General features: G+C 46.6%; 5 protein-coding genes and 1 pseudogene across 9 annotated transcripts; 3 read left to right on the forward strand and 3 right to left on the reverse strand.

Moving 5' to 3' along the window:
• Positions 1-15547: 15547 nt before the first annotated feature.
• On the reverse strand, positions 15548-30171 carry mad2 (mitotic arrest deficient 2). Of its 2 annotated transcripts, XM_089581517.1 has the most exons (6): positions 29952-30158; positions 28174-28264; positions 26411-26557; positions 23260-23380; positions 20914-21017; positions 15548-15800 (listed from the first exon to the last, which is right to left on the reverse strand). In XM_089581517.1, exons 2-6 carry the CDS (start codon positions 28202-28204, stop codon positions 15628-15630), a joined length of 576 nt encoding a protein of 191 aa, XP_089437643.1. In that variant the 5' UTR covers positions 28205-28264; positions 29952-30158; the 3' UTR covers positions 15548-15627. The 2 variants fall into 2 exon arrangements, with proteins under 2 accessions (XP_089437643.1, XP_089437642.1); XM_089581516.1 differs by lacking the exon at positions 28174-28264 and having other exon boundaries at positions 29952-30171.
• Positions 30172-30644: 473 nt separating this feature from the next.
• On the forward strand, positions 30645-46510 carry LOC149352354 (uncharacterized). 2 transcript variants are annotated; one of them, XM_089581518.1, is made up of 2 exons: positions 30645-31830; positions 44681-46510. In XM_089581518.1, the coding sequence occupies exon 1, from the start codon at positions 30888-30890 to the stop codon at positions 31794-31796; it is 909 nt and encodes a 302-aa protein (XP_089437644.1). In that variant the 5' UTR covers positions 30645-30887; the 3' UTR covers positions 31797-31830; positions 44681-46510. The 2 variants fall into 2 exon arrangements, with proteins under 2 accessions (XP_089437644.1, XP_089437645.1); XM_089581519.1 differs by having other exon boundaries at positions 30645-31822.
• Positions 32060-38298, forward strand: LOC149352355 (uncharacterized; annotated as a pseudogene).
• A 6553-nt stretch (positions 46511-53063) lies between the features above and the next one.
• Positions 53064-95702, reverse strand: PH4alphaEFB (prolyl 4-hydroxylase subunit alpha-1). 3 transcript variants are annotated; one of them, XM_089581521.1, is made up of 14 exons: positions 95496-95702; positions 90013-90219; positions 88697-88848; positions 84587-84757; positions 83198-83358; positions 82379-82430; positions 81163-81362; positions 76300-76473; positions 75675-75899; positions 73031-73096; positions 70927-70992; positions 63437-63505; positions 62135-62231; positions 53064-61135 (listed from the first exon to the last, which is right to left on the reverse strand). In XM_089581521.1, exons 2-14 carry the CDS (start codon positions 90207-90209, stop codon positions 61065-61067), a joined length of 1701 nt encoding a protein of 566 aa, XP_089437647.1. In that variant the 5' UTR covers positions 90210-90219; positions 95496-95702; the 3' UTR covers positions 53064-61064. The 3 variants fall into 3 exon arrangements, with proteins under 3 accessions (XP_089437647.1, XP_089437646.1, XP_089437648.1); XM_089581520.1 differs by having other exon boundaries at positions 70927-70995; XM_089581522.1 differs by lacking the exon at positions 70927-70992.
• Positions 95703-101422: 5720 nt separating this feature from the next.
• On the reverse strand, positions 101423-134496 carry LOC149352357 (endothelin-converting enzyme 2-like). Its single transcript, XM_089575688.1, has 3 exons — positions 134324-134496; positions 115958-116374; positions 101423-104430 (listed from the first exon to the last, which is right to left on the reverse strand). The coding sequence occupies exons 1-3, from the start codon at positions 134494-134496 to the stop codon at positions 101655-101657; spliced, it is 3366 nt and encodes a 1121-aa protein (XP_089431814.1). The 3' UTR covers positions 101423-101654.
• Positions 134497-135546: 1050 nt separating this feature from the next.
• On the forward strand, positions 135547-224288 carry CDase (neutral ceramidase). The gene is made up of 18 exons (XM_089581523.1): positions 135547-136000; positions 173970-174113; positions 192235-192414; positions 193575-193702; positions 201086-201163; positions 203026-203143; positions 205115-205237; positions 205888-205974; positions 209407-209511; positions 210185-210266; positions 213265-213377; positions 214635-214729; positions 216497-216536; positions 217468-217560; positions 219146-219385; positions 219756-219809; positions 221434-221522; positions 221949-224288. Exons 1-18 carry the CDS (start codon positions 135875-135877, stop codon positions 222127-222129), a joined length of 2076 nt encoding a protein of 691 aa, XP_089437649.1. The 5' UTR covers positions 135547-135874; the 3' UTR covers positions 222130-224288.
• Positions 224289-239031: the final 14743 nt, after the last annotated feature.

Here is a 239031-nt window from a genome sequence, read left to right on the forward strand (position 1 = left end):
GTGAAATAAGCATGAGCTTCAGAAAGCTTCGACGCGAGCTTCAGCTCCCTTTCTTTGTTGAACTCTAGGACAGCACGTACGCGCTCTAGTTTCACATCCTGTGAAGGCAGGTTGTGCTCGCTGACGGTTGCATCACTTCATGTGAACGCCATAGAATTTAGAAGCTGACCCTTTATATTCTTGAGTGCATGGGCAGCGTCTGCATTGAAAACTAACTCCATTTCACTGAATGACGGATGTGTATAGCGCACGTAGTCTTGGAGTTCCGATGGCTGGAAAACCCGAGATCGCGCCACATCGCTCAGTTTGATGCGCCAATATCCGGCGTTACTACTCGGACTCTGAGCGAAATATCTGCACACAGGCGGACAAATTCGAGAACCCAGACCTTGAGAGTTGTGCCGTCGACGTGGCTCCCAGTAAAATGGTGTGCGATCACGTATTTACATCGGCTGTTGAGACCTCCTACTATGAACACCAGTGCATGACTAGCGGGATTATCTCGCTTAGATGGAAGCGTCACACTTCCGAACACAGTGTCTTCAGCACGGTCAAGCTGAAACCATTGTGCTATCTCCATTTCGTCAAGGAACAAAACAAAGTCTCTTTCAATGTCTTCCATGCATTGCGCTTTGATCCTGAGGAGTTCAACAACATCATTCAAAATTCCCGGCGAGAATTTCAACCCCTGGAGGCGGCGATTCAAAGTTCTATCTGTCGGCAGTGGATACCCAAGCTGTATCAAAGCTCTGTAGCCCGACTTTCCGCAAGCAAACTTCAGTTGCAACCCCTGATTAATTGTCTGCGGCGACCACGTAGAACCTTGACTGCTGCTTCTCGAAAGCACCTGCACTTGGTCTCCACTGAGAAATGTTATTCGCTGACTGAATAGTGACGCTAGCCTTCTTGTGAACTTCTTGAGGCTGCATGTAGCTTTGTCTTGCATCATCTTGTTGCTTTTTTTTTAGCTCGGCACAAGAGCTGGAGGAAGGATGTAGATTGCATACTTGTTCTTGTTGTGTTTGCGACTCATTGCAGACTGCCTCCTGATTGGAGTTCATGCTGTCTTGCGCACTGCCAGAGTGGACTGGCAAATAATCTAGATGCGATGCTGAAGACGCCTCAAAAGCTGCAGAAACTTCCGGTTCTCTTTGTGGCACCACTGTGATGGGTGCAGATGGTAGAACACGTGTGCTTTTTTCCTTCGGCGCCTTTCGGTGGTGAACCAAAGCTGCACAATAAACAGCAAATGAATATTTAGAGCTCAGTGGACTCAGTCAAAAGTACCGAAAGATTACACTATAATTTCCCAGTTGCGTGAACGGCAAGGCAGTTTTCAGTAAAGAAATGTAAGGTAGAGAAGTACGCGTGCTTGCAGTCCTCAATTGCACCAGTATACTAACAGATAAGCAACAGTGATATGCACTGCAAAAGTAATCAGTACTGGAAAATATGGTACAACTTACATCGGAACGGAAAGATGGTTGGCACAGCGTTTCCTTTCAGCAGCTTTCGTCCGTCCGCGCGGTTGTTTTCGAAGCAGCTGTCCTCAAAATGGGCCTGCACACCAAATAAATAGTAATTTTAACAGTCGAGTAATCCCAGCACAAGGAACTAAACCCGCCCCCCTGACATTACATTTAATATACACAAGGCCACGTGATACTTGAGGGGTTTTCAAGCGTTTCACTTTTCTGCTGTTCCATTTTGTCAGCTTTTAGAGGCAAAAATATTTAGAAATTGGTATAAGGAAGTAAGTCACTGAGACAAACGAACACAGTAGGCGGACGGCATATCCAAAAAAAGAACACAGTAAGAGCAAAATAAATTCTTAGGGACGATTGATTCGGAAGCGTACGCCTTTCTCTTTTTAAGAATCAACGATTACCACATTCAAGTCTTTTACAACAGCAATTTTTCTGGCTCATTCGATTGATCGTTTGTTCTGTTCAGACCTTTTAAGTCATACTTGTTGCTAAGTCACTGTAAGTCATCTGTATTTTGATTATTTTCGGTAGACGTTAATGTTGCTGCGTTATTTTAAGTCAATCTAATTTTTCTGCGTCATTCCAAGTAAATATTTATTTTGTTCAGTAATTTTAAGCCACCTTAATTTGTATTGAGTAATTCTTAAGCAATAGTAATTGTAATAGTCATTATTCGCAGTCTTATTTTTTTCTGATTTTTTTCTTTATTTATTCTAAGAAACAGTACACAAACAGTTACTTCTTACTTTTAATTATAGTTATATCTATTCATGGTACCACAAGGTACACAGTAATTACGCACAATCGTTAGGGTAATTAGTCAGTGACATCATAATACACTCGTCAGTGACACTAATAATGTATTTATTAATTCGATGTCATTATATCGGTACTCAACAAATGAAATCTTCAACTTCAATAATTTGTCGTGCAGCCTTCGCACCTTTACTTATATTGTTCCGAACCTCGGATAAAAGCTACGGTGTACCGATCCCTGACGGGTTAGCTTTCATCACTAATCAGTAACATAGACATTTCCAGCTTTAGGCAAACAGATTACGACCGGCAGAGGGCTAGAGCATAAACATCCAGGCACCACTGCAACGCACGCACGTATCGCGTTCTGTTCAGATCAAGGTCCCTTATTCCTAGCAACTTAGTCTCTTTACACAAAATATGCGATTCATGACCACTACTGCACGTCCTGAAGTGTACGTTGGCTAAGCATTTTAAACACAATGCATGATGCAGCGTTATATGCTGGCATAAACGATCGTACCCAGTATCATGCGCGAAATAGAAATGAATGCCTACAAAAACTCTAATGCCGTTTTTAGCACGCACGTTGGGTGTTAATTTAAAGCAGTACACGTAACTATGGGGCAGGCAAGCAGCAAGGAAACTAAGCAAGGAATATAGTACTTAGACTCCATAGGCGTGAAGTGTTGGCCGGCTGCCACTTGTCACGTTTCACCTTTACAGTACACAGGAGCCTTCTTTTCGGATCTCTCGGAAATGAAAACATTCTCCAGCCATTTCGGGAGTGGTTTCTGCACGCAGGCACGCAACACTCTGGCATGTCTTCCCTGTCTTGCGCCCAAGAAAAATTGCAATCGACGGGAAATAGGCCGCCGCACGTGCAACTGACGCAGGCGAGACAAGGAGTGGGCACAAATATGGCGGCACTGACCTACAGTGTTCTAGGACGCCTTCTAGAACACTGCAACTGACCCCTTCAAGGATGTTCCCACCCTCCACGGAGCGGCGGAGGGGACGCGCGCATCGAGGTACCCTAAGCGTCAGTGCTTAGTGCTGCCACCTCTTTGCTACTACTACAGTTACATTCCAGCGGCGGCGCGCTCCTCCAGTATCCTCCAGAAGCAGGGACCTCGACCAGCTTGTGCTCAGTGATTAAGGCGCTCGTCTACCGAGCCGGAGTAACCGGCGTTGTGATCGCACTTCTGGCCACGTGGGCCTGAGCAAGCAGCAACCGAGAACGGTCGACAAGGCCGACAGCCTCGCGACGGCGGCAGACCAGTGTAGTGCTTGTGATACTGCGACAGATACTGCGTCATTTCCTTTCCTCAAAAAACCAATTTACCAATTTATTTGCCAGCTTGGTATGAAGCGTATGGAGAGAGCGTTGCGCGGCGACGCTTTCCCGCGTGACAGGAATACATGGAGCTTTTTGCAGCGGCAGGTCTGCGATTTTTGCCCGGCGGCGCGCACTCGACGCCCGGCGTCGAGAAAAACTCCTGCCGCCGCCGATCTGGACGCCTCAAATGTTTGACACGCGGTGTCCGCTGCGAAGAAAGAACTGAGCACTACGAGACACGGACGGCGAAGAGACAAACGCAGCACCTTCGCTGTCTGTGTCTCGTTCACTCAGTTCTTCGCATCTATAATGAACCAACTAGCCCGAAGAGTTCTACTGAAGTGCCTGTGTGCGACGTGTTAAGGTAACGGTTGCGCAGGTCTGCAAGCATCTCTGCGTACGAGGGAGTCCCCAACGAGACCCTAGACGCGGAAATCACGGACGCCGAAGTGTGGTTCGCACTCGGCTATAGCTCCGCACCACCCGAGCGGCGGGGCCGGATGGAGTAACAAATAAGACACTCAGAAACCTAGACCCGACGTCGGTGACGGCACTGACAGATTAGATGAATTCGTACTGGAGGGAAAGCGAAATCCCGCAGGTATGGAAACACTCCAGGGTCACATTCATCACGAAACCAGGGAAAAAAAACTCTTTATAGAAAATCTCCGCCCCATATCCTCAACGTCTTGCGTGGGAAAGCTCATGGAGCACGTTATCAACAGGCTACAAAGCTATGCGGAAGACCTCGACCTCATCCCACACACGATGGTAGGATTCAGAGCGAATCTATCCACGCAAGATGTCATGCTCCATATCTCTAGGGACGTCCTAGACCCCGCGTACAGGAAAGGCACGAAGGCCAGCTTAGGTTTAGACCTAAAAAAGGCCTACGACAACGTCTCACACGAAGCCATTCTCACGAACCACTAGCACATCGACCCAGGGGAGAGAACGTTCAATTATGTTCGCTTTCCTCTCGGAGAGAACGGCTCAGCTATCGCTCGGAGGTCTCACGCCGGATCCCATCCCCTAAGGAAGCAGAGGCCCGCCGTAAGGCTCGATCCTCTCGCCCTTCCTATTCAACCTCTCCCTAATCACGCTACCCCAGAAACTAGCCGCAATCGAGGGTCTACAACACAGCTTATTCGCGGACATCACCCTGTGGGTATCCACGGGCAGTGACAGCCAAATAGAGGAGACGTTGCAGGAGGCCGCGAACGTAACAGAGTCTCATGTTCGGGCGCGGGGCTCGAATGCTCGCGTCCCAAACCGGAATTGCTGGCGCTCAAAGACAGACCGAGAGGCAGCTCAAAGAGGCACCCCCGCCTCCACTACACATAACTGTAGGACACCCTATCAAGGAAATACCACAAGAATTCTCGGGGTGCTCATTCAGAGCAACCGTAGGAATAACGAAACAATAAGCAAACTGATCGCCACGGTCAATCATACCACCCGGCTCATACAACGAATAGCCAATAAGAGACGCGGCATGAGGGAGAACGACCTCTGCCGACTGATCCAGGCATTCGTCCTCAAAAGGTTCGTGTACACTACCGTACCAGCACATCAAGTGGAGATCAAGATAGAATGCCTCATCCGTCAAGCTTACAAGACAGCGCTCAGTCTTCCGCACAACACGCCTACCAACAGATTGCTAACCCTAAGCATACACAACACACTACCCAAACTGCGCGAGGCACACCTCACCTCCCAATACTCACGTCGCACGCGATTAAAGGCAGGTAGGGTCATCCTGCATTCTATCAAGATTAAAGCCGAGCCCCTAACCGAAGACCCGAAACAACTCCTCCCCGAAGTACACTGAATGCTCACTGTCAAACCGCTACCTAAGAACATGCACCCTGCGCACCACGAGGGAAGGCGCAAGGCGAGAGCCCGCGCCTTACACGCAAAATACAAGGACTACTCCACGGCCGCTTACGTGGACGCGGCGGAATATCTAACACCGCACAAAGCGTACGCGATAGGCGCAGTGACCGGGACCGGATAGCTCCTAACAGCTAGCCGCCACGATATACACCCCCTCCACCGAGACGGCGGAGGAAGCGGCAATTGCATTAGCCATAGCCAACACCTCAGCTGACATTACTTTCAGCGATTCAAAAACAGCCATACGCAAATTTGAGAAGGGCTGAGTCGCCCCCATCTCCCCAGAAGCAACCACCACACCCACGCAAGGGAGATCCAGCTGTTATGGGTTCCGGCCCGCTCGGGCAACCCGGGGAACGAGGCAACCCACGATTACGCCCGAGGTTTCGTCGGCCGTGCAGTGGGCTCCTCTGACCAGAGTTTCTCGAGGGATGGCCGGAACTCGTTTCACGACATACGTAACACACCACTTTCGCCTCGAGACACAAAGACCCAGGAGACCACCTGGCGTCGCTTGCAAACCCATTCCCACCCCAACCCGGCGGTACTTTCGCTCATGTATCCCGGGAAATATCCCCCCCCCCCCCCCCCCAATGTAACAAGTGCGGCAACAGAGCGACACTAGACCATATCATGTGGAACTGTCTGGAGGATCCACCTCCTCCGGACCAAATTCAGCTCCTAACCTCCGGAGCAGTGGGAGGCCGTGCTATTCAGCTCTGACCCAGAGACCCAACTCCGGGCAGTGGAGCGAGCCAACGAGGTCGCCGTAAGCCATGGGCTGACGGCCATCTAGCGCGACCAAGACCTCACCTTAAACCACTTTCTGCCAGTGAATAAATGTTTTCCAATCCAAATCTACTGAGGTGTCCAATGAGGCCGGAAGCGGCGGCTGACGCGGCCATATGAGCGCAGGAAGTCCGCTCTTCCGCTTTGACTGCTTGCGCCTGACGCCCCCCACATGTACTTTTATTTCAATATCCTGTATTTGTACATAGTATCACCACCCTACCCCTATCTTTTCTTCTATCGTTCCCCCTTTCTTTCCCTCTCCCTGTCCTTTTATTCCCGCTAGCCCAGCTCAGGTGCTTCAGGATTCGATGGCAGATGCTGCGGCTAGCGAAATCTTTCCTTCTTTTTTTATTAATAAATAGCCACTAACAACGTCTGCCGCCGACAACATGGCCGACGAGTAACTTTACTGCTAATATAGCGCCTAGAATATACCAATATATTCTAGGCACTAAATTGCTAGTTGCTTAAACGGTCACGATTCTTCTGCCCAACCCGCGATAAGGGCTTGTCTTCTCGTCAGGTTTGAGAATTAAATCGTTCCACGTTTCCTAGTTGCTTCTCTCGAAGGCCTCCTCGGCCAGTGGTATTTGCCGCTTGTTGATTACATTTGCTTTCACGTCAGGAATACGCGGCGGCGCGCCGCCGCTTAATCGCTCTATGCATCGTATTAGGATCGGGTGAGCGTGGTCGGGCCGGAGAAGGGACGAGGAAGGCGGGAGACGGGGTTACGACGAGAGAAGACAAGGAAGGAAAGAAGAACTTTATGCAGGAATATTTACATTATTTACAAAAAGGGTAACTGAGAGGGTCTCTCAGTGTAAGGGAGAACTTCTTCAGGAGTCAACAGGAGTGCTCTGGAGTCCTCAAAACAACACCTCGTTAAATAGCCTTCGTATTCCCCAGATCCCTGACTGGGCAATAAACTTCGAAGGATGACGTCCAATCAGACGGACCGTTGTGGATACTGTTGATACCACCCACGGCAAGGGCGGTGCTGGCTGTCCCGCTCCCTCGCAGCTCGGTCGATGGGAAAGGGTTTTGTGTTCTCTGGGAAATGAAACACTGCTGTCTTTCACTCAGCACACCACCACTCTGTTCGTTGACCCGAGGGTCGACTCGGCCACGGAACGCCGCCATCGTCGCCGCATCTTCGGCCTTCGGCGGTCTTTGACCTTCGCCGCTGCAACCATGGTCCCACGGTCCTGGAAGATCGCTGTCTTAATCCACTTAGGCAGGAGGGGAGGCATCACAGGCGCTACAGCACCCCTCTTTGACCTTCGCCGCTGCTTCTGCCGCTGCTGCCGTCTTTGCCAGCCCCCGCCGCATCTTCGGCCTTCGCCGGTCAGGGTCCGCTGCCTTAATCCACTTAGGCAGGAAGGGACCGCGAGCTGCCTTAATCCACACAGGCAAGAGGGGGGGGGGGCATCCCAAACCCAACAGCACCCCCGCCACCAGACAATGCGTCCGGAAGATGAGCCGCTCCCACGCAGCTCGGCTGACAGGGCGTGCAAGAAGGGGCTCTCGTTCCACTCTTCTCCAGGCCTCTCTTCATCGGCTGTCGATGTCCCGCTCTCGGAATTTCTCTGGAAGGCGAGCCAAACGGAACCACAAACGCCAAGCCGCACACAACAAAAGCAAGTGCCGTCTGTAGCCCACTCGCCCCGCCAGACCAAAACCAAAGAAAACTGATTACTCAAACTTCCCTCTAAAATCTTAAAGAAACAAAATTTTCCTGAACGAACACGAAGTGCGTAAGCCGATGCACGGTTCAGGTGTTGGGACCTCTTCAAAGTGTTGTCATAATGCATGACACTTCAAAAAAAACGGAGGGAAATTTAGAATTGGTCTAGAATCGGTCGGACAAATTGACACGATTCTCGATGTTGCGTTCTGCATCGCAGCAGACGCGACGAAATGTGCGAAACTTGCACAACAAACCTCGCAGAAGAAACATTCTGCGCAACTTCATACGGCTACACAAAATAGTACCTCTAAGAGCTCACACGAGCTACGCTACAATGTCCAAGAGCGGCTTCGCTCGCGCCTCTGCGTCAGCGGACACTAGCGTGTAACAAATACTGCAGATAACCCTACTGCAAAGCTAAATTCGGCTGAAAAGGTAGCCTCTCTGGGAGCTCATGCCATCTGCCTAAGCGACAATGGCCAAGAATGGCCTCGCTCGTGCTTCTATGTCAGCGGACACTAGCACACAACAAATACTGTGGGTAAACTTTACGTGCCAGACCCACAACACAAACCTAAAAAGGTTAAATCTCGAAGTAATCTCGTAGCGCCCACGCGAGGGACTCCACCAAGTTAACTCATGAATGACTTCGATAGACACCCTAACTTCGGTGTACATCCGCGCCTCAGCGGGCGCTCTCACAAATTCGCAGCGTAGCTAAACCTATATACAAGTGCCTGCTGCACGGCCATTCGCATCAAATCTCAACGAAGTGATGCCGTCAAATAACAAAACATAGATAATAGCGCGGGTGAGATTACAGCTCACAAAGGAAATCGTTCGCGCTACACTGGACTGCGCTATACAAAGGATACGTAAAACAAGAGTATTCAAGGTAACATTACAACAATGAAAGCTAACGAAAAGTACAAAATTCACTCAGGTACAAAAGCTCAAAAGTTGGTTTGCTTTCATTTTTCTTTTTACAGTTCATTAAATGGATACAACGAAAAGCAAACAGTAAATACAAAAGTGCTTAGTGAAATGCACCTGGAAAGAGTCTTGTGATTCATTCAAAGAATCCACTGCTTCCTGTTCTTCAGACGCGCCCTGCACGGTCGCGGTCGGACGGCCGGGCTACCAGTTAAGGTTTCCAAAAATTTGCGGGGCTGATTAGTTCCGCCTGTGCTAGAGCGGCGCTTCCCCCTCTCTTGGTTCTTTGCATGCTACGTCCCCCTCCGACTCGCGGGTCCTCTGTGGCGCTCTTTTGTGCGGCGACAGTGCATCCTTCTCCCTAGCTCGCAGCCCGCGTCACATGATGGAGCAGGTGGTTTACGCCGTGCATGTACACGCGTAGTCTGATGGGCTACATTGCAACGGAGCGCCGCGGTGGCAATTTCGACAAATTACGCGGGGTCCTCAAATGCAGAAGCCTGACCCGCGCTTTTTGCATTCTCGCAGAGGTGTTCGGATCAGCTGTCTTCACGCGTAGCCGTTTCCCGGAAACCTCGCCTGTTGACTTTCTTTGCCTGTCGAAAGTTCTCGCTTGGCCAACAGGTGCTAAGCTGCCGGCCCTTCGAGCCATCAATTCTCAAATTCCCATCGTGTTCGCGATTTTTCTCGCCGCGCAGCGAAGCCACTTGCGCCTCGCTCACAGTGCCAGGCAACGGCTCACCTGCACAACCGCTCGCTCCCGTGACGTCTGCTGAACACGATGGCTCGCTATCCTGCGGTCTATATTTCGGCGCTGCACCTTCACTTTTCTGGGTTGCAAGGGCGATCACTGCGGCATCGCGCATTTCGGCTAACGCTTCACTCTGGCTTGGAGCGCTAGAGTCGCTGTCAGGAGACTCACAGTCACGCTCTGTACCGCAGGTTATTGCCTCAATTTCCTGCCTGCTACTGTTCGCCGGCTGCACCAGCGCACAAGCCTCTCTAGTTAAGTCATTGAGCTGACTCAAAACCTTACTGCAGACTTTCTGGCACGGAGCCTGTGCCTTTGAATCGACAGATTCTGCCGCTGCCGAACTGGCAGTTCTTTCTGGGCTAGAAACTGCCCTGTCACTGAGGCCGATTCACACGACGGACCGTTCGCCCGCGGCCCGCGCACTACATGTGCATGCGTCAGCACATTGAGGGGCGCGCTGTCGGCCGCCATCCATCCATGCATCTATCGCGCCTCTCAAAGTGCTGACGTATGCACACGTACTGCGCGGGCCGCGGACGAACGGTCCGTCGTGTGAATCGGCAACCATCTTGTGCGTAGCGGACCAAACGGGGTTCGTTGGTTGGTCACTGACGCACTGATGGGAGCGCTGGCTGCTGCCATCCCTACGATCTGAGTCGGTCTCTACACGAACGCCGAACAAGCGAAATAGGGCGCTTTTCGCAATTTCATAATTGTCGACTTCCTCGTCGGACAGGCGCGCCAATACACAGCCGACGTCACCAGGGAGGATGGCCACCAACATCATCGACCATTCGCCCTTTTCCAACTTCTCCTCCCTACAGGTCCGTTCAAAGTTTTCGAGGAAAGCTCTGAAGCTCTCACCTCTTCGGAAACTCCTCAACCGATCTCGAGCTCTACGCCAGTGAACTTTACGCGTCAGCTCCTGCAGCTCTCGTCTGCGTTGCTCCTCTAGCTGGGCTGCTAGCTGCGCCCGTCGCTCACACCTTGCCTCCCATTCTCTTTCCTTCTCCTCATGGAGCCTTCTCCTTTCCTGCATCTCCTGATCCTCCAGAAGTTTCTGCCTTTCCCGCGGCTCGAGAAGCTTTCGCTTCTCTTTCTCCTCGCTGAGCCTTCGTTTTTCTATCTCAGCTTTTCGCTCCCGAATCGTCTCGTCTGCCTCCTCGACTGTCACCTCCTCCGCCCGTATCACATCCAAAATCGCCTCTCTCGTTTTAGCGGGGCCTACTGATATGCCCAGTTCTTCCAAAATTTCAAGGAGGTCCTCTACCTTGAACTTCTCCATCGCGGAACGCACTTCGTGCCGCTAATCCCCGCTAAAACACAACCCTCAGCTTGAGGCGAAGAAAACAAAAAACTGCCAAATTTTCATTCCCCAGAAATCCAAAATCCCACTACTAACATCTGCCTGTGCTAGTGCGGTCTGGCGAAACGAATGGCAAACATCGGGCACTCACCCTGCCGAGATACAGCTGACGCCGTCAGTCCCGTAGCTGCCGGGGTCCGTTGGAGCCGGTGACCTGACGCGTCCATTTCTCGGTCTTCGGAAGCGTAGCTGATGCAGTCAATCACGCAGCTGCCGGGGTCCGTTGGAGCCGGTGAGTTGACTTGGGCATCTCGAGCAATTCAATTCTTCGGACGTAGCTTCCATCTCACCGCTGGCAACCAGTTATTAGGATCGGGTGAGCATGGTCGGGCCGGAGAAGGGACGAGGAAGGCGGGAGACGGGGTTACGACGAGAGAAGACAAGGAAGGAAAGAAGAACTTTATGCAGGAATATTTACATTATTTACAAAAAGGGTAACTGAGAGGGTCTCTCAGTGTAAGGGAGAACTTCTTCAGGAGTCAACAGGAGTGCTCTGGAGTCCTCAAAACAACACCTCGTTAAATAGCCTTCGTATTCCCCAGATCCCTGACTGGGCAATAAACTTCGAAGGATGACATCCAATCAGACGGACCGTTGTGGATACTGTTGATACCACCCACGGCAAGGGCGGTGCTGGCTGTCCCGCTCCCTCGCAGCTCGGTCGATGGGAAAGGGTTTTGTGTTCTCTGGGAAATAAAACACTGCTGTCTTTCACTCAGCACACCACCATCTGTTCGCTGACCCGAGGGTCGACTCGGCCACGGAACGCCGCCATCGTCGCCGCATCTTCGGCCTTCGGCGGTCTTTGACCTTCGCCGCTGCAACCATGGTCCCACGGTCCTGGAAGTTCGCTGCCTTAATCCACTTAGGCATAAGGGGAGGCATCACAGGCGCTACAGCACCCCTCTTTGACCTTCGCCGCTGCTTCTGCCGCTGCTGCCGTCTTTGCCAGCTCCCGCCGCATCTTCGGCCTTCGCCGGTCAGGGTCCGCTGCCTTAATCCACTTAGGCAGGAAGGGACCGCGAGCTGCCTTAAAGGGACACTGAGGAGAGCACTATTAATATTTTTTTATAGTAAAATCCGATAGTTCGGCATGTCATGGCTTTGTTGCCACTTGGCCGGCAGCGAAAGATGCATTTATTTCTAAGAAATTTGGATTCGAAGTTGAAAAAGTTTTTCCCGCCGCTCTGATTCAAACTTGGGATTCGTCTATGACGACAGAGGACTAAGAGACGTGAAACATGACGTGAACATGACGTAACGCAGACTCCGTGATTTCTGACTGCCAGCAGTGCGGCCTAGCAGCAGCCGAAAAGAAAGCTACCGCCGGCCGCACGTTGAAGGCATCTATCGGCTATTGCGGCCGTCGCTACAGTCGCTTCGATTACGTTTGCACTGGCGTTTTGCCAGCGTTACGATGGATCTCGTTCTCGAAGTCGTCAACGAAGTTCTGGCAAATAGACACCTTTAGCAGACCGTGTACCTTGTTACCGCTAGCGGAATACCGGGAGCCCGCCTACCGCCGGAAAACAGGCGCTGATTTGTCCCGATGCTTCAGGAGCGCGCGTAGCAGCCGGGCATGTGGCGCCATCTGGCGACGTCAAGGAGATTTGCGCATGCATTGGCTGCGCTTCAGTGATGCATGGTTTCTCGGTTCCTGGTGTTGCTAGAACCATTCGTTCTAGCAACACTTTTGTTCTATGATCTCATCACGCTTGTACTTGCGAGTTTGGCCTGTGGCGGCGATACCTGTATTTTGGTTCTTGCTCTTTTCTACGTTACAAGAGCTTTGTTGTCAGCATGAGTGGCGTTTTTGTAATCAGAAGCTGGTATTCTGTCGATACAAGCCAACTTCAATTTCTCCTCAGTGTCCCTTTAATCCACACAGGCAAGAGGGGGGGGGGGGGCATCCGAAACCCAACAATCGTCAGCCAGGCGTCGCGCCGCCGCAACGTTTTCAGCCGCGCGAATTTTGTCGAAAAACAACGCCTGTATCTCGGCGCGAGTTGTGCCACAAGTTTTTCCTGATGCTCCTTCGTACCGTTAGTGCCGCAAAAACTGCGCAAGCTTTCCACTTCTTGCGGAGGCCACCATGAGCACTGAGTGTAAGGTCATCATTTCTTCTTGAGGAAACTAGAGCCCCCAGATAAGCTTAGAGGAAATGCAGTCGAAAGTTTCATTGCGCACAGGGGTGCGGCGTGATGCAGTCATGTGGATGGTACATAAAGAGCGGGCGCTTGCTTGCTCCTGACACACGCATGTGCGTTATTGAGGCAGTAGCGTATACTAGAGTGGGGCTTTCTTCAGAGTCTGCACCTTAATCCCCTGAATGCTGATGTGCCATCTGAATAGACGGGTGCTCGACCACAAGGGTACGCTATCACGTTTCACTCTTAGAGGTGCACTGAAGAGGAATATGAACTCGTCTTTTTACCGCAGGAACTCGATCTACACGTTCCGAGTGTTCTTAGAAAATTCGAATTATTGTCCTGCGCGGCCGATTTACATAATTTAAATCGGATTAAACGTTCCGGCTCCCGCCTTTTCTTGAACTCGCCGCAGACGGTAGGAGTCAAAACGTGGAGTGCCCTTCAGGCAGTCGCGGGCCAGGTTCGCTTTCGCTTTTTAGCTTTCCTTGAGTAAACAAATCCAGTCAGAGGCTACATGGCCGCAAATTAAGCTCACGGAAATAAAAATATGCGTGGACACTTTGCTTTCACAATCGCTACGTGTCAATCTGCCGATGGCAGAGCGGCAAGCTGCCACGGGACAGGCTGAAAGGTTGGTTGACTCCTACAGTCTGCGGAGAGTTCGAAAAAAGGCGGGAGCCGGGACACTTAATCTGATTTAAATTATGTAAATCGGCCGCAAAGGACAATAATTCGAAGTTTCTAAGAATGCTCGGAACGTGTATATCGAGTCCCCACGATAAAAAAACGAGTTCAGATTCCTCTTTAGTGCACCTTCAACACATTTTGCTCGACCACAAGGGTACGCTATCACGTTTCACTCTTAAAGGTGCGCTGAAGAGGAATCTGAACTAGTCTTTTTTACCACCGGAACTCGATGTACGCGTTCCAAGCATACTTAGAAACTTCAAATTATTTCCTGTGCAGCCAATTTCCCTAATTTAAATCGTGGCGGCTCCCGCCTTTTTTTTAACTCGCCGCATATGGTAGCAGGAGTCAACTAACGCGTGGAGTGCCTTTCAGGCAGTCGCGTGGTGGCTTCGCTTTGATTTTGTTTGTTTAGGTTTCTGTGAATAAATAGTTCCAGCCAGAGACTACATAGCTGCAAATTAGGCCAACGGAAATAAAAATACGCGTGGACTCTGCTTTCGCCGATCACTGTGTATTACTCCGCCGATGGCAGAGCGGCAAGCCGCCACGGGACTGGCTGAACGGTTGCTCGACTCCTCCTACCGTCTGCGGCGAGTTCAAAATGAGGCGGGAGCCGGGACGTTTAATCCAATTTAAATTATGGAAATCGGCCGCACAGCACAATAATTCGAAGTTTGTAAGAATGCTTGGAACGTGTAGGTCGAGTTCCCGCAGTGAGTTCAGATTCCTCTTCAGTGCACCTTTAACTTTTAAGGCAGAGCTTAACCGCGTCTCCCAAGTTTTTCATGGTAGCTGTCTGAGTTCTACAGATACAAATTGGAAGCTAGCGAAGTTAGTTTCTTTAGTACTACATTGCCTGAATACACAGATTATGCATACACTCAGTTTACTGTTCAAATATTTACAGTGTGGAGTTGTCACGTCTTCTGCCAATTATGACCTGGGCAAAAATTACCTGAACGAACAATTATTTTCTAGAATGTTTGATGTAGATAAATTTACATATTTGATGTAGGAATGGCTGTGATGTCAAATTTTCAATGGTTCTTTAGCCCTTCACTCCTTACAATGAAGCATACCACCAATTCTACCATAGTAACCATGATGTGGATAGCCAGACACCCTGCCATCCCCAGTAATAGCCATGCTCATGAGCTGGCTAAAAGGCTTTCGAACTGTACTTCTGGGGATGATACGGCCTGCCAAGCCCCATCCACGGGCATCTGAGGCTGCTGAGCTATGTTCTCCTGTCTTCTCTCCTGCTTACATGGTGCACGGTACCAATATCTGCTGCCACGCTTCAGTCGCTCGACGCCATGTAATTATACACTCGACACCAGGTATTTATATGGCACCAACTACAAACTGGACCCATATCCCCCACCCCCCCTTCCCTTTTATACCAACTTGCACTCTCTTCTAGTTGCCTCACTGCCCCCCTACAGGGTCAAATCCGCTGTGTTGGCTAAACCTGGCTGACAGACTGAGATGAGGCCATTGCCTATAGGGCCACAGACTAGATCTCTGCCTGCGAAGCACTTTCCTATTTTTTTTTTCTGAATAACTGAATTATTCAGTCAAACACTGCCAGGCCTGTAGTGCTATGACTGATGCAGAGGACTGATGAAGAGGACCATGACAATTCTTGCCAAAGCAGAAGTGATTCATGGTGCAAATTACTGACACAGGCAAAAGCAAAAGGCATGAGCAAAAGAGCGTAAATTTTGTCATCCAAAGAATGTCACAAAATGCATGCCAATTGAATAGAAAAAAAAAGCTACATCTTCAGGGTGTTCTTGTAGCAAACTGCAGTGTCTACAGTATGCACAGTAGTTGAGAAGCTCTTGAGACGAACTGTTTCACTGTCAGGAATGAGCAAGGGAGCTGAATCTTCCCATTTTTTGGGCAGCTTAGCATTCTTGTCAGTGTAGATCAGCAAGTCAAATGCACCTGAAATAAAAGTGACAAAATGAAAACATTCTTCCAAAATTGTAGTGCTGGTTCTCATTGAAATGCAACATCATGGGGAATGCATGCTAGTCAAAAAGCCCAATGAGTCATATGGACATCTAATGAAAACAATACAGTAAATGACACGAACTGTGTCACTGATAGCAATTTTCAGTTTAATAAAGGCCCCATATTTGCTAGGCATACAATGTGCAATCAGTTTTGGCTTTGGCAAATACACAGCAGTTGGCATTTGTGAAACCCCAACGGGTCCCAATAAATCTGTTGCATGTTGGGATGTGTATTTTGGCACTGCTATCACTAATGAAAGCTTTAGTGGACATTCCTTGCAACAACATGGTACACGCCCTTCAGCACTCATTGTTACATACATTTTCTAATAAAAAGCTATGCTGTGTACAGAGTTCGTAGTGTTAAAACAACCATCAGAGACTACATGAGAGGCAATGACACTGAAGCAACAGTCTTGTGCTACCTACACAACTGCCTTAATGAGCACAACCGAGCTTTTTCTAGAACAAATTTGCATTACTAGCCACCAAATATGAGTGCCATTATGCCATCCTACCACAAAACAATGCTTGGCATGGTTTACGAACATGTTAAAAAGGTGCTCAATAAAAACATGATTGTATCATTAACACTTGATTAACACCTCTGTTACTATTAGTTGACAATCATGTACAGCAATGTTTAGAGCACTGCTGTAAAAGATATCGAGTACATTTTCCTTCATTACAAGTTTTTCTCACTTTGTAAGGTTTTGAATTTTAGCTCAAGCCTGGAGTTGATAAGTTACTAAAGTTAAGGAAATGAACTCTGTTCCTTACTTTCCAACGACTTGTTTGCAAATGTTCTACTTTCAAATGTACTTCTGGTGTAATACTGGACATATACACCCAGTCCAATCTTTAACTGGCATGATTCATGTAACCCTAAATGCACATTATAAAAGGCTTCTCACTGCTAAACCACTGGCATATTCATGCTGTAATTTGAAGAGCGTGGTGGCATTTGGTGATCAATTTTTTTTTCATATTATGCTTGAGTGGAGTGCTTGCCTGACTGGATCAAAATTATTAGAATCTGCATCGTCTGCACTACCATGAGCCAAAACAAGTGGCACATGCAGCAATGGTTCTGGTGATGATGATGATAGTGAATTTTTATGGCACAAAGGCATCTGCGGCCAAAGAGCGCCATGGCACAAGGTATTTCATTTGCTCAAGGTGGGATCAAAGACCCATTTCCCAAGCATTTCACCCTGACTAAGCCGAGCACCAGGCCAGGGGAAGCTTGTACCCATTGTATCACCGGTGGATACCCAGCGGCACTGGGGATCAAACTCCGCACCCCACGCATGCGAGGCGGATGCTCAAACCACTAGGCCACCGCTGCGGTGCAATGGTTCTGGTTCATCTCGCTTCCTCCTCTGGGTAAACTACTCCTCCTCCCATGCTAGACAAGTCATTTACCCAGAGTAAGCAAGACTGCACCACCAGAACCACTGCTACGTATTCCCCTTCTTTTGGCTCTTCATAGCCGCAGACGATGAAGAGTACTAATAATTTTGATTTAATCAAGCAATTACTCCACTCAAGCATAATATTAAAAAAAAAAAGAAAACACCAAATGCCACCACACACGTCAAATTACAGCTTGAATATGCCAGCAGTTTAGCTGAGAGAAGCCTTTTACAAGGTGCAATTAGGGATGCAAAAATCGTGCCAGTTAAAAGATTTGGCCGGGTGTACAATCCCCAATTCATTGTAATGAAACCCACAACAGTCAATCCTGCTTTGCAGATTTAAGCTTCAAGTACAACTATTCGAAGTTACTGGTGCCACGAAAAAAAAACTGAATTATGCAGGTGTTCAAATTAAACAAGCATAGCAAAAAAATATAAAAGAATCATTGGCAAAAAAATTCCGTTGAGGGAAAGCGCTACCTTTATTGACAAACTATGCGATTATTTCAAGTGATCAAAGGTGTTAAACTAATGCTCTAACCCCGGCAAACCACATAAAGAAGTGGCACAGGCTGCTGTGGCGTGCAATCAACTTGTCACAAGCACTGAGCAAGAATGGTAGAGTTGCAGGACACACCCTGACACTGCTAGGCATGGGAGGTGCTTCAATGGCAAAGCTTCCACTAGATGCTGCCTTGACAAGGCAATGAGAGCGCTTGACACTGAAACCGGCATTCCCTCCTCCAGTGCAGTGAAGCACGTCTCCTCTGCAGGCACGTGTCTGTTGTGTTGCATTTAGTAGTATTGTATGTACACTGTTTCATACTCGTCAAATTCTCTTTGGCCTCTTCAGACTATTACAATACCAAGAACCTAATCTGACCTAAGCTTGCATACACTTAATATGGAACCATGAACAAGCATTAGCTGACACCACAATATTGCTTAAAACTGATCTGCCTGTGCAAGTTATTTCTGCGCAGCTATTACTTCATTCATGGACTTCGTCCAAAGCGTGTGTTCCTAGGATGTCTTATGTCACTGTAGTTGTTTAGAAGTTTTCTACAGTTCTATTGTAATATGAAAGCCATCTTAATTTTGTGTTTGTATGGAGTGAAAAACTAGATCAAACTGTTTACGGCCCCGTGACTTGGGGAATGTCTGTTTTTGACCGAGGGAGCTCCGCCAACTATCCGACATGGACGGCCAGGGCTGCCCTAGGTCATGTGCATCCCCCGCAGATGCCCCTGCGGAGCAGAAACCCATGCAATACAAACTCTACTGTCACGTTGCAACTATGGCAGCTTTCCCGCATGCTATGTAGCAAATGTCCCTTCCTGGTAGTGGTGCACTATGTGCCGGCAATTTTAACAGCCACGTGTGTGGAACGTGTGTGGAATTAGCATGTGTGGAATGGTGATACAGCCAAAATGAAACTCATACTCCATCAGTGCTTCGCCGCCACCATGTACTGGCGCCTCCCGGCATGTTGCACCCACGGCTGACGCCGAGCACACTTATGGGTGGAGTGAAACTTGTTGTGGCTGTTAGTGCAGTTTCATTGCCGCTGCGTGGGAGCGTGAATGACTGAAGGCGCGAAAACGAAACTATGCACGTGCAGCACTGTTGCGCATGTTGGCTCTGAGGTGTTTCTGTACTCTGAGTTTTCCCTGTCGCCTGCAGCTTAAAAATGCACTTTCTAGGTACCAATAGACAAGGATTGTGTAGGATAAAAGTGGCCATCCCGAAAATAGTGCAGAAACACGCACACATGCCCAAACTTTGCCCGCCTCGTGCGTTTGCCCACTCCGCTGCTGCCTCCCTGCCACCAAAATGAAACTAATGCCCCTTAAAATAAAATAATGCCCCTGGGCGCTGCAGGTACTTGTATAAATAAAATAAATAAACAGCTGCTCAAGCAGCCATTGCAGGTCGTTTAGGACTTTCTGTGCATGCATACGATCGAGAGAACCACAAAGCCTTGCAAATTCCGAAGAAGTGCATTTCCCTTGCTAGAAGAAAAAAACAAAAAAAAGGCAGCAGGCAATTTTTTTTTTTTTCATGCCTGCTTCCCGACTGGTATGTTTAATTTTCTATGGCCCCATGAAAAACGTTAACATTGGGGTTGCGCTGTATAAAGAGATGTTCGCTCCCTAAACTCTTCCCCAAGCTCCAAAATCATCTGACCACCCGAATCCCAAATAATATTTATAGCTACGCCAACGGCCATTTCCAAGCACATCTCTGAGCAGCTACCCATGCTTCAATACTGTGCTAGTATTTCATACAATGTTTACATTTACTTATTCCATCCACTCCTATTGGGCACATAATAAACAAATAAAATAAAACTGTGCCAAGATTATTATTAGCCACAAAGCCGTACTGCACCCACCATTACCATGTAAAAAAAAGAAAAGATCATACTGAGGTAAAAATAAAAAATTCCACACAGGCACTTAATTACGTGTGGTAATGCAAAAGCATCACTGTTCCTGGGTGTACTGACACCCACCCGCATGCCTATGACACCCCCCCAAACGCTGTACGATATGTGGCTGCATCACAATGTTGATACAAAAATTGGTTTTTGAGGAAAGGAAATGGCACAGTAACTGTCATCCCGGTGGACACCTCAACCATGCCTTAAGGGAAGGGGTTAAAAAGTCTGGGAAGGCATACAACTGAAGGTGCATACGTCGTCGGTTTGAATCCCTGTTACAAGCTAGCCTCCAACTTGACTAGCACATGTAAGCTACTCGTATATGCAACGAGAAATCATAGGACACTATCCGGAACGCTGTACGACAAATAGCTGTGTGGCAATTTTGGTACAAATGTTGTCGGGAAAACTGCCGCCACATGGAGATCAGCCAGTCGCGGTGTTTGGCTTGCTGCGTGTGTCATACGGCCGCTTGGCGACGTCACCCTATTTTTGCAACGAGAAATCGTATGACACTATCCGGAATGCTGTACGACAAACAGCTGTGTGGCAATTTTGGTACAAATGTTGTCGGGAAAACTGCCACCACATGGAGGTCAGCCAGTGGCGGTGTTTGGCTTGCTGCGTGTGTCATACGGCCGCTTGGCGACGTCACCCTATTTTTGCAACGAGAAATCGTATGACACTATCCGGAACGCTGTACGACAAACAGCTGTGTGGCAATGTTGGTACAAATGTTGTCGGGAAAACTGCCACCACATGGAGATCAGCCAGTCGCGGTGTTTGGCTTGCTGCGTGTGTCATACGGCTGCTTGGCGACGTCACCCTATTTTTGCAACGAGAAATCGTATGACACTATCCGGAACGCTGTACGACAAACAGCTGTGTGGCAATTTTGGTACAAATGTTGTCGGGAAAACTGCCACCACATGGAGGTCAGCCAGTGGCGGTGTTCGGCTTGCTGCGTGTGTCATACGGCCGCTTGGTGACGTCACCCTATTTTTCTTGCCATCGCTGCGATTTTCTGTACTATCTGTGGGTACACACACTAACACACACCGTCAGCTTTTTTCATAATGGGACCGGTACTAATGACTTTGCATTAATGACATTACAAAAACACAGACCTAAACACTTGGAGGACATACGTAAAAAGAAAAAAAAACATTAAATGTCCTTACATGATGTTTCCAGAATTGGCAGGTAAGTGACACTAGCCACAATTTGCCGAATGACGTTCTTGATTTCATTCTGGATCTCACTCAACTCCTTTTCCTTAGGCTTACTGCATGAAAAAAACAAACAATCATAATTATTACATGCTGATAGGTCGGGGGTTCGATTCCCCCGCCTCGACTTCGGGAGGTGATGGGTTCGACTCCCGCCACCGGCCGGGTACCCACCGGTTTTCTCAAAATGGGTACAAGCTATGGCCCGGCCTGGTGCTCAGCTTACTAGGGCTACATTGCTTGGGAAAGGAGCCTGCGCCTTCAAATCCCGTCACTGTGGGCAGAGAGTCGTGTAGACAAAGCGAAAAAAAAGGGCCACAAATTGGGCCTGAAGTTGGCTTGTATCGACAGAATACCAGCTCCTGATTACAAAAACACCACTCATACTGACAACAAAGCTCTTTTAACGTAGAAAAGAGCAAGAACCAAAATACAGGTATCGCCGCCACAGGCCAAACTCGCAAGTACAAGCGTGATGACGTCATAGGACAAAACAGTGTTGCTAGAACCAATGGTTCTAGTAACACCGGGACACGAGAAGCCCCGAATCACTGAGGCGCAGCCAACGCATGCGCAAATCTCCTTGAAGTCGTCAGATGGTGCCACGTACCCGGCAGCTACGCGCGCACCTGTAGCATCGGGACCAATCAGCGCCTGCTCACCGGCGGTAGGCGGGCTCCCAGTATTCCGCTAACGGTAACAAGGTACACGGTATGCTAAAGGTGTTTATTTGCGAGAACTTCGTTGACGACTTTGAGAACGGGATCCATCGTAACGCTGGCAAAACGCCGGTGCAAACGTTAAAGAAGCAACGGTAGCGACGGCCGCAATAGCCGATAGATGCCTTCAACGTGCGGCCGGCGGTAGCTTTCTTTTCGGCTGCTGCTAGGCTGCTCTGCTGGCCGTCAGAAATCACGGAGTCTGCGTTACGTCATGTGCACGTCATGTTTCACGTCACTTAGTCCTGTGTCGTCATAAGAGAGTCCCAAGTTTGAATCAGAGTGGCGGGAAAAATTTTTTCAACTTCGAATCCAAATTTCTTAGAAATAAATGCATCTTTCGCTGCCGGCCAAGTGGCAACAAAGCCATGAAATGCCGAACTATCGGATTTTGCTATAAAAAAATTATTAATAGAGCTCTCCTCAGTGTCCCTTTAAACCAGCCTTGCAACATGCCAGTCCACCTCGTAGAAACACGTACATATTTTCCACATAGTGAGTGCAGTCAAAAACTTACACGGCATTTCCCTTGTTGGCAGGCAGGATCACATTGCCCCCATTTCTTGGAAGCACTGTTAGTACTCTTTGCCAGCAAGACTAAGCATACCAGTCTTGAGTTTGGCTTCAAAAGCACTTCAATGACCCAAAATGAGCTTCACCCTGCTACTTAATAACAACCATCAGTACAACAAGCTCAACGGCATAATGAAAAGTAGCGCTAGGTCAGACAGGACAAAATGAAGAGGACACCACATGCGCTCTTCGTTTTGTCCTGTCTGATCGAGCACCACTTTTTGTCATGATGCACCAACTCGCCCAAACAGCTACCTTTATCAACAGCAATAGGCCACGCAGGCAGCATCTGGACCAGTGCTGAGGTTGCAATTAAGAAGGCTATGCTCTACTAAACCCAGCAGGTGCAAGGACAGGTGGCACGCTGCAGCCCCTCCCCCAGAAGCCACGATGGAAAAGAAAAGTGCACAGCCACTCACTACATCTGTGCATCAGCAAAACGCAAGAATATTACGTAACTGCAACATTCAAGTGACCCACACCCCTTCCAGCAAGCTGAAAGAGCCATTTGTACAAGTAAACGATCTCAGAGAAGATAAGTTACCCAGGAATTATCTGCAAAATTTCCTGTAGCAACTGTGATGCTGCTTATGTTGGTGAAACAAGAAATTTCAAAAATCTTTGAAGCAACACGAGTATGAAAGAAATAAAGTAACGAGAAAAACGCACCTTTCAACACACTATCTGAGCATCATGATAAAAAGGGGCCAGAGAAACTATGATTCCACTTGTGTAATTGCAAAAGATAAAACCTTTATTTTTTATGCCCCTATTTGTGGAGTTGCTGCACATGCAAATAATAACTCATGAGGTAAACCCAATGCAGGGTGAGCTGCCCAAGATATACATATGCTCCATGCATCACTTTTTCCCTTTGTAAGCAAATGGTTTTTGAAAATAGCATCACTGAACAAGGCCATATGGCCATCAGGACATCAGGGTGCTGTTGCCTTTAATTTCACTTCTTCCGCTTTGGCAATGCTTGTTTTCACATATCAACAATTACCTGTTCTCAGTGATGTCCTCCTCTGACTGAATTCGGAACTCCCATCTTTCTAAAGTTTCCTTGGTGCTAGTAGCAGAGATTACCAGCACCACCCGGTGAACAATTTTGGCCTCGAGCCACTCTGTAATGAGCCCAAAGCCAAGCAATCAAGACAAGAGTATAGGAACCTTTTTAATCACAATGTCATACACGTCCTTAACACCACTGCTTAGTTATAATGACGAATAGCAAGAAAAAAGAATAAGGCAAGAAAAGTCATTCTAATTTCCCTAAGCAGCCCACTTATTGCAGTTATTCAAGGTGTGTTCAATGGAAAACCAGAATGTATTTTTTTTTAAAAGACTTATTCAAGGCACTTTTATGAAAACATAAAATTACCATTAACCAACATAACTCCCTCCTAAATCAATGCACTTGCACTAGTGCTTGGCTAGTGTGCACATTATTATACAGTCAAGCTCACTTATAATGACTGCAGTTATAACGAACGCTCGGTTATTATGAACGAGGGCAGTGCGAGTCAAAATATCTCACAAGGCAATGGCACTGCATCTCAGACACAACAAACACTAGTGGGTGCACAACTCTGTTAACAGCAAATGAGGAGGTGCTATAAACTTGGCCCCGCAGTCAAAAACTATTGCTTCTTGCAGGAGCGAGTGTGTCTCCTGGCCTCTGTGTCACCCCCTCCCCACTTCCTGTAGAAATTAGGCAGTGGCCTAAAAAAAACCAAAACAATAAAAATAAGTAACAAATGTGGGATGTATCAAATACCGGCAAAGTTTTTTACCATATGCAGCCAGAAAGAAAAATATGTCTTGAAGGGAGACGCCTGGCACTGATGGAAAGTGCAGTAAGCTTCATGTTAGCAGCTTTCTGTCCCCGAGCATGAACAGCAGCGACCGGTGGTCGCCATTTGTCATTGAGAAGACTTGCAAGGTGCAATGCTTTGGAAGCTACGTTCTCGTACACTACACGTAAGACACAAAGGCCTGAACGATGCACTTTTTTTTTTTTATTTATTATTCTACAAATGTGCCGCTCGGTATAGGGCATGGGGATGATAAGCGATTTGTTCACAGAGTGGCTTGTTGAGTTCAACCATGACATGGCAAGAAAAAAAATAGGAAGGTCCTTTTCATGCTCTACAACCATGTGGCATGCTGCCTTCCCTCACTACAGTGACCACCCTCTTCTGCTAGCAAACATAACGACCAAGACCAACCATTTGACATGGGCATAATCCATGTGCTCAAGATGTCCTGTCAGCGGCGCATCACTAGTGCATACTGATAGCAATTGACTGACCAGGTACCGCGACATCCCAGTTTGAATTTCTCTGCTCCCCACTGCGGAAGTCCCATGGATGGAACTGGCTACGGAGTGCATCAAGAATTGCTTCCAAAAGGGAGAGTTTAGGAACTCAGAAACACCATCATACACATGTGGCCTGGGATGATTTTAGTGGTGATGACGCCAACATCGGAAAGCCATACACTGACGAACACAACAGTATGCGAAGTACGAAAACTCTCACACTACTAGGAATCTGATCAGGACCGACGAGGAGGGCGGCCTACCATCTGCTACCATGTTTGCTTCCATTGCGATTACTTATATCGCATACCTAAGTCAACTTGTTGGCAGCAGGAGTATTGGCGAGGAGCATCTGACTGCGCTAGAGGGCTCAGAAAGCGCCGTAATAGGGTCTGGTTTGAATAAACAGACATGCATAAAGGACTAACACTGTCAGAATTTGTATTTTTGGCTGTAATATGGGCAGTCCACTTACTATGAACCTTGGCTATAACGAACATAATCAACGCAACCATCAGGTTCATTTTCACATGGGTGCACAGCCGTCCGTCCACCATTGCATAGGTGAGGAATTTCTTCCCCTTAGCACATCTTTAAGTGGACCAAGATGTGGAAATTCAACAGTGTGAGGTGAGGAACTAAGCAGGGTGTGGGACACACACAAATCGCACTTCTTCAATAGTTGACACTGTTGCTGCAGCAGGAGGCACACTCCCAATGTCAAATACCCACACCCATCTGGTGAATAGGTGGCTTAAAACTGTCCTTGAGTGGGCTGGAACAGGCGTGAGAAGTTGCAATGCTTCGATGGGCATGCGGTGCTCTAATATCAGCTCCTTGTGATCTCAGAACAAAGTCAACATCACTTCTCCAGCAGACCTCTGCACACTCAATTTTGACTGTTTTGAGAATGGCACCGTTCCATTCTTTTTTGCTTTCGCTGGCTCTCAGAAGTGAACCCAGCTCTCAACCCCAGTGACAATACACTGGAGAAATGTTTCAGCATCTGCCTCAATACTGGCGCAGCAGCTCTTGGCAAGCATCAACATGGGGTTCACTTTAAATTTAGAAGTCAGTCGCTTTGGTATTCACCTTGCACAAATTTTTACATACATGAGCTCATCATGAATGATAGGATAGGCTAATTCAACGCTCAGGTTCAGTAGTGATGGCATGTCCTTACTGCGACATGCCAGTTGTAATGTTTCACATTCTCCTTAACTACCATGAGTGCCCGTCTTGTGTTTCAAACATCTTTGACACTAGAATTTATTGGTCTGCTTCAAGACTTGTGTACAGCTCACTCAGCTGTTAGTCTATTTACTTGTTACACAATGAATCTCGATAGGTTAATCATGTGGCACCCATGCTGCACGAAAACCTTACACAGCATTGTGCTGCTCTTGCTTGGTGTAACATTGCAAAGATGCCATCATTTGTCAAACTTTCTGGACATTAGATGCTACAGTGCTCTACCGATGCCTATCATAGGCATACAGTGCCATCATTCGATAGCACATTCACATACCTGACACACACATTGTTTGCACAAGCAATTTGCAATAAAGCTTTTCCGGCTTCCCACTGGACACCTCTTGTTTCACTGCACTCTTCTTGCCACTGCAAACAACCCCTGCCAATAAGGTGTAAACTAGCCAATGTGCATGTCCTGAGCTCATTGTAAAAGTTTACTCCAGTGTTCATAATCATTACTTTTGTCACAGGTTGCTATAGCTACAACAGCTGGCTGCTGTTCATAATCTGACTGGATACTCCCATTCAACACCATCTGCACAGGGATGAATAAAAAAGAGCACAAAAGTAGTGTACTAGCCTTTGAGCTGCATCAAAACATTATCCAGGTATCCCTGTAGAGCTTTATCAGTCGTAATGAGTATGGCCAAGCCATACTTCTGAACGGTTGTAAACATGTCCGGTGGGTACACACCCCGCTGGTAGAGGATACTGTTGATCCCATAATCTGCATGGAATGAGTGAACACGGAATAAGTGGCCTGTCATCCAACTCCATGCAGCAACCAATCTACAATAGTATACTTTGCCAAGCTTGATCCTTCACATGCATTTCACAAAGAGGACTTCCATCAGGCACCTAGTATATTCTTTGGCAATGTCTACTTACTGTTCACTAGCCTTTATATTTTCTTTTCTGTTCAAACTTGGCACTTCTAATCAACGCTACACTATCCACCAGCTCTATTTTTCACTTCCCTGGCTGCACTGAAGAGTCCCTACACGAACCTCAATGCTTGGAATGAACGTGCAGAGAATAGGCATGATTATAGAGCCAATATCGTAATGTGACACCAATGAAACTACACACAGCATGCACACTGTAGCAGTGTTGCTCTCCTTGGTCACTGCCAGTGATGTCCAAGAGGGTGTCACAATGTCAATTTATCGGAGCTTGTAGTGGTGGTGGACAATGAATGCACAGAAACTTTAGCAGTATGTGACGCCCCGCGATGCAAAAAAATGAGCAAGAGCAAAGAAAAAACACACTGTAACTATCAGTTCAATGTGGTTCAAAAGTGTTTTAAACAGGTATTTTTGTTCTAACATGATTTATTTAACAGCCACACTACAGTAAACATACTTTGTCTCATTTCTTGCAATACATGCAACAATGACTTTTTTGCAACCATTACCATCACAATCAGTCAGTTTAAGTGTACTGCAGGACAAATGCCTCTCCCAGTGATCCCCCTCCCCCCCCACCACCACCTCATTCTCTCACGGCTAGATTTCCCTTCCCTTGACATCCACTCTGTTACACTATAAGGCACAGGGTAAATGGACAGGGAACTAATGAAATGCAGTTTCAATACTCCATTGCCACAGCTGAGGATAATATGAGACATGTTAATGACCAACATTAATTTCCAGCCCACTTCATAAGTACTATAGGGCTTCAAGCATATAGCAACATTAACTTCATAAAATGTAGAAATGACAGCCATGCAAACATAACACCACACACACAGAAATCATGTGGAGCCACAAGCCTTGGAGTTCCTGCGAATGATGGCCAAGATGGCAGCTACTCCTGTAGACCACATATAGCTTATGCTAATGTCAATGCTTTTGCCATCCAAAACTTATCTGCATTCACTTCATTGGTAAGCATTCATAGCAACAGTTAGCACTAACTTTGGCAAAAAATTGAAGGTTCAAAGGTACAACCTTCGTTTTCGACACATACAAACCACACAATATGGTACTGAAGAGTGGAGGATTTAGAGATATACCGCACTCTCTTGTAGTTTCAGACATTTCTGCAAACAAAATACAACTGAACTGCAGCCCAGGCACTACTATTTACAAGTTTCACAACCTATAAGGGGTGCCAGTGATAATCCAACATGGCTGCCCAAGAGATGATCCAACGGCAGCGCTAACCTTGTGCTGTGCTGCCTGAGGCTGCATTAAAATGTTTGTGAGTGTGTGCTGCTTATGCGGAGGAGCTCTTAGTGCAGGACCCGTTTTGTGCTGAGACGCGAGGATGTGCATGATATCGTCAGTCAGCATACAGGCCATCTGTGCGCAAACACCACAGATGCGATAGAAACCATCCTACTCAAGTGTGGCTGGTCTGGTATGCAAAACATTCGGCTGGTGACAGTGTGGAGCGGCAGCTCTAATCACACAAAGAAAGGCGGCTGGGACACCTGTGCAGAGAGAAAATGTCCGGCTTTTATCCTATTCATGGTGGTTGCGAACAACAGCGTTCCAAAATATTCACAGTCAGTGGAAACGTTTTTCACCAGATTTCAGCACATACACCATCACATCTAGCTTGTCTAGGCAAGCAAAACACAAAAAACCGTCTAGACGCAAGAAGAATACAAAGTAGCAGTGATGGTCTGCAGTGTGCCTTTCAGTCCCGTAGGTTTCTTTGGAGCATTACAGGTAGGTGACGATTTTTACTGACGTAACTTGTGAACCAGTCCTGACGGTAATATTGTAGAGCACCGATCACTTTTGACAAGCGAGGTAGCACAGACTTTTAAGTGAAGCAATGTTACTACTTCCTTAGTGCCAAAAATGTTCCGGAAGTAGCTTCACTTCCCCGCAAAGTTCAATAGACTCCAATTTTAGTGCGCATTCAGCTAATACCGATTACAAGCGTTGCACACATTGAATCATGCAAGTAACATTTTTTTTTTTCATTTCTTAAAAGAGTACCTGTACAGTCAAGTGGTTGCTACTGCAAAATGTTGCCTTCAAGGGCAGTTCCCAATTTACGTCAGTCAAGATCACTGCTCACCAGTGGTACACTAAAAGAAATAATCGGGGCAGAAATGCACACTGAAAACTGCCACAGCCTTGGTCACAGGTTTTGTAATGCAAACTTTGACTATGCTGCAAATTTAAAGCCGCTGTAAGGTGGGGTTTATCGGGGGAGCTTCGTAACGGCAGCAGGGCCAACAGCAGTTCCGAGATCAGCTTGTCCAGCCAGGAGCGTGCAGCAAGCGATGGCCATGCGGCTCGAGCGTGTGCCGTCGTCTTCCTTACACCGCGCACAAAACGTGACCGATTGAAAGAACACAACCAGTAGAACAGCTACAGCGCTAGTGCTGTCACTTGTGCGTTTCTTCGTAGTCACCATTCCGTCGTGCTGCTTTAAATTTTCACGATGAATAACCAGCATGACCACACTGAAATTTCAATTAACTTGATTATCCACTCCTCCTTGAGCTTGGAATTAGAGGGTACACATGCAAGTTTATCTAGCCTTTGACCGACAGTTCAAGCACTGCAATATAGAGAAAATGCGATTGCTGTACGGTTTCTGCCCATATTGTGTGCGTTACAGGCGCGCTTGGATGCTAAGTTAACGACATAAAAAAGTCGCACCCAGTAGAAAAAGAAAAACTGCAAGTTCCAAAAATACAACCGGTAACTGAGTGGTCCCAACTGCGTTTCTGAAACTAGTAAATGCTCCATTTTGAAGCAGGGTAGGTACGGCGCTCGTATGTGACAACGTAACCGCGCTATGCTGGCCTTCGCAGCAGTGTCGCGATCACAGTGGTTATGCTATTACAGTGCTACCAGACTATTGGGCTCTCCCTGCCAGCGTCTTCGCTACGTGACAAAAAAAAATAAAAAGGAAGGCAAGTGAGGGGCATGATCAGCTTGCGCAGCAGCTTCACTTTTCCCTGCCAAATCCAGCTGCTATCAACGGGCAGACGCATGTCAGCGCGGCCACAGTAAACGGGACTGTCCAACACGTTCCTGACAGCAGCATGCAATGAAAAGGCAAAAACCGCACTGTACAACAAACTTACAGCACACGAACGTCTCCTACTCGCAGGCACAAGACAAATCGCGCAGAAAAAAAGCTCTAGGACTTACTGAAGAATTCGGAGACTATTTGGGCTGAGCCTTTCAGGGTAATTGCATTCTGAGTTACTGTTGCTGACCTCTGCATCATAATAAAAGGCGTATCACGGCCTAGCTCTTGATGTTTTCAAAAGCAGAGAAAAAAGCTTCGAGCTAGACCAGCTAGACTTCGAACGCAAACGTCTAACCGCCGCTAAGATGCCGTGGCCGGACCGCCGCTGCAGCCACCAATGGTAGGGGATTCTATTCAACCCACCAATGAGGCACCGATTTGGAATAAAGCTGGTAGTGCTGGCAATGCCGGTGCCATTAAACGCGTTAACGTCACAGAAAGAGATTTTTTTTTTCTTAAGGGCTATTTTGTGATGGCTTTAAAATAGTAGATAGTAGGTCAGATTTTATTAAGTTACATTACATGATTTACTGTAGTACATGCATACTTTGTTGTTTGGATAGTGTGATGTAGAATGGGTTCCACCGAACGGTTTCGCCGTACCTATTATAGAGATAACATACTGACTTTCATAAAAGCCTAACGACATTAAATAATCTCGCGTTGCAGCCGATTCATAACAAGATGAAAAATATGCCTGAAGACAGGGTGAGCCGTAAAAGCCTACAACAGATGTCACGGAGGCACGAACGGTTTCGACCAATCAGCGTGAACCTCTACGTTTCAGCGGGCAGTCCGTCCCTCTTTCGTAATTGAGGTTCAGATGTAGTGGCGGTTGTAACAGCGTCGAAAGTCGTAGTTGTGACGACGCTAACGCCTTTGTTTGGGGAAGTGTTTCCTGAGCCAAGTAGTGAAAGACGTGGGAGAAGAAGAACCTACTAACAGTCAATTCTGGCAAGAGTGGAAGAACACTTTCTCGGGACAGCGCCAACGTTTCTGACGCGAGCAAGTATACATGCTTTGAAAGCAGTGCTGACGACCTGTATTCCATAGAAATGCCTATCTCAGATGAAGCCTCCGTTCCTGTCGTGTCATACCGGCAGAAGTACCGCAACCTGAAACGCAAGCTGAAATTTCTCCTCTACGAAAATGAATGCTTCCAGGAAGAACTACGGAAGGCGCAACGAAAGCTGCTCAAAGTGACACGCGACAAAAGCTTTCTCCTAGACCAGATCCTTCAGTACGAATCGATTGACTCGTCGTCGAGTGACTCAGACGCTACTGTCTCAAGTGACAGTGACTCGGAGCTTCGCGTTGAACCGCCGCCGCCACCGTTCACTGCCTTAAAGAAGAAAAAGTCAGCTGTAACTCCCGTCGAAAATGCCAACGTGCACCATCTGCCCGTGGCCAGCGTATCGGCTGCAGCTGTGCCCAGTGCTGCTCCGTCTTGTTCCATATCCATAAAGACCGAGATTGCGCCGCTGCCGGGCAGCACGGTTTCCACTGCTCTGGGTGTTCTGCCTACTTTGACAGCCAAGTCAACCGTTCTGATGCCCTCCAGTGCATCGCTCAACCCTACGGTCGAAAAGAAAAAAAAAGTAGCCCGGACCTCCAAACCTCCGCCAGCGACTGTATCTGCGGCGCCGCAACCAGCGTCAAAGCCGCTGTTGGCCGCAGGCGTCACGAAGAGAATGGTAGAAGTGGTCGACGCGTTGTCTGTGAGCCGCCTAGACGGCCACATGACGTCGGAGGAGGTTGAGAGGCACTTGGAAGCAAGGCAGGCGCTTCGCGACCTACTCCCGGAGAAGGCTCCGCTTACGGTGCCTGCCGAGCTATTCAGCAATGAACCACCGGCAGACCTACTGGACAGTGGGCCGCCCTTGCTTGTGGTCGCCTCTTCTGTCATGGCCTCTGCTGACGCCGAGGGGGAGGAAGACGAGCTCATCACGGGAATGCCGGATTGATCCTTTCCATCACACCACCATACATCGTAAGCCGGTACTGACCGAATTAAGCTTCAGTCCTTTCTGTACGTGTTTTATTGCGTAAGCAATACTATGTCAGGTTTCAGCCTTTCGTACTAGGGACGGCGCGAGGCACGATTGACCTTTAGAACGACCGCAAATGGACCCCCATTTCAAGCCGTCGGGTAAGGGCAGCGCAAGGCACGGCGCGCAACAAATGGAGCGTCGTTGCCATGGCAACAAGAACTGCCGTCGCTGGGTCCATGGAGGCAAAAAAACTGAGGAGGGAGCGTCCGGCGACAACCTTGAAGCCTAGTCTTAACAAGTAAAGATAAAGTAAAAAAAACAAATAATCCCCCCCCCCCTCTCCCCGTTATCTCGCCACGTGATAGCGTGCGGTAAAATCTAGCCCCGCTGCACGCGTACACGCGGTCGCGCATGCGCGGATTAGCGCGGCATACTGACTTTAGATCAACTTCCTTGCTGTAGAATCAAAACAAAGGACTGACTGGGAGAGCGAAAAACTGAGGGAGAAAACGGCTTCATAAACACTTGGCTTGCGAACGCTGGCCGCGTAGCGTCACGCTCCCTCCTTAGTTTTTTTTTTTTTTTTCGTAGGCTTCATTTTTTTTTTCATAGGCTTCATAAACACTTGGCTTGCGAACGCTGGCTGCTTGGCGTCACGCTCCCTAATTAGTTTTTTTTTTTTTTATGCTGGGCTCCCACTTCAAGCTGTCGGGATAGGGCGGCGCGAGGCATGGCGCACTACAGCTGCAGCTGCGCCGCTGCCGAGTGGCGGCGCTGCCATCGCCGCGCTCTCGCCAGCTGTGGAGTGTGGAGAGGAGGCTAGAGAATGGGGGTATAAACAGTGTTGCCAATTTAGCGGTTTTCCGGCTAAATTTGGCGAGTTTTTACACTATTTAGCGGTATAAAGTCCTGTAATGCGGGAGGCGGATTTTTTAGCGGTTTTAAGCCTTGATGGCTGTTTTTTTGAGGTTTTGGCAAATCTGCCTTTTATTTCCGAATATTAAAGGTTTCTTAAAAATTCTACCCTCTTCTTCGAGAAAATGTCACCATGCCGCTGTGAGCGCATGACGTCACTGAGGTGGCTACAGTGGCGAACATTGGAACATGCATTGAATCAATTTCTGCGGCACTTTTGAGCGTAATCCTCGAATCTGCCAGGCGAAATGGGACCCGTGAAGTATGTACAGCTGAACAATTTCAAATGTAAACTGAGGAACAGGTTGTCAACAGAGATGACGAATCCCATCTTGGCTATTCGAGTCGAACTCTGGTGGCAGGGTAAATGCTGCTCAATCTACGAACTCCCACCAAATGTAGTTCAAAAGATCGGTGTACGCTGGCAGCAGCGCTAGAAGCCCACCTGGATCTGGCACCAGCGGTACAAGTGACAGTCGCTTACTGATGAAGCACACATCTTTCTGAGATTGTACTTCGAGTCAGTCAGGACTCGGCAGTGTCTAGTCAGTACTTTACATTTTTTAAACTTTTTTTAAAAAGTACTTTTTTGAACTTTAGCGTAAAGTACACTGTCTCTAGTGATTAGTCGGAAAAGAAAAACTGCTTTCTGTTCTTTTATATTATTAGTTATATTTGTTTGCATACTAAATAAAATGTACAAAAATGAACTTTTTGTCACGAAAAATACATTTGGCGGTTTTTAGCGGTTTTTGGGAGTTCCGGTCGCGGGTTTTCTATGTTTGAGTTGGCAACACTGGGTATAAAATGCGTTCGCTCGCTTGCCTGCTGACCTTTTCTTTTTTCTCTTCTGATCTTTTAACTCTCCTCTATCTGCACGTGGCAGCGGTGGTGGCTCGGCTCGAGCCAGTAGGCAGGCCCGTGCAATTTCCTTTTCATCCTTCTCTGGTTGATCCTTGGTACCGCACCTTGGTGCGCGGGCACCAAGGCTATCTTGGGGCTCGACCTAACTAAGGCCTTTGACAATGTTACCCATGAGGCAATATTGAGGAACCTATGGGACATAGGACCGGGGGGTAGAACCTTCCGGTACATCAGATTGTTTCTGGAGAGTAGGACTGCGGAGATTGTAGTCGGAGAAATGAAATCGAATCCCTTCCCATTGGGGGGCAGGGGGACACTGCAAAGATTGGTATTATCGCCGTTCCTGTTTAATCTCGCCTTGGTCAAGATACCACCCAGGCTGCAAGGGATATCGGGACTTAAACATACATTTTATGCGGATGGCATTACTCTATGGGTAACAAGAGGCAGTGACGCACAATTGGAAGAAACTCTACAGCGGGCGGTGGATATTGTGGAGGAGCTAGCAGGGGAAGCAGGACTCTCATGCTCTCAGCCCAAGTCCGAGCTTTTTGTGCTGAGGGATAAACCAAGAGGGATACATACGAGGCACTATGTGCCGCCACCACCTTTAGAGGTGAAAGTAGGGGGAGTACCGGTCGCTGAGGTCCAAACGATCAGGATCCTGGGTACGTATCTGCAGACTAACAGGAAGAATAGCGAGTCCTGCAAAGGCTTAAAAATACGATCAATGCTACCATGCGGCTAATCAGGAGAATCGCCAATCGTAAGAGAGGTGTTAAGGAAAAGGACTTGTGTAAGCTAGTGCAGGCATTTGTGCTCAGTAGAATAGTGTATGCGACGCCTTATTTGAAGTTGGACGCGACGGAAAAAGGAAAGGTGGAGGCTATGATTAGGCAGGCGTATAAAGCGGCCCTTGGGTTGCCCTCAGAATGCGTCTACCGAAAGGCTGCTGGGATTAGGGGTGCACAACACCCTAGAAGAACTACGGGAGGCGCACTTGGTGATGCAGCTCGGTAGGCTTTCAAAAACAAAAGCAGGAAGGGACATATTGGAAAGGATCGGCATTGGAGTTGACGTTCCAGCCGGTGACACGAAAATTCAGATGAGGCGGGAAATGCACAAGGGCTTGTACATAAAACCTTTGCCCAAGAACATGCATCCAATACATCACGAGGACCGCAGGAAGGCAAGAGCCAAAGCTTTACGTGCTAAGTACGGGAAGTACAACGGGGCAGTCTATGTAGATGTCGCCGATTATAAGGACAAGGACACATTTGTAATTGCGGTGGTGGATGGGCGGGGACGCTTGATCACCTCTGGATCAGTCAAAACCTGCTCCCCAGAAACTGCAGAGGAAGTTGCGATAGCACTAGCTATTACATGTAGTAATGCTGACCTGATCTTCAGCGATTCAAAAACAGCCATCCGAAATTTGGCGAGGGGCAGAATATCTGTCACTGCGGCGCGATTGCTGAATCGGGCCACGAGGCGAGGGACTACGGAGGTGGAAATTGTCTGGATACCTGCACACTCTGGGAACCCTGGGAACGAGACGGCTCACATGAATGCTCGAGGTTTCGTCAGCCGAGTAGGTGAGCCGGACGTCCCGGGAAGGTTCACGAGAAATGGGCTGGTATCCTTTCATGACATTACTAACCATTTCAGACTTGAGCGGAGGATTTACCCACCCCCGGACAAGCAATTGGTGAAGGCGCAGGAATGTGTCTGGCGACAATTGCAGACTAGATGTTTCTTCAACTCATACGTGTTGAGCAAAATCTACCCGGACATTCAGCCGGAGTGCAAATGGTGTCAGGAATTGGCAACCTATGACCACATATTATGGAGCTGCAGCATAGCACCGCCACCGGCGGACATTATGCGTGATCCTTCCCTCGAGCAGTGGGAGGCCGTGTCGGCCAGCTCAGACCCGGTTGTCCAGACCAGGACCGTGGAGTGGGCCACCCAGGTCGCCGTCAGCCATGGGTTGATGGCCATCTAACACGGAATCATCCACACATGCTCTCTGACGAAAATAAAGTTTTTCCATCCATCCATCATCCTTCTCTCAGCAACAACAACAACAGCCAACAGCTGAGTTAGGGGGGAGGTGGTGACGAGGAGGCACGGCTACGGCCGCTTATCCGTTTTTCTCAGCCAGCGTCCACTTCGGCGGACGCGGTTGTTGCGACGCGAGTCTTTTCTTTTCTTTCACTCTTTCCTCTTATCTTTTAACTCTCCTCTATCTGCACGTGACAGCGGTGGTGGCTTGGCTTGAGCCAGTTGGCAGGCCCGTGCAATTTCCTTTTCATCCTTCTCTCAGTCACAACAACAACTACAACGGCTGAGTTAGGCAGCGTTGGTGGTATCCATACCAGTCACAAGCCCATGCCCTTTCCTCTTTCCTATTCTCTACAGCCTCTAACAACAACAACAACAACCGGCTGAGTTGAGCATGGCTTATCTGTTTTTTCAGCCAGCGTCTGCTCCAGCGGACGCGGTTGTTGCGAGGCGCGTCTTTTCTCTCTTCTTTCTTCTTATCTTTCAACTCTCTTCTATCTGCACGTGGCAGCGGTGGTGGCTCGGCTTGAGCCAGTCGGCAGGCCCGTGCACTTTCCTTTTCATCGTTCTCTCAGTCGCAACCGCAACCACCCGGCTGAGTCGTTATGCCGCCTGATAAACAGAAAGAGAGGCTACATCGGCTTGACGAAGCCAGGAAATGACAACGGGCTTCGGAGACAAATGAACGCGAACAGCGCCTTGCTAAGCGGCGCGCTCAAGACGCTGCTAGATGGGCTTACGCAACCTACCAGGTTTAACCAAAGCTAAACCCCAGCTAATTTTTTTTTTTAATTTGTCGGTGGTTTCAGTCTGTTGCCTGGCTTGCTTGAGCTCCTTATGCAGCTTGTAAAAGTTATCTTGTGTCTAGAAGATTTGTACTGTATGGTGTGGAAGTTTTCAGGTAGCCTTGGCTAAACAGCTGTTCACACCAGGTGCAACACGGGTGTGTAAGAGACATTTTTTCTGGCCTGAAATAGCCAAAAGCACTCTGAATCTATTCCTCAGGCACCAGTCAAAAGCAGGCAGTCCTGGCAAAGAAAGTCTGTAGTTGATTCCAGCAGTTTTCACTGCAGTCCATGCAGTGTCAAGAATTTGTAAAAAGATGACTAAGGGATAAGCGCAGCATATCTCTGCTAAGTGTCAGTTACAGTGTTGAGTAGTACCTGTTTAATAAGAGGGCATTTTGGGAAAATTAGGCTAGATAGTAGTCATTCACTGTGTGTGTTGAAGCAGCATGACCAGGCTGAGTATGCGAAGGAAAAACGATTGGTTGGGCACAAAAGCTTGTTACAGAAATGTAACAGCAAAGAACATTACACAGCATTTAGATTTTTTTCTTATTCCCACTGGCGTGTGAGTGGCGTGCACTCCATGCCGGTTTATTTCATGGCTCAGTAATGCCACATGTACGGTAATTGAAATGAATGTGCTATGTGTGTAATAGCTCATGTGGCAGTGGTACAAAAAGTCGATTTTGTTTTTTTGCAGTCCAGTGTTTTTGCAATAGCTTCTCTGAGCCTCAACAGAGTTGAAAATTGTGCAAGACAAAGGGAGTCAAGTTAAGATGCTTTAAGAGGGAAAGATGAAATTGAGAGGAAAAATTTAACGGGGAAATCATAGGCACGGTGGCACAAGCTGCCGCCCAATACAAAGGGTTAAGCCATTACCATCCATGCAACCAGGCACTTAAAGGGTCAGTCTACTGAATTTTATCGGCCATACTCGGCAACTGATAGCTCTTTACCCAAATTACTGTTTAGCCAGGTGTGGGGACAAGAAGTGCGGCAGAACATTTTAAAATAGAATTTATTGATGTGGGAACACACCTGTATGAGATGGTAGACTCATCTGGTAACCATGAAAATGCAAACGTCATAGCAATTTATAAAGTGCAATTTTCGAGTGCTGAGATGATTAAAAGAAATCGGCACTGAAAGGACATTGGTTATATATGTCGCAGTTATGAGAAGCCATATTTTGTCAGTAATAAAATAGAGGAACGTGAGCACCATGGCCCTGAGAGGGTGCGGTAATCAGTCCAATCCAAGATGAAGCGGTGTCGCGGTGCATATCTTGTTTGACAGGCAATATGTCAAGCGTGCAGAATCTGAGTGAAGTTGAAAAGAGAATATTGTCAAGGATGAACGAACAAAACTTTGACCCATATGAGTCAACTCCACAGTGGAAGATATTCTTCCACCGAGGTCAAGTCCGGATAAACGCGGTCATGACAGCGGAAGTGATGACGAGAGTATCGACGATACCGACGATTTCCGCCGCTCGGCGACATACATGGCGGCGCCCTTCGAAGCCAAACCTCTCGCTTCGGACTGAATTCTTGTCATTGCTGCCTTTTTCAGTGCGTTCACTGGCCATAAATGGGGCACCGGTCTTTCGCTTCGTCTCACCTCGCCTATAAGAAAATGTATAAGTGATAAATTTGCTTTTTTTTTTAATTACAGTGACAATTCTGCCGCTTCTAGGCTTAAAGGTGCACTGAAGAGGAATCTGAACTCGTCTTTTTACCGCAGCAACTCGATCTACACTTTCTGAGCATTCTTAGAAACTTCGATTTATTGCCCTGTGGGGCTGATTTTCCTAATTAGATCAAATTAATGTCCGGCTCCCGCCTTTTTTTTTAATTCTCCCTCGTACCGTGGGCGGAGTCGACCAACGTGTGGAGTGCTTGCAGCCAGCTCCGAGGAGGCTTTGCTTTCGCTTTATTTTGTTTTTTAGGTTTCCGTGAATAAATAGTTTCATTCGCAGATAATATAGCTGCAAAATAAACGCGCAGAAATAAAAATACGCGCGGACTATTTGCTTCTACGGACTACTACGTATTACTCCGCCGATGGCAGAGCGGCAAGCCGCCGCGGGACTGGCTGAAAGGCACTCCACGCGTTGCTAAACTCCGCCCACCTTACGAGGGAGAATTAAAAAAAAAAGGCGGGAGCTGGACATTAATTCCATTTAATTAGGGAAATCGGCCACACAGGTCAATAAATCGAAGTTTCTAAGAATGCTCAGAACGTGTAGATTAAGTTCCCGCGGCAAAAAGACGAGTTCAGATTTCTCTTCACTGCACCTTTAAAACCTAACTTTTTTCCATATGGTAGCCTTGTTTTCTCATGGTAGAAGGCAAGGCTAGTGACACAAAACAATAAGTACAGAGAAGAGACTATGCAACCCCTTGGACACGACTAGCCGCCGGTCGGATCCGAACCCACGACCTCCAAATTACGCGTCCGGTGCTCTACCTCTGAGCTACGCCGCTTACGAACGTGGGTGGCGCTGATGAACACTCTCAAGGTTAGGTTATTTGTAAACGTAAATACCCCCGAAAGCAGAAGGTTTGACAGCCATCGCCGTAGCTCAGAGGTAGAGCACTGGACGCGTAATTCGGAGGTCGTGGGTTCGGATCCCACTGGCGGCATGTGGTTGTTTTTCTTCTGCTTTTCTAATCAATTAGCTTTAAGCAACAACATATTCAGTAATATTCTTACTTGATCAACGCCACAAAAAAATAAATTAATTAAAAAATCCCCTGTGCTCCTTGGTTTCTGTGGCTGTTGGCTTCTCTCATATTTATAACGAGCCCCTCATTCCCCTTCCCTTGTTTGCTTTATAAATATTCTGGTGATTTACAGAAAAAGCGAGCGGTATGCCTTTTACAGTTTACTAGAACAAAACTCACGTTTCTGTGACATTGGGGCATACTAACGATACGTAGTATACTCACTTATGCTTCTACAAAAAAAAAGTCTACCACCTGCTGCAACAAAATGAACGTTTGGGGTCGCCACCATGCATTTTTACGCGACTTTTAACGCAAAATTAAAATATAAATTCCTGCCTAAACCAGGAGCAGTTCCCTCGTTATTGACGTTATAGGGTGCCAACTACCAGAATATGCCATTATTTATACACTCATCTCCGTGAGTAGACTGACCCTTTAATGATTTTGCCACCATTCCTTCGTATTCCATTAATTTCATTGTGATGCTGTCCTGGCAACTATTTTAATGCGAGAGAGTTAAAGCGCTCGTGTTGTAGAAAATCCAGCCTCTGCGTCGTTGACCGTGAGCAAAATATCCACAAAAAATCCCCTGAGAAGCAACCTAGGAGGTAGGTGGGCCACCTAGGTTACGTGACCTTGTGGCATCATCACAACCTGCGCACCAGATTGTGAGGAAACTTCACACCGTGGCAGGTGGCAGTTAAATTAATTGTTGGTCGCGAGAGGTTGCTGGGAAGAGCAACCTGGATTGCACAAATCCCACCGGCGGCAGCACCTGCCATTGCAGGGCAGTGGCGTATCTCTTAACCACTGTACCTCTGTGCCAGGAGTGGTATGAGGACCACTTCTAACTGGGTGTTGGAGAGTGAAAATGTGGTGCATTTATTCCCTTCACTGGTTTTCACGTTCATGAACACTAACACAAGCCTGCTGTTCTTCCTGGCTGTACCTCGGAGTGTTCATGGTTGAAGAGAAGCCACATACATGGCTTCTGTGCTACAACAAACTGTATGTACTGTTTTTCTGCAATTGCAAATACTTTTAAGGTGCAGCCAGTGTGAACACCATGCTGTTGTGACTCTACCGCTCCCCCCCACTTCCCTTTGTGTGTTCCTGCGACAGTCGCCTTCACTTAAGCCATTCCCAGAGGCAGTGCGGGGTTGTGCTACAGTGGTGCTTCTCCGAGTACGCGCTCCCATGCGACACCTGCAAAGAACAGTGGCGCCCGACAGGACGGACGGAGACTTTGAGTCTAGACGACTCCTTTCTTCCACTGCAGCGTCACTGCCACCCCGTTTTCCCAACTTAAGGGGTAGTGACCCTGCGACCGTGTATGTACCACCGCCAGGGAGACAGACACGCCCAGAGACGAGTGGCTGTCAATCTTCCGCGCTTCTCCCTTTGTCGACGGCGCGGGTGGTGCCGCTGCCAGTATTCGCCTTCGGGCGTTTCCTTGAACAAAAGCATGGGACCCCTGGCCGGCTTCCTGAAGGGGCATCAGCTGACGGCTGCGTTTGGTTAATTGCGCGTCCAATTGTGGGTGAGGAGGTGACCTGAGGAAAGGACCCCTTCGGGAGTGACTCAGCCGAGGAAGACTCTGGAGAGGGGAGCGCGGTTAATGAGTGCCCGATTTCGACAAGATGGCAAAGCCAGCCAATCAGCGTCGTTGGCTCCACTCAAAGGCGGTGCTCAAGACGAAGTCCCTACGATTGGACGAAAAAGGCGGGAAGAAAACAGGAGAGGCTATTTAAAGCACTCGACACATTCATCGAGGAGCGATTCCCTGAGACTCTTCTCAGCTTTTACTTTGTTTGTCTCTGTTTGTGAATAATGTTGTGAATATGTGACATCAGTTTTTCCTTTGCTTCTCCTACTCCCTGTCTCCGGCCCACGTTCCTTCCTCCATCGGCACAGCGGCGGTGTTCCTGGACCCGATGCCTGGTGAAACGTGCTCACGGCAAAACATATCAATGCTTGCATCAGTGTTTGTATGTTTGGTACGGGGTGAAGGGGATAAAATATGCTGCACTACTGCTTTCTGCTGCCCTGTTAGGAGTGTTGAGTGCACACAAATTGTATGGTGCAAGGAGGCAACAAAACTGCATCTTAGAAGCAAGTAAGAAGGTGCAAGAATGTTTGAAGTGCTGTTAAATTTGGCCGTATTTTTTTTTTTTTCATCAGCTTTGACAATAGTGCATAAACCTTTCCAATAAGGGCTCCTTGGGCATTGCCATATTGCGCGTTAGGCTGTTGTGTGCACCCCGTGCTAGCGGGATGGAAGCTGCTGCAGAACTGATCTGCAGCAGTCCAGAGAGGGGGTGTTTCGATATTGTCCTCACCCAGTGGAAAGGTTTATATTTGCTTATCAACATTAAAGGGCCTAAAACGCCTTTTGTTAAAATAGCAAAATGTGTTGAAGGTGCACTAAAAAGGAATCTGAACTCGTCTTTATCGTGGGAACTCGATCTACACGTTCTGAGCTTTCTTAGAAACTTAGAATTATTGTCCTGTGCGGCCGATTTCCATAATTTAAATTGGATTAAGTGTCCTGGCTCCCACCTTTTTTCGAACTCGCCGCAGACGGTAGGAGGAGTCAACCAACCTTTCAGCCAGTCCCGTGGCAATTTGCTGCTCTGCCATCGGTGGAGTGACACGTAGCGATCGCGAAAGCAAAGAGTCCATGCATATTTTTATTTCTGTGGGCCTAATTTGTAGCTATGTAGCCTCTGACTGGATCTATTTATTCACGGAAACCTAAAAAACAAAATAAAAGTGAAAGTGAAGCCGCCACGCTACTGCCTGAAAGGCACTCCACGCGTCAATTGACTCCTACCGTCTGCGGCGAGTTCAAAAAAAGGCGGGAGCCGGGACGTTTGATCTGACTTAAATTATGGAAATCGGCCGCACAGAACAGTAATTCGAAGTTTCCAAGAATGCTGGAAACGCGTAGATCGAGTTTCCACGGTAAAAAGACTAGTTGAGATTCCTCTTTAGTGCACTTTTAAGAACGAAAATTATCGCTTGTGGAATAACTTCTGCATAATTTTTCAAGGCCAGTTTGTATCATTGGGGTTATTAATGGTTAAAAATTACTGCTGAGTGTCTCTGAGGCTTTCCAATTCATCTCATTATTTCTACAGCAATGGAAGGTACTCATCTGCGCTGAAACTGCAAGGTGCTCATAGTAGTGATCAACCCACTAGCTGCCTTTCTTTTCTCATCTGCATAAGCTGATTTCTGTTGGCCTAGGTGTGTAACTCACTGCATTTGCTTCATCTGCTTTTTCTGCCATTCTGTTCCCATCGGCGCCTTCCATTCATGACACTGAAGTAATTTGCCTTTTAGCCACCCTCTGCCTGCGCTGACAGGAAGGAGAAATGACGACGTAGAAGATGAGGGTGGAGATTTGAAACAGGCCCAAGACGTGAAGTAATATTCAGAGTAAAATTGTGGGTCTGCTATGCATAGAACACCTATATTTGGCTATTATTTACCATGTTCAAAAAGTGTTTCAAGGTGCTTTTAATATAATGCTGGCAGTGACCTGTTGCAAACTACTGTATGATCTGTACAAAAGTTTACTAGAAAAAAGCTACTGTGGCATTGCAAATCTCCCATGATGGCTCAGTGGTTACGGTGTTTGGCTGCTAACCACGGGGTTGTTTTACTGAATCCTGGCCACGGTCGCCGTATTTCGATGGAGGTGAAACTCAAAAGGTGCCTGTGTGGTGTGCGATGTCGCTGCATGTTAAAGAACTCCAGGCGGTCAAAATTAACCCAGAGTGCTCCAATACAGTAGCTCTTTTCTCTCTCTCCTCTAACCCTTCCTCCATCCCTTCCCTCATGGTGTGGTTCGGGTCTCCACTGTGAGGGAGACAGTTACTGGGCCTTTCCTTTCCACATAATTTATTATTGTGCTGTGTTGCCTTGTTACCTAGCCAGCTGGTGTTTGTTCCAGTGAATGTAGCATGGCTATCCCCTCATATTTCTGGCTCTTGAGTGATTTGGCCTGCCTGACCACGCACCTTCACACTCTAAACACGAACCTTCACACTGTAAACCTTTGTCCATGAGGGTATGTAAGAATGTATACAGTTGGTCGTAGAGTTTTTGTGATGTAGTGTAGGAGTTAGGGTACCTGACCCTTACCTAGAAAGGCTGGGTCTTATTCCCATTGCCAGAGCTTCTACAGCCTTGGTCAAAAGTCATCAGGCCAGATGGTTTCTTTTGAGCCTCTCGTGGAGCCCTTACAGGCCCCCTAAAGACAAGGGCTTTAAAGGGTGAGGGTTCATCTCACCCTGCAGTGATTTAGAGCTTTAGGGATGCCATGAACTACACGGCTGAAGAGCAGATCATGTGACCTAAAGACACTCAACTAAGAATGTACATTGCTGTGTTTTTATTCTTTGCATTGTGTTTTATGCCCACTTTTACAGCAGTAACTGTACATGAGACTTTCTCTAGAGTAAATTTCAAGATCGTCATCATGTGCTGTGTGCAAAACCTCCTGGACTAACCTGCAGGCCCATAAAGGTCTAGTGAGCGCTGTTGGGAATGTGTCTGCATTCATGACTAACGTGGGCTTGTGAGTGTGTTGCAACATCATGGGGGCTAAGGCACAGCTAATGCTACCACTTCTTGACTGTATGAAGTGGCAAAAGGTTTGGGAGATTTTTGGGAGGATATCATCTGCATTTCTCCTAGCCTTTGAATGCTATCGCATTAGAAGTACAGCATGAGTGGCATGAAGCATTATCTGTTCCTCACTTGTGCAGGGAGATGTCACTTTTAGGTGCTGTTTAGCAGTCTTATAGTGATAGCTGTATGGCCTACACTCTAGGGGTTTCACATTGGGTATCACTGCATAGCCATGGCACTTGCTGATGGTTGCACCATTAGCATTAGCGCGTGAGAAGAAAGGGGGAAAGGCTGAGTAGCCACTGTGACCTGGGTGTTCTGTATTCCGTTGTGACCTCTGAAGATTGTGGGCTGAGGCTGGCTGGGGCTGTGGAACATCACTGCACAGTGTGCAGTGGAGACCTCATCTCTAACAAGTAAAATTGGGCCTGGCCTTAGCATCCTTGTTGCTCTATTCCGTGAATGTTGTGGATGGCACCCTGGGCTAACCAGTGCATGCCTTGCACTCATGCTTCGCTGTTGCCATGTTGTGTAAGTTATGAATGGTGCCTTGGACAAAGCACACTGCGCCTTATTCTTTCATCTTGAGCTTGCCATTGTTGCGAGTCTTCATCAGTATTTTGAGCTCATGTCTTGTGGATGCTCTCATCGTAAGTCATTGACAGTGTTACAGGCAAACTGCTGTGGTTTAAACCTTAGTAACTGTGCTTCTCTGATGCTTTAAAAGCTGGTTTCTGTAGTTTTAAAGAAGCTTCCTAGGTGCTACTGCATGTCAAACCCGTTTGATGTGTGTCAAAGTGCTGCAAGTTTTGCTGAAATATAGTAAGATGTTTTGTGGAAATTTTTCTGTCTCTTTCAGATATTGTCAACATCAGGAGGATGAGGAGGAGGAAGTGGTGGCTAGCAGCCAACAAGCTCGGACATCAATCTTAACACTTTAGGCGAAAGCTTGTATTCAGCATACTTTAGGAAATTTTGTGGGTTGTTGCTGGCAAGCATTTAATGACAGCAGACTGTGTATATGAAGGTATTTAGGGGGAATGTGGAGCAAAAGTTTCAAAATTTGACTAAAAAGTACCTTTTTAGATTATTGTTGCAATTTATTACCCAACTGATCAAGAACTTATCCACAAAGTTTAATTCTGATCTGTAGAGTAAAAAACTGGGAATTGGTCAACAGCACATTTGTAGAGTAAAAAACTGGGAATTGGTCACGCGTACTGTTCTGTTCTTGAAAAACTGTGCGTGACCAAAATTCTATGAGTGCATTTGTGCCACTTCAGAGGAATTGATCAAGGGATGAATATCCTCGTTAGTTAAAGCACCAATTACCAGTTTTCTCAGTGCATACGAGGAGTGTGCAGAGAATACAAGGAAATATGCCCGAAAGCAGATTTTGAGCATACGAAGTTTAAAAGCTTTTTTGAATTAAACATGTTTTGAATAAAAAGTTACTTTTGTTGAAAAACTTTGAAGCCCTATTTTAAGCTTTAAAAAATGTAATTGTGCGTGCTTGAAACTCTAGTCTGGTATTCTCAGTTCAGGTTTTTTTTCACCACATAACCCATTATGGAAATCTATCATTCCAATACAAGGCAACAAACACATTAAGTAAGTGTACCTTCTGGAACAAAGCTTAGTGAGAAACTAAAGAAGCTTATTTTTGGAGCCTTTTTTGTTTTGAACCCGCTGGCAGACTTGGATGAGCCAGGCTAGTCTTAAACCGACTGTCATTTCTGACTTGTAACGGTTCCAGCTTGTGTGTTTTCTGGCACTGTGTGTCCAGTTTAAGGCAAGTAGGGCTCGTCTAAATCTTTTTTTTTTGTTTGTTTGGTGACGGATGACAGCACGGGCACTAGATGACACTCTTGACACCATTAAAATAAATATAGTTCATTGAGGGATTAAAAATATTTTCGAAGTGCAAGAGCACAAAAACAAAGTGGGCCCTTCATGGGGATGTTTCTTTTTTACTGACATAAGTTTGCACTACTTTTTACTGTTGACTGCCAGAGGCCTTTCTAGACTCGTTGTATAAAATTGAAATCTCTGGTATTTTCAGAATGCTACTTTTCCTATCAAAGTGCATTTACTGCCCCCTTCTAGTATATATACCTCTCTTTAAAACCACACAAAGGGAACAAACCTTTGCAAAAGTTCACAGCTAATATGCCGAATCCTGAAAATTGTATTCAAATTGGACAAGTGGCTCCAGTTTTCACGTTTTAGCCCCACATTCCCCTTAAGTGCGTTCCATCGAGACCTGCCTTTGTTAAGCTCATGCTGTCAGTACAGACTTTTTAGCAGAGAAAGGCACTTGTTTTAATTCTTAAGCCAGAATGTGTACTTGTCTATTATTTTTGTACTTTTGAGTTTTTAGAGGTACTATTGTTTGCGATGTGCTCACAGATCACTGCTGCAGGCCTGTGAAGACACTTGTTCATTTTTATTATGCCCCTTTACAGTTATAATATACACTTAGATTACAAAGATTTGAGCAGTTCTGAAAGACTCGCTGCCTTTTATAGTCAGTTCTGACTGCAAAAATACCCTTGAGGGTGCGGTGTACAGTATATAAAAAGCACCTGGTTTCTAGATATCACATTATATTTTTTCTTGTATTTGGCGACAATTTTGAGCGCTTATGTCTACAACCTGAAATAAAGTTACATTTGCTTTTTTATGCCCAGTTCATTGTCAGAAGTGTGTGGAAAGTGGCTTGAATGCAGATGGCTGGCACAAAGCCAGATTTTCATTTCCTAGTTTGGTTCTATTTGTGTCCAATGTTTGGCAACACCATAACCATTTCTTGAAAATTTATATGGCACAGCATGTAAATGGCCATAAGCTTTCAGGCTACAAAAGCCACACAGCCTTTTCACCAATCAAAACTTTTACACGATAGCATATACAGCTCGTTCTGTCAAAAAGCTGTCGACATAGTAGTAGACTGCACCACGTGTCTGAAATAATCAGGGGCTCTGTAAAAAAAAAATCATATGGTAATTTGTGGTTCTTCTAGTGATCGATGATTTATTGGTGTGTGATAGGCGATGACAAGTCAATGAAATAATTGAATTAAATAAATGAAAAAATTGTAAAAGGGGGGGTTCAAAGGTGTCAAAGTGCTGAGAATAAAAAGCCAGTGCTTGATGATTGTAATTAAGAAAATTTAGTGTGTAATTGATTAATTCTTTAATTGAAACAATTGAAAAAAATGCATTCATTTACACCACCACGTGCAACATGCTGTCGCATTTCACTCTTAAAGGCAAAGCTTAAGCATCCTTAAATTTTTGTTTGAGCTAGTTGGTTTGTGATCAACACACTTTTAATGTGGAAGTGATGGGCTAGAGAAGGAACAAAAAAAATTGTATGGAACAGCGTGCTGAAAAGCCTCTTGAATTTATTTGCCATTGTTGGGTCTTTTCAAGGTGAACTGCAAGAATAAAATTTTGCAGTAAAGGAGAAAGGTAGCAAGTGGGCTCCCGCCTCCAGGCCTAAATATACTGGAACAAATGAATACTGCAGTTCTGCAACTAGTGTGCTCAGGTTGAAGTGTGCCTCCATATTGGACACTGGGCGACTGGGCTGCATGAGGCAGCTGCTAACACCAGCTCGTAGAGCAGCAAAGAGTTGAGGTGCAAAGCTACCCCATGCTCTTCCCACAGCCCGAAAGCCAGCTGCTCCAAGGGTTGTGTGTGTTGTCTATACATAGAAAAGAGTGAAGCAGTTTGTACAGGCATGCTTTAACCATAGACCAAATAAAGAAACTCATCTACTTTTCACCGGCCGCGGTGGCTCAGTGGTTATGGCGCTCGGCTGCTGGCCCGAAAGGCGCGGGTTCGATCCCGGCCGCGGCGGTCGAATTTCGATGGAGGCGATATTCTAGAGGCCCGTGTACTGTGCGATGTCAGTGCACATTAAGAAACCCCAGGTGGTCGAAATTCCCGGAGCCCTTCACTACGGCGTCCCTCATAGCCTGAGTCGCTTTGGGACGTTAAACCCCATAAACCAAACCAAACCATCATCTACTTTTAGAATTTCTACGAGAGCTTACAAATTAAACATCAGAAGCAAGTGTAGAAATATTAAAGCATGCATTTGAGATGATGTTAAAAAATATTGTCCGCATTTGCCCCAACTGTGTCTTTGTACAGAAACTTTGGTGTCATATAATGTCTCTCTCTCTTGGAAACCGCATCTTGAATTCATTGCTAATAATGCAAACCATATGCTGAGGTACCTTCACTGAAATTTCTACCTTTCTTCTAGTTGAGTGAAATTACTTGTTTATAAAACACTCGCCTAAGTTGGAATATGCGGCATCTCTCTGGGACCCTGGCCTTGAATCACTAGCATCTGTCCTTGAATCTGTTTGAAACCAAGTGTCACGTTTTATACTTTCCAATTCTCACCGTAACTCCAGTGTTACTGCTGTTAAAGCACCTTATCATTGCTACTGCTTTCATGCTGCAGATTTCATAAGACTACAATCCTGTCCCAAAGAGCCAGCTACTAACTATCCCTACATATGTTTCAGGCTACACTGATCATTGCCACAAAGTAGCTGTTCCTTCATGCCGTACTAACATTGTTTTTATTCATTTGTGCTCAGCACTTTTGATAGTTGGAACCACCTGAATTCCCAGTTATGCAGCCGACATTCCTGACTTTAATACTTTTAAGACTGCCGTATGTAATTTTTCTTTAAAATTTTTGTCAATTTTCCTTGCATTTGTTTTCACTGTCATTATTTTTCGCCTCAAAACTTTTTTCTTAGCCTTGTTAATCCTCGCTGTTTTTCTTTCTTATTCTATCCTTTTTTTTTGCCGCCTTATGCTCGTCAATATTCTTGCTACTCTGGATTATCCAGTTTAGGTCCTCCCACTCCCCTCTGTAATGCCTTCGGGCCCTGAGGGTATTTAAATAAGTAAATAAACAACGAGACCATAACACAGTAAAACTCCGACGGGTTCCCGGATCATACGCTCAAAATTGCGGACATTAAAAATGTCCCACAGAGTTACACTATCTTTCTCCCAGTTAATACATCCCCAGATGACATGGTTTACTGGCCACTACATTTAAAATTTTGGCAAATTCTGATGGTAAGTGCAAACGGGGTTAATCATAAAAAAAAAAACAGTGCATTAACATACGAGCAGTCCGTTCCTGCGGGGACACGGCATAAAGTAGGGTGCCTCGATCCAGCGCTGGATCAAGGCACCCTAACACGAAGAGAAGTGCAGCGCCTGTCCACCATTAAGTGGGGACCCTGGCTTTTTTCTCTCGGTGCCTGGTCCTGTCTGGATACCACGGCTTCACATCGTGCCATCGAGCTCTGGTGGGCGCTCCTTGTGTTTCTCCAGGACCTGGAAGTGCTGCTGATTGATGATCAGCTCTGCAATGGCCACAAGACGCGTGGATCACACCTAGCTACCTCCAGCAAGTCTGTGAATAAAATGGAGGCAACCTTACTCCTTTCCTTTATAATACCGCTCCCCCCCCCCCACCTTCCACCATAGCACCCTCGGCACATTCTAACGTGGAATAAACATGGTTTCATTCATTCAACTATGAGGGGACCAAGTCTATGGATAGTGTGCATAGATGCAACGGGATGAAGCATCCGAAAATGACTGAGATTTCAGCTTGTTGCAAAGTTCCTTTCGTGCTTACGTCAGCACAGATGTGGATCGAATTCTATGAGCACTGGAAAAGGTGCTGTTCAGACCTTGTGCGCATAAATGCTAATCAATATTGAAGTGAAAAGCTTCAATAGGCTAGTCAACACCGCGCTTCGCGTGAGCCACACTACAGATTTGACACTTCTGCGCATGCGCGAAACCGAGTGACGTCACGCACGGTGCAGACACTCGCCATGGAAGGAGAAGAAGAAGCAACAGTCGGACAGCGCAGAAACAGGCAGAAGTGCCAGTGCGACCAAGGTCTTCACGACAGACTTTGTGAACAATCCGTTCGGCTACGTGTGTGACGGTTGTGAAAGACAATGGCATTTGTGGGATCTTAAGCCGTTAAGTGATGCCATGCGGCAGACATTGAGCTTAGCATCTGTTCAGTTGAGTGAAACCGTGGGTAGGGTGTGTGCCTCATGTAGGGCATTTTTAGTCAAAGAGAAAGACCCACTGTTCAGCGTTTGACCTTTTGCCGCAGCCGTGCACAGTGCGCATTTGAAAGGAGAGGTATAAAAGGCATGCTTGCCCATAGAACAGGCACAGACACTCGCCATGGAAGGAGAAGAAGAAGCAACAGTTGGACAGCGCAGAAACACTGATCCAGAAGTGGTAGCTTGGGAGTTGGCGAAAAAGCAGGGAGAGCTTTTCGCTTTGAGATATCCAGGCTTAACCTTAGCTGAGCCACAGCCAATTTTTTTTTTTATGCAGGAAATTTGTACCCGATTCATAAGCCCTGTTTTTCTAAGCAATTCGGATGGTACGTTTTCCCGTATGATACGTTTCTTTCCTTATTTCTGTTTAAAATTTACCAAAGAGGCTTTGCTGTACGAGTTGTAAGTGGTGCAGCAGATAATACAGAAGTAAACTGTGCTAGCTTTAAATTCCGTTTAAGTTAGCTAATTGCAAAAATTATCGAACAGTGATAGCGCATGTCATTGATTACATGGAGTGTTGTAAACTATGGAGCAAATCATGCAGGAGGGACTTTTTCTATTTTTGTTTTCCTTTTAAAGTATTATGATTGTGAGAATTATGTACTGGAGATGCCACACATTTTCGATCAGATGATGCTGAAGGTTTTGAGAACGATTTATTTTAAATTTTGTAGAGTTCAGTAAAGAAATATTGCGTGCTTCTATTTACCCTAGTCTGCATCAGTTTTAATTTTTTATGGCTGCAGCACGTTCCCTCAAAATTGCAGTCTAAACTTCAATTGCATACTATTTTCTAAGCCAACAAGTGCGACTATTAATCGTGCAATGCCAGCTTGCATGCCACTCGATGCATTACACAAAGTGGACTTGCCAAATACTTAAGTCATGTATACAGTGCTCTTTACATGCACAACTTTAAGGTGGGAGGCTTATGAGCAGCTGCCTTCATCGTCATCAGCCTGACTATGCCCACTGCAGGGCAAAGGCCTCTCCTGTGTATCTCCAATTAACCCTGTCCTTTGCCAGCTGCAGCCACCATATCCCCGCAAACTTCTCAATCTCATCTGCTCACCTAACTTTCTGGTGTGCCCCGCTACGCTTGCCTTCTCTTGGAATTCATTCCGTTACCCTTAAAGGAACAACAGTTATCTTGCCTTCGCATTACATGCCCTGCCCAAGCTCATTTCTTCCTCTTGATTTCGACTAGGATGTCATTAATCTGCATTTGTTCCCTCACCCACTCTGCCCGCTTGCGGCCTCCTAGCGTTACACCTATCATTTTTCTTTCGATAGCTCGCTGCGTTGTCGTTAACTTAAGCTGAACCCTTTTCGTTAACCTCCACGTTCCTACCCCGTAGGTGAGTACTGGTAAGATATGGCTGTTCTATACTTTTCTCTTGAGGGATATTGGTATACACCCTACTGCTATTCTTGCCACAAGTATAGTTCTTACATGTTTAGGAAATAGTCGCATTTATTAGCAAGTTTTAATTATGCCTGAAAAGCAGTTCTTAATGCCTGTTACACAGTCTAAACTGCACCGCTGTGAAAAAGGCCTCCTACAATGGCCAATGCTCAACAGCTGAAGATCCTTGACACAAAGAGAAGTTGCACTAAAACTTGGTATACCAAGTACCTGATTACTTCAGAATAGTCCTTAGTGAACTGCAACAGTTGTGACCCAACTAAAAGCTGCGAAATTGTTAGGTCTCGGCATCTATTGCCAAGTTCTGAGCATGCAAAAGTACCATAGTACAGTAGAATAGAGACATAAGCAATCGTTGCACAGGATTTCATGCAAAGAGGTTACATTATGTGATAGCCGTGCTTGAGAATAAATTTAAGAATGAAGTGTAATGGGCTGCACTAGTATAATGAGTAGGAGGCTTCTGGCCAGGGCAAACTTTTAAGCAAGCAGAGTGGCAAAAGCAAACTAAGTGGCTCATAATGACATGGCCAGAATATATGCCTGCACATTACATATAGGCCAATTCATATATTGAAATTTGGTTTTTACCTAGCTTTACCAGGGCAACAAACAGTATTCTACCCCACTACTGTCATATTCTTTTGGCCTTTGCTACCGCAGAACTCTGTGCTGTAGAGTGTAACTCGTGGAGCACTCAGCGCAGGGACCTATGATTACACTGATTGGGTTGCAGAGTAAGTTGTGAAATTAACTTTAATAGCTGCACAGAATCAACGTTCATTTATAAGAAGTTTGCCTTAGTCAAGCCACTGCTGTCGATCACAAGTGAAAGGCACCTATACCGTGGATTACAGCAGATTACTCACACAATGGAAGCACTATCACAACTGTTTGTAGGTCTTTTTAAACTACTGGCAGAATGTGGTTAAAAAATTTTTGCTTCAGTTTTAACAGAGTTCTCACAAAACTTTGGAAAGCTTTTGGTAAAATTCTCTTCTAATGCAGGAGTATAGACATACAGAAAGTACAGAAGCATGCAGGATGTTTACACAGTTATACAAGAACGAAGCGGCAGATGCCCCTCGAAGGAGGCCCCCTTACCAATGGCAACAACCGATTTTCATGACGCGGCAGTTAATCTGGTTAAGCCATGGTCAATCTCCTTTCATCTGCCACCCTCTGCAATTTCAGGCTAGCAGGTCTAAGGGGATTAACCACGACCTCATCAGCGTCTGTCGACGCTATCGGCTGGAGGGCTTCCTTTGAGGGGAATTCACCCCTTCGTTCTCGAGTTCTATCCAACTACAGTATGTACCATCAGCGTCATACGAGACTCAAATATGCCTGAAAGGCGGCAAATACAAACATAAAACTATTAGCTGCTGCATAAGAAAGTGCCCTAGGCTGGTGTGCAATTGCGTGCATATGTTGATGGAACAGCTTCATTAATCTGTGCAAGTTAGTGAGTTGCAGTGGAATTCCTGCCCAACATCTCCAACAGTACAGTAGCTGTGATCACCATGTCACCACATGGCCATGCTCTCACTGCTGTCATGGAAGCCTTAGCATGGGAACTTCACTTAGTGGCACATGTATGTGCCACTTGATTTTGTTTAAGTACATAAATGAAAATGTGTGATGCGTGTAATGTAAACCACATTTTTTGCAGAAAACGAGATCTTCCACACCAAAAAAATGCACAACTTTATTTGCATGCAACAAAAGCAGTACTTGCATCTCTGGCAAGAAAGACAGGAACTGTTACAATATTTAGTCTAGCAGTTCACTAGGTTACATGAAGAAAGCAGACAATCATAAGTCTGCTGTACTATATTACAGACAAGTAATATGCACTGGGAAAGAATAAAACATGGCACTATACTTTTCATACTACGAGTAAATGACTACAGAAGTGTAAGAGCATCAAAACGCAACTTTGGCAGCAAAAAGCGATTTGGTTTATAAGGTAACAAACTCACTAAAACAGAAAAGCAGAACCTGTGACACATGCTACAGTACCATACTGACTACCCTTAACAACTGAGCATTACGTGATGCAAAACTCCAGCAGCCATCAACAAAAATAAAACAGAGGAATAATGTCACGTTTCTGGCCAGGATGTGCAGCAATAATTTTTTTTTAAATTACAGGGCTCAAACAGAGAGTTCATGCTTTGCAGTGATGCAGAAACAAAACAGAAGAAGAAATGGTTATACTTGTCGCCAAAGTACAACCAAGAAAAGACACCAAACACATCTAGATGAAATCCCTCGTGGTCACATTTGTAAACAACATTGGCAAATGCTTTTCCTCGATTTGGAAAAAGAAAAGCATCAACTGCAGATCAGAGCAGGTGATGCACACAGAATAAAAAGCATCCTCAACAAGTGCAAAAAAATCTGCATGTAGGTACACCATGTTACTTATGGAACTGAGGAGAACAAGATAGAAAACAAATTTTTAGAGTTTATGGCTCACATGAAGTAGTGTGCAAAGCTCAGCAAGAGAAAAGAAAAAACAATGCTTGTTAAATGTGAGCATAACATTTAAATAAACTACAGCTTTTCCGCTTCTGATTTTTTTTTTCTGACATCCATGTCTACAGATAAGGTTCATGGACTCACTCCTAAAGCGCTTTCTTAAGGAGTGCAACATGTTATGGCCTATGGCCTTTGTATTTTTTCCATTTTTGGCAGTGAGAAATTGCTGTCATTTCAACCGTTACACAAATACTGCTCTTAAGATAGACCTTTCACTACATGAAAATGCACCACATATGCAATAATGTAACAGAGCTAAAATGTGTGACAGGCATTACAGAACAACAATTAAGCTAAATATACATAAAAAATGAGAAAAAGAACGAAACAAATGTACAAAATGTACACATGGTCTAGGCTGACAGGCTCTGAGTTAAACTCACTTAACCATCATTCCAACTGCAACAAATTTATAAAGGTATAAAGCATGCATTTAAAAAAAAAAAACGTTGCTTTTCTGTACTCAAATTTCACGATACATGAACTATTCACACATTCCTTAAATAGTGACTATTTCTTCTCAAAAACTCAATTTTCAAAGATGATCTCAATGCAACCTGTATTAATGCTTTCTATTATTACTGAAAAATAAAATTACTGGCTACACAAAGCCTTTGGTGAAGTTTTCACAAAATGAATCGCTTCAGTGTGCACTTAAGAATGATATAGAACAGGCCGAGTATTGTTCTGCGAGAACCACACATTACTGCTCTGCCCTATTTTAGGTACACTACGTGCCACAGTGCAAGCAGACAACAAAACCAAAACTTACAAGCATAATATAAAGAGCCACAATTAGTTTGAAGCTCATGAACCTCCAAACTTTCCGACAGCACCGGACTTCCCTTCAATGGTGGTGTTAAACCCCATGACTACACCCACCAGTTTCAAACCTGACACCAGCTTTGACCCATTCATATTGTGCATGAAGAAAAAATGCAGCAAGTTTGGATTTATAAACTCACTTTAAATTGTGCTAGTGGTGTGTGTCGTTATGTCCCTTTTTGTACTGTGTGTTGTGTATCCCAAGCAGTGCATACATTTCAAATGTGATCAACCAACTGGCCCCTGTGTTAGCCATATTAAATGCATTAAATGCAGCAAGGAGGTGCACAGCCGATAGTGCAGCACTATATCTTCTGATATGTAGGTTGCAGCTTTTTCTCATCACACTTTTGTTTGCACACCTTATATCATGATGTGACATATGTCTGTTCTTTTTTTGTTTTTAAGTATCAAAGAAACAGTCTGAGATTATCACAAAGTTAACTGTGCTTTTTTTTTTTTTCAGTCTCCACTACAATTATAAGTCTTAAAGAGAACAGGACTGACTGTGTCTGTGCCTACCAGCATTGTAGACAACACAGACTACTTTTGGCAGTGGTTTTGAGGATGATGATGGAGACTTACTGCTTTTACTGGCACATAAAATAGATGATTTATTTGTACCAGACTCTAAAGATGACAACACTTCTAACTTTGCCTTAAGTGATGTGGTCAACAGTCACAACAAATCTTTCAATGTGTGGAACCAATTCACTTCAGTTTATTTTTTCTTTGTGTGTAGTGGGTTGCCATTGAGTAGAAATGCTAACATGATAGCAGATCAAGAGTGCCATAGTGGTTTGCTGGTGAAAAAACAAAAAAATTGACTTCTGTTTATCATAACAATACGCATATGTTTACTCATAAATGTAGATTTATGGTGTTGGCCATTAGGGATGTGCAACTTATCCAGGTGTTTACAGGAAAGGGCAGCTCATAGGGAAGTACAGCTTACAGACCAAAAAATTAATTACTGCATCGGATTAGCAATCCTACAGTACATAATCTTTGACTAGGAGCAATAAGACTAGGGATCTTTTACTGGGCTTTCAGCAACTTTTGCAATGAAGGGACAGGTATTCACTGGAACAATGCATATCACGTATTCTATGTTGAGGTGTGTAATCCACAACACAATGTCTTTTTATTAGGAGCTATCAAGCAAGCTGATTTCGCGATCAAGCAGTGCATCGGCTGCTTTGTGTACTGCCTTTCTTTAACAATGCCTTCACAAAAGGCAATTAGTTCTTGACGAAAGGTTTTGAGCCATGAACTAAATTTTCTTTTCAAAATTTTTTTCGATTAACTCATGCATATAGCCTCCTTTTGCATCCTGCTACTTGCTACACTCTACATACTGCTAAGATGCCACAAAAAAATCTCAGATGCTAGAGCTGAATTTGCAGCCTCTTTTTCTCCCACTGCTTGCATCCTTATTTCTGTCTCAGAAAGCACTTTAGATGGACATCCATGCATGAAGATAACCATAAAAGTGGAACCATTTAATTCAAATTTGAGAACTACTACAATCTAAGCCATGTTTAGTTTTTTGTGCAGACAAAATTATCTGCATAATGATCAGAGCATGTAAAATTGGGCATTTATAAAATTCATTAAAATGCTATGTGGGAAAGGAACTCGACAAAGCTAGCCTTCATGGTTCAAACCAAAGACAGGAAATCACAAATGAAGCGTGCCTACACCTGCAAGATTGTTCAAAATACTATGCATGTAGAGCTCCATTTAATATTGTGCAAAGTTTTAGAAAGATAACACATTGCTCAAAAATGACATAATTTTGTGAATGCTATTAGACACTGCATGTAGTAGGCGCTAGTATTTCTTTCACTGGGCCTGCTTAATTAATTATGTTGTGGATTTTAAAAAAAAAATGATCTCCAAGACGCCAATTTAAAAGCTGCCAAGAATCGCAAGAAATTCCCAAATAGAGTTTTTCCAATCAGGTACCTTCTGTGTACCCACATTTTGTCTTTGCAAAAAAAAAAAAAGCTCGCGAAGTGCAATGCATACCATGCACACAATAAGCATGGACATTTCGACCTTTCACTACCACCATGAAGAAGCATGGTGCTGATTGCAATTATTTTTTTAAAAAATACGAGAACAAAATCACGCAAGAAGTATCAGTGGACTAAACTTGGCTGATGATGGTGGTGATGATTCGGTTTTGGCCTTGAGCAAATAAGAGTTGAATGACTGACCAATACATTTATTCTACCTACTCATATCAACCATAATGTGTAAAAAAAGCTGTTACGGCTGAACTGTGCACAAAGCTAATCTACCAGCAGTAAAATTAACAAGAATAAAATGAATGCAGATATCAAGAAATGAGCAACCTGAACAAATGACAAAAGTATGTAAATGATTTATCTCGTGCACCACTGTCAGCAAGAAAGCAAGCAGTATACTCACCTAATGCTAAATTTCCCTTGTCTATGTACACGCAAACCAAAGATAATCAAGTAATTTATCATCAAACAAAAACTATTCACCGAGTTTAAAACTTGTCAGCATTGCCGGGATTACAAATTCATTAGCAGCTTGAGTAGGCCAATGCTACAGAAATGAGAACTGCAGAAGGCACTAGCACAAATGACCTAAGTGAGCCATGCAGAGAAATCACAAACACTGACAGCTCTCAAACACCTGGAGCACCTCAGTTTAGGTCCAACAATGTAGACCAAAGTGATAGTGTCATTTCTCTGGCTTCTTGCATTGTCAAGTGGTGGAATGAAGATTAGAGGCAACTGCAGGATACTCAGACTGTGCAACACACTGCGTAACCTTTCTCCATCCCACATTTTCTTTAGCTATGAGGTTTAGCTGTGACCTGCGAGCATAAGGAAGCTGCAATGGAAGCAGCAGTGGAGGCAATGGGCCATAATTCACCTTCAAGAACACGAACACTATGAAAAAGCCTGGAATGGCAGAACTTCAACCGTGAGGGCGACCAGAGATAAAATCAGCACTTTCGTTGCTGAAATTGCCAAAAACAGTAACACAACAAGGAGCCCAGTGAACAGTTACCATCCCAAGCAAATTCATTCTATCCAATTGTTCAGCAGTCATGTTTCTCCATGCTTTCTTTCACAGCACTAACACCATTTTTATAAGATAAAAGGGCACCTGAAAGCAGCTGTCTTAAGCCATCCCACTTTAACATAAAAACAAACATCACATGCTCATTTCACAGTGCCTTTTCCCATCACTGTTGTTACAGATTACAGCCATAAGACCTTATATAATGTCACTTATTCACACACGGTGCTCAAATGATGAGTAATCTCCAGAGTGGCATTTGTTACACGGCCTAGGGGCACAACTAGTGTAAACACACCTCGACTGGCTAATCTCATATTAATCCAATCAACAAAAAATGTAAAAGGCAGGTGCCAAATGTGAGTGAATCATGCTCTTGGCACACACAATGCCATTTGTGACAGCCAAACTTGCTAGGGAAACTTATTTTAGCACAAATAAATGTCTGAACAGCCTGACCAGAGACATATGCATGCTGTTAAATTGTGCCACACTTTGGCCTAGCTACCATACAAAAGCTTATAACTGGTCAGCAATGGCATATGCACTCAAAGGCATGAGACTGCTCACAAGTAATCAAAATGCACAGCTAATATTGTTTCTATAAAGCTTGCACAAAACCATGTTAGTGACATGTTTTATCAGATTCTCTTGCTGAGCCATGCAGCCCTGGCCTGAAGAGCAGTGTTTGCAACATACACAATAAATAATTAACACAGATGCTAGCATGAAACAGAGCAAGGTGTGCTATAGATGCCAAGAAAATGCATGAAGAGCAGAAGCAAAAATGTTCAGAGATAGTGAGATTCGAGACTTTCAGCCAAACAGTCCTACACAGAAAGAGACAAAGGCTTATGTAGTGCCACTGACTTCAATGTCTGTTGTGTGGCTTTGGGGCACTGCTGACCTATGTGCAACTAATTACACAAAAAGGCTGCACAACTCTCCCAGAAATTTTATAGTAGCTGCTCTAAAAATGCTGCTTATGCATTAACACTGGTGTGAAAGAGAAAGGAGAATAGGACTGACTAGACATTCTCTAAGATTTGTTAGAACAGCAGATCATAAGTTGAGTATCTATAAAAACCATTATCGCATTCCGCCAGCAGTAACACACTCTTGGTGACTTTCCATGGCAGCCTACTTCTCTGCTTCACATAGGATTAAAACAGCATAGCTATGAGGGATAAGCCAAGATGTTCACAAACAAGACAAGCTGCTCTTGATATGCTTCAAATAAATGAAGTAGCTACCAAAAATAAACAAGCAGAGAACAAAACCACTCGGATTCAGTTGCACTGGGGAATTTTTCATGCAGCAAAACATTCGGCAATACTGCTATGCCCCAGGCAGGTAAATGCAGTAGAATTCCAGTGATTTAAAATCAAAGCAGATGAAAACTGGCAAACAAATAAAGTGAAATTTCAACTAATGTGTGCAGTGAAGTGCTTCTGCCAAAAGACAATGCTGAGACAAAGTATGATGCAGAATATGCAACTAATTGCTAAAAACTTGATGAAACTACACAGCTAACACTTTGCTTTGCTTACACACAAGACTTGCACTGTACCTGTCAAGTACACACTGGAACACATCTTGGAAGGAGGGGAGCAGTAACAGTTAGGAGCAAAAACCATGTGCCACTTTTGAAAAAGCAGCAGATCAATGTAACCTCCATGATGAAATTCTACACACCTGTGAACTAGAAATCAGTGAAAATTAAGCTGGGTAATCACAGTGACAACAGCAAACTTACTTCTGTGCATGCTGCATGCAACTTGAACAATGAACCTGAGGTCCATTCCTGTCGACCAAACATCACCAATCTCATTTTGCTCTACCTTTCTGGGGCTCTAGACCACTACTTTTCCAAGTTTTAACCCATTCACTTCCGCCAATTTGTCTACATTCCCTGCGCAGCATTCGGCGCTGTCTTTTTGAGAGTGCAGTGAGACCACGGTCACTTGAAACAATCTACCTCGCGCTACAAACGTTGCAGCGGAACTAATTTTGTTTTATTCGGCTGCTAGAGCATGCACACACCAATGAGACCTAAACATTTTTTCATGCGCAGAAAAGCTGAAGCATTCAGGCATGTGAATCGCGATGTTGCATTTTTTACGCTTCCAAAAGCTCTCGCTTCTTTTGCCCGCAACTTAGCAAATGACGCATTTGCGTGATATCTACCAAGCAAAATGAGCCCATTCGCAAGCCTGTAAACTAACTGGAGATGGAGCTGCAGCTGGTTCGCCTCTGCGCTTGACCAGGCAACACAGTCTCGTCAGCAATCTGTTCAACTAGATTTTGTTTTTGCCCACGTAAATATTTGCGGACATAGTTGACAACTTTCGCCAGCTGACATAAGAACTACTAACCAAAACTAAGGAGTTTATCATGTGGTGCCTGCTGTCATTATTTGCTGATAGCAAACAATTTTTCCAGCGAATCACGCCCTGCCTTTCACCGTTTGTGGCAAATCGCTGTCTTCGGAAGTGAATGGGTTAATCTGGTACAGCTTCCCAAGCAAGGACTGATCATATGTTGAAAAAATTTTGGCATTTAAGCTCCAAGAAGTTTTGTGTTAAGAAAATGCAGTGTTTTGAGTAGTACCCAAGCTTTGGTTTGAGACTGCGCAATCCTTCTAAATAACCAAGTTCGAACCGTCAAGACCCTACTGCATTTAGTTCATAGCTGCTCAAATGTAAAAGCGTAATATGGGGATCACATAAAGCATCATTGGGGCTTACTCGCAAACAGGACATGCCATATATTGCCCTTTCTTTTGGGTTTAAATCCAGGCTGTATATTGTCCCGGTGAAAACCATGAAACAAACATGACTATACATGACACACTGGCTTTCCATTAATATCAAGACAAACGCACATAAAGGTTTGTGCAGCTGTGACACGTATGTTCATAACATTGTGACCTGCACAATGAAGGGCAGTGATAAAGGACTTCGAACAAAAAAAAAAAAAGCTAAGGCATATAATAAAGGCACTACACTAATCAATAGGAGAAGCTGCACGCACTAAATTTACGCAATATGCAAACAATATGTGGGCTTTAAAAGCGGGAAAGGCTGTTGCACAAAGTCAAGGCACACAGTGGTGGAGTGTTTCTTATATGATTGCTTAGTTAACTTGTCTTGGCTTGAATTAACGTAGCCCAGCTAGACTAGTTTTAGCTGGCTTAGGAAGCAAGGCAGCCATTGCTAGATTTGACTGACTTCAGCCACTCATTGTCAGAGGTCACTGGTTGATGCGAGTTCCACATGGCCTGAGGAATTCTTGGCCTCTTTCATGGAACCATTTGTTCGAGACTGAAAAAAAAATGACAATGAAACAAAAACATGAATTAACCAAAAGGTACAGCAATCAGCTGAACATGACGCACTATGCGCTGCCAGTAACAATCACCATCAACAGTAGTGGTCCTCATCTACATAGGCAGCAGGACCTCTTTGGGTCCCGGGTGAAGAGACTGACAAGACTATACTAGCTTGACTTCAAGAACAGCAATGTTGCTGATTGATTCTGTACTGGGCTTGCGACAGTAAAAAAGGAGAAGCTTTAATGTAAGCAGTATCTTGATAAAACCAGAGAGACATTACAACAGTTGCAGCACTGATGGAAACCCCTTTTGAATACCAAGTAAGCCCATCAAGTGGACATTAAAACAAACAAATGTGCTCCCCTGGTGGAAAAAAAGGCTGAAAAAAGACGTGAGCAGTGCCTAGCAGGCATTTCTACCAAGTGCAAGTAGTGTCTCTCTTAGTGTCTTGTTGCATCTCATAAGGTTTTTTTTATGACACCATATTTATCTCATTCTTTCATTGTAGATGCCTGCTTTTGTTGCAACATGTGTGTGTGCAAAGCTTTTTGAAATGTAAAAAAAGAAAAGAAAATGTGGTTGTCCCCAATCCTTCCCTCCTATGAGAAAGAGTTAGTGGATGGCTGGAGGGATCGATGAATTAATAAAAAATGGGCCGTCACTCAGGCAGTTATCCATTTTCAATGAAATGTGAAACTGGTGAGAATGGCATAGGGCCGTTCAAAATGGCTGTCAATGTATTATATTAGATTTTGTGATGCTTAAAGCCTAATATAGAAGTCTTCCAGCAGAAACAGCTTGGTCTGTTGGCGCGCAGCACATGTGAGCAATCAGTCATTCTGTGCTAACCAGGCACCATCATTTGCACCATGAATGACAGGACATGCACTGAAAGATGACAGAAGCATTTAAAAAATTCTGCTGTGTAAAAAAGGAACTGGCATTCAGAACAGAACAGCAGCATGTGCTGCATGGCGAACATACTCACCCCACTTAGAGCCAGCAAGGACTGGGCAAGCTGCATGCCTAGTGAGCATGTCACCCTCACCACTACGATGCAAATTGAACCAAAAAGCAGCAGCACCCTGCAAAGAAAGAAAAACGTGAGAAAAGCATGGCAAAGTTTATAAAACAAAGATGCTAACACAAGTAAAAACAAGTCAACATGTGTTCTTCACTTTCTCTTAAGTGATTTATTAAGTAATGATAGAATAAAACAACTAAAAGCAGCCTAACACAAAGTATTCTGCAACACATAAATTATGAATAAAACAAAATCTTCACAGCATTACTGCATACTGGTATTGTAGGCCATTAAGGCGGGAATCCCACGCTTGCACGGCCATTGACCATTTTTTGCAATGTTTGTGCGATCTCTGTAGCCCTCCCGCTTGGGATAAAAAAACAAGATTTAGCTCTTTACAAAGAGAAATGCATGTACTTTTTAATGGTATGCATTGTTAATAGCAATTACAGTTGGTATGAGTGGAGTGAGCAAAAAACAGAATGCATTAAACAATACTTTTGTCCAACTTGCCTGCTTGTGTGCAGCATTTTGGAAAAACTACAGCACCAAAAAAGGGCTGCTTCTGTAGCCTTTAAATGAAATGTCAATATCGACAGTTGTGACCAAGCTCATGGTTTGAATGCAATGGTTACATGCTAGCCGTTCATGTGCCTATAATGGGCAGCTGATGGGAATGCATGATGTGATCTTTTTAACCTCATTGCCACATATGACACTCAAAAATGGGCTTGACCTATTGTACCACGTAGGTAGTTTCCCAAAAACCTCCAGGTAAGCAAAAAGCAGAAGGGTGGCATCGGTACCCTGCTGCTGTAGTAGGCAGAAAACATGGAGCCTCGTCTTGGATGTTGCACCTGGCATTAGCTCCTTGCTTCTCTTTCTCTCACTTTACATTCATCACTGTTAAAAATGTTTTGCTGAGCTTCTTTACTGTGGTGAGAATCCTTAACAAGCCAAATTTCTTGCAGCTCTGACATACAGTAGTGTGGCAAGTCCCATCAATGGACATATTACAGCATAAAAAAAATGCCATGATAAGAGAACTGCCCCTAGAACACTAGCCTAAACATTGGTGATGGTAGATACTGCAGCTGGGAGTACTAGTGCCACCAAACCTTTGAGATGTTGTACCGCAAAGGAAATCAATACTTTTTTGAGCAAAACAGGGTCAAGATCTATCAAATTCTTCCTCTTACAAACAAGCTGTATTCCTTTAAAAATGTGCAGTGAAAAAGCTGGATGGCAAAACACACTGAAAACTACCTTTTCTGGCCAGAGGGTCAGCCTCAGCTGTGGAAAAACCGTTGCTCCCCCGGCAGGCACGTCACTCATCTGAAGTAGCACAAAATGTAGACATGTAATGGATGGTAAGAAAGCATGACAATGAACTACGGCTGCTCATGCAATTACAGAGCAAAACTGGCCACAAATTAAACCTTACTATGTTCTTACATAGCTAGGGGTATAAATACATTTAGTGTTCGTTAAGCTACTGTTCTTGTAATCAAAATTAAAAGTAGAAAGTTGAAAGAAGTTTTTATATCAAAGATAACAACTTTAGCGGAGCTGAAACAATACGCAACAACCTAAAATGGCATCTGCAGATACCACGCTATTGCTCTTAAATGCAAATGTATACATGAAACTTGAACTACTGACTGCTTGCCTAAAAATGTTGCAGCTGACAGGTTCTCATCAACCATCATGCGTTTTTCACCCAATTTAACAAAACAAATTTGTACTGCAGCATTGCTTCAACAATATCTTCTCACATTCCTCAGGTGTTCTCGATGCACAGTTTGAACATGCATATTACACTAAAACAGTGTACCTGTCAGGCCAATCTCATATCTTGATACACACGCAAGATCCACAAACCAGAAACCATTGCAAGAAAAAAAAAATGCAACCTGATAAAGGTGACGCACTGGTAGAATAGTGCATTCTGTAAAGCACTGAAGTAGTTTGTTTTTAAAAACAGGTGTAATTATTTGATTGCACATTTTGGCGCACAGATGACAGCGACATGCAGGAACAATGCGCAAGCTGCAGTTCTACAGCATTTATCCTAGAACAGCAGCACTGGGAACAAGACGACAGATGAAAGTAAGGACAGACACATGCGCTGTCATCAGTTATCCTGTTACCAGCGCTGTTCTTACAGGTATGCAGGATACCAACTAGCCCGACACCTTGCTCTTGTGAGCATTTATCCCCCCGGCTAAATGAAGCACTGAGGAACATATCAGCTCAAGTCGTGTCCAGTTGCACTGATTCAGTGAGCTTTTGTAGCTGATGCACTGGTTAAGACAATCAAATGACAGCACAATAAACAAGGTAGAGCCGGCAAGCATTGGTACAATGTGGTGATGACCATTTTCCTTTGCGTGATGTTACATGACAGAGCTTGTAGTTTACATCTAGGAGGTCATGTACCCACAATGTAGCTGTGCTGTTTCAGTTCACTGGCTTATCCATGCGCATCCATGTGTTACAGGGGCTCACTATTATAACTGCACAAAGTGACATCACAAACATTTCAGTCATAAATCTGCCAGTGAAATTTCTGCTAGAACTTTTATAGCAATGTTATTTTCATGATGAATTAAGGAGTGCTCAGGAACACGGGAAATTAATTTCACTGCAAAGACAAAGCAGGAAATCCAACAATTTTCCAATTTTACTCAAATTTTTTGTGGAACGTAAACACTGCTATATCAAGATTGAACTTTATACCAAAGGGAGCCGCTTTACACACAGTTTACACTGACATTGCTGACAGAGATCAATTATAAGACTATTTGCAATACACCGGTAAGTAGCCATGCTGCAGAATCTCCACAGTAAGTGGCATTCTGCCGTAGCTTGTCATGTTTTTAGTTGGCTGACCAAGAGTACCGCATCAGCCAGGCTTTCTGACCCAGCCCTCCCATGGTTACCTAGAAAGCCCAGCCTAAGTTTAGGAGAAATTCTAGCCATCAGTCCCATTTTCCAGTCCATCAACATTAGTGACTAATCCAGTCCGGCCCATGCCTGAATGTTGGTTTGTTGGTTTATGGGGTTTATGGGGTTTAACGTCCCAAAGCGACTAAGGCTATGAGAGACGCCGTAGTGGAGGGCTCCGGAAATTTCGACCACCTGGGGTTCTTTAACGTGCACTGACATCGCACAGTACACGGGCCTTGAATTTCTCCTCCAAAGAAATTCTGCCGCCGCAGCCGGGATCGAACCCGCGTCTTTCGGGCTAGCAGCCGAACACCATAGCCACTGAGCCACCGCGGCGGCTCCATGCCCGTATGTGACGACAATAATGGAACAACAGCATACATTATATGCTGAGAAAATACTTCAAACTATATGAACTTGCCCATAATACCCGATGATCGCAAATAAATGCAAGCAGATTAAAAACAAAAATCTCTGGTTTTGTTCTGCTCATGCCTATCATGATATATGAGCAGACAGCATAAACTGAGTCATGTGCCTATCTTTGTTATGCAAATGTTTAAGTCTTTGTTTGACAAAGTATAAAATCACAATTCTTGAGTCAGTGGCTCTGGCCACAATTTTCAGTTCAGTTATTTCTATGTTTAAAAACGCGCCATAACATATTGGAAGTGAACTTTATGGAAACATTTTTCCAAAAGGCAACACTATAACCTTTGTGCTGGTTAGCTTGTACCAAATAATGGCTTTGGATTTGAACAAACGAATATACAAGAAAAAACATGTGCAGCCCATAGCATTTCAAAGAATATATTTGATGGCGACATTTCCACGTATGTGAAGTGCTATACTCCCATTAGTGTTTATCATATAAACATCCTTTTTTCATGCATTACAAACTTCTAGTGGCAGCTACAATGCAGCCAAAGTTTTCAGCATGAATCTGTGCCTGTTCTAAAAGGGTTGTGATCAAGTGAAACAGAATTATAGGGTCCAACAAACTGTACTCGCAGCACAACAGCTCAGGAAATGCACAACGTCAACTTCTATGCTCGGATCATATTATGCTATGCACCTGAGTACACCTTATATGCCAGCTGGCAAATTACCTTGAATGCAAGATTGCCAGTTCGTAGACAAAACATGAGCACGCATGCTTCCCAGAACCACGCTTAGCCCTGACTCAAGCATAGCCCAAGCCCACTGATAAGTTGGCTTACCCAGCCCTCAAAGATGTGAAGTGCACCAGGCTGAACAGTGTAAGCTTGACATTTCCTTAAATGAACTTCACCATGCTGCGAATTCATATCTTAGGGCCCCTCTGTCATTTCAGAAGGTCATCGCATGAGCATGTCACAGCTAGGCAAAATTTTACCTCAGAAAATTACAAAAGCAGAACAATGGCCTTGAGTGAGCTGTGTGCAAAGACAACGAAACAAACAAAACCAAGATGGCGGCCATCGGGGACGTGGTTGTGGGAAGCGACGGGTGCGAAGTCCTGCCCCATTTCACTCTGAAATCGCCATTTCCCGGCTTCGTAGGTGCGAAATATATCGATATTTTAGTAGTTGGCGGTCAAATTAAGACCTTGAAACTTTTTAGGCAGGAACTTTAGAGTGTATTGATCCCGAATATGCCATTTTTGCAAAATGGAAATTTTCGCATCTTTTGAAGATTTAAAGACCTGCGTCTCCCCTTAAAAGGATGTCATGTGCAGAAAGACAGGGCCAAAAAACACCGCATTAAAAAGGACACCAAGGACTATAACCCTGCTGCCTACCAGACAAGTAAATGTGGTGGTCAATTTTGAATGCTTTTTTTCTCAGTATTGTTTTCTTGCTTGTTACTCATTTTGTGCAACAGAGTTCTTTGCGACTGCTTCACTTATTTTGACCGCACTTGTTTTGTTGCACTCCTAGAACCCCACTGGGTTTTCCTTGGTTTTTCAATTTTATGAATTATAAATGTCTTTTACAAAATTTAGTTCTCAGTTTAGACATGTCTATGACAACTGCACCACAAAAATTCAAAACTAAAATTTGTGGTTTGCAAAAAAAATTAAGAATTTCTCAACCTGTAGCATGCCTATAAAAATACAATGAATGTTAAAACAATTTTATGTCACAATTTGTTAATTCTGCAGGCTTTTCACAAAATGTAGAAATGAAATTCATTGTAAAAAAAATCCAGATATATAATATTGAAATTTTGTGAGAATAGTCACAACATTATGACTAGTATATACTCAAAAAGTTTTATGCAATTCCATCAAACGAAAAACCTTCTTCTGAAAGCCACAACCACTCTAAGTAGGTACATTACTATTCATAGATGGATAGGAAGAACAACTCAGGTACAACAAAACAAAGGAAGAGACACAAAGAAAGCACCGTTCATCTCTTCTTTGAACTAGTAGTTGTTCCTGTGCTATATTTATATTTCAGTAGAGTATGTACCAACTGGGCCAGTCAACACCCTTTCAAAGTGCTGTCCAGCTTACTGAGTACCCACAGTTAATAGCAATGTTTACAGGAGGCGGATGTGCAGAAACAAATTTACTTTGGCAAAGCCATGAAAGTCAGTCGCCTGAAATATCTGCAAGTATAAGGGGATGTGCAAGCTCCATCCACTGGCATCAATACCAGGTGACTAAGTCGTGAGACAGTGGTACAATAAATTTGCTCCTGAGCACGTGCAACCCATAAACTTTCGCTTCTGACTGTACAGCATTATCTCACTAGGAAGAGAACAAAAAGCTCAAGCATATGTACTGTGACAAAAATCTTGCCTAACAAAAGCCAAAGCTTAGTTGTATCGAGCACCAGTATTTAGTGCCATCCACTAACAAAAGTAATGAGCTTGGGCCCATACACGGTGTCCTAGCTAGCGTATAAGAGCCATGACAAAAAAAAAAAAAAATGGTACAGGACGTAAGAATGAAACTGATAAAAAGCATTGAAAGCGGTTACCTGAAATAATTACTCAACCTTGAAACGTCTAAATATAATAATTTTTAAATTTAAATTAGAATACATTAGAGCAACAGGAGAAACTAGAAATGGCATAATTTTCGTTACTGTAGCCCTGATGCAAAAGTACTTTTGTGTTCCAAAGAAATGACAAGAAATCAGAAAAGTTCACGGCAAAAGCGTATGCTCCAAATATTCTGCTCCTTTAGAGCCCTTCAATATGGTCTGTAAGCATGCCACAACCAACTGGCACAGCCACAGTTATATCAAGCGAGTGGCTAATCAGTGCTCTGGGGTTAAGTGCTGTTTCATAAAAGCATGCAAAAAACATTTACAGTAAACCTATCGTGAGAAATTGTGCCATCAAAGGTTTCTTTTAACATTCTAGTTTTTACAGTCAGAAGCTTTTTAGGGGCCATCATCCAGTATAACCAACAGTGTAATCAGTAGCTTCGTGCCGTCCCCAAAGAAGAAGAAAGAGGAGAAGATCTAGGCTAGAAGTGTCGTCAATGGCGTGCGTCAAATTCAAAACTACAGGATCGTTAGCCGTTCAATTTGCCACTAGTCAGTCGGACCGCACGCGAGTGTGAAAGGTAGGATGAAGCACGATTTTCATGCTTTTGATCTCCATTAGCTTCAGACCTTGTGAACGCATTGTTATGCGTTTATTGCTTTTGAGTTTCCCACGTGGTGCAATGCCATCCTGAGGGAATCTGCAAAACAAAGTGCGGCAGCGGGACGAAGCGGGGCGGGGGCATGTGCGGTGACTTGTATTTGGAGACTACTCAATGTGGTTCCAACCAAGAATCTTGTGTGAAGCCTTGGAGTAACTCGGGTAAGCTTGGGTTAGTTCGGAAGAGTGTCGCGCAAGCTGCAGCCAGTGGGAGGAAGCTTGGGTAAATTTGGAGGAGCATCGCGCCAGCTGTAGCCAACAGGAGGGTGACCTTGAAGGCGACCTTGGCCAAACCTAGCATAGCAACAGCCCCATGCAGAAATAAAATAAATATTGCTGCGACTGTGTTTCGAACCCACGGCAGCGTAAACAGATTAGCTTCGCTGGCCACTGCACGAGGGCACTATGCTATCGCAGCAGCTGACCCCACTTCATGTTAAACTGCAACACATTACTCGTGCTGTGCATTGCACATCGTCTTCTTCATCAACTTCCATTTGCAGCACAGAAAGATCAGATCAGCTTAACCTCGATTAGAGCTTAACCTGAGTCTAATATCGCTGCCAGATGCCCGAAGACCCAGCAAAGCAAAACTATGAGCAACCAGGCTAAGCACATGCTTTCGCACGTCTACTCTGTTTAACTACGTTAAAACCCCACACCTTTTTTATCTAGATCTCATTTTTCTTACGTGCCCAGTTAATTCAAAAACCCTCATTTTTCGTGGTCCCAGTGACTTCAAATTAAGGAGATTTGACTGCACACCACAATGGGTACCACACACACAAGTAAACACCATAAGGGACACCAGTCTTCCAGCACCACACTTAGGCTTCGGTGCACAGTTATGACTTGGGCACACTTTGTTTCAAGCACACTGCTGTAGCATCGTTATCAGTTGTGACCATAATACTTTTAGTTTTGCTCTGTCATTTACGAAAATGACTGAGGAACAACGATGTACAGTATATTAATTATGCTAACCAGCTGCTGATCCAGCAGCGACAATGGTACTCGTGAAACAGAATGTTTGTGAGTGTTACTGTTGCCACTAGGCTACAATGACACCCACAAGAAAAAAAGAAGATGGTGATATGGCACTGCTTCATGTGACATTTTCTTTTTCTTTTTCTCCTGCAAACTCAATGTGACAAAAAAAAATGATACTACTACGGGCAAAATGTGGCAAACACCAGCATCGCACAGCAGCACTTTAGCAGCAGGGAAATACAACAGGCCTGGCTCACTTTACCTACAGACTACCATGCACAAGTGCAGAAAGGGCACGCAACTAGGGGTTCACATATGGTATTCTACATGAGCCCCTAGACAATCATAACAGTGAGCCCCGTGAACACATGAGCCCCTTTAATCATAACAGTGACATGTTTAAATAAACTTTTTTTTCTGCATACCACAGAAATTTGGACCTCCTGGTGCTACCTGTACTCTGCCTTTGAAGGAACCTTTAGGTGTCACCGATGTGTTTGTACTTTTTGTTCCCTCCTGCCACAGCCTCATGTAAGGCTAGAGTATATGAAAATTAAATAAGTAAATAAATAAATAAATAGTTACTTGAACATCATTAGATCAAAGTCAGAGCTATATTTTGGGGCCTTTTCTTTTCACTGGCAAGAAAAACCAAAACAGTCACGTGCTCTTTGATCCATGTTGTAGTTGGTACTAACTGGTGCACACCACAGGTCCACAGGTCATTCAAGTAACCAGTGCTATTCATGACAGCTATAGATTTATCTATTGGAGAATGTGAAGATGGTTAGAAACAATATAGAGTCTGAAGTAACAGGGCCTTAAAAATTGAGACTCAGCTACATTTTTATTTGGAGCTTCAAACAAGTAGCCTAATGCAGCAGTTCACCATTAATCCCAACTATGGCATCAAAGTTAACCAGTTAGCATATTAGCAAAGAAACAGCTGAAATCACATGAGACCAAGAAACAAACCTGTCACTGCTTGCAGTGGTCTTGTTATTTTAATACTAATGTGTTAGATGTATGTACACCAACAGTGCTGCATGCTCACAATAAAACAAGGCATTCACCAACATGCAAGAGCTCTGCTCACTACAACATACAGCAAAGCCAACAATCAAGGCAAGAAGTATGAACAGAAAGACAGAGAGGGAGACCTCACATCTGCTTACATAGTTAAGCCACGTGGAAACCCGGTTGCCATTTGACAAGTGCAGTGGTAGTTTTTGCTTGCCTTTCTTCTTCAAAGCAAAAATAAAAAGATAAAAATAAGCAAGAAAGACAACAAGAACACAGCAATGCTTACTAACACCACACGTTATTTCCAGAGGTTAATATCAGTTGCAAAAGCATTTGGGTTAGTGGTAACTAGCAATGCACATACTACAGGTCTAACACAAAGGAAAATGCATAGCGTAAACGACATGCAAAACAAAAATGCAGTGAATTAGTGCAAACAAAAAGCAGCACTTACGCTATGATAGCTGCAGTGACAAGCATAATGAAGGCCTTATGTTGTCAATAATAAAAGGAATAATATCGTTACTCAGCTTTAGTGCTGTAAAAAATTATGAAATTTTTGCAAGTTGTGAGAAGCACAAAGTGCAGGAAATTGCTGTAATGCTGCTAGAACTGACCACAGGGTGGAAGCAAATATTGATGCCTTTGTAATCATTTGAACATATTAATAAAAGTTGTTCGCTTCAAATCATGGAATAACCGACACTGAAATTTCGGAAGACTACTGTGCTTTTTGGTCACAGACAATCAGCGATTTAGCCTTCTGATGTTTGCGGCTTTAAATGATGTGAACATTGATTTCATGCAACTGGCACTCATTTGAAACAGTAGAATGAGCACGTAGCCTTATCACTGACAGTCTTTCAGAAAAAAGAAAAAAAAAAAGCCTCATCCAAGGTGCCTAAAGGGATGATGGGTTCCTCAGCAAAAAGCAAATACACTAGAGAGGAAGCATACAATGTCATCTAGAGCAGCCCCAACAAAAACAATATTTTAATCATTTTTCATGAAAGTGCATCACAGGAACAGTTGCAGACTGTGTCGAGAAGCAAACATTGAAAAAGCCACCTTCTGTGTGAAATTTCAACCAAGCCAAGAAACCCAATGAAACACTTTTTGGCAACTCTGAGAAACGCTTCCTAAGCAGTAGAGTGCCTTCCAAAAAATGCAATCCCAAATGGAAATTTGTTTTAGATAAAGGGAACAATAACAAGCCCAGTCTTTCATTCCTTCCTTTTTTCTGTCAACTTGCACATTCGACAGAGTCTGGTGCAGTGTGCCACTCATCATGCTCATTCATGACCATGTCATCTAGTTCTAACTTAGGTTTCCCCTTTTTCTTTCATTTACTATTACCTCTTCCTGTAATTTTCACACCAAAACACTTCTCCTATACCCTCACCTGTAGCACTCGTAATGCTCTGCACTTCTCTGATTAATGTATCAAGTTTTAAATGTCGCAGTGAACCAACAAATGAGGCATACTATGTGATCCAGTACTTTAGAATGTGGCAAGGATGTACAGTTTACAAGAGTTATAGAAGTTGACTTCAGAGTCCATTTGTGGGGTCTACGTGTAGGAACAGTACACCTGACTTGGCTACAAACCTTTCTTGCAGAACATGTGAATTCACAATCCTAAAGTATTGGTTCAGAAATTCATGAATAAACAATTCTGCAATATCTACTCAAGTAATAAAGGCAGACATGTAACCTCTTGATACACAACCTTCAGTAGTTTAACCTGAAGGCTTTTGCAAGAAAACTTAAGATATCGGTGTCATGGAAAATATTGTCAAGGACAAACGTACATTTCGAAGAAACAAGGTACATTGTGTCATGGGCAGATTACTTTAAGCAGAATTAACCATGAGCCAAAATGTATATGTTCGAACATATAAAGCATGACTTGAAGCCCTGCTCATAACACTTGAATTTCAATTAATAAGAGTTCCTGGGGATTCTCTACCAACATGTAAGGCAGGACACAGACCATCTCATCATTATGCTTGTACACAGTGCATGCAAATTTTGTAACAAATAAAATGAAACACAAAAAGCCGACTTGCATTCTAGTCATTCAATGCTGAAACACAAAGAGAAATGATGCACTGTTTAAGTCATGAGCATGAAAATTTGATTTTAAAAACTCTAAGTATATTAGGAATTTATAATACTTATTTACAGACAGCTGAAAAAGAAAAGAAATAATTTATGGTTAAAGCAAGCACTAGGAATACTCAACACTTTGCTTACGTAGTTCAGCCAAGTGGCAATCCTGTTGCCAGTTCCAAGGCTTTGGAAAGCATTCTTTTCTTCGCGCTGCATCAGAAAACAAAACGTACAATCACAGACAGCTTATGTGGCATTCATAACATTAAAATCTCTCATAGACAATTTATCAATTCTTTTTGTGCCACATTTATGCTTCTTGCTAAGGAAATCACAATAAGATAGCTTATGTTGATAAACAAATTTACACAAAGGTACATAACATTACAACATCCAGCGATAATAATGTGAAAATTTTCTTAAAGCACACTACATAAACCCTTTACCTGCCAATGTTCCAAAATGGGAACATATAAAAGTTAATTTTTTACTTCCCTTCAAAATACACCCGTCTCTGGAATTTCTGTTTTCACATACTGTATGACGACTGTCTTAAACATTTCAAGTATAATATTTAATATCATTAGTCACTTATTAAAGACTTTGAAGTATTACTGGTAAATGGACAATTTGGGCCTTGTCACAGCTGAGTGTCTGCGGAGCCCTTGTGCAAGAAAAAACAACAACATTGAAATGAACAAAACAGAACATTAATAATTACAAACAATTGGTGATTTTGTGAAAGAAAATTAAAGAAATGAAGCCTCTACGTCTTTCACTGGCATCGAGCTTTAAGCAAATGTTCCTGTTTTGACACACTGGCATTAGGCAGTAGCAAAATTCAAAGACAGATGACACTCTTATCATAGAATCAATCACATTACACCAGCTGGTGTAAACGCTGTCCCAATCTTTCTATGAATGTGTGGGAACAGATCTGCGGACATTATCGGCAGCGTGTTTGTGGGCAGTGTCTCATGCACATGCTATGTATGTTAGACCTGCAGCATTTCTCTGGGCTCTCACCTCCTGGCTTCGTGGGGCATCTAAGAGGCGTTTCTAAGCATTTGGCGCGTCTTCACGACCCCACATCCCACCAATGACAGCAAAGATTACACGAAGCGAGAAGCGGAATGCATGCAGGGTGTGGTCACGCACCCTGCCCCCAACCCCCTCTCCACCAATCCACCCTAAAAGCGCACCCCACCTAAAGACGACGAAGGCAGCGTGAGGCATGTGCAGACAGTGGTCACTTCTGGGTGCTGGAGAGGGTGGCGAACCAATTTTTTTCACTGGTTATTTGATATAGCATATGTGAATAGTCAATAGGTGTTTTTGACTATAGGTATTTTGAGTGTGGCGTTTAAAAGACAAGCAGGTTCGATGTTGAGAAGCACTCCATAAATGCTATTTATATCATCCACTAAAAATGTCTTTCCTAGTTTCCCCAGATACCTGCATAAGTCAATTTTAAGGCAGTGCCAAGAGAAAATAAGTTACGGGCGATCACTGTGACTGATGTGACAGGGTCTGCATTAGCAGTGCGATTAGTATGGCTGTGTGACAGTGCACATGCTCCTCAAACGTCATGCCTGTGGTGACGTAGCCGAGTATGAGCCAGCAGAGACCTTCATAAAACCCATGCGGCTGACAGTAGGGTCACTGGCTTCTCTCCACTCCGCCTCTCTCTATGTGTTTGCTCCTCTCCATGTGCCCCCTCTCCACTTATTCGAAGGCGTCAAACCACTAACACCGCCAACGACAGGTTTTTGGGAAATGACACATTACTGCTAATGCAGTAAAAATAAGTCAAGAGAGAGTTGAACATTATGGTTGGCTAAAATCACATGCTGCAGCAAGCCTCAGTCACCCACCATAAAAAAAAATGTACATGCATGGGCTATGCAGATCTACAGCATGACATATACAAAACAGCTGTCCACTCATAACCAATGAAAGGATGTACAGGAGACCATAGAAATGAAGCAAGCAACGAGACATTACAGTGCCGTATGGTAGGCAGTGCTTCTCTCAATATTTGCACAGTGTTACTTTTTTCTGGCTACACACAAATCTGAATGAAAACACTCCTATAACTCTTGCTTCACGAAACCAGCTATTGCTTGTATTTAGTCACCATACCATTTAAAGTGGCATGCCCATATTAATGCGATAGAATTATAGGTCTCGTTTATGAGAAAAGCTGGCATTTGTCTGTCTGTGTCATGAAAAAGCAGGTGGCAACCTGCCCACCTGGTTATGGGCAACCTCTCCATTTTTGCACCTGGTAATGAAATTAATTCAAATAAATTCAACGCAATTGCCACCTGCCCACTATGGCACTGCACATCAGCTCATTGGTAGAGAGAGAGAGAGCCTCCCGAAGAACTATCTGCGCAAAAATGAGCCTTACGGTAGCTTGGGAAGAACAACCTGGGTCTCATAAGCCCCACCATTGGCTGTGTTAGAAACAGCCACCTGCCAGGGAAGTGCCACATCACTTAACCACTGCATCCCTACGCCAGTAGCGGTGTGAGGACGCCTCACAAGCTAAGAGACTATAAAAGAGAAGGAATACTTGCACGGGAGGGATCTTTAATGCTATCGCACTGTACTCTTAAGGGTAGGTTAAGCGTCATCCAAGTTTTTGTTTAGTTTTTGTAGCCCAGTACACAAAAAGGCACATGAAGCAATTGATAAGTAAAATTATGTCAAAGTTACAGCTGGTTATACACGTGCAGCCACTATGCGATCCATTCACAGCTTGAGTAAAACACAAGCCACATACCCTAGCAAAGTCGAAATGCGGCTCATAATGGCCACCGATGCCATAGTTGACCACTTGAAGCTCCTCAGCAGTGTCTGCAGTAAGCCCTGTGATGTCTTCAATTCTCCGAGAAACACGGGCTATCACACCATGCTCCTCGTTCTTCAGCCACGCACTCTTGCTAATGCGGTAGTTGGCAGTTTCAAGCTCTCCAGACTTGTAGTTCTGTACTGTTGCCCTCCTCAACTGCAGAAGTTTGAAAGGAAATTCAACAAGTGATTCATAGATCCAAACAGAATATGTGCCAATTGTGCTGTACTCCACTGAGAGGAACCATATGCCACAAAAATTGTGCCGAAATGCAACTGTGACAAAAAAGTCTATCATCAAGGCAACGCTACAATTCAGCACGTCACAGATCTTCGCAGCTTTAAGGATTCACAACGAACGAAATTCCGCCACAGTATTGCACTTCATAGTGCACATTTTGATGGTACAGCACACATGACCAAGCTTGAAAGGTCTGGCTATAACAAGTTAGTTTACCTCTCCCACACTTTAAGAACATATTAGAAAGTTAAGTCCTATCTGTCAACCAGCCTGAAAAAATAAGCAGACGAAAAATAAAAGGCAAGTATAAGCATACCCTTGGCTGAGCCAGTGTTTTGATGACATTCATTTCGTGCTCGGAAAGAACATCATGGTAGACAACTATCCGAGGCTTTGGGAACATCACTTCTTCCTTGGCTGGCTGCAGCAACAGGTATGGCCGGTTGTTCGTGCGGTATTGGCATGTTAGCTCCCGGTCATGGTACAATGGCTGCAACAGGCCATCATTGAAGGTAAGAATAAATAAAGTATGAGCAAAGCCTGCAATGAGGCTAGTTGCTATCTCATGACTGGAACCAGCACTGCCGAAGTAAAACTTGCACATACCAAAAAGAAAAACACAGCATGAACAAACAGCCAAACAACTGTGACAACTCCATAAGTGAGATGGAGTACAAATGGACCATGAGTGGAAACCAAGAAAAAGAACTAAAACCATCACTAGCAGCCAAAGCCATTCAAAACACACACGCAGCAGCCATGAGAAGAAATACCATTGAAGGCTGTCCATGCACACCGCTTTTATCATGAACATTATGCACTAATTAATTAGCACTTTGCTGGCTGTAGGTGGGGTGCAGCCCAGCTATGCACATTGCTATGCACTCTTAATCATCTGCATGACAATGCCAGTACTATCGTGTATTATCAATGTTAAATTAAGCGCAAACAAGACAAGTGAGACGCAAACTACAAAATGAGAAGGTTTTAGCTGAGGTATAATGAACACTAGAGCAGTTGATTTCTGCTCTGTAGGCAAACCCCATCAGTATTCCCTCACAGCGTTTACCTAATACTATATATATATGTTTTTGCGCTAGAATTTCACTTGCCCTATTTTATGTCATTTGGTCCTGATGGTACAAGGCATGTTATAGTGGTAGTTCAGCCATTTCAAGTTCTGGAGCAATTTTCAAAGCTGAAAAATATCTATTCTGGAGCACCTTTGCATCAGAATGATAATCCTGGAGCAACCCGAAAGTAGCTCACAAACAAACAAAGAAGAGTTTGTTCCCAACGAGATAAGGTTCAGCCATCTGTAGCTAGGAAGAAAAAAAATAAAGGAAGGTGTTCACAAAAAACTGTGACAAAACATTTTATTAATGTTGACACCGTCTTGCACGCAAGTTCAGCCAAGCGTGCTTGACTAAAAGTCCCAAGAACACATTCACTAGAACCACTCTATTTTTTCATGTTGGCTCTAGAGTTAAACCTAGTCATAACAAAATTTAAAATTAAAGTCTGAGATTTTTCGTTACATCCAGGTTTTCGTTACATGCAGTTTTCACGAAATGAGTCGAAGACACTGCAGACCGGGAACCAAAATAAGAAATAAATGTAGGTGCAATCACCTTGAAAGCGTTTACAGAAAACAGCCTTACTCGAAAGTCATAAACGTGGTGAAACGTTTCACAATTGCACTGATAGCACGACTGCAGCAGCAGCCGCCGCCACCTCCGCCGTGGCTCGCGCAAGGTGGGGGCACCGCAGCCGAGCTGGAGGGGAATGCGCGCGGCCACGCTGCCGCCGTTGACCGACCGTGGAGGTATGTTACATGGTTCTTCCCGCATGTTCCCTCGCTCGGTCTTACCCTCGCTGTCACCCCAGGAAATGGACTCCTCACCTTGCGTCGCCGGCGCTCTCCGCCGTCCCTGCTCCCGAAGCGCCAGAGCTATCGGCACCGGAATCACGCAAGCAACCGCGCGATGGCGATGGCCGCGCACTGCTGGTTTTGTTTCTTTTTTGCTATGCCCTATTGTTTTCGCTGCTTTTGAGCATGAACTGTAGTATGACGTTCCAAAAGAGAAAGCACTGGAGATGCGGCAATGGCGCTGGAGCATGGCGTGTTGCGTCAACTGCAGCCGCTGGCTGCGATCGGCGTTCTTCTCATGTCAGTTCGTACTTGATCGTCACGAACTTTCGCGTGGTTCTGCCAAATTTTGAGTGGCTCAGGTCTAACAGATAGATGGCGTAGCCATTCCGTTACATCAAGGTCAACCGCCACAACACCTTCGCTACGTGAAGGTCTGAAATACACGCGATTCAGTGGTGGCGGTGCTGGGAAATTCACAAACTTCAAAATATCGAGGAATTTTTTATATGGAGGTTTGTTACATCCAGGCTGAACTGCATCTCAACGCTTTGTGGAATTTTCTGCGAATTCATCAAGCTCGTGAAGTGGATCAGCAAGGCCAAAATTCCTTTGTTCCAACAAAGCTTGACCTCGTTGGACCTGCTCCTAGGCCTGCTGCCTGCTGCAGACGCGCAAGCGCGCCGAGGCGGTGGACAAGTACGAAGGGAGCAGGGGGAGTTCTTTCCTTCCTCCATTATATGGAGAAAGCAAAGAGCTCAGCAGAGGCGGTTAAGTCACATTTTTTCAAGCCGGCTCCCCCCTGCTCCCTCTCTACTTGGCCGACGTCGCGGCGAGCTTGCGCATGCGCAGCAGGCGTTGCAGCAGACGACACCACTGCACCTGGTGTTACTACTGGCTGCGCCATCAGCCAAAGACTCCCAGTAGTTCTTGCAAAAGCGCGACTTCCGACACACTTGTTGGCGTGCGGCTTGAATAGCGAGGGCCTCTCCCGAGTTTTCCTTCCTCAATGCTCCATATAAACTGGCTGCTAAATTCTACCCCAAGCCAGCCCACCAGAGCCCTAGGTTGCCAACTGCGGAAATGTTTTAGTAGGTTGCCAGCTGAAAGCCTGAATGGTTCTAAAAATAGTTGTTTTCCCGTGATCGTGTCTTCTTTTTGGCACAGCTAAGGCAAAATATTGATCAATCTGCCGCTTTTGGAGTCGATTAGCGCAGCAAAATGTAAATGTATCAGAATGCCGCAAATGGCGCAGCTGGAGCACCACTGCATGTTAGACAATGGGACAATTGACGTTGAAAAATTTTACATCTGGGATGCATTTTGGTTGGGAGGAGTTAAACTGAAGCCAGTCTAGCTTAGAACACGCAATAAACTACTCTGAATCATTTGATTTGCAGTTCAGTATTTTGGGACATAGTAGTTGGAGTGTACTTCTACTTTAAGGGGCCCCTGACCAGGTTTAAGAAACAAAATGTATCTAAGTCAGATGGCTACGACTGCTTTTGCAAGGTATTAAAGCATTGCAGTCTTTCATGGTATGCATGACTGCAAAATTGAAACAAAAGCCTGCTCACATTCATTTTCAACATATACTACCTCCGTACTTTTGCTGGCGAAGGAACAGGTGTACCTGTGCTATGCAAATAGAACAGAGAATTTTGTTCCGTTAGTCATCGTGACTGACAGACAACATGCTTCCATGGCATCCAGCTGCCTGCACTCTGCATTCATGCTTTTCTATGTACCATTCATTCATGAACATTAAGAAGCAAGTACTTTAGCTATACTTTTTTGTCCCTTTACATTTCTTTCAGTCCAGTGTACAGTGTCACATTTTCACATTGTTCAGTCATTCCTTTCTGTGTCACAGCTTTATTGTGCACTTGCACATACACAGTCCTCTGGTGGGTACAAGTATAGTCACATTCCGATTTCACCGCTTGCGCGCTGCTGTTGTCCTGCTGCTCTATTGTGACAACTGCATTTTAGTGCAACACAATGTGTTGTGCGCTACTGCAATCTGCTTCGTCCAAGTGACAGGCATAGCTGCACACCTACCATGGAACATACAGGACTAATTACCTAGACTTCCAACATAGCTTTGTGCCACTCCTCAGAGAGGAACAGACGAAGAAATTATCTTGCAGAGGCCAAACCACGAAAGTGCGTTTCCAAGCAAGGGTAGTCTTCAAGCAGCCCAGCTGCGATGCACAACAGCTGTCTGGGCTGGGGAGACACGTTAACACTCACTCAACCCCCCCCCCCCCCCCCCCCCACCTCTTCGGGAGTCCGCCGCCATCTAACCGTCCTGCAGCCACGGTTTCATCGAACCACCCATGGCCTTGCTTTGACAACCTCCAAGCCATTCCCGAGGCGGCTCCAAGAACTGGCCTGCGTTCACGTCTGAGTCACGCTGAATGTTTGCGAAGGAAGGACAAGGGAAACAGAAAGTCCCTCAAGAGCCTTGGGACCATTCAGGTTCAGAGTCACAACCCAAAGACAGCGCCCACGAAAAGCGGAAAAGGTGGGAACTAGATGCAAAAATGCTATGTAAGAGCGCCTGACTCTTTCGTCCGGCATATTCCACATATCGTCTTTTACACTGTATAGTCCTTCTAATTGCTACAAGATGTGAATAATGTCAATATATTTGTCGTTTTTCCTGAGCCTTCCTACTTCCTCGTCCTTACTCCTGCGGGGAAACCACTTCGGAGTTGAGCCACTACAACTGGTGGCAGCGTCGGATAGAACTCAGCTCAAAACCCCACCTTTTAAGGTGAGAATCAGAGACAAAAAGATAAATCATAGAGGCTTCATCTTCCCTCAATTGTTGCAGCTTAGGCAGGATTACCAAGGTAAGGTAAACGCTTCAGCTATTGTTATGTACAAACAGCTGTTACGCTACAGTTTTGAGCAAAATTTCTATCCCCTAACCCCTTTTCTAGCGAAAAGCTTAAGCGTTCACATGTTTAGTCCCAAAGAATAAATCAGTATCACATAGAATATACAGAAGACTACCATTAAGACGAACTCTGTTAATGCAAATCCTCAGATAAGATGAACATTGTGAGGCCATTTGGTTGGTTTCCAATATAGGACTCAATATAAAAGAAAATCCACTTAAGATGAATGTGATTCACATGTGCTTCAGTTAAGACGAACTTTTGCAGAAACCACGAAACACGGCGATCCCATGCAGAGGTACTCACGGGGCATCTGCCCTTCAAGTCCCTTCAAGTTCATCTTAAAGGTAATCTACTGTACAGTGTTTTTATGACCCACAATGCCGAGCATACATAAACTTACTGGAAATTTCTCTCCCCTGCAAAGCCTTTCGTAGATGCCCCGTTCGGAGTCAGCATCAGGAAGTGGCGACCTTTTCTTCAATGGCACACTATCATTTTCAGACATGTCCCCATCATCGCCACGTTTCATGTACTGCTCTCGCTTTGCCAACATGTCCTCATAATAGCGCTTGTTTCCAGGAGCACGAGGATGGTCAGGAGCTGCATTAAACAACAAAATTACATGTTGCTTAATGTCCCGCAATATTATTCTCTTTTACAGTACCACGCAGTTCTATTACATTGTCATTTGGCACAAACCAGCATTGCATATGGAAAAGCTGTACTTTGCGATTTTGAAATTTTGTCTGTTGTGATTACATCAAAGGGCTAAAAAGCTTTTAACATTAACCTGTAACCACTGCCTACTACAATGCCTCTGGCCAAATGGGTATGACAAATCAATGAAGAAAGGCATTAAGACGGTTTCAATTTAGAACCCACGCCTTTCAACATATTTCAGAGAGGTTTTTTTTTAGCCGATAAAAGAAAGGTAGTTTTGCTGACGGCCATAAATAAGATTTTTTTCCGAATTGCTAAGAAAGAATTAAAAAAATAGATGTGCTTGCCAGCTCTGTCAACTTATATGGGTAGTCAGACATTTTTTTTATGTGTGTTTTTGCTTTAATGAGCTTCCGACCAAGAAATTAAGATGTGAATGGAACCTAATTTGTTCCTGTATGCAAACAGCCCGCTTCTGACTTCAGCTGCCAAGAGCACGGTAGATCTAGTGACACCCAGCCAAACACCGCTAGTGATCCTACGGTGATGGGCTCATGTGCCATGAACACATCAACCTCTCTGACAAACTGTAGGAAAATGGCCTATCTTTTATGTCAATGGTCCTTGCTGAATGTTCCAAAAAAATTGCTGATAAGTATCACGAAGCCCTATACATCATATCACGAGGTGATAAGGTGTTGAGTCAGGTGGCCACACAATTTCTCTGAGCCACATTCAATACCAATTGTTCATGGAATCAGCTCATTTGTGCATAGTACATCAATTGTTTTATGTCAACATTCTACCAAGTTAACATTTCGGAAGTTCCTTTAGTCGCTGGTTGTTGAACTATAACTGTACAAAATGACAAAAATAAGGTGAAAGTGCATACCAACCAGTATAGCAAACACTGAACCAATACTAGCATAAACTCGAGGAGCAAAATGTAGGCTCACCAGCAGCAAGCAGATCGTTTGTCAGCTTCAGGGCATGATGAACATTGCCTTGCTGAAAAAAAAAAGAAAGAAAGAAAGCAAGAATTACTAATAGGTGACACCCGAAGATTAACATCTGGTTAATAAAAAAAATAAATAAAAACAGGTTTAGGTTTAGATTTGTGGGGGTTTAATCCAAAAGCGACTCAGGCTAAGAAAGCAAAAAAAAAAAATTCAAAGAAGCCAGGGATGGATTTATGGGCAACTCATGGAGGAGTTGGCTGGGTTGGAAAGGGAATTTGCACAATGCTTTTTTTTTTTTTTCACATCTTTTGGTAAAAAAAGGGGGGGGGGGGGGGGGGGCAACATAGGTTTTCCACGGAAAATTTGTCGCTTGAGGAGAATGCCTGCACCCCCTCTTCAAATGCACCCGAAAGTAGCATGAAAACATAAGTCATTCAGACTACAACCCAAACAGAAAAGGCAGGAAAGGGCATCACACTAAGGTAATTGAAAGATACAAGATGCACTACCCTCAAGAACAAAATATAGCCGCTGATTACAAATGTATGCAAAATGGAATTCAAGTCATCGAGTGTGTGCATGCCTTTTATTCCCCTGCAAGCACAAACAGCTTAAGTGGCAGACAGTTCTGAAAACCCCAATGCTGATGACAAGAAGCAGCTCCTTTTCAGATCTATGCTTGCCTTAAACTATGGCCTTTTCTTATTTTCTTCCGCTGGAGGTGAGGGCAGGAGGAGGAGAAGGGTCACACTAAACTTAAAGCACACTGCCGCAATTTTCTCTTCCAAAGCCCTCACATGAGAAACAGAAGCATACCTGATATGTGGAAAATGCCAGATACTCCAAAATCTCAGCCCGGTCAGCTGTTTTGTCCACCTCTTCATCCACACGATCAAGAGCCTCTTGCATCCACAGCACGGTGTGGTAGTGGTCCTCATTGTTATACGACTGCCGGCCCAGCTCAAAGCAATCGCCAGCTGTCAACATGGGCCATGGGAAGAGAAAGGAATTAGTCAAGAAAGTGCAATGTCAGAAAGCTCATGGGCAGTGCAAAGCCCACAGAGTCAACTGCCTTTATATCAATGCCCTAAAAAAAAGGAAGTACTTATGTACAGAGTGCACGGAGTGTACTTAGCAGTCTAAACAGGAATAAACATCTTATTTCATGGTTTTCTGCCTTGCACACTGTGTGCTGTACAATGCCTAATATCTGTATCACTAAACGTTTTACAGTTATTACAAAGCTTTAGAAAGAAGCAAGGCCCTCAAATTAAACAATTAAACATCACTCTGAAGACTAAGCGGAAACTAAGGTCAAACAATATATGCCCACAGTAAGCCATGTGCAAAATTTACATGCTTCGCAGCACCAGCCGTAATTATGGTGCTTCGTTTTCAAAATACAGGCAATGATGTAATGTCATATTGACATTATTGGGTGAAGTGTTGCCCACGCTAACGATGCCCTGCTCTAATGATGTTGTGAATTTCAAATGACAGCTGTAATGTTGAAAAAATATTTTCAGAGCATCTGTGCAAAGGCAGGAGGCATGTCTATAACAGACACAGAAATGCTGCTCATTAGGATGATAATCCACGAGACGAAATAGTCATGATAAATTAAAAGAAAATCAATTGGGAAAATCCACAATCAAAGCAGTGCCTTGGTGCAGCCTGCCATTTCTAAATTGTTTAAGAAAGGAATAAGAAAAAATAAAGCTTTTCATATACCACAGCGGAATAAGTGAAAAAAGTTAATTATTTTCACGGATAAAAATTGCCTGGAAAAAAAAAAAAGCCCAATCTGTCTGTGATCTTGACCTAAAAAAAAAAAATAAACTCAGATTTTTTTGCTCGCCAAATTTAAAATGAGCTAATATACCTAAAGCCCAAACCAGATCTAAGGACATAACTACAATGTTCAAGGTACCAGTTGAGACAAGCTCAATTTTATAAAATCAAAAACTCAAAAATAACAAATAAAGAAACAAAGCAGATATTCTTCAGATTCTGTTACTGGGTCAGCTGCATTTAAGACATCCTTAGCAATCTGTGAACAGATTGCAACAATCTGTGAACAGATTGCCTTGCAGGAGTTAGTGACAAAATGTATATGTACAAAGTCAAACACACAAAAGATTCTTTAAGCCCTCCCAAAAGGAAAGGACAAGCAAGAAAGGGCAACAACTGGATGGTGCTGCCTGCCTGATAGCTCTGGAGAAGGCCTGGTGACACCCTGGATGCGGCCCTTTGCCAGGCTCGCTGTATCCAGCCGATAAGTGTCTTGCAGCCGCAGTAGCGCAAAAGCTGCTCCAGTCAGGTCCTCCTCATCAGGGAAGCGCAAGTGGCCCGAGTGTGTGATGTTCTCCACCATTGCTGTCAACGAAATCGCCAGTGCTGTTAATACACACAGGAAGACATAAAAACGGTACTCGCATCAGATAACAGCCAGTGTTAGAAAAAACATGTGGTGCCAGATTTTTCTCCCTAAAAGGCTCACAAAATGGTTAGAGGCTTCTCATTTTTGAAAGAAGTGATGCACAACTTTTTACAGCAGCCAGCAGAGGTCAAATGGCAGGCATCAACTCTGTGCAAGGAGGCAAACATGTGACATGTTTTGTGTGAAGTGACAGCTTTCAGCACCAAATAATTTTCCTTTGGTCTAAGCTGCCATGTTTAAGCCATGCAAAGATGTCCATGAAGGTCTTGAACAAACCAGAAATACCGTATTTACTTGTGTAATTTGTGCACTTTTTTTTCCTAAAATTAAGGCTTCAAAAAGGGGTGCGAAAATTATGCGGAGATTCCATGAACGCGCTCTAAAAAACTCCACAAAAGTCATAACGTGCAATGTATACGGTATATTGCCGTGTATAAGTCCACCCTGAAACGCGCTCTCCTCGCTAACCAAAAAAAAGTTTACTCCAAATATGATTATATCAAAATATATTTACATCCAGCCATTTATATCCAGCTGACACGCTGAGAAATGCTGTAACACAGACGAGTTCACTCAGAAGCGAAAGACCCCATTTCAGATTGTGCTGCCACGTTGGCTATTTATGTCCTTGAGGCCCTCGAGCATCCGCTTCACTACTGGAACATATGCAATCTGGGTGACATCACCACCTGGCTTTTTTGGCACTTTCTGCTGCATCTGAGCTACTGCATCCGTTTCCGGCATTTTGGCCACTCAAGTCTCATTGAAAGGGGCATTTTCTAAAGGGACACAAGTTGGAATATGGGCCCAACCCAACCCACCAAAAGCTATTTCAGCTTTCAAGGTAACTGGAGGTGTCTTCCTGGTAATGCACCTTTTATGGGAGGAAGCACTCTTTCGTGGTAACTTCTTCTCAGACCAAACTGAGGTATCCTACTTCTGCAGTACAACAGTACCAAACAACAAAGACAGTGGCTAAAGGATAGGGTGAGTGCTGCCCTTTTCCTGCCCTGTCCTCCTTCTGCCGTTGACTTCCCTTCTCTTGTGCCCCCTATAAACTGGTATCAACTTGTCCAGGTTTGCCACATTTCTTAGCCAGACACCTTGCCTTTTGCAGAATGCATGCTTTCTATTCGAGAAATGAAGCCTACAATTTTTTCAGCACAGCTGCATGCTTAAAAGAAAAATACCTTGCTGTTTTAGGCACACCATGAGTCTGGGTATGAAAAATGAAATATTTCATTATTATTTATTACATTAAGTGCCAAAGGTATAACGTACGCTACAAGGGATGCTTTACTCGAAGGTTCCTGGCCAATTCCCGCCATATGGGTTTTTGTTCATGTCATAACCTCATCCTACGCGCAGTTTTGTATTTCACTTCCATTGTAATACAGCCACTCCAGTGCTGCCACATCCTGAACCTCCAACGTCAAGCACAACATACCTTAGCTGCTGAGTCATTGCAACTGGCAGGAGGCATTTTTAAAATGAGAGTTAAACACGCTATCATAATATCCAGTTATAGTGGCGGCATCTGGTTTTCTTAAAGTGAACCATTTTTGTCAACTGATGTTTCTCGTTAGGTCTCGGAGCTGCCGAATTGCTAAACGAAATAAAAAATACGGCAACTTTACCGCTCATCCATTTTTCTATATACAAGGTAAGATGAAGCCAGAGCCCTGTGAACATGCTACCATAACATCACTATATTAGGGCATCACTATAGGAGGTATTCAAGTGACGTCATCTGCAACGGCACTAGTGGCCAGCAAGGCATTCGCCATGTTTGTGCTGCAGCCAGACTCAGCATTTAACTCCGTGTAATATGTGAACTGTGAGTGTTTTTCGCGACTTGTCATAGACGAACTTCTGTCCAACCTGTAAAACCGTGTGACTGAGTTGATACGCCATGAACTGTGTGAAACAGACAGAAAAGAGTGGACACAATCAAAATGTTCCATTTTCTGAAAACATCGACCTGTACAACTGCAGCGGTGCCAGTGTGGTGAGCGACATATAGGACTGCTGCCGTGCATTGAAATCACCGGTATCGAGGCCTGTCCTGTGCATGGCTTAGGTTTCGCAACAGGCAAAGAAATTAAAGCGCATAAATCTGTGACAGCGTGCAACTGTTTGACAAGCAGACGAGTCCAAGAGCTGTGCTTGAGGGCGCCGACAGTCAGAATTCCGTTTTAGGAGAGGTAATTTTTTACATGTCTTCTCGCTTAACTAGCTTAATTTGCCATCCCTGTCTAGTGAAATTAGCATGTTACTACTGAATCTAGCGCAATCGGTGCGCACTGTGTGGCTGCAAGCCTAGATTCCAGGTCATGTGCATTCGAAGCAGCACTGTGTTGCTACAATCAAAACTGCAAAACTTTCTCCATGGACTTGCTGTTCCTGCTCCGAGCACATGACAGTATTTGTCCTACCATCCTGGCACATAAATAAGGAACTATGAGGCTCTACTTCCTGCTGTAACAGCGTTTGTGAAGTTTCAGCAGTTTGCGAGCTACAGCTGCTGGAAATATGAGTTTCTGTGGCACCAGTTTTGGAATTTGGGCAATCAATCGAGCGTTATTTATCCATGATGTGTCCTACATGAGTAGCAGGCAGTTATTAACTGACATGAAAAGCTGCAAGTCATATACTTCCTTGCGTGCAGTGCAGTCAGCCAGCTTTGCTGTCGAGCTGTGGTGCAAGCTAGGGTGGCCGCCTAACTGCAAAACTGAACACACAGCGCAGTTATATATATTACGGCACCAAAGAATTCTGCTGCAAACTTCATGCCCGCATAGCATTCCGCAAAGAAAAGTGGACATAGACGCATTTAACAACATGTAAAAATGTCACGGATCGTTAACGATATGGGTTGAGTACCTCATGGCATTGTACTTGACACTGCACGAGCTGGCGTGAAACGACTCCAAACATGGCACACTTGTCACGACGAAGCTCGCTCCGTCAGGTAGCATGGCCTTAGTGAATACTTCTTACACCAGTTACACTAGTTTACCCCTGCAGGAGCCTATAGCATCCATGCATTGCAGAGAAGCCAACACCTCTGCATCATTTAGACTGCTGCTGAAAGTTCACTGGCTCGCCTACTCTTCTTGTGCTTTCGAGCATTTCATTTTCTCCAAGAGCACATGTCCATTGAAAAGTTAGTTTTGTATCAAAAGTACGCAGTTTAATTAAAAGTTTTTTCTAATTATTAAAAAAGAAAGCGGTTGTAACTCGTGGCATTTACAACAAATGGCGCCACCCATCCACATGGCAAGTATTTTTTCGTAACTCATTGAAAAAGCCCTTGGTGGAGCCGAAGCACTACTAACAAGCCGTGTCATTCACTGCAACAGAATTTTGGCTAGAATAAAGCAAGTTCACCATCTCATGCCCATCCACATTCGCCGAAGCTATTACCAACCATTTTTCAGCATAACACTTGTTCAACTGACTGTTTGTACCCACCCCTTATGTAATACCCCCAGTGGGTCTTTAAGGTATTAAAATGAAATGATGAAATGAAAAATAAGCGGATTAAGCCACACCCGCTCTAACCCCTACACTAAGCATGTGTCCTGCATGCAAGGGCTTTCTCTCATAACTTGGATGCTTCAGAGACAAACATGGTGGGCCTCCGTGCAACTGTGACTCTCATAGGGAGCCTACACAGCAACTCTAGTTTCCCCTACCTTGATACAAGTGCTACAACTAATCATTAATCATTTTGTAAGCATTTAATAATTTAATCACTGTATGGCCAAAACACTGCAGGTGCATTTGATGCTGCAAAACAGGTACCCGTAGTGTGTTCTAAAATTGAAACTATTAAAGGAAACATTCAAAAGCAGCAAAGCTAGACTGTTCACCTTTCCCTTCAGTGTCCAACATCAACCTTGCAACAGCCTTCCAATCAGCCGTGAGCTTTTTCACAAGCAGGAATGCATTGACAGGGTTGGAAATGAACTCATCGCCATCTCGACTGGCAGCTTTGTGCAGCTGGTTGAATTCTTGCCTAAGCCTGGAAAAAAATAAAGCCGAGAATTGCTTATAATAAGCTGGAGACTACATAAGACAAGCAAGCGCACTGACACAAATTTTAATATTATTTTGTTGCTTATTTCAAACAAAGAACTCCCGACTTTTTTGTTGTCCTTCCTGGTGTCAAAGATGTGACGGCATTAAACCTGTAAACCCCAGGCATCTTACCATACAGTGCCTATCCCTGCCACACATCTTAGCACAAGCCTCGAAGATGCATGGACAGGAACTCGGAGCCAACAATACCTCCAGCACCATCCTGTGATAGTCAGCTGTGTTGCCACCGAGGTCACATGCACACACAGTACAAGCTGAGCAGCAGTAATGAGCCGTAAATACGTCAATCTTAAAAACAAGTAGAAGAATGTCCTAGTGTTCTCTAGCATGCCAGGATGAAAAAACCCTTTCCATCCTGACATGTTAGCATAAACACCCCATGAAAGTTGAGCAATCCATGCTACTTTCAACTATCAAAGCAGGAGAAAATACACTCCCCTCCCCCACCTACCGCCCCTCCTCAAATTTTTCTGTTAAAGGAAGCCTATTACAGCTATCATGGTAAAAATATGTCAAAACAAGAACAATCTGATCAGTTCAATATTATTTTCTTTACACCGCAATGTGAGCATCTTAACTGATATCAAACTTCTCGAACCAATTACAGTCCTAAATAATGTGCTGAAATGCCATTCGACTGAGTTAAGCTGGATGATATCAGTGAACTGCACAAGAACGCAGTGGCCCAGTTCAAAAACAAAAACTATTTCTGTGCTTTTATTTACGTGATTGTAGCACCTGTGTGTGTCCCTTTTCATGTGGTTGCCCCTTGTGCTAAGTTTACCAAGACAGTGGTGCGCACTTATTGTAAACAAACAGAACCACTACGCCTAAGTCCATACATGGTGCAAAGAAATCTCAAAAAGTAATGAGGAAACGAAATACTGATAATGCAGTGAGAAAGCCAGCTTAATGAAATAAATTCTACTGATCTGTGCAGAATATCTTTTTCCAGCTATTGCACAACATTCAATGTGCAGCACTGCACGAATAGGCTCTAGAAACATGCCTGCTGTTGCATTCCCTTTACTAACATGCTTGCTTGGCCGTAACAAAAAAAGAAGTCACGCACTGAGAGGTGACTTACTTCTTTATCTTCTCTAGCCGACCTTCCTCAGCATCCAGGTACCGCTGAAGTGTCTGGACAACGGCACCTTCTGTACGCAGTAGATGCTCAAGGTCAACCAAAGCAGTGAACACTTCACCTTGAACTTGCCTACTCAGGAGGGTGCAAATGCATGTGATAAGGACTGCACGCATGAAGAACTTCTGGACACCTGCCATTTTCGGAGACCTGAAAAGAAAGAATAATGTGTTTAACCCTGGTATGTTAAAAAAGCTAAACGGCAGTGCCAAGTTAATGAAAGGTGCTTCACATATGCAACTACACACATGCAAAAAAATGAATTAATCAAGTAGGATTAACCGACATAAATTCTCCAATGTAAGTTTAATGAGTTCATGAATGCCTAATTGCTACTTTTAGCATATTATCTACTGCATGATACAAAGCAGAGGCCCACTTAAAAATTACAGAAAATTTAGCCAAAATGAGAAACAGCCTCATCTGACTCTGGTAGCAACATGAGGTCAGGAAATTGTCTATAAAGAGCAGCCTTGATTGTTTTTAACTGATACAACCCCACGGAAACAAAATAAAAGAAGAAAAATAGACCATTACAAATTCCAAAAACATATTTTCACCCAAGTTCCAATATCTTTTGGTTGCAATATGTTTTGGTTCCAATATGTTTTTAGAATTTCCAATTTCTTACTTATTTTTCTGAATGCGCTAGCCACTATGTCCACAGTGGTGAGCGAAAAATATGCTCACAATCTTGCACCTTCTAGTACTAACGTTTCAGTGTTTTTAAAATAACACGACAATTAAAGGATTGGAGGGGACACTTGAGCTCCACTTCAAGGGTATGACGTGATAGTGTGAATGGGTTAATGCATACAGGGTGTTTCAGCAGAGACTTTAAGTTATTTTCAAAAATAGGTTTTTCGGTGTAAAAATATGGCTTTTGCAGCATAGTATTACCAGTGTTGGTGGACACCGGAAAGCTGGTGAATTGTCTTAAGTGGTAAGCTGGTTAACTAATTTCTGATAACTAATTTTTTAACTATCCCAGCTAGGCAACTGGTTGCAATTAGAGATTTGTAGCCAGTTGTTAGCAATAACCGTATTAGTTTTTAGAGTTTTGAAAATGCGATTATCCTCGGCGCTGTGGCTCGACAAAATTTGGCTACATCGTGCCAAAATACATGCGTTTTTTGAAAAGCATGCAGGCAAAGCCACCTTTCCAGTGCGCGTAAAGCAAAATTTTATCGAGCCACAGCGCCAAGGGTAATCGCGTTTTCTAAAACTGATAAGGCTATTACTAAGATTCGGCTACAAATCTCTAATTGCAACTAAGCACCCAACTCTAACAGTTCAAAAGTTAATTATTAAAAATTTGTTAACGAGCTTACTACTTATAAACAATTCACCGGATTTCTGGTGTCCGCCAACACTGGTAATACTATGCAGAAAAAGCTATACTTTTATTTCAAGAAACCAATTTTTGAGAATTACTTAGTCTTCCCTGAAACACCCTGTATATGCGGAGTTGGTCATTCTCAACTTCGCATTCATAGACCCCTGGCAGTTCTCGTACCACTCCTGGCGCAGTGGTGCAGCGGTTAAGCGTTACGCCACTGTCCTGCAATGGCAGGTGCTGACACTGGTGGGGCTTATTCAGCTCAGGAGGTTGTTCTTCCCAAGCAACCTCTCGAGACCAAAAATTTCACCTGCCACGGTGGGTTGCTCCTTGGAGATTTTTCCTAGATTTTTCATTCATGGCCAATGACGCCAACGCCACCTTTCCGTGACCCGAGCTCCTTAACACTATCGCATTAATACACAGACTTCAAGAAAGCTTGAAATAGTGAAGAAATGGTAATAACCACGTTGGTTAGCTCTCTCGGGTGCTCTTAACCATTTCTCTTCAGAAAAAAAAATTTTCCCCATACACTGTCCATGTATGCCACAAGGAAGCTAATTAGCATGCAAAACACCAATGATTATGTTTTTATACGCATGTACACAGTTTCATACAAAGTGTCACGATGGTTGGAAATTATAACATAGAAACACCAGGATTTGTCAAATGAGAACTCAAGAGATTATATAGACGTTTTTTTCAGAGGTGCACATGAGGCAGAAACGAAAAAAAAAAACGATATTATTACAGGTAACAAAATCACACCGCATGAGTATTATCAAAGACTGTGCTACTGAGATCACTGTTTTGAGCAATATTATTTACTGCGTTCACTAGCAAACATGAAAAGCACCCCAGCTGCAATACGAAGAATGCAAAATTCGTCTCAGAAAATCCCCGGACAAAGCTGTGAATACAAGATATGCACAACTGTGTATATAGCACCTAAAAGGGCTAAGCACTATGAACCATGTACACTGGAAGCAGTGGTTATCACGTGTTCAAACTGCTTCAATCATGCAAGGAATCTGGCTGCCACAAGAATGTTGCTGTTAGCCTGGTGTCAAAGGAAGCATAATTTAACTATGAAACTAAGTCATAACAAAAACTGGAAAAGTTCACTGCACAGTAATAATTATGGCCAAGACTGAACTAAGATTACTTCACTGTGTCCGACTGGCTCAATGATATGCAGCATCATTACCAATGTATCATTGCCATTACCAACACCGAACCACTACTGTTTTAGTTTGGATTAACGTTGCTGTCTCGTAGCATAGTCAAATACTGTTCAGTCAGTTCAATATAGGTGATCACGCAACTTCTTGGAATGTTTTTCTGTCACTCTACCTTCTTAAAATGCTGTAAGACTGAACACTGTTGAGTTTCATCAGAAATGAAAGCTCTGAGATATGTTCGAACTCAAACTGTGTAAATTTTTTGCCTTAACAAGACACAGTGAAAAATATTATAAAAGGCTGATATTTCCATAATATCTGCCCTTCACCGTAAGCATTTATTCAGTTGAATATACCATGTAGCATTCCCTTGCAGAAGTTCCTTATGAAAACTCGGATCGAGTATTAATGGTAGTAAAGTGATGTCAGTATTGGAATTTAAATAGCTTGGTGTATACTTAACAAGTGGAATGTCTTGGCACCGCTGTCAATTTTGTTACTACTAAAACCTATCGTGTTTTGGGCTTCTTGCAAAGTATCTTACAAAGAACTGTTGTATACGTTAAATGTTCGAAGCATACTCAAGTGTGCTTGCACAGTCTATGACCCGAAATCTGTACTTGACGTTCAAAAGTTAGAAAAAGTTTACAATTTGACTGTTCATTTTGTTTTTAATAACTAAGACAAATATTTCAGCGTATCAAGTGCAAAGATCACCATGAGCTGGAACACACTCCAAAAATGTAGGAAAGCTCATTTAAAATTGTTTCATAATATATTTTATTTAGGAACTGGAATTGTCCGGAACCAATATATATTGAATCCTAATTATGTGTCCCTACGGAAAGATCACTCATTTTTAAGGTTAAAGAATACAGGTGCAGAACTGACCTTTTCAAAATGTCTTTTTATTCCGTAAACTATTTCTGAATGGTACAAGTTGTATGAAGAGGTAGTACCTATATTATCAAATGATTCATACTCTTCCTTGCTGTGACATTTTTTTTTATATATCATGATATTGTGTTGGTTCTATCACAATGTTGTTTCTTTTTCCTGATCACCTGCACGAGGGGATTTTACGTATGTCTTTCTTTTTGCTACCCCCCCCCCCCCCCCTGAAGCCGGATAATGGCGCTGTAGGTATTATGATAAATAAATACATAAAAATGCTGCACTGCACTGACGAAACTGTCAGGGGTGTTCAATAAGTTTTGCTTTTTGGGCTGTAGCTTTCTTTATGAACTGATGGAGGTGAAAGAGTTCAAGTTCAGATGAAAGAGTGGAATATCTTCTTTCCCCGGAGCACATCCCTTTTTGACGTAGTCCCAACTAGCAGTGACACAAGGTTCAGCCACTAGTTCATTAGTCTTTGCATGCATCATAGAGGAATGAGGAAAGTGCACATCTTTTAAATGTCTCTTGGGAAACAGCCTGGGGTCTGCTGGCATGAGGTGCAAACTAAAAGGATGGTGAAGAAAAGCAGCCACTTTCATATGATGCCATGCAGAGAATAGTGCACCAGTGGTGGAAATGGATCACCACTGGTTGGGGACTATATATTGTGAAGTGATACGAGCTGTTGGGAATGAGGACATCCCAAACTTTCATTTGAGCGTACCATCATTCAATCTGATCCTGTAATGGAAAATGTTACAGCCCATGAGGCCAATTATCGAACATCATTCATACGTTCTGTGATGTAAAAATCTATCATGCTACATTTACAAAACACTAGCGTGACTAAGGCAGGTTAACAACAAAGTATGAATAAAATGAAGTTGACCTTTGCTTCAGAAGAAAGCATTCAGATGAGAAAATCATGCATGCAATAGCATTAACCTGCTTGCACACAGTATTCATGGTGGTGGCAGCGAATCGCTGGAAGGACAATTCAATTCCTAAATATGCACAAATAGTTGCTATTATTTATGCGCACAACTTGAACTTCCTTCGAGATAACACTTTTATAATGATGTTTTCAAACACACACACTCATTGGCGACGACATTTTGTTCCTTAGGATGGTTGCAGAGAATAAAATATGTAGCTCAGCAGTGAAAATTCTACACAAATCGCACACTCATATTATGCTATAAGCTTAACCCATTAATTGATATTTGACTCATGGCTGTAATGTGGCTCCAAAATGTAGGGTAGCTCCAAAATGTCTGCGCCAGTTTCGACTTTATCAGTGCATAAGATGCAAATTTCAGTGCCTATTTTTAGCACCTACAGGTGAAAATCCTAACTGATCAGGCTTGTTTAAGAAGCCAGTTCCCAGTTGATTCCAGCTGGCTTCCAGTTGCTTCCAACTGCGTATCATCTGGGTTCAATTGCAATCAACTTGGAATTTGTTCCTTAAACCAGTTTGATCAGTTAGGATTTTTTTTTTTTTTCTAGCTTTACAGCATTCACGATTATCCCGCAAGTTACGCGCGCACGGTTAATCACCAACGTAACTTTTTTTCTCCTTCTGGTGGACCGAATTCCGACAAAAGCAAGGCGCTCGTGGACGCACTTACTGCAAAGGCTACAAGGACGAAGCCCATGCACGATGCGCAGGGAGCGGACGTGCGATCGCCTCCGAGCCTATGGCTTCCTCACTGCGGTTTCTCTTTCAACGCAGAGCCAACGCGCCTATGCGCACTAAGATACAAGGTTTCCCATCGTGATAATCAACATCCCACAGAGCAAGCCACGAAAATCGCTATCCTCTGGCGCATCTCACTTCACCCAGTATTGCACAAAGAAGCAACCGGGAACCTCTCCACGGCGCCGATTATCTCCGTCTCTTGAGCTTCACATTTCCGTCAGTTGTCAAGGCCACGAGTGGGTGCTCCTTTTTTAAGACGTGGCCGTATAAGCAGACACACATGCACAGAAGCAAATCACACTGTACTTACAAGCAGACTTCACAAATATTGAAGACCGGAATTTGACGACTGAACGCGGGGCACTGCCTGACCGCAACCTCCAGCAGCAGGTCAACTTTCACTACGACAAACCGCTAAAACATCGGCCGCACGTCCAAAGGAGGCTGCACTCGCGGAGCGGGGCGGCTGGCTGGGCTAGCGTCGAGCGGAGTGAGTCCGTGAGTCCGCTGGCTGGAGTGCCGCTCCGATTGATTTCGTAGCTATCGCGCGGCTCCCGCGTACTGGTGCTAAATGCCGTCAAGAGATGGCGCTCGTTTCCTTATTGGGAGCTATTTTCTTAACTCTAGCGCGCGCATTTTCAGAGCGCGTCCATCGCCCACAAACCCGCGGCCATGGGTTACTCAAGGTTTAGGCTCACTAGGTTACATTGTGCAACCACAAATATTTTTCGGGGCTGCAGTGAGGTACAGAGTAAAGTACAGCCTTTATAAAAAAGTATACAGAGCCCAATGGGTTCCTGTCCAAAAGCAACACTGCATCGAGGCAGCCTGATCTGTGAAAGTCCTAAAATTCAGATTGGTGAGGATGGAAGTTTTCCTGACCTTCAAGAGATTTGGAACGCTGGGGATGCATAACGGGTCACACAGCTTAGCCAGAGGAAAGCCCGTTCGTGCTCTAAAGTTTTAACAAAGGCTGCAGCCTGACGCGTAAGAAGCCCCTCTCCCTTTGAATCATGCTGTTTCGTAGTTTCTTAGAACTGCCAGTTAAGGCAAATATTTGCAGTTTGGCGTTTTTTCGCGACCCTTGGACAAGAGCGTCCGCAGACCTTTCTGCAGGGAGGAGGGGGGGGGGGGGGATGGAGGGAGGGAGGGGGAGGGAGAGGATATGCATCAAACAAAAATTAGAAACGGCAAATGGTGCCGGGCTTAAATGAGGACACATTGAATTTTATTAATGAACAAAGCTTGAAACTTAATAAGCGAGATGCGAAAAGTTAGTCACTTCGTGAACAAGAGCATATCTCGCTGCGTGCGGGTTTGTAACTGCTGTCAGTCTTCCTTGAATAGCAGCTGTAGAAGCCTCGGGTTTTCCTGAGCAAATTGCATGGCGACCCGAGTTATAAAGTCATTCTTGTCTCTCGGTGCACACTCATCATACAAAAGACATCCAGCCCTTCATTTTTATTGCTGAACGCAGCCAGGTTTTCAGTCTTTATTGGAGGAGCGTTCGACAGTGCATGTGGTAACTGGTAAGGCCAGAGCTACCGCGATGGCTTTTGCGAGAGCGGGGAAGAATATCTTGGCCTGAAGTAGTCCGAGTTTTGTTGCGCCACATCTCGTACCAGGAGATGTCCTACGTTTTCGATGCAGTAAAGGCCTTGGAGTTCTTCAGCGAGGACAGCAGACTAAACATGGCTCAAATCATTCTTGCGGGATGCAAATGGAGAAGTCTGTAGCTCTTCGTGTAACTTTCAGGAAAGCGGTGAGACAAAGATAGCTTTTTGAGGGGCGGATTCATGGGTCAGGTTTGGAGGGTTTGGAGGCCTGAGTGATGGGGGGGGGGCGAAATTTCGTTAGGGGTGGAAGGGGAGATGTGTAGCATTTTGCTAGTGCATTAATATATATATGTATATATATATATATATATATATATATATATATATATATATATATATATATATATATATATATATATATTCAGTTTCCAATTGGTTCCAAATGGACTATCCAATTGGACCATTTGGGTTTCCAATTGGTGAGCCCAATTGATCTTACCCATTGCACCCAATTTATCCAATGAATGTTTGCATGTTTGACGAAAAAGGTAGAACTAATCTGGTACTTACAATAAGAGCTATCAGCAGCTTAGCCTAATAAATTGTACTCATCACCTACACCACCACTGGAGCTGAAATTAAATTAAATAACTGCGCTCAGTGGGCAAGCACCACCGGCCCCAGCATGAGAGCCTAATAAATTGGGTATATAAGTTGGAGCAGAAGTGTGTTCTCTGGATGTACATATTGAGCTAATGTATGCTACTAGTGCCTGAATGTGCAGTGTTGCTTGTGTGTGATGTATGTGTGTCTGTTGGCTTTGATTTCCATAAAAGCATGTTAATTTCAATTCCGTAGAAAAATGTTGATTGGCACTAACGTTTTTGTGCTACTTGGGATGAGGCCTATGCGAAAATTGTGTTTGCGGAAGAGCATCGCCAGGAAGTTTGAGGGAGGGAGCGAGGGGCCTTGATTTCGGGAGAATGTAGAGACTACCCCCCCCCCCCCCCACCCTCTCTTCCACATTTTGGCATGCTGCGCTTCTACGTGGTACCATAGTCCTGTGGTACTAAGAGGGAGCTCTACAGCGGAGTACATAATAAGGGGGATTTCACCGTATAAATTAGATGCGCTCTTCGCTGACAACTAAGGAGAAAGATGAAGGCGCGTGTAGCCAAGGTTAATTACATTAACTTCCTTAATGCAGTTATAGCGATGAAATGATAACGCAGATAGATCTAAATTGCAAAAACGCTCTTGCACTTAGATTTCGAGCACGGTAAGAAGTCTATAGGTGTTCGAAATTATTTCGGAGCTTTGTACTACGCTGTGCCCCATACCCACTGTGTTACAATGCCAGGTAAAAACCACGAGTAAAATTTTTTCTTTGCTCCAGAGCATCGCGGAAAGAGCCATGAAACAATACATGCATCTTTCTCTGAAACTTTTATAGTAAGATGCCTCTGCCACAGACATATTTGATTTCGCGCGCCTTATTATTGCGATAAAGCTATCAACTCAGGAAATTACACTGTTCGTGAGTGTTTTTTTTTTTTCATTTTGACGCTTCCAAACAAAATTTTCGCATATCTCAGTTTTAAGCAATCGAATAAATGATCACAGATTAAGTGTGCTCCTGCTTTCTGTAGTCAACCGCCAACAATATGCTTGCAATTAATGCGGTCGTATTACGACCTAATGTCCAAACTAAATTAATTTTGGGATACCATGCGCACACAATACGTTCTTTCGCGAGGGGTGCTCCCTAGCGCCTCTTTGATTTTCTGTGAACACCTGAAAAATACATTTAGATTCAACTTGCGCTCAGCAGATGTTCTGTGGTTGATTGGGTGAACACATGCATGAGGCATCTCACTTGACTTAAGCGGTCACTTTATGAAGAATCTCAGACTTGAATACGCATCCGTAAGGCGATTGCGAACGTGAGTCAACAAAAAGGGGCGTCGTCTTGACCTTGACTAAGGTAACGATAACCATCGAAGTGCAATTTCCGAGGCAGTTTTCTTGAAGCTTGTGAAAACCACAGAAACGCTGAATTACAGCTGCCCCTAGAAAGGAAAACCCCACTTTTTCACGTTGCCTGCATGTTTCCTAGCTGGTTTGTCCGTTCGGTTTCTGTAATTCCCAAGCGTCCGTGCTCTTTCTAGCTGAAGCTCGCAGTGCTTTTCGTGCTCACTAGAGAGCAATAGCACACCTCGTTAACGGCACAACTAAAGGCGAGAGGCTTGAGTATATGCGGGTAACACACGGTAACCCTGAAGAAATGACTGCACTCCGTAAAGGGCGATTTGCTGGGTGAGATTTTGCGATCCCTGGAGGCTCGTGTGAGGCCTGCCTGCTGCGTGCTCGTATACTAAATCATGGCAGATCCAGAAAGGGAAGCGCTCGTAAAAACGATGGGCTTTGATGACTGCGATTCATACAAAGTAGGAAGCATAGTGAATGGAGCGTTCCGGTCACTTTTCAGCATAAAAAGCGCGTACAACGTAGTCAGGTCAGCCAACGCGCTTGTGGCACATTGCATAGTCTGCCCCGAAAAATGCCCGGGTTGCAAATTTTATAGGCTTAGCGAGAAAGTGGAAACCAAAGACAGCAGAAAGTGACCTGAGGACATTGTTTTCAACTGCGGTAAGGAGTGCAAAAAGAAAACCTTTGAAGGAGTAATTTTTTTTTTCGCGTATTCACCTCATGAGGTCCACTGGGCTAAAGTTTACACAGGCAGCCTTTGTTTTCCTGCACCATGCCAAGCGCGCGAGCATAGGACACGCATTTTCTGAGCCAGAAGGAACGCTCCTAACGTAGACAAACCGCTCACTGACAATGACAATGAACGTGTCCATTTTTTTTCTACTTCATAAAAATATTAAAGGTTGCTTTAGTTTGTTTATGGGGTTTAACGTCCCTAAGCGACTCAGGCTATGAGGGACGCCGTAGTGGAGGGCTCCGGATAATTTCGACCACCTGAGGTTCTTTTTAACGTGCACTGACATCGCACAGTACACGGGCCTCTGGAATTTCGCCTCCATCGAAATTCGACCACCGCGGCCGGGATTGAACCCGCGTCTTTCGGGTTCGCAGCTGAGCACCATTTAACCACAGAGCTACAGCGGCGGCAGTACTGAAGGGACTATGAACTCAGCATAAGAGAATCTTTTGTTCAGTGAAGTCGTAATGACTCCTCGCGCAGCCATTCCTTTTCTGTTGGGCGAAGTTTCTAAGTCGAGGAAGACAGAACGAAGCTTTAGAAGTCGATGAACCCGAAATTAACGAAATAACTCGTACTGAGCGGTCGAACTGGCGACGGCAAAAGAATGACGTCATGATCGGGAGCCGTGACCAGGCCAATCGCATGCGACATCACCACTGCGACGGGTCTTTTTTTTTTTTTTAGCGATTTGATGCTTTTCAGCAGTGAGCTCTATTGTTTACATATCACTGAGAAAAATAGATAACATCTTCAGAACGCAGACTAACTATACCTTCACGCTTTGAGTGTTGCTATTTGCGGGAGCTGAAAGTATAAGCTGAGTCGCGACTACTCGAGGTTCGCGCCATTTTCTGTCTGGCTCTGGGCACTCCGGTGTCGCACTGAAGTCTAGAAATGTATACTCTCACCCTGCTGAGAGGTAAAGAAGGAAAAAAATTGATAAAAAATGAGAAAACTTGAGCATGGTATTACCACATGCCGGTGGGCGATTTCAGATGAAATCGTGTGTTGGGCGGCTGGTCGAATTGGCCTAATATTTCCATACGTCGTGGCCGAAAGTCCGGGAATAACTGGTCTGCAATTACGTATGGCTAAAGAATATTTTGAAGCCCCGAAAATTTTTGAACATGAAGAGGGGGACTCCTTCGCTTACGTACACTGCTGCTTTGCAAACTTTGTTTACTAATATAACTAAAATATATCGCAAATATATGCATGAAAATTTGTTACAGAAAATTTACACCTACTGTAGTTTTTTTTCGGTTATTTATGTAGACTTCTACAGTTTATTCGGTTTTTTAAAATTTTGCGAACTTGACGCACAAAAAGATTTTTTGCTAAATTTGCAGTAAACGCAAAATTTAACGCAATTTCCATAAACTCACCTACTAATAAAATTCACTGACGTATCTTATACGGATAAAAAAATATTACGTAAACATCAAGAAAGCACAGGACCACGAAAACTTTGGATGCCGGTTCAAAAACATATTTTTACATTGACATTCATTCCAGATATTTAAACTAGTGAATATTCATAAGCATTAAAAATTTGTATGACATTGCTGCTGCAGTAGGTACAGCAACGCTAAAGGGGGCCTTTGTGCACACATTGCTGTTTTCGCCAACTTGAGATATCTTGCAAGGACATGCTTGGAATTCTTTAGAGAACATTTCTGGTTATTTTACTGTTTTCTAAAATTCTGCAAACTTAGCGTACAAGAAGTTTTTTTTGCTCACTTTGTACGTCTTTATCTTAGATAAGAAATAATAAACTATACCCACAACTAGTTTACACTGGATTCTATGCAACCTTATCTGCTAAACATTATCATATTTACTTATACATCTTTTACGGATGAGAAAAAAATTACCGGACAACGGCTGCGAACATCTAAGCACTTTATTGAATAAACAAACGTCATTTAACAAAGGTTGCTGATAAAGCCTTTCGCCACGCCATCCATACAACTATATAGCCTGCTCTATATGGTATCGTTCTGCACAACACGCACCTTGCGTGCTCTTTTATCTAAGGTTTCATTTGCACGGAAGCATGTACTTGTTTTGGTCCCGCTGGCGTTCACACGCAAGAAAGAAAGGAGGGGCTTTGCAAAAGAGACGACAATGTTAGGCGTAAAAATGCGAAGATTAATGCACGTCAGCGACGATTAAAGATGCACAGTTAGGATCTCAAAGACGCACTTTGTCTCGCGGCCGCAACCCACGCCGTACACTTGTCCAATGGACCCATCTTGGATGTGGGTCGGCAGCCATAGACCTCGTGAAACATAAGCGATCCTCGAAGTGGGATGTTCACAAGGCGCGCCTCGTCTTCCTCGCGAAGGCTGTTGGCACAGAATCCAAGAGCGTAGTAGACAAAAAACAAGTGGTCCGCAGTAAAGTCCTCAGCGCGTGGCAAGCGAACGTCACGGAGTCCTCTCGATGCTGTGGCTGCGCTTGAAATGTGAACGTTGGTCTGGTAGAGCTCTTGGACTATCTTTAGCGCGGTGTGGTCCTCCAGGAGTGATAGCGTCATTGACGCTGGAATATGGGCCTGCTCTTGCAGGCATAGCTGCGCACGGCGGAGGGAAGTCTTCGCAGAGGACGACCAGAAGCTGCGGGTCAGTATTTCCCGGTTGAAGAATGAAGACACACCTTCAAAGAGCATCCTTAAGAGGCATCGAGCTGTACGGTGACCTTGGCGTGGTAGCTGTAGGTTGTCTAGTTCCTCAACTCTATAGAGAGTCCAGTTGGCAAGTAAAACCGGAATGAATACAGTTTTTAGCTGCAGGTCGTACCAACAGTCAGTCTCAAAGGGCGACGCTCGCCAAAACTCTCGTGAGCTACGACGGAGTGCTGAGGTTTGCACCATTTCGTTCACTTCAGAGAACCACTTTAAGAAATTGCCCCGATTATTGAACAAGGGAAGCTTTGCAACGTATGCGGACACTTTGGACATATCGCTAAGCCAAGGCGGTAGGCCCACAATGAAACGAACGTCGGACAGAATCCTTTTTGCCAGCACGCGAGTTTGGCCGTCCAAGATGATGAGAGATTCTATGTGCGTAATTACTTGCTTTAACACATTATCAAGAACGCCATGAAGAGTGTTGCTTGCTGCTCCCATTACTTGATGACTAGCGTAAAGGAACAAATCCGGTAGCGTTTGGGCGGCAGCCCGAACGCATAGCCTCCATCGTGGAATATGGTGGACCGGATGGTTGAAAAGCTGAGCCGACACAGCCCATTCTAAATCGGGATCAGCCATGGAAACAAAAACGGATGACCTTACCAGCACGTGCACACAAAGGAAATTGAGGACTACGTGAACATCAGTCTTCCGGAGCAGATCGAATAGGGATCGCGAAAAGTCGGGAGAAAGCAGCATTACGTCGCGATCTTCTTCATCCGGGGGCAGCTGCAAATCGCCTAGCACTTCAAGCAAGTAGATTTGAAGCTCAGCCTCGTCTTTAAGCTTTACGACTCGATGCAAACGTTCTTCACTGCGCTGCGACTCCCCTGAAGCGACTGCTGCGTCTAGCTGTTGCGTAAACGAGACTACCTCCATGGCGTAGGCTGCCGGCACAAAACGCTTGCCCAGTGCGTTCATCGAAGCTTGCATGAGTCTCCTATAAGCTGTGGTCGTTCTTTCAGGGCCCACAATCAATGGATCAGGTTCTTCCACCGTGATTATATCCCTATCAGGTTCAAACGGATGCAGGGCCACTCCAAGCTTAAGTAGCGCAGACGCACCCGTCAGCAGAAAAACTTTAGCTGATGTTTTCCATGCCGAAATGCTGCTGCGTATAGGTGGAGTAAAGGGAAAACCTTCAAGGTCAGCAGCCGCCAGCAGGTCAAGGACAGGGTCAACGTTTGTCCCACTCACAGCGTTCATGCACGAGGTCATAACTCGTTTAAGCGGTGAGAGGATGTCAGAGTCTTGAACGCTTGGAGGCAGCGGTGATGCGAGGACGTGGTGAACCTCGCTTTCGAGCTTCAGGACGAGTTCTTTGTCAGGGCTGGACGAGTCGTTGATGCCCTTCCAGCGACCACAGACAAACTTGTAGAAGTTGTCACATGGGTCCAGGTCCTTGGAGATCAAAGCCGCGATGTAGGCGCCGTCCCTTTGACAAGGCTCTGTAGAGCATACATCGTACAATGGCTCCTTGTGGGCCACGTGTTCAGGAGCATCCAGAGGCTGCTGCGACGTTGTTACAGCGGGCACCGAGGACACAGAAACAGGCAGGCCATTCTCTATGATAACGGGAAAACTAGAACTCGCCTTTACCGCTCCTGGATAGAAGGCTATCGCCAAGGCAGCGGCCCCAGAGACAGCCACAAGAATGATGGCATGAAATACGAGCAGTTCTTTCTTTAGCTGCTGTGAGTTGTTGGGTCTTCTAGCAACATCTCCAGATGCAGTCGTTTCAATAAGGCTATTGTCGCTGACTGTCGACACCGGCGTTTCTTTTATGGACGACTCAACGCATGGTAACGCGGTGATCTTCTGCGCACCCTCGTCTGCGTCCACGTCGTACTCCAGGTTATCAACGTCGCGCTCCAGCGAGGTGCTTGCTTCGGCGGTCGTGCTCCAGGAAGGCGCTGCCGTATTGGAGGCAAAGGTGTGACGCTGTCCCTTGTCTTTCACTTTGTATCGCGACGATGTGAACGCAGTGTCAGTAGCTCGGTGCCCAGCAGCCCTGCCGAATGACCGCCGCTTGTTGAGTGAGTGAGGCTTAGCTGCCAGCTCTTCGGTAGTGTCGTCGCTCGATCCTGCACGGATCCTTGGAAGACAGATTCCACATTCAGGGTCGGTTGTCGATGTTTCACCTGCAGCGTGCTGCGCTAGCGTTTCGTTCCTGCTGGGCTTTTTCACGTTGTCTTCGCCGCCGGAAGAGCCAGAGAGCCCCGCGCCAGCACCTCTTCTTTTCGTCGCTGTGGTGCTTGGCTCTGGTGGCCTGCAGTACAAACAGCTGTCTCATTCAAGCTTGCAAGGACTCGCGCAAATGCTAGGGCAATTTCACGCATCTTACACAAGCACATCTTGGCGAGTCGTGTGGCATCTTCGAAATGGCGTAGCTGTTACGTAATTTGTGCTGTTTTCTTTTTGCTTATATTTTAAAATGTGGCACAGAAAAGCCGCTAACCAACCAAGCTGAAACCTTCCGTCAATGGGCTAAAAGCCCTCGCTCCCCCCGCCTCCTCATAGCTAGAAATTATGAGTCGAAACTGCGAAAATTCAAACACCCTGCATATGTCTTGCATTTAGCAAAAAGCTCTCAAGGTTGTACCCCTTTGAGCAAACACATCCCAACCTGTGACACCGCATTCATTCACAACTCACTGTCGTCTCCAATCTTCCCATATTTTTTGTGCGTTTCTGAAGAAGCGTTATGCTCTCTTGAAACGAGTACAGGCCCTTGCTGCACGAAATCTTCTGCGCATAAACACCAGCAAGCAAGTTTTTTATCTCTTTTTTCACGAATCAACAGCCAGTATAGAGCTGCACCATTACAGATGGGGTTCTGCTGCTGAGCCCAAGGTCGCCGGATCGAATCCCGGCTGAGGTCTAATTTCGGTGGAGCCGAAACTCAAAACTTCCCGTGTGCTGTGAACACGAAGAACCCAAGGTGGTCGAAATTAATTAATCCGAAGCCCTCCACTATACGTCATTTCTCCCCCCACAGGTTTAGCAGCGAGAAGTACGCGAGAGTATGCAACAAGTGAAAAAATTAATGACTTAAGATTGATCGCGAACAACCTTTAATTTTAGCACCATCTCTATCCTTACGGAGGCCGCGACTTCCTCTACACGCGTCATCTATGTTTTAAGAATTATCCAAGCCTGCTACGAAAGCGCATGGCAATAAAATATCCGCACATTGCATGAATAATAGCAATACGTTCGACATATCGCGACTGAGTTACACTTACCTCTTCCATGCTTCACATATAACCCACGCATTCGGAAGGCTCAATCGATTGTAGCGGTAGTCTCTCGAAATATCCCTTACAAAGATCTCTGTGAGTGACTATTCCCTACATCTTTCTACGGGACCATGTAAGGTGCAGGTCCAGGGCAAGATGTTTTAAGAAGGGTTAAGGAAATGATGATTTCTCCTGCATCTAAAACGTTTCTTTTTCGTTTACACAGTGACACTTTACCCGTAAAAACGTAGCTACAGGACAAGGGACTATTTGTGCCGTTGGAAGTCCACTGATTTGTGCGTAAAAAGGATGAGACGATTCAGCATCTTTTCTTTGACTGCTGGGATGCGGTTTTTTTTCTACGACGTCCTCCAAAAGACTCTTAAGAAAGATTTTCCCCGTGACCCCCACGGCATTAGGTACACATCCCGGTTGAAAGCGAGGATGGTGCGCCTTTGGGATTGCACAGCATATGGAGGAGCAGGATGGCGATGCATCGTGCAGATATTGACGCACGGCAAACTAGAGAATATTAAAGAATCAATTGCAAAATATATTGAAATAAACTTGAGGATCCGGCACCTGACTGGCTCCCGTGCATTGAAATCTTAAGACAATTAGAGAATTTTAGCCTTTCTACTTCAGTCAAAGGTTGGCTGGCGGTTCTTGTATACGTGTTGTATGATTTTGTTGACAGTAAATAAAACGAAGTAGCGGTGGTCTAGTGGACAGCACGCCCGGATCCCAACCAACTAGGCATCGGTTCAATTTCCAAGGCGAGCACTATTTCTTTTTCTTTCAGCTAGACTCTTAGGATGAACGGTTGCGCCCCTACGTTGCTCGCTTCGGACGAACAGTTGCACCCTATAAGGGATGATATGTTCAGGCCTAACCATTACTCCCTCTATAGTCTTCAGAAAGACCAAGGCTTGTGGCAACGCAGTTCGCGTCCGAAAGGATCAACTTTTCATCCGATTGGACGAAAAGCCACTCGGAGCGTTTCATACCCTACCATATACCACATCATACCGTACCATCCATATGTGATAGCAGATCGAAGCATACGAGCCACATACAACATCTAAGGCTGCAGCAGCACTAAATCAACCTGGTGCCATACTACAGAATGTGAGGATTTCAAAGTCATGACTAGATTTCGGATTCTTGGACACTAAGAAAGCACGTTTTAGGTGCCAGAAATAGGCAGTTAAACGTACATTTTAGGCACCGAACTGAGAAAAATACGCACTATAAATTTTAACAGAAGTGCAAATGATATCAGGCCTGAACATCGGCTCGCAATACCTGCCGAAAAATAAAAAAAAAGCAGGGATGATTTGGGATCATAACAAAGGCACAAAGCTTAGAAGCATTTTTTTCAAGGCTGTTCAGCAACATTTCATACAATTCACATGCTTCAGCAGAGCAAATGAGGCGGCAAGAAATTTTTGGAAATGGTGTTACCAACCATTTTAAAACAATTTTGACGCGCCTGGAAGCTAGCAATAAAATGCAAATTCAACTGTTGAAAACTCTTAAGGCACCTAATAAAAAACTAGATGTTTCGTGTTTAGCGCTAGAATCGGCTTGTCATGCTACAAAATTAAAAACAATGAACGCCTTAAGAGGAGGCCATATATTTAGAAATTAACACAGTTATCGTTAATTTCAAGTATCTGACATATATCAGCTCAAAATGGCAACTCCTACAGAACTTTAATTTATGTACTGTGGGCATACACGATGCTTCAGCGTTAATAAATTCGTTGCTATTAATGTGAACAGTGTTTTGTAGTTAGTTTCTGTAGCCACGCCGCCTTCTAATGGTGCTTGCCGTTAGAAGAGTCCGGACACCAGAAATACTGAATGCGAGAGAATGTGGCCACACATTGCTGCCTGACGCTGAATACGCCGGGAAAAATTCAAATCGGTCATCAGGGGCCTGCGAACGTCCGCTGGATTGCCCGCTGTTAAAACTATGAAAGCAGACACAAGCACCATGTCCAGGTTGATGGGCTTGAAGCTATGCCTCTTCCCATTCAGAACAAGCTTGTAAGCTGAAAACGAACTCTCGACATAGACGGATGTTACAGGAGCGTGCTTGTACTTCGAAGGATTCCATGGTTTTGCACTCTTCGGTATTCTAAAATGTTCGCTGGCAAGTACTCCTGAAAATTCCCTGAGGACTGAAAACCTCTCGTTTTTGTCCAAGACGGACTGTAGCGGATCTTTTCAGCAACTTCTCCGTGAGGAAGAGTAGCAATTCGTTGGTGTACGTTCTCGATTAGTCCGATGTTGGTAATGAGGATTTTAAATTAATTAAATGAAATTGTTTTTTTTGGAAAGGAAATGGCGCAGTATCTGTCTCACATATATCGGCGGACACCTGAACCGCGCCGTAAGGGAAGAGATAAAGGAGGGACTGAGGGAAGAAAGGAAGGAAGAGGTGCCGTAGTGGAGGGCTCCGAAATAATTTCGACCACCAGGGGACCTTTAACGGGCACTGACATCGCACAGAACACGGGCGCCTTTTGCGCTTCGCCTCCATCGAAACGCTGCCGCCGGGATCGGGTTCGAACTCGGATATCAGTAGCCGAGCGCCCTAACCACTGAGCCACCGCAGCGGGTTAGGGCGCTCGGCTACTGATACCCGAGTTCGAACCCGATCCCGGCGGCAGCGTTTCGATGGAGACGAAGCGCAAAAGGCGCCCGTGTTCTGTGCGATGTCAGTGCGATGTTGGCGCATATGTTCGCGAGGTCTCCTTGGAGATCGGCCTGAAAGAGGGTATCTTGAGCTCTCCTGACTGAAGCACTCTCGTCGCTTGAGACACTATGACAATCTTTGCGTCAGAAAAGTGGCAGCTGCTGTATTCAACGGCTTCCAGCGGCGTTCCCTAACGTGTGATGATAGGCTCCGACGGGAGAGGCACTTCCGGTAACGGCTCTTAAAGTGACCGTGCACGAGCAGGGCTGTCAGAAACACACCTTTGACTGAATCAATCAGTTTGTTAACGTCCTTGAAATGCTTTCCGAGTTCTGCACGAATGCGGTGAAGCCATGCGCTAGGCGAGTGACACGGACCATCTATGGGTAGAGCGCTTTCGGCAGAAGTGCAGCATTGTGCATGAGCAAGGTGTGTTGCTGGGCAAGTTGCTTAAGAATCATTCTGAGAAACACAGCGCTGGCAGACAACGAACGAGAAGAAGGAGGACACACAACTGCGCTGCATATAGGTTGCAGCACCCATGTTAAAGAAGCAAGGCCTTGCTGTCTTTCACGCCATTTGTGTAGAGTACTTTCAAGGATTGTTTAACAAAGTAGGATATAGTTTCCCATTTCCCCTCTCCAAAGTCTTAGAGCATACAAGGAGAGTCCTTGTCTTCTCATCGGCTTCAAGCTTTCCTTTTAGGGCGAGACCAAGAAAAGACACCTTCACATCCACTGTTTCGTCTATGGAGACCCAAATGCAGGAGTCGCCGAGCTCATCTCGTAGTTTTTTAGGAGTTTCTTCACACAAAGGCCGAAGGTAGTTTTTTCGCAGGGTAGATTCAGATGGAACGGTCTTATTGCAATAATTCTTTAGAAACTGCTTGAATACTGGATTTTCGATTTCGAAACGGAATCCGAAAGAACAAACTAGGGCATTTTACGTTGGTGCCTAAAAATGCCTTAGTTTGTTCTTTCGGATTCCGTTTGCTGGATGCTTGGTTTGGTTTGGTTTGTTGGGGTTTAACGTCCCGAAGCAACTCAGGCTATGAGGGACGCCGTAGTGAAGGGCTCCGGAAATTTCGACCACCTGGGTTCTTTAACGTACACTGACATCGCACAGCACACGGGCCTCTAGAGTTTCGCCTTCATCGAAATTCAGCCGCCGCTACCGGGATCGAACCCGCGTCTTTCGGGCCAGCAGCCGAGAGCCGTAACCACTGTGCCACCGCGGCGGGGTGTGTGTGTGTGTGTGTGTGTGTGTGTGTGTGTGTGTGTGTGTGTGTGTGTGTGTGTGTGTGTGTGTGTGTATATATATATATATATATATATATATATATATATATATATATATATATATATATATGGTTGTTTTTTCTTCTGCTTTTCTAATCATTACCTTTAAGCGATAACATATTCAGTAATATTCTAAATTGATCAACCCCACAAAATAAATAAAATAAATTAAAAATCCCCTGTGTCCCGTGGTTTGTGTGGCTGTTGGCTTCTCTCATATTTATAAGGAGCCCCTCATTTTCCTCCCCCTGCTTGCTATATATATATATATATATATATATATATATATATATATATATATATATATATATATATAGGCACTAACTCCGAAAACAGGCATTTATAGGCACTATAAAAGCCGTATTAAAGATATTCACCTATAAAAATTGTGTGGCTACGATGCATTAAAAAAAATAGGTATTTGCCTAAAATCTGGTCTGTACTCTTGACGAAGAAGTCTATTCTTCCAGAAACACAAGTACCTGTAATGCTGCTTCATTATCACTGCAGCTTCTATCAGGCGTTTTGTAATTTGCGAATTTAGAATCTTGAGCCTTAAAAGAAGCAGTTGGATCCAGCAGTGATCAATGATATTAGCGCAGGTGTTTCAGTGAAACATCTGCACTGATATCTTTGATCACTGTTGGATCCAATTGTAAATTCAGCTATCGTGCAGCTCCGCCCATCATGGACGGAGCTGCTAGATAGCTGAATATTGCTGTATTACGTTCAAGGGCCCTTCTGAGCATAAATGACAGAACGCAGTTTAAGTCTGAAGACTGTAGTTATTTATACAAGAATTTTTTTCCAGCTGCGTTGATTCATAAAAAAGATGGCATATGGGGTTTAACATCCCAATAGACGCATGGGTTGCGAGGGACGCCGTAGTGGAGGACGCCGGAATGAGTTCGACCACTTGGGGTTTAACGTGCACATGCAGACATAGCACAGTACACGGACGCCTTCATTTGTCCTCTATCGAAACGCGGCTGCCGCGGCGGGGATTGAACCCGCGTCGTCGGGGTCAGCAGCCGAGATATTGTGGTAGGTTAGTGCTCATATCAATAGCGTGAAGAGTTTGGAGTCCCAAAGCAACAAATGGCCTTGAGGCTGCGTAGTGACGGATTCTAAACTGGTTTCGGCTGTTTATTATTGTAGTCTGAAATTTCGGCATGAAGCTAGCGCTTTTGCGCTTCGCATTTTGGCAAAATGTGGCCACTGCAGCTACAGTGGTTCAATCGTAATGTGCTTGGTAGTGGAACGCCCGCTTAGCCAGCGCCTGAAACAAGCAACACAAAGACGCAAGACAACATAAAAAAGCGGTACACGCGACACAGCGTTGAACGTGGAAAAAGGACCCCTGTTGCACAACAGATGCCGTTCACATGTGTGCGTGTGTATGTGTTGTTTGTTTCCTCGGCTCCTTGCGCTGCCAGGAGACACGCTTGAAGCGCATGCCCCTCAATTCACCCTTGCTGGTCCCTATCAGAGTATAACTTTGACCGCTGTTCTTCGCCCCTCTGAGCTCATTACAGTGGTCCACCGTAACTTTCTAACAGCAAGATTCAGGAGCTGATGGAGGAGTACCAGCGATATGAAGCGCCCTCGGCGCCTCCAGTGGCATGCGAGCGCTGGGCGGGGTGCCAGATTCTGGCCTATTAATCACCTCGTCTCTGCTCGGCACTTCCTGGTGCGCCGCCTCAACGACAAGCTGTGGAAAGGAGGGGGGGGGGGGGGGCGCTTGCTTGTCGCCAGCTGACAAAAAGCAGCCACGGGGTAGAAGCACAGACCGCAAGATGTCCCTAGCGAATGCTGCCTCTACTGCACAATTTAATCTTCCACTTCAGAAGCTCAACTTTTCTCGGATACTGTGCCTTCATGTGAAGCACACTGTTCAGAATTCACGCTTTCATGGTGGGATTCCAGAGAAAGCGTCGCATGTGTCAAGTATGAAATAAAGGACGGTGTATAGTTTGGCATGGAAGCACCGTGTAGGGACCATCTCTGGAGCGCAGCCTGTTCCATAATGCTTTATACCCGAAATACTGGCACCCTTTATTTCCGCCCATTATGACAAAATGTCGCCCTACAGCGATTAATCAACGAAGTAATATGGGCAGGAAACCATAATTTATTACTTTACAGAAACTTAATTTATTTACTGAAACTCATTTATTTGAGGATTAAATTTTACATTGTTAGAAAAGCAAAGAACTTGAGTGGATAGCGGGGTGGTAAATGGCAGAGGTACGAATTGTGCGTTAGAAAGCGACGTCTAGGCTTTCCAATAAAATTATGTTAATTACCAATAATTATCACACAGATTTCTCCTTTTAGAGCGCCACTCTGGCAAGCAACAAAAGCAACGTTTGCCGCTTTCAGTTTTTGTGCACTTGAAAATTTTACTACAGCTGAAATTTTCTGTACGAATGGTACCCGAAAAAGAACAGAAAAGGAAGGAAGGTGCAAATAAAGGGCACGCTTCGGTTTGCATAACGAATTATGCGCTGTACATCACTGTTTCACTGAAAGGTTCCCTTTGAACTGTTATAACGTAACAGTTCAAAACAAAGGATCTTAAGAAGCGCTAGAGGATGGAAGTCGCGAACCTCATAAATAAGATATAACTATAGCAGAACTGTAAAAGCTAATCAAAAGGAGTGAGCTAAGCGACATGAAATATAATATGGAAAGGATTGAGCAAGCTCTTAAGTACGTAGGAAGCCTCAAAGCAGCAAAGAGAAAATATATTATTAGGCACGGGCATAAATGAGGTGTACGCAGTAAAAGATAAAGAGGGCAATGTCATTATCAGTTTGTAAAAGCCAGTTAAAACAACAGAGGAATTGTGTTCTGATTCGACAGCAGGCAATATATTTATGATGCTAACAACAGGAGTAGTGGGACCAATTAAATGGATATTCCTGTGGAAACGAAATAGGAAGCAATTTTTTTATCATACATACAATGTACAGAAAATACTCAAGATTGCTATTTGGTCAATTAAAATTGGTCAATGTTTGATTGGCCAATTAAAGTCTTATAGACAATAAAGGGGGGTGAAAGCGGCAGGGCAGAATCTAATAACTATTGAAATGTTTTAGGAGGGTGCAGAGAAAGTGCTAGAAAAACGTGCCACCCTATGTACTTAATCTCTAATGACCTCGAATGTATCGGGAGCATGAAAGAGGGCTCACATTAGATCAGTCTGTCAGAAAGTGGATGCCAATGACGAGCAGAATTACTCACCATTAGCTCAGTGTATTTTGCTTACAAGATATTTACGTAGGTAAAAGTTAATAAAATTAGACTTACCACCGTATACTTAAATTAACCAAGAGGACAGGCTGATTTTCAGTAAGGGCTCGACACAAATCACATTCACACGACCAGTCAGATTTCAAAGGAGTGCGCAGTATATACTTCCCTACACATCCTTCAAAGACTACAAAAATCACTTAATTTAGTCAAGGCACCAGCAGTTATGCAGCAGGCATGGCGTAACTATGAAGTGGAAGAGGCACATGCAAAGGTACTAGAAAATTACAGTTGAGACTGCAAGGCGTCCAGTCCCCTGAAGGAAAAGTGAAAGAATACCAAACGGAAAGGGTGCCTGGCACGGTGGCGCAATCTCTCCGCTGCAGTTCACTGCAGGCTTACAAGGGCTATTCACTATTCAGACAGTTGGATTAGGAAAAGCTGGGGATAAGAGTCAATGGAGAACACTTCACTAACACCCGATTTACTGATGACCTTGTACCGCTAAGTAACTTGGGGAGGAATCATATATCGCATGATTGGGAGCCTAAACACAGAAAGCAGGACTTGGTGGCTAAACACTAACATATTAGCATTAAAATTAACCTTAACTTTAGCCTTTGAAAGAACTTTTAGGTTCTGCAGATTGCAGCTGACAAGTTTTCACTGCGCGTTTCCTTGTGCTTTCATGTAGTACCGCATGTTCTACCCATTGTTGCCATTTGTTCGTGCATGTTTTTGTCTCTTCCTGCCATCGCCTCATGCGAGGCTACGATAGGTAGCGAGGTATTGGAAGTGGTCAGGAAATCTAAGCCAAAGTGTCCGCAGATCGGGACCATGAGAGTAAGTTAACTAGAAGAATAAGACTGGAGTGGAGTGCGTTTGGCAAGCACCAATTAGCAGCTGACCAATATTCTTCAAGAAGAAAGTATATAACAGTTGTACCTTATCAATACTCAACTATGGCGGAAATTCGGATGTTAACGAAAAGGCTAGAATAAAATTGAGGACAGTGCAGCGAGCTATGGAAAGGAAAATGCTGTGCAGGAAACGCTAAGAGACAGGAAGCAATCACCGTGAGTTTGGGGGCAAATAAGAGTAATGATGGCGTGAATACGAACTCAAAAACGACGGGGAAGATGCCCCTCAAAGGAGGCTCTTCAGCCAATGGCGTCGACTGATTCTCATGACACCGCGGTTAATCCTATATTTAGCTGCGGTTAATCCCCTTTCATCTGCCACCCCCACTGATTTATCGCTATCAGGTCAAAGGGTCATGAGACGTCATAAGGATCGGACACGGATCGATATAAAGATGAAAGGGGATTAATTACGGCTTAATAGAATTAACCGCGGTGTCATAAAAATCAGTTGACGCCATTGGCTGGAGGACCTCCTTTAAGGGGCACCTGCCGCTTCGTTCTTGAGTCAGATGCTGCAGAACGGGAGCGGACACCCGGTTTTCGCGCGGCGTGCGCGGCGGAAACGTCGGCAGGCGAAGTTCGCGCGTTATTCGCAGATTTTTCGCTCCTTGGCGGTCGGCCTTGAGGTAGGCAGATGAGGTGAGGAAATTTGCAGGAGCAGGGTGGGCGCAACTGACGCAAGACAGGGCTTATTGAAGTTCTATGGGAGACGCCTTAGCATTGCAGGAGATATATTTAGCCGGACTGGTGATGGTGTTGATGATGAGGCATATGCTCGTCTGGCCGACGTATGCCCGCCCGCACAATTGCGCTAAAATGTGATGCTCCACACGACCCCTCGCTGGCACTCAGGGAACCTGTTTGCACGTCTGACCGCACAAGCACGTTTCTGGGGGCTCATCGGGTGCTCTTTTCTCCTTATTAACATTTCGCAGGTCTCTTCGAGATTTGACGGCGCCGAAAACTCTTTTACGTCACGGTCTGCTCCCAATTTCTTCAACATACGTGACGGCGCATGAATGCAACGGAAGACGAATCGTTTGCTGCTCTGACCTTCTGTGGCGCCTTTACTGCTGGTTTATGAGCATTTTTTTCCCTTAATGGCGCCAACAAATGGCTAGGATGACCACTTGCCTTCAATCTTCGAAGCTGCATGGAAATTCTTTGGTCCACCAAATGACGGCGCAATTTCGTGATTGCCTAGAGAGGCAAGCAGCCGCGACTACCTTCGTAACGATTTTCGTGTCTGCAGTCTGGAAGAGCCTCTTCTTGCTCGTTGTCCTACAGATCTAGTGGACTCTCGGCATGCATGGTTACCTGGTGCTCTACGAATGAAACTAACTAATCTGTGAAGGTTTTCCGAGTGAACTTTGGGCGGTGCACGATGATAACTGGCTGTGTGAACTACCTCGTACACGATTTGATAGACGCGAGGCTACACCGTGGTGCCATCTAGCATCATGGCTTCCATAACGGATATATGCATAGGATCTCGTGCTGCCTCGCGCCGGAGCGTCACTTTCAGGGGGCCCGATATTCCACACTACTATGTCGCACTTTGCGCTCGATACTGAAGGTAGCTGCTGCGGAGAAGCAATGGAATGCGGTAGCCTTTGCGAAAGCGAAGTAACGATTAGATTTCTACTGCGCCGTTAATGACGCGCATGAAGGTGTATGAAGTCCCACCGGCCGTTCCTAACTGGGCTGAAGCTCTCCCCTTCTAAAGTGTTCCTTGAACGGGATGGAATCGGAGGTGTAGGCAGGCTTCGTGCAGTCTGTGCGTGATGTGTCGCAATAAACATAAAATCTGGACATTTAGTTGAACCAGGAGAGCAAGCTGTGTCTATCGGACGGAGCTTTTCTTCGAGCGCTTTTCCCACAGGCAACATAGAAATGTAAGCATTTATCTATTTCGCCGTCCTCGGCTGCCTGCTGTACTGAGCACGTGGTGTTCTGTAACGTACTCACATCTGCACCCTTTAACAAGCGCCAGTTCTGCTCTGCTAATCTCGTCAATAATAACTTTTCGGAGCCCTGTTCATTTTTATCAGCCTTAAAGCGCAAATAAAGTCCAGGCTAGCTCTATGGTTTAACGGCTTATTGCTTTGCTAGAGCCATGAAGATAATGCCGCGTAGTTACGCCTAGCTGAAATGTGCTTTAACAATACAAATGGCGTGACTTATCTATTCTCAAACAACAAAAGTGGCGAAGGACATCTGAAATTACTGATTACGCATTTCAATCGCACCCGCGTCTGCTCACGCCTCGACGGGCATGATCTCACGTGATCCAATCTGGCGCTTTACACTGACAGCAGCGCCTCCGCTGTTGCAACTCGTCCAGAAGTACATTAACAAAGCTGCCAGAATTTACCTTTCCGTGAGGGGCACTCGTCCCGCGGCCACGTCCTGCGGGCGACCTTTGCGGGACTTAGCTTCGGCCGTTGCCGCTCTTCTGGAAGTCGCATTCGCGCCCACGGCAGCTTTTCTGCCAAGCGCAAACGCGTAGCGGGGCTTCCCCTGGCTGCTGTCGGAGGTGGCTTCCATCGCCGCAGAGCAGCAGAGGTCCTCACTTATCACCCGCGCACGTGGCCTGATGTCTCGGAGGCTGCCGGAAGTGCTGTCGTCGCGCGAGCACCAGGGCTGGACGACCACGGCGCTGGGATTGGTGCTCACGTGGAACACTTGCTTCTCATGTCGGTCCCTTGGCACAGCGAAGGCATCACACACCTCCGTGTTCTCGGCTGAAGGACGGATCTTCCTTTTTAGAGGCTTCGGGGGCTTTGATGGCCTGGACAGTAACGAAGCATTTAAATGCACAGCAAATGCCTCTTGGAGACTGAAGCACTACTATGATGAGCATGCGTGGCTTTATGCGGCGTTATGCAAGGACTCATTCAAAGCCCAAAATTTTTCAAATAACCACAAAAGAATTGTTATGATGGACTTTGCCCCTGTATTTATATAGAATACATGCTATCTGATCGCTTCGTTTTTTCACTTAGTGAAAAAACGTAAAAACGTTGGCTTTCCAGCCGAATGACACTTTTAAGCGCACTTCGAGCGCGGCTATAAGCAGTCAATTCCACCGCATGGTAACAAGGGCTTCTTTTCATTGGATAAGTGTCTAGGACCAGCGGCTCATATAGTGCACCGTGATGTCGTGATTTACAAAGTATGGTAAATCACCAGTTATTTCTGACCGCAAGCGCTATCTCAAGTGTTGCCTCTGGCGTTAACTTTGTTATGCCGCATCTCTCGCCAAGTGCGTTCCTCCAGCCTTGTATGTACAACGTGCCAAACAAGCCGTGAACAAATGTCTTTCGCTGCCCTCTATTTTTTTTTTGTTCTTCTCTCCGGCGTCATGTTTAGACTTTGGCCGCGTAAACAATAAAGGAAGAATGCTCTACAAGAATACTGTCGCCGCGCCTGTGTACCAACATTTGAGAGAAGCAGATGCAGGTTTCTTCAAAACTATAAGTAGAGGTTGGATGGACTGCTTTTCTGGAGGTGCCGTAAGCTACATGGAGAAGGCCATGCAGGACACGCCAGTGCCCTCCCCATTCCTCGGTTTTTCAGTCTGTTTTCCCTTCGGGCTTTGAGGCTCCTTGAGAAACATCGTGGAAGTTTTTAACATTGCGTGATGCAAGACCTTAGTTGAGTTTTTTAAAGAACAGATTGAGAAGAGCAATAAGAAGATGCTGCTTGGTAAATGGGAAGCCTGTTCTATGTAAGATATAATGCAGATCTGAGGCGCTAAGAAGAAACATTTACCTTCGCTGATTTGCGCGCAACTCGGGAAAAAAAAATGGGTCGATGGTGCGCTACCGCATTCCGAAACGAACGTCGTCGACTGGACGGCATCCATGCGAAGTGCGATTATCTCTTGCAGTGGTAGAGTGCGCCATCTTTTCAGTGATCATTTATTCAGCTTCAAGGGGTATGTGAACTGTGACTACGGAAACTGAAAGAAGTACCTATACCAAATACTGACGCTACGAATATTTTTTTTCGCGTGGCTTACCCATAAATGTAACAAGTACTTTGACTGGCAGCACTTGTTACAATGGCTGCCGCTGGGGGACACGGTAACTTTGCTGGCCTTTAGATTTTGTTAATCAACTTAAATGCCGCAGATAAAACAAATCATGGTAGGAAGCCTGCTGCATTGGTGTATATCGCAGAATCCTTTTAAACGCTGTGTTCACGGATTTTTCAGGATTTCCAAAAGTAGGAAGTGAATTGAGAATGACTTTGGCAAAGTTCTCTTGCGCCGCACTTTTTTTTTTCTTGTTGAATACCACCCCCACCAACCCAAATATCTTTCATTGAAAAACCTCATTGTCCCTCACTTTTTTTTTTTTTAAGAAGGGACTTAAGCGGGAAGTGCATAGTACAAATAGGTACGCCCCCTCCGAGAGTTATCCATAAATCGGAACCTGATCAACGGCAGGCTAGCCTTTATCCACGACACGGCACCTTTCGTTGGATCAGTAGCTTGCTCCACTACGTCATATCGGCACCACATAAATCACCGCGCTGAGTGCATATAATGAGGCGAATAAAACTGACCTCGAGTCAAGTGCAAAGCGATCGGATTGCGGCGAACACGATGATGAGAAAAGACTGCATCAAGCGCTTACTATATTACAATGGAGCGTACTACGTGGACCGTAAGTTAACAGTCACATTTTAATTAATGTTTTGTTGAGCGCAAAAGCCAACACACTGATCGCGCATGTGGCTGAAAGCACACTGACGCCTTTTCTGTTACTGTATACATTGCTCAAAGCCATGAGAGCCATGAGATATTGCTCAAAGCCATGAGATCGATTTTAAATGGTGACCAAATAACGTAGACCGGTATTTGTCATCCAGGGAGACCTCCTGTAGTTAATTTGTGACCTGACACTCCCCGATGAACCATCTCGCCTCACCACTGGGTCATCACTAGAGACCGGATTTTAGGCAAATGCCTATTTTTTTCAACGCTTCGTAGGCGCACCATTTTTACATATGAGCACGAATTAGGTGTTGACAATATGTTTAATACTGTTTTTATAGTGCCTATAAATGCCTATTTTGGATGTCAGTGCCTATAAATGCCTATTTCCGACGTCGGTGCATAAAAATTCCCCATTTTACAGAAAAGGGGCCTTAAATACGCTGTTGTTTTGCTTTCAGATTCTGTTTGCTTTCGCATCCATTTCGGTTTTGAGTAGAACACGCACGTGGCAACATTAGAGTACCTCGTCAGTTGGCTGTGGTGAACACTGCACCTACGCCGGCTGCGTACACAGTACCAACCACGTCAGCCGAAAATATCGAAGCAACCTTTTTCCTATTTACGGCCATTTTATCGTAGCAGCTTGTTGGTGACTTTGGCTGTTAAAGTGGTAGTTGACCAGATGGCACCACATTTCGGAAAGTATACAGAGTAAGTTATAGGTTTGTCCAAATAATTCCCAGTTGGTTCCAATTGAAATCAACTGTAAAATGTTCCATAAACCTGCTGGAAAATTTCCACCTGGGTAACCTGCCTTAATTTCGTTCCTTGTGCACCAGCCGCATGCCATCTTCATCAAATGGCATTTGGCGATAATCTTGTTGGAGCAGGCACCACTAGACAGCTGGCAGTCGTGCATGCATCCGAAAACGCATTCGTGCACTCGAATCATAGAGTAAATGATTCAATGACTGCTTCCGTTGCTTTAACAGTGATTTCTAGATGGATGATGTTTATTTTACTATGGATCCTCGTGGATGTACGTAGGCCCGTGCAAAACTATGATTCTTTTCGGCATATTCCGCATCGAGCAACAATGTGTGTAACATTTCCTAGCATCTCGCATTTATGGTTTCCAGACCCTTCTAATGGCAAGCACCATTTGATAGTCGCGTGGCTCCAGACACGTGGAGCCACAAACTATAAACACTGTTTACACAAATGACAACATATTTATTAATGTTGAAGCATCGCGTATGCCTGCAATGAATAAGTTCAATTCCTGTGTGCCGGCTAAATTCTCTGCTCTTCATTAAAGAGTCTCTCTCTCTCTCTCTCTGAGCGAAGACTGAACTCATTTGTCAGATGCTTTGAATTGACGATGTTTCTATCAATTTCTAAATACATGGCCTCCTGTTAAGGTGTTCATTGTTTCTACTTTTGTACACGACAAGCGAATTGTTTGTTTCGAGGTATACCAAAGTGTTTTAAAAGGATTGGTAACCGTCCCTTTTGCTCTGCTGAAGCATGTGTATTGTACGAAAAGTTGCGCGACAGCCTTAAAAAAAACGGCTTCTAATGTTCGCACCTTGCTTAAGGTCCCAAATCATTCCTGCTGTGTTTTTGTTTGATTTTACGGCAGGTATTGCGCGCTGAAGTTCGGAACTGTGTGCACTTTTGATAAAGTTTATAGTGCCTATTTTTCTCCGTTAGGTGCCTAAAATGCAATTTTAGCCGCCTATTTATGGCGCCTAAAACGTGCTTTTTTGTGCCTAAAAATCCGTCCTCTAGTCATCACCATGGACATCAAGCCGTTGCTAACGTCCCCCTTTCGTCTCTTTCTCATCGGCAAAGCAGTTGTCATACAATCCCTTCAGCCTGCCAGCGCTCAGATAGAATAGATTAAAACTGCCGAGTTCGGGTGAAGGTGTTACGAGCTCAAGCTTGTTAAAATATAGTCTCCTCTCCTGCTCTGTAAAAGATAGGGGTCGATGTGTATTCGCCCTCGCGTGGCTTAACAACATGCAAAGTTTGCCTAGTTATTGACCAATTTGCAACTTAGGCGCAGGACAGCACATAGGACAGAGGGGATACTAGAGACGAACGCGCTCATCTCTTGCATTCGCTCTGTCCTATGCAAGCTCTCACCTCTCGTGTTCCCTCCGACACATATATGGTGTTCTGTGCTATGTAACAAATACTCGTGTGACTCCTAATTTAAGGGGTCAGCCTGCATTCATGGCCGACCTATATTTGAATAAATACAATACCTGAATAAATAAAGCTCTTATTATGCAGCAGAACCTTCTCGTAGGCTTGTTGCTGCGCGTTCAAGCGGGGTCCAAAAGAAAAAAAAAACTTGTAAAAACATGGCATAGCGCCCTGCCCTGCATTCGGGCGTGTATTGCCTTTGGCACTTGCTTCACTGCCCTTGTTTCAACTTGTTTTGAAGCTCGCATCGTCAGAATAATCTGCATATAGGAGAGCTTAGCGGCTGTAGAAATATTTTGCGCTAAGGCCACAAAACAGTCCTGAGACACAAAAATAATAGTTACGAGAACGCGATTCTCAACTGCTGTAGCCAAAAATAGTGTAGGCACTTACCCGTGGATGCGGTTTGCGTTGTGTCGTGGTACCTGACAGTACCACGACAAAATTTCGGGTCTGGTATTAATTTTTCAGGAGGACACAGGGGCGCAATAAAAGACACGGACATAGAAGTAGACAGGGACGAGCTGTGTGCACGCATAAGAAGAAAAGAAAAACTGCAAGAGTGTGACGTAAAACACCGTAAGCCCCACGTAACCTGCAAAAAAGGAGTTGTATATGAGTTCCCGCTCACTTGCGGGAAGGTTTACGTTGGGCAAACTGGACGTTGCCTCAACCAGCGCCTTCTGGAGCACAAGAACCCTTTAAAGAAGACAGGCTCCCATTTCCCGGACCATTGCCAAAAATGCACTAAGGAGAATAAGGTCGCCTGTTTTCCCCGCTTATCGGACTGTAAAGTATTGTTGAGAAGCTGCGATCAGATTGAACGGGAACTGGTGGAAGCCTATTACATTAGAAGAAAAGGAGATAACTGCATCAGTGATTCATCTGTGATACTTCGCCGATCTGAAATGATTTTCTTAGATAGATTTCTGTAATCGCCTGCCTTTGGATTTCTTTTGGTGTTCTCTGGTACCCACGTGCTTGTGATTCGCACAGTGGCGCTTGGGTAAAGCGAAGGTATATTAACGGTCTACGTCGAATAAAGCCTGTTGATAGTAAGCGCTCGTCCCTGTCTACTTCTCTGTCCGTGTCTTTTATTGCGCCCCTGTGTCCTCCTGAAAAGTTATGAACCAACACGCCCAAATACAAGTACTTCTGGTATTAACTACCTGTACTGATGCGTAGACCGTGAGGTGTCTTAAAGTAAGCTGCGTGTAAGGGCCTCCAGAATGCACCAACGCTGACATGGCACCCTGTGGTGTTCGGCGTGGCTTTCAAGCTCTGAGCACTCTATGCACTGCCACCGATCATGCAGACCATATACAGGGTGTTTAACCGAATACATTTTTAAAAATAGGCTGTTTAAGTTAGAAGAGCGTTTTTTTCTGCATTGCATTGTAAGCGGTGTAGTACATCAGATTACAGCCAAGGCGTTAAGGCTGGTCAACTAATACTGAATAGTTAACTTTTTACCTATTACTGTTAGGTTCCTTAATTGCTGAGAGGCGTGTAGCCCACCGTAAGTAATATACATATCAGTCTTTAAAATTTTGAACTTGCGTTACCCTTGGCACTGCGGCCCAACAAATTTCGGCTACATCGCACCAAAATACATGGGCTTTCGAGAAGCTCTCAAGCAAAGCAACTTCTCCAGTGCACGTAACTCGTCCAAATAGCCAAAATTTGTTGAGCCACAGCACCGAGGGCAACCATGTTTTCTAAATTCTAAAAAACTGATATGGATATTACTTATGGTGGCTACACGCGTGTCATATTTAAGGAGCATAACAGTAATAGTTAAGAAGCTAACTATTCACCATTAGTTAGCCAGTGTACTAGTACCACATCTTCATAGTAGGTTCCATAGCGGAAATCGCCCTTCTAAATTATACCAAGCCTTAGTTGTCTTCTAATGCACTACACCGCTGGCAGTGCTATGTCAAAAGAAGCGCTCCTAACTCAAAGAGCCTATCTTTAAAAACTGTCTAAACTATTAGGTGAGACACCCTGTACGCATGCTGTATTTTTCAAACTCCTGGATTTTAAATGGAGTGTAGCGCAGCTAAAAAAAAAAATCGAAAAAAATTATCTCGGCTTAACCACTCGCTTTTTACGGCTCAAATTTCGCACAGAGATGGCTTGTGGCGGTATGTTTTGTTTTCTGCTACTTTTGGGTTGGGTATTTGCCTGTCGATGAGAATAAATAGAAAGTCCGCATATTATGCGCCGATGCCAATCCAAAAGAGACGCTTTCGCAAAAGCTGGTAGCGCCATCTCTCGCCCCTGAACGGTTACGGAACGTTCTTCCTTTTGCGTTTCGTGTTCGTCTGCTTCTATCATTCAGCCGCTGACAAGAGCTGGCCTGCCAGCACAACTGTTGCGAAAGTGTTTTTTTTTTTTGGTACGGAATCGCTTTCTATTAATTCTCACTGAATCAGTTAAATACCCGAAACGAACGTATCATCAACAAAAGTTACCATTAATGGCCACCTCTGTGCGAAATTTGAGCGCAAGATATCCACCGGTTTGACAGAGAGATTTTTTTCTGAGAGACGGAACGCTCGGTTTTATTGAAAAAATGCTGCAGTGGAAAAATACAGCACTGTGCCTGCTAGGTGTGAGTGGCGAATCGAGCCCCTCTGTATCCAATTCATCATCCTAAAAATTCAAATACTTGCACAGCCCTAATCACCATCGTGAGATATGCATGCAATGCAAATGTTTCTTTTTAAATCGGCTCGCCGTACGAAACGTTCCATAATTCTTCGAGCTGAAATATTCTTCTGTGTTCAGGCAAACCACAGGTGTGCTTGTTATCACGGGCCTGAGCTGTAAGTCTGCAGCCTGACAGCTGTTGGAATGGTGTGGTGCGGTTTGGCTTATGAGGTTTAACGTCTTAAATCGACTGAGGCTGTGAGGGGAGCCGTATTGGAGAGTTCCGAGTAATTCAGACCGCCTGAGGTTCTTTAACGTGCACTAACATCGTACAAAGCACGGGTCTGTAGCATATAATTTCGTCTCCATGGAAATGCCACCGCCGAGGCTAGGATCGAACCCGCGTCTTTCGGGTCAGCAGCCGAGCACCATAACCACTGAGGTATACCGCGGCTGATGCTGTTAAAATGAATATGAAAGAAAAACCAAGGATTTTTCAATAAGTGTGAAAGATAAAATATGAGGAATGAAATGCTATTGATCTCCAGTCTTTGAAACAGCAGTATAGAAATACTCTGTGGTGTCCCGACACTGAGGGCAGTATAACTACCATGCACAGAGTTAGCAGAGCGCTATCTTAAGAACTGCTATGTTTCGGAGGGCTAAGTGTCGCGCTTTACGTGTGCGTTCATAGCGAAACGAAATACTTGCACCTAAAGATAAGACGCGCATAGTTCTCCGTTCGCAAGCACGTGAAATGCGCTGCTCGCGTCCTATGACGGTATTCCTTCGTTCTGGACGCAGACTGGGCGTGATCGAAGCTTTGACATGGCGAGCGAATGGAACTCGTTTTCCCCAACTTTTTTCTTTTCATGATATAACGTTTTCGTCATTTCTTATTGCTGCGTGCTATTTAGAGATGAGAAATGGTTACTGACAGAATGATCGCACTTGCGCAATCTGCGTACTCCTCGCGCATCAGACAATTAAAATTGAAACTATTTCCTCTCAAATCATTTATCGCCCGCTTAATCGCGTACGTGACGCGTGAAACAGCGACAGTGTGAAACGGGGTATCGGTGCACAATTCTCGCTGTGAAATGGACGTGGGTCATTCCATGCAAAAGGAGACGCGCCAAATTCTTCGCATTGTAGATTTGGCTAAAAAAATTCTTATCTGTTAAGACAAGTCCCAATAGAAGTGCAGAAGTCTTCTTTTGAAGGAAAAAAAAAACTCTCTCCAAAGGTAATGCTCCAAAGTGTAAGAAATCGCTTTAATCTGGGCATTTTATGGAAATTATTGTGCAGCAACCATTCCTAACCGAAATAGTTTGTCTCTGCTGGTACTGTGATGCCCTGTTGTGACCCAAAAGATAAACCGTGGATGAGGCCATTTTGGTTCGAAATAGAAGCGCTTAAAGGAAGAAAAATTTCGAAATTTCTGCAGTTGTTAAATTAAATTATGAGTCCAAATTTTCAGGCAGACAAGTGATTGTTTGGGCGTGTTTGGTGAGACATTCCACAAACTTGAAACGCACAAACACAGGACGTAGACGATGATGATGATGATGTCCTCGGGCTGAATGGCACGAAGACTTTCTACGTCTTCTTCTTTCTACGTCTTCTCTGTTTGTGCGCTTCAAATTTTTGGATTGAGACAACATTTTTGCAGTGTTGTCTGAGACCTTGTTATAGCACTGTTTGCGTTAATGTTGAAAATTGCTCATGCATTGGTCTTTAATTTAACTTGAAAATATCACGATTTTTTTTGCGGAACGGCCACATTGAGGGCCAGAAAACACCATGTGGCGCTCAAAAAAACAAAGATAGCCAAGTGGTCAACCCATTTAACTAGTCTCAGATGCAAAGAAAATAGGAAAATTACTCTTTGTTGCTGGCGATAAATAATTTCTTAAAGAGAAGCTGCATCGGTGTGCGACCAGGCACCTACCCTGCTGGCAACGCTTGGTGGCGTCCACTACGGCCGTGTGAAACATGGCCCTTCGATGGCATTCGGTAACTCACTGGTAATGAGGGGACGCACAGTCATCGACCCGAATTTGAAAAGGCAGAAGCTGCACTTTAGCAGCCTGTCGTCTAATCATTCTTACGGTAAGAAAAATGACCTTCCTAAGCGGACCGGATCTTATAACGTTCCTTTATTTTATTTTTCTTATTTACAAATACTGTTGGCCGCGGGGCCGTTACAATCGCGGAACGCAACGCGTGAGGAGGGACAAGTTCACCTGCAATTATACAAAAAATACAAAGTTCACCTTCATCTACGCAATCACATTTCTTGCAACGTAATTAGTATAACTTTGTTTTAATGTTTTATTTTAGAGATGCAGTGTTAACGAATAATCACTTCGAAACCAGTTAAATCACACACAAAAAAGAAAAAGGAAAACATTGGTACATTTCCGGTCTATTTATTATAATTTAATTTGCAAACACTGTTCATTTCATAAACGAAACTGCTTCTGATGGAATGCTGTTCAGTGTACGTGGACTATATATGTATATTCATTCAAACAGAATTACACTAACGTACAAGTATTCCGCCCTCACTTCAATATGTCTGCAGGTCAACGTGTAATGTGCGCATACACGGGACCCCATTTAATTCAATACGAATGATTTAATAAACATTGCATCGCTATGCACGACGGCTTTGGAAGTTGTATAATCTGGTCAAGCTGATGCCTCAATCAAGCGAGATGCAAGTAATAAATGCTTATCTGTCCAACACGTTCGGACTGGCATAATCAGCAAAACTTTACGCAGAATAACTCAAGACGGGACGGAGAGACACGCACACACACACGAGCGCAAAAGTGCCCAATGGAGAAGAAATTAAACTTAGTAGAGCAGAACGTTGGGCCAGTTGGTGTAGCGACATATTTAATAAAACTTTGCGCAGAATAACACAAGACGGGAGGGAGAGACACGCACACACACACGAGCGCAAAAGTGCCCAATGGAGAAGAAATTAAACTTAGTAGAGCAGAACGTTGGGCCAGTTGGTGTAGCGACATATTCAATAAAACTTTGCGCAGAATAACACAAGACGGGAGGGAGAGACACGCACACACACACGAGCGCAAAAGTGCCCAATGGAGAAGAAATTAAACTTAGTAGAGCAGAACGTTGGGCCAGTTGGTGTAGCGACATATTCAATAAAACTTTGCGCAGAATAACACAAGACGGGAGGGAGAGACACGCACACACACACGAGCGCAAAAGTGCCCAATGGAGAAGAAATTAAACTTAGTAGAGCAGAACGTTGGGCCAGTTGGTGTAGCGACATATTCAATAAAACTTTGCGCAGAATAACACAAGACGGGAGGGAGAGACACGCACACACACACGAGCGCAAAAGTGCCCAATGGAGAAGAAATGAAACTTAGTAGAGCAGAACGTTGGGCCACTTGGTGTAGCGACATATTAAACAAAACTTTGCGCAGAATAACACAAGACGGGAGGGAGAGACACGCACACACACACGAGCGCAAAAGTGCCCAATGGAGAAGAAATGAAATGTTCACTAAGAAGAAATGTTCACTAAGTTTCATTTCTTCTCCATTGGGCACTTTTGCGCTCTGCGCAAAGTTTTCTTGAATATGTCGCTACACGAACTGGCCCAACGTTCTGCTCTACTAAGTTTGTACTGGGTTTTGAAATCCTACGTTTAGGTAAAAACTGTAGTGAATAACGCACACCCTGTATATCGTGAGCATTCCGCCCAAACATATCCTATAAGATTAATCGAAATGGTGAAATCGCTTCACTGGCCGTCTTATCGCAATATGTTCAACGCTGATGGCAGCTACTAATGCTATGAGCGAGACCGGATATAAAAGCCTTGTTTCACCCGACCGTAGCACATGCTGGCGCAACACTGATGCGATTCTTTTTTAAATTAATTTTTTCGCCAACAACAAAAAGTACTTTTCCAATTTTTTCGACACGTGAAACCAATTAAATGGATTGACCATTTGGCTATTTTTCTTGCGTCGCGTACCGTTGCCAACATAGTGTTTTCTGGCCCTCCATGTGGCCGTTTTCGCAGAAATCGAGATATTTGCAATTAAAGAACAGTTCAAAAGCAGTTTTCAACTTTAACGCAAATATTGCTATAACAAAGTTTCGGACAACACTGCAAGAAAAGTTCTGTTCCAAAGTTTTGACCCCAAGTTTAGAAATTTTTCTCCTGTTAAGCGCTTCTATTCTGACCCAAAATGGCGTAATCCACGGTTTATCTTTTGTGGCACGACAGCGCATCACAATACCTGAGTGCATGCAGAGACAATTTTTTTTGCAAGGAATGGTGACTGAATAATGTTTTTGTAAAAATGCCCAGAATAAGGTGATTTCATACACTCGGGAGCATAATATTTGAAAAAAAAAAAAACCTTGAAAAGAGGACCTCTACACTTCTGTTGGGACTTGTATGAATTTTTTCAGTAAAATCGAAAATGTCAAAATTTGGGGTGTCTCCTTTTTAGCGAAATCACCCACATGGGTTGAGTGTGGACCAAAGGGGGGCGCGAACGCTAGGTCTGCCGATTCGCAACAGAGCCTGACAGCAGAGACAAACCTCTATCGGCCATACCCAGAAATTCTGGGCAAGTGCATTTTTTAATGTAAGGCTGCATTTGAACGCAATTTTTGCGCATTTCGTAAGATTGCACCATACCAATCAATATATCCTCAGATCCCTCCTCGAGACGCTTGTATTTTTCCTCTGTTTACTGTCAAGAACGCATCCCATTGCTTTTCTATGGCAGTCCTACACTGTGCGAGCGCAGGACAAACTTTAAAAACAAGATTTCGATACGCACCACTAGTTTAGACCATTCCCATCAGTATGTTCATAACAGCACCTAATATTCTACAGTTTCCTCACAATTAAAAGTGACGCCCAAGAAAGTTGGACTTGCGTCTGCGCAAAATACGCGGCAGGAGCGGAACCGAAGACAGTGAAACAACACTGACGTGTGTGTCACTCTAAACAGGAATTAGCCCGTATAAGAGTAAAAAGAGTGAGCTGTACTCTAGCGCACTTCCTTTCGTGGGCAGGGTATGCTTCCAGAGCCCTGGGGTCGATTTCCATCATTAAATATATTCAACACTTACGGTAGCAATGGGAACAAATTCTCTCTTCAAGGCATGCGAAGTTCTAGCATTTTAACCGAGGTTTCGCTCTCCTCTATTTGCTAACCTCAAGAACTCCGGCGCCACGTTTAAATGCCTCCTCCCAATGCTAACTGCCTAAATTCGTGAGTATTAGGAACTTATCTTTCGTCGACAATTTACGTGGCAGTCAAGAGCATACTGTCGCTTCTCTCGCGCTCCTTAGAAGGGCTTTTTAGCTAGTGCCTCCTAGAAAGAAAAGGCCTCTGCACTCCACATGTGACGTCACAAGCCTTGCCCGGTTAGACCATATCACCTAAGGCTTTTAATTGGGCTAGTTGGTTACTGGACCGCACATATTAACTAGCGCAAAAAAAAAAAGAACGTAAAGTACAGATGCGACAGGACACAAGCTAGACTGTGTCCTGTCGTATCTTTACTGTCTTTTTTTTTTTCGCCAGTTAACGTCCGACCATATCACGGCATGAATTTAGAACACAAGGCTCAAGAAGCGATGGTCGCCGAGGTAAGAAGCGGGGCCGCCACTTTTTGGGTTTTATATTCTAAATTGGTGCCTTGGTATCGTTAACCGGGCAAGGCGCATGACGTCACAGTAGGAGTGCAGAGGCCTTTTCTTTCTAGGAGGCCCTGGCTTAGCACGCTCACGTGGCCTACCCATGATATACCAACGCTACTACCTACAAGCACCAATGAAAGCGCTGTCGTGAGGGCGAGGACGAAAGAGTGAAGGCGAGGGTGCGAAGGAGTCAACGGACACCGTCGGATTGCATGCAAAGCTTCCAGCGTCCCCCCAATGGCCGTTACGCGAATGAATAACGCCTTGAGCGCTGCCTGTAGGGGCGCCACTGAAATCCCTCTTGCGGCCGATTCTGGAAACAGCGGCGGGGTACGCTGGCCGCCTGCTTGTCACCGCCACAGTGGCTTATTTATGTTAGTGCCCGAGATTTCCCCTTCTTGTTTTCCAGTGAAAGATATTTCTACAGCAGCAGAGATAAGACGTGGAGAGATATCGGCGCTCAACGAGAGGGGTCGCATCCTCGACGCCGCTGCAATATGGCGAGCCCAATGCTCGTGTACGCTAAGTGCTTGTGGCAAGAGCAACAGCGCCCGACTACTAAGTATAGTTGACTGCAGTTACTTGTTCCTCAAACTTCCTAACAACACGTATGTGCTGCATGTGCTCTGAAGCCCCGACACGTGAACCCACTGCCGAATAGTTGTCCTTCGTACAGCCCAGCAACCGTGCGCCACGGGGCGCCGGCTATGCGCACCCTCTCGCCGAGCTCCATATAGCAATTGAATGCTTTGACAGTAAATTACCGCGTCAAACCGAACCTTTCGGCGCAGTTAATAGTTTTGACAAAACGATCTTATGCTCGATTAAATTCTATTGTGTGGCAACACCGTAACCCGGTAAGTCACTGACGACTGAGGAGACTGAACGAAAGAGGTAGAGGGGAAAATTATCGCCTTCTACGCTGCATTTAGGGATCCAGCACTGAGGTGCCCGCTTTGAAAGCACTGCGATATGGCACCGGAGTTGAACATATCTGAGAGCATCCCTGTCCAACACTTTGCGAAGCAGCTGTAGCGTCTGTTTTCATTTTATTGCCACAGTGTCATTAGGACACAATATCGAGAAAAAAAGCTCTGTAAATAAGACATACCTTTTAAAATATACAGTTTTATGCGGTAACTTTCCTAAATACCAACAACTGCACTACAGGTAATAATATCGGCGTATTGTTTTCTGTAGCATTCGCGACTCGGCACTTCTTGATTGAAAAAAAAAGTAGCAACTGCACCGAGTGGTCGGTTTTCGCTTGACACCTGTCAGCAGTTGTGATTTAGGAGCACTAGTCTGCATGGTCGGAAATGTTGTCGGTGTATACACTGGGCTCTTTACGTTCGATTTCTTCCCATTAACAAAATGCTAGCTGGAGATGTAGCTCTTTTTCATTATGCACTTCGGCACTAACCCTAAGGGGGCTAACAAACTTGCAAAAATTACCCGCTGTGGTGGCTTGGCGGCTTTGGCGTTTCACCACAGACATCGCGGCACGCCCCGTTCAATCGGACGAGGCGCAAAGAGAGCCCCAGAAAAGCGAACACGGATTTTGAGCTCGCTGAAAAAGTCGTGGACGTAGCGCAACAGCCTCCCGCTCATCCGTGGCTACTGAGCCCAAAGTCGTGGGCTCAAATCCCGTCCGCGGCAGCCTCATTTCCACGGAAGCGGAACGCGAAATCATTTCCGTCGTGTGCAATGCCAGTGCACGTTAAAGCACCTCGGATGGTCGAACTTAATCCGGATCCCTCCGCTACGGCATCCTCCACAGTCCACGTGTGTTTTTCTGGACGTTACACCACTTTTATCTACAACACTCGTTGCTCACTAAAAATAATTAAAAAATTAACACAGAACAAAAAAAGAAACAAGACGAGATCACTATCTTTTGAGAGTATTATTAGTCTCCTGCAATCAAAAGTACTGCAAACAAATAGCTGCACTATGAAGTTTCATGCTTTAGTAAATTTGCCTTTACTGAAGCCTCGGTTAGTGAATCGAAAGGACATCCGCATATTGTAAAGATAAAGTAGCCGTTTAATAGAGAGCGCATGGATTCAGCCAGAAGCACAACATGCCGTGACAGAGGTAAATAGGCAGCATAATGTGCAGTTAAACATTGTCCAAAGCTCCTAACCGTACAGTACACTGGTATAGCAAGCGTCATTGGTTGCTATGGGTGACATGGGATGTCTGTGTTTTATGCTGCCTCCTCATAAGAGTGGCGGATAGAGCTAGTTGGTGCACGTTTTACCCGCGGCGGTTGCGACTCACGTCGTTAACAAGGCAGCGCGCCTGAAGTCCACAAGAAGGAAAATCGTTATTTCCAAGGCCAAACCCATCCCTGAGATTAAAAGCACGCTTGTCCGATTATCACTTGGGTCGGTAAAGCCTGCGTATGGCATGCAATTATGTACAGGTTTTGCGGGAGACACATAAGAAAAAGGCCAGCGGGCAGCAGCAAAGCAGCTGGAGCCGCCCCGACGTAGCTAGGCAAAAGCGACGACAGGCGGCGCAGGCGGAGCTGGGCTCATGGCGTTTTAGCGAGCACACTCATAAATTCCTAAAAATGGTGGTTGAAATAGAAAGAAAATTTCTCCGGGAACACGCTGTCAGACGCTGCGGACGTCGGTTATTTAACTCCCTAGCGTACTTCTCGTCATCAGCCGACTGTCATTTATGGCTCCCGACGAGTCCAGCTTATTGTGTGTTTTCTGGCATTTTTGGTACGCCTACCGAGGGCACTAAATTACCACGTTGGCATCATTTTATTAAAAAATATGTGTCCGCAAGGTGGTTAAGCAATTATAATAATTAGCTACATAATTAAGATTTACTAAATGACGTTTTGCCATGTAGCCATGTAGCCGGCGATGGCTATCCTTTTATGCGCTAGCAATTATAGTGGCCATTCCCCGCATTTAGCCGTTGTGTGTTCGTTTGTCTGAAGCCGGTTTTGTGGCAGGCTGCTCAGCAGTCCACGACTCGCGCTACTGCCCTTCTATGGCAGGTGCTGCCAAGGTTGGTCTTCCCGAGCAGCCTATCATGATTGAGCTGCCGCCTGACATGGTGGGCAGGTTGGTCAATCACGACAGGCTGCTCGGGAAGACCATCATGGATCGCAACTAAACCAAAGTCCCACCGATGGCAGCACCTGCCATAGGGCAGTGCGCATCGCTTCAACGCAGAACAACTGCGCCAGGAGGGGTAGGAAGACTCCCAGGGATCTGTGACTGTAGAGAATGACCAATTCCGCATATATGGACATTAACCCATTATCACTACCCGAACAGCTGCTATCCGAGAACTCTAGATCTGAACGCGGGAACCGAGTGAAAACCGAACTGCTAGCGCACCTAATTCGCATTTGGCCGAACTACGCACATTGACCATCATTTTCCTTGCACCAAGCGAAAAGAAAGTGCATGCAATGGCATAGTAGCGCAGTCAGTTCCAATTGGGCGCCGTAGGCATTGTAAAACGTCACCAGCGGACGTAGCGCTTGCACAGGGCTTCCTGAGCGTCTTATGCGCTCAATTTCGGTTTTGTGTGGAAAGCAGTACCGGATTTCCCCGCGCTATAGGAAATTAGAAAATGAATTTTTCTTCGTTCCAAAAACTGATGTGGCAGCGTCTTGTCTGTGGCTTCGAACAAACCATTGGCACTAACCACTAAGCTGTGCTAATTAATGTTGATTAGTGAATTTTAGTGAATTTTTAGTGTAACTGCGATGTTTTTTACAATGATTGACGTCCGCTGTGGCTGAAAGTTTTGTTCCTGAAAAAAATTTCCACTTTCCTATTTTTAGAAAAAAATTCGAAAGCGTTCGCGGAAGCACCCGGTTTTCGCGGCTTCTAGGCACAAGCTGCATGCCGACGGGTGCTTATTTATAACGCATGCGTGAATGCGTGGTGAGCGCGTGGCAGTGCAGCTTTACATATATTCTGTAATGAAGCTTAGAAACGACATCCAAGCTTGCAGGTGCGCAGTGACCTGAGACAGGTCGAATAGAAAGGAAATGCAATAATGAGGGGTCTTGTTGGTGGCTCGAGGACTTGAGGGGATTTTTGTTTCTTGGGCAGCTTTCGGCCGGTCCCGCCAAGTCGAGGCTCGTTTGAGGTTAATCAGTGCACTAATATTGCAATCACACGACAAAACAATACGTTTCTTCCCGCTTCTCGCTACCCCTCATGCTCTCGCAATCGACCGGTAATTTTCAACAGCAGAAAGGCCACAGAAACTAACCTGACGTGATTACTCCTTTAAAGAACCCACGCAAAAAACTGCGGCCTTGTGGAGCTTTCCGGATGGCGCTCCCTGGAGGCGGCCCCTAGAAAGAACGCGTGCCTCTCGCGGTTGGAACGCGAAAGAAGGTTTATTTCTGTGCCTGCACGTGTTCTTGAGACACAAGGAGGAGGAAAACAATGTATTTAATACGCCAATGTAAAGCGGAAATCTACCAGTCGCCACTCTCCATGATTTCGACGCGGTCTTTAAGGGCCGGTGGCAGCTAGTGAGTGGTATTCGGTGGCGAAGCGAACCACTCCGCCAGTGATTGGTTCGAATGGATGTGGAAAGTGATGACAGTGATGAACTCATAAAGGGCTACGCGCGGCGGCAGTCCCTGAGGCAGTGTGTTCCAAGGATGTGTATTTATTAAAGTGGGGACGTTTCAGTTGGCTAGACGAATGATTCCCCCCCCCCCCCCTTGTTTTCCTCTAGGTACCACCTTAACAGGTAACGAGCAGCCGCGATGGCTCAGTGGTTATGGCGCTCGGCTGCTGACCTGAAAGGTGCGGGTTCGATCCTGGCCGGGGCGGTCACATTGCTGGTTGGTTGGTTTTATGGGGTTTAACGTCCCAAAGCGACTGAGGCTATGAGGGACGCCGTAGTGGAGGGCTCCGGAAATTTCGACCACCTGGGGATGGAGGCGAAATGCTAGACGCGCGTGTACAGTGCGATGTCACTGCACGTTCAAGAACCGCAGGTGGTCGAAATTATCCGCAGCCTTCGACTACAGCGTCCCTTTTAGCCTGAGTCGCTTTGGGGCTTTAAACCCTATAAACCAAACCAAACCAAACCAAACCAAACCAAACCAATTCGTAACGGATTTTTTTTTACACATGACGGGGAATTTCTGTCATCTCTGCCATGAGTGTTGGAGTCAAACTTGCTAGTACTGAGCGAAACGTCAATGACAGAAACAAAAAAAAAATTAAAAGTAACTACCGCATCCCCTCTAACCTCAACCCACACACCTGGCCCTAGAAATTTAGAACTACCATAATTTCAATTCTTGGGGAGACCCCTGGGCTGGACGGACCTGGGGTCTCCCCTGAGGAGTGACTACAGACTGGTCTGGAGGCGACGCAGCATCTTTGCCTAACTGATACGAGGGGTGCCTGCAGCACGACACCTTGACGCACCTGGTTGACGAAGTCGGAGCCTCGGCGTCTCCGCGCCGCTTCTGGACCATGCTCGGGGCGTCGTTCTTGATAGAGGCCAGGCCTTTTCGTACCTTGGGCTCGGGCACTCTCTTCAGCTCTCTCCGCAAGCGTTCTGCCTCCGCCTGTTCGGTCTGGCTTTCGTAGTGGTCCATGGCTCGGTCCCCCGGCTCTGTGGAGCCCGGTTGCAAGCTTGTTCTGTCTGCAGTGGTGCTATGCCTCCTCTTGCCGCTTCGGTTTAGCTTTGGACCGCGATGTCTCGGCGGCAGTTCCGCGGGGCGCTCGAGAGCTTCACAGCGTAGTGCTACGAACGGCAGAGCAAGGTTTTCATCGAACTAAAAGCCTACTGCTCCGCGGAACAAAGGCCCAGGGTCGAAGCAGTACGGCTGCGAGAAGCGCGCGCCCCCGCGAGCCTTTGCGATCGCGATGGCGATCGACCTGTTCGCATAAGGGAAAGAAGACGGAGAAACACTCTGACACTAAAACTATTTGATAAAAATAGGCTTTCCTTTAACTGTCGTCGTATTTTTCGTTTTATTACTAACATTTTTTATCATAATTTTCACTAGAACAACAAAGCAGACAGGCATCGTGGATGGAAGGTTGACAGTACCCTAACATTTGGCTGGATTCGTATTCGCAAAACTTTTAATAGTGATAACAGTGTACATGTCTTTTCCTCCTCAAAATTAATTTTTATGAAAAAAAGGGACAGCGAGTTTCAGATATCCAGCATAATCAGAAGACGAATCAGAAACTTGCAAAACTGGCCAACAGCGGAGGCCAGTGTGATTCTCGCACTGTAGGGCACGGATATGCTTGCTTTGAAGTTCAGGAGCCTAGTAGCCAATCCCTCACAATTCTTGGCCACTCCCCCGTAGTGGGTATGTGCCACTTTACTTGAGGCCAACCAACCAACCATTCTGCAATGCTTATTGTCTTGCCCTACGATCAGTTCGTTAAATTTCCCCTACCGAGACGCATCTTTCTGTTGCCGAGAAAGTGGCAATTTCGTAGTTGCAGCTGTCGACAGCGGCTATCGGTTGCGGAAGCGTCAACATCAGTTCGAATGTAACGCATGACAAGCGAAGAACAAAAGAAAGGGGGTGGCAGTGTGGCTGCAAGGGGGATCCAAACTCTTCGAAGGCTTCCAGCTCACTCTTTTATCGGAGAGTGAGGCAGCCGTCGCTCGGCGCATATTCTCCCACGCGCCGATATCGGGGTCCCCGAGGCCGGCAGCAACGAGCTGCGCTCGGGCCGAGGGGGGCTCGCTCAAAGAAACCCGGTCGCTGGATCGCGCTCGCTGCTGCTTGCGCCGCAGCCACCAGGAGACGCCACCGGCGGCGGCACCCGCACCGTTCCATAAAAATTGCCCTCTCCGCGAAACCCGCCGTGCGGGAACGAAGACCTCGTCCGGCAGGCGCGGGAGGGCTGCTCACTTTTAAATTCGTCGTGTAACCTGGATCGCGAGCCTCGCTTGCTCCCAGCCGCGCCGCTGCCTCCGCCGGAGCACGCCGTGGATCGGGCATCGCCATGTGGAACTACGTCTTCCTCTGTCTCCTCTTCCTCTTCCGGCTCATCGGAGGTCTGGACCGCGAGGAGTACGAGATCGGCGTTGGCATCGCCGACATCACGGGCCCGGCCGCCGAAATCGGAATGGTGAGCGTCGTCTTCGGCGTTGCTTCCTCGTTTCGCGAGGCGCCGCGAAAACAACGTGCTGTGCTCGCCTCGCGCCAGCCGCGTCCATCGGCCCCGCGTACACACAGCACTTTTGTTTACCTTCGCGCATTGCCCGTGAGCGGGCCTATCGTCGGAGGCTGCGCCTAGGGCCACGCTCGGAGACTGAGCTCAGCTGACTGCCGCCTACCAGTGCCCCTTTGATGCGTCGGCGCTCATTTTATTCGCTTGCCTTTCTTGTCTCCTCTGTGGCTCATCTCCGCGACCTCATCTTGTGGCGGCAGCGTAAGTGAGCTCTCTGCCTGCATTTCGCTTGTCGGCCGCTTGCTCCCTTACGCTGTCGCAACACCCGCCGGTATGTCTGTCAACACGCGTGAAGACGCCTTGGCATCCCTTGTGACTACGAATCGGAAGGTGCGTTTTGAAAGAAGACTGGCGCGCACTCAGGAATAACGCAATTTTATTCGTCGTTTACTGAAATGAAAGCCGAGTCTGATGTTGTGTTGGGTAGTTTGGACGAATGATGGACACGGTTGGCCTGTCCACTCATAATGGTATTTTAGTTACAACTCCTCTGTTGCGCGTCTCAGCAAGTGGGTGTCACGTAAAACGCAGTAAAAAGCGTTGACAGTTCCAGTAGAGTATTTGACGACCTTCCTCGGTATCACTTGCACACCACCGCTGCGTGTACCCCCTTCGTGAGTTCTGTCGACGTGTTCGCAGCGGACTAGTCGCGAAGCAGCTCCTGCAGACGTCCCGGAAGGCTGGCTGTGCCTGGCACAAGGGTGCCTGCAGGCATGGAATCTTCCAGCAGCCGGCGCGGAATGCTTCAGCCGAGGCCCTTCGGTTTCTGTGCTGCGACTCTCGGTTCTCTAGCGCAGTGGTGGAGCTTCGCTCCTCGCGGGGGAGAGGTGGCACCTTCAGGACGCCCCAGGCGCCACGACCCAATCGCTTCTGCTCTTATTTATACACAATGGCGATCGAAGATTGCGAATGCGGCAGTTGCGTGGTTCATTCCGGCACGTGCCCGCTGACTGAACGCAATCGGTTCCGACATCTCCTGCTGCGGGAGCTCGCGGTCCTCTTCTAACCGGCCAGCTTTCAACGAAAGAGGAAACGCCACGGCGTTATATATTTTGAATGGGGCAAAAGAAGCTTTATTCAAAGGTGCGCACTTTCCTCCGGGCCCTAATCTCCGGTCGCGGGAGGAAATGGAGCGTGCGAACAGCAACAGGCGCCTAATTCGACAGGGCCAGCGAAAGGAGTAATGTGGCGGCCGTAATCACACACACGCGGCCCGAGTGACGCTCTCAGTTTTGTTGGGCGCGAGGAAGAGGCCGCGCATAATCCGATCTGTCTCGGGGAGGCGAGCAGGAAAAAATGCGCCGCGGGAGCAGCCGCCGCAGTTTCATAAACTCGGGACCGGTGCCTATTTTTGGGGGGCTTGCCTAATTCTTGTTTGCTCCTTTAGCGATGATTGCCTTTGTTTGCATGCTCTCTGGCGGCGCCCTTCCTGGAAGGAAGTGCTTCCCATGCCCGCCTGTTACAGGGATCACGAACGGCCGCCGCACCGTATAAAAGACTCCGCGGTTGCGCCGATCTGGTGCGCGGACGTTGTATAGGGCTGCTGCGCGACGACGCGGAAAGAAGATGCACCTGCCGCTCTGGTCTGTTACCTTTTTGTCTCAGGGCTCTCGCCCGGGATTCGAATCGCGCACTGGCGATGCCTTGCGTTGCCGCGGCGAGCAGAGCTTTAAAGGAACTGTCTCGGGCAGTGAACGGCCGCACGCGGTGCCCTCTTTCCGCGCGGGCGATGCGCGAAAACGGGACGTGCCATGCATCATCATTGCATGGGGGACCGGCACCTCGGAGTCGCCTGGCAGACGCCTTCGTATCCTGGCAGAGACAAACTGGCCAGTCTTGCGCGAAACATGGGGATAGGGTTGTCCTCACTCTTTGCGCATTCGTTTCTCGCTCTCTGTCTTTCTCTTTTTTTTGCCGTACGCAGCCGTTTTACGCGTGGACGGCCACGGCGGCCGAGTTCGATGAACCTTCAGAGAAGCGGGGAGCGGCAAGGAATCAGGCTCCGCGTTTCTTGGCCGCGGTTTGCTCTGCCGTTGATATAAGCCTGCCTCCCTTCTTAAAGGTACAACTTTCGGCTAGTTGGTGCTGCATTCTACAAAAAGACGTGGAAGGACGGGAAGAAAGGAAGACAAAACAGGACGAGCGCTAACTGACAACGGACGGTTTTATTCCAAGATCACACTCGAAAAAACAGTGCGCAACAATGCGCATACGCGCAGCCACACAGCAAAACAGGTGCGAGCCCACTTTGGACGCTGTCACCAAAGTCAGTGCAGAGCTTTTCATTTTCTCTACCCTGAGAAAACCAAGAATGAACATGCGTATAATGATGGCAGCGAGATGAAAGAAATAAATTCAAAAGGTCATTTTGTGGCGTCTTTGTGAGTATATTACTGGAATACCTTCTATGTTCCGCGTCAGTTCACGGTGTGGGTTACGGCATATTAATTGCGGGGCTCACTCTACCTGTTTTGAAGAGTTTGCACGTTTCGTAGTAACCCTTACATCGTTGCACTTCTGTTATCTGTATTTGCGAGGCAGAAAAAAAAAAGTTACGAAATGTTTCGGCCAGTCTGGAAAACGCACGCATGGAGGCTGAGGGCACCTCAGCTGGACATCTGCAATGCAAAAGTGTGTGATTTTACATACGTTGAAAGACCTTGGTTAAGCCACAATTTCTTCCTCTCCCGGCTTCATGTAAAGCCGTCCATAAGGATTTCTTTTGCACAGGAAGGGGTCCTGCTGTTTGGACTTGGACTTGCCCGTGCAGTGAAATCTCTGCATTGTACTCTCGTGCGGATAAGACAACTCCGCAGGACCAACAAAGATAGCTTGTACGCATCTACAGCTTTTCATGGCCGAATCTTTCTCATGCAGCCACGGTGCACCTAACTTTGCTGGCCGCGAAAACATGTCGCTTATCTTCACTGTGCCGAGATTTCTCTATATGCTGTAAACAGCTAAATGTAAGCTATTCTGCGTGAGCAAAAACAAAAAGCAATGCGGACACCGAAGTGGTCCTGCATTCTTGACGTCACCGCTCTTCCGTCGTTTTTGGAGTGGTAAATACAAATGGCGAGACCTTGCTTATGTTCTGTGGACAAACCCAACAGCATAAGGACAGTTACTTTTACTTCGATAGCAGTACCAGTGGCACTTGTCGAAAATGCCGGCGTCATCTGTGTGAAGCCCCGACGAGTACCGCACCTCCACCCTTCAGAAGTTCCGCCCCGCCTCCGCCCACCCTCAACCTCCAGAAAATTTCTGTCGCGTGTGTGAAGCCTCGACGTTGAATAAAAGCATCAAAGTCATCATCGAGCGTAATCCAACTGCTGTCGCAGCTTTCTCCCATCAGTTTTCATGTTTTTCCTGTCAGTTTTGTTAGTTTCCGTATTTCATCACGACTCTTGCACGTTGGAAGGAATGCGATAACAGGAGTCCGTAACGCAGTGAAGACTTTGTTATATAAATACGCCGATTCCGATGTGGCACTAGTTGGAAATAATTTCGGCCTTGAAGAATAACAAGTTCACATTGCTCGGGGGCCTTATCATCTAAACTTTGGGTTGTCTTTGCAGAAGACAGCGCAGCGACAAAGGACGAAGCGAAAAGACAAGACCTTTGTACTTTTTCGCTGCGCTTTTTCCGGAGCAGCTCCGGTGGTCGCCATATTTTAATGAAACTTGTACTATAGGTTTTCCTCTCGTTCCTGATTACTTCCACCATGTTTGGCAGCCGTATGACATTTAATTACGGCGCAAATCGAGTTTACAGTTTGCCGTTTCCGTGGCCTCAGTTCGGAGGATTTCTTCCGGCGACGCTATTTTCGACGTCACAAACGTTTCCCGCACATGAATACCCGCTCTCCGCTTCACTAACAAAACTTTGAGGCTTGCATAAGGTCGTCTCTATCATTTTATGAAAGGACTCATCGTTTTCAGTCGCTCTTCAGTCATTCAAGGCGCGTACGAGTGTTTTTCCTATAGCCGGATACAACTCAAGAACGAAGCGGCATATCGTCCTCAAAGGAGCCCCCCCAGCCAATGGCGTTCGCCTATTTTCACGATAATGCGGTTAACCCGATTAAGCCGTAGTTATTCCCCATTCATTTCGCGCCCCCTGCGATTTCACGCTAGCGGGTCCAAGGGGACCAGTCAAGGGATAGAGGGGGAAATTGGTCAAGGGAGAGAATCGGTCGATGCCATTGGCTGGAGGGGCTCCTTTGAGGGGCATTTGCCGCTTCGTTCTTGAGTTGTATTCGATTATAGTACATGTTTTGTGTGACGTAATCGTGCTTTCGTCCCGGTCACGTACTGAGTTTGGTTTCTGTTTCGGTTGGCTGTTCTCGCGTTTGTAAAATTGGTTCCGTTCGATATTTTTGAAAACGGTTTGTTGTGGCAGAGTCAGGTGACTGTAAGGAATGTGATGCGATAATCAAAAAAAAAAAACAGAGTCGCCCTACAAATGTCCTACTAGCTTCACTTTCTGCTCAACTGCACTTCGGTAGGGTTCTTCTTTGAGTGGCACCGGCACTGATGGTACTGCTTTGAAAATTCTTTCAGAACCTGCGGCTACTAGGCAATTAACGATTCTTACACAGAGCGTTCGATTCCAACTAACAAGCTGCAATGCCGTGTATTTGGCAGTGTAATTGCGTTTTGGTCGGCGAAGCGCGGCTTTACTTTACCGCAAGAGAGTCCGCAGTCTTGCAAGGTGTTTTTAATCAGACTGGTAGGACTGCTTTGTTAATCTGTGTTAAGCTTTGTCAAGCTGCCCATTATGCGTTACCGTGTACAGTTGACGAAGGCTTTTGTGCCGTAAAGAATTCAGGGAAGAAGATGCAAGACGAAAGAAAAAGCGCGCTATCAGGCGGCGGAGCTGCCGTCGCACATGTGCCGGAAGAATTCGCCGCATGGCTTTCCGTGTGCTGGCGGCGAACCGGAAGAGACAGCGCTTGCAAGGAGTTCGGCCAACCTGACGCCGGCGTGGCCAGCGTAACTATTCGGCGAATTGGTTCGCGTTCGGTACGCATTGTTGGCCGCGCTGGAAGAAAAAAAAAACTTACCGTTATTTGGCCCAGCTCGCCTGTCAGCCTGCGGGTTTCTGCAGTGCGAGAATTCCACACTGCCAGCACACACGCTTCACTGAGAGAGACATGACTCTTTGTTGCGCTATACAGGCACGGTTCTGCTCAGGTTTTCGTTCCACTTTATGCGGCACAGCGAGGGCGCTACTCGCCGTCACTGCAGCGCTGGTTATGGCACCGTGGCCTCATCTTGCAGTGGGGGTTGTTCTCGATGGAATGCTCCGTGGGTGCACCGCGGCCCCCACTGGGATTCCGCGCAGCACTGCCATTCATCTATAGGTCTCGGCATTCCGTTTTGGTCAAATGGCTTCGGAGCACGCAGTTACTGTGTGTGCGTTTACTAGCCGCGTGTGGAGTAGCTCGAAGGGAACGCCGTTTCATCTTCCTTCATCTTCGGGGCTGACGCGTGAACCTTTGCAACCCGTGATATTTTCGGTCTGTTTACGTTTGCCGGTGTGTGGTATACGAGAAGGCGGGAACAAATAGAAGCGCACATGTTTTGGTGAAACGAAGACTGCATTGTATATGCGCAAGACCACGTACGCATAAAGATAGAAATCAGGATGATATACAGAGGAAGTTGGCTGTTAAATGCGCATCGCTAGCGTCCGGACAGAGAAGCACGAAAGAAGGCGTACCTGAGACTTTCTTCCTGTTGCTGGTGTCGATGTAGGCCCGCAGCGCGCAGCTAACTTTCCTGGACGTGTACTAGCTATAGCTATTTCAGCGGTCCTGACACGAAGTTTACGCCTTGTTTCCTGTAGCAGACGGATAACCAAGTCAAATTGCTGTAACTGTCGTGGAAAAGCATTTTCCAGAAGCCATGCCACACATGGCCGATTTATTTGTACCCCTGCGCTCAGAACTTTTCTTCCAAGGAAGATGAAGCTTAAACAATGAAGTCCAGTGGTAGTGGTCACAATTTCACTGAGGGCGAGAACGATTGGTCGGAGAAGAGCAACGAGAAAGGTCTTAAAATCATCAGAGCACTAAATGCTAACGAAACTTGGTTCACGATTGGATTAAATAAGTGCCAATTATGCGTGCAGCCTAAAGCACTTCCTAATAGCGCGTTGTCTGAATCATGGGGCAGTCGCATACGTGTATATGAGAAGCCCTAACGTTCTAATGGGCCTAAACACTGAGTGGCAGGGTGGCCTAGTCACTAGTTTTTTCAGCTTACTATGTCGAGTCGCGACACCAGCAACAGCAGTAGCACCGAATCGATGCACGATTGTTCTGTGGGCCACTTTTCTTTTTTCTGAGCTCTTGACACCGCAGCTATAGCTGCAACCCCTTAGGCTCCTGGGCAGCCTTCTTTAAGGCGTGACCCACACTGTGTCCTCCCGTGGAACGGCAAACCAAAACTCTAAATTTTTGTTTTCCAATTTTCGCTGAAACATGCGGCCTTCTTGGGCTAAACGAACGTTCCCTTGCGGTGACCAGTAAAATCCGCTCTGCTGAAAAGCTCACGGAGGAAACGAACCGTGAGATGGTCACGGTACACCGTGCAGTTAAGTGTCAAAGACCCAGATAAATCTTTCCACCGCGCTCCCATCTCCATAAGTGGCAGTTCTGTGGGAATAATTTGATTTTCTTTCACTCATAGTTACATAGGCTTTCCTTTAATAGTGCTTTTCAGTTATAACCACAGAGAAGAATTGAGCATAGTACCAAAATGTAAATATATTACTGTTTCTAGTGAGAGTTCACACTTCAGCTTTCTTTCCAACATTCTCAATTCCCACGTTTGTGCGCACATATACTCAATACTACTTACACAAACATTGATTACACGCACGCTTTTGGCGTTCTTATTAGGGTGAATCTGAAGAGCCGCGTTAGTCACACTAGAGACGCAGCCAAGCACGCAGCTCTGTTGGAACTTTTTTGATGTTGCCAAGAAGGGCGCTCGCAGAATAGTGCACATCGGGCAGTGCCTTGCATAACCATTCTCACGCGCTTTTCCTGCGGAGCCTCTCATTGCGTTATGTACGAACCACGGAGACACGCGCGAATGCGTCTCCTTTCAAGGCCCCTCTCGGTCTCACGACGTTACAATGATCGCCCGCTTTCTCAAAGCTCGTCAAGCGCCGTCGTAGAGTCGAACGCGTCGTAAAATGTGCCAAAGCGACTCTGTGGCCTCCAGTCGGAGCAGCTGGGAAAGAAAGAGATCTCGCGGAATTCTCCTGGTGGTGGAAGGAGAGAAAGCACTTTTCGAGACCGGACGCGTATTCCCAACACCGGTGCTCTAAACGTCTCGTGTCCTTGGGCAGCTATTTTGCGTTTCGGTCGGTGTAGTGAACACCTCTCTCCCCGCGTTAAGCAGTCAGCGACCAAAGCCTTCCCTTTAGAATCGGCGAGCTGCTTTCTGTCGGGGCGCATTTTCTGTTTTAAAGAGCGATACCGTACCTTACCGTTATCACCCCTGCTATCGCTTATTCATCGGCAGGATCGAAAAAAAAAACAGCATTGTACTGACAGAAAAGAGGGTGTCCTCTGCACTAAGGCATGTCCTGAGATTTGCTGAAAGCCACAAACACCGAGCTTTGCGCATAAAAAGTTTGCGATACGACGAGACTTGTCGCTCTGTCTCTATAGCCACGCAGTCATTATGATAGGCTTGTAATAAGCGTGTCCGCCACTGGGCAACCGAGCAAGAAAAGCTTCGTGCCGCCGAAACACGTGTGAAATGAATTTTCGCGCGGCTTGAGCAGCGGCACAGTCTGTCGTGCAGCGCGTTAATTTGTCGCGCTGTCACGAACGTACTCCCCTCCCTTCCCCACCGACGCAGCATCCGGCTAGGCCTTTCGAAGGTACTACACACTAACCGGTTTTGGCTGGGGAGCAGTGGAGGTCGCACTGTAGGAAAACGGCGCGTTTCTGCAACGCAGGAGGGTCTATTTTTCATGTTATAAGCGCCTTGAAGGAAAGCGTTGGGGCGTATTCCGTTCGTGCGCATAATGCTTGTACAGACGCTTGAACTGTATTCGTTCTGCGAAAGCGGGAGAATAGATTGTTGATGCGGGCTTGCTCCATTGGGCAAGGATTAGCCGAGGGCTCTCGGACCGCTCAAACCGCGGCGTAAAAATGTCCCCGCTTATACGAAGTCGTAAAGTGTGCTTACGCTGCGTGCATTAGGGATATGTTTGGTCGGCGGCGGAATGGCGCATTAGGGACATTTGTAATCTTTGGCGAGAAAGTCCCTCATCAGAAAGGGGTTTAAAGGACACGGATAAATTTCGATTATCTTCGTATGATGCAAGAGACGCTAAGACACTAGTGAACTGTTGGGGCCTGCTCCCGAGCTTTCATTTTGTTTAGAGAAGCTGAAGTCGTGAATATCTCTAGAAAGAATACCCCTCGCGGCGCGGGTTCGAAGTAAAGCGGCGAGCAAACTTGTCTAGAGCGTTCGAGTGGTGCTCTGCGGAGGAAAATGTAGCGAAATTTTAAAGCGGGTACTGAGTTTCACAGATAATTACCTGGTCTCTACCACCGCTGAATAGAAATGCTAACCGTGCGGGTACAAGCGCATTGCCCTCAGGAAAGCAGCTGTGCTCCGATTTCACTTCCTTCGCTCCGCAGCGCATCATTCGAGCGATGTACACAAATGTGCTCGCCTCTTTAAGTACTGCACATGACCGAATATAGTTTATGGGGGTTTAACGTCCCGAAGCGACTCAGGCTGTGAGGTTTATGATTTATGGGGGTTTAACGTCCCAAAGCGACTCAGGCTATGAGGGACGCCGTAGTGGAGGGCTCCGGAAATTTCGACCACCTGGGGTTCTTTAACGTGCACTGCTATCACAGTAGACGGGCCTCTAGAATTTCGCCTCCATCGAAATTCGGTCGCCGCGGCCGTGATCGTGCCCGCGTATGTCGGGTCAGCAGCCGAGCGCCGTAACCACTGAGCCACCGAGGCGGCTGCACATGGTGTAATAGTAAACTGCATGTAGTTTTCGCCACTTCTGCTTGAGTGGGTCAGCTTAAGAAACTGCCAACGCTATTATGTAAGGCAGCATGACCAAGTGTAGCCAAGAAAATTTCTTATTTAACACCCTGTATATACTCGCCCACCGGGGTTTACACACTGGCGTCGCGAATAACGTCACCAGTCACACTGAGTGCGCAGAAGATACAAGTGTTCTCAGCGATGGGTCTGTTCTTGGGAGAAAATGTATCTTTGCTTGCATGGAACGCAATGGATGCGTACTATATGGCCCCTATATTCAGCTCGTGGAGGCGAATGGACTAGGTACACACAAGCTGGCGCGATTTGATGGTGACAATTTCAGGCCTAACCTCCTCGGACTAAACTGCTCTAACACGGTTTATTGTTTTTTTTTTTCGCTCGAAGGCTGAAAGGAATACATGAGCTTTGCAAGCCGAAGGATTCCTCTGTCCTGCGCCGTCAGTTTTATTGTAGACTAACCGACCGTCGCGCCTGGAAAAATTTATTAGTACGTTTCAGCCGAAACAGCACGATATCCTTCGAATTTCGCTAGACTGTACAGTCATGAACAAGCTAATCTGAAATTAGCGAGCGATGGCCAAAACCTACCAGTAGTCCCGTGCAGCTACGACAAAATGAACCCTAAATGAGATAAACAGCGTCACGAGAGCACAGAAGAGCGCTGACGAGTCCAGGGGCATGCCTTGGTTGCACATTCTTTTCTGTTATTGTTATGTTCGCTGTAGTTGCTTAGTTTCAGAAATGGCTCTTGACAAACGTATCACTGCAGGGTCATTCTGCTCGAAACAATACGGCTACAGCAGCCTCCCTCGTACCGCTGTTTATCTCGTTGTTGGTTCAAATTTCCGTAGGAGCATGGAGCCACCGGTAGTTTATGTTCGTCGTTTCGTTATTTCAGGTTAGCTTGTATATAACTCTACAAAGCCTTTTTCATTGTCAGTTTTAAGTGTTTCGGTAGCAATACAAAATTTCCGCATCAGTGCATAGGCTATGCTCCGAGTTTGAGGGCTCATAAATACTACGGAAACTTTTTCTGCCCACCCGAAGAGCCCACCGCTTAAGTCGGAGCACTTGTGTAGCTACCCATTTCGCCTAACAAAACGCGAAAGCAGGCGTGTTCAACATAGGCTCGAATCTGCCATAACTCAGGCCACGCACGTTGGGCTCGAATAAAAGCACTAAAGTGGCAAGCGCCTAATCTAGAAATCGTCCTGGCACTCTTGGCCGATCGCGAGGAAATGAGCGTAACGTATGCGGATGCGTGAGGCAGCCGAAGCAGGCCAACGGGGCGCGTGGCCCGAGGGACGCGCCGCGCCACTTGCACGCGCGGCCAGATAGCGGTCAGGAGTCGTGCCCGGTCGGGGTTGCAACGCGTCTGAGCCTCGCGTCCTCTGCGAAAGAGCTACGGCATCGAGGGGACGAGACATCTGTTCGCGCGGTCGCGACACGGAGTGCCGCAACCTCCACCCTTGCGCCAAGCTCCCTGTTCGCGATCCATCCTCCACATGCGCTCCTTCGGCCTGATTTTGCTTTGACGAACATGCCATCAACAAAAGAAAAAGACGCCCCGGCGTTTGGCCAGCCCGGATGCAGCATCTGCGCACGCACCTGCCGCGATGTGCGCTGTAGTTATCTCTGCGCATGCCTATATGTAGTGGTTGGACTTCCCGTTTTAGAGCGCATCTCTTTGGCGCCCGTTTCTGCGTTTCGCGGCGTCGCCGTCGCCGTTGTAACCAGCAGTGGACACCTCAGTCGCGCTTGAAGCTGCGAAACCAATGGAGCGGGAGCTTGAAAAGCAGAGGGTACAATTGGCGAATTGGTTTTTGAGGAAAGGAAATGGCGCAGTATCTGTCTCACACATCTTGGTGGACACCTGAACCAGAGGGAAGGCGCATAACTGCCCTCTTAGAACACTGGACACCTCAATCGTGCTTTAAGCTACGTAGTAGTGAGAGATGTGCTCTTCATGCATTGAGACTGACAACGCTGCGGCAAAAACGCGACACAAAAGCCATAGGCAGTCGGCGTTCATTGTGTTTATTGGCGTTGGCGTTTACAACGTTTTACAGGCGCATAACTGCTCCCTTGGAACAGTGGACACCTAAATCGTACTTAAGCTACGTGGCGGTAGTGACAGATGTGCGCTGCATGCGCTGGCATTGACAACGTTGTGCCAGAAACGCGGCGCTGAAGCCATAGGCTGTCGGCGTTCGTTGTGTTTGTTGAGGTTTTTCGGGGTCGCAGCGGAGCACCAGAGAGAGACGACCAGCGTGGCAGGCTTCTAGTTCCGAACTGCGTGTGCCGGGCGTGCGCTCCGAGCACTCGCTTTCGTTCTTTATTTTCTTCTCTCGCGGGAACGCCGATCTCAGCGCCTGCGCTTTATAGCGTCGCCGGGCGCTACAGGGCCCCCCGCCTAGACGGAACGTCGGAATGTACGTGCCGACGGGGCAGAGATGGAGTAGCCACGGCAGGCAAGCAGGCAGCTAGAGTAACAGTGTCCCCACGGGGTCGCTACAAGGTCCGGTAAGTTCAGGTCAGGGGCCGGGAAGAGCAGTCGGGTGGAGTGCGCCGGCTCAGGTGGACGAGCCTGGCTGCTGCGCAAGGGGCGAAGGATGGAGGGTCCCGAGCTGACAACGGACATGGGAGCAGGGGAGGCCATGGTCGGGCCGTCACCGACTGTAGTGCTGCCCGCGGACACAAGTGTCGTCGGTGTGGGGACGTTGGAGCTGGTGTCGGTGGGAATCTGGCGCGCCGCGTACGTCGTCACAAGCGCTGGAGTGGGCGAAACGGCTCCGTGGACTGACAGCAGCTGTGGTGCGACCGTCGACACAACGGTGACAGCTGAGACGATGCGGGAGGAAGTTGCTGGTCTCAATTCCAGATGCTTGGGCGAAGCGGGAGTGACAGTCCGGAGCGACTGGCCAGTGCTGATGCGCGTGTGGGCACGGTTGGCTGTAGGTGGCTGCCAGGAGGTTGTGGCACTGAGAGGCCGTGGAGCTGAGACTGCTACATCAGGCGGCTGGCTGACAGCAACAGGCACAGCTGGTGGTTGGACAGTTGCTGCACTACTCGGTGTGGGTAGCTCTACCATTCGTTGCTGAAGGTGGCTCAAGTCACGCACCAAAGCAGACGCTTGCTGCGGCGGTGTCGAGCTGCCAGGGTCAGAATCCGAGAAGCGGTTGACAGTACTGAGGGCTTGGGGTGGGGCCTCTTGGGCAGGCGGTGTGGCCGCCGGGGTAGTGGGGCTGGTATGTGGCATATGCTGCGGTGGCGGCAAACTCACTTCGCCTTTAGCACGATCGCTCAGGTCAGTGACTGACGACTTAAGCGGAATGAGCGATGAGGCGGCAGGTGAGCGTTCGGCTGGCAGCGATGCTACGCGGTAGGGTACAGACGTTGGCGAAGTGGGGCACTCGTCGCGGAAGAGCTCGAATGACGGCGGCACTATTGCAGATGAGAGAAGTCGCTCACCGGGCTGTGCCGTAGATGCTGTATCGTCCGTATGGGAGGTGGTATGGCCGGAGGCGCTGAACAGGGTGGCGCGAGGCGCATCTGTCGCCGAGTTCGCTGACGTGGCAAACCGCGGTGGGCCAGGCACCTCACCGAGCTGCTGAGGGAATGACTGCAGACTTGGGGCCGTGGCGGAACGTAGTAGGCGCCGAAGTCTGCCAAGACGGCCGCACGCAGCTCATCGTATGGCCGGCAGCCGAAGGCAGAGTAGGTGAGCCGACGCAGGAGGTCGGGCGGGAGGATGTCGCAAAGGACTGCGTGTTTGAACGGCTGGATGGTGATGCCGTTCAGGTACATCGCAGCCTCCAGTTGGGCGAACCACCCGCCGACGCCGGCAGGCCGGAACGCTGGGAGCGGCGGATCGAAACTTGGGTGCTGCCAGTACGCCATGCTGGAACGCCGCTGAGATAGAAGGCACGGTTCGCCGGGTCACCACTGTTGAGGATTTTGCGGGGTCGCAGCGGAGCACCAGAGAGAGACGACCAGCGTGGCAGGCTTCTAGTTCCGAACTGCGTGTGCCGGGCGTGCGCTCCGATCACGCGCTTTCGTTCTTTATTTTCTTCTCTCGCGGGAACGCCGATCTCAGCGGCTGCGCTTTATAGCGTCGCCGGGCGCTACATGTTCATTGGCGTTGGCGTTGACAACGTTTTACACTCCTTTCATTTTAAGGAAAGGAAGTGCGCATAATTGGCTGCCTGGGTCAATGGGCGCCTGAATTGCGCTTATAGGTACGTGGGATTATGAGAGAGATGTGGGCTGCATGCGTTAGCGCTGACAACGGTGAGCGAACTCTTGCGATCAACCATTAACTGCCGCCTGCCAGGGTGGGTGGGGACCTTAATGTAGATATAAAGACAAACAAACAAGAATTCCTTACCACTCATGTGGGAGAACATCCCGTTCCTCTTGCTCGTAACGCCTCCCACGGCCTTGACAACCTAGCGAAATACTTGCGCAGACCTCGTCTTTGAGAACCAGGCATTGGTGCAGCAAGTCGAGCATACATCCATCTGTTTCTCCGACCACAAAGCTTCCTTCATGACAATCAAGAACTGTTAGTGGAGTGTTTCGTGAAGAAGGAATATGTGCGAAAAATAAGTTTTCTGTAATTGTACATACTTGTCTTGCTCTAATTATTTGCCCCAATCTATCGAAAAGCTGGAACAACTGATTAGCTGCGCTCATATTTCGCATTAGGAAGTAACCTAATCGTCGGCAATTTTTTTTTATTTTTGGTAAATTCGACGGACTTTCTTCGGTGTTTATTCTGGAACATATTTTTTTCTGCGAATATTATTTCCTACGGATGAATGACCGGTTCCTTTCGGGCGTATAATATTCATGTGCAGTGAAAAGTCATTGCACATGAGTTTTATCTCAAGAGTTTTAGTCTTGGCTTTTTTGTCAGCTTCAGTATTCGATTTATCTCTAAATAATGCACAAATTATCGTTAATGACTGACAAAGCGCGTATAGGTGTGCTCGCAGAAGGAAATGCTATCGTCAATACCAAGAAACCAACAGAAGGTAAATGATGAAACCACTGAACAAAAACTCAAGTGGATGTTAATTTCTATCAGTATGTTGGTTGCTGTGCTATCTGTGTTGTTGCGCTAGCTTGAGCGAACAGATCAGATCAGCCTAACCTCGATCAGAGCTCAGCCTGAGTCTAATATCGTAACACGTGCCGACAACCCAGCAAAGCAAAACCATGAGCCAGTCAAGCTAAACACATGTTTTCGCACGCCTACTCGGTTTTACTACGTTGAAACCCTAACACATTTTTTTCTTCTGCTTTCTAATCCATTATCTTTCAGCGATAAAATAATTTCTTTTTTATTCTCCCTCTGACCAAGAACACAAATTAAAAAAAACTGAAACATTCCGCTACGTTCCTTCGTTTCGTTGACTGTTTGCTTCCTCCATAAATGTGTTATAACGAACCCCTCATTTCCCTTCCCTTGTATGCTCCTTTGAGTATGGAGCTCCTACTCGATAGCCAGCTAGGTCCGGCGAACATGTCATGAATACTCATCTTTTTCGGTTAAAACTGTTTCGAAAAATTTATCGGGATTTTTTTCGGTTCAAACTGAAAAGTCCACCCCTATCTATATGCTTGCGAGGGCATTGTTTCGCCTACAGAAAGCTTAAGACGCTTTGACACTGTTAGTTGACAAGGTAGCGAAAAATTGACTTCGCGTTGCGACAGTTTTTTTTTATTTTTGTAGCTTTGTCACTAAGTTTGAAAGAGCATTGTCATACATTCTGTATCAGATGGATCTCGGGAGGTTCGCGATGCTCAAACTGCCCCGGTAAGCAGCAGAAGTGGCAGAGGCCGCGTGGTCTCGGCTTTTGGTGCGTCAGCCTGGCAGGAATTTACTCTGGAAGGTTATTGGCGAAGCGTCTCTGATCATTGCTTTTTACGAAACACCTCAGAGAGAACAATCGCTCATTGTGCCCCGTTCATAAATAGCACCCTCGTGTTTTGTGGGGTGAGGAATAGCTTCCTGCTCGCCATATGTCCACTTGTCGCCGCACTCACGAGTCCCTTGTTGTTCCCTGTTCGCGAGATACCGTGCCTGTCCTGGGCAGGCCGCGGATAATAGTGCGACAGGCTCACGAGTGCTCCATTGTTCAATTGAACCTCTGAAAGGCATTCATCGAACACGCGAAGGTCACATCGCAAAGAAACATATGCGTCAGATCTAAAAATTCATCAATTGCCAATACAGCGCACGGACCTTTCGTCGACAGGTGATGGTCGCACATTCACTCAAAAATTGTGCGCCGATGCTCTCCAAGGTTTCAGGGAAGTTCCGGTGGGCTCAGTATAAAGTCAGCATGCGCTTTAAACGCTCCTGAAACACATATATCCTGGGTACATTTTACAGCTACCGTCATTACTGTAGTGGTAATCGAGTGGATAGGGCGTACGTTCGAATGCCTGAATCCGCGACTCGGGGAAGGCGAGAGACTGAGGAGGAAAGGCGCAGGCACTGCAGCATTGAGGAGGCGGCAAGAACTGGGCATACGGAGAGCGAAACATAAAAAGCAAGGGCTATCAAGCAGGTATAACGCATGCAGCCAGAAGTCTGCGGACTGATGGAGAGGAAGAGGAAAATATAAGCACTGCGCTGTCTCAGCAGCAGCGACGAGGTGGAGAAAAGGATGCGCACGCGACGTGCATGGCTGTATTGTACTTGAAGCAGAGGCGGGCTGCTGCTGCTGTGTTTCTCGCAACAAGCGCGTTTCTTTGCAGTCCAGACAGAGCAGGCAGCCACAGTCGGCACGCAATCGCAACCTGAGCGATAGTTGCTTGCCGAGCAAGTAGTCGCCCGTAAACGGAAGCGAGCCGATGGTAGCCGTCTTAGGCGGGCCAGGAAAAGCGAGCGAGACAACGCGGTGAGCCGACGAGCGTGCAACCTGTTAGCCAAACTGAGAATCAGCGGCGAGCACGCAGCCGGACTTGATGTTTGGAAAGTCTAGCCTTGCAGTCTAAACGCGAATACGCCTATATGGGAGCAAAAAGGGAACAAAATGTCCTCTAGCGCATGAAGGGAGTGCGCTAGGGGACATTTTGTTCCCTTTTTACTCATTTGTGTTTAGAGTGTAGCGGCATACTTCAGTTCTCACAAGCCTGAAATGTGCATTGTGCGGTAGGGAATCTTGAATGGTACAGGAAGATGTGTTCTGCGGTACGATTGTGTGTAGCTACTTAGCAGCATAGTATGCAGAGGCTCGGCTGTCGCCGTGTTGCACTGCAGGATACGGCAGGGAACTGGCCGTTTTTGAAGCGAAAAGCTTCACTATACCCGCACCACAGCCGCGCTTCGCGTGAGCCGTCGGACTTAAGTTTATGGAGCACGTTAAATTCATTACAACTAAATGGGAAAAAAACAAAGGCAGTAATTTTCACCCCAAGACAGTCTACATTTACAAAAAGTATCAATTTATCTATTGGTCACACAGCAATAGAACTTGTCGATACAGTTAAAACTCTTGGTGTATATTTTCATAAACATATGCTCTGGGATGTGCATGTAAATAACGTCGTTTATCGAATTTTAAGGACCGTGGGTATACTAGCTAAATTCAAAAATTTCTTACCTCCTGCTGTTAAACTTCATTTGTTTAATGCGTTATTTATGTCTAATGTGAACTACTGTTTTCTTGTTTGGGGTAACACTACATTTACAAACTTAAATCAAATTCAAATTCTACAAAAGAAAGCCGTTCGACTTATCGCAGGTGTGGAGGCAAATACACACACCAGAAGCCTTTTCACGAAATTCCAAATACTTTCCATACATAGCCTTTATTATTTCACCTTGGCCAGAAGATATAAGCAAGATCTTCATAGCGAGGAGGCTCTTATTCCATCCATAGCAAACTTAAAATTAAGAGAAGGCAGGTTGACGTCTCGGTCTCCAGAAATTTGGAAGGTTCCTTTTTTGCGTACAAATTTTAGCCGTCAAATGTTAGAGTATTCCCTTCCATCGTTACTTAACTATCTTCACAGCCATAACATCCATTTAGAAAATATTAGCATGTCAATGTTGAAGACTTTTTTTTCGTCATAATAGAGATGGTACCTTCACTAAGAATTGTATAATGATGATGTATTTTTTTTCCCTGCTCTTTATATATGTATTGTGCCTATGCTATCTTCCGACATGAAAATGCAATATTCTTATTTTGTTATTTTGCTTCAGTTCGTGCAGTGGCTTTGCACATTCATTTTTTTTTTTTGTGTGTGTAAAGTGTGTCCGGAAAATTAATCACTACGTTGCGCAACCGTTGTATGCCTTGTAAAGAGGGGCTTGAACCTCGTCAAGTGAACTATTTTTCACTTTTGTTCAAGCCCCTACCGCTTTGACGGAAATAAATAATGTCAAATCAAATCAAAACCAAGATTTGCCACAGCTGCGCATGCGCGAAACCGAGTGACGTCACACGCGGCACAAATTAAAAAAATAAACAAAAGACAAGCAGTGCGCCAGGAAACTCTCATATCTCGGTGGACACCCGAACCGCGCCGTAAGGGCCTTAAGGAAAATGAAACGAAATGAAAATTTGTTTTAAGGAAAGGAAATTCCTGTCTCTCATATCTTGGTGTACGCCCGAAAGGAATGGACACCACAGTACATGTCTCTAAAGCAACCTTCTAAGACAGCACCGTATTCACTACACGCGCGTCTCCTCCTCCGCCTCCGTACAGGCAGTGTGTGGACGGCCGAACGCCTCCACCGTTATCGTGGTGCTCCCAGTGCATTGTGCGCCAACTGCGACAGCCATGACGTCAAACCAAGCACAACTGCAGCTATTCGCTTGTATATCCAGGCTTAACCAGAGCTAAGCCACTGCTTAATTTTGTTTCAGCTGAAAAGCTTGATAAACATTCCTGCGGTAGGGCGAAGGCACATCCATCCACTTGGCGTCGAACCCGCGAAAACTTTATTGTTCTTTGTTTATGACGTACTGTGCCTTTCCTGGGTAGGCCGCACATGTTTATGCGACGGACTCACGAGCGCCCCATTGTTCAATACAACCGCGGAAATCCATTTATTCAGAACGCGAAGGCTGTACTTCAGAGTTACCTTTGTGTCAGATCTTCAAGTTCGTCAGTTCCCAATACAGTGCACGGGCCTCGCATGGACAGGTGCAGGTCATGTATATTGGCAACAAAATTTTGCGCCGATACTTTCCAAACCTTCGCGAAGCCCTGGAGAGATAAGCAGCATCTACATGCATTAAAACACTCCTGAAACGCAGAGGTCAATTTCAAAAAAAGAGAGAGGGGAGGGGGGCGAAATTTTTATCACGTAAAAAACGCGTTGCTTGCTCCCCGCACATTCCTTATTTTTTTTTTATGAAAGTTCAAGAAATACACTGCTCAAACAGGACTGCCACCGCTACGTGGGAAACTGCTCTTTCCAAGAGCTGTTTATAAATTCGCCGCTGCTTAAAATGATATGCCATAGGTACATTTTGCTGCAATAGCAGTAATAGGCTCATTTTATTTCTCCTAATCGCGGCGTCTGCGTTTGAGAGCTAGAAGTGAAACTTCCACCCTTCAGAAGCCTCCACCCACTTCTACCCTCCAGAAGCCTCTACCCACGCACCAGCAGCACGAAAAAGTGACGGCGAAATCAAAGATCCAATGGGAAGGCGCTTAAAGCGAAAGGCAAAAAACCCACCTGGTCTCGCACCTTCGCCGCATCAGTTCGTATGATTGTCGGTCTTTTTTTTTCTTTTCGTAATCTACGAAAGCTATGCATATAACTACTTGTAATCTGAATTTTTGTCTGTCACTTAATTGATGGTGTGGTCATAATTGGACATTTGGGCTATAGACAAGAATTTGATTGACACCGAATGCCCGTCTTTCCGCATCGTTCACACGTGGATGGGAACGCGACTTCGTAGCAGCCGAATTTTTATGAACCGACGAATTCAATGCTTCCGTCACGCTATTTATTTGACTGGTGCTTGGGTTGATACTGAGCTTTCCTGGCATATTTTTATCTCGCTCAGTAAATTTCGAGGTGGAATTTAATTTGCTGGCTTCGCTCTTTTGGCATAAGTAATGCAGGTTCGTTGGTACAATGTGCATAAAGAGCTGTTTCGATTATGTCAAGCTTGGTTCAAGGAGGAGAACTGAGAACGCATGCAGCATGATCGCGTTGACTATACTAGCTGAGTCCGCCGTAACTGTGGTTCTATAGTTTGCTTGGTTGAGCGCCACCCAGCAAACCAACACTCGTCATGGCGAATGAGAACAGTTTCTCTCGGTAAACTTTCGCCAATACGGCAAAGTCAGGTCCGGTATTTGTCGGTGATGATGGTGCATTTTAATGGCGCAAGGGCAGCTTTGGCAAGAGAGCACCATTGCACAAGGTATGTTCGTTGCGCAAGTGTAACGAACCCATCAAGGACCCATTTTTCAAGAATTTCATCCCTCAGAAGCCGAGCACCAGGCCAGGAAAAAGCTTGTATAACAGTGCAGACCGGTGAGCACCCGGTGGCACTGGGGGTCGAACCCGGCACCTCCCGCATACGAGGCGGGTGCTCAAAACACTAGGCCATCGCTGCGGTAAGATCTGGCGTAGTTGTGCTTTTATGGGTACGTGGTCGTAAGACATACCGGGTGTTTCAGCGAAAATTCCTAAAAATTGCAAGCTGGAAATGAAGAATAAATATTTTAGGCAAAAACTGTTAGCCGTGGCGGACGTCGTTTACTGTAAAAATTATCCTTGCTGGTTGCTAGTTGACCAATCCACTATAATTAACCTTTTAATCAGCGTAATCTGGTGGTTAGTGCCGGTGTGCAGTTCGAAGCCATGGAGGTTTTGAAATGAAGCGCATGAGGCGCGTAGGAAGTCTAGTGCAATCCCAATGCCCTCTGGTGATGTGTTGCAGTGCTATGGAGCCCAATTCGAATGGAATCCACTGTTGTACCGCGTTATGCAAATTCTCTTGCTTCGGCGCTGGGTGAAAGGAAAAGGATAGCCATGGCCATTTGCGTAGTCGTTATTTTTTAGAACAATGCAGCAAAAGAAAGTGCATGTGACTGTGCAATAGAGTATTGCAGTTCAAATTTGGCGCCTTAGTCTTTATTGCAGCATGACACCAGCAGATGTGTTTGCAACCAGCTTTCCGCTCGCCTGATGGGCCCAGTTTCGGACCTGGGCGGAAAAATAGCGCCGGATTTACTCGCGCTTGAGAGCTTCGGAGTATTAATTTTTCTTCGTTTCAAAAACTGGTATGGCATCGTCTTGTCCATGGCATCGGTCTCCCCAGTGGCACTAAACGCCTGAATGTGCTAATAACAAATTTATTAGTGGATTTTAGTTAATTAGCTACCTAATTAGATGAATTTTATTGTAACTGCCATCCGCCGCTGCTGAGAGCTTTTTCCCGCAAATGATCATCCTTTCTACTTCAAACTCCCTATATTTCGAAATTTTTATCATGTCTTCGCCAAAACACGCGGCAGACGCGCGCCGTAAGTGCCATAAGCATGACAACGAGCAAGATATGCCGCATAATCTCGGCCAAAGCGAGCAGCGAATAATTCAAATACAAAATGATGCCACGCATAGTAAAATCCAGCTTCGCTCTAGCCTCTTTTCGCGCGGTTACAGACAGCTGACAGGTAGCGTTATTAAACTCGCATCGCTCTCGGTTCACGTATATCGACTATAGTTATACAGTCGCCGATACAAGCCTCACTGGAGCCGTCCTCCGTACCGCGTGCTTTGGGAGACTGCGTTGGCGGTGTGGGCTTCCAGAGCCGCCCTCCCGCCGGCAGAGTGAGGAAGCATGCGTTGCCATGGAGGAAAACGTCGTCCCTCTTCCCCTTTCGTAACCGTCGAGGAAAAGCTCTGTGCAAAGCTGGGAAGACGGCGGCGGCGCGGTGACGCTTTCCGCACTGTTCGCTACGCAGCAAACAAAGACCAAAAGAATGAATGGAAAAGAAGAATAACATGAAGCGGAACAAAAAACAAGAGACTGCAGGCTCTTGTATGCCTCAACTGACATAAGCCGCGCGCGTTATTTTCGCCGCTTCGTTTCTTTTTTTTTTTTTTTCTGCTGTTCTCTGCAGTGATGCAAGCGACTCCGGACGGCGGTTTGTCTCTCTCGCAGGTAGCCCTGCCGTTCTTGTTTATTATTCGCCCTATTCTTTGCCTTACTGGGCCTGCTCGGGCCGTCCACGCGTTCAGACGAGCTTCTGTAGATGTGTTTACGTGATGGTGGCTTCTCGTGCGGGTCAAGATGAGTAGGCCAGAAAGCGTCCTAGCGGCGGCCTTGCTTGACTTGCAGCAGTCCGTGACAGATTCCACGCACCTCGAGTGTTTTTTTCTTTTCTTTCTTTCTCCTCGTCCCCCGGATTCGCGTTTGCGCTGACTTTGAAAACGCGCGTGCGAATTTTGTGCGTGCGCGCGTTCGTGCCCAAACGTGCGTTGTCCATCTCGACTCAACCGCGCGCAAGAAAAAAAAAAAAAAAACAGGAAACGTGACAGTCGCGTCTTCTCACGGTTCCTACATAGCTTACATATTTTTTTTCTGCTTATCAGTTTATACTTGCGTGGGCAAACAATGAAACAAAGGTTTGTGACGGGATGTTTTCTTTTTCCTTCTTCCACGCAGTTCCTTCACTAGCTCATGAATGGGGCTCCGCTTTGTGAACAGAAGTAAACCATGAGCTGAACAAAGAGAGTCCCCCGTGTCGCTCCTTTCTGCCGCTGTTATTGCGTCAGGGGGCAGCATTCTCGCATTATCCGCGCGAATCGCGTAACAACTTGGCATGCCCGATTCGACCGTCTCTCAAGCGCCAATTCTGCTATCTCCCTCACGTGCGCCTGTCGCTTATACAGAGCCTGTCGGCCCATTAGTCGCAACGGCCATGACCCAAATTCGTCTCGGACTGCCACGGCCAACGTCCGATTTGGGGCATAAATATACACTGTCCTAGAAGAAGCTCATCTATCCTTTTTGCTGTTCATGGCGATGGTCAGCAGAAGAAGGAGGTGGGGGGCACCCTTTCCTCCCGGAGACTTTGCGAATCCATTCTCTGCAGAGCCGTGTGTTGCCACCCCACACCCTGCGCACACAGAGGCGCGTTAACCTTGCGTGGAACGAGAGCGCGGGCACCCCACGCGCGTCGGAGTCTGGGGCCGCTTCCCCGCGATGCTGGAACCTGTCCATCAGCGCGCGGCCAGCCAGGCCGGGCCGATGAGCGACGCTCCAGGCGCAGCTATCTGGGACAAGTTGTTCCGAATCACTTTCTTCATCTTCTTCTTCGGCACCGCCGTTCAGCAGCGGCGGCGGCAGCTTCCTGCTCCGGAGGTATTGCCGTGCTCCACCCCCTTCTCTGTGTACTTCTTTCTTTCTCCTCTGCTCAGGCCGCTCCTGTGCCCTGGGTGTTTGCTTTCCGCGCGCGCGCGCTCCGCTGCCCTCTTTCCTCCGGCGCAGTGTTGGAAAATAAACCATCGAAAGGGAGAGAATAGAGCGCGTATCCATACTCGCCTGACGCTGTGGAATGCCCGACAGCCTGGGCTGCACGCGCCAAACTGTATAGTGACCGCGTGCTAGGCCACGCGCACCGGCGTCGCCGAGTCCCAATCAGGGCGCGAGGCGAAGGCACCGTGGCTCCGTTGTCTGCGTTTGTGGTTGCTTTCAGGTCGCATAAGGCGAAGGGACTCGTTCCGTATCTTTGGCGAACCAGGACGAACGGATGCCGAACGAAAACCTCGGGCCCTCAGCCATCTCCGGCTGATAGACCGGGCTGAGCGGCTGCTTATTGCCTTTGGGGCCCTGGACTGAGGGCTCCATCCGTGACGTCGTGGTCGACCGCTTTGCACCTGCTAGCGTGTCATCGCAGGCGGCTGCAAGGCGACTGACCGCGGCGGCACTGAAATAGGTCGATGCCATTGGCTGGAGGGGCTCCTTTGAGGGGCATTTGCCGCTTCGTTATTGAGTTTTGTTCGACTATAAAAGAGTATCTTGCCGCTAATACTACTGCCGATGCCGCAAACGTAGACACTTGCCATATTGGAGGATGCTGTGGATAAGTTATAAGTTATAACTGTGGATAGCTGTGGATAAGTTAAATGTGGATAAGATACAGTGGTTGTATCGGCGTAAAGACGCGAGACACGAGGTAAACGCAGAAAGTATACTGAGAGCGGCTCTTTGCTACGTTTGTGGAATGTCGTACGGCTTCGCGCTGTTCCAAGGTGAACGAAACTGAACGAATTCGTCGCGATAAAACTCCAGCTACAAATTTTGAAAAGTGCTTTCCGAAGGCAGCTTGAAGTGCAGGCTTTTCTTCTATCCTGTTGTGGTCCGTGTATATTCTAATCGTAGTGACAATACATCAGATGTCATCGTGGTGTCGTTGTTTACGGTCGGTCCATTTATGAAGTCGGTTTAGTGATGTAACTCTCGACGAAAGAAATTCGATCGCGTTGGCCTGAAATACTTCTTCCTTTGTCCTATCGTGAATTTGATGGCGAAGAAAAATGATCTTTTCGTACTAAAAAAAAGCAACAAAAAAACGGAGAAATATTTGCAACAAACCAAATTTTTTTACTCCAGCGAAGAAATAAAATGAGCAATAGTTGAATTTTCAGTCCGTAATTATGTTTTAGGCATAATTTAAACTGTCAGTTGTCTCACTGATAGAGAAATCTGCCTCCAGTTGCTATGCTTTTGTATCAGTGTCTTTAGTACACGACGCATTCGTTCTTGTTCGGCTTTAACCTTTTTTTATCATGCGTGACATTCGAACGCCCTCGAACATGCTTTACCGACCTCCATCACTGCTCACTTTAAACGCAGCAGCGCGGCTACAGTGCGAGGCTGTCATGTTTTATGGAGGAATTATCGCTTTTGCATGCGGAAGCTATAAGCATGGCCCTTCATTGTCGAGTACAACACGATTTCTCCCTGTTTCTGCACTCTATTTCTGTGCTTTATACTTATCGGGGTAAACCCGATGCAAATAAGGCACGCGTAAGTTCGGGTTCAACCCGATTTATCAAATAACTTTCTCTCCCACGTCACTTCTTGCCACTGCTAAGGGCTGAACTCAGGTGCCGTGTGTAAGCTAGCCGCTGCTGCAAACGCACTTCAGAAAAGCTGCTGACGACCTAACTTTCGTCACCTCCTTCTTTAACCACGTGTTCTGACCTTGTCAGTCAAGACAAGGCTCTGCTTCCATATGAACTCCAACAATATACCCGTTGAGGGAGCAATAAGCCTCGTAACAGAGGCTGGCGTCACTCAATAATGCACTGGCCGTCGCTAGCCCCTGCTCTCAGGCTGTTGAGTTTTCCAAATGGCAGCTGTGACGATGAAAAAATGCGTTCGGAGTCAGAGTACGTGCATTAAAAAGCTCGGCGGATCTTGAGTGACCGCAGGGACGCTAGGGATGCAGGTGATAACGAAATCGCGAAAAGTTACTGGAGAAGAGAAAAAATAAAACACGCGAGCATTTGAACATTTGTTGCCTGCAACGTGCTTCTATAGCTAGGTTGCATCTGCGTGAGGTAGCGTTACGCATGCTAACGAGAATTCAAGAGTATGTAAACATTTGTTTGCTGTAACCTAGCTTCCATAGCTAGGTTACAACTAGATTACCAATGGTCGTGATTAACTTCTCTTCATTATAAAAATAGCAGCCACGTCCACCCTCTTCCCCTTGCGGAAATTTCTGTGGAAATGTTTATAGAAAATCCTGATATCCACCCGATTTCCACCCAGTTTCGACTGAAAGGAGAACGGCCGATTTTGAGCCTGCTTAATTTGATACCCAACAATTCTGGACAGTCATCTCTGAACGCGAAAAAAGGTTATGAGCGCAATTTTTTTTCTTACATTGTAAGATTTCACTATAACACTCAATATACCCGCAGATCTCCGGTCGGTAGGCTTGCATCTTTTTGCTATTAACGTTTTAAGAAAGATTTAATAAAGGTTATTAAGAAAGATTTCGCTACATATCAGAAGAATGGACCTTTACTTTCAATATTTCTATAGCAGTACATTACAATTTTCCAGTAATCAAAATTTTTTTCTAAGAATGCTGGACATGCACACTTAACAACAAAGAGCCCCAACTGTATGCTGCAGATGATACTGATGCTCAATATTTCTACACTTGTTGTAACCTGCACCTCGGATGCATGGAGCGCCCGAGCGGAGGGCTCAGGGTTAATCGCAACTACCCGGCACTGTTCTAACGAGCACAGAAACCTCGGCGCACAGGTGCTGCTACATTTAGCCCCGATCCAGATGCAGCTGCTGTGCGAATCTGCAAACTCTTTCGTGCTCAGCAGCCGAATGCCGCAGCCACCATCCACCGTGGCGGTCTATGTGGGACATTTGCACAACTCAAATATGTATCGCGCAGAATAAATGTGTTTAGAGACAGACGGAAAGTGGTGCAGCGTACAGTATAAGCACAGTGCAGAACGGCAGCGACAGGTCAAGGCTTGCGGGAGGTTTCTGGTCCTGACGGCACAATTGAATATGCGCTCACAGGCCTTGCTTAAAAAGGGCTCGCGAAGCGACGCGGCAGCGGACGCACTGCCTCTACGTCGGCAAAGCTTTGTGTTTACTTAGTCCTGCTTCGTGCAGCGGCAGATAAAAATGTGCCGCAGGAAATGCTCCCCCTTACTTTGTGGGCGCATGCCACACTTTTGTGACCGTGTTGCAGCGACGTTTTGAAATGAGCTAAGTTTCATCCATGTTTTATCCAGAAACTAGGGGTGTGCGAATATTCGAAATTTTCGAATTTAATTCGAATATTAGATTTTTGCTATTCGTATTCGATTCGAAATCTAAGTATTCGTATTGTTTCGATTATTCGATCCCATGCGAATATTCTTATTCATCCGAATATTTTATTGCGAACACCGGCGTACATTTCGGTGCGCAAGTCCAATCGACATAACAACTTGGCGGCGTCCAGAGCCATGCGTAATGTTGGGCTATGCCGTAGCTGACTGTGCTTGTGAGCGTCTTTGTGGCTATACCTGCTAAGCTGGTATAGTGAAAGCTGTGCACGAAGTACCTCGCAATACCTGCCACTTCAGTGCCACGTCAGAGGGAATTATCTGTGGCTGGAGAAGTCGTTTCAACTAGAAGGGAACGACTCCTGCCTGACCATGTGGAGCAGCTGGTTTTCTCTCACGACAACCTTTACTGTTCTTCCCAGCAACGCGCTTTTGCGCTTATGGCATGCTAGAATCAATCAGTGCTGTGTACTAGCCACTTTCTGCGAAAATTCTACTCTTCTAAGAATAATGTTCTAGACTTCGATACTTTCTGTGCAGCCACACACACCTTTTGTGTTCATTTAATCATTGATAGTTGAACTGTCATGTTCTTGGATGCTCAAATAAATGTTTTGCAGTGGTTAAATGTGTCTTTCCTTGATTCTTCGATATTCGATTCGATATTCGGAACTAATTATTCGTATTCGATTCGTATTCGAAAAATTTGATATTCGCACACTCCTACCAGAAACGCATTGACACGTGTTGACCGAGTCGGTTTGACGTAAATTGCTGCAGCTGCGATGAATTATTTGCGTCTATGGATTCTGTTATTCTTGCCGCGAATGAAACTCCACGTGAAATGTATTGCTTGCTCTCTGCACGGGAACGCTCAGATGCGAACGAGTGGTGGCACTCGGAAAGCTATATATACTTGCACACAAGACGGACAGAACACTACGCTTGCGCGTGCAGAGTTGCCTATAGCGCAATACTTAGAAAGACGAATGGATGTCAGTGCTTCGTATGAAGCACCGATAAGGGCTCCCGGACCAATACTTTGTAGCTTTCTGTGGCAAACAAAGGCAGAATATTTTTGGGAGCTGTGTTATTCTCTCGGCAGGAAAATGCCTAAAGAAAACCTTCTTTTTGCGTTAAGCTGTTTGGGCTAGTCTCAGGCATGTTGGATCCATTTTTCTTGACGTGCATACTGTTGTACACCTAGAGGCAGCTACAATAACAACAGACATAATAGTGATCCCTTGTACGAGGCGATCCTGGCCGCTAGAATGGGAAAGCACGATTATTAAGCTAAAAGTTTCTTGGTGGGCTCATTGCGAACAAGTCCGAGGACTCGAAAAAAAAATATTTCGCTATCATTTTCACTATGTGCTGGCCGATTTCAGGAATTTGGCAGGCCAAATGGCTGTAATTCAAATTACATGCTTTAATATATTCCAAACGCGTTTGCACCGCCCAAGTAATACGCGTGTCTTAGACGCATCAGTATAGCACGGTTCACTCTACTGCTGCCATATTTCAGGATGGACAAATGCGGCCTGTATGTTTGTCGTTAAAAAGGAAAGAGAAGAGGTAAGCTGTAAACAGCTGCTCTTCCCGCACGCACGGTGGAAACGCACTGCGGGCGAAAACTGGAAGCATACGCCGTGCTCCGTAAGCAGTCGCCTGTCGCGGTGCCAGCGCGACGAGAGCGAACGGCGCCTATACCGCCGGGGACGAGCTGCGCCTTATCTTCGTCAGAGTCGCAGCCTTAACCTTGATATTCGCGATGCCGGGACGCCAAAATTAAACGAGCCCTCCGTTACGGAAAAGGACCCCCTCCCTCTATCTCCGTCGGAGCGACACCTACAGCGACCACCTCAAATAACGCCGGCGGAACGGCGACGACGGCCGAACGGCGAGATTATATTTGCGGTTCTCGCCGGTCTGCCGCTGCCGGCGTGAGCGGAGACGTGAGCGTGACCATCGATCAGACGCGGCCGCATGGACGGACGGGTGATTGGGCCGATTGGGGCGTGGGCGGCCATCGCGGCAGCGACCTCCGGCCGCCGCGCAGTCCCGGTGACCCCGTGCCATCGCCGAGAGAGCAGCGCGTGCGGTATACAGAGGTGCTCTGCTCGCGGGGCAGGGCGGCCGAGGCCGGGCTGACGAAGATGAAAGTCTGGCGGCCGTGATAGCTGGCGGCTGTCAGGGCCGGAGCCGTCTCGAAGCGGGAAGGAGAGCGAAGCGAGCCCCGGGGGGACTCCGGAAGCGTGCAGCCAGCGGAGAGGAAGGACACTTCCTCGAGATAGGAAGTGCCGCCCAGAGGCGACCTCCGGGAGCAGATTGAGAACGGGGCTCCATCGCCGCCGCTCCTGCCGCGGGCACGTACATTCGGCACCGGGAGACAATTACGCGGTCGACGCCGGAAGCGTTCTACCTTGCCAGGTCGCCTTTCCATATACGGGCCGACCTCGGTGGCCTTCGATTACGGACGACAGAAGCGTGTGGGTCTGCAGCCGGACGCCGCATGACTCTTTCGCTTCGCCGACATTCGCGCCCCTCTCTTCGCGTTTCCTTTTTTTTTTTCACCTTCATATCGGCGCCTCACTCGACTTAGATGAGTTGGGAGGGGGGGCGCGGCGATTCTTTGGGACGTTTTTACGGCCAGCGCAGGCTTGGTGGCATGCGCGGCCGGCGGCGGCGCAATACAGGAAGTCGTGACTGCGGCGTTGTGTGCCCGGCTGGCGAATGAATTAACCCGGTGAAAGAATTGAGAACGCGCACTCGACACGATAAGCGTGCCCACATGGCTCAGATGGATCTCGAACAAAAGTGGAACAAAACAAGCAGCCGAGAGAAACCCAAAAGTGGAGCACAGCAAGCCGAGCTGCTGCTTTGGGAGGAAGAGGTGGAGCCTCACTCAGTGCTATCAAAAGTACCGCTGAGAAGCGCACGGAAGCTACACGCCTCTCGGGCATGAGGAGACAACGGCCGGCAAGGACGGTGGGTGCGTCTCTAGTCGGTCCAACAAAAACGGGTGTTTTCAATAAACATGTCCTCGGCGGCTTCGATGAGAGTCGTGATGGCAGTCCGTTTGCACGGTCTGCATTTTGCGCGCGTTATACTTAAAATGACAAGACGGTTGTAGTGCCTGGCAGTGATCTCATGAGCATTACTGTGGTTATACTGGTAAATGCATGCGGTTACGGACAGGCTTGCGCAAAAGTAAGCCCTAATCCTCCCCATTTTTGCCCAACAAAGCTATATGTAGCGTTTCATGTGTTCGTGATGCCGGTGCACACCTAAATACCACGCCAAATATTTAACACCCCATTCAGCGTTGCGGTGTGGGACGAGAATGCGTTTCGAAATAAGAGCGAGAGGCTAGTGAGACCTTCACTTTTGCCTGCGGGGTGTACGTACAATTTGTGATCTCTTCAATCACATTCTCCACATTGGCAGGTGAGGCAGTGATTATGGTGCTCAAATGCTGACCTGAAAGCCACGGGTTCGATACCGGCCGCGGCATTTCGATGGAGGATAAATGCTAGAGACCCGTTCACTGTGCGATGTCAGCGCAGCTTTAAGAGCCCCAGGCGGTCGAAATTATCCGGAGCCCTCCACTACGAGCGTCCCTCTTTGCCTGAGTCGCTTTGGGATGCTAAACCCCGCAGACCATAAGCCATCTCCACATTTGCGGACGCTTTCTATTCTTTGACGCATGTTTATAACTACGCGGGCAGAAAGACAAAAAAAAAAAAAGGCGAGTTATTTCTGCGTCCAACGCTTGATGTACTCTGCAAACGTTATCAGAAGGCACGTGGCGCAGTAAACTGGGCCAGAGACGGATGAACGCTTTAAAACTGAAGGTAAAAAACGAGCACGTGCTGCCGGAAATTTGACGAGTTTTTGCTCAGCGAGGACTGCGAATAACAGATTTTTTTTTTCATTATCGCTGGTTGTTACTTAAGCTGTTTCTGCTTCGTTCCGTTTAATATAACGCTCTGCGTGCCTGACAATGGAATGCCAGACCGCGTTGTGCAGTTTAAACTGAATTCGTTGTCACGTCGTGTACAGAGCAATTTTCATGGAACCTGGTATGGTATGGCATATGTGGGGTTCAACGTCTCAAAGTGACACACGTGCTACGAAGGACGCCGTAATGAAGGGCTCCGGGTTAGTTTCGACCGCCTGAGGTACTTTAACATTTTGCAGTACACGGTCGCCTTGCTTTTCGCCTCAATCGAAACGCGGTCGGGATTTAACCCGCGTCCTCGGGCTCTGCATCCTAGCGCCCTAACCACTGAGCCACCGGGGAGGGGCATGAAACCTGGAATTGTCAAATTTCTCCGCTCGGTAGATGAGTATTCGTTCCTGCCTGGGTGCACTTGCCTCGGTGCATAAAAGAAGCAGGATGTTTCAAGTGCCGCGCGGCACTGTTCCAAGCGTTGTTTCAAGTGCCGTCCGACGTTATAACGCATTGGTTACTTGATCGAATGCGTTAACGCATGTGTATCTTTCTTCGCGCCATAAAAATCTGCGAACAGAGCGGTTCCTCTCGAGCCTCGTATCCTCGGTTCAAAGCGGCAGCGATGAGGCGCAAAATAAGTACGGTATGTCAGTAGCACAGCGAGTGGTCTCAAGCCAAGTTAACTGAGGTTCGATTACTGTTTATACACTAATGATCTAATAGCCTTGGCGAGTGCATTATCGGCACCTAATGTATTCAATGCAATGTTCAAGTTTAGACGTTCTCCAACCATGAAAGCTGTTCTCGGGGCTGATATACGTTCAGGTAATTAGGCACATGTAGGTTGGCTCAACTTGTGAAGCGAAAGACGCCCTTCACAATAGCGCTACCTGTCCTGAGAGCGAACAAAGCAATCCGCTTGCACGGTGCACGCGAAATGTACTACTGGTGTCTCTTCAAAGTGCTCACAAACAGCATTTTCTGTTATTTTCTTCGGGGAGCTGTGCTATCGCAGCTGTCAGTTCGGTGCGCTGCAGGGACCTGTCAGCCAGGTGGTACGATGCTCGGTTTTTACTCTGCCGTTCGGGTTCCCGTTGAAATATTTTATCCCCCGTCCTGCATTTTTTCTTTTATTTCTGGAGCGGTCCAAAATGCACGGGATACACACAAAAAAGCAAAGCATCGTGCCAGCAATGAAATCCGAAAGTTGATGTTGACAACGTTCGTCTTCTGCTTGTTTGCCAAAAATCAACAGAGCTGCGCGCGCGTCTGTATCTTGTTTGGTTGAATGCCCTCAGATAACAGTCAACATGTGTGGCGCCGCGCTGCAGTTTCTCTCGACACAAACTGCGCCTCTCTCCTGCCTGGTGTCAAAGTATTCAAATGAAGACTTTGTGATGCAAAAATAAATACGTAAATTCTTTCAATTCGTTTCGACTGTTTTGCTACACGCGCTATTCGGATGCCTATTGAAGCCCCATACCCAAAAATTCTGGACGAAAGCATTTTTGAGCGAGAAACCTTTTATGAATGCAATTTTTTCATAGAGTGCAAGATTTTACTATAACAATCAATACATCCGCGGATCACCCGACGGCAGTATTGAATTTTTTTTTCTATTAACGTTTTCGCTATCGTCAAAAGCATCCCCCATTGGTTTTCTATGGGAGTCTTAACTGTTCGATGCGATTGATGGAAACACTTTAAAAGAAAGATTTTGCTACATATCAGAAGAAGGACCGTTGCCTTCAATATTTTTCTAAAAGTATCTTACAGTTTTCTCATTTTCAAAAGTTTTTACCTAATTGGACGGGTTCTCGTGAATGAATAATCTTTGTGACGAACTTTGAGGCGCGGTGGGTGACTACAGTGGTTCTTTGCTTCGTAAATTTATTTATTTATTTATTTATTTATTTATTTGGATTAATCTCATGCCCAAGAGGTGTTATTAAGGAGTGGAATTGCAGGAATGCTTCCTGGTTATACATTATTAGCTGAAACTGGCTTTTTTACGCTCCTGGCTTTACAACATTTAGCTAAGGCATGGCGAAAATATATCTGGTCTGTAATGAACGTGGGCGATCTGGGAAGCCGGGACCAAACCGGAGTTGACGAGACTGAAGCCGCATCACTTCCTACAAACCGCAAGTTCGAATTCAGTTGTTCAAATTAGCTAGAGTCCACCCTATATATATACAGGGTCTGTTCTGAAAGTAGTAGGACTGTTTTTTTCCTGGGCGAATGGGCGGACGAGAGGGTGGTCTGCGCGTGCAGGATCGTTGAAGGGGGATATTGGGAATGCTGGGGAAAATCGGCAGTCGGCTATCGGCCGTTGAAGAGAGGAGGTCGCTTGTACTGTCAACCCCTGTCGACACGTCTCGTCACGCAGAATCATCGAGCATTTACTGGATCAGCGATACGCGATCAAATTTTGAGTAAATCTTGGTAAAACGGGCAAAGAGACTCACAACATGATTAAGGAGGCCTACGGTGACGCTTCCATGGGTAGATGAGGTGTTTTGAGTGGCACAAGCTGTTCCGAGAAGGTAAGGAAAGAGTGGAGGAAGACGACCGCTCCAGACGCCCTTCGACCAGCAAGACCAACGAAAATGTGTAGCGAGTGAAACATTTACTCAACAATGATCGTAGAATGAGTATCAGAATGATTGCTGATGACTTGAGCATTCCTCAAACCCAAGTTTTTGAGATCGTGACAGAAAACTTATCCATGAGGAAAGCGTGCGCGAAGTTGGTGCCGGGAGTGTTGTCAGAGGAGGAAAAGGCCAACCGGTAGGATCTTCTTCATCATGTGAATGAGGAGCCCGATTTTTTGCCCAGCACGAGGCGGCAACGCTGCCTCTGCCCCCCTACTGTCTCGACTTGGCCCCGCCAGACTTTTTTCTATTCCCGAGAATAAAATCGACGTTCAAGGAGAAACATCACGGATCGGTAGAGGTGGTTCAACAGGCCGTGACGAGGGAGCTTAACAGCATTCCGGTCCAGGCGTTCCTGGAGGCGTACGAAAACTGTAAAACTCATTGGCAGCAGCGTGTAGGTAGAGAAGGGTGCTACCTTGAAAAATTGTAATCGTTTGTACTATTTTCTCGAATAAATTTTGTTTAAAAAAATGAGTCCTACTACTTTCAGAACAGGCCATGTGTGTGTATATATATATATATATATATATATATATATATATATATATATATATATATATATATATATATATATATATATATATATATATATATATATATATATATATATATATATATATATATATATATAAAAAAAAAAGAGCTTTCGACGGCGATATCTCGAAGCCGGCTATGTGAAGCGGCAATGGGGCATTTGCACCACTTGGCAGAGCGCAGGCGACTCTAGGAAACGATAGGACCTGCCCAGTGTGAGCCTTTTAAAACAATAAGATCAGTACATTTCGCATGAACCGTGTTGGCGGGTGGCGCCTTTTTCTCCTACGAGTTACAGTGCATCTTCGGAGAGTTTCTTCAGCTTCATGAGCGGAGCCGCGGGCCTCGTCTACTTCGCTTGATAGAACTGGGCGGAAAGTGATAGTATACGCGACGAACTCTCGTTCGAGGCAAGATGACGCTGTAAATTTGAAGGCAAAGTTGAATACATTACTTATCAATGAGGCATGCTGTCAAAGAATTAGCGCGAGCTGTAATGAAGCCTGAATTTAATTCACATAAATCCACACACTGTGCTGCACATCCTATTGGCTGCGGTTCATCATAGAAGTATCCATTTCCAACCAGAAATGTAAGGCTCAGGCGCAGATTTTTTTTTACCTTTCCCCTAAAGCGGAGCGTGGACCTTCGGTGAACATCTGGGCTGATGCTGCCCACCCACCGACCGCCACCATCGAGCCACTTGCACCGACCTTCACCCTACAGATAAATTCTGTCCCGTGTATGAAGCCTCGGCTTAGAGTCCAACTGCTTTCACAGAATTGTTTCATCAGACGTCTGATTTTCCTGTAATTTTTTAAATTTTTGTCGCATTTAATTTCACATCTGGACATACACTTTGCGAAGTATACATTTCACATCTGGACATATACTTTGCGGACTGTACATATGAACGGCGAATCACGTCACTTTGATGTAAAGAAAAAACAAGAATAATAAGTGACAAGGAAGGACTGATGGCAAAGCTGCAAGCGGAGAAACGTTTTCCACGTGGAGATGAAACAGGCTGACAGAGGAGGAGGACGGTGCACTTGTCCCGCAATTTTTGTCGAAAGTATTCCCGCAAAAAATTACAATAAAAACAAAGTGGCAACCGCATTGGCATGTGCCTTCTAGCCAAGTTCGTACGCCTGCAGCAAATGAAAATTTTTTTTTTTCACTTTGGTCGGAAGAATTTACTAGTGTGGCACTGAAATTGAAAATCTCCAAGTTTGAGTATAGCAGCTCTGCGACCGGAGCCTACGTCGAAAGCACTAAAGGAATAAAAGCCTAAAGGAAAAGAACATGTCGCATTTGACCCGAAGCCTGCAGCGTTAGCGGCGTCTCAGCAAAGTGCTTATATCTCTATGCGGTGTAGGTTGCAGGTGATCATGATCGAATCCTATACTTAGCCCCATGATAAAGCGGCCCTATTCGGTTCATAATTTTGCCCAAACATTCGACCACGACTCACGTGACGTTTGAGTGGCAAAACTTGAACGCCTTATTTTGTTGCGAATTGAAGAAAATGTTGCGAATTGAAGAAAAGAAACCCATGAATTCTTGAAATAAGTCGTACGTAGTTTTGAAGCGCGGGTAGGTACTGAATATTATATCTGCGCAGTAAAACTCTGCGCTAGCATAAGTTTTGATTCCCATGGACACGAGATTTCCTCCATCTCTGGTGCTGAAATTCAAAGTCAATAAGTGCACCAGCACTTGGCGTCCGAGCCGAGGGCATCCGTGCCAAACTCGGGATCCCTCTCACAGAGACGAAACAGTATCAGCCTCTCGAAACCAAGCGACCTTGTGTAAATAATGGTTCTTTCATCATCAAAGGGCCTATTGTTCCGGCGTAGCTTGCCTGATAACATACCAGACGGCGCGGTGAAACGGGCAAAACATATTGACTGGGGTGGGCTCTGAACAAAAATTTGCATACGTCTTTTGTGGCGGCCGAGCACGGATTGCTAGCGTGTTTGGGGTCACGCGATTCGTTGACGCATACCAAATTGTGAGCGAAGTTGTTCGCGATTAGGTATTCTTGAAGAAGCGGCTAAACTACGCTGTTCTGGATAAGACCTTCCGTTATTCTCTTGGATTTCAGAGTCTAGATGTCGTTCAAACTACGCAGGTGTCGCGGTTTTGCTAGACTTCTAACTGAATGGCTTCTTCTTAACTTGCTTGGGCCTTCGATTATGATATCCCGTGCGTTTAATATCACGCCGCGACATATAAAGCCATGCAGAATGGGGATAATTCATTCAAAGGCAGCTTGATGTTGCGCAATGTTTGTCTCTTGGGTATAGTTGAATATTATAGCAAGTGGCGACAACTTAAGAAAAGGGGAAATTTGCCAAATCCCAGCAAGAAACTTCAATAAATGCCGTGTTTCTGTCCGAAGACAGCGCTTCTATTTCCTACAGAAGCAGGCAGTAAGCGGAGGATGTTGCAGCCTTCTTTAACTCCTCTCACACGTTGCCTTGCGAGCGGAAATTTGGAGGTATGGTATGCGCATGCGCGACAGTATCGCTGATACTGTTACTCATGAACACGTTATGGACTCTTACTCTCTGCTCTCAACTCTGCTCTTGGATGTAACTCTAGAACGAAGCGGTGAATTCCCCTCAAAGGAGGCTTTCCAGCCAATGGCGTCGACCGATTTTCATGATGTTGGGGTTGACAGGGGATTAACTATAGATTGTTAACCGGGACATCATAAAAAGTGGTCGGCGCTGTTGGCTGGAGGTCCCTCTTTGAGGGGAATTTGCCTCTTCGTTCTTCAGCTGTATCCTACTATAGTCCACATGAGCTTCAGGGACTTGTCTGTTGGTTATATATGGATGGAAATTGATTAGAATGCGCTTCCTTTACTTTGGTGTCCAGTTGTTTCGGATTGCAGGGGTTGTGCCGAATCCCGGCAGGTCACGTTTCCGTTCAGGCTGTATGGGTGGGCTTTCCGAGCGAACTCCGACCAAGTGCGGCCGACCCTCGGCAGCGCTGGCGTGAGCGGAAGCACAACACGCAGCATGCACTGTAGAGGGCGAAAAATGAGCGTATATTAGTCGTCTCAGGTAAGCTAGACGTCGCTCGGGGAAGCAACGTCGTAAATCTATTGGCTCAGGGCGAAGCTGCGGACAAGGAGTGTTATAGTGCGCGACGCTATGAACGGCACTCCTCGCATGCGATTTATTCGTTGTCGCCGCTCCCGTGTCAGAGGTCCATTGGCATCTCCGTGTGTGGTCCCTACTGCGGGTGGACACCCGAGTCCCCCCGAGCTCGCTTTCTCGGCGCGATAAATTGGGCGCTGTTTCTTGCAGCCGTGTGATATTTCCTTTTGTAACTTTGGGAACGTAGGCGGCCGTTTCAAGGGGGAGAGACGCCAAGATGGCCGAAACTCTTGCTCTTGCTGAGTGCCACCGCGACATTCCATGCAGAGGGGCAGACCACATTTGTCCACTATTTCAATAAAGTTTAGTTTGGCGTGCATTTTTCCTGTGGTCAGGGTGGATTTGTACATGCGGCATTTTATTGCTGGACACTAGCTCGCGGTCCTCTACCTCAAGCGTGACTGCAGCATTCAACTATGGCAGCCATGCTGCGTGGAGAACTTTTCAGCTGGTCACTTAAAAAGCAGCACCCTGCAGGGATTCGACAGTCTACGGGCGTCTGAGCAGCTGTCAGAAGCATACGTTTGTATTAACTCGTCGGAGGGCTGTAGTCCCAACTTTAAGGATAAGGTAAAGTACGAATAAAAACAAACTATGATAGATCATAGTTGCTAGATCATGAACTCATGGAGAGTTATGTACCTTTTGTTGGGCATTAGTGTTTTATTTTTTAGCGGCAAGATTAAGCGTAGCGATGGCTTGTAGCCAATTCTGCCGAGCTGAAGTGTCACCAGGGTTGTGAAAGAGGAGGAGGAGGTGGAAAAACATTTTTTGGAATCATCGAGATTATTGATCTCCTTCGAGTGGTCGAGTGGGTGGCTTCTCCATCCCAGGACTCCACTAGCCATGACTACTCTATGAACGTGTGCAAATATGCTTGAAGGGCATCGCATTGTTCCTTGAACAACAGAAGTAATCTCTCTGAATCAACGAAACACGTACTCATACAAGATACACGAAACACGCGGCTGATACAAGCTATCACGCTCCCCTTGGGCAGCCCTTTTATTCACTTCTTATCTTACTGGTGGTTCGGCTGTTTGTCTTGCACATTGCCATCATAGGGAGAAGTTCAGAACACTGTTGTCGATAGAGTTTTTCTTGTTTTAAAATCTGTGAAAGCGCTTAATACCATTGCGAGTATATCGCTAACTCAAACACGCCTCACTAAACAGTTCAGAGCACCTCTCCCTGTTAGAGGGCGTAATTTCACTTGTAGAAGTGTAATTAGTACTAAAAAAAGCGTAATAAGGCCAGTTGGCGCAAAGTGAATAGACTTCCGCTATCGGAGGCTCATTATACGCATGCATGTATAATACATGGCTTATTGAGAAATTAAGGCCAGCCTAAATCAACTCCCAATTCTTATCAAGTCAATTCGCTGCCCCTGTGTCTTTGAACCTTCGTGACCTTTCTGATATGATCGGCTGAACCCATTTTCAGGCACACAGAAGCACAGAAAAGACAAGACACAAGGCTAACACAAGGCTTTCCTGCGTCTCTGTGTTCCTAGCCGTGTATTCAGCTGATACCGTCAGAGTTAGTGCACAGGGTAGCTCAGTTACAAGAGACACCGCAGAGTGCCTCGTCAGCCCTTTGGCCTGGGCGCATGTACACGCATCACCTGAAGTTGCTCGTATTCTCCGCTCACCTGCCTTCTGAATTTGCATGCGCTGCTGCAGCTGGGGTACGCCAAGACGGGCCAGTCTTCATCCGGGATCCACTTCCGCGTGTACAGCAGGACGTTCATCATAAAGCATGGTTCATCCAGGGTCGTCATTGTGAACGTGGATTCCGGCATGATTGGTGACATCGTCAAAATAGAGGTGAGTGTGTGGCCATGTTGCCACTATTCACAGCGTCCAGGTGAGGAGCTTCGTACAGCAGCACTGCCTGCCGCACTGAATATGTTTGTGCTCATGTGCATCGCTGAAATAGCCACACTTGATTCGGTAAAGAATCGGTAAGCTTGCGTCCCAGAATAAATGCTCTTAGCTCAGGCCCCGTACACGTCGACCGTTTTATTGCAGGTTTTAGATAAATTCGCCTTCACAGGACATCTTAAAGGCCTGCGTTACCATTAACCTATATCTTGGAGTTCTTTGGCCACAGCTGTTCTTGCGCCATAAAAAGTCCATCATCATTCATATCACCTTAGTTGCTTGGTAAGGTTGATACGTCCGCCGTTGTCGTTCAGGCGGAAAACAAGCATGCTAATTAATTTATTCTAAATGCGGCGTACATTGTGCGGGGTAGCCTTGATATATAAGCTCTCATTACGTATACAGTTGTATCTTTTTATTCGCAGAAGTTGCACACGGCCTGCTAGGCATTCCGCAGTGGAGGGCTTCTTCTCTTGATTAATTTCGACCAACTTGTTTCATTTATCGCGCATAAAAATCTCAGTACACATCCGATTTTAAAGTTCGCTTGCGACGAACAGTGGTCGTCGCGGCCGCTATTCGAACCCACAACCTCGTGCTAAGCAGGCACGAGGCCGCAGCTTATTCACGGCGGAAAGAACGCAACTGCGCTGTGCCAGCCTCGCCTGGTCGGTGCTGTGTGAAATGAATAAAAAGAGCACAAAGAGAGAACAGGGAGTGAAATGCACGCTTCTGCGTACATTTAAAAAAAAAGCACAAGGGTGGTCGATTCATGCTGCCGTGTTGGAGCATCGGCAAGGGAATATATTTTGTAATAATCCTTACGCCATGGCAGTTCGTCCATTTCAGTGTTTTCCACTGGTTAGCACCGCCTTTGCTCGCAAAGCCGGTGACATGCATTCTCTTCTTGTATCAGCTACCAGCCTTGATATTACAACTGGCCTCGCGGCGGAGGCACAGAAGGACAGATAGAAAAACTAATCGTTAGAATACGTGCACCCTGCAGCAGCTGTCCCTTCTCCGCTTTGAGATCTTCGCTCGAGGTTTATTCGTAGGGGAAAGCATACATGCATCCACGGTGCTTCAGGTGCCCTGCGGAAATAACGAGCGGGTGGAAACGAGTCGTGCATGATCTCGCACCTGGTACTAAATTTTATAGTCATCAAGCTGTCTTTAAAACCTTGCTGAGCCAGTTTTCCCGGATCCTTATCTCTAACGCTATCCCCCCCCCCCCCCCCCCCCCCCCCCCCCGCCACACACTTTATCATTTTGCTATTGTACCGTCGCTCGTCCGGCCTGTTTGAGCGTCCTTACACTGACAGCTGGGAAGCAGCTTAGCACTGCCGAGAAGGCAAGATTATAATTTCGTGAAAATATATCGTTGCACAGTATACGTTCAGAAATAGGATGAACAGATTGTCGTTGTACTCAGCACATGTGGAAGTTTTCCTCGTGTACGCAACCACGTCTTCCGCAGTCTGGGACAAAAAAAAAAAAAAAATGGCGCCAGATCCTCGCACTCTCGAGCTTAGCGTCGATCGAAATAAGCCGTGTGCGACATGGAACTTTCACAGAGCTTGCAGCGGTGTTTCAACCGTTTCCCTGGGGAAGAGGAACTTAGAGCTGAACGCATCGTGAGAGTGCATTCAAGAATGTGGGAAAGAGTAGAATGCACAAAGATCGAGAACTGAGCGTGTTGGAATGCATTCGTTTTTCTGCAGTAGAAAAAGACGGGAATAAGAGGCAGAGCGAGACTAAAGAGCGCGCGTGTCGTCAGCACTTTCTTCTGTCCTTGTCTTTTTGTGCTGAGAAAGAAATAAACGCGAAAGGGAGATAATTCGCGTCATTATGAAACAACAAAGTCTATAGCGGCATTGTCTCCAGCGTTGTGCATATAATACATGCAGCGCGTTTAGCACGGCCTGTGCTGCGTGCATGGAGATAAGCTTCATTGTCTCGGATTCGAGCAATCCGCGAACAACAGCCGTGCGGCGTATTGCTTTACATCACTTTGATCATTCGAAAATTACGATATCTAAATCATGCTTCGTTCACAAATGCTGTATTACCAACGTAAAGCCAGCGACTTCCGCAGTCGCACATTCGCTGGACCTGATTATCGCGAATAACTGAAACTTGCCAGCTAACTGAAATGCCAGTCTCAGAGTTAACGCTAAGCGTATAGAGGCTAATCGTGCTGCTTACTTATTCTTACTTCGGACAGGTTGTCATATGAAAACATGCCCCAAGTAAGAATAAATAGAAGTTACATTCAAGTTCCGGCCTTTTCTCGCAAGGTTTCGGTGTGAATTCGCATGCGCGAGGGTGCAGTCTAGCATTGCATACGCCTCTAACCTACGAGAAGTTTACCGAGCGCGCGTTGCGCTTCGCTGCTTTAATTTGACGAGTGCTTCACCGAAATCGCGTAACATTCTATTCTGGAGCTTGGTGGCATTATGTAATGATCCGGTCGCTTTTCCTCTACGTCAGTGGAGTTCATTTTTTTTTTTTTTTTTTGCCACGTTCGTCGTGTTTAGCTGAAGCGCTAGCGCGCGGCTGCTTCCGCAAAGATGATCCGTTCCGGATGGCCGACCGTAAGAAAGCGGTATGATCTAAGAAAAAAGAAATCCCATTATCTTGCTCTGGCTTAGAGTATTGTTCACGAAGGTTCTTAGCTCTTAGGAGTGGTTCTTAATTTAGCCTGCGTCTTTAGACTGCTGCGCCTTTGAATCCCCAGCGCGCAGGTGGCTGCCAGCCGCAAGCCATTCTGTACGTGCTTTGATAACGCGCTACCCGACTCAGAGGCGCCTGCGAGAACTCCCACAATGCCTCACGATTGTTCATGGCTGCGCAACCCTTAAGTACCGTTACTCTGTATGGCGCCATCCGTCTCGCCGTGCAAGCTTCACGAGGGCGTTGCAGGGCGCAGCTGGCAATTGGCCGCGGATTGTGCGGCTACAGCAGCGTTTCTGCAAGCCGCGATTAATTGCTTTCGTGGCTTAAGATATCAGACCATTCTTGAAAAGCCATATTTCTGATAAAATTCAATTTCTCGATTTTTTTTTTACCAAAGTGCTGATTCATTCCTGAGTAAACTGCAACAAAAATTACGTCTTTAGTTAACACCGTTACAAAGATACAGCCAAGCTTGTAACCCCCTGCACTTCATGCGAAACCGAGAGTAAAAGTTTTTCAGCCAAATGAAAACCTAGTTTTTCATTTCATTATTAGTTTCTTTTTTCGGGTTATTTTTTAGTTCAGACTTGTAATTACTGTTTCTTACCATCTATGTTGCCGCCGCGGTGGCTCAGTGGCTATGGTGCTCGGCTGCTGACCCAAAGGACGCGGGTTCGATCCCGGCCGCGGCGGCTGGAATTTCTTTGGAGGAGAAATTCTAGAGGCCCGTGTACTGTGCGATGTCAGTGCACGTTAAAGAACCCCAGGTGGTCGAAATTTCCGGAGCCCTCCACTACGGCGTCTCTCATAGCCTTAGTCGCTTTGGGACGTTAAACCCCATAAACCATAAACCTTACCATCTATGTTTATTTTTGCTTGCATTTAATACCTAAAACGCTCACAAAAACTATGCAAGATGTTTGGAACGCATTTGATGGTCATGTCAGGATATCAACACTGAAGTTTGCTTTGTATCATAGCATGTGTCGTTTCAACAATGGTCACAGATGTACGCTAGACGCCTTGAAGCACATTGGGATTAAATCTGGTCCGCGCACAGAGAAAGCACGCCTGACAGGTGATCAACAGTGTAATCTGGAAATCTTCCTTTTGGTCTACTGATGCCACAAAAAAGCACAAGAAAAAAAAGGTGAGCTGCCACACGAGTAAAATCAAGATAACGTAAGACCAAGGAGGAACTGAGCTACAAATATGACGGAGTTGAACCGCCTTGGGCATTGGTTTGTGGCATTTGTAGTTATTCTGAATCTTCATTCTCGTTTTTCTGGAAACTCACTTTTTTGCCATTCCTTCTTACGCGAGCAATCCTAACTTTATCCCTGTGCAAGAGTTTCGATTGAAACTGTGTGCACATATTTCTTATTTATCTAGCTGTCCAATGAACCACGATAAATAAAATCCTGCAATCTGTTTTTTTACTGCTGCGTATTTTCTGAAAAAAAAAAAATGCCTATACGAAAACCATTGTGTTTGGTCATTCCCCTTTTACACAGTGGCAATTGATGGTATATAATTATTTTGATTCATTACACATCTCCTGTCTTTATCTGTATAACAGCAAAACCAACTTGATTTGAGATTAACTAAATTAAGTTATGGCTGTTGGCGTCAGATGTATATCTAGTACATTAAAAAAATGAAATAAATTTTGTTTTCATCTGTTTTGAAATTTTGATTAGGATAAAACAGTGTCTTTCTTAACATAGGCAATTAATTTTATTTGTTTTTATCTGTTATTAAAATATTTTTCTTGCAAAAGCGCCCTCATACCTTAAGGTGCAGACCTGTGAGCGCAGCTGATATTTTTAGCGGTGAGATCAAAGTGTTTAGTTACAACAGCAGAGCAGGTTACATAAGCATCCAGTCGAAGACAGTGATGAAACGTTATGGCACAACGTAAAATGGCACAATGTGGCTCGATAAGAGCCCGTAGTTTGTGCACTCTTTGTTAAGTTTTGTGCAGCGTTCCAGCAACATAGGTTGGTTTATGGTTTATGGGAGTTTAACGTCCCAAAGCGACTCAAGCTATGACGGACGCCGCAGTGAAGGGCTCCGGAAATTTCGACCACCTGGGGTTCTTTAACGTGCACTGACATCGCACAATACACGGGCCTCTAGAAATATGCCTCCATCGAAATTCAACTGACGCGGCCGGGACCGAACCCGCGTCTTTCGGGTCAGCAGCCGAGCGCCATAACCACTGAACCACCGCGGCGGCTGCAACATAGGTGTCTGCTGCACAATCGGCAGGGCTTCGTATTTGAGAGTCCTTGGTAATCGTCAGTACCGACATTACGAAACAAACTATAGGACCCTTCACTTACTTCCGTGTTAGATGTCTCTCATATCACATCACATCTGACATCTAATGACTGATATAGGGCGGTCCTTCAAGTGAAGTGACCCAGGGGCTGCATGTGTGCGTTGTGATATGGCGGCTTTCCAGAAGATGGTACATCAGTTGCAGTACGTTCAGAAAGTCAGATAAATACTACGCAGTGCTTTTAAACATTTAATGCAGAGAAACTCTCTTACTGCCCATGGACAACGTTGCGCGTGTACAGCTGCTGCACACGCAGCATTGACTCTTTCAGTGCGCAAGGTAAGCGGGAGTAAAGGGCTGGCTGGTATCCGCTTAGAGGTATATTATCTTTCCTGTACGAGGAGTCCTTATCGTTAGATTTTATCGCCAGCCGCAGAGCACCTGAAGTGTTGGCTCACCTTCACTTGCAGGCGCTTTTACTTCGTTGCTCTTCTCATCCAGTTTAAACAGCCCTGAACTTCGTTTATTGTTAGTTTTGCTTTCTTTTTAATGCTTTCGCCGTCTCCTCTGCTGACTGCACTGAATACAGATGCGTGTTGCGGAATACCGACGACACCTGTGGAAACAGCGTTCCATCTCGTTGGAATTCATTGCAGTTCACAAGTGCGGACAGCTGCTGCTTATTATTTTTTTTTTTCCGAGACGTAGTGACGCACGCGAGCGTCTTTCAGGTGGACGACTTCGACAGAGAAGGCTCCTTGGGATAGAGCCAAGAGGTCTCTGAAGATGCCCCCAAACCACAGGAAAAAGCATTAGTGAAAATAAAGTTTTCCCTTCCTTCTCGTTCTGCAAACCAGAGATGCAGCGACGGAGCACGGCGTTCGCTAGTAACGATGCGTGGTTGGAAGCACTATACGGCACATTCGATGCACGTAGGCGCGTGACGCCAGTGTAGGGTCACAGGCGTATGACGACGAGCGCAGGGGTTAAAGCAACCAATTTGGACAGTCGCCTGGAGGTTCTAAGATCTGCGCACATTATCTCCCACACTCGGCGGAGAGCCGAGCTCTGCCAAGAAGCTGCGAAACGTTGCGCAACTTCGGCGGGCGGGTGAGCTGCAGCTACAGGCCAGGCGAGGCCAGTAGCTGTTTGGTTGCAGTTCCTCGGCGCGAACTCACGTGTGCGATGTGACGACGCGGCGAAAGTGGCGCAACCTGAAAATTCGCGGCGTCTTTGTAACAAGCGAAGTATGGGGACGAGGCCCGTGTCGCTTTTCGCCCTGCACTCGTCCTGTGAGCTCGAATCGAGCGACGCAGAACGAAACGAGACCAGCCCGTCTCGCATGAATGCACATTAGATGAACTCGGACAACAGCATCGCGCTTTGCTTTGTGCAGCTTGACATATTCGATAGTGAACAGTGGGAGACACTGTAGGGGCACACGAGAGCATTTTTTTTTTTACCCCTTGGGCTGTTTCGCTTTGTTCAGATGTTGGTACCAACGAAATCAACGTAATGAATGCATAATGGTTCTTAAAAACTCTCGCTGAATAGTATCAGCCTATTGTACGGCGACCATACACCAACCGCACGGGCGGTGCCATTTATACCGCTAACAGACATTAGCCGCTCTCGCACTGTAAAATTATAGCGGTCACTTGGCCCCGATCAGCGAAATCTGGTTTTAAAGCTAATTCTGCTGTTTTTAAAGCGTTTGGAAAGAGTTCAGAGTTCGTGAAAAGGGTGAATATTTTTTCCGCTTTTGCCATCTGCAGATATGGAACACAGCAAAGTACCAAGGCGAATTTTGTTTCACACCAGTGCAAGCAACTATACCTTTCCCTTTACTGGTGAACATAGCTTGTTTTATTACGTCGTATGAAGCACCGGAGCACGTTTTTTAGACAAGGTGTGAGAGTAACGGCGAGCTTCAGCTGGCTGTATGAAAATCAACCTAGTTAGAGAAATTAAGCGGTAAGAATAGTGGAGAGTTTCAGTAGGAGAATGATTCCAGTTACCTCTCTTATCGAGAATGTGTTGGCCTTATTCACGAAGTATCCATAACTTCTACAGATTCCCTGAGTATCGAAAAGAGGATTCCAAGATGAACGTGGCACCAACACGTTTTTCTACGAACTATTTTCGAAACCTAAAGAGCACTTTTATCGCATCCTGAAGCAAAAAAAAAAAAAGAAAAGAGAAATCGGAAGCGCTTGACGCTAGCGCCGCGGGTTCGAGGAACACTCGGAGCTGACCTTATCGCAGGCACCAGCCCACTTTCTGCATAAGTCGGGCCTTCCATGCTTCAACGAAGGAAAATTCCGTGCTTCGTCTCGGACGAGGGTAGCGTGTTTGCTCGCTCGAAGCACGCAACTCACCCGACGTGTTTCCACTCGGCCCTCCTCCCCTTCTTCGCGCCCGGGTCGTCGCTTTCTCCTCCGCCCTCTCGCTCGGGTGGTGCGGCGTGTTTCCCCGCAAGGTCGGCGTCTGTGTGCAACCGTAATCACACGGGCCTGCCTCTTCACGGTGCGCGCGAAGAAGTCACGAGTGGAGCGTGCTCTCGAGTTATCCAGCAAATCGTTTCGTGTATATTCGCCTCCTGTCGACTGTCGACGAGCGCCAGGTCGCATAAAAAACAGCTGACGCTGCAAAGGATGCCAACCATTTGACCTCAATAGCGGCCGCGGGTCGGTTAGAAGGCGTTTTGGCGAAGAGTTTTCGTCAACCAAGGTCAACGTACGAGCAATCAGGGGGATTATTCGGGCTGCCTCACGCAGTTCGCATCGAGCTTTAGGGGGCGCCCCCTTTTGCTGGAGTGAAAGCTCCATTGCTTGACAGCGTCTATACACATGCATTTGTTTCTATGGGGGAAAAAACAGCGACAGCACTTAGAAGAAAGTCCCATCGTACCGCGCTGTTTTTTTTTTTTTTTTTCGCCGTGGAGATACACCAACTCGCCCGTGTCGTCAACCTTCTGAAGTTCACTTGTCCTCAGCTGGACTCTGTGTATATTAAATAAGCTTTCAACCTACACACATAATCAAAAACACTCGATAAAGTATCATATATGGTCGAAGTAATGTGATTTCTCTACTTTTTTTTTTTGCCCACCGCGGTGACTCAGTAGCTCTGGCTTTCGGCTGCTCAGCCCAAGCCCGTGAAAGCAAATCCCTTTCACCGCGGCCGCAATTTAGTGGAATCGAAATGTAAAAACGCCCCTATGTTCTGCGATGTGGATCCACAAAGATCCCGAGGTGGTCTAAATTAATCCCGAGCCCTTCACTGCGGTGTCCCTCACAGTCCATGGGGGGCATCGGGGTGTTATCGCCTTGTTTTCAAAAACTGTGCGCCCATTAGTAGACCCTTTCAAAGCGAAGATAAAGTGCGCTATAGTCGCGCGATCTGCAGCCCAAGCCAATTGATCTGAGCGTTGCGCTTGAGTAGGCGTGCTATTGGCCTTGAACTCACGGCGACAGGAAGCGACGGCCGCTATCAACGCACTCAAGCGCGGATACGTCGTCGCGTTTGTCGGAATTATTTCCGGCTTGCCCAGAACACGGTAATAGTTTCTGTGATAGGGGTGTTTTTTCAAACAGCTCATTATTACTCTCCAAATGACCTCGAAAATTTTCATTGAAGAAAAAAGCTATTACCCCGGAAGTTTAGAGAGACGGTGATTAATTTTTTAACTGGCCCATCAACAAGTGAATATATATATATATATATATATATATATATATATATATATATATATATATATATATATATATATATATATATATATATATATATATATATATATATATTGTAGTGTGCCAACTGTGACAGGTTCCGCTACCGCCATGCGCCGACACTGCGCTGCGCCTGACGACGACGAAGTGCCCCCGCTCTCTTGGTGCTGGCTACGCCCGTCTACGCTGCCAGACCCTGCACAGCGGTTCGGTCTCTTGAGGACGCCTAATAAACGCACCCCTACAATTGGTGGAGGTGCGGGGTACGTCCCCTACCAACCTGGAACTCCGGAGCCGTACGCTGCCGCCTGTGTCAACCATGCCAAATGAGACTGCCCCAACACCGGCGGCCAGTTCAACCACCGTCATTTGTTCTGGCGCCATCCGGCAGCGTGATCCTGCCCTCTTCAGTGGCACTGCCGACCAAGATGTTGACGACTGGTTGTCATCGTATGAGCGAGTGAGCAGCTACAACAAATGGGATGACACTATCAAGCTGAGTAACGTCATCTTTTATCTCACGGACGTGGCGAACCTCTGGTTTCGAAACCATGAGGCGGACCTACCTACTTGGCCCGTATTTAAGAAGAGTTTTGCGGAAGTATTCGGCCGCCCTGCGGTGCGCAAGCTCCGTGCCGAACAGCGTTTACGGGACCGCGCTCAACACACCGACGAGACCTTCACAAGTTACATTGAGGACATCGTTGACCTCTGTAAACGTGTCAACGCCGCCATGCCAGAAGCGGACAAGATCCACCACATCCTCAAAGGCATCGCTGACGACGCATTTCAGATGCTCCTCGCGAAAAATCCTACCACTGTCAGTGAGGTTATTAAGCTTTGCCAGAGCTACGACGAGCTCCGCAAGCAGCGCGCTTCCACACGGCGTGCCGGTGTCTGCGATGAGGCCCTCTCTACACTGGCCCTGGGGGGTACTTCTCCTGAGGACTCCCCTCTTCTCAACCAAATCAAAGCCTTCGTTCGTGAAGAGGTCGCTCGCCAGCTGTCCCTCATATCACATTTTCAAGACCCCGCCCGCCAAGTTCCTGACTCGACCCCGTCTTTGGCTCCTACCATTCGCCGTGTCGTGCAAGACCAAGTCGCTGACCTGCTACCGTCAAGCCCTGTGCTCCCGCCTGTGACAGCACCCCTGACGTACGTCCAAGCAGTGGCCAGGCCACGACATACGCCGGCAGCCGATTCCTACCAGGCCGCCCCTTCTTTCCGTCCGCCGCCGCCGTCTGAGCCCCCGTCTCAAGCTCCGTTCTCAAGAGTTCGCCCACATCCTACGAATCCCTGGCGTACTGCGGACAACCGACCCATCTGTTACGCCTGTGGTCGGGCCGGCCATGTCGCGCGGCTTTGCCGCCAGCGCCTTCCGCCCCGTACGATGCCGTACGATGCCGAACTATCCTCGCCGAGAAGTCCACCTGGTCCCCCCTTTATTTCCCCTGATCACCAAATTTACACCACTCGCCGATCGCCTTCCCCTCGACGCCGTTCCCCTTCTCCGATGCTGCGACGTTCTAGCTCCGCACTTGAGGGAAACTAACAGCCGCAGTTCCGGGGGCAAGAACTGCGCTTGTTTCGAACTCCTCAAGTCCTCCGTGTCGTCCCGCTAATGTAATCGTAGTGTTCGTGGAAGGTGCCAAGGTTCTCGCCCTCGCCGACACGGGCGCTGCAGTATCTGTTATAAGTGAAGCTCTCTGCCGCCGACTCCGCAAAGTGACTACCCCACTTTCTGACTTTTCGCTTCGCACCGCCTCATCACAGCGCATTCATCCCTCAGCCGCATGTACGGCCCGTGTCCTCATTCAAGATGGTTTGTACACCATCGAGTTTATTGTGCTGTCTCACTGCTCACACGACATCATCCTGGGATGTGACTTCCTTTCGACCCATCGTGCCGTTATTGACTGCGCTCGAGCTGAAATCGCCTTTTCTCCGCTGTGTGACGCTCCCTTTTGCGACGTACCTACGCAGTCTGCCAAACTTGTGGTCACGACTGATACCGACATTCCTCCGTTTTCTGCTGTCCTCGTACCCCTCTCCTGTGCCGGCGTCACTCATTCAACTGTTTTCTTCACGCCTTCCGAAACCGCTTCCCGCCATCCCTGCCTCCTGCTTCCCTTTGCTGTTCTGACGATCGACCATGGACAAAGTGCAATTTACGTCTCGAACCCATCTTCGTGCCCGTCAGCAGTGCTCCGAGGTGAATGCCTCGGGCGTATTGAAGAACTTGATTCCTGCCTTCCCTACCCTATTCTTGATACCACCGCTTCCTTCGATGTCGATGTGCTCAGCTCCTGTGATGTTAAGAATGATCCACCGCCCTCCGACGTCTTCCACCGTGCCATTGACGCTGACCTTCCACCCGCGCTACGTGATCAACTCGTCGCCCTCCTCCAGCGCTTCAGGTCTTCTTTTGATCTTCCTCAGACTGCCTTGGGCCGTACGTCTGTCGTTGCGCACACCATCGACACCGGTACACACGCCCCTCTTCGCCAGCGCCCCTATCGTGTCTCGGCTTCTGAGCGCCGCGTCATTTCTGATCACGTGGACGACATGCTCCGTCGGGGTGTCATACAGCCCTCTCACAGTCCCTGGGCGTCTCCTGTTGTGTTGGTAAAAAAGAAAGATGGTTCCATCAGGTTCTGTGTTGATTACCGCCGGCTCAACAACATCACACGCAAGGACGTCTATCCCCTGCCACGAATCGATGACGCCCTGGACTGCTTGCAGGGAGCTGAGTATTTCTCCTCGCTGGATTTGAGGTCAGGTTACTGGCAGGTGCCCATGGCTGACACTGATCGCTCAAAAACTGCCTTCATAACACCTGACGGCTTATATGAGTTCAACGTCATGCCGTTTGGCCTTTGCAACGCCCCGGCAACTTTCGAACGCCTGATGGACACCGTCCTTAGTGGACTCAAGTGGGAGAGTTGTCTTTGCTATCTCGATGACATCGTCGTCTTTTCTGCGGACTTTTCTTCTCATCTCATCCGCCTGGAGCGCGTTCTGACTTGTCTTACTGACGCTGGGCTCCAGATGAATTTGAAAAAGTGTCGGTTTGCTGCCCGACAACTCACCATTTTAGGACATGTAGTCTCTAAAGACGGCATTCTTCCGGACCCCGCCAAACTTCGTGCAGTTGCCGAATTTCCGAAGCCCACCTCACTGAAGCAGCTCCGTAGCTTCGTTGGCCTTTGCTCGTACTTCCGTCGCTTCATCTTAAATTTCGCCTCGATCATCGCTCCTCTGACCCAGCTACTCGCAGGCAGCTCCAACCTCTCCGCTTGGACGCCTGCTTGCGATGACGCCTTCGACACCTTGCGCCGCCTTTTGGTTTCGCCTCCTATCCTGCGCCACTTTGACCCGACTGCGCCTACTGAGATCCACACTGACGCCAGCGGTATTGGACTGGGTGCCGTTCTCACCCAACGCAAACCTGGCTTCCGTGAATATGTGGTCGCCTACGCCAGTCGGACCTTGAGCAAAGCGGAGGCCAACTGTTCTGTTACCGAACGAGAATGTTTGGCCATCATTTGGGCCATTGTAAAATTTCGTCCATATGTCTACGGTCGCCCGTTCTGTATAGTAACCGACCACCATGCCCTGTGCTGGCTGGCCTCTCTCAAAGACCCGTCAGGCCGCCTAGCTCGCTGGGCTCTGCGATTGCAGGAGTATGACATTCGTGTCATTTACCGCTCCGGCCTCAAGCATAATGACGCGGACGCTCTTTCCCGCTCGCCGCTACCTAGTGCTTCATCACCTACTCCTGTGTCTGCTTACGACTTGTCCTCGCTTGCCACTGCCGACATGTCAACCGAGCAGCAGAAAGACCCTTGGATCGCCACTCTTATTAACTTCCTTTCGAGTCCTTCGACTGATAATTCGTCCCGTTCTCTCTTACGTCAAGCCCGTCACTTTTCTATTCGGGACGGTCTCCTCTACCGTCGCAATTACCTGTTCGACGGACGCAAATGGCTCCTAGTGATCCCCCGCCATCTACGCACCGACATTTGCGCCGCTTTTCATGCGGACCCACAGTGTGCCCACGGCGGCGTGTTGAAAACCTACACGCGTCTGCGTCTTCGATTCTACTGGCGTGGCATGTACCGCTTTGTTCGCCACTTTGTGCGATCTTGCCCATCCTGTCAACGGCGTAAATGTCCGCCTCACACCTCGCCTGCTCCACTGCAGCCGTTACCCTGCCCTGCCCGCCCGTTTGACCGCGTTGTCATAGACCTCTACGGCCCCCTCCCTCCCACTCCCGCTGGTCACCGCTGGATTATCGTGGCCGTGGATCATCTCACACGTTATGCTGAAACGTCTCCATTACCATCTGCCTCCGCCCGCGACGTGGCTTCCTTTCTTCTAAAGAACCTGATTCTTCGCCATGGCGCTCCTCAAGAACTGCTCAGCGACCGTGGACGCGTATTCCTGTCTGACGCTCTTGAGGCCCTCCTCAAGGAATGCCGCATTATTCATCGAACCGCTTCGTCTTACCACCCTCAGACCAACGGCCTGACCGAGCGTTTCAACCGAACCCTCAGTGACATGCTGTCCATGTACGTCGACGCCAACCACTCCAACTGGGACCAAGTTCTTCCCTTCGTCACCTACGCATATAACACTGCGACACAAACCACCACTGGATTCTCTCCCTTCTTTCTTCTGTACGGCCGCGAGCCCCCCTGCACGATGGATACTCTTCTTCGCTACCGGCCCGACATTTCCGAGTCCACGCCACTGTCCGACGCTGCCAGGTACGCCGAAGAATGCCGCCAGCTTGCTCGCTCGTTTACCACGCAGACCCAGTGGCAGCAAAAACATGACCGCGACACTTCCGCGGCCTCTACCTCCTACCCTGCCGACTCCCTTGTGTGGCTCTGGGTGCCTCCCACAACTCCCGGCCTTTCGCGGAAACTGCTGCATCGGTATCATGGTCCCTACCGGGTTCTCAAGCAAACATCTCCGGTCAATTATCTTGTTGAGCCTGTTGCACCCGCTGCGGACTTGCGTCGCCGTGGCCGCGAAACTGTCCACGTCGACCGACTGAAGCCGTACTACGACCCCTCTGTTCTTCCTTCCCCTTAAGACGCCAGGATGGCTCCTTTTCACCCGGGGGAAACTGTAGTGTGCCAACTGTGACAGGTTCCGCTACCGCCATGCGCCGACACTGCGCTGCGCCTGACGACGACGAAGTTATGCGCCGACACTACGCTGCGCCTGACGACGACGAAGTGCCCCCGCTCTCTTGGTGCTGGCTACGCCCGTCTACGCTGCCAGACCCTGCACAGCATATATATATATATATATATATATATATATATATATATATATATATATATATATATATATATATATATATATATATATATATATATATATACAATGCAGGGGTCACAACTTTCCGATTATCTTTGTTTAATACCAACAGTTTCGAACGGAGGATCGTCCTTCATACCGATTAAGGTTTCGGTCGTAAGCAAAGCCGAAAGTTGGGCAAGTTGGATAACGTTCATGATGTAACGTTCATGCGTCGTTTCCTTTCCGTCCCTTGTGTTCCATGTGCGCTATTTTTACATCATGTTCGGTCGTAAGCTACAGCTAGGAACACCCCCCCCCCCCCCTCCCCCCACCCCCCCAAAAAAAGTGATTTCCTGTAACTGAATGAAAATACAGAGCTCTTTTCTCCATGCTTGGTCTGCGTACCGAACCCCCTGCGTACCTGCAGGCCACACATAAGCTTAGCGCGCTTCAGATGTGTGCTCCACAGGTCGTCGATCATACCTACCCATGGCCTCCGTCATGCCTGCTGCTTGCATCGTGAAACAGTAGACATCACGAGTCACCGCTTTCGCCCGTCGCTAGGAGCACTGGCTGAGGCAGTGTATAGCGCCCAGCAAGGGGCCACTATGGCGGGACGTGATCCACAAGCCAGCGCACTCAGCACACTCTCGATAATGAACTGCCTGTAACCCGGGGGACAACGGTAGGTGTGATCGACGTCCTGCAGAGCACGCACCTGCTTGGGTGTCTCTACGCAGACAGAACGACAGTTCCTATGAGCAGTGCCGTATTGCTCGCAGTGGTGGCGCACAGCTGGCACAGTCTTCGTGCGGCCGTCAAAAAAAAAAATAAGTAAACGATAGAAGGACAGATGGATGGATGGATGGATGGATGGATGGATGGATGGATGGATGGACGGACGGACGGACGGACGGACGGACGGACGGACGGACGGACGGACGGACGCACGGACGGACGGACGGACGGACGGACGGACGGACGGACGGACGGACGGACGGACGGAGCGTCTTAAAAACGAGGTGGTGGCGGGCACCCTTATGCCCATAAGCGCGCCCTCTCATGGGCACCTGGAGCGCATCACCTCAGATGGCACATTGTCTACGTTCACCTCATGGCTCGTATGGAGCGAAATGCAAAAGACGCCCGTGAGCTGTGCGATGCCAGAGCATTTTAAAGAACTCCAGGCTGTCGATGTTAACCCAGAGCTCAAAACTACGGCGTTCCTCGTAGGCTAGCCACGTAGAGTGTAGGGACGTTAAACACGACATAATACCGAAACATTGGCTTCAGCCAGCAGGTAAATGCCGCTTATTTACGGCTGCGGCATGCAGTTCGCGGTCTGAAAAATAAGCGCGCTACTATGACTTTCGCGGAAATCCACCCGCGGGCAGCAGAATTTCGAATAAAATCCAGTTTCTTGCCTGACAGATTCCCATATCGAGCATGAAAAGGTGGAAAGCGCTGTCGCTGACTCAGGCTCAGGAGACGACTGTTGTTCCTGTATGAAGACCAGGCGGGCGCGTCGCAATATAAAAATTGTAGCCGCACCAGTACCGAACCGTGCATATTTATTTTTATTCCTCATTAACGGAGGGGAATTAATTTATAGATAGGTTAGTTTAGACTAACGCCGTTATGGACTTATTCAAGACCCGTGCTTTGAGATAGGCTTGTATTGATTAACCTTCTTCGGCACTACAGATGTTTGTGCATTTCTTGCTTCAAAACGTTTTCACACGAACGCGAAGTTAACGTGCAGTCATTTCAAGGAACAGCATCTTAAAAACCAACAGGAATAAATCATTCATTCTGCGTGCCTTATTCACGTCACCAGCAGGGTGTGAGATGTTCATCCGAGGATGTATATGCGCACCTATACGAAAGGAAGTTCTGGGTCTGCACGTTTTGCTTATGTTAATGATATCTTAGTTGAGATCAAGAGGAAGAAGTGGGCTTGGGCAGGGCATGTAATGCGAAGTAGCCAAGATAACCGCTGCTCCTTAAGGGTAACGGACTCAGTGGCTAGGGTGCTCGGCTACTGACCCGAAAGACGTGGGTTCGATCCCGGCCGCGGCGGCTGGAATTTCTTTGGAGGAGAAATTCTAGAGGCCCGTGTACTGTGCGATGTCAGTGCACGTTAAAGAACCCCAGGTGGTCGAAATTTCCGGAGCCCTCCACTACGGCGTCTCTCATAGCCTTAGTCGCTTTGGGACGTTAAACCCCATAAACCAAACCAAACCAAGGGTAACGGAGTAGATTCCAAGAGAACGCAAGCGTAGCAGGGGGCGGCAGAAAATTAGGTGGGTGGATGAGATTAAGAAATTTGCGGGAATACGGTGGCCGCAACTGGCGAAGGACAGGGTTAATTGGAGAGACATGGGAGGGGCCTCTGCCCTGCGGTGGGCGTAGTCAGGCTAATGATGATGATGATGGTACGAGGTCGGCCACATTTCCTTAGTAAATATCTTAGACTGTATTCGATGATCTAAGATAGGCATATTTATGGCCCACTGGCAAAAAATTTTCTTTTCGCTTGATGCGCGAGTTTGAGCGAAGGCTTCGCGCTCCGGAAACAAGCGTGTCAGACAGCGTGCTGCTAGAGTCCTCGCTGCATATGAAGTCATGAGCATTGGTCGGTTCATAACACTGGACCATGCCACACATTCCGGTCAGCTTTGTTTGAACGTAGAAGCAACCAGTTCGCGGCGATACCTCCCACTTCACCTCCATTACGTGAAGGAAGCGCACAGTGCCTCAACACGATCGTAGGGAGACAACCTCGCCCTGTGCTGAAGTTGCCACTAAAGGTCGCCAAAGGCAAAGCAGGGCCAGATTTTCCAGGCCATGGCCATCCTGAAGTAGCAGTGCTGTTGCGCGAAGACCTAAGTCTAGCCTCATCTGCGTTTTGTGGTTTAGAAAACGAAGAACTTTTTGCTGGGCTAGTTGGTCCATTCTGACATTGGTGAAAACAGCGCGAAAGAAGAAGCCCGAAGGCGAAACGAGGAAGTGACAGGAAAGAGCGCTGACTGACAACTGAATTTATTGAGCGAAACTCGCGCAATATTGCTACGACGAAGAGGAAGTGGAAGTCAGTGCCAAAGATAGTCAGATGCAGTCAACGCTCTTTTATCGCTTTTATGGCTCTTTACACCATGTGACATTAATTGTGTATAGTCATTGAGTGTAGTTTTCATTTTGTTACCATCCCTTTTGATATTCAGTTCACTGTTAGCTTTTTCACCTTGTTTTGTTTTTATCGCTTTTATGGCTCTTTGCACCATGTGACGTTGACTGCATCTGACTATCTTTGGCACTGCCTTCCTATATATTGCGCGAGTTTCGCTCAATAAATTCAGTTGTCAGTCAGCGCTCCTTCCTGTCACTTCCTCGTTTCGCCTTCGGGCTTCTTCTTTCGCGCTGTTTTCACCAATGTAGAAAACGAACGCGTGTACGGCGCATACGGCTGTTTAATTGTTCCGTTCTGATAACGCCAGTGTATCGAACGCGGTGTCTAAAAGCTGCCGTGAATTACGATAGCTGTAGCCCATGCTCGGACGTTTGGTTCGGATAGCTCTTAAACTCTCAAACACACACACCTGCAGGGTGTATTGCACGTAGCGTGAACACTTGAGCACGTGGTTCTAGCGGTTCGTGCAGCGCCAGTTGCGGGCGACTCGCAGAGAGAGTTTGATCTTACAGTGTGACAGGGATCAGCAGTGTGCCATCTGCGTGATGCATGCACTACCAGGTGGCGCTACGCAAGCCGCAGAACTACATGCTAAAGTGTTCCCGCTATTCGTGGCCCACCTTGTATATACATTCGCACTTCACATTTGCCTTGCATATTACAGGAATCTTGAGTGTCGTTGCAGTCCAGAGCCATACGTCACTACAACCTTAGGGCAACGATAAGGGCGTCGCGGTTGCCGCGACGAACTTGTGTGTCCTTTTTACAACTCGGGCAGAGCTAATCAGCGTCACTTAGGGCGAACTCAAATTTCTTGGTAGTGCTGGTGGCGGTCTTCATGAATGACGTACGTGCGTTCTGGGTGCGCAGGTGGTGAAGCGCCTGCAAGAGAAGTACGGCCCTACAATGTACGGCGAGAACAACGTGTTGCTGACGGCGACGCACACGCACGCGTCCGTGGGCGGCTTCATGCAGTACCTGCTCTACAACATCCACACCCAGGGCTTCATCCGCCAGGTGGCCAACGTCCAAATTGACGGCATATGCCGGGTGCGTAACCTCTGCCCACAGAGACACACCGCGCTTATCTCTGTGCCGCCTTGTTTGTACTTCTGCTGCCTCTATCTGAGCTTTAACTACTTGACATCTTGTCATAAGCGCGCGAACGGATTGTCCGTTTGCTGGTTGGCAGCCACCTTGCCGAAAGGAGGCCAGATGTCTTGCCTTTCTGGATCCATCATTGCGAGATTGAACCGTGGCGGCAGGATGGAAATGAGATGTGTAAGTTAAAATGGGAATTATACGCTGTCCACGACCGCCAACGGAGCGGAATTCCTTATTATTTCCTACAGCTCACGATCTTTTTTCCTTGATTACTCGTGCTGCCTATATTAGGAACTTGTGTGTAATTGTGTCTCGCTGCTTTTTTTAAAGCCAGGGAACGTGGCCTCACGGTCCTGAAAGTGCAGCATTTAGTATTTGACAACGAAAATGAAGTTTATTTTTGTTATAATAGCACCCCCACCTTTCACAAAGGGATGGGCAAAATCTGAAATTTATGCACGAAAAACCTATAAAAAAAATACCGCGGATAAATGAATAAAATAATTACCGTTAGTACATCGCTGGATTGAAAATTTTGAAATATTGGATTGCCCCACCTCAGCTATACTAGTTCTCTGACTAACAACACAAATGTCGCCAAACTGCTACCTCTCTTGATGGTGTAGTGACAGTGATTTGGCACCTCTTCTTTCATTGAACGAACCTGCCGCCCGCCTTCAACAGCGTTATGAAGATTTAGTGAGCTTTCGCGCGTTTTTTTTTTTCGGGCGCTCTTTGATGCCAACGCCGAAACCAGCTCGAACTCGATGCCCAGCGCGACACCAGTAAATACTGGTGTTAGTACAGAAGCAGTATGTGTGGCAGCCGAATAAATCTATTCGCATGTAACCACATACTACGTATAGGCCTTCTAGCAAGATCTGCTTCAATTAGTGCACTGTTATCCCTCGTTTTTGTCCCTGTAAACTCACTGGAGACGAATAGACTGTTAGTTACAGGCTGTCTCCCCCAATTTATTCGGGGTGCAATGTGAGCCAGCGTGAATTATACTGCCAAATAGCATGGCGTGAGGTAAAAAGTTGTAAGGGGACCCTACAAGGCACGATCAACATCAGTGTTGCGAATAGCGTGGCTCGTCCTCGCAGAGCATCGACCAGGCGCACGAGAACCTCCGGAGGGGCTACATCTACTGGAATGAAGGCGAGCTGCTGCACTCAAACATCAACCGCAGCCCGAGTGCCTACGAAGCCAACCCGCCCGAGGAAAAGGCCAAGTGAGTGGTGGCGCCTCATTGCCTTCGTCCAACCTACTTACAGGTACGCGCTGCCGAAGTGGAAGCTCCCAGTGTTTGTGCGAACGGAAGACACAGGCACACGATGTGTTCTTCGCGACAACTGTAGCCCGGGCACGGCACAAGAGCAAATTGGCGGGTTCTGTGGCGCAGGGCAGTACTCCCTATATGGGCTTCGACGTGCGACCAAGCACTTGCACGACACCTTGTTCCTTGAGTGGAAGGGGGCACAGAGCACGTCCGCAGCCGTTATGGTCAGCCTCTTGGAGAAACCCGCCTTGTGCTCTGTGACCTGCTCTCCTTATGGCAACTCGGGCTGATATTGTGTCGTCTCTCGGCGAGGCGCCTGTGCCGCGTACACAGAACCTTCTCGTATTCTTCGAGGATGATATTAAATGTATTCTATCTTTGTGTGCCGCCTGTGGGACATGCTGGAGTAGAAAGCTCCGGTTTATTTTACATCACCTTGGGTTCTTCACGCGCTCTGAAATTTCAGCACAGCGTACGCATGGAGGACGTATTTATTGAAGCGCGGCCGTCCCCTCGAGAGTGAACTTTACCTTCTTGTATCTTCTTCAGTGTCATTCACCACCCTTCGCATCAATGCGAATAAAAAACGCCCGTGTGCTCAGCTATGTGAGCACACGTTAAAGCTCCCCAGGGGTTCTATACCGGGCGTCTCAGCTATGATGTTTTGCAATTTTTAAAAATAGGCATTTTGAGTTAGAAGAGCACTTTTTTCCGCATTGCATTGTCAGCGGTGTAGCGCATCAGAATACATCGAAGAAGGGCTAACTAGTGTTGTCACGTAGGGGTGGCTGCAGTCCGGCAAGCAGGGAAACAGCGAGGATGGCTTCCAAACGAAACTCATTATTTGGGCTCACTTGTGCCCACAAAGAACTGAATGATTAGGCGGCCCCGTAGCCACTGGATTGCTCGGCGGTCGTCGAACAGAATGCCCGCCACTCTCTGCTGTGCTGAATTTAAAGCTGATAGCGAGCTTTCTAGATAAAGCGTTAAAAGTTACTAGAACGTTCTGGAACAACGTAGAAGCGGCTCCGCCTGGATGCGATCAATCGAGATAAATCTGGTCGCTTCTTGCGTCACAAAGTGATAAAGTGGCGTGCCTGCAGCTTGGAAGAATGAACAAACACTACAAAGATTCGTGGCAGTATGCTGGTTAACTAATATTTAATGATTAACTTTTTCCTTAATGCTGTTTTTCTCCTTATTTATTGAGAGGCGTGTAGCCAATGGTTCCAACGATGCACTGTTCCAACCTGGCGGCGGCGCATCTCAGTTGTCAGCATCAGATTATAAAGTTTCGCTTTCTAGTTTGTCACGGTTCACCAGGACACTTCGCTGTTATCGCGTATCGTTATCGGCATTTCGTCTCACGCTCTTTTTGTATACTTTTTTATGGTACCTATAGCAGACGCGAAGAATTGGCAAAGTATGTAGAGCTTTACGTCCTAAAGCGATGCATAGGCTATTAGACACGACGCTGTGGAGGGCCTCTTATTAATTTCCGCCACCCGCATGGGGTTCTTTAACGTGCACTCACTTCGCACTACACACGTGTGTGTTTGCATTTCACCTCCATCGAAATGCGGCATCCGCGACCGATATTGGACCCCGCCTCCTTGGGCTCAGCAGTTGAATGCCACCGCGGCGGGTTGTCGAGAAGAATTCGAACACCGTTTACAACAGCACCCAATCTGCCGTGCCTCCCTCATGCTTTCCTCGCAGCAGTCTCCGTCTCACGGTAAAGCCAGCTAGCTTGCTTAGGTCAGACAAGCGGAAGTATGTCGCATGGGTATGTCGCATGCACGTTCGAACGGACTACATCGTTCTGCGAAGCGAAAATCGAGATAATATAGAATTCACAAATGCCTATACTATGCGCGGTTTACTATATAATATATGTGTACGGTGAGTTCAGGGGTAGTCAAGATGCCACATGCGCTCGTGCGAACCGGCATGCAGTTAGGTTCGTGCGTAACTTGATAATGGGAAAAATGTGGTGCTAAGGCCCGCGCTTATAGGCGCATACGACAGGAATTGATTTTTTTTTTTTTGCTTTTAGACATGAGTCACTGCACGCAGCCACTCTGGTGGTATCCGCGCATCGGAGCTCGAATTCAGTCGTGGGGCTCGAGAGGCGGCATTCTACTTTGGTCTAAGATACAGCGTATAAATGTGCTAACTACAACACCAGCATCTTCTGGCACGGAAAGTAACGCTCTCCTTTCGTGTGACTGCTCGACAGCAGAATATACGTGGAAGAGCCGCTCGCGTACGGCAAGAGTCCGTCGATATGCGAGCGGTCGCACGCACGCGCGCATGCAACCACGAACCAGCGCTCCACTTTGCACTCGCAGAATTGGACGCTGTTCTGCAGTGGTGTATTCCTTTTCCGGCGGTAATCGGGCCCCGCACCAGGCTTGGCCGCCATTGTTGTTTTCCTTAAGCGAGACGCGATAGCGAAATGTGGCCCCCACTGTTGTCCTTAATCAGCGCCATGAGCCACAACAACAGCAGCAACAACAAAAAAATCTCCTCCTGCCTAGCTGGGCCGCAATTTCCGACAGCAGGCTCCGTCGGCGTTCGCGGCGCCGCATACGTGACGGCACGCTTTTGTTTCCCTGTGCGGGCCGGTTGTCCGCGCTTACATTTATAGCCGCGAATCCGACGCGCGTGAGCGCAAATGCAGCCCGAGCGTGGCTTTCTAAAATAGCGGTCTTGCTCTTCGGGTTGCGAGCCACGCGTCTAGGGCGAAATCGCCAAGCACGTTATGTCATTGGACGTCCATATATGCATCCCCGCAACGCGTTACTCTCTCTATATATATACTGGATACTTCACTGATCGCCGTCACTGGTTGCCTTCCCTGCATGGAGAGATCTCCGCAGGCTCCGCAACTGTCGTGATGATTCTTAGCAATGCCCTAGTGCCCTCTCGTCGCGACTTGAGCTTGCATCGGAGCAGATGAAGGCAGCGTCCGTGCTCGCGTCGCTTTTACGCCCTCTCTTTGTCTTCGCCTGTGGAAGCCCACAGGAAAGAACAGTAGTTCGACTGCAGGCACTCTGAACAAGCGCGGAATTGAGATAATCGCTTAAGGGACACGAAGAATTTGTTTCGCAGATGAGATAGGCATTTAGTAAAAAAAATCAAAAGAGGCAACTCGAGGACAGAACAGTACGCCCTGCAAAACATTACGCATTGAAGAGGAAGGATGTTTGTTTTTGCTTTGTGAACGAATGAAAGATTGTAGCATTAAACCTCATGCTGCAACATGCCACCATATTAGCGTAATCACCTTAGCCTTAAAACATCTCAACTTATACGCGTTGCGGACAATACCGGAGCATCACACGCACTGTGCGCCTTAGTTACAGGCCTGGAGTTAATCAGATGCATGTTATTGAAGCGAAAGCTTCACTACGCTAGGTAAAGCCAAGGTCACCGTGTCTGGAGATTTCACCTTCATTTAACCTTCAGATAAAGCAAAGGAAAGGAAAGGTGCATAACTGGCTCCCTAGGAGGGTGGACGCCTTAGTTGCGCTTTAAGCTGCGAAACTGATGAAGAGCGGAAGCTTCGAAAGCAAAAGAAAGGCGTATAACTGGCACCCTGGGACAGTGGACACCTTAGTTGCGCTTTAAGCTACTAAACCGATGAAGAGCGGAAGCTTCGAAAGTAAAGGAAAGGCGCATAACTGGCCCCTGGGACAGTGGACACCTTAGTTGCGCTTTAAGCTACGAAACCGATGAAGAGCGGAAGCTTCGAAAGCAAAAGAAAGGCGTATAACTGGCCCCCTGGGACAGTGGACACCTTAGTCGCGCTTTAAGCTACAAACCGATGAAGAGCGGGAGCTTCGAAAGCAAAGGAAAGGTGCATAACTGGCCCCCTGCGAACAGTGGACACCTTAGTCGCGCTTTAAGCTACAAACCGATGAAGAGCGGGAGCTTCGAAACCAAAGGAAAGGCGCATAACTGGCCCCCTGCGAACAGTGGACACCTTAGTCGCGCTTTAAGCTACAAACCGATGAAGAGCGGGAGCTTCGAAAGCAAAGGAAAGGTGCATAACTGGCTCCCTAGGAGGGTGGACGCCTTAGTTGCGCTTTAAGCTGCGAAACTGATGAAGAGCGGAAGCTTCGAAAGCAAAAGAAAGGCGTATAAGTGGCCCCCTGGGACAGTGGACACCTTAGTTGCGCTTTAAGCTGCGAAACTGATGAAGAGCGGAAGCTTCGAGAGTAAAGGAAAGGCGCATAACTGGCCCCTGGGACAGTGGACACCTTAGTTGCGCTTTAAGCTACGAAACCGATGAAGAGCGGAAGCTTCGAAAGCAAAAGAAAGGCGTATAACTGGCCCCCTGGGACAGTGGACACCTTAGTCGCGCTTTAAGCTACAAACCGATGAAGAGCGGGAGCTTCGAAAGCAAAGGAAAGGTGCATAACTGGCCCCCTGCGAACAGTGGACACCTTAGTCGCGCTTTAAGCTACAAACCGATGAAGAGCGGGAGCTTCGAAACCAAAGGAAAGGCGCATAACTGGCCCCCTGCGAACAGTGGACACCTTAGTCGCGCTTTAAGCTACAAACCGATGAAGAGCGGGAGCTTCGAAAGCAAAGGAAAGGCGCATAACTGGCCCCCTGCGAACAGTGGACACCTTAGTCGCGCTTTAAGCTACAAACCGATGAAGAGCGGGAGCTTCGAAAGCAAAGGAAAGGTGCATAACTGGCCCCCTGCGAACAGTGGACACCTTAGTCGCGCTTTAAGCTACAAACCGATGAAGAGCGGGAGCTTCGAAAGCAAAGGAAAGGTGCATAACTGGCCCCCTGCGAACAGTGGACACCTTAGTCGCGCTTTAAGCTACAAACCGATGAAGAGCGGGAGCTTCGAAAGCAAAGGAAAGGCGCATAACTGGCCCCCTGGGACAGTGGACACCTCAGTCGAGCTTTAAGCTGCGTGGTGGTAGTGACAGATGTACGCTGCATGCGTTGGCATCGCCAACGTTGTGGCAGGAACGCTGCACTGAATTGATAAGCTTTTGCCGTTGACAACGTTTTAGGCTCCGATGATTTTAAGAAAAGGAAGTATAACTGGCTCCCTGGGTTAGTGGACGCCTGAATCGGGCTTTGAGGTAAGTGTGGTGGTGATAGAGATGTGGGCTGCATGCGTGAGTGTTGAAAACGTTGTGGCAGACACGCGGCACTGCAGCGATAGACCGCAGCGATATACCGCAGCGTTCATTGGGTGAACAAACTCTCGCGTTCAACCATTAACGCATAATACCTGCTAGGGTGGCAGGGTGGGCGCGCTTCGTATCCAGTGTCCGGAACACACTCAACGTTACAGACGCCAAGCCGCTCGATACGCCATAGCTTTCGCTCTCTAACCAGGTTCAAGAGTGGTTAAATCGCAGCTAATTTCTTTTAAAGTTGTGGCCAGTATACGGTGATAGGGCCAGAGCTGTATATTTGGAGCAGTGTCCCTTTCGTTGCCAAGCGGCTCTTGATCCTGAGAGCGTTATTAGAGCTCAGCTACATTATGCCATGAATGCTCAGGTGAGGCGTGCAGTGGCCTGCAAACTATTTGGACGCAGAGGGCACATGCGCTTCGAGTCTGATGTCATTCAGAATGGGTATCGTATTGCAGGATGAAGTCGCATTTTCACGCAAGGCGGGCTGTAGAGTCTCTCTCGCTCTTTCCCTCTCTTCCACCCACCCACCCACCTTTACACAAACAGACGCACACGTGCGCACACGGACATACAAATGCATGCACGCACGTGCCATATTTGACTTCGAAAATAAGAGAACGCCCTGGCATCTGTGATGAAATGCGACGTGTCAGCATTTCCGCTAGCAAAGCTGTCCATTGGCAACACCACGAGCGTGCAGACGCCGTGACTGTCTTGAACGGAAACGCCGGAGACAACGAACGCTTGTGTTCCGGCGCTCCTTTGCTTGGACGGTCCAAGGTTGTCCCAAGAGGCCAGCTTGCTTCTTTTTTTTTATTCGCTTCGTGGCGTACAGATACTTCGGCCTGTAAGACCGTTTTGGACAAATACACGCGAAAGGAGAAGGTGGCGAAAGTTGGCGCTCTGGTCGTTTCCTGGCGGTGCGTTTAGTTGCAAAGATAAATGGGTGCATGCCTATATACACATGGCGGTCCATCTAAGATTTTACCCAATTTTTAAATATAGTCTTTTTGAGCTAGAAGAGTGCTTTTTTTCGCATAGTATTGTCAGTGGTGCAGTACATCAGAATACAGGAGACGTGCTAACCAGCAGGCTGGTTAACTAATTGTGAATAGTAAACTTTTTAACTATTACTGTTAGGTTCCTTAATTATTGAGAGGCATGTCCCACCGTAAGTAATATCTATATGAGTTTTTAGAATTTCTAAAACGGGGTTACTCTCGGCACTGTGGGCCAACAAATTTTGGCTACATCGCGCCAAAATACATGCGTTTCTGTAAGCTTGCTGGCAAAGCAACCTCTCTATTGTGCACGTAACTCGTAATGGAAGAATAATGCGGCTTATCTTTGGTTTTCAACCAATCATCACAAGCTAAGTTCAGCCGGAGTTAAATCAGGAGCTTTCTTATAGCGCGGAAATTTGTGCGATCATTGCACATTAATTTTCTATCAGAGCAGGTTGTAGTTTACCGACGACGGCTGGCGCAGTATATTTTGCAGGTAATATTACACTGATGATCAGGGGTAACAGCGAAGAGAGCTGAATAACATTCACAGCTGTGAACAGCCTTGTCAAGAGCAATCGAGCCGTCTGCTGCGGAGCAAAATAAAAATACTCGCGCTGCTGCTACGTTTTGGGCACGGGGCTTTTGTCCGTGCCATTTGTATGTTAATACGGCTACTCATGAGTGCAAGCGTTGCTTGTGAAAGCCTGCATCTTGTTTAAAGTTTCGCTTCCTTTGCTCCACAGAGCATCGCTCGAGCGCTCATAGAAGCCTGCTCATGACTGTACACGCACTATGGGGAAGGTAAAAAAAAAAAAGCGATACACTCTTGCGCAACTAGGAGGAATGCTTGGTGGAAGTTTTCTAAAGGTGATTTCGGAAGCGTTTTCTTGCTGAAAATTTTGCGCCTAGTTGCGTAGTAAGAGCAGTATTTAACTCGGGCCTTTTGCCGAATCACCGGAATGGCCCTGTTGCCGGTATCTGCGCCTGTTTTCGTTTATATTTACGCCGGTAATATATCGTCATAGAGCGAGCCGCACGCCTTTGAGTGCTAGTTAATTCCCTGTGCGTAACATGAACATTAACGCTTTAAAAAGACTTCGCAGGTTTCCTTTTCGGTCGTCTGTTTAGTGCAATTAACGCTGTTTCTCTTGATGCAGATACCAGAACAACACGGACACGAAGATGCTTCTCCTCAAGTTCACGGACCTCCAGAACAACCCGATAGGAATGATAAAGTAAGGGTTTACTGTTTCATGTGACCCTTGCCACAGCTTTACGTGGCTCTTGAGCGAGAAATAGCTAAGCAAGTTTTTTGCTAACCCTACTCTCGTGAGGTTTCAGTTAAAGCATCCCTTGGGTTCTTAAACTGAGTGGTACAGTCTTGAAAAATTTTACTACCCGGCGAAGTCCGGCCTCTTTCGTGGCTTTTAGCAGTCACCACAAGGCTACTAAAATACCATTTGTCTTTTCATACATTTTATATCTGATTCATTCATGTAAACATAAAACCAGAAATGCTGCATCTAATTGAGCCTGCATTCATTCGCACTCACCCTCCGTATCATGCCCACGGATTTGGGTGACGATTTAAAAAAAAGCTAGCATCTTTTCGTTGGTGTTCCTCCGTATTGGTTATGCAAAATTATCGCCCTTTCTTGTGGGCGGAACAAGTCGTTCATGCAATATGGCAATTTACAATATACCCAGCACATCACGTTACTGGTAACCATGCTTGACAAAAATCTTCGCTGCTCTTAACCCCCCCCCCCCCCCCCCCCACTTGTTATATGAAGAAATAAAATAAATTTGATACTTCTTTTTGAGCCTTAAAATTGGTCGGAAAGGAAGTAGTCGGTAGGTGAACGACAATGCGGGTACGAATTGCGTGTTCTTGTTGCGAAAGAATTATTCGTGTAAGTAAAGCACCGTGGTCATCATCACGGCGCTCACAATTATCACGGTCATGCACTCGGTAATGACGAATGACTAATATCCAAGGGCGGCACAGAACAGAAGGTTGCGGCGTCTTAAGTGTAAATGCGAGGCGTCGCCTTGATGCGCGACTTCGTTGACGGTAGCCTAATGGTGGCCAGTTTTAAGGATACCTTGTTCACAATTCGCCGCTTTTACGCGAGGAAGTCATTTGAAATCAATTTGTGAAAAAAAAAACTTCAGGACAGCACAATTGCACAAGCGCCACAGTCACGGTACGTCTATAAAAAACCGAAGGCTGGCTGCAACGTTTTCTGTGCAAATGGTAACCATGACTCCGAACACGCGTAGCTGTAACTAAGCTCTTACATGCTCCCTGTTTCTGCAATGCATACAGTTGACAGTTTCTGCGTAAAGCTGTTATAATTAGAAGCATTTTTATGCGGCTTCAAACAGCTGCTGCTACTTCAGCTGCAAAAGCTTGCTTTTTTTTTTTAAGAGCGTTTTAAATACTGACAAAAGGCAAAAAGTGATGGCTGGCCTGAGCGTAATGAGCGTACGCTGTGGACAGCGTCTGTCAGCAAGTGTGCGAAGGCAGTAAAAGCTGGTAGATGTGAACGACAAACGCAAGATGCGTCTTATTTTAATGCGAAAGCACTACCAGTACCATTACGAGAAAAGCCGGCGGCGTGTGTTAGTGTGTATACTAGCAGATGGTACAGGAAATTCCAGCGATGGCAAGAAAAACAGGGTGGCGTCATCAAGCGGCCGTAAGACGCAGACAGCAAACCAAGCAGCGCCAGTTGAGACGGTCGTGTACATGTCGTTCGTCTATATATACTCCTCGCTGGTAGACCTCCATGTGGCGCCATTCATGTGGTGACATTCCTATCGATATTGTGATGCAACCGTTCGTCGCACAGCGTGCCGGGTGGTGTCATACGCGTGTGGGTGTTGGTGGTGTCATACTTCGAGAAAAAAAAATACTGATCGCCTGAAATAAACTCACTTCACAAACGGCGACCAAACTTCTACGCCTTGCTTCCATGACATGCTTTCGCATTTCCACACGTAAGCATTTCCACACGTAAGCAGCGTAAGCATTACTTTAAACATTTAAATAGGATCGCGAGTGATCTGCAGAGGTGCGCTTGTCTCTTTTCAGTTGGTTCTCCGTTCACCCAACCAGCATGAACAACAGTAACCTACTCATCAGCGGCGACAACAAAGGATACGCCGAGCTCAAGTTTGAAGAGAAGATGAACAATAATCTTCCCGGAAAGGTGGGATGTAGCGAAACACTGATGTCAGTACTCCCTGTCATAGCGTCACATGAGGGAAATGTCAGTTTGGCGTCTCGGCAACCGTGAAAGGGACGCTGCAAACAATTTTAGCCAGTTGTCGTTCTTCGTGAAATTTGTTCGTTTGTCCTTCTGTGGCTTCGTTAACTTTCCCCCTACAGCGAAAGATGTATTTATATCTGAGGAATTCGGAGTTGAAGATGGAGCTGCGGGAAGTTTCTTTACTGCCGGCAGTCAGTTATATATATATAGAGAGAGTAAAACATTTATTCAGAGACACCAAGTCCGGGGCTGCATCAATTACAGAAACTCTAGTTCGAGCGGAGAAGGCGGTCGTTGTCATCGTCTGAAGCCTCGATAGAATACAGTGGGCTTCCAGGGGAGCCCTAGAAGAAATGCGGAAGAAAGGCGCGGTAGCTTCTGCACGAAGTTTTTCGTCTCTACTCGTTCTGTTGCGCTTTGCGCGTTGCGAGGAGGAGAGGAGGTTGTAAGAAGAGGAAAGGCGCGTAACTGTCGCACTCGGTGTGACCGAACTCGAGTGCGCGCTTGGCCACTTGAGCTCGGTCGCGCTTTGCGTTGCGATGAGAGAGAGTCTATGAGGAGAGGAGAAGCTCATGCGTTTGTGCGTTGTCTGGAAAATGTGGTCTCACTAAGTGCCGTGTCTGACGCAAAACAAAATACGCTTTTAGCAAATGTAATATATAACCAAATTATCCTGGCTTTCGCCGCTGTGTCCATTCGCAAGTAAGGAGGTAAATCATCACACTCAGATATTGTGGACAACCGCATTTTTTCAGCGGGAAGCTGTTCACGAACGTAATTTTTTGAAGTATCGTAAAATTTCAACTTCACATTCTGTGTATCTGCTGATCTCCATGGGGATGCTTGTAGTTTTCTGCTGTTGATTCCCAAGAACGCACCCCAAATGTTTTTTTTTGGCAGTCTTATCGACTGGGTGCGAGCGAAGGACAAACTTAGCAAGATGAGCAAGATATTGCTACGCATCGGGAGGCTAGACCGTTCCCATCAGTATGTTCATAACATTACCTTACAATATCACGCACTTGCCTCGCAATAAAAGTGATGTCCAGGAAAGGTGGATGTGCGTAGTTTTTTTTTTTTTTTAAACATCCTTGCGGGAGCGCAGGGGTCTGGGACGCTTGATATTTATAAACTGCCGCCAGTTCACTCTGAGCAGACGAAAACTCGTTCAACGAAGCTTAAAGACGGTATTATGTCGAAAAATATCCTCGCTTGTTTAACTCCAAAACACCTATAAGCGCAGCACTACAGGGACTCATTCGGCATCATTATTCACTTGCCGTACATCAGATGTCGCCCACAAACGCCGCTGTGATCAGAAGGTCGCAATGTACTTGGAGCCGTGTGGGAGGCTAACGCTCGTTTTGGTTTCGGATAGTTCGACTAGTGGCGATAGCGATCAGTGCCTTTAAGAGCCGTCAGCATAGGTCTTTGCACGGCGATGCGCTATCAAGGACGGTTCAGGCACAACGCTCGCATCTGTTCCGCAGGAATCCGCTCTCGCCCAGTGATCCTCAAACGAAGCACGCTTTCATGGTACAATGAGTAACGTGGCCCGCGAAACATTAACGCACACATGCACACATTGTGTCGGTCGCTATGTATGTAAGTGCCACTCAAAATAACCTTTCTTTGAAGAAGGTAGCATATAACGCGTTTATCGTTTTGCAATGCCTTTTTGTAGCACAGTTCGTTAACCTGTATTTTATTATGCTTTTCGCGTTTCTTGTTCTTCGTCATTTGAACTCACCCTAAGGTGTCCTCCTATGAGCAAGCATTTGGCGGTTTCGGGAGAAAAAAACAACCTGGAGCATAGTTTTCGTTTTCCGAAACGTAAGAGAGTTGCGAAAAAAATTGAACATAAACAATGTGCACGTGCGTCTTGTGTAAGCCTCGAATGCCGGGTTGCAGGGTCCGTTCGTCGCCGCGTTCGCCCAGTCCAACGAAGGAGACGTGTCGCCCAACCTGAACGGGCCGCGCTGCATCGACACGGGCCTGCCTTGCGACTTCCAGAAATCCACCTGCAACGGCCGGGTAAGCGCCGACAGCGTTGTCGTGCCAGACTGACTGCAGAGCACCGTTCGCATTGCAATCCGGAGCTCCAGGACAGCCCAGCAGTGTTTCCTATGGTCACAACAAAAATCCAGCCCACTGCGGTGCTCAGTAAACGCGGCGTCTTGCCGCCGACTACGCGGGCTCGACGCCTGGCCTTGGCGACCGCGTTTGAATTGAGAGCGAAATATAAAATCGCCCGCGTGCCGTGATTTCTGTGCACCTTTAAGAACCTCAGGTAATCAGTTTCTGTGGAGCCGTACGTTGTCCTAGGTGCAGCTTTGAACATAAAGACGCATTTAGAACTTCCAGCTCGGCATGTGCCGTAAAACTTGGAAATGTCGTTTGTCGCAGCAGATAAAATCATCTGCGGCACGTTTGTGATGTAATAGCGCTCCGTGATCTACTGGCGCAAGGGGAACTTTTGAACCATGGTTGCGAGTAGGACGAGAGAAAGGCTCTCACTTGGAAAAACACGCTGAAATTTGTCCTGTGATTTTTTTTTTCAGATTAAAGCTAAAGGACTTTAGCTTTAATCACCTCTGCTGCGGTGACCATGGCGCCTTAGACCCAAGCGTGGCGCAGCACTGGCACTTCAGTGATTTCATGCTTGCTTCTTTTCTCTCTCCTAGACTGAGAAATGCATCGCATTTGGTCCTGGCAAAGACATGTTCGAAAGCACGAAAATTCTGGGCGAGCGTCAGCTGCAGAAAGCACTGGTGAGTTTCAGCGGCGAGCGCGCAGTCTTGCATGTTCCCCACATATCTCCAAGCACGATGCGCTGTACGGGAGATGGCGCTGCCATCAGGCAGAGAAAACGAGCTTAAGTGCAAAAGCGGGACAGGAAAGTTTCTTGTTCTAATAGAGCTATTTTGGCACGTTCTCGAATTTTGCGAGACAGGTGTGAGCGCGCTTACAGTTTTGCCTTTCGATGGGCTGTAGTAACATTTTGAAACTTACTCCTTTGTCACATCAGTTTTGTCTGTTTTTCTGGAGAAAAAAAAAAACGAGGGCCCGCCCTTCTCTTGTCGCACAAAGCGTTCTAGCGTGATGGTAGAGCTGCCAGCTTTGCTTTTGCCTCCGGCATCGCAAAATCGAATGCAGCAGCCTGTCGCTTCCATTTCTCTACAACCTTGTGTAAGTTCGCATAATTTTTGGCCAAGCTCCTTAATGACTAAAACACTCTGTTCCAATTGACATGCGCTGCAAATACTAAATTAATTGCCAGCATTTTTAGCAAGAAATGAATTCAAGGAGATGGCTGAGTCGGGCTGGTTGGTTCATGTTGAATGGTACGGCAAAACAGCGCTGACGGACGGGACGGAAGAAGAGACAAACACATGCGCTGAACATACAACAGATGAGCGGAGGCAATAGGCGGAAAGGAAAGTGCCCGATGTACAAGAAATGAATTCAAGGAGAGGGCTGAGTCGGGCTGGTTGGTTCATGTTGAATGGTACGGCAAAACAGCACTGACGGACGGGACGGAAGAAGAGACAAACACATGCGCTGAACATACAACAGATGAGCGGAGGCAATAGGCGGAAAGGAAAGTGTCCGATGTACAAGAAATGAATTCAAGGAGAGGGCTGAGTCGGGCTGGTTGGTTCATGTTGAATGGTACGGCAAAACAGCGCTGACGGACGGGACGGAAGAAGAGACAAACACATGCGCTGAACATACAACAGATGAGCGGAGGCAATAGGCGGAAGGGAAAGTGCCTGATGTACAAGAAATGAATTCAAGGAGAGGGCTGAGTCGGGCTGGTTGGTTCATGTTGAATGGTACGGCAAAACAGCGCTGACGGACGGGACGGAAGAAGAGACAAACACATGCTCTGAACATACAGCAGATGAGCGGAGGCAATAGGTGGAAAGGAAAGTGCCCGATGTACAAGAAATGAATTCAAGGAGAGGGCTGAGTCGGGCTGGTTGGTTCATGTTGAATGGTACGGCAAAACAGCACTGACGGACGGGACGGAAGAAAAGACAAACACATGCGCTCAACATACAACAGATGAGCGGAGGCAATAGGCGGAAAGGAAAGTGCCCGATGTACAAGAAATGAATTCAAGGAGAGGGCTGAGTCGGGCTGGTTGGTTCATGTTGAATGGTACGGCAAAACAGCACTGACGGACGGGACGGAAGAAGAGACAAACACATGCGCTGAACATACAACAGATGAGCGGAGGCAATAGGCGGAAAGGAATTAATTTCAAGCAATTCATTTCTTGTACATCGGGCACTTTCCTTTCCGCCTATTGCCTCCGCTCATCTGTTGTATGTTCAGCGCATGTGTTTGTCTCTTCTTCCGTCCCGTCCGTCAGCGCTGTTTTGCCGTACCATTCAACATGAACCAACCAGACCGACTCAGCCCTCTCCTTGAATTTTTAGCAAAACTTGTACTGAGTTCCGTCGACACTCTCAGGCGAAAGTACGACTTCTTTATGTTTTTACTCTTGCACTGTGACTACCGTGAGCATATATTGCACGGCGTTGACGTCACATGAATGTTTCGCAATGGACCCACCTCCTAATGTGTGAGCCTGTACTCAGAGGCCTTCCTATCGCGCCTAAATATCGCAAAAAAAAAGCAAAAAAAAACGAGGGGCTATATAGCCGCCACTAACACCGCTTGTATCTATGAGTGACGATGTCAAAGGCTTTTTTTTTTGCGTGTTGACATGCTCGAGATTTTTATAGGCTTGGGTAGAAAATTGCGACTGAGAATAATGTCCACGTCGATTTAAGGAGCGGAAAGGGGCTTCGCCTGCGCCCTGTATCGAGTAACATCCTATGAAGCCCTGTAATCGTTATTTTTTCACGAAGAACCGCGAGTAAAACCGCGCCTCCCCCACACGTTCCTCTCGAAAAATCGCCGATCGGCAAGTCCGTGGATCCGCACAGCATATCGCGAGCCTCAACACCACTGCGCGCAGATCGTGTGAAATACTTCTATAGCGTGGCATGATGAAACTGAGCTGGCCGCGTAACATAAGTGCTCTACTTCTAGATATTTAATCATACCGGTGAATGTGTGTGGCAGTAAACTTTCCTCTAACGCACTCTCTTTCATGAAAGGGAGGGCGCTAGTGTACAGCTTACTCTCTTTTTTACTCCCGTATAGGTGTATTTGTGCTTAGTCTGTGCCTAAACGCTAGTAGCGCCGCTCGATAATTGCAAGCTGTGGTGGCAGGGGCGGAAATAGGATACGTCGACACCTTCGTACGAGACAGCCGGAGTACGCAAGCTAACATTCTCCTTTTATGTATATACGTGTTCTACAAGTGAATAATGACGAAGAAAAAAACAGCGTTGTAAAGACAGGGCACAAACAAACAAGGAAACGCGGCGAGTGCGAGACAGTGCACATATCGTGCCTCCTTTCCTTTTTGTTCCCTGCTTTTACAGCACAGTATTTTTCGTAGTTATTGATACACTTGTCAACCCGCCCAGCCCTCAGTTTCGCTGAAGTGCTGTATCCTAAGGCTTTGACAAATTCGTTGCTTGCCCTAATAAACAGTGCACTGCCGTATACACGAAGTAACTGGACGGCCTGTAAACCTTTTCCCCCTTCGTCGTTTCCGTGGTGCGCTACATCCAGCATTCAAGATGCACCAGCGTGTCCAAACATCCTCCTTAGGCAAGTTTAGTTGTAAATGTACCATATACTTGCTCAGCTGGCTAGTACCAAAAATTGAAGTAATGCCGCTCAGACATTACAGCGGTACCTCAGGCGCGTTTGAACAGTGGAACAAGAGCACTAAATACTAAAGAACGCGCGTACGGCTGGCTGCAAAAGGCTTTGCCGCTTTTTTGTCATTGCTGATACCGGTTGCCAGCTCGGCCACCTGTCAGTTTTGCTGTGCTGTTAGAGTGCTGTGTCCCAAGGTGTTGACAAACTCTCGGCTCGCCTGCGCACATACTGTACTGTCTCGTACGAGGAAACTGGGCGGCCCGTATACCTTGGCCCCTCGCGATAGCCGCCGCTGCAGGAACAGCGGCCAAGGAGCGCGCGCCGGGTCGTCGGCCACTTCCTGGCGCGCTCCGAGCGAGAGCCGGTCAGCGCGCGCCGGTTTTGTCGGCAGCGCTGGCGGACAAGTGAGCCCAAATTGACGGCCGTCTGACAGCGCGACGTTTCCCGATTCGCAGGACCTGTTTCACTCGGCCTCGCGCAAGCTGTCCGGCCCGGTGAGGTTCGCCTACCAGAGGGTGAACATGGGGAAGTACGAGGTCGGCGACAACGAAGCGGATCCGGTAAGCGCTCCCGCTTCCCCGCGCGCTGCCTAAGTAACGGCTCTGCCCGCGTGCCCCGTTGCGCGGGCGAGGTGTGGCTGGCCGACAGAACGAAACAATGAAAGGAGCTCGAGGTTGGGCTACGCCCAGGAAAGCCGCGGCAGGAAACGGAGTCATACTGCTCGCTTGTTTTTGCTTCCTTTTATTTCAATTTTATTTACTCGCGGTTTCTCCCATCTCGTGTTCTGGACTCATCGCGAAAACTGTGCGCAAACAGCGCGAGACTGAGAGAACTGCGTTTCTCTGGGTAGCCAGGCAGGGCCATAATAAAGAGTTTCGTATAAGCTATACGGAATATATCTGTCCAACACGGCGTCAAGAAGTGTTTAAAAGAGGTACCTGATGATGCATTATAACTGTTAAGCTTTAGCAGGAGAGCATGACAGGGTTTGACTTTTCAGCCGCGATTATATTTTCTTTAGGGTCGCGGCTACCTAAGTCAGGGGTATTTTTCACCGAAATTCTCGCACTAGGCATAAAATAATTCACCAGCAACTCTCTAAACAAAAAGGTGTAAAAAGGGAATAAGCTGTCCCTCACTTTTATAAAAGGGAGCGCGCTAGAAGACGGCTTATTCCTTTTTTACTCCGACATAGGTGTATCCGTGTTTACAGCGTGGCGCGTTTCCTTCCAGATCACCACATGCACAGCGGCGCTGGGCTACAGCTTTGCTGCAGGCACTACTGACGGACCGGGCCAGTTCGACTTTACGCAGTGTGAGTGTCATTTCGACCGGAATATCTTTAAAAAAAAATTCATCCAGGTCTTGCAGTGATCACCTAAGAGTTTCGTTGCATGGGCAGGGATTAAATTCCAAAAGTGGGGCAACGTAACCCTCAGAGAAGATTAAGGGAGAAGAGAGACTCGTCGCCGAGGCACTCAAGGCACACAAGTACGTACCATACTGTGAATTTCTCATAGTATGATAATCGCAGTTTTCCAAGATTGGTATTCCCTTCCTCGGCGTGCAGTCATTAAACATGCGAACTGATAATTCTGACGAAGCAAGTTGACTAAATTTAACGCCACATGTATTTTTACGAAATCGGAACCACTCATCATTGCGGAGGTGGCTCGCGCATGACCTAAATGCAAGAATAAAAACTAGTTGGCTTACGGATGACTGGAGCCACACATTCCGTGGAGAAGACATCTACTGGCACTGCTGACCTGGTATTACGAGCATTGTATTAGGACCCGTAAGCCGGTTTATCCTCTCTAAGGGCTCTCCTACGGGTGACCCAATTGCATCCGCCCCGCAGCCGCATCGGCGTTTATTCCCGTCTAGCCGTTTTACTTACCTGCGCTGCCTGATAGGGCATTCGGCGGTCGAGCGGCATTCGTGCAACTCTCCTGCGTGTTTCCTTTGCTTACGCGCTGTTTCTGGCGCAGGAGGAGCTTCGGTTGCACGCACAGTGCACGCATAACAGTTTCTCTCAATCGTTAAGTGATATGTTGCTGCTGGCCTGCACCCGAGGTCGCCGCCCAGTGAGCGGAGTCCGTGGTGGCCGCTGCAGCCCGCGTCGGTGGCTTGTGACTGTCGTTCATGATTTATTAAAACGCTGCACTACTCGGAAACCGTGGCCTTTGACCCCAGCGTGTTGTCCTTTCCTCTTCTTTCAATTCTGATTGTTCATGCTTTTTCATCTTAGTTCCGCCAATGAGTGAGACGTTACAATTCCCTTACATCTTGCATCGACTTATCGTTTCCTTTGTTCAAACAAAAATACGCTGCAGGCAAACCTCATTCGGCATCGGTCGTACAAACATGTGCCATCAAACAACTGCGGCTGCACGCGATTGCTAGTGTCGACCAGTTTACGCATGATACGGAAGTCCGCTTTGGAGGACACTGCTAGAAAAACTAATCGCACTTAACCTTCCTCTTCCGCAAATCTAACACTTATAAGGGCGCAGTACGGGTGAGAAGCTATCTATCTTGAGCCAGAGGAGGAATCGCAGCAAAGAGCCTACGAGTACAGCAGCATGCATTCGAACTCTAGTGAACTGTCAGCAGCCGTAGTCGCTCTAAGCTTTCCTCACTTTCCCTTTCCGATGCGAACACCGGACGCATTGGCGGGAATACTCGTTGGACTCCGGAAGCGCGCAACAGTTCAACCATTTCCTGCTTCCGTGGACGAACGGCGGCGGAAAGCGAGATAACGTCGCGTAGAGAAGGGTTTGCACCCAAACTCTCCGAACCGTTTTCCCTGTTCGTGGCCGGCCTGTTATAACCTCCTCCCTTATCACGGGGTCGTCGAGCACTAACAGCTGAGCCGATACACGCATCCTGGTGGGCGGACGAAACGAATCTGCAGCAGTACGCCACAACATTTCGGGCTGCTCTGCTCAACCGTGGCACGTGCGTCCGATGTGTCGACTGGTCTCGCCCTATAAGCCAGGCTTTGATAACCTGCATTACAGTCCAAACGGAGCAGGAGGCGCATGGCGGTACTGGGCGGCACGTATATTGATTTTTGGTGCAGAGCTTTTCTTTATTTTTTTTTTACTCAAGAGCGCTAGTTCCCTCATGTCGGAAAAAAAAATGTCCGGCGTCGGCGTCCGTTTGAAGATTCGCAGCCGGAGCGGCCGGAGCTCCGGCAACCTAGGTGGGCCACCGTCACGTGACCGTGTGGCGTCATCACAACCTGCCCACCGGATTGCGAGCAAACAGACCACCGTGGCAGGTGGCAATTAAATTAATCATTGGTTTCGAGAGGTTGCTCGGGAAGAGCAACTTGGGTCGCACAAGCCTCATTGGTGGCATCACCTGCCATCGCAGGGCAGTGACGCATCGCTTAACCAATGCACCACTGCGCTAGGAGTGGCGTGAGGACTCCCAGGGATCTATGAATGTTAATTAGAGAATGACTAACTTATGGGATTAAACCATTAATGCTACCTCGTCATTAAAGGCTGAGCTTAAGTGTCCCCTTCAGTTTTTCTTTTTTTTTCTTTTTTAAAGCGATACACCGAAGTTTTTGTGCCAGATGCGCTGGGTGTTGACGGATGGCAGCTGAGTTTATTCAAGGCGCCGAAATTCGGGAGACCGGGCTGTTTTTCTGTTCACTATTGCAATGCGTCTGATTTGAACATTAGTGTGACGGAATGGATACCAAGGTAACGTAACCATAGTCGGCGCGTCACAGAGTCGGATGAGAACCTTTGGGAAATGCGATCGGATGGTGCGGCCTCCCAAAACTGGTACGAGGGGGAGTGATATAGCGAGGACTTTGTCCTACAACGGACTCACCTCGGCTGACGGTACGGATGATAACAGATATTCTACAGGAAATCATGAATGGACTTTAGATAACCGAGTGGTCTGAGGCGTTTGTGTGGGTGCTAAATTTCTATAATGCATACGGCTATAAAATGTAGCTCCCCTCTGACTAAAAAAGTGCGGATAATTTCAGCTCACATTTCGTTCAGGTAAATGTTCGTTTGACTTGGGTAACTGCTTAAGGTGAGTCGAATCGATCCGTGGATATTGTTCTGACTTGTTCACAATAGGCTTTCTTTTTTGGAGTGCCAAACGTCCAGCTTCACTGTGCGAGTGGACTTTCTTGACGACAGAGTGCTACCGCCACAGCGTGTCACGTGGTTGCAATAGCTTCATTGAGCAAAACAGGCGGGCAAGGGCTGTTGGCTAGGAGTATACCTCTACGAACGAAAAAGGGCTTCTCACTAATGCATTTGCTCCTGTCTATGCAGCGACGACAGAATCCACGCCGTTCTGGAATTTCGTTCGGGATTTCATTGCGGCGCCATCTAAAGAGGCCATCAAATGCCACCACCCGAAGCCCATCCTGCTTCCTGTCGGAGAGGTGAGTGCCTGAGCTGTTCGTTTCAGTAAAGCCGAGGAAAAGGAAGTTAATTCACTACTGTGGGATCTTTCTCTATTCCCTGATGGAAACACTTTTTGTGTGCACACGTCGCAGTCACGTTTGAACAGCTGTTTCAACGTCACTAACACCAGAATTTCTGGCCTCCTAGTTTCAGCCAGGGGATACCAATATGCGCGTGCAAAGACTAACTACCTGTAGTAGCAAGGAACAGAAAACATGTCCATTTTGGCGTTGATGCGCATTTATTCTAGGAAATCTATCGCTTCATTCTTTCGGCATTGAAGCGGTCAGAGTGTTAGTGCTTCCATTCTTACTCCTCCAGTCTGTGTCACTAAACATGTGCAGCATCGTGGAGGCTGCAGCAGGCGTCAGCTAACCAAGGCCTGCATTTTGCGACAGTTCTCCTTCCGATTGATCTCCGCGCCATTGGCAGCTGCTGGGGCGTTGAGGCAGATATCAGGAGAGCAATGTTATTCGCTGGCCGCGGTATCAAAGACGGGCTGCTTACTCTGACCAATGGCAGGGAGGCCGCAGAACAAATCAGTTAGTTAGTTAGTTAGTTTATGGGGTTTAACGTCCCAAAGCGACTAAGGCTATGAGAGACGCCGTAGTGGAGGGCTCCGGAAATTTCGACCACCTGGGGTTCTTTAACGTGCACTGACATCGCACAGAACAAATCGTCGAAACAATCGTCATAAAGTACGGACCGAACTCAAGCTCATCTATTTGCACATGAGAACGACTCGAGAATGCCACAGCCCTTTGGCAAGGCGCTGGTCACTCACGAACCGTTCTCGCATTCCGAACAGGCAAGAGAATGCGACCTCTGATGTGCTGACGCCAGCCCCGGCTTCCACAACGGGGGCACTGTTTTAGTGGAACACGGGTCATAATATCTCGTAGCAGTTGGCAATAGCGTTTTCACACAATTTCACCGCCATTGTTTACGAAGGTCTGCTGTCATTCCAACAATACTCTTGAACCTCCCGCGTACGTCTACATGTTCATTCACCAGCAGTGCCTGTAGGGGAAGAGAGAGGGTTACCTTTATCATGACACCTCAAGTCCGATATCACTTCTAGGCAGACGCCCTCTACTCCCTCCTAGCATTGCCTTCGCGGGCCCGGTGATGTTCTTCCGCGATTAACCACGTTAATGGGGAGTTTCTTTGAAGTTCAATTTTTGACTCATATTTCGGCCATTATAGCTACCACATTTTGTTTCGTTCACTTTCAGATGAACTTTCCATATCCCTGGGTTGCTAGCATCATTCCCACTCAAATTCTAAGAATTGGCCAGCTGTATATTATTGCTGCCCCTGGAGAATTCACGTGAGTATGCATTATATGCAAGATGAAGATGTAACTAATTACAACTCAATTGAGTGTCCGGGCAGCAGCGAGGCGCTAGTCGATTGATTTTTGCAATAAATGATTGGGTCGCTCATTCAGTTACTGACTTCACATTTCATTCAAGACATAACGGCAATACGGACTTCTTGAACGTTCAGACTATTTGTAAATCAGGGCCCAGGATTAAAAAGCTGCTGCTACGTCATCTCGTGCAGTACTAAATTGTGGCTGGCCACTGCCTTTGCTTTGGCCAACCATCATAGGCGAAGTTACTATAGTTAATGGTCAGGCCAATCGCGAACTGCGGCTACGTATGAAAGCTTTGTGACTATGACTATTTTCGCTGTTCCTGCAAAATGATTACCGAACACGTTCCCGATTCGGCTATTTGCTTTAAATCAGTTCATCTAAATTCAACAAAACGTCTCCAGCAAGCGCCGCTTTCGCGAAAGGTACCGCCAAGAAACGTGGAATAGACAAGCACTGCGCAACTTCAATTTCTACGGAAATCTCAACGCCAGCTCATTAAGATTGGTGCTAAAGTTTGTGATACGGAAAAGAATTATGACTCTGGAGACGTCGGATGGATAGCCCACGGTCCTCTAGACGTGTTTTACCAAGAAAGCTTTGCCCTAGTCTCCGATTTCGTGCGACGCGATGAACCGTTTAGAATTGACTATGCAGTGTCATGAGACAGAAATTTCGTGTGCATGAACAGCTCTTTGTTTCTACCTTGCTTGAGAAGCTCAGTGACGCCTTTTGAAGCCGGTGCCTTTTGGTTACAGAATAGGGTTCACAGTATCGATCTCATCCCGCCTTTTTCGCAAGTTGTGGCACCCTCTGGAAAGGGTGCGAAAATTCGTATTGCTCAGAGAAAACTGGTCGAAAACATAGACACCCGCGAGGTCGATCCAACTCTTTTCGAGGCGCCAACTGCGCCTGCGAAGTGCCAGGCGTGGGCTTGGATCTGCCACCAGTATGAACTGCGCGTGCGCGGTACAAGCTGGCGATTTGATTTTAGCCAATGTAGCTCGGTATAGGACAGAAGAGGAGAGGCGCGCATGCGCAGATAGCAGCCGTGTGAAGAAGGCAGATTATGTTCATCGGCACCTTGCTCTGGCAATATCCAAGGCGCCGGGCGATCATAAACTCAGTTCACGTGCCAGAGTCGAGAGTCTTTGCAAATACGACCCCAGTTTGGACCGTAGTTTCTTTGTAAATACGATCGAGTGTGCTGACAGTATGCGCTGTCAGCACACGCGGCCGGAGCGAAACGGGATGGGATGTTATGAGTGCGAAAGAGAAGTGTGCCGGTGAATGTCACCAGCGTGATCAGGTTTTGAATGCGTGGGTCGTGGCTCACAGGTCTCTGGTCTCTAAGTTGCGCTCGTTTAGCATGTAGGCGAAAGATACCAGACGCCGGGATGTTGTGAGTTTCGTGCTTGTGATGTGCTGCATTGTTCCCTCGGTGCAAGAGTGCTTCAATACCACTCTTGACGTTTCCCGTCCATACAGTATGGCGAGGCCTAATGTACTCTGTTACTACCGCCATAGCCGTGATGTGAAAACGCGGAATGCGTCGCTATACTTCGTTTCCTCAACTGTTGAAATTAATCCCTATACAAAAGTCTAAGGGGGATATATTTAAGAAGAGATTAATGCAAATGAAATGTGACCTGACAAATTGATTGTACCAGTTGCTTTGACTGTCGTTTCTAATGCGCATTTCATGTTTCTGATTGACAGCACCATGTCTGGAAGACGGCTTCGGGCCACAGTGGAAAGGGTGAGTCGTCTTAGTATGCGCTATACTGGTTGTAAACTGTTTCCCGTTGTGTCAGAGGCGGAAGTTTTGTCCCGCTTCCCGGAATGATGTCAAACGCAGGAGAGCATAGCCCAATTTGGCATTACACATATTTTGTAAACGCCCGCACAGCGAAGCTATGGCTCAACTTTGCAAATTACGGGTAGTTTGTAGGAGTGTGTGACCTCCAGAAGGAATGGATTACGGCCTATCAGTGCGAAAGGGACCGTGAAAGTTCTTTAAGAATCGACAGGATGCGTTGCTGGGACAGGGCGCGTCGTATACGAGCTGTTCCATCAAGTGTTGGAATGGTCTTCCGGATTGCATTGCTACCATACGTGACCCACTATGTTCAAAAACGAATTGACCACCTTTATGCATCCATGATATAGTACATAAATTGTGCTCATATCTGTAGTTAAATCCATGCAGTGCCGCTATTCGTTTGCTGTTTTTTCTTCTGTGTCATTATAATACGGTTTTCTTTCAAGTACGTTTTAATAATTGTTTGCAGTCCAATGCATTTAATATTGTTTACTTTTATGCTTTTCCACTTTGTACATCTTTTGTCTGCTAAATATTGTAACCCCTCCCCTCACACAATGTTCCAAGTGTGGAACCTGTGAGGTATTTGTATAAATAAATAAATATAAATGCGAAGAAAATGACTGAGCACCGCGGCGAAGCATCTGCGTCAGTGGAACTCGTCAAGCACTGCAAAAGCCGTCTGTGTATTATTTTCGCTGTTCTTTTTCTTCTAAAACACACGCAGGCAAAGGCACTTGACGAGTAGAAGTTTTGCCCAAAGCCATTTTGGAGTGCAGAAAGCCTGTGCTCCCTTCATAACTCCGTTCACTCTCTTATTGTCTGCATCTGTTGCCAGTGCTTGGCTAAGTTTTGCACGCCTTTGCAGGTGGTGAGGTCGAGATATCCCGATTCCATGGTCGTCCTGGCCGGCCTCTCCAACACTTACACGCATTACGTGGCCACGTATGAGGAGTACCAGGTACGTTTGTAGCAGCGCAAACTCGTGCAGCACTTGCGAAAGGATGCGACACCAGTAATAGAGGCAATGCGTGGACTGACTGGCTACGAACGCTGATTCTGCAAAAAAAAAATTAAAATAAATAGGGAAGAATTTAAGCAGCATAATGCTTGGTGGTGCCAACGCGAAGCACGAATTACAAGCGAGTAAATAAGAATATTCCGCGAAAACTGAACGACTGCGTGTGTGGTATATAGGGCACGAAATAGGAATCTGCGTGGCACAAGCTTGTCCATGCCATTTTGAGTGCACTCGGCCGTGAAACAAAGTAGCTGCAAATGAAGACTGACATACCATGCGCCGCTTCAGTTGTTGGAGTAATAAGCAAATTATCAAACTTGCATTTCGGGTGACGTATGAAGTGCAGCCAGTTAGGCATTTTGTTGCTAAGTTTATTTCTGCGAACATCCTGACTACAAAACTTTTTGCAACTAAAATTCTATCTACAGAACTAAGCTGCAACAACTTGGCGACGAGCAGCTTTGTTTTTTAATATAATTTTACAGTATGCGTTGATCCTATCTCTTTTTTTTTATATGGTGAATTCAGCAAGTTCATGATTCATCAGTGAATTTTCACAATGACGGCTTTCTCTAAAACTTGTGGTCTAGCATATTTCGTTCTCTTAAAGCGCGTAGTCACGGGTAGTCCGCGGATACCTGCCTTGCAAAAGGCTTCTTTGTTTCCACCGCAGTCGTGTGAGAATTGATGAGATAAAGCTTTGCTTTTTTCAGTTCATACCCAAAAATTCTGGACAAAAGCATTTTTGAGTGGGGAACCGCAGATGAACGCAATTTTTTCATATAATGTAAGATTTCACTATAACAATCAATGCATCCGCAGATCACCCGACGACAGCGTTGAATTTTTTTTTTCCTATTAACGTCTTCGCTATCGTCAAAAGCGTTCGCCATTGATTTTCTATGGCATCCTTAACTGTTCGATGCGATCGATGGAAACACTTTAAAACATATAGAATAATGGACCATTACCTTCACTATTTCCAAACAGTATCTTTTTGCAAATTTCAGAATTTTTGTCCGAGAATTTTGGACACGTATATCTGCTTTTTCTAATGTATGCAAGCATCAGGTAACGAATAATGGTAGTCGGCTGATGTCGGAGGCCAGTGCCCCGGGGTCTTGCAAACTCTGTTGAAATATTGGAAATTTTCATTAGTGCCTGTTTACAGCTCTCTCAATAACCATAAAACAGCAAGTAATTTATTCTACATTGGCTGGTGTGGTGGTCACGCTTGTTCTCGAACCGTGTTGGCAGCGGCAAGTGTGAGGAAAAAGTAGGCGGAATTGTTTCGCTTGCTAAGGCGCATTAACGCCCCTCGGGACAGGAGAATGGACGCCGATTTCCAAACGTGACCTCAAGGTACAAGCCGGTCGTTACTGGTATACGCGTTCTTACAGCTAATGTCATCGCGTGTTGAAGCACAGCAATGGAAGTCCGCGTTTTTTTTTATTATTTCACGTGCTGTTGGTGATGCGCATGGAATGGCTGCCGTCTCTGACTATAGCGGACATGCGTCTTCCAGGTGCAACGATACGAAGGGGCGTCCACGTTGTACGGGCCGCACACCCTGCTGGCTTACCAGAAGCAGTTCGAAGGCCTTGCTATGAGCCTAATGTCCAACGTCACCCTACCGGCTGGGCCTCCCCTGCCTAACCTGCTGTCGAAACAGATCTCATTCAAGACGGGAGTCGTCTTCGACGGCGCCCCACTGGGAAAAGTGTTCGGCCAGGTGCTCTCCGACGCCAAGCCAGAGTACACCAGGGTACGTCGTCACACTATCGTATCGTATTTTGTCGCGCCCTCTTTACGCCGATGAGTGGGAACAAAGTCATCTGCTCCATGCGAGTTTCGCACTGGCCAGCACAGTGTTGCCTCAGAGTAACCCTAATATGGAGATGCTTCGTTAACTTAATGGCGGCCGCGTTTTAACTGAAGGCGTTAGCGTGAGCTGCACTTACCTCACAATGGCGATGAGCAACACCACTCTTTCTTTAGCTAGCGTGCATCTTTGTGGAAGTGTGAGAAAACCTAATAAGGTGAACAATCAGGAACAGTTACACGCTCTTGGAACAGCACACTGTTAGTTTCGTGTCTGCATAAGTAACGCCAACTTTGCACTTTTTTTTTTTCAGGGAGAACGAGTCTTCGTGACATTTGTGTCTGGCCATCCAAGAAACAATCTCATGGTAAGAACTGATTAGTTGTACTTCCCAACCTTGCAGCTGCCAAACTGGACATCAGGACCCTGCTTTGTGCATAAATAGCCATGAAAAAATGTAATTAATGACCATATCTTTAACTTTTGCCACGTTGACGTTGCTGGAAATAAATTAGACGCTGAGGTCTCTCAACACAGAGTGAGTCACACAGCAGATAAGCAATGTACACAAATTCATGGTCTCAATACATGTAAGAATGAGAATGGTAGGCATAGAACCTCTGCTAATGTCCTATACGCGCCGCGTACAGAGAAATATTTTTCTCTGTCCTATAAACTTCTGATGTGGACAGCATGGACGTGGAAAAAAGCTATTCTTCCCTATCGACTGCCCAGTGCATACCGCACTTGCGCATAACCATCTCTTGAGAAGCGAGAAACCACCATTTTTCAATTACTGCACAGCTGGGCTTACAGAGCAGATTTTACACCCTTCTGACCGAGTGCCATTCGACTCAGCTGTCGGCCTTGTGCAGATAGGCGAGGTTTTCCAAAGGCGTTCGGTTGAAAGGTCATCCAAGTGGACAAAGCGCCGCGAAGACATTTGAAGATGCATTTGAAACTCAAGCGCGCCTACGCTCGTACGCAGCTCCCTGGCGGCGCCGTTTGGAAAACCGAGAGTTTGCGACTAAATATTGGCGTTAAGTTACAAAAAAATTTATCGCGCGCTACTTGTAATTTTTTTTTTGTATTTGTTTACTATATCCAATCTGGCTGCGGAACATGGCGGCTCTGTCATTCTACCGTCGGTACCGTTGGTTTTGGTTTTCGGTGCCCCGCTTCAAAGTCCAACTGCAGCCGTGCTGGAAGCAAACTGCAAGCCTGCATCGGCGGTGCCTATTCCAGCGTCATTTATAATCGTAAAATAGCAGCTAAGAGAAGCACACAAAACAAGCAAACGGACAGCAGGCGAAAACGCGAAACGACGGAAAACCAACATTGACAGACAGAAGAAAAACAAAACAAAGCTGGTGCATAGTTTACAGGACCTTCAATAATAAATCTAAAGAAATGTTTATGACATTTTTCTTATTGATAACAGCATTTTTTGCAGGATCCATCTTTATGTTTCAAAGGTTTTTCTAAAGTTATCAAAACAAAACTTGACGACAGCAGCGTCACTACAAGGTGGCGAGTTAGTGCCGAAGCTTTCGATTACGTTTGGAAATGGTCGTGAAGTGCCGCGGAACAACGTTGAGTCCGAATCATTTGGCTCAAAGATCGTGTCGACGTGACTGTGTAGCACGGGTATTAACATTATTATAATTTGCTCTCACTTGGACGGCTACCGTCGGAAACATTTTCCTACACTATAATACACACATACTCTGTGTTTGCTTGGCGAATTGTGAACATTAGAGTCTTCACCTTCTAGCGGCTACATTCACTGTTTTTATCTTTATGAGCTTGTAGCTTGTAGTCCGATGTTGTTGTTGTTCGATGTGTTATACCTTATAAAGCTACGTGTTCAGTGTCTTATTACAGTCTTCGCGGCCGCTGCACTATAAAAACTCGCTTCGACTGTCACAATCTGTTCGGCGCTTTGCAATGTTCAAGGCACAAGCATTAACACAATATGCCTACTTTTCCAGCTGGAGAGCACGTACCTGACTGTAGAAAGGCTGAAAGACGATGGGGAATCCTGGACCGTCGTAGCCACGGACGGAAACTGGGAAACGAGGTACAATATTATGAGTTTCGTTTCCAGATGCATATAGCAAGTGTGAAAATTAAGATACATTATTTTATGGGCTTAAAACTGCTAGCAAAGCTGCCTGCAGCACTGTTTGCTGCATACTTACAATGCGTGTGTGGAATATAACACTGTTTCAGTACACTTAAAGTTTCTGAGAGACCAGCGACCAGTTAGTTCTCTTAAAAGTCACTTAGCTGGCTGTTTTTTTTTTGTTTCCTTCTATGTATAACAAATTTCTGTGCACCGTATTTATTCTTTCCATCTTAACCTCATTTTTTTCGGCATCATTTTATGGCTCTGCGAAGACAAACTAGTGCTGACAGAAACATTTAACATAAATATTCTGCATGAAAAACACACGTTTATATTTATGCCTGCAAAATCCTTCACAACATGTTCCCTGAAACGCAGGTTCTACTGGCGCCGCACGTCAGCCATCCTGGGCCACAGCGAAGCGACCGTTATGTGGGAGATTCCGCTGGACATAGCGCCGGGTATCTACAGAATCCGGCACTTCGGTCATAGCAAGAACATTCTGCAGGTGGTGACCCCCTATGAGGGCAGCAGTAGTCGTTTCAAAGTGAACCCCTAGCACGCGGCCAGGAAGAAGCGGAAAAACAGTTGCGCAGGCAGTCGCCGTGAAGTCGCGCCTTGTTCACAAAGTTGCTCAACGGATGCGCGACGACGCCGACTGCACCGGTCCCTGCGCAACTCTTTCTGCTCAATGCCTGCAGAGCGCGCATCAGCGCGTCTAATGACTTCCAAATGCTGCCAACGTTACTTGACGTCCTTTGACCTCGACGGTCCTAGTTCGTCAACATCGAATCACAGACGGAAGCCTCCAGTGGCCGTTGATGCGAGCCACACTCACTCGCTGTCGGGGGATCATGCACTGATGAAGTCCTCATCTGAAAGCACGAAAGACACGCAACTCGACTCTGCCAAGCGCGAAAAGCTGCCGGACACCGATAATGCTGCTCATCGTGACACTTCTGACGCCGCCAGCCACACGCACCAAAGCTCAAAGCCTGACAGCAACGGTGGGCTGCCGTCATCGTCTTTCGACCACGTTCATCATTCATCGCACAAGAAAAATGACCTTGCTGTTGCCTCGTCTGCCCACCATGGAAAAGGCTACGCCAATGATGGCCTTGGGCAAGGGCGTGCGCCGAGTGTCGCCGGGCGCCTGTACTATTCTACCCCGGAAGAAGTGCCTGCTTCTAGGCCTTGGCGCGTGTCGAACGGCTTCTACGCACATCCTCCAATTCTCCTCGGCGCTCGCCACCGACTTGCCTCGCCCGCAGAGCGACACCAAGTGTTTTCTGCTTTAATGAAGCACCCGCTTCACTTGTTCAGCCACCGTGATCGCAAACTGCCGTTTCATTTGGGAAACCGCCACCGCGTGGCTTCCAACATCCAAGACACGCTTCGCGCATTGTCTTCCAAGCGTCATCAGTGGACGGAGCGAGACGACGTGAGGCTTGATTTCTCCGCTTCCGAACACGCGCGTTCCATCGCTAGGCTTCCCGCTCCGCAAAGAGCGGTGGCCGTGGGACGAGAAGTGCTGGCCCGTCGACTGGCGCACGGGCGCTTGCCAGCCACGCTTGACAAGCTCCGATTGTTTCATAGGATTCAGGGTATATCACTGTCTCTTACGGACGGCCCCCGCCTCTGAGCCACCACGAGACTGTTGACCCGCTGGTTTTGGTTGCCGCGACCGGAAGGCTTCGAAGACCTTAAAGCGGGTCTAATTCAGTGTGATTTATTTTTTTTTCTGAGCCCCTCTTTGATTGTTGGTTATCTGGTCATGAGCACAAGGACTGGAACGAGATTATCTATATTTTATGTTGCCAAATATATATTTTTTCTTATTTTTGCCATTGTTCACGTTTTGCAGAGGCAGTTCAACGCTTGTATTAGGATGCGCAGCCTGAGTACACTTTCCCCGAAGGCACTGTGCGATAAGGAGTAGTCAGACTAATAAAACTAAGCGCGTGTGGGCGGCGGAAAGAGGAGAGTGAACAAGGGAGCACTGCACAGGGAACAACGATGTGGCTAGGGTTGCTTGCTTGTATTGTTTGGTCAGCTGGTGGCTCGAGCTTTCGGACTTCAGTTTTATGAGCTGAAGTTTGCCTACCTTTCTGACAACATTTTATATGAAAACACCCAATTGCGCCTTTCGTCAGTGTCGAATCTAAGGCCAATCTCTATTTTGGCCAATTGCAACTTTCCCGGTATCGGCCGTAGTCTTGTTTCAGGAATCGGGGTTATCATGAAGTAACCCGCCGCCCAGCCTTACCATACACGCCCACGCTGATTGCGCTTTCCTGTGAAGTTTAAAAGAATTTAATTTTTGTTACTGAGCCTGTTTTTGCTCGAATTCTATCGAGAACACGCATTCGCACATGCCACTTGAGTGTGCCATAGGGAGCGGTCCTTCCTTGCCAATTGTGTTGTTGAGTGAGCAGAATTAAGCCGTGTCAGCTTATTTTTCAGCACCTATTTATTGCAAACGGAACCGCTGCAAAAGCTTTGTTTCGCGAAAAGTGGTCGATATTCTGAGACTGATGGCAGAAAGAACCTCAGGTCGAACAATTAAATATTTTAAGTCATACAGTTTACTCAGTGGCTGTCACATGACTTAGCTGAATACTTGTGGCGAAATTGGGATACCTATTCTGTATCATGAAACCTCATTTTTCTGTGTACGTTCCTATAGCATTGTTTATAAAGCTGTTATGATTCTTTGCACTCCAGTGTCAAAGATGCTGTCGAAAAAATTCTAAAATATAAATTTAAGGTATTTATGGCGTAATTTGGCAAGCACAGTTGCTAAGGCTGCTATTGTATCGTTTCACTTGGATCATGCTATTGGTTTTCGCTTCATTACGCGATCAGAGCTGAGGGTAGATTTTTTTTTGCTCCGATGACGAGATTTAACATATTATTTATCTTCAAACAAATTATTCTTCTGCCGTGCAGACTTCTTATGCAAAACAGCCTCTGCCTGCCTTGGGAAGTACCTGCAAGAACACTAGTCTTGCGCGAAAACAAAAACATAGGTAGAAACGCTGCGAAAAAAAAAACGGTGCATCGAAGGGGCACATCTTAGTCGGCTTGTGTTGATGCGCTCCCTTTTGTGTTTGTTTGACTGATGAGTTTTGTTCTGAGGACTTTACAAGTTTTTAACAATGGTAAAACTAAGTTCTTTAGTTACTAGTCCGGCTCCTTTTTTTTTCTGCTAGCTCAGACGTGACATTTTTTCGAGCAAGATTCCTAAAATAAGATTCGAGTTTCAACATTTTATCTATAGTCGTTTCGTCCACCTCGCATATGCGGGAGGTGCGGGGTTCGATCCCCAGTGCCGCTGGGCACCCACCGGTGATAAATGGGTACAAGCTTTTCGATGCCTGGTTGTCGGCTTCTTTAGGGTGAATTGCTTGGGGCAATGGGTCTTTGACCCCACCTTGAGTAGAAGAGAACACCTTGTGCCATGGCGCTCTTCGGCCACAGATGCCCTTGCGCCATTAAAATTCATCATCATCATCATCATTTATATTAGTTTCAACATGTTCCGCTGTCTGTAGAAGAGGAACACAGGAGGTTTATTAAACGGCACCCAAGATTTAGGCGACTGCTGGTACCACCGTTGTGAACGGCTGCACGCTGCAGATGTGAATTGGAGATAAAGTTCCGGCAGTTGACCAATACCAATGAGCGCGTGGCACGAGTGGCATAGTGAGGCCTATTTTGAGGTCTGTAGTATACGAAGAGTTTGTTTTCGTCGTCACTGCACTAACAGAAGCAGCGTGAATGGCGTTCGCTTCGCCATCCATTAATAATCAAGGCGTGGTACTTTGTGTGAGGTTGTCTTTCAGCTGAGTGCAGTGCTTTGGTACTGCTGTAAATAAGGCGCAAAAGTTTAATGATCCTGGTTTAGCAAGTGCAGTGTCTTCGCAACTAGAAAATATAGTGTAGATAAGAGTTAATTTGCTAAAAGGTATATTGAAGGCATAAAGGGCTCGTTGTCGCGGCAGTTTTTTTGGATTCGTTAGCCAGCAGGTTTGCAGGAACATTACCGTCTGTAACATTGTTTTGGCAACAGATTAAGCCTCTACATACAGCACAGCATTGTTCGAGAATGACGAAGTCGGTACAGAGTATCAGCACCGGTCCTCGTGACGAACCAAAAAAAAAAGGAAATTTTAGCATGTTTACGCCACCGCAAGCGATGCTGTTGCTGCCGAGCGTTAGCAGAGCTAGCGCAGTTTGCCACTTTGTTATGGATATAGATATAGGTAGCGCTGCAGCGCTGTGACTCAGAGCTAAAACGTTCTGAATGCATTCCTGAAACTGATAGCGAAAAAGACATCCATTTCACTCGTGCTATTGTATGTATATATAAACGATGTTCGGAGAGAATGTGAGCTTCACTTCGAAACTGCTCAGAGTTTCGTGAGACACTTTTGATCCTCGAGAACGGCCGGGTATCAGCCGGTACCTGGACCAAACAGGCACGACAGAGAAGCGTTTATTCCGCTCAAGTACTGCATGTATATATACTATTCTATGAGCGTCATTTGCGCTATGTATATAAACATCAAAATCTGTTGCTTGCTACAACGGTGATTGTCTTTAAACAGAATACATTACGATTTTCACTTATTTTTACGCTGCTATACGTATTGCCAAAGCAACACGCTAACTACGCACGCAGCAGAAACTTCTGGAGCTGATGGAAGCTGTTTTTTTTTTGTCCTTTGGATATGTCGATGCTGTTCTACTAAACATATGGTAGTATTTTTGTGCGCTTTCAGGAATTATTTTTGCTTTCACTCCGGCCTTTTGTTCAGGTACAATTTCCTGTTCTTGACAAGCTGCGTTGAGCGCAGGAAAAACAGAGCCGTTATTTTTGCTCCCGAAAGAAACGAAGAGGCACGCTTGATACAATCTACTCATCGCCGCACGTGTTTTCCTTGACGTGTGTCGTTTTCTCTGTGCGGTTGCACACAGTATCCGGATCTTCCTGGTGCGCAAGCGCGCTTCCTGGCCCGGTTGGTGCTACGGAGTATTTGGGACTTTCTTTGTGAGCTACAGCAAACGCATCGAGTTCTCATGAGTGAGCTCAGGGTCCATCCTGTTTCTCTACGCCATCGCACTCCTGTTCAACGTGCGCCCTTAAAACAACGGTAGAAGCTCCGGTACCTGCTTCATTGTGCGCGGGCATATGCGACTGAACCTAATTTGTCCTTCCCTGCGAGAGATCACACTGTCTCGTTTGCTCTCTACAGGCTGGGCAAGGAGGCTTTATTCTTCCTATCATCTTTGTAACATGGAAACATTGAATGTTTGCATATGTACACTTGTACATGTTTTTGAGTGCCTTTGGTGGAAACGTGTGTTGTCGGATACAGCGCTGACCGCTACAAGATGTTAGAGCGTGCATTAGAATTGAAGTCTGCTGCTTATCTTGTTCCATTTATGCTTTTCTTTGTTCTGATTTCGTGAGAGTATATGCACGCGTTAATTTGTGCGCGGTTCCTTCGGTATGCATCCAGCATGTGCAACGCTTTTCGAAAACCCGAAGACCGCATTGCATATGACTGGTACAGCCAAACTGCCTGGGGTTTTTCGAAAAGTCATGTATGTGAATAGTGTCACTGTACCAAAGCGAGCACGGGGCAGCGAGAAGAGACGTGACTGCTACTACGCACCTGCAAGTGCCTCTTATCGCCTTCTTTATGACAATATGTGTGTGGTCATGTTTCCAGCTCCTCGAGGTTTAATTCTGAATCGTCCTTCCAATATATCAAAATTTTAAAACAGTTAAAGGTATGGCAGGCAGTTCGCAAAAACAGGACCGTGCATAAGGGCAATGTGAACATCCAGTAGAAAGTTCTTTCCGCGCTACATGAGCAGGGGAAATCCAAGTCGCTAGAGACGCAGTATGGACGCACCTGAGTTTATAAATTTATTTCTGTATTTTTTCATTTCCTACTGTCCAAATTTCCTGCTGCATATAACATCACTTCCGAACCGTAAGTTACACGTGTTAATTGTCGTTGAGCCTTTTCTGCTATAGAAATAATAATAAAAATACCTAAATTTACTAGCCACTCCTGTGCTCTTGGTATCAAGGTTACGATAGCCCGCATTCATAAAATTCGATTTGCTTAGTCGGTCTTTTGTATTCAAAGCACTCTACGCTAACGATTGTGACATCCACGGAACAAAACATTCCACTGTTTCGACGTCATTTCTCGTTGCTCTGCTGCTGCTCATAAGTTGTAGTTGTCGTGATTTTGCTGATATTATATGTTGATCCTGTGATCTTTGATGAGAGAAGCTGAGTGTATTGAATCGTTTGGGCGATGTTATATGTTTGTATAAAATGTCCGCTTACACCCTTGAGATGTTTAAAAGAAAATCATGGTATCAATAAAGTATGTATTTTGTTCTTGTTACAACAGCGTATTGCGGAATATTTTCAGTACTATTCCACATTCTTCAACCTTTACACATACCCATGAAACGTTGAAACTCGTTGTTTGGCAGTGAGCGCCAAGTCGAGCACATTCCGCGACAGTAAAAAAGTGGTCGGGCATTAACGTATCTAAACCGAGCAGACGTGCGAAAGCATGTGTTTAGCCTGGTTGGCTCATTGTTTTGCTTTGCTAGGTCGTCGGCACGTCTGGCTCAGCTTAAGCTCGGATCGAGGTTAAGCTGATCTGATTTGTACGCGCCGCAGGTGGAAGTTGATGAAAACGACGATGCGCAATGCGCAGCGCGAGAGTGTGTTGCACTTTAAAACGAGGCGGGATCGGTTGCGGCCCTCTTGAGTACCTAGGCGTTCCGCTGCACCAAGTTCGCAACAGTACAGCCTACTGGGATTCACAAATTGTAACTCTACGGCGGCAAACACAGGCTTGGATGGGTAGGGAACTCTCAGTGTTTGCGTGGGCACAGGTCTGTAACATATTTTTGTTTGCAAAGCTCGCGTATGTCCTTCAAGTCCTGCATTGTGCGAGGAGGAAGGTGCAAGCAATACACAGAATATTTGCAACATTCGTGTGGCGCTCTCAATGGGAGCCCATGAGGCGTGACAACTTGTTCCTTCCCTTGGAGGGTGGTGGAGTGGGCCTTGTTCAGCTGTTCGTGCATCAACTTGTTTCCCGTTTTTTTCTTTTTCAAATCGGCAAACCACCCGTTTCTGGTAGCTGTGCTCATTAGGCGGCTTAGTTTTCATTTGCCTTACTTATTCGCACCGACTGTGCAGGCTCGTGAGGGGACTTTATGGGGATTCCTTAAGGAGGTTGCTGACACTTTCAATTTCCTCACTGTGCGCTTCTCTTTAGATTACCTCTATAGCCTCTCGAGAAAACAGATGACCCAGGATCTCGCTGACTCTTTGTTCCCTACACCATTGTATCGGTAGCCTTACCTGGGGTCTTTGGACATCAGTGTTCTAAAGCGTGTTAGGCGGATGTGCATTCAGGCAGCCGCTAAAACGTTCTTTTTCAAACTACACACAGCGACGCTGCCTGTCAAGACATTTCTTAATGACAAGGAGATGTTTGTACCCTGGAATGTGAATTGCCGTCTGTGTAACGTGCCTGAGACAATTGATCATTGCTTCATCCTGTGCCGTGATGACATGTTTCTTTGGGACATACTACAACGAACTCTTAAGAAGGACATTGAAATTACACCATACACTATTAGATTTCTGCCTGTTGGCAAAAACTCTGTTGTGCCTTATGATCTGTTTGTGTTGATGGGACTATTCAGTCTTTGGAAAAGCCGTATGATGGACAGACATGCCGAGCCACCAAGATCGTCCAAATCTGTGTTTCGTGAACAGTGTGCTTTGGTGAGGAGTGTCTATGCTGCACGCGAAGAACCTCCAAGCTGGCTGCCGTGCCTAGATGCATGTGTGTGCCTCCCTGAATTTTGATGTTTTGATGGGGATGCAGTGTTGAGTTAGGGCTATGGCGGGCTCCTATTAAGCAGCCCGGTAACTTGAGACGCGAACCAGTTTGATTGAAGTTTTCCCCCTTTTTACGGAAGTTCTTCCAGGCAATAAAGAAAAATTGCGGCGATAGCACAGTGCACTCGTGCAGTGGCCAGTGAAGCTGATCTGTTCGCGCCGCTACGGGTTCGAAACCCAGTGCGGCAATATTTATTTTATTTCTGCATTGGCTGCTGCTATGCTACGTTTTACCAAGGTCACCTTCGAGGTCAAGCTTTACACAAACTCAGTGAGTCGTTTAGAGGTCGTGAAGTAGTGCTTCCGCGCTAATATATGCTTCACCATGGTCCTTTAGCGGTAGAACATGCGTAGACTTGAGGTTGCTACCCAGCGGCAGAAGCTGACGAAGAGAAATAGAGACAGAGACAGAAAGAACGATGAAAATTGACCAAAACATCTAACATATGGTGGGCTCGTTTCATTGAACCAGCACGGCTCACAACGCAGCCTATTGACCACCTACAGGATATCCGGTAGCCTTCTAGACAGCCGGGTCGTGTACAGGCCCCACCAACACTCGTAAAGCTCAGTAACGCACGTGCCTGACTAGAAAACTAAGAAAAATGACGGCTTTTCTAGGGCAATGTATAGCGGTGGAGTAGGGCAAGGGAATAGCTCCGTATCTCATTACGTAAGCCTGTGGCAAAGGTACCCTGCAGGAACTCTATATTTTTTCTTTTTTGCCGCTTTCGTAAGTTTTAACCACGGATATAAAATTATCCCTTCATCAATCATCACATCAAAATTTCAATTCAAGGGTACATGTATCACTAGGCACATCCTCATTTCACAGCAAAATGGCAGCATATGAGTGATTTGCATCTTTTTATTTTTTTTTTACGTTTGTATGAGAAAGTGGGGCCGGGATTCCGGCCGTAAGTGACGTCGACTTCATCAGCGTGAGGAGCTACAGGCAACGATTCATAAAATTGGGTGATTATAATTATTTTTTCAAAGCACTAAACGAGCGTGGGCGTGATACAAACCCTCGCTTTCTCTGCAGTGAAGCGAATAAAACTCGCAAGACAAGTCAGCGATGAGGTCGGGAAGGCTTCAGAAGATGCTTTGTAAAGGTAGCCATGCCTTATTCGTGGGAAGAAAAAGTTCAGGAGGCACTTTGACTGTCTAAAGTGCGTAGAGGCGAAAGCGTTTTCCGCACCACTATGACTGCTTCTGTGGCACTGGTGGCTTCACATGTAATTGAGTACTAATTACTAAGTGACGACAAATCACTAATTAATGGTTTTTTACTGATTTGTGCCTGAGTACTAATTAATTGCTAATTAATTATGCTTAAGCTTCGCCTTTAGGAGGGGAGCGCGACAGCGTGTTGTAGCGCTGCCAGGTAGTCCACGGAACGCCACCACCCGTTCGGCGCGATGCCTTGCCCTTTGAACGCTTTTTGAGGAAAGGAAAGGACGCAGTAATTCTCTGTCATCTCGGTGGACACCTGAACCGCACCGTAGAGGAAGGGAGGAAGTGGGAGTGGAAGAAGAAAGACAAAGATGGCCCCTAATGAAGAAAGTCAAAATTGTATCTGAGGAAAGGAAATTACGCAGTAACTGTCTCACATATCTCGGTGGACACCCGACAAAATTCAGGGGGGCACTTTTTTTACCTAAAGTGCGGTCACTGATGTGTGGTTAAGGTGTTAAGCTTCGCCTCTAAGAGTGGAACGCGACAGCGTCTTGCAACGCTTCCAGGAGTCCATAGAACGCCATCGCCCATTCGGTTGTATGCCTCGCTCGTCGGTAAATTGGTTTTCGAGGAAAGGAAATGTATCTGTCTGTCATACCTCGGTGGACACGTAAACCTCGCCGGAAGGGAAGGGAGGAGGATGGGAGTGAGCGAAGACACCGCATTCACTAGACGCACCTTTGTTCTGCCCAAACCATCGAGCTGGCATGGCGGAGTGGATAGCATGCTCGTCTCACACTCTGAAGACCTGGGTTCGATTCCCGAGCTCGACCAATTTCTTACTCGGTTTTATTTATTTATATGGCCTGACTATAAAAGTTAATTAGGCTAATTGGGTAATTAAGCAATTAACTAAGCTAAGTCCCACTTACTTGGAGCATCACTATATACGATCCCTTCAATTGGTTGCCTGGCTACTAGCCGAAGTATAATTGGCCCCGTTTGAAATTCGCGCACTGTGACGTCACGACCGTTTCGACCAACTGAAAAGCGTGACATTTCTGTCGACAACTGCTGCTTACAACGATGAGACATTAAAGGCTTCCGCCTTAAAAGGAAATTTTTTTATTGGATGCCAATACTAATGTGCTGTGTGTACTATTGCCCACTACCGAAGGGCACCCTTCAAGCTCTCAAAACAATTCACTGGCCTTCGTGCTATTTCATTTTCTGTTAAATAAATAATGTTGCTTAAAAACACTTGAACATCTTGTTCAGTTACTCCATTATAGATGAGACGCCCAAGAGGAAGCAGCGTCTTAGGAATAACAAAGCGAATATCTGGGTGACGTTTGACATACGTTTCTTGTGAATTTGTGGTGGCAGTGCTCATAAGCGCTTCACTTGAACTTTAAGTATTATGTCACAGTGTTATGTTGCCCTGTATTTCTCTGTGCACTATGCTTTCATATAAGCCTTGTGTATAGATGAACTGATGGAAAGCGCTAGTTTCCTTTCATGTTTCCTCCTAATTTTATTCAGTCTCTTATTCAGTTTCTATTATCAAGAGCTCGCTCCTCGAACGCTCCTCGAACTAAGAAATACCTTTTACCCGCACCTCCTCATACTCACAACTAGGGAAAACGGGCGTAGCAAATCCCTGTCTAGGAAATGCCCTGCGAAAAAGCTGCCCTCAAGTTATGCAGAACAGTTGCTTTGAACAAGCTGGTTGTCTGCGGTCCGCCGGTTACCCCGAACAGGTCCTAGTCTCAGTTGCTGAATCACTGTCACGTAAGCTTAGGTTACAGCACGCACCTCACAGCGAAGAAGCGTCGCGTCAGGAATTGAGGCCTGCTGTTATTACCTATATGCACAAAGTCTCGCATAGTATCAAAAAGTTGGCAATGAAATACGGTGTGGACGTTGTGTCTGCAGCACACACAAAACTTTCGTCATGATGTGCCCGTATCTCTGCGAAGAGCACAAAAAAAAATGATTGTAAAGTCAAGCACCAAACAATGTTCACCAAATACACAACCAACGTTTCCCCCTGTCATGTGATAAGGCCTATATCGGCCAGACTGGCCAATGTATTAATGACTCGTTAAGACAGCATCGCACATCACTGCAACCGGATTATACGGCCAACCCCCCAAAACATAGCAACAATTGTCACAACTGTACTCCCCTGTTCAGCAGCGTGACAAGCATCGGCCGAGGCAAAACTCAGATTGAACGTGAAATCTTGGAAGCTTTTAAAGTAAAAAATCATGCACTGATTACGTCAGCGAGACGTCAGTCAAATTTTCTTCTAAAGAATACCGATTCATGAATGGGACATAGATCCACGTGCAAGATAGCAGTTTATTAATGACTGACCTTTCCTTTTCTTTGGTTTTCTTTCTTTTTGTTGGAGTTGCCGGCTCATGCTCATGTGTGCTCTGCTCTACTCGACTCTGTGATCAAGTAAAAATTTTCATTTGTGCCTGCAGAGTCGTCCGTGTGAAATCCTTCTCTTGTGTACGCGTCCTGTACTGCTCGTTTCTCTACCCAACTGGCCCAACAAGCTGCGCTTCGGCAGTTCTGGTCTCGAAGGTTGGGCATTCCTGAAATTAGGTGCTCATTATCACAGGTTATTCGTTAACAGGGAGGAGATATTTCTTTCTTAAATTAAGAGTATAGGGGGGGGGGGGGGGGGGGTGCTGGTAGTGACCTAGGGGGAAGGAGTGTACCTCCGGCCGCTGCCACTGAAGAAAGTGTCTACTAAAATTTCAAGAGTGCCATCAGCGTCAAATGAAACGCGAAGAGAACAGATAGGACAACGCAAATACAGCAATATATTAGCTCCTCGAGGTGGTTGATTAACACTTATAAAGAGAAGTTTTCGCACCTTCGTTGTGAAATTAATCTGCGTTATAGTACTGAGCTTTTCCTGCTTAACATGATCTCATTTCGCAGTTTGGGTGTCATTTCTCTTGTTCGCGTTCCATTTGACGCGCACAGCGTCTTTGTTATCGCGTGCTTGTCAGCTGGCGGAATTTCAAGAGGCAAAACGCGAATAACGCTAATCCAGTGTCACCTCGCGCCTTCTCAGGTTTTGCATTAGTCTCTCACGCGCATCATAAAATCGTGGGCGCACTATAGGAGATAATGATCACCCACAAACAGCACAATTCATGTGCAGAGGTGATGGGGCAAGGTGGACCTTATGTAGCCACACAGGCGTGCTGACAAAGTCGGCAAGTAGGCGTCAAATGTCGTGACTTTTTCTAACGTTAGGCAGGCCGCGTGCATCGTGCATCACTAGAGAGGCTCCGAGGCGGTCAAATCGCTACAGTCTTAATAAACTGCTCCGAGTGAGACAAGAGCCACTGGAAACCACAGGAAGCCACTGAAAATTCTTTATGTGGGCATTTTTTTTGCCAGGTTAGGGACGCAGGTTGAATTTGTCCGAGGAAGTCCCGCTATGGAGGCTCTTTAGTGTCGACTTAACGTCAGGCACTGAAGTTTGCACAGGAAGAAACTTTGCAATGGCCGCAGATTATGCTGCAATACGTAGATGGTACCACTCTGTGAAGGCGACTTGCTTAAGATATACCTAGGCATCGTAGGCTATAGGTATATAGGCTATAGGCATCGTAGGCTATAGGCATCATAAATGCGGCATCGCATGACTGTCCATTTCTGTCACTGAGCCATCTGTGTATACTTCCAGGAAATCTGTGTAGGCGTTGTATAGACGTCGGAGCAGCATAGATCTTGCTTCCGCCGTGGGTTTGAACCATTTCGAGCAATGGCCTGAGATTACTACCTGTTCACTGTAAAAGGTGGCAGCAAAGAAGTGACTATGAGTTCTAGTCCGAAGCCGGTGGAGGAGGCTCGACTTGGCCGGGTCTCTCACGGTTGGCCATATGGTAGGCCTGCAGATACAACGGAAGATAATGAGCTTCTTCTAGGACTTTCGAGGCGGCTGAACTTGTGGTGTTCCTACGCCCTTACTGTTGGTAGCCTCCAGTCAGTCATGTTGGATGTTATCATAATAATCATAATAAGGTATCATAATAATAGGTATCAGTCCTGCTTGTCCAGATGGCTAAGTGCAGCGCCCACACAGGGGGTGAACCACTGCCTCACGTCGCCTTTGCCAAACGTTTCAGCGCGGTTAGCCTTAGGAGTAAGAAAGCAACAATGTTGTCTGAAGCTCTTATAGGTCAGACGAAAGCCAGCAAAGACCACGAGGAGCCTCGTGTGGCTTGCCTTGCAACTCTTGGTTTCTTGCAGTCGTTCGTCTCATTGCATGCACCGTCGTCTTTCACCAGAGAGCAGCATCAAACAGGACTTTTCAGATGACAGGGGGAAACCCAACGACAGCCAGAGGGTTCTCAATAGAATAAAAAGCTCCCTGCGCGATTACAGCGATCCCTTTACGCAGGTATTCCTTTACTCAAATAGAGCTGTCATCTGCGTATAAAAGATGAGCAACGGCGTGCGGTATGTTGGTAGGTCGTCTTGCAGCCCTGCCATGATATTGTTAGACAATTGCAGTGAAGGGAAGGGAATGAGTGCCTTGCGGCATTTACATTGCGTAGCTGACATAAAATGATATCTGGCAAAAGACAGTCATGAGCTTTCGACACAGCGAGGATTAAGATAACAAAATCCCCTTTTCTTTGTTTAGCTTAATGTGGTTGGCCAAATCTAAGATGCTATGTTGTGCGCTAAGACTTAAACAAACCATCATTCAACTCGGCAGAAAAAACGATTGTTTAATTGGTTTCTTGATTATGTAACAAGGGGGTTTATTTAGAGAACCTGGCGAAGGTGGTCACTGAGCGCAGTCTGCCAAACGCTGCTCCGCTGACTCTGCCTCGACCTCCTCGTCTTCGACTAGTCACAGAGGTCTACTGCGGGTCATCATCTTCATCACAATTACCCCTCGAGCAAAGAAGGAGCCATCCTGGCGACTTAAGGGGCAGACAAGATGGCCGGGTCGTAGTACGGCTTCAGTCGCTGCGCATGAACAGTCTCACGCCCACGGCAGCGGAGATCGGCAGGAGGTGTGACAGGCTCGACGACATAGTTCACTGGAGGTGTCTGTTGAATTACACGGTAAGGGCCTTGGTACCTTGCGAGCAGCTTTTGGGACAGGTGCGGATCGGCGGGAGGAACCCACAGCTAAACAAGAGAGCCAGGTGGGAAGGTGTTGACCGGCTGGAGACTTTCGCTACGAGATTGTTGACGGAAATGGTGTTCCGACGTAAGCGATCGCGCAAGGCGCCTGCAGTCTTCAGCGTACTTCGCGGCTTGCGACACCGGAGTAGATCGGAGGGATCAGGGGTGTACGGGAGGAGAGTGTCAATCGTTGAAGAGGGCTCAGGTCCATGGAGAAGAAAGAACGGCGAGAATCCGGTGGTGGTCTGCGTGGCCGTATTGTAGGCGAAAGTAACGAAAGGGAGGACGTCGTCCCAATTAGGGTGGTCTGAAGCAATATACGTTGATATCATGACTCCAAGCGTGCGGTTGAAGCGTTCAGTGAGACCGTTAGTTTGCGGGTGGTACGCACTGGTGGTACAGTGTACAGTCCGACATTGTCGTAGGAGCGCTTCGACAACTTTGGACAAGAAAACTCGCCCCCTGTCGCTCAAAAGTTCGCGTGGTGCGCCGTGACGTAAGACCAGGTGACGCAGAATAAAAGTGGCTACATCACCGGCGGTAGCGGTTGGCAACGCTGCTGTTTCTGCATAACGGGTCATGTGGTCGACAGCCACAATTATCCAGCGATTGCCGGTGGCGGTATAAGGAAGTGGTACAAATCGATGCCCACGCGGTCAAAAGGTCGGCTTTGACATGGTATAGACTGCAGCGGAGGAGATGAACGGCGTGGAGATTTGCGGCGTTCACATTCGTAACAGTAGCGGACGTATTTCTGAACGTAGGAATGCATGCCTCGCCAGTAGAAACGGAGGCGAAGTAGTTCGTACGTCTTGAATACACCGGCATGAGCGCAGTGAGGGCTGGAGTGATAGAATGCATAGACTTCAGATCTCAGATGGCGTGGAACCACAAGTAACCACTTTCGCCCGTCGGGGAGGTAGTTGCGGCGATATAGCAGTTGATCTCGAGCGGCAAAGTGTGGCGCTTGGTAATGGAGAGTTCGAGGTACGGAATGCGGTGAAGGTTGACACAAATAAGCCTGAAGGGATGTGATCCAGGGATCTTTTTGCTGCTCAGATATCATCTCGCTGAAGCATAGAGAAGACAACAGAGCTTCGGATGATGAAGGCGTCAAAGAGAGGTTGGGTAGCGGGAAAGGAGAGCGGGACAAAGCATCCGCGTCAGCATGTTTTCGGCCAGACCGGTAGACAACACGGATGACAAATTCTTTCAGTCCGAGAGCCCATCGAGCAAGGCGTCCTCTGGTATCCTCGAGTGATGATAACCAACACAGCGCATGGTGATCCGTGACGACGTCGAACGGGCGACGATAAAAGCATGGGCGAAATTTGTGAAGTGCCCAGACAACAGCCGGACACTCTTTTTCCGTGACTGTGTAGTCGGTCTCCGCCTTCGTAAAGTTCGGCTGGCATACACGACGACGTATTCCTCAAATCCGTCTTTTCGTTGAGCGAGCACAGCTCCGAGACCGGCACTGCTGGCATCAGTGTGCACCTCAGTGGGTGCGGCGGGGTCAAAATGGCGCAGTATGGGTGGAGATGTGAGAAGAGCGCGCAGTGGGTTTAAGGCTTGGTAGCAGTCCGATGACCAGTGAGACAGCTCAGACTTAGTGGTCAGAAGTCGGGTTAAGGGCGCGGCGATGGAAGCGAAGTTCCGTATAAAGCTACGGAAATAAGAACAGAGGCCAATGAAACTGCGGAGTTGTTTCGCAGTCGTCGGCTTCGGGAAATCGGCAACAGCACGCAGTTTCGACGGGTCAGGAAGCACGCCATCTTTGCAGACTAACTGACCCAAAATAGTCAATTGGCGGGCGCTAAAGCAGCACTTCTTCAAGTTAAGTTGAAGTCCAGCGTCAGAGAGGCACTTCAAAACTGTTTAGAGGCGGGTAAGATGTGTTTCGAAGTCAGGCGAGAAGACAACAATGTCATCCAGGTAACAGAGGCAGGTTTTCCATTTCAAGTCGCGCAATATGATGTCCATCATGAGTTCAAATGTCGCAGGGGCATTGCACAACCCGAACGGCATGACATTGAATTCATATAATCCATCGGGAGTCAGAAAGACTGTCTTCGGGCTGTCACATGCGGCCATGGGAACCTGCCAGTACCCTGAACGGAAATCTAAAGAAAGAAAGAATTCGGCGCCGTGGAGGCAATCAAGCGCATCGTCAATCCTAGGGAGGGGGTAAACGTCCTTACTGGTGATCTTGTTTAACCTTCGGTAATCGGCAGAGAAGCGAATAGAGCCGTCTTTTTTCTTAACGAGGACGACTGGTGAAGCCTAAGGGCTGGTGGACGGCTGAATGACGTGGCGCTGCAGCATGTCGTTAACTTGTTCTTGTATTACTCGGCGCTCGGTGGGAGAGACGCGGTAAGGGCGTTGCCGCAACGGTGCGTTAGCACCAGTGTACATTTCATGGGCAACACTATCGGTGCGGCCTAAGGACGCTCGCTGAACGTCGAAGGAGCGACCAAACCGGTTCAGCAGCGCCAGAATTTGGTCACGTTGAGCAGGCTGCAGGCTAGCATCGACAGCAGTGGTGAAGACGGATGGAGGGATCGAATCTGGGGCCGGGCAAGGATGGCTGAAGGCATTCAACTGTAGTTCGTTTGACGGAGACGAGACAGGGGTTATATGAGCAGAGTCGAGTGGTTGAGCGCGTCTTAGGCAGGTACCAGCAAGCAAAGTCATATTAAAGGGAAGCGGATTAGAAACAGGTAGACAGGTGACGCAGTGTTCCACAGTGAGCACAGCAAAGGGCAGTAGAAGAGAATGGCGGGAAGCAAACACGTCGGATGGGGTGAACAGGACGGTAGAATCCGGCAGCGAGCCACAAGAGACGGTGGCGACGACGGAAGAATGCGCAGGCACGTCGATCTCTTCGAGAACACAGAGTTTGTCAAAGACAGGCGCAGCGGTGGCCAGCGGTAGTTCAGAAAAAGCAGATAACTCAACTTCAGCGCGAGTGCAGTCGTCCAAAAGCTGCTCCGCTGACCCTACCTCGACCTCTTCGTCTTTGATTAGTCGCAGAGGTCTACTGCGGGTCATCTTCATCACAATTAGTTCGAGATGCGAGTGGCGTGCAACACCAGCTCCTATGAACGAAGCTCCGCGGCGTCTTTACAAGGCTTCAAAAGAGGCGCCACACAAGCT

This window comes from Amblyomma mixtum, chromosome 3 (genome assembly GCF_055824585.1).
Source record: "Amblyomma mixtum isolate Tamu chromosome 3, ASM5582458v1, whole genome shotgun sequence".
Taxonomy (NCBI): Eukaryota; Metazoa; Arthropoda; class Arachnida; order Ixodida; family Ixodidae; genus Amblyomma; species Amblyomma mixtum.

Coding starts and splice junctions, on each gene's coding strand:
- mad2 (XM_089581516.1), bottom strand. CDS start 30,030: ATGATGCAGAGGTCAGCAACAGTAACTCAGAATGCAATTACCCTGAAA. Junction 26,558..29,951: donor AATAGTCTCCGAATTCTTCA/GTAAGTCCTAGA, acceptor CATTCCATGCAG/ATTATGGGATCAACAGTATC. Junction 21,018..23,259: donor GAGGACATCACTGAGAACAG/GTAATTGTTGAT, acceptor TTTTTCATGCAG/TAAGCCTAAGGAAAAGGAGT.
- CDase (XM_089581523.1), top strand. CDS start 135,875: ATGTGGAACTACGTCTTCCTCTGTCTCCTCTTCCTCTTCCGGCTCATC. Junction 192,415..193,574: donor AAATTGACGGCATATGCCGG/GTGCGTAACCTC, acceptor TCGTCCTCGCAG/AGCATCGACCAGGCGCACGA. Junction 209,512..210,184: donor GCGACAACGAAGCGGATCCG/GTAAGCGCTCCC, acceptor GTTTCCTTCCAG/ATCACCACATGCACAGCGGC.
- LOC149352354 (XM_089581518.1), top strand. CDS start 30,888: ATGCCTATCTCAGATGAAGCCTCCGTTCCTGTCGTGTCATACCGGCAG.
- PH4alphaEFB (XM_089581520.1), bottom strand. CDS start 90,209: ATGGCAGGTGTCCAGAAGTTCTTCATGCGTGCAGTCCTTATCACATGC. Junction 76,474..81,162: donor GCAGGGGAGAGAAATTTCCA/GTAAGTTTATGT, acceptor GGCCTGTTGCAG/CCATTGTACCATGACCGGGA. Junction 61,136..62,134: donor CCTTGCTGGCTCTAAGTGGG/GTGAGTATGTTC, acceptor TTTTTTTTTCAG/TCTCGAACAAATGGTTCCAT.
- LOC149352357 (XM_089575688.1), bottom strand. CDS start 134,496: ATGGACCACTACGAAAGCCAGACCGAACAGGCGGAGGCAGAACGCTTG. Junction 116,375..134,323: donor GCTCCGACTTCGTCAACCAG/GTGCGTCAAGGT, acceptor GTTACTGTCCAG/GCCATCAAAGCCCCCGAAGC. Junction 104,431..115,957: donor CGAGTGCCCCTCACGGAAAG/GTAAATTCTGGC, acceptor TTTGTACTGCAG/GCCACCAGAGCCAAGCACCA.